General features: G+C 34.8%; 7 protein-coding genes across 13 annotated transcripts; 2 read left to right on the top strand and 5 right to left on the bottom strand.

The window, feature by feature from the left end:
• Nucleotides 1-4,912: 4,912 nt before the first annotated feature.
• LOC128992481 (tyrosine-protein phosphatase non-receptor type 14) lies at nt 4,913-39,823 on the bottom strand. The gene is made up of 23 exons (XM_054416072.1): nt 39,721-39,823; nt 37,940-38,116; nt 37,231-37,400; nt 33,022-33,119; nt 32,687-32,757; nt 31,469-31,624; nt 29,568-29,656; nt 27,855-27,990; nt 27,429-27,512; nt 26,892-27,031; nt 24,065-24,188; nt 23,184-23,299; nt 20,645-20,795; nt 20,127-20,261; nt 19,141-19,294; nt 17,575-17,766; nt 15,594-15,763; nt 14,363-14,487; nt 13,255-13,348; nt 10,344-10,529; nt 9,710-9,869; nt 9,432-9,595; nt 4,913-7,567 (listed from the first exon to the last, which is right to left on the bottom strand). The coding sequence occupies exons 2-23, from the start codon at nt 38,111-38,113 to the stop codon at nt 7,439-7,441; spliced, it is 3,018 nt and encodes a 1,005-aa protein (XP_054272047.1). The 5' UTR covers nt 38,114-38,116; nt 39,721-39,823; the 3' UTR covers nt 4,913-7,438.
• A 6,286-nt stretch (nt 39,824-46,109) lies between these two features.
• LOC128993214 (DNA polymerase zeta catalytic subunit) lies at nt 46,110-103,528 on the top strand. 2 transcript variants are annotated; one of them, XM_054416980.1, is made up of 29 exons: nt 46,110-46,252; nt 47,573-47,732; nt 48,562-48,748; nt 49,098-49,191; nt 50,215-50,359; nt 51,079-51,171; nt 67,475-67,632; nt 68,410-68,611; nt 69,806-70,028; nt 71,375-72,031; nt 74,651-77,043; nt 77,518-77,596; nt 81,705-82,893; nt 84,666-84,848; nt 86,523-86,667; nt 87,361-87,509; nt 87,830-88,027; nt 90,714-90,832; nt 91,099-91,240; nt 91,753-91,883; nt 92,434-92,547; nt 93,229-93,400; nt 95,695-95,838; nt 96,463-96,711; nt 99,250-99,363; nt 100,730-100,920; nt 101,400-101,627; nt 102,039-102,273; nt 102,921-103,528. In XM_054416980.1, exons 2-29 carry the CDS (start codon nt 47,594-47,596, stop codon nt 103,065-103,067), a joined length of 8,220 nt encoding a protein of 2,739 aa, XP_054272955.1. In that variant the 5' UTR covers nt 46,110-46,252; nt 47,573-47,593; the 3' UTR covers nt 103,068-103,528. The 2 variants fall into 2 exon arrangements, with proteins under 2 accessions (XP_054272955.1, XP_054272954.1); XM_054416979.1 differs by having other exon boundaries at nt 46,110-46,423.
• A 176-nt stretch (nt 103,529-103,704) lies between these two features.
• On the bottom strand, nt 103,705-132,511 carry LOC128991939 (coatomer subunit beta'). Of its 3 annotated transcripts, XM_054415234.1 has the most exons (18): nt 132,398-132,511; nt 130,772-130,930; nt 130,186-130,378; nt 126,664-126,812; nt 125,616-125,814; nt 123,192-123,354; nt 119,090-119,323; nt 118,152-118,351; nt 117,512-117,765; nt 116,785-116,996; nt 115,665-115,791; nt 115,123-115,357; nt 114,351-114,507; nt 112,473-112,680; nt 106,657-106,768; nt 105,908-106,104; nt 104,915-105,064; nt 103,705-103,817 (listed from the first exon to the last, which is right to left on the bottom strand). In XM_054415234.1, the coding sequence occupies exons 1-18, from the start codon at nt 132,398-132,400 to the stop codon at nt 103,782-103,784; spliced, it is 2,988 nt and encodes a 995-aa protein (XP_054271209.1). In that variant the 5' UTR covers nt 132,401-132,511; the 3' UTR covers nt 103,705-103,781. The 3 variants fall into 3 exon arrangements, with proteins under 3 accessions (XP_054271209.1, XP_054271210.1, XP_054271211.1); XM_054415235.1 differs by lacking the exon at nt 104,915-105,064; XM_054415236.1 differs by lacking the exons at nt 104,915-105,064; nt 105,908-106,104.
• Nucleotides 132,512-136,019: 3,508 nt separating this feature from the next.
• LOC128991878 (E3 ubiquitin-protein ligase rnf168-like) lies at nt 136,020-175,153 on the bottom strand. Of its 4 annotated transcripts, none has more exons than XM_054415128.1 (12): nt 175,081-175,153; nt 173,980-174,299; nt 171,115-171,315; nt 167,785-167,942; nt 152,521-152,631; nt 149,754-149,807; nt 147,268-147,430; nt 146,119-146,190; nt 145,790-145,858; nt 144,162-144,287; nt 142,020-142,140; nt 136,022-137,209 (listed from the first exon to the last, which is right to left on the bottom strand). In XM_054415128.1, the coding sequence occupies exons 2-12, from the start codon at nt 174,260-174,262 to the stop codon at nt 137,005-137,007; spliced, it is 1,563 nt and encodes a 520-aa protein (XP_054271103.1). In that variant the 5' UTR covers nt 174,263-174,299; nt 175,081-175,153; the 3' UTR covers nt 136,022-137,004. The 4 variants fall into 4 exon arrangements, with proteins under 4 accessions (XP_054271106.1, XP_054271103.1, XP_054271105.1 ...); XM_054415130.1 differs by having other exon boundaries at nt 173,980-174,116; nt 175,081-175,125; XM_054415131.1 differs by lacking the exon at nt 171,115-171,315 and having other exon boundaries at nt 136,020-137,209.
• Nucleotides 175,154-179,864: 4,711 nt separating this feature from the next.
• On the top strand, nt 179,865-197,152 carry LOC128993353 (RING finger protein 212B-like). Its single transcript, XM_054417199.1, has 10 exons — nt 179,865-179,965; nt 182,505-182,616; nt 184,088-184,149; nt 185,401-185,520; nt 186,139-186,227; nt 188,399-188,480; nt 193,675-193,766; nt 196,220-196,297; nt 196,444-196,548; nt 196,669-197,152. The coding sequence occupies exons 2-10, from the start codon at nt 182,505-182,507 to the stop codon at nt 196,694-196,696; spliced, it is 768 nt and encodes a 255-aa protein (XP_054273174.1). The 5' UTR covers nt 179,865-179,965; the 3' UTR covers nt 196,697-197,152.
• A 2,437-nt stretch (nt 197,153-199,589) lies between these two features.
• LOC128992455 (glutamate--cysteine ligase) lies at nt 199,590-223,811 on the bottom strand. Its single transcript, XM_054416033.1, has 13 exons — nt 223,347-223,811; nt 216,933-217,042; nt 214,769-214,954; nt 213,970-214,142; nt 209,421-209,575; nt 208,613-208,675; nt 207,845-208,041; nt 207,133-207,304; nt 206,531-206,728; nt 205,865-206,053; nt 204,112-204,293; nt 201,135-201,305; nt 199,590-200,323 (listed from the first exon to the last, which is right to left on the bottom strand). The coding sequence occupies exons 1-12, from the start codon at nt 223,494-223,496 to the stop codon at nt 201,140-201,142; spliced, it is 1,941 nt and encodes a 646-aa protein (XP_054272008.1). The 5' UTR covers nt 223,497-223,811; the 3' UTR covers nt 199,590-200,323; nt 201,135-201,139.
• Nucleotides 223,812-228,911: 5,100 nt separating this feature from the next.
• On the bottom strand, nt 228,912-239,168 carry LOC128993402 (general odorant-binding protein 1-like). Its single transcript, XM_054417291.1, has 7 exons — nt 239,041-239,168; nt 235,852-235,921; nt 235,515-235,567; nt 231,020-231,055; nt 230,436-230,556; nt 229,879-229,949; nt 228,912-228,995 (listed from the first exon to the last, which is right to left on the bottom strand). Exons 1-7 carry the CDS (start codon nt 239,134-239,136, stop codon nt 228,978-228,980), a joined length of 465 nt encoding a protein of 154 aa, XP_054273266.1. The 5' UTR covers nt 239,137-239,168; the 3' UTR covers nt 228,912-228,977.
• Between the last annotated feature and the right edge of the window lie 9,030 nt (nt 239,169-248,198).

Here is a 248,198-nt window from a genome sequence, read left to right as displayed (position 1 = left end):
AGCAGTTTGTCAGTGGTGGCAATAAGAACTCACGCCCCCCCAAAGTTTGTGTTTGTTCATCGGACCCCCTCTCCCAATAATCTTTCCCTAAGCTTGCAATTGGGTTTGGCACAGCATCTCCCGAGACACCGTCATCATCATCTTTATTGATCACGACATAATCCGGAATATCATATAGGTCAAGGAGTTGTTATAATCGTCCTCCTTGACCAAGCCACAATTGTGAATACTTTGCAGTCACAGAAACACTGCAGTCAAGTAGACACACAGGGAGGGTGTTGGAACCGGGACATCAGGTAAGGCCACAGTTATGGACGACTGGACTCGCCAGCCCCTTAGGGGGAGCCCCAGTGACATTCCTCCATCCAGGATGGAGGGGTGTTTAGCTCTCAGAGTAATGCTCTCTACATGTGGCTGTGGTTCTTTGGGCCTGTCCTGCCTGTTGTGTATGACTGACATTTTGTGAGGCATATCCTCGGCTCTGGAAGTAGCCTCTTCATGGGAGATGAAATACGGGCAACTGACAGCCCCCAAAGGGGAGGTAACTGCTCGGTGTTGGAATCGGCATTTCAAGTAGGCCATAGTCATGGGCAACTGGAAAGGCCAGCCCCTTAGGGGGAGCGCCCAGTGACATTCCTCCATCCAGGTTGGTGGGGTGTTTAGCTCTCGGAGAGGTGGAAGTGCGCCATCAATTCTCCCATCTACCTGTGACTGTGGTTCTATGGGTTTCGGCCCGCTTGTTGTGTGCGATCAACATTTTGTGTGGCGAATCCTCGACTTTGGAAGTGTAGCCTTTCCTGGAGGTGAGATCGGGCGAGTATCCGTAAGCTCACGGGGACACTCTAGGGGAACGTAACTCTCCGCAGTGTGAGGGCAACGGCTGGGCGCACTCCAATTCCTGTCTCTGAGCCCTCAGCCCGGAGGGTATGGTTATCTAGAGTGTGGGTTAATTGAGTTAAGGGTGTCGCCACCTTTGGTGGATAGGTTCATCCGGGCGGGTCCCACTTCTATATCTGCCTCCTATTGGGAAACCCTGATGGCCTGGCAGTGATGTTGGGCTAGATGGGCAAACAAATTAAGTAGATCAGGTGCTGGGATCAAGCCCGCTGGGAGTATCTGGGGATCTATCGCGCTGGTTATCTCTGGTTTTCCAGTAAATGGGTTGGCCTCGATCGGTTAGTGGTGCAAATAGGTGGTTGGAACTCAGGGTGTCGTACCTGGTTGAACCCAGGTGGAGTGGGCGCTTGACCAAGTAGCCGGTATCCCTGGTTAGGATTGAGGGGCAACCCTCTTTCCGAAGGGTTGCTTCGGCAGCCGGTGAGCTTGATGCCATAAGCCATCCACCCTTGGTGTGCTCAGGGTTGGTGCATAAGCTCCGGCCTACGCCATGGGTCCCGGGTTAAGGGCAACTAGGTACCGGGTAGTCGTCGGGGAGTTTCGGATCCTTCAACAAAGAATAAAAGCCAAGTAGACAACGTCATCATCTCGTGCAATCACCGCCTATACTCTAATATCTCCCACGGTTACGATACATCATTATCTTTTTCCGCAATAGCAGCAAAATCCCTAACATCTCCCACAAAAAAGAAACATCATCATTATCTTCTAAGATAGCGTCAAAATCTTTAATATCTTGCACGGACTCGGAAACATTGATTTCGTCTTCCACTATCACATCAAAATCATGAATGTCTCACGGGCCGCGGTTATGTCTGCAATAACATCAAAATACCTACTGAACATCTCCCACGGTCGTGGAGACATCGTCATTGTCAACCGTGCGATAAAGTTCTTGTCGTCATTTACTCTATGACTTCTCTTCTATTCTGAATGCTGCAAATCTCAATGACTAATAAATTTCTATCAACGATTGCTGCTGCGGTGAAGCTTAATTCGCCAATGAGAAGAGTTGGAATATCACCTTTCCCCAGATGGTTCTCTTCGGTCTCAAAGAATTTAGTAATCACTAAAAAAATCCTCCACAAACAATACAAGGAGAATCCAACAGCCATCAACTACCTTCGTTTCTCAAATGCAAGCAAGATCTCTGCCAAAAGCGACTACCACCAACATTTGAGAAGAGTAGAACTAGGCGTACCAGTCAACCTTCGCTTTTTTTGGAGCCACGTGAATGCTATAAAAAATACTTCCTCGATACCTTCACGCATGGTCTACAATGAAAATGTGTCTGATGAACCTCAAGGGATGTGTGAATTGTTTAGGAGCTTTTTCTCCTCAGTTTATATGAGACCACTTGAAGCATTCACGCCTACCATTGGTGACTATATTGGAAACTCTTTAATGCTAAGACTCACCCCGCAAGAAATATCAGACAAATTGAAGAAGCTTGATGAGACCAAATGCTGGGGTCCAGACAAAATTCCCCCTATGGTGTTAAAGTTTTGTCACAGTTTATTGGCTAAACTGATATGCGATATATTTAATGCATCACTGGCAACTGGTATCTTCCCAGAAGCATTTAAATCGGCCTATGTCATTCCTATCCACAAATCAGGAGCTATCAATGATGTAACCAACTATAGGCCTATCTCAATCCTGCCCGCTGTGTCTAAAGTGTTTGAAGACCTCTTTCTTGACCATATCAAGCCTAAACTGGCTAGCATAATTTGTCCACAGCAGCATTGTTTCACGGCAGGAAGGTCTACTGTGACCAACTTAACACTTCTTCAGTCAAAAATTCAAGAAGCCTTTGTCACAAACAGTCAGTTGGATGCTGTATAATTTATCTGGATTTCTCCAAGGCTTTTGACAAGGTGGATCACACACTCTCCTCCTGCGGAAGCTGCTTGTCCAAGGGTTTGGGAACGGAGAAATAAAGTGGTTGGCCAGCTACCTCCAAACCAGAAGGATGTATGTGAAATTTGCGTCTGCAAACTTGTCTGAGTTTATCTCTTGCTCTGGGGTTCCACAAGGATAATTGCTCGGCCCTTATCTATTTTCTCTCTTTATTAATGACCTGCCTGTGGCTCTTCAGAGGAATTCTCTACTTTTTGCTGATGATGTGAAAATCTTCTCTGCCATATCTTCGAAAGACGACTGCTTACGGATACAGGAGGATCTCCCCATGGTTGACCACTGGTGCCAGACCAACAGAATGAAATATAACATCAAGAAGTGTCAAGTAATAACCTTCCACCGCTGCCATTCTCCTGTAGTGTTTGAATACACAGTGCGTGGTGAACCCATAACTCGAGTGCAGGAGGTAAAGGACCTAGTTGTTATCTTGACACCTTCACTAAACCCTGAGTCCCACGTAATTCACATCTGTTGCAGAGCGAATAGAATGCTTGGATTTGTTTTCCGCTATTCAAGACACTTCAGTGATATGATGGCTCTTGTATGACCTTGTATTGCACATTGGTGCACCAGATTCTCGAGTATGCCTCACCAGTATGGGACCCTCACCAAAAATATCTAATTGAAGAACTAGAGAGCATTCAAAGAAGATTCATTAGAATGGTCGGGGTCAGGACCGGAATTCCTTACCGGCACGTCCCAATTGAAGACATTTCTCGGGATCTGGGGCTGCAGTCTCTTGCGAGTCGCAGATTTTCTGCTGACATGGTGCTGCTACACAAGATCCTCAATGGTAAGGTTGACTGTCCTGACATCCTGCGTCTGATCTTATTCAAGACACCATCAGCCATCCGATCCGGCGACCTGTTCGTGAGGCAATACACCCGCACCAACTACGCAGCAAATAGCACGATGTCTCTCGTCTTCAAAGGTTTGGCAACAGCATCGCTGAATCTGTTGATTTCTTCCACGACAGTGTGGCGACTCTCAGGAGGATTGCTGGGTTGCAAGCATGAACGACTTAATTTATCGTTGTTATTTGCCGTTATATATTCTATCACTTGTTAATCTGTTTGTTATTTAATTGAATATATATTGACTGTTTTCCTTTTTTCTCTATAAAAAACTTGTTATTTGTTGCAGGCATCCATTAAATGTTCAGATTTGCTTAATTTTTTTTAAATATTTATATTGTTGTTGTTATCTACTATATATTTATTGTTGTTATATTTATATATTTATACATATATTTATTGTTATTGTTATATATGTACATATATATTGCTGGGTTGAAATGTTTTACAAAAATGTATTTAAATTCTACAGTCACTAAGAGAAATATTGTTATGTCTAGTTTATAAAATTGGAGATGTCCGTTGGTATGTAAAATACATAAATAAGTACAGTTCGGCCAAAACTTCTGTGCGCATGGACGGGTTGCTACTAGCCGAACTAAAACATACGGGTACCGGCTATTAGCAGTGCTAGGGGTAGAGGCGAGTGAGTAGCAAGACACAAATTTTTTCACAAAAGTACCCCCGTTAACCCCCTTGCCTAGACTCAACCAGATCTGGTCGCGTGCACAGAAACTTTGGCCTAACTGTACTACAAGTATTTCTGTATTTGAAATAAAAATGTAAAGTGTTTCAACATTCAAATTCTTATGGTCAAAGGGTCTTATATGATATTATTTGATAAAAAACATTAATTTCGTCTTCCACTATCGCAGCAAAATTCTGAACATCTCCCGCGGTTGTGTTTCCAAGGCAAAATCTAAAACAAATTTACGTAGATTTTTTTGAAAAAAGGTCGCCGTTGAGTAGATAAATTACAAATCAAAATAAGCAATTAAAAAATGGTATTGTATTGACAGGCAAAAACACCTTGGCAAATGAATATCATAAATAAGTATAATTTGGAGTTATAAAACTACCCAAAAGGTGTTGGAAAACTAGCAGGAAAGAATCTATTCTTAAATAGATTACTCGTACAAAAGATGAGAAAAGTAGCAACTGATTTAACCAAAGATAAAGGATCACATTACAATTACAAATAATCAATTAACATTATGTCAAAAATAGCGTTTATTCTATAACTTTGGTTAAAATAAGAATTTTGAACACATAAATTAAGGCCGTACAACTACATAAGCTAAAATTCATATAATACACAATACCTCAACTGCAATACGTAATACAATTTTAACATAAAAATAAATATACATATTATTTAATAGTGATCTAAATACAATGAAGATTTTTATAAATAGCAACCATCGATAAAGGACACAAAAATTTAATTTCATAAAACTGAAACTATATACATTAAGTACAAACAATAAATACATATAGCATGAGATCAGAAATAAAAACACAACCAAAGGGAAGTAAAAGTAGTTAAACAAGATCTACATAACAAGGAAACATTCAAAAACCTCTTGGACATTTAATACAAAATATACAATCTGGTCATGCACAATAGAAAACAACAAAGACCACAAAACTATCTTAATGTAGAGTTAACACAGAATAATATCATTTCATTGCTCAAAATACAGTCATGGCCAGCAGCAATATATTTAAATAAATTATACATTTGAAGATTTATGGTCCAATAGGCCACAGTAAAAAGGCTGGAGCATTTAAACAAAATTTGAAATCATAAGTTAATACAACAGTCAGCAAACTCAGCCCCCCAAACTTAACAGTACATATTGTTTAGTAAACCGATATTTATTTGAACATGAATTGGACTGTGAAGGTGTAATTTACGAAACTGGTGGCAAACTATAGAACTCGGTAGCTCCACAGGGTGAGTTTGTAAAAAATTTGTCAGAGTTTGTAAAAAATGACAAAATATTAAGAAAATCGGTTGTCCGAGGTTCATTTGTCCAAGGTTTGATAAATAGCTAATAATATTTAATTAAATCAACTGTCCAAGTTTTCATTTGCCAAAGGTTATTAAATTATTTTTAATTATATTAAAAAATCAGTTGTACGAGCTTTCATTTGTCCGAGGTTTTTAATTATTAAAACAGAAAGTAAATGAAAAATAAATTTTAAAAAATAAAAAGTAAAAAAAAAATATTGAAATATCATTTGTCCGAGATTTTAACTGTTTGAGTATCATCAGCGCCAATAGTCACACAGTACCTCGCCATGTGGATCTAGGGTTCCTTGTGGATGAGTCAGTTGCTAGCCAGTCCTAAAGCTCACATACAGCTCACAAGAGCGTGTGAAGTGTTCTGTTAGTCAGAAACTTTCTCTCTTAAAGTTGTATGGAATTTAAATTAATTTACATAGAAAAAACTTGTGTGGTATTTTGAATAACTCCTGTATTTCAATGTTTTGGTGCTGTACATTCAGAACCTCTATTCAGGAAATAAATGGAAAATGTACCATACGGTTAAATTGAATTTTTAGCACTTTTTCTCAATTTTTTTTGTGTGGCATGCTTCTGGTCCACACTATGCTGAGTTTGTAAGACTTAACTGTATTACACATTTAACTTTTTAAAATAATACATATTTCAAATCAATAAGACATAAAACATTTGTTCATGGTATTTTACTATTTTATGTTAAACTACTTCCTTATATGTGACAACTGACAATATAAATTATTACAGCAAGGAAAAGGAATATTCAAATCGGTTTAAACAATCCAAGCATACTCAAGTTTTATGTAAACATGACTAAGGCACCACATATTATTAACAGGCCACCAATTTCTGTGTGTTTAAACAGTCACAACTATGGTATTAAACTGGCAAAATTACAAATGTAAATACTACATAGAAAGATGTTTTACGAGAAACTTAAGATTTATCAGGCACCAGACAAAGGCACAAGAGTGCTTCAAGCATTCTACACAGTCTAAAGAAGTTAGAGATACAGTTAGAAGAATAAGAAAAAATAGCATTACAAGTTCATTGCATCATATCCTAAGACATATTATTTAATAACTTATCAAAGAAAAATTATTGCATTGAAAAATCAATCGATTTGTCATCAATTCTATTCTCTCCTCTAATTAATAGTTTAAAAACATATTATAAAACAATGTACAGTAAACATTTAAAATACATGGTATATGACATTGTATTTATAAAGTTTAATCAGTTGTTTTTGACTACACAACTTAAGATTGCTTATCACATTAGGGTTTAAAAACCTATCTGATATTTTTTAATTTCCTAACATTTTAGAGTTTTTTTAAACAGCCTACAAGGCTTTACCGAAAATAGATTGACCATTTGACTACAATCAAAACGGATAAATATATTATGCATTTACCAATACAAATATGCATACTCCAAACTAGATTTACAATGTTTTACTACAGTTAAATTCACTATGTGATCCAAAAAATGAATTCATTAAATCACTGAATTCATCAAGCCGTTAAAATCTCTGTAAAGAACTAAAAGATGTTTGCCTTAACGAGTTTTAAAAACTTAAGAATATTATACATATTCTATGGCTTCTCTTCCTTCAGTTTACGTTGTTATTGTCAAACAAGTTTGATCATAAACTACCGGAAGCATGAAGTGTGTTGACGAAGGCAGCTTATCCAGGCACAGCCAAGGTTGGAAGACTAGGTCTGGTCTCGGTCCCTCGGGATCAGATAAGGCGTGAGTTCTTGAGGTAGAATATGAGCAGTGAGTGGACGAACCTGTACTGCGCCACTGACTGCACCATCATCGTGCGCTGTTGCCGCAGTAGTGACACCACCCGCGGGATATCTACCTCCTGTCAATACAAGTTAATTTTCAATAATACTATATGGTACTTCAATAATACTAAGTTAGTTTTCACAACAACTAGTTTTTACAAGCGTAGCTGCTAAACGGGTCTAGATAAGTCTTTTAGAGAAGAATCGCTATTTCACTTCCTCAGTCTTCTTGTATAATCTTTGATAACTTGGAATGGTGTATTTCAGTTTGTTTGGTTGGTAAGACTCTTAAAGTCAGCTGGTGTCAGTATGCCCTTTTAGCATGGACGAGACGACTGCAAATGCTGGCAGTCAAACATAACCTCTAAAACTTTAACAGCGATTATCTCAAAAGATCAGTGAGATAGGCCCATTTAACAGCCCCGCTTCAATTATTTACTAAATTTTAAATCAATCCAAATTCATTCAATCAAACAATTAATAATCTATTCTATATATATAATACGCTAAGCCGATTTTTGTAAACAGAACTCCTCCCTCATTTTTGGACCGATTTTAATGATTAAAGTGTCAAAAAAATTGCTCTGATCTGTAGTTTTGCAAAGTGTTTTTCATTTTTTGAAATCTTTATTAGTTTGGGCAGGATCTTCCATCAAAGTTGGGTTTTCTCCCATAAGATTAACATGGGGGAATCCGAATATTTATTTGGAAACTTTGTCTCCACTAATTTGAGAGAACGGCTGGGCGTAGAAGCTTGGTTGAGGTGTCCAAAGAAATATCTTGGTCTTTAGATGAGTTATCAAAAGAAAAACAAAGTAAATTCCCTCAGGGCTCTGCCCCAGAAGCCTTTAAAGATCCCTCCACAGATTTGTTTACATTTTGGCCATGTGGATAATACTTTTAATGAAACAGCTGTTAATTTTTGAATTGTATTTTGAACAACGCACATTTATTGGGAGTTACTGAACTGTCCAAAAGAAGTATTTGCAATGTTATTTTCTGATTTTAAAATTGATTTTCTTCTGTATCATGTCGTGTTTTGCAATATAACGTTCCATTACAAAACCAGTGGAAAATCCTTTTATCACAGTAGCTCTTACAATTATTTCTTATTGAACTATCTTATATCTATTGTACGGGTTGGTGTCTGCCTTTTTCACCACTTTTGGCTATATTTTATTATATTATTCTTGACAGATCATCATAGGTTCATGAGATTATTGTCATACATGTTTTCAATCATTGGGAAAATCTTTGAATGTGTAATACAATACAAAATAATACAAGTGCAGAAGTGTCTTATTAGCTTTAACAGTAACCCCACAACCAATTTCTCAATACTATGCTAGAGGGTTATTCATTGGCACAGAAGTACGATATGAACTGACGCGACGTGACGAAGGAAAAATCAAACTTGCACTGTAACGGATGGACCTCCACCGATCGTTAGAACGGATGGTTGAAGTTAGAACGTGTCTTCTCAACAAACAGATATTTTTTCTCAAATAAAATCATAGATTAATATTTATCACACTGATGAAATCGCGGAAGTTTTTAACTATAAAAGATCAAACAATACAATTTTAATACTACCCATCTAAAGGTTTTTCCAAAAGAAGAGATACCATTTAACATACTAATAATAACTCCGATGACGTACGGTATGGGAAATATTTTATTCATTGAATGATCAACCATTTGGTAACTAACGCAATTAATATCATTATTGTTTTTACACTTATTACTCTCTAAACAATGCTAAATGCTCAAAATATGTATAATTTCACTCAATTTATCACAGTTAGATGAATTGGCGTAAGCCGTGAAAGTAACCGTCTATTTTGACGGGTTTCACCTAGTTTTATATCAATTCATTAAATAATTACCATAAATTTAAATGGCAATTACATTGTTATTGTTACCACGAGACCACATACAGACCTGGTTGTGGTCGAGTGAATACAGCAGCAGATCACTAAGCACAGTGACAGCCGAGGGACCAATACCAGTAGAGCAGTGGACCAACACAGGAGGGTTGTGATTGTGGCCAGCAGGGATCTCTGTCACTATGTGCTGCCTCACCGAGCTCAACTCCTCTAGGAAACCTGATCAAATACGACAATTAAAATTGGCATAGCAACTAATCTCAAATCATATAAGTACCACACTTTCATAAACGGTAATCAAACGATACATCAAGACAATGAAACATAACTTACCTAAAAAGTGCGACACAGCTGTTGGACAGCCGTGATCGCCCCACTCGGAGTACTGCAGTAGCCAGATGCCTCGTGACCTGTGTGATGGAGAGTGGTAAAGTCTCAGCTTGCTGGTCACACAGTGGCCAGTCTCCTGGGATAGTTGTCTGTACACCTCCAGCTGTAACAGCGCCACCACGTCATCGACGTTTTTAACTACTCTTATTGAAATCACCTAGTTTGATTTTTGAATGCTTTGTGCTTAGATTGGTAGTTGTGACAGTAATAATTTTGAATTGACCAGTTCAGAATCATTTTGGATGGCAAGTACCAATGATTGCCGTTTTAGTTCATCCCGCAGCTTGGAATTGATTCGGTTGTTTACAAGGTTTCACCACTAACATGAAAAAAGTTTTAAAATGTGCTTTTTGGAAAGTGCTGCTAAACTGAACTTTTGAGTGTTCCATGTTGTTTGTCCAAGCGCCAGGAACAACCAATGTAAAATTTAAACAAACTGGAGTGCAAAACCTGTACTGCTAGCTATTAAGGCAACTTAAAAGTATTCCTAATCATAAAGGGTAAAAGACTTCAACAATACACCAGATTTGAAATCCATTTAAAAGACTATTACAGATTTACAGATTTAGACTATTACCTCTCCAAACTCCAGATGGTGTTCAGTAGATGGGGGCCAGTAAGGGACTTGACTAGAAGGGTCATCCAGCAGAGCTACCACCAGGTAGACATCTGCCTCCCACACCATCTGCCAGAAGCATGCTAGGGTGGACGGCAGTGGACTCTGGGCAGCTATATAGAACCGTTGGTGAGACCCTACTGTAGCCTGCCAACAAGTACACAAATTCAATCATCATATTTAGCAGTAATGTCAGTAATCTATAATTTTGTACTTAAATGCCCTTTTTCTCAACCAACTGGAACCGAACTCTACTCGGATCAGCGAGAATGTGGAATAAGCGGTTTTCTGTGATTTTACCGTGACAGCAAAAGATGTTTTCGATCTCTCTGTGACCGCAGAATGATGTTTTTATGACCGCAGAAGATATTCACAGTTTCACCATAACCGCAGAAGATGTTCTCGATTTCATGCAATCTTCGTTCAGACATCCTCAAAAATAATAATTAATTCAAAATTTTAGTTTGGAATGGACGGATTTTTTTAACAACGGGGTTTGTAATAGCAGGACACTAACTGTATATATTATATAATTGGATCTAATAATATTTTAAGTGTACGGTACACCTAATGCAAGTTCTTGTTTTTTTTAAACGTCACATTGAGATTTCATTTAGGTTTTATGAAGCAATCCTATTTTTGTCCCAATGAAACATGTGAGCCATTAACAAATCTGATTTCATAGCTAAAACTAGCAGACGTTTGATATTGTGTTTTGTTATTCCTGAAATTTGATTTTAAACTAATCCTTCTTTACAAGGAAAAACATCCTCTTCTCTTAACAATTCCTATTTACTTACATTTCTGTATCATTTTCTTCTTATAAAATACTATAAATCAACCACCCAGCCCAAGAGAAAACTCTTGAAAAAACATTTATAGAAGATATCCCCAATGATGCCTCACAATAACAGAGATGTGGTTGTCTTGATACAGCTTTGTCTTAGAACACGCTTTAAACTTCTTTTTAACATTTTTCCACCCCAGAAAAATTTTTTATCTACAGCGTATGTTAATTTTGATCAAAAACTCATACCTATCATTATGTGTATATTTCATTTTACTATTTCAAAATCCATCCACCTAAAATCTTCTATCCATCTATTTAATTCCATAAGCGAATCAGTCCACCACGAAATATCTCGAGCTAGGGAAAAGGTCGCATGGTTGTTGAGGATTCATTTTAGAGCTTAAGGTCCAAGGACGATGGGAAAAATATCAGAAGTGTCAAAAATTACCCCTGCTCTGCTCCACAGGCCGTCAAAGGTCCAGTCATTTTCTACTGGAAGTACTTCTACAGTGTTTTTATAAGCTGTTTAAAATATACCAGCTTATGTAAACATTGTGTCTTTGTATGTTTTATTGATTTTGGTGTTCTGTTTTTTAGGTTAGAATGGCAATGCAGTGTTAAAATGTATCGTGTTAGGAAAAGGTCTCGACTAAATGTGTAAAAAAGTGTGTTTATGATTTCAGTTTGTATACATAACTAAAAATCACCAATCACTGCTATATAGTCCCCTAATTAAATAGAAAAAAGGTGACTAAAAGTCAAAATGTTTCGTAATATTTGTAAATTTAGATTTATTTGTCTTGTAGTTTCAAATAAAATTACAGTATACAATTTTTTTTTGTAAGTATGCAAATTTGTTTACTATAAACAAAATATGTTTTACAAATAAAAAGACTAAAACTGACAGGTAACTGAAATTGTTGGTAAAAGGTAAACTTACTGATAAGAATATTTAATCTGTCATATTTTTTATAACTCTGACTTTTATATCTTTACGTTAAACTACTACTAATACTCAAATTCTCACTTTTAATAAATAAGACTAACTAACAATACTAACAAAATAGGTAACATCTAACAAAAGGACATGAAGCTAAGCACTTATCTACTAATATTTATAGGAGGCATGCAGAATCACAATCATGCATTAGAGGTATCATGCACAACCCTCTAGCGTAGAGCTCTGGACAAAGATGGCCGCTGTAACAGAGAACCACGCATTACAAAGCTTACATGCAGACACTAAGATTGTAAGTTGCTCTGCTCTCAAACACTAGAGTTTAAGTCTTAAGTTAACATAATTAAATAAACCTCCATAACGGGATTACATTAACAGACATTGCTTAATCTAGACGTTTGCAAATTACATACAGTAGACTCCATCTTATCCGGACACCTCGGGACCGAGGCCAGTCCGAACAACGGGTTTTTTGGTTAAAAAGACGTCCCCAAAAACTCGTTAAAACGGACCGTTTAAATGCATAATGTATAAGCCAATACAGTATTTGACTTAAGTTTAGAAGATCATTGTATTTAGACACGTGATCACTGGTCTCAAATCTTTCCCACGAGAACAGTCAGTTCAATCTAGGATAAATAGGTTTCAATAGGAGTCTAAGGGTGGTTTGTTAAAAAAAAAATATATATCTTACTTGATTTTACTCCATATTTTTATCTCAAATAATATATTTTCATTTCCACTAAGATATTTAGAGTTCTAAATTCAGTAAAATTCTCTCAAGCTAATGTACTAATTAATCATTGCTTGTTTTGGCAAACTTACTTTACACATTTTGTGTGTTCCTTGTGCTAGCAATCTAAGCCGGGTATTCATTACACTTTTTTTATTGTGTGATAATCGGGAAAAAATTTTTTTTATATACTATTTATTAAAATTTAATAAAGCTAAAGGAAATCCTTTTATCATGCACGTTTGCTACAAAGCGGATATTTCTACATAAATTTAGGATCTAGGCTCACTGTCAATTATATGATCAAATAAAAAGCTACAAAACGATTATAAATAAAGGTAATTAATGCGTAACCAAGAGATGCTATAAAACAATGAAATTATGAGTTTACCGTGATATGTGAAGCATTGATATAACCAGTCTTGTTCTCCTTGGATGGGGAAAGCCGAACTCTGTTCTCTTCATAAGGTAAAACATCCTTAAACCTGTTCAGGAACAATTACAAAAATTAGGATATGTGCAAAAAATTACATTTACATGGCAAACAATGAGGCCATGAGATTTATTCAACTCATTTATCAACTTAAATATTCAATTCAAATTTAATACTTGTATCCACCATCAAGACTAATGTAATATACACATTCTTTATAAGGCTACGGCCACACGGGCGTTTTTTCACGCAAGAACGCAGCGTGAAAAAACGCAAGAAATATGAGCAGCATTAAATGTAATGAGGTATGCCACACGCAGTGTGTTTTCCCGCAGTAGCAGGCGCCTATTTGTTTCAATACTAGTCAAATTTTTCGCGTGTTTTCACGCTGCGTTTGTGCGTGAAAAAAACGCCCGTGTGGCCGTAGCCTAATGGACAGGATTTTAAAATGAATTACTGTGGAACTTGGGTCATTCAAAATCCAAAAAGAATTGGACCATCCAAAAATCTTAATTAGATAACTTAATTACTTGTTGTGGTGTTTTCAGACCAATTAATTAACAGTTAAATAAAAAAGGTTAAAATACCTGATGTCTTCTTTTTGAAACCATAAAAAATTAGACAATAGCCCAAACAAATGCCATGTTAAATGACAAAATGTAGATAATAGCCAACTAATGTTTTGAATGCTTTTGTGTTTCGTTTGTGAACCTTCGAGACCTCTTCACGCAAGATTAGTTCTTATACAGTGGATCTAGTGATGGCATTCGCAACGAAATGTGCATACTTCTGTAGGATAAACTTGGACCACAAAGTGACAATGAGGAATTTCAACCTTTTAATTTGTTAATTAGATAGGCCTAATAAGCTTATTAATGTAGAACATAAAAATAGAATGGCCACACTTTTGAATATCTTCTTATTGTTGTTGAACATAAAAATGTGATGATTATTTTTCAGTGATAGGGAACTGTTGATGACTAACACAGGGTGGGAAAGAATTGCTTTAAGCACATGAAGACACATAAGAAGAAGAATCGTACAATTTAATCAAAACATAACCAACCTGTTACGACTTGCGTTGTCCGGGTGAAGAGCAGTGCTGAAGTCTGGGTTCACTTTTTGTTTGGGAATTTTCTCAAACTCAAAGAATAACTGATTGTCTACTAATTTCCTCTCCAGCAATTGGCACTGCAAAACCACATGTTTGATATTCCATACAAATGTAAAAAAAATACCAAAAAGGATTGGTAATGGCTTCAAACACAACAAACAATTTTTAAGGACATTGTAGTTTTATTAGATTTATACATTTCACTTTCACCTAGAATCAAGATTTAGCTAACACTATAAAGAAGTTCAATGCATATTACTGGGTAGAAATAAGAGAAGCCTCAACAATTTAATTTTGCAACATTGCATTTAAATAATGAGTTTTATAAAAGTCTTTTAAATTTTTTTTCTTTGTACTTTTTCTACAAAAATTCAAAAAAAAAATGTTTTCAAATTATAATTACTTCAAATTAGTTACTTAACACGTTCGCTACTGCAATAGTACAACATTTTTCATTCACATGGACCAGCGACGCACATATGCTAACGGTTTCCACCCATGGACTGCCGTTGCATTTATGTCGGGGTTCTAATGTTATAATGCTTATATCTTTGTAACGGTCTATTTGAAGGCACTGAACTCTCTGCAGTCGTCTTCAGAGATGTCTGACGCACAACTGCGTCGCTTGGTCTGTGGATATAGTGATTTTTGACATCATATGATAGTTGGAAAAACTGGTCTTTACTTTTCTGCATCACTGTATGTATGTATGCAGTATGTGTATGCTGCATTATCCTATGTAGCTTTTATATTAGTTCAGTTATAAACTGTTCTTGAATAATCTGTTTTTTTTTTACTTACTTTCACCTAAAAACACTAAAAAATGAACTGTCGCATATATGCGACGTTTGGTCTATTTCAAGAAAACTATGTTAATTTTCACTATTGTCTTCGCTGTAGACCGGGCGTCGCTTATATGCGACATTACAAAAGGTTATAAAAAATAAAAAAAAACAAGAATAAATTATTCACAAACACGATTGTAGCGTATTACAATGTAAATGATCACTGTTTTACAGGTTTTCGCCAGTGGTCTGTGTGTAATGTTATCCAAGTGACAGTCGGTCTATGTGTAAGATTCAAATGTATACCTCGGTGTGTGGCAATGACCGCGGCGTCACATATACGCGACGCTCAGTAGCGAACGTGTTAAACATGCTCCTTAAACAATGTAAACAGTTACCATTGTTTCCTTGGAGATGGTTGGGGGTAGAGGTAGTCTTGGACCCAGGTCGCCATGACTGCTGGTGGAGCCGGCATGTTTTGACTTGCCCCGCCCCAGCAGTCCGCCCCACTTGGGTCGTTGCTTGCCTTGCTTGGAGCTATCACTGCTGCGCAACGATCCTGACGAATCTGGGTGACAGAGAAACACAAAATCATTATTAGTTTCATGTTTTGTCTACTCTCCTCCCCCAATGAGTATTTGAAACATTGCGTCACGACCACGTTTTGTTTTGGGGGTCAAGAATGAAGAAAAACTATTTTCATCCAGTATAGGGGTTTCCATAGTCCGATCATGGCAGTATACAAACTCATTTCACCAGGTACAGGTTCAGAGAGACATATTCATTTCTTGCACCCTTTCAAGTAATCACAAAAGAGAAAAAATAATCCTTGAACAGACAATCTAATGTTATACATTCAAAATAATATGTTTTAGAGTGCTGCTGCACACTGCATATTTATGGAAAAAGATCCATTCTCTTAGGGACGGTAAGCAGTTACAACAAAATCAAAACTATTCAGTATTTCTGTAATGAGGCATACACGAGGAATAAAAGAAAAGTTCAAGGATCTTCTTAAAGTACCTAAAGCCCCTTTCAACAGATTTTGGTTATTTGTTCAGCAAAAGCAAAAATATTATTAAGGTAATCTTTATTTATCTCTAATCATTTTGTTATGGAATTGAATAATGAATTTAAAAGAGCTCACCACACTCTCTCAGTAGTTAATCAAAGTCTTAAGACGGGATCACGAAAAGACAAAAATGTATTGTAATCTGCCACCTTTGACTTCGCAGTTCAATTGACTTAGACTCCATAAACCCATTCACAGTTGAAAGGCTAAGCACTCCCCTACTACGGCAAAGTAAATAATCTTGGCATATCTTTCAACTCTTCACTTACTTGGGACACAACAGTTACGGACACACGAAAAAAGGTTTTTTCCTCCATACATTCACTGAAAAGATTGCAGAACTTTTTGCCACAAGACACTAAACTTCATTTGAACAAATCACTTGTACTGCCCCACTTCAGTTACTGCAACTCATTGATCAATGACATGACTGTGATTCAGGTGGGTATGATCCAGCAGTCTGTTTGAGATTTGTCTACATTGTCTGCGGCGTGAAGAGCATATCACGCTATACTACCTTGAAGCAAACATCTCAAAATTTTGGCATTGGTTTTTTTTTTTTTTTTTTTAAATATTTTACATCTGATTTTAAATTTGTGTCTCAGGGTAGTTCACGAATTTCTCGGTCTTCTTCGATCACATTGCGTATACCTCATCATGTGACCACCGCTTATGACAGGGCTTTTCTTGTTACCGCTTGCCGTCTTTGGAATGGCCTACCCCTGCACATAAAATCCCTTGAAAAACGTTCCCAGTTTGTGGCGGTACTAAAAAATCTCTAATTTGAGCAAATGGTCTCGGCTAGCGTGTTCTAGAGCTTCTGTGTCTGCGCGATTGCTGGTGCGTGTGCATGTAAGTGTTTTTTTTTTGTTGTTATTTCTATTTATTATTATTTTGTTAAATTGCATTTTTGTTTCATCTGTTCTTGATTTGTTAAATATGTAAATTTATTTTAGATTGAGATATCTCATGGTATTTTTATTTCTTTATATTAACGTTTGTCAGGTTAAGTGTAAGAGAGGACCATGTGGCCCTAACTTTGTCTGGTAAAATAAAAAAATGTTCATTTCATTTCATTTAAAATTCCATGGGTAAAGAAGGCCACTTAGATGGTTATGCTGCATTTACTACTCAACTCATCTCAGACCAGAATAGTTAAAAAGTAAAAAGAAAAGAAAAATATTTTATTCCAACAGGCATAGTTAAGGCTACAAAACAATTGCAACGATAGTAACACACCTAAACCTACTACAGATATTAATCAACTCTACGACTATTAAGAGACACAGTAAGCCTACAACACTAACCTATACTGTCATTGACGGGTGCTTTAGGTGGCAGGGTGGCGGTGGTAGGCGGGGCAGTGGTTGGGACTGAGGCGGAGACAGCCCTCGTCATCTCCGGGGCTGACTGGATACTAGACGTGCGACTGCGGGGCTCCCCACCCTCCTGCTGCCAGGGCAGAGGTACGTTCTCATAGATAGGCTCTGTCCCGACACCTGTGCAGTTAGCCAGGGTTAGGTAATATTAAAAGTTATGGGGGGTTTAAGCAATAAAAGACGTACACAATGTTTACAAATCCTACATCAGATAAGACCCTACTGCACATTAAAAATTGCATATTTTCAACACTTTCTGCATAAAAATCCTTGGATTGTTTGAATACATATCCCTCACTAACTTAAGCAAACAAGATAATATCATGGGTAAAAACATACTCCCTTCGTAGATTTCTCTTCCTTATGGAACAGCTGAAGACAGTTTTATTGTTAGTTCTGTACTGTGTACTGCAAAGATTGTGTTTTGTTTACAATTTGATTCTGATTTTTTTCAGTAATTTAAAACCTAATTTAGCCAAAATAGTACAATCTAATCATAAACAATAACTCGTCCCCTAGTTATATAAGCAAACAGAAAAGCATTAATCAAGAAATTAATCCTAAAATAAAAGAAACAAAATATTGTCAACACTAGCGCCCAGTGTCACCACTCACCGTAAATAAAATATACATGAAAACGAGCTTTAAAATTTACAATGGGATGAGAAGACTTGTGTTGGTTATTCTATGATAATATTAATTTCTAATATTATGTAGTTTTTGAAACTAAAAATACATTAAATTCAAATACGCTAAGTTTGTTTTAAAGTATTGAAACTAAGATAAATTCCACAAAAAAATATAATTTTGTCGAAAAACCTAACTTACACAGTTCCAAAATCAGCTTCATGACTTCAAGGTATCCATCACTAAACGCAAACAAACCTATATTTGACATTTGATCACAGCTAACTGCATGGGAGTGACATGGAGCATTACAAAAGAGATTGAATTACAATTGAGCCAAATAATTACACAGGAAGGGCAGAGCCAGGTGCCGTAAGGTGGGGATTGTTTACAAACAGCAGAGTAAATCTGACTGTACTGGTATATCATTAATTATACATGCTATTTCATTGTTCACTTAGGGATAAGAGAATTTTCATTGTGTAATTAATTTTACTTTACAACGCTTAAATTATTTTAGTAAACAAATTTTACTACTAGTAAAAAAATATTAGTTTTTTTTTTACCCATGGAAACTTGTGTGTTAAGTTATTTATCACTTTGCAATAGAAATGATCAACAATTAACACAATTAAATTTGTAGACTGTTGAGGTTTGACAAAAAATAGAATCTCAAACAACTAGTTTTATATCATCAAGTCATTGTTAATGTTGTTTTAACTAATTTATTTATTGTATTGATGAGATGATTGTTTTCATTAACATTTTGTGTTCCTAAAATAAATTTTAATTAGTTTCATATACAGTTATGAGTTTAACACGTTCGTTACTCTATCCCCGACCTGGACACCTGAGCTACATTCTGACCTTGCGATGTTGACGTGGAGTATTGCTGGTTGTTGTTGAAGGCCATCACATGCTGTTGTGCCACTTGCTGTTGCTGGGTCATCAACGCACCACCTCTGCTCATGTAGTACATGATGTTGCGATCATCATAGACGTTGTGCAACTCTTCTATGTGCTGCAAAAAATACCAAGACAATAAAACATTAGTATTCTGACCAACCTGATGAACTTTGTCCATAGAAAGTGCAAGGTATCTCCCATGAACTGTATTAGTTTTTTTAAATTGATGTTTGGCTTAAAATTGCACACAAGTCATATTAAAATTTAAATACCACTGTAAAGATTTGCTTTAAATTGTAAAGGGAAGAGAATCCTGTATTCTTGTATAAAATTAAAGACAATGATCAAATATACAGAATTATTTTTCTTTAATAGGGGGCAGAACAGGTTTTCTTTTTAAGAATTTCCCATATAGGGAATAAAAACATTTGGATGATTGGGTTTTAATTTAAATTTGGATATTTTACAGAAAATACAGAAGTTTTTGAGTCAAAACGAGCATTTACTGTTGCAATTGCAGAAAGCGTCTGCAAAGATTTAGCGATTGAAAAATTAATGTTTTCGCTGGGACCGCAGATGACGATTATGATTTTCCGTGACCGCGGGAAACAAAGATGATGTATACAAGACCAAGAAATATATTCAAGATTATGCCGCAGTCATGGAAAAAGGTTACATAGTTTCCATGACCGCATGAGAAAATTATGTGAGCAGGAGTACACAACCACAAGAGAATTTTTACATTTTGCCGCAATCACAGCTTCTGCCTTCTTTAACAACCATTCTTATTACTGTTCTTTTAAGTTTTTTAAAACTGTAAGAGATTTGGATAGTCAGCGATTCGGACAATTGGAGTTTGGATAATCGGAGATGTATTAAATAATTGTTTAGTGCATTCCTTGGTGATTTGGGTATATTACTGCTGGATGTTAGAGCTCAGAGCTAACCTGCTGTTGGTCATTGGTCAGTATTGCGGCCAGGTTGGGGTAGGTGCGATGAGCCTCGTAGTGGTGGGGGTGAGGGGGAGGATGTTGACCAACCACTCGGGAACACACCAAGTCTGGGCTGGAACCACTCACTTGCTGTTGACAAAAAACCACACATTTATGGCATTTCAAACCAAATGCCAATTAAATTTACCTAATTAAATTAAAATGTACACCAAATATATGGCATTGTTAACACATTGAAAACAACTTCAGGAATGAATCATTGTGTCAGAAAACAATTTTCATCACACAAGAAAATAGTGTATTTTTAACTATTGCATATTGTAAATAAGATTGTATCAAAAAGATTTTATTCATGCCTGGGTGATACAATACAATACATTACAGAGAGGGAAGAAATACTTATATCAAGTATTGCATGGTTTTGATCTACATCAATATAGGGTTTTCTGTTGATGTATAATTGATGTTAAATCATTTATATACAAATCACTGAACTAGCCTACATATTTTACCTGTGTACTGATAAAGGCGTGCATGGGCTGGCCCAGGTTCTGACTGGCCAGGTCAGGTGTGCTGTTACTGCTGTGTCTGTTGATGGGGTAAGGCGGGGGTGGCTTGTACAGGTGTACCAACTGTAGCCCTTGGTCTGTCAACTGCGCTCTCCTGTAGACACGTAAATAATTCGACTATTGTGAGCCTTAAGGTAAAACTAAAATAAATAAATAATTCCTGTCATTGTTTTTTGAGACAATGATGCCACTTTGGTGCATATTTTAAGTGTAAATGAGTAAAGAATAAGGGTCTGTGGGACCTCAATATTTTCAAATATTGGGACCTCAAATGTTGAGGTCCCACATTTACCCTTAAAATATGCACCAATAACTGTCTCAAAAAGCAACTGTGTTAACTATTGACCCAACAGTTGGCGGAGGGTTTGGCTCAGGACAGAAATATTTTCACTGTGAAACTCCGGTCGGGCTGAGCCGAGCTATCATTTTTCCGATGTTAAGCAAACATGTCCGATATGCTACCCAATATCCGAGCTGATAGCAACCACTATGAGATGTTCATGGTTTTGCCTTGGTCGTGAGAGACAGTCGGATATGATGTTCCCAAGACTGTTGAGGATGTTCACAATTCTGTCAATACTGCGGAAGGCATTCACGTTTTTCTCTAGATTTTGCTTTAGATTTTCTCCAAGCCATTGGAAGATGTTCAAGATTTTGCTTTGGCTTCGAAAATGTTCATGATTTCGCCCCAGGCAGCGGAAGATGTTTAGATTTTTTGTTCATGATTTTGCGACCATATGGGGGGGTGGGGGGAGATCATGTATAATATTGTGTTTAAGTCAATACTGTTAGTACAATTAATATAAAAAACCAATCTCAGGCTGAGCCGAGCTTTCATTTTTCCGATAAAACACTTTCCGAAAAAACTAGAGCTTTAGACCTGTTGAGGTAAAAAAGTCTGGTCTATAGCTAGTCTAAGTGAAGAATGGATAAGATGATCTGTGATGCTTTGTTTCTTGACTGACATAAGCTGGTTCTTTAGCCATTAACATTTACTTAGCCTATATTTCAATGATCAAGGACTGCTAGGCATTCTAATCACAATCATTCTCATTGAAATTTTTTTTGTTTTTAGAGTTGACGACTGCCCTGTAAGATTTTAATCACTTTCAGTTATTAAAGCGTTTTTATTAGCTCGCTTTCTTGTCCGGTACAAATTTTGCAATCGATTTTATACTAAGTTCCCGATGAGCCAGAGACTTGAAACTTGAAACATAGCTCACAAATGGATGACAATGCAATATTATATAATTTAATTTTCATATTTCCCTTGGGCTACGCCCCATGGGCTTGTTTTTATAAACCCGCTTTCTTGCAAATTTTGATACTTCCCGATGATCTAGAGACTTGAAACTTGAAACATAGCTCACAAATGGATGACAATGCAATATTATATCATTTAATTTTCATATTTCCCTTGAGCTACGCCCCATGGGCTTGTTTTTATTAGCTCGCTAGTCGCTTCCCTACAAATTTTGATATCAATCCTAAACGAAGTTCCCGATGAGCTAGAGACTTGAAATTTGAAACATAGCTCACAAATGGATGACAATGCAATATTATATCATTTAATTTTCATATTTCCCACGGGATACGCCCCATGGGCTTCCACATTTTCCATGTTTACATTTTGAAAGAATGTAAACATATCAATTAATTTAAGTCAGCTGTAAATACTTAAATTTGACAGTTCGAAGAGCAGAGGTTAAGAGGTACAGGTTCTGCTCCAGATATCCGAAATAAAGTGTTAAATGGCGAGGTTCAGGTAGTACTTTAAATACTTTTAACCATTGTGGAAAGTAACTTTCAATTATAGGCCTACCTTAGGGATATGCCTCATAGATCTATAAAATTCATATTTTAGTTTAATCATTGGATTTAACATATTGACCAACACGATCCGGGTGACATATAATTGGGTTTGTTTTGGCTTGAAACTGTCAGATACTGTACTTGCGAAGGTTTATATATAATAGTTTTGCCAACATATCTGAAAATATGCAAACCAACTGCTGTTCTTAATATAAGAAGGTTTCAACTGAATACTATAAGATCCCCGTGCGTAGAACGGGCACACAGCTAGTAAAATATATTTAACATATTTATACATTAAAGACTAAAAAGTAGAAAATAATTTATTAAATAAAAAACTTTTTTAAAACAAAACGTTTTTAAACGCACTAAAAAGTTGAAAATAATTTGTAAATATGTTGAGAGTATAAATACTTGTAAGAATTAAAACGAAAAACGATGGGTGCATGCAATTAATTGATAATAATACATTAGTTTAATAGGTGAAGGTAATTGTAAATTATCTATTGCATGCACCCCACGTTTTTCGTTTTAAATCTTACAAGTATTTATACTCTCAACATATTTATAAACTATTTTCTACTTTTTAGTGTGTTTAAAAAGTTTTGTTTTAAAAAAGTTTTTTATTTATAAATTATTTATACATTAAAAATAAAAAATAACAACATACCCGTACGTATGTAGACCAGATACTGCATCTTCAGAATGCGCTGGGTCGATGTAGACTCTATCTACCCTTGCAACATCTGGGTAGTGTTTGTAGGCATTGCCATACGACCGGACACCCTGTCAGAAACATGGTATCTTACGGTTACAACACATGCTATTACACAATGAGTGAACTTAAAATATATCTTATTGAACTTAGTTGCTGTCCAATACTGTCTTGAAACTGGTGAGCCTCAAAGGCCGATTTATCGCTCATCACAACACAACTAACATAACCAAAATTTCCCTTACATCTATCTAGGTGAGCATTACTCAACAAAAACGGGTGAAAGATATTGCAGTCCGGAAGTCAAGTTTAGAACTGGTTCAATTGGGTTTTGACAGTTTTGAGAACCGTTTGGTAATAACATGTTGTCTCCCCGGCTTTGGGGCAAAACAAAGTGTGAAGGGATTTGGATAAAAGGTTCAAAAACTATCTTGGTCAGTTGTTGTGTGCAACTAGTGAGGACATGGCCAATCTTTGACAGGGCTTGGCAAGAGAGATCCTATAAAGATATGATGGATGGCTTAAGTGGAGGATGACAGCCTGATTTGCATCTCAAACAGCAAATTTTGAACAAAAGTGGTTTGCAAAAGTTATTGGCGATGTGCTCCAAATTCTTCAAAAACTATATAGGTAACAATTGAATTTTTGTTTTCATGAAGAAGATCCATGATAAAAAAGATATAGTGGAATCAATCAAGGAATAGTCTCTTGGACTCACAAAGGTAACAATTTTGATCAACTATGACTAATTAAAAATTTTCTAAAAACCAAAGGTGTTTAATCAATTGAATATTTCATATCTATTGGCAAGTGGTTGTTAACCACACTATGTGTACCTCGTGTAGATGGCCCTGATGTATCTCAGGCTGACTGCTGTACAGTAAAGCTCCCTGACCTCTGTACTTCTGCTGCACAGCTGTCTCGTAGTCAGGGGCTGGACGGTAAGAGGGCAGCATTGCTCTGCAACAAGACAACCACATCCCTCACATGAGGCTTACTTTGCGTACTTCAAATACGGTCTTAGATATCCAAAGTTTCTCTTATAACTACCCTCTGAAGTCCTACATTGGGCTGGACAGTAAGAGGGCAGCATTGCTCTGCAACAAGACAACCACATCCATCACATGAGGCTTACTTTGCGTACTTCAAATACGGTCTTAGATATCCACAGTTTCTCTTACACCTACCCTCTGAAGCCCTACATTGGGCTGGACAGTAAGAGGGCAGCATTGCTCTGCAACAAGACAACCACATCCATCACATGAGGCTTACTTTGCGTACTTCAAATACGGTCTTAGATATCCAAAGTCTCTCTTATAACTACCCACTGAAGTCCTACATTGGGCTGGACAGTAAGAGGGCAGCATTGCTCTGCAACAAGATAACCACATCCCTCACATGAGGCTTACTTTGCGTACTTCAAATATGGTCTTAGATATCCAAAGTCTCTCTTATAACTACCCTCTGAAGTCCTACATTGGGCTGGACAGTAAGAGGGCAGCATTGCTCTGCAACAAGATAACCACATCCCTCACATGAGGCTTACTTTGCGTACTTCAAATACGGTCTTAGATATCCAAAGTCTCTCTTATAACTACCCTCTGAAGTCCTACATTGGGCTGGACAGTAAGAGGGCAGCATTGCTCTGCAACAAGACAACCACATCCATCACATGAGGCTTACTTTGCGTACTTCAAATACGGTCTTAGATATCCAAAGTCTCTCTTATAACTACCCTCTGAAGTCCTACATTGGGCTGGACAGTAAGAGGGCAGCATTGCTCTGCAACAAGACAACCACATCCCTCACATGAGGCTTACTTTGCGTACTTCAAATACGGTCTTAAATATCCAAAGTCTCTCTTATAACTACCCTCTGAAGTCCTACATTGGGCTGGACAGTAAGAGGGCAGCATTGCTCTGCAACAAGACAACCACATCCCTCACATGAGGCTTACTTTGCGTACTTCAAATACGGTCTTAGATATCCAAAGTCTCTCTTATAACTACCCTCTGAAGTCCTACATTGGGCTGGACAGTAAGAGGGCAGCATTGCTCTGCAACAAGACAACCACATCCCTCACATGAGGCTTACTTTGCGTACTTTAAATACGGTCTTAGATATCCAAAGTCTCTCTTATAACTACCCTCTGAAGTCCTACATTGGGCTGGACAGTAAGAGGGCAGCATTGCTCTGCAACAAGATAACCACATCCCTCTCATGAGGCTTACTTTGCGTACTTTAAATACGGTCTTAGATATCCACAGTTTCTCTTACAACTACCCTCTGAAGCCCTACATTGGGCTGGACAGTAAGAGGGTAGCATTGCTCTGCAACAAGATAACCATATCCCCCACATGAGGCTTACTTTACGTACTTCAAATACGGTCTTAGATATCCACAGTTTCTCTTACAACTACCCTCTGAAGCCCTACATTGGGCTGGACAGTAAGAGGGTAGCATTGCTCTGCAACAAGATAACCATATCCCTCACATGAGGCTTACTTTACGTACTTCAAATACGGTCTTAGATATCCACAGTTTCTCTTACAACTACCCTCTGAAGTCCTACATTGGGCTGGACAGTAAGAGGGCAGCATTGCTCTGCAACAAGACAACCACATCCCTCACATGAGGCTTACTTTGCGTACTTCAAATACAGTCTTAGATATCCAAAGTTTCTCTTATAACTACCCTCTGAAGCCCTACATTGGGCTGGACAGTAAGAGGGCAGCATTGCTCTGCAACAAGATAACCACATCCCTCACATGAGGCTTACTTTGCGTACTTCAAATACAGTCTTAGATATCCAAAGTCTCTCTTATAACTACCCTCTGAAGCCCTACATTGGGCTGGACAGTAAGAGGGCAGCATTGCTCTGCAACAAGACAACCACATCCCTCACATGAGGCTTACTTTGCGTACTTCAAATACGGTCTTAGATATCCACAGTTTCTCTTACAACTACCCTCTGAAGTCCTACATTGGGCTGGACAGTAAGAGGGCAGCATTGCTCTGCAACAAGATAACCACATCCCTCACATGAGGCTTACTTTGCGTACTTCAAATACAGTCTTAGATATCCAAAGTTTCTCTTATAACTACCCTCTGAAGCCCTACATTGGGCTGGACAGTAAGAGGGCAGCATTGCTCTGCAACAAGACAACCACATCCCTCACATGAGGCTTACTTTGCGTACTTCAAATACGGTCTTAGATATCCACAGTTTCTCTTACAACTACCCTCTGAAGCCCTACATTGGGCTGGACAGTAAGAGGGCAGCATTGCTCTGCAACAAGACAACCACATCCCTCACATGAGGCTTACTTTGCGTACTTCAAATACGGTCTTAGATATCCAAAGTTTCTCTTATAACTACCCTCTGAAGTCCTACATTGGGCTGGACAGTAAGAGGGCAGCATTGCTCTGCAACAAGACAACCACATCCCTCACATGAGGCTTACTTTGCGTGCTTAAAATACGGTCTTAGATATCTAAAGTTTCTCTTATAGCTACCCTGTGAAGTCCTACATTAGGACAAAATATCGGTGTAAGGTTTGGTAGATTTTCATTGTGTATCTAAATAACGTAGACAATTTTCCCAAGTAAGCTAGCTGAGCCACTTGACTTTATAGATCCATAAGTTAGTGTGTTTAACCTCACCTGAGCTTGTCTATATCCTGTGATGCAGCTAGGTCCAGACAGGAGGTGGACTGAGCTCTCTGTACCTCCCTTTCCCACCCCACCCCTCCTCCCACGTCCCTCCCATCCAGCTCCTCCCTGCTGCTGCCCAGCTGTGCGTCCTGAAACCAACCACACGGAAAATACTGTAATTTATACATGAATATACTTATATGAAGCTAATAGTTTTAATAAATGTTGATAATAATTATGATGTATAACAATTTAGCAACAATCTTTCATCTTTGAACTTAACACTGTAACATTGAGCTAAAGTTAACGTATGTAAAGGAGATAATGTTTTAGTTACTGACTAATATTAACTAATTTTTACTACATAGTCACCCATTTCAATAGCAGATAGTGCTAAAAATCTTAATTATAATTGAACCAACTAAACTAGGGTTTGCTTGCACAGCTCCCTCACGGAATGCAAATAATGGGGAAATAGTAATAACAGTTTTATTTACAATGGAAATTGCAAACTAGTTATTATATAATACAGTCTAATATGATTACCTCAGTTGAAGTTTGAGTGAAAAGACCTGTTTGAGCAGCATTGTTAGACTCTGATGCTTGTTCGTTCTGCATGAAGAATGTGTGCTGCAACAAATACACCTCTTGATTTGTTATCCTAGCTGAGGTTGTGGCATACTATGTCCTAATATGAAGGCGGAATCACAGAACCCTGATCAGAAGTAAGAAACCAGCAACTCGGTGGCTGAGTCAGTAACGTAATAGATCATGAATTTATAGAATAAATCAAAACAAGAAGAATTTGAACAAGAATTTCCTAATTAATGCCGGCAATTTAAATTTTTCAGAACGGTTTATTGTTCTGTACCAGCTCAACAAGTATCTGCTTGGATATGTTCCACACAGTATTTTGATGTTAAATATCCTAGGGTTAATAGGCTTCCAATATCTTTCTAAACAATACCTCACCTGATGCACACACATCCGCCAGACGTACTTGGCAGACTCTACGTCCGCTAGCTGGAACTGCGTTGTATCTTCAGGACTCTGACACTCCATACCAAAGTGTCTCTTGTGGTTGATCACATTGGTAATGTCCTTCCATCTGATAATGGAAATTAAGGAATAAATTATTAGAGCAGTATTGGAGAGTTAAGTAAAAGACATAATGACAACAATAATAATACTATTATTTATTGCTTTAGACAATTCAATGAGCTTGTGCAACACACACAAAATAAAAGAAAAGGACACAATAGAACAATATAAAGCATGAAATTATAATATGACTAAAAAGATACAGCCAGAGTGTTATATATTTTGCATTGGAATGGTGAAACAGTGAAACCAACTTCTAGCCAATGCGTATTTATTCCCTATGGTCCATGAACTCATTCACCAAGTAGAACACATTTGACACTAAGAAGCGTCTTAATTTTGCTAACAGGCTAACCTGTGCTGCACTGGCCTAAACACGTCCCTGGATCTAGTGTTGTAATTAATTGTGTATATCTCTGCCCCTGTATTAGGCATCCTTTAGACTTGCAAAAAAATGCAGTCTCTAGGATGTACAGCCCAGCAAGCGTGTGCTAGTTATAATTCCAAAAGGCATCCCAGCGTGACTCTCTACGTATAAGTTTAGCTATGATACGGATGTCGTTTTTCAAAGAATAAAAAGAGGGTTGAAATTTCTCTGGGAGCAATTTCCCCACAAAAAAATGCCGAATGAGAGGTGACACTGTACAATGATTACAAACCCTTTAAGAACTGCAATGTCTTTGTGTAAAGATTTCAGTCTGGAAATATTTGAATTTTCGATCGTTCCTGCAGCGGCCGTTAGGTAGACCATCACGAGCGTGCGGCCAAATCAGCTGACTGAGACAGCAAAGTTCATTTTGGCAGCAAAATTCCAGTCTGACTAATCTCCATAAGCATTTTGCTTAAAGGGTTTGTATTCATTACACTGAATCAAACCACTATAAGCCATCAACAACTCAGTAGGACAATGTTGTGAAAGGCTCCTCAGCAAATATATTGCTGAAGACACCTTCATACAAAGACTATCCACTTGCTCATTTCAAGTAAGCTCACTAACGATGAGCATTCCGAGGAATTTTGAAAACCCAACCTATTCGATGACTGTGTCATTGCAGTTGGGCGATATGCATTCCGAGCAGAGCTGCCTTTGAATATCATGCAATATGACTTCGAGGGGTTGACTTTGAGGTTTCTGTTCTCAAAGGATTGAATGCAAGAAATTGTTTCAACAAAACATTGAATTTCTATCTGTTCACTGTTTAACACTATTGGAACTAAAAGAGAGAGTCGTGTCGTCCACGTATTGGACTATGCGTCCATTAGGTATAGCCAATTTCAAATCATTCACATACCCCAAGAATTTTTCGTAGCCAAGGTTAATAATTGCCGATTTGTTAGATAATTATTACCAGAAGTATTATTGGTAAATACCATTTTGCTTCACAATTATTTCATGGAAAAAAACTTAATCCCAAAAGATTTAACTGACTGATAAAGCAGTTAGCAACTAACTAAAACAAATAACGCATGTCATATACTGACAAAAGGTACCAAAAATGGTACAGGCTATGTTATAAAAACTGTTTGAATCTACGATTTTACATATGAAAAAAACAGAGAAAAAAATTGATGAAAACTTGTTACCTGTAAAACTTAGAAGTGTGGCTGTGTTCTGAAGCGACAACAATCCCAGTGAGAGAAACTCCAATGACCACTTCATTGCCACTCTCATCCTGCATGTACAAAAATCATGTGAAAATACAAACTGATAAAAAATGTGAATTTATAAATTCAACAATGTACTTTTCTTCAGAGAACAGATGAATTTGAAGATTTAAAAGTTAAAAATACAGGATTAGCAGTTTTATAAGCATAATAGCAATATGAGATTAATTTTCCTAGCCCCAAACTGCAATGACTATGAAGATCTACTACATAGTCCTTGGACTGTTATGGCGCTTGCAAATTGGTTGAGTGAGTATTTTTTGTTGGTTAATTTTATTATTTATTTAATTACATTTTTCTTAGTAAATATAGTGGTTTTTGTAAATACTGTCTATGTAAATAATGTGTTCTATTATATCAGATTTATTATTACAGTCCACTCTTGGTAATTCAAACACTTGATAATTCAAAACTTTCGATAATTCAAAATGAAGGCTCAGTCCCTAGAGAATCTCTCAATAATTCAAATTTTTACCATGCATTTTGATACACTCGGTATTTCAAAGTTTAAATAGAGGGCAGGTCAATTTGTAACATGCAGTAATTCGAAGTTTCGTCGGCAAAACACTCTATAATTCGAAGTGATCTCTCTGCCTGTTATAACAGGAAACTATACAGTACAGTACATCCTGTTCCCATGGTAGGCTAGTGTTGGATGTTTTGATGTTTGTTTAGTTAGAGCAGTAGTCTGAGTTAGTTCGCTGACTTGTTTTTCTAAGTTGGCAATCCGATCTCTAGATTGCGCGACATCTCCTTGAGCACAAATGTAGTTGTCGACAGCTGATAGTTCAGCTATTGGCGAAATATATGGCGCTAAATAATAGATTTCTTTGCAACTACAGTAACTGAAAAATAAGCCATTGATTGTGTACTAAAATGCGGTATGATGTTTTATTATAACGTGCTGTACCTTTGTATGTATTAAACAAATGAACTCTCTGTAATTCGAATGGTTTATTTTTCTCCCGATAAATCGAACTCTTGATAATTCAAAACTCTTGATAATTCAAATTTTTATGCTTGTCCCACCAATTTCGAATTATCAAGAGTCTACTGTATATAGAAGCTAATAGACCACAGCACAAGGCAAGCATGTTTCTTGAAAACATTTTTTCTCAGCTCGTGTGCATCGCAGGGAAAATCTACGCATACTGTTAGAAAGATATTTTCGGTAGATGTACAGAATCCCTTTACAAATAAAAATAGGATAAAAAATAAGCACAAAAATTAATTAAAACTTAAAACACATTAACATGGGTTGCCATGATGGTGACGAAATAACAACGAAATATAAACAGAAAATCAAAACAAGTGGAAAAAGTTCCAATGTACATTAGGGCCTATATATTTTTGGTCGAGTTTTCAACCGTTGGACAACCTCTAGAATTCATAAATATGCGGGTTAAGTGTAAGATAGTTCCAGGTGGCCCTAACTATGATTGATAAAATCAAGGATTTACATGACATATCCTCATATTGTACCACCTCGGGGCCAATTGTTTTGAATTTAGAAATAATCCTTTGTCCTTACTGATAAAATAAAAAGATTTTCCATAGCTCCTTCATATTGAAAATGGAACCAGCTGTTCAACACTGATCTTTCAATAGTGGTTCTGGCTAAAGGAAACAGCTAAGTTTAATAGTAGTCAGTAAGAAAACTTCAAAGATCACCTCAGTTCATTGTACACTTACCGGCTGCATTCATGTTATTCATCTTAAAATATAATGTAGGCCTACACAATGTATATAGCTGCCTAGATAAAATTATTAAATGCAATTGCAAAGAAAATGTTAGGTGGATACACGTATAGATTAATTACCTTTGCGAGGAAGGTTTCCTGCCCATAGCCGTCCAGTTGCTGCGCCGCTAAGATGTAGTATTCCTCAGCGGTTCCTTGCGCCAGCCCCGCCAGGGCTGAGTATTGCAGTATCACTGCCTCCGTCAAGCTCTCTAGGTGTCCTTGCTGAGTCAAGTGCTGAGGAATATGAAAGCCAAGTTGTTTATAATTCTTTTCTGCTAAATAAAAAGATTCAGGAATGCCAAGCCAAACACATGATTTAAGGATAGAACACAAGGTTTGATTTCCTTTGGGATAACACCTGAATGAGAAAGAGTCATTTCCGGCACAAGAAGCACCAAAAACATAAAATAAACACTTAAGTTAGGATACTACTGGCAACACTGTCAAAAACGCACCTAGATACCATTGAACCTGAAGACTGGCAACTGAACACTCTTCCCAACTCAAACCTCTTTTTGGTAAAATTGATGTCAGTGAGATATTCTAGAAACCTTTGGGTAAAGTGTAAAGTTTAATTGTGTTTCTTATGCCTGAATTTACTTTTTATCATTCATATAAGGTCAATATCTTAACAAAAAGCATTTTTGAGTAAAAAACTAAAGTTGGATTAACTAAACACAAAATTATTTCTGGGCTTTACACAATTGCAGAACTGGTCTGCAATGATGAGCAGCAGATTAAAAATTGACAGTTTTACCGTTATTCCCAGTGATTACAATCGTGGGAGACAATTATGACATCGCCATGAATCTCAGGAATTTGTCGTAACCCCTTTTTAAGATGTCAACATTTTACCATGACTTCAAAATATGTTTTTGATTCAACCGTGACTTCAGAAGATGTTCTTGATTTTGCCGTGACTGCGAAGTTGTTCAAAATTTTGAATTGCACACAAATGAAATTTACAATTTTGTCAAGACCACAGACGACATTCACAATTTCGCCCTGACTGCAAATGATGTTCATAATTCATTTTGCTGTGGCCGCAGAAAATGTTCACGATTTCACTGTAATGTAGGGAGGGTCTTGTACAATATTATATATAACCTAATTGTAATATTACAGGTATTATTTGTAAGCCAATATTTGCAAACCAATTTCGTGTCAAAGACTTTTGACCCCAAGACCCCGAGTCAAAATCTTTGACCCAACCCGAAATGAAAAAGTTTGGCCATAAAAATTAGTATAAAAATTAGTAATTTAACACGGAAATATATCAAACTCAAACAAACTCACCTTCGGAAACAAGGCAAAGTCTTTCAGATACTCAGCAGTGTGTCGCTCCACATCATAGTTACCAAATTCAGCTGAAACAGCCAAACAAAGTTAACCAAACAAACTAGTTTTTAGTTTACGATTCTCAATTTAGAATGAATTTGTTTGTCAAGTACAGTATCTAGTTGTAGGGTAGTCGCATAGCAAAAGTTATAAACCCTTGTCACTCATGAACCAGTGAGGATAATTTCAATATTATATGATATGCGATCAACCAAAAGTATGTCAACGAAATTTCTGGTGACAACCTAGGAATTCAACTTTTTACTTCAATGTCCTAGTAGACATAACCTTACCTTGCATACAGTAGCTGGCCAGGAGCACAGCCTGTTTCGGATCACAGCTCATTCTTCCTTCGATTACGTCATTTTTCAATTGTAAGAAGTAATGATACCTGCATGAAGAAAAAATATACAATTGTATGATTGGACAGGAAATGGAAATAACTAGTAAAGATAATGTGGACTATATAACTTAATACTACCAATCAAATCTTGATGATCTATTATATTATTAAAGTGATACAATCAAATTTTTTGTAAACGGTTAAGGTCATTTACCAAATAAAAATATAGGCATATGGCATATCAAAATGAAGCTTAGAGTGTGTAGATTTGCCGAAAAGTATTGATATGGACGAACTCCCTAAGTGCTCTGCCCCACAGGCTGATTTCCAAAGGGCTACGCCTTGCATGTTTTGGAAGTTAACGTTATTCGATTAATTTAGTGAACAACAGCTGGCCAATGCAATTGAAAATATAGTTTGTTTGTTTAGATTTTTGTTTACTTATTTTATTATTTACTTTTATGTTCTTAAAAGAGGTGCGGCGAATGGGCAGTGAAGCAATTCTAGCTGTTTGATACAAGTGAGTGATTAAAAGTGCTCGAACACGATAAATATGAGATTAACAAAACATGTAAGTTGTTCGTTCCAAGAGGTTGTCACCGATCTTTAACAGGTCGCCATTTCATTGACAAGTATTTAAGTATCAAAGACGTCGTGAAGGAGAGCGGCGAGTTCAGGTACAACCGTACCCACCTCGGCCACCTTTGGACGTAATGTATGAAGGTTCCGCTGCTTTTAACATCCTTTCACTTCAGATGACAATTTCTCGAACTTGGGCCCTCTAAATGAAATATAAAGTCAAAGTTGGGTGGATTCTGTACACCCGTGAATTTGCGGGTCGAACCTCTTGTAGCTATTTATAGTAAGTCTATTATAGTTATAAGTTTTAGCAGACTTGAATATCTTGCCATTTTATTAAATACAAAAAATACTACTGACACAGAAAACCTGCCGACCGAGCAAATTTTCATTTACCTGATTGGATAGCCTATTCAATAACATATTTGTTGCTTTAACATGTCATATATATTTCTAACACTAAAAATAATATGGATTATTTATTTAAATAACACTAGGTTTTATTTCTTGCTATCAATGTCGGTGGCATTTTTAAAAAAGGCAGTGTGCAGTGTGCTCAAAACACTTAAAGGGCATGTGTTGTAGATAAGCCGGGCATGGAACGTCCGTCCCCCCAGTACCGATGTCCAGGAGCTATCCACTAGGCTAGAAACAAAGCCATTTAATAAGTACTTAGGTTTGCTGCTACAGTAAAGGTAAGAAAGTTTTTTTTTTGTTTTTTTAAGTTAATAGCTTGGTATAAAATTAACAGAAAAATTTATCAAAATATAACCAAGCAAACTACAACAGTTTGGAATTTATAATTTACATTTTTTAAATAATCTCCATAACTATTAAGCAATTAAGCTATGCTTCAGGCCAGTGGCGTAGGTACATTAAGCAGCATCTCTTTGCACTGTATGTAGGTGGCGCCCCTTTAGTCGGAGAAATATAGGATATGACCTTAAAAAAATTGCAAGAAAACGTTTTATGGTTTTATTTTGTAGAGTTGGGTTTGCAGAATGACATACTCAAAGTTGCCAAAAATCGGTGCACGAGAAAACCACTAAAATCAGAATTTAAAATGGCGGCTTTTTCCAACATTGGACAAACTAAAAAAACATATTTCACATGCAATTGCTTTGCACATTTTTCGAGATATTGACTTGGGACCACCGCCTGTATTTATTGGGTGGTTAGTACTTCATTTTGATAGGGAACATGTTTTTGGCCGCCATCTTGTATCCGCCATATTGGACATAGATATTTTTTTTTTTTTCAATGTAATAATAGTGTTGTGACACATCATTACCAACTACACTTTTACACTGATTTCAATGCCGAAATCCGTTTTTAAATATCTTTATTCATTTAGAAGATATATTCAAAGGAAAACTCTCTACCATACATTTCTTATAGACGTTTCGTAGTTCGATAATTTTTTTAAAACTATTTTACTTATATCTCCAGTTCTTATTGACGCTTGTAGTTCGTTCTAGGCTTAAAATATTCAGTAATGTAAGGGCTTTCATTTGAGCTCTTGATCATTAAAATCAGATGAGGTAAAGACCAGCTACAAACCTCAGAACAATATTAAATTTAACTTTTTAGAAATATATTTTTATTAAAAGATTTATAACTTGGGTTGTTAGTACGTCACAAAGTTATTTCTGGTCTCAAATTACTCATTAAATGTTTGGCTTTAATTTTATTGATCATTAAACAAAATATGACAATTTTAAAATGAGTCATGGACCATAATTTAACGTTAAAATGTATTTATATTGAAATTTGACTCTAGTTAAAGACGTATATCCCCAATTCTAAATAACTCCCAAATCTCTTTATAGTCTTAAATAATTCGCCAAATTATTGACTTTTATTTTAGCTATGGATTACTTTCCGGGAGTTATTAGGGTTTGGGATATATGTCCTTAACTAAAGACAAATTTCAAAATAAATACATTTTAATGTTAAATTAAGAACCATGACTCATTTTAAAATTGTCAGATTTTGTTTAGTGATTAATAAAATCAAAGCTAAACATTCACTGAGTAATTTGAGACCAGAAAGAACTTGGTGACGTATTAACAACCCGAGTTATAAATCTTTTAATAAAAATATATTTCTAAAAAGTTAAATTTAATATTGTTCTGAGGTTTGTAGCTGGTCTTTAACTCGTCTGATTTTAATGATCAAGAGCTCAAATGAAAGCCCTTACATTACTGAATATTTTAAGCCTAGAACGAACTACAAGCGTCAATAAGAACTGGAGATATAAGAAAAATAATTTTAAAACAATTATCAAACTACGAAACGTCCATAAGAAATGTATGGTGGAGAGTTTTTTTTTTTTTTTAATATATCTTCTAAATGAATATAGATATTTAAAAACGGATTTTGGCATTGAAATCAGTGTAAAAATGTAGTTGGTAATGATGTGTCACAACACTATCATTACATTGAAAAAAAAATATCTATGTCCAATATGGCGGATCCAAGATGGCGGCCAAAAACATGTTCCATATCAAAATGAATTACTAACCACCCAATAAATACAGGCGGTGGTCCCAAGTTAAAATCTCGAAAAATGTGCATAACAAATGCATGTGAAATATGTTTTTTTTTTTTATTTGTCCAATGTTGGAAAAAGCCGCCATTTTAAATTGTGATTTTAGTGATTTTCTCGTGCACCGATTTTTGGCAACTTTTAGTATGTCATTCTGCAAACCCAACTCTACAAAATAAAACCATAAAACGTTTTCTTGCAATTTTTTTAACGATCCCTATGTAAGTTTGTTTAGTTTGCTTGGACTACTTAACCCCAACCTAAACATAACCACTTATGTTTTATTCGTTTATCCCAGCAAAAGCCGTGGCCGCGGCTAAATATGAAAACTCTCACGGACCTTTTTAATCACCTCGCATGGCCATGGAAACATCATCATTGTTTTCCGTGATTGCGACCAAATCTTAAATATCTCCTGCATTGATGTGGACATAATCGTCTCCCCTGGTCATTGAAACTCGTCGTGGTTTTCCACGTTCATGGCAACATCTTGTTTAAAATCTGCGGTCTTTAAGATTGCATTGGGAGTTATTTACACTACTGCTGCAGGCTTCAGTGCAATACATTATTTGTTTTTTTTTTAGATCTAAAGAATGACTTAGAAATAAATAGCAAAATATTGTATTTTGAAAAACCCAAATTTTTGCCCATGACCTACTCTTAAGACTCTGTCCCCATAGTTCGATCATGCTTGTTCGCGGACTCGTTTGAATGGATACTTTTGTTTGTGTGTATCAAATTTTATTGAAATCTGTTGATTTTTACTAGAATTATCGTGCTAACAGAAACACACACATAACTTATATACGATTTACAACTGCATTATTGGTACCTATCTGGGGACATAAAAACGAGAAAGTAAATCGGCCCAGGAACTAGGCCTTACCATGACACCTACGGTAATTTAGCTTATTCCCTATATGGGAAATACTCTAAGAATTGTGTCCACAGGTATTTTATAAAAAAAAAAAATCAAGAAACATTTTTACATCACGTAATAAAAACTTTACTTAGTTGTCAAATTATACTCACCTCGTCATTTCATCGTGTAGAAGATTGATGCCTGTGACATAGAACATAACCCTTAAGTAGAGATTGAAGTCTCGTGCATGTTTGTCGAGCTGCCTTTTGAGTGGTCGCTCGAGCTCCACCCATCTAGGAGACCCGCTGCGGGAAATGTAGCGCAAACCGAAAAACTCTGGCTACAACATGAAAGTTTGTTAGGATAGGCTATACTAAATTCAGCTTATGTGTTTTTATAATTTAATGACCAATGATACTCGCAGATTGTAGCATATTTGAAATAGAATTTTATTGATGAATGTTTATTTGCAAGTTAGGCCTATCGCTGTTTGAACCAAAACAAGTTTTCTGCTTTGTGAGTCTATGGTATATTAGGTTGCATAAAAAATTAACTTTAGAGCTATGTCAGCAACATAATTTGTATTCCAACACCTTATTGAATAGTACACTCTAACTCTACAAATTATCTTGATCCTGAAGATTCGCCACTATCTAAGAGTAATTCAATCCAAAGCATTAAGAAAGAAATTTTGTTAGCCTTCGACTAGTATATACAGTACGGTACGCTATATATTCTAGATTTCCACCAAATTACAAAATGCAGATTTGCTTGAGGTTTACTTCAAACAAGATCACAATACAATAGATGGTGTGTTACAGTTGAAATGGTCTCACTAATTTGATTTAACCTATAGGTATACAAGTCAAAATTAATTACCTGTTGGAGACCAAGTCTTTGACAAACATTGTCAAGGCATTCTCTCCCGACACTTTCAGCAGACAAAGTGCACTCGATTGTTGTGCTGTCGAGAAGTTCCACACATATTACAAACAATGATTTTGAAACAACATTGTACTGTCGGCTCTTCTTTAATCTCAACTTGAAAGGCATTTTCTGAAAGAAAAAAAAAATATTTTATTTATAACCATAGGATAAGTAAAGATGTCTCAAACCTAGCAATACTAGGCTGTCCCATTAAACAGTGTGTTTATTAAAACTTCTTTTTAGAGACATAAATATTAGGGATGAAATATTAGTTAAGCCTACTCAGCTTATGTCAGGAATAGGCCTATAATAATTTATTATAATATTGGCAAACTTTACCCCATTATTAACATCAGGAAGAGGGTATCATCAGCGAGCAGGTTATTAACAGTGAGCTTTGTTTGGTACTTTCCTATTAAAGGGAACATTCATTATTATCTACGATTTTTTTTTCAATGTACCAGATATTTTATTTTTCGATCCGATATATCAACATTAACGAATTAAAACATATCAGCTAACAACTATGATAAATAAATATTGTTCAATATTAACAAACAGTTTAACCCCTTCCAATAATAGGTACAAAAAATATTTAAGAGAAAAAAGAAAAATACAACAATTAACAATTGAAGTTGACCTGTTGTAGAATTGTTTAACTGTATTGTTTTCAGTGTTTTCACTATTTTATGGATTTTTGGAATAATAAAACCAAAACAAATATATACGCCTAACCAAGAAAAGACTTGGTATTTGCAGTAAACATAAAAAACAGGTCAGGTCAAGCAGGTTCTTGCTCTCATTACAGAATACGATGATCTCAGGAAAGACCTTCATACTCTGGATATCATCAATGACAAACAGGAGTGTTGACTTTGCTATTTGTTGAGGCTGCAAAGCACATCATTCTGGATCGCGACAAACTTGGTTTAGGAGAGGGGTCCTAAAAGCAGCCAGGTGATAAACCAGAAATTAAAATTGGACAAAAGCGGACCTGGTCACGGACATAAGTAGGCTTCTAGGCCTACCTAGTTTTTTAGTGGCAAGTAGGGTACCGAAGCACAACAAGCTTTGGTTGAGCTATAGGCCTACTTAGGTGTAATAAAAATATAAACGTAATGTAGTATGAAGCTAAAATATGCAAATGCTACTAGTACTGGGGGGAGGGGGCACTGCGACAACATTTTCCCCGGGCGCTGACAACCCTAGGGACGGCCCTGGTTAGGAACTAACCAAACTTGATTTAACTTAAGTTATATCGAATGAAATCATTCACAGGCCTGTATAAAGCCTAGGCCTAACTTAAATCGATAGGCTATATTCATTCGAATGAGTGTAGGGCAGATACTAAAGTGCAACCTATTCATCAAGTTAGTACCAATTGGCAATTAAATAATTATTCATGGTAGGCCTAAGGCCCACTGACATGACAAATTTTTACTTCCTGGTCTCTATTAAACCTGTAATGTGAGATGATACAGTAACAGTAGACCTATGTTAAATTATAGATTATAAAGAAAAACTAGCCTATTTGATTAGTTAGGCCTAACTTATGCCTAATGCTATTTTAAATGGCATTCATGATATTAGTAAATTTAAAGTGTAAAAAATAACTTGTAGCTCAAGAATATCAAAAGATTATTCATCTTGGCTAGAGGCACATATTAAATCGAAAATTGTTAATACACACTTCAAAATAAGTCAAACGGAATTTGATTTTATTGATTACTTACATTCGTATCCTGTTATGTGAAATTTATGATTCACTAACTAGGCTAGTGAGTAATAATTGAATCAATCATCAATGAAATTGTAAAATGCAAATGTAAAAATAGGTTAGGGCAATGAAAAAAAGGGAAATGTAAAAGTCGACGCAACGAGTAAGATTTATTACGCACGATTACCATAGAGTAGACATGCTGTTAAATTTAAAGGCCAAATACTTTAGAGGAAAAACGAATCGTTGATTTTCTTGAAAAAAAAATCTTGTTTAGGTGCTGGGACATTTTTCGTGTTTTACAATGTGGAAAACAGAAAACAGTGTTATGGAGTGTTATGGTAAAACCTGGACCCGGGACCGATTTAATTTGTCATTTTGAGGTCCCTAGAGGCCAAAAACACCATCCGTTCAAATTCATATATATATATATATATATATGAATTATTATGACATATATATATATATATATGTATATATATGTGTATATATATATATATATATATATATATATATATATATATGTCCGTTAGCGCGATAACTCGAGCAAAAATGATCCGATTTTGATGACATTTTATTTGGTACAAACGCGTGTGCTATTCCCACATATTCTGACGTCACTCGGATTGCAAACAAAAGATCATCTGATTGTTACCATTGATTGTTAACATCAACACATGTTGTATTGATTGTTATCATCTGATCTGTTGTGTTGTTGTTGTCAAATTAGTATATGTATTTGTTTTGATTTGGTTGTTATTGTTTTTAAAACATTCGCCCATACATCAAATCCTACTAATATATGAAACGATAGTCAAAGGGTTTGAGAGGAAACAGCACACAGTAACGGCATTTCTTGACATATCTCAGGCATTTGATAAGGTATGGCATGACGGTCTTGTCTTTAAATTGATTAATTTCGGATTTCCAAAATATTTAACCAGTATTGTAAAATCGTTTCTCTGTCACAGGACCTTCTCTGTTAAAATTAGTTCTTCCAAATCATCTGTACGACGAGTCAATGCAGGAGTTCCACAAGGTTCAATTTTGGGCCCTGTATTATTCAATCTATACATGGCAGACATCCCTCTTCCAGAAGACGCCTCATTAGCTCTCTACGCCGACGACACTGCTATCCTGTGCCAACATTCCGACATCCACGAGGCCACGTATTCCCTGCAATACTCTGTGGATCTTCTCATTGATTGGTTCTACAAGTGGAAATTTTGCCTAAATTCAACTAAATGTGAGACAAAAATATTTTCCTTGAAAAAACATACATTGCCACATGAAATTCAAATATATGGTAACTTTCTACCTTGGAACCCTGATGACCAGGCCATAAAATATCTTGGAGTATGGCTGGACAAAAAACTTAATTGGAACTACCACGTTAATCAAAAACTGTCCCAAGGTTATGCACGCCTTGCAAAGCTTTTCCCATTAATCAATAGGAAATCTACTCTGAAGCCAGCTTGTACAGTTCTAATCTACAAATCAATAATTCGGCCCTTGATTACATATGCATCTCCTATCTGGGGATTAGCTATATCAAAAAACAAACTCTTCAAAATTCAAGTGATTCAAAACAAAATTCTAAGAATAGCGGTGAATGCTCCCTGGTTTGTTAGAAACAGGCATATACATGAAGAACTAGGAGTGGAGTCTATCTCGGCCTTTATTGAAAAAACCACCTCAAAATTTCTAAAATCTTTAAACGGTGTTCCTGGTGCATTAACTTTTCATCTTGGTGAAGCAACTGAGAACAGGAGGCTACGTCGAAGGCTCCCTCAAGATCTATTGGATGAATGAAGCCTAAAGACGATTAAATTATTCTCTAAATTAATTATGTTACAGGGTGTACCAGGTTTGGGCGAACCCACGATGTTATTATAGTTAATTTCTTTTTAATTTTGTTAACACTTCTGTGTATAATGTCTACATTGAACCAGAAATAAATGCTGTAAAAAAAATAATAATAATAAAAACAATAACAACCAAATCAAAACAAATACATATACTAATTTGACAGTTACAATCAGATGATCTTTTGTTTGCAATCCGAGTGACGTCAGAATAAGTGGGAATAGCACACCTATGTTTTTTCCTTCCACCATGGTACAAACGAATAAACGTACAAACGAATAAACCTACGTTTATTCGAACGAGTTCGCGATCCAGCATAATCGGACAATGGGAACAGGGGATTATGGGGTAAAAATGGGGTTTTCCCATTTTTGACCCTAAAAACAAAAAAATTTGCAATTTCTTTCTAAACCGTTTTGTAGAGCTTAAAAAAATAAATAATTTAGTATATTGAAGCGCTGTTGTATGCCTAACGGTCACGGAGAAAATTCAAAAATAGTGTAATTTAAAATCCACATGTTATTCTTATGGAGAAAATTAAAAATTGTTGAAGTTTACTTGTTTATGGATATATATTGATAAAAGTTGGCAAATTTATTTATTTCATCCTAAACTTTTGACGTATGGTCAAAAAACACTTTTTACCTTCCTCCTAGCAGCAAACCTAAGCACTCGTTAAATCTAATGTTATTTAAATAGGAAATAAATATGTCTTATTTATGGAAATATTTTAGTAAAAATGTAATCAGACAAGTTGAAATTCGGTTCTTCTGCAAGGTTTGCTGCGGCGGGGGTATTTCTTTAGGTTGCGGGTAAGACCAAGGCGTGGGTAAGACGACATCGGGCATATTGAGGTGTAGGGCTGGTCGAGGGCCATAAGTTAGAGTTAGTGGTGGTGTAATTATTCTCTTCTGTCAAACAGGTGGAAATTCTTGTTCAAAAGTGTAAGGATTTTCAACATACTGGCTTAAATCTGTAAGAATACACCGATATCTTTGAAAAGGGGACTACCTACTAACACATGTTCGTTGTTTTCGGCTGTCATTATAATTCTTACACGTTTCAGAGCTTTTTTCAGTAAGTAAGACCTACCATGTACGTTGTACCAAATTGCTATATATAAGATGAATGCATGAAATGATTCGGGACGACGTTCCGAATTTTTCTTAGGAAAGAGATTACCCTAGATACCGATCCTATCAATGTGGGAGTTCCAGCTTAATTGCTTAATTAGTTCTTAGCTTGAGGTCCAAACAGAACCCAAGAAGTTTCACACTGCCTCTTACTTGGTTTCTTCGCCACAATCATTTGATCGGGGAGTCGTCAATTTTCTTCCTTTTTTGAAAGTTTCCTTTGTTTCAGGTTTCGTGTATTTATGTTTTGTGTATGTGTTCTCGTCCTCTGTGAATTATTCTTTTTTGTGTCTAATGGCCTGGCAGTTAGATACAATTTTAATTTGTTTTTCAAAATTGGGTGTGTTTGATTTGAAATGTTGGTGTAATTGATTATAACATTGATTCAGAGTGCATATGGGTGTGTTGTTTGCTTTTTGAAGTCTGTAGTATGTCGTCTATGTTTTTTTTTTACTTCTAGTGTTGATGTGGTTGTGTTGCGATTGTCTTTGGTTGGGATTGGCTCAAATGATAAGGATTATGGATTCGCCGATATTAAGTGAGATTACTACTGTCATTATTGAGTTGAATGAAAATGGGCTTGTGATTGGTTGATTCTTCTGATCTGGTTATTTTTCTAATTTGATTTTTTTGTGGAGTAAAATGTTTTTCCAAGTTTTTTTAGCCCCAGGCTAAAATACCGTAGCGCAGATGAGAAGTGCTTCAGAAAATAGCTGACATATCTTGTAAAGATATTTTTGAAAAATTCAACATCCTCACTTTGTATGGACTCTACATTTGTCAACTTATACCGGTAATGCTCGTGAAAAATGATGTAAAGCACACATGCAAAGCAGTAAAAACCACGAATACTAAAAACCACATCTACAACACCAGACGCAATGGATGACGACGACTTCTACCGAGTGAGAGGGGCAACTTCAGTAGAACTGAAAGAAATCTATATGTTTGGGGGTCAGGGTAAATTTATTTCAACCTTCTAAAAAACAAAATCAAGGATTAAGAAGGCACGAAATATAAAATTACTTTGAAGGATTGGCTAGTTAAAAAAACTACCTTATTCATAAACAATTTCAGAATTAAAACTCGGATCAACTTATTAAGTTGAAAGGAGTTACCTTTTTGGAGTGATCTAAGTTGATCCCCATCAGGTATGCAAACCAAGGTTTTTTTTCAAAGTTTTATATTGTTTATTCTAAGCCCAGCCTTTGATATTGTATTGAGAAGAAACTGGATTGTGTGCATGACTTTGTCTGTACAGAAATAGATTTTTCAATTTATATTGTTTTGGTTTTCAATTCTATATGTTTTATTTTTTATATTTTTATAAATTTATATTCAAATAAATTTGAAACTAAATTAATAATACAGTACGCGAATTAATGAGATGGCGTCACTTGTCTGCCATGTTATCTTATGGGATGTCTGGCGCTGAACAAGACTACATGACTTGTGACGTTGTCAATTCTACCAGGCCACGGACTGCAGTTAAAGGTGGCCCCGGTGGCCGTGGTAACAATATGATGGCATTTTATATGGAAAATAACATAAGTTGCAATAACTTTCAAACAGTAGTTTTTACAGCAATTGATGGTTGCACTATGTTGTTAGTTATAAAAGGTTCAAAATCGAAAAATTCTAAAATTTCAATCAAAACTGGTTTTATTTTCGAAAGTGCGGGTTTCTCTTATGTTATGGGGGTTTTATGGGAAAATAATACAATTTACAATAACTTTTGAATCGTAATTTGTACAGGAATGGGAGTTCTGCAATTTTGTTAAGAATTTAAAGGGCTACAACATACTAAAATTTTATCAAAATCGTTTGGGCCATTTTCGAGAATCAGATTTTCCGTCATTTTATGGGAAAATTAACATTAAAAAAATTAAAAAACCTTGTGATACCATGGAATAGTACCTACATACCAGATTTCATTAAAATCAGACAACAGTTGTCGATATCTTTAAATACAGTATTGTCAATAATGTCCTACTAAGGAAAAAGGCAGTCTCTGCTAAAACCTGAAATGTGGAGAAACTGGCCCAAAGTTTTTATGTTGACAGCTGTAATATGTTTATGATCGTATCAACATTTTTAATGTTTTTTTTTTGTGGAAATAGTCATTTGTGTAACTAGTGGTGAAAGTGGCACTTTGCTGCACACGAGAGCAATGTTTACGCACGAGCCGCAGGCGAGTGTGGAATGATCTCGAGTGCAGCAAAGGCCTTTTTCACTCGTGTTACACATTATATTTTTCCTACAGTCACTATAAAGCATATAAATAATTAGTCTTTCAAACACTATGCAACACGTTTTTAGGTTCAGCTGGCAACACAAATGATGCCCTAGAGAAAGTAGTACCAGCGGTCCATATCACTCCGCTATTTTTCCTCGGCAAGAAATGTGCTCCGCGTTTTGAGAATATAGTTCCGTATGTTTTTTGTAATTTGAAGTGGTTTCCGCGCCTAAAAAAATGCTTAAAAGGTATTTTCTTGTTTATTAAGATCATAGGAAGGTTTTAAAAACGTTTAAAAGAAAAGTCCAGAAAGTTCAGAAATACCGAAACTATAAACACGAAATGACAGGTTAAATCGTAGTTATAATAGTCAATCAGCTGCTCATAGTATAATTATCTTTAAGTGTTGCCAACCTATTTCCAAGCGTACACGGATTACGTGCATAATGGAACCACGCTGTTTTGTGTTGTTTCGTTGGAATCCTGATGTGCGGCAAAGTATAAACCGTACGGCAAAGTATAAACCGTACGGCAAAGTATAAATATGCAGCAATTAGCAGCTTTCTGTACTATAAACAGTACAAGGAAGCCAACTTTGTCGGGTGACTGTAGGAAAATGTAATTTTCTTTCTTTTTCCACTCAAAAACAAAAGAAAAATGCATATAATCCATTTAAAAAAGCAGATACTGCCATGGATAAAACATAACTGCTGTATTACTTAGTATCAATTACTGGATATAAAGTTGCTGTGAAGCAGTATGTACAAATCAGACTAATTCAAAGAATGTTTTATCTATGATTATAATTTAATCATATTAAATATTATGTTGTGTTTGCTTAGGTTAAGCAAATGCAACATTTATTATATAAATAAATAAAATATTGTCGTTATGCTTTACAGCAAAAGACAAAGTCAAGTATTAAGCTAAATTAAACCTTTAAACTATGCTATGGTTTACCGCGATTAAAGTGTTAGATCATTGACTATGTAAACACTTATGTGTATATAGTCAATTGTTAGATTTCTTACCCAGTCCAGTCTGCATAAAGAGAAATCAATGATTCCCACAATGCTCTATATTTCCACCAGCTGACATAATTTGAAATTAGGTGATCCGATTCGATGGCGCCATTTGTGTACCACACCACTATCACACACACAGCCGAGTCACATTTCCCATCAGCCGTCAGCCCTATCTTTGCTCTTGCTCCAAGCTGTTAAATTTGTGCGTGGATGTCATAAATATTTTTCTGCGATCTCAATTGCACCACCATTGAGAATACCTCATTTTGGACATTCGCTTGTTTCTTGGTAAATATCATTACTATTCCAATTAAGAACATAAATCCTTACAAATGATGTCGTGTCGAAAATGAAATTTGTTGATGGAGGATTTCGTGTGTGGCCTTGAAGAAACTTGAAAATGTGATACTTTGTTGTTGGAAGACATGCCCTTTTTGGAGCAATATATTTGTTGTTTTGGTAGGTCCTGGTCGTGGTTAAGCTACTTTTGTGACTAGATTATTCTTTGTACGTGTTTTAATTTGCTTAACTACACCCTACCCTTATAGCATTATCAGAATCTATTTAATTTTTGCTAGACGTTAACAAAGAATTTCACTCTTTTAACACTTTTCATGATAAGTTAAGGCTCTACTGTATTTGTCTTGTGTAAGCCAGTGTTGTTGGACAAATAACTTACTTAATCTTGTGTAAAAGCTGAACAGGTTTTTGTCATGAGCTATGCAGTTAAGCTACGTAGGCTACTCTATTAATGTAGGTCTATTTATCTATCTACAGTACTGTGTTAAATGTTACAAATTAGGTTAATGTACCTTGTCAACAGCAAGGGATAATTTTAACAGAGAGGTTAGTTTTTAGACATCATAAGCCTAGCCTTGGGCCTACACAGGGTTTGGTACTTTGGTATTATTTGGAGGCCACTTATTTTAGAGGAATTTTTTACGGGAGACCAAAAATGACTACAGTATATAATTGGAAGGGACATAACTTACTTTAATTCACTTACTGTCCAAATTTGACACAATTACAATTAGTGGAATTTGAGTTCTGCCTCCCAGAAGGCAGCGATGTCAGCAAGGATTGAGTTGAATGCATCGCCGCCGCTAGCTGCCACATGTAGCTACTCCGTCAATTAGGTATACAGTGTGCTGCTGCGGTTATATTAATTAGGTTGGGTTGTCATAAATACTTATGTTTGTAGGACTTTCCTCGTTTCGTTTTTCGAATCTAACGATACAAGATGAGTCATCACTCAGGGCACTGACCCAGATACAAGGCGGTGACAGTTGATGCTCGGCTCCGGTCAACGACCTGACCTTGGCCTACTTGGAGGGGATTTGGCGGGCGAAAGTATGACTCATCTTGTATCGTTAGATTCAAATAACGAAACGAGGAAAGTCCTACAAACATATTTATGATAACTCAACCTAACCTAACCCCCGCAGCACGCTGTATAAGGGTGGCCTCTGGATAATACAAGTACTCCAAGCGCATATTAGTCTACTTAAAACCAATCAAAACTTTTTATAGGCCTTGGTCTCTAAACTTGATTTGAAACCAGTTAACTAAGTATGCTATAACTAGGCCTAACATGAAATTTTATTTCAGGTATTTGTAACATGATATGAAATGTTTTCATTGAGGATTGTCAATGTAGATCACTACATGTGCCCGCCCAAATCAGGGCTAGACTTAACCTACTCTCAGTTCAGAGGATCCCAAATTAAAAGTGTACCAGTGTTCAGAGTTTTTGGCTCCACTCCTTCAGGTAACTGTAAAGACTTTGTGTTTGTATAAGTTAAATGTATGCTGTAAGGCAACACTTATGGGTTTCTTAGCTAGCTGCTAAATATTTTGTTATTGGTAAAATATAAGTATACCGATAACTTAGCTTAAAATTAATAATACTAGGTAGGCCTACCTACATTAATTATGCTTCGCCATGGAAGTCCAGCTTCTTTCATATTAAGTTATTAGGGTACTATGATTGAGAGCTTATTCACCTTTAATGGGCCATAACTTAATTTACTTAGGCCTACTAACTTATGTGAGTCATATTGTGGCAATTTAAACATTTATATGGTTAAACACGACTGATAGAATAAGGATGTGAATATTTTTTGTCTTCAAACTTACAATGTATTAACTTAGAATTTTTCCTAATGCTCACGAGCATTGAATCCTCTATAACGCACAACAGACTAGTCAGTCGAACACGTATGTCATATAGGCTTACATTGAACACTCAAAGGTTTATAAATAGGCCTAAATAGAAAAATAAATTTTCTCTCGTCCCCTTATATACCCTAGGCCAACTTGCAATAGTTACATCTACCCACTAAGATATGTGCTTGCGTAGGTGATTTAACTTAAAAGCAATAATGGTGGCTATGAAACATGTTTGACATTGTGTAAGGAATCAATACTGTAACTTAACGTCAGTCTCTGAAATTAGCTTAAAATTCAGGTAACTTTGTAAGAAAAGCTTAAAATGTGTCTGGTCAATAGATTTATACGTCTATGTGAGAGCATAAAATAAACGAAAAACTAACCATGATCTTAACCTTTAACGGTACTCATAATTAATCTTGATGTAGGTAACAAGACCTGCCTACACGTCCATGGGGTCTTCCCCTACATTCTGGTGCCGTATGGTGGGGAAGAGGACGCAGGGAGACTTATGTATCAGTTGGCGTCAAGTTTGGACAAAGCCATCAACATATCTCAAAACACCTCCCATTCTAGTAGACAACATGTGTTCAAAATTGTCCAGGTTTCTGGCAGGTAGGCCTACGTAAAATTATATGTTTTGATATATTTTTATTTATCCGTTCAAACTGACTCAAAGTAAAATTCTAAATATCTTAGTGTTTCTACCCTTCAAGAATGTGGTTGACTACAAAATTTTTCTGGAAAATAGGCTGGATGTATTTTTTTAGCTTTTGTTAGTATAGTACAAGTATTTTTTCCTCTTTTTTCATATTAACTCAGGCCTAGTTGACACTCCTCAGAAGAGAAATGATGTGGAAAATAGGCTGGATGTATTTTTTTAGCTTTTGTTAGTGTACATGTATTTTGGCCTCTTTTCAGGTACCAATAGATCAATATGTCCAAACCAATTGTTTTGTTTCAGGCCATTTTACGGTTACCACAGCAAAGACCATCAATTCTTTAAAATATTTTTCTACAATCCATTAGTTGTGAAAAGAGCGTGTGATTTATTACAGGTGAGTTGATTGAGTGGATCTGGTTAAATAAGTACATTAATTATTGACTTAGGTTACTAACAAGTTAAGGTACCTACTTGGAGTCTTCACCTTTGACAATCTCTGCTGAATATTGCACAGAAATTTACAATAAAAACGTGCAAGATTAACAAAACTAACTTACCCTTACATTATTTCTTACTGTTGATAGCTACATTATTATTATTAATTATTGTAGTCTTAATTGCTTCTTGGATATAATTTTAATTAATTCCTGCAAACACTTGATTGATAACTCATATTAGGGTGACAAAAACTGGCGCTCTCTAGAATTGGTAATGGTTTGATGGATAAACTATTGTAACTTATTGCTTTTTTAACTGAATAGAATGGCCACTAAGCAAATTTTAAGCTAAATTTTAAACACAATTGTATGAGTAAGATTCTGAACTTACTGACTAAAATCACCTCTTTAATTTGTGATCGCTTATGAAAAGGAAAACTTAACACATTTACTGTGGCATGTCTCCGGTCAGAGACAATTTGTCATTGACATTGTCCCGTTTTTTTTGGAATGTTTTGGTGGTGTATCCGGGCACTTCGCCCCTGCTTTTCCTCCAGTTGGCAATACTGAGGACCGGCTAGCAGTTTTATTTAGTGCTGCTTTCTATTGGGTTTTTGTAAAACTACGTCCACAACAACTTACTGGGATGCAGTACATGCTATAATATGCCACTCCTATTGGATGAAACTAAATTGAAACATTTTTGTGCACTCATCCAAACAGCACATTAGCTGTCCATGCTCCCGGCAGCGGCCGGCCATCACGCAGCCACAGTTAACAGGTTAAAAAAACCCCAACAACCTTTACAGTAGTTGTGTAGCTGATTATCTACCATCTATTATCCATAGATGGTTAGTTATTACTAGTCTAAATCTTTGAAATAGGCTAGATTAATTCAGATTATCTCGTTCTACTTTTTATTTATTTACATTTTTTTTTGTTGCTAACTCATGCATTTTTTCATTTGAGTGTTGTTACAGAACGGAGCCGTTTGTGGGACCAAGTTTCAGATCCACGAGGGTCATGTGCCTTTTACTCTCCAGTTCTTCATCGACTACAACTTGTATGGAATGAGTTTCATCAATGTTAAAAGTGTAGTTTACCGCAAAGACGCAAGCCCTCCCGGTAAGTCTATTTGTTTTGTTTTGACCTTAATGGTGTAGGTTAATGTTGTACAAGGTTTCTATAAATGTGGAATCTATTAGTATAAAAGAGGATGTTTGATTTTTTTTATTTGTTTGGCAGTGATAAACTCAGGCACTGCTGGACCGATGGCCCCGAAACTTGGTACATACATGTAGAATTTTATGGATTAGGTTTTTACACAATCAATTTCGTGACGACTTTCAGGGGTTTTCCCCTGAAGACGAAGCCCTGGGACCGTCTTAAATGTACCAATGTCAGGGATTTTGAAAGAATTTTAGTTAGGTTTGTTTACTAACAAAACATACTGGTATGACAATAAAATAATATTGAAGATTTATCAGCTACGATACATTTATTTTAGTTTATACTTTGTTTACTTTTTCCCAGAGTTTATCTTTTGATTCCGCCACACAGCTTAAAACAAATAAACAAGATATTTCAATTTTTAAAAATTAATAAGTTCAATTGAGATTTGCCTGTTTTACTCGCATGACAAGTGTGTGTACCTGTGTTTTACAGTAGATTTTGAGACCCACATTATTCTCACATTATTATTCATTATGCTTGCTCCTATGCGAAGCACTGGCAGAACAACTAGTCTCCATTATACCGTAACTAACATTGTTTTAAATATTTTATCATAAAATATAGGCCTACATGTATTGTTTGAGTATTAATCATAAAGTGTTATGTTACAGGGATTACCTCTGGAACTTTACTGAAGGAGAGTTGTTGCGAGTTGGAGGCTGACGCAGTAGCAGTCGACATCCTCAACAGACTTACTATTGAAGGTTTGTGTTATCATAACAATTAGATACTCTACATCCTACAATAACGTGTGTTATTAGTTGAAATGTTAAGACATAACAATTGAATATTCTTTGAAAAATTATGATTAGATTTGAGTAGTTTCAATAGTTTTGTTGGATCGAGAATTTTTTATCTTATAAGAAGAAAATTATTGTGAAATGTCTTCCAAATGTCATAAAAAAATTTCTAAAAATTGTTGAATGTATTTTATCTCTTCTAATATATAAAATTCTCGTGTCACAGTGTTTGTCTGCAAACTCCTCCGGAACGACTTCACCGATCGTTATGAAATTTGGTGTGTAAATTCTGTAGGTATGCGAATCGGACGTAAACTATTTCCCGTTTCGAAATTCTTAAAAGGGCTCCGCCCCAGTGGCTCTGGAGTTTCCCATGTTACCCTTATGAGAAATGGAATTAATGAATCTTAACAGCTGTTTCAATTAAACAAGTTGGTTCTGTTCTATGATGTTCAATAGCATTAAAGTTACAAGGATTACCAACAGGGTGCAGCACTATTATTTCTTTTACATTTATGACAACAGCTAATTTGCAACCAAAAGGTGAGTGAGCGTAGCGAACGAACTTCAACCTGGAGGCGAGTGAGCGTAGCGAACGAGCTAACCTGAAGGCAAGTGAGCGCAGCGAACGAGCTCCAACCTAAAGGTGAGTGAGCGTAGCGAACGAGCTCCAACCAAAAGGTGAGTGAGCGTAGCGAACGAACTTCAACCAGGACGTGATTGAGCGATGCGAACGAGATCATCTTGAAAATTAAACGTAACGGTACTTTCTTAGGGGAAACCTATAACTTAGGCGATACGAAGTTCGCCGGGTCAGCTAGTTTTTATATAATATGTTTGCTGTTACTTGTTCTGTATTTAATTTAATTTATGTTGGTAACAGCTGATCATGTGTAAATAGTTAGGATTGTTTTTATTGTAAAGAGAATTGTTGAATAAGTTATGTTTGAGTAAAAATGTTGTGTGTGTACTTCAGTAAAATAAAAGATAATTATTGTAACAGTAAAAACCTTAGGTGTTAGTAATTTACTTTCACTTAAGTCAACAGGTTATGGGCCCAGAAAAATCCATTAATCCAACCATAACTGTAAAAACAAGAAGTAATCTTCTAGTAAAACCCTAAGAGTTAAAGTGTAGTGAAGGTGAGTGAAAAAGTAAAAGTAAGACTAACAATGGCATCAGTAAAAGAAGATGATTTCGTAGAAAAACTCAAAGGAGTTGAAACTTTTCCATTGTGGAAATTTCAGATTAAAATAATATTTCAATCCAGTGATTTGATGAGTATTGTTGATGGTTCTGAGAAACTTGAAGATATGGGTGAAGGAAAGAAGAAGGCTGATTGGATTAAAAGAGATGCCAAGGCTCAGAAGTGTATAGTTAGTTCTAATGAGAAGGGACCGATGTTACATATCATTAACTGTGAAAACTCAAGAGAAATGTTTTTGAAGCTGTGTAATATTTATGAAAGAGAATCAAAGCAGCAGAAGTACTCGTTATTACAAGAATTCTTTAACCTCAGGTATGAGCCTAATTCTGATATAAGTTCTCACATAAGTAGAATTGAAAACATAGCACATAGACTAAAAATTTTAAAACAAGATATTGATGACAAAATGGTAATATCAAAAATTCTTGTCAGTCTGCCAGATAGATTTAAGTATTTTGTAACTGCCTGGGAATCAATGCCCAATGAAGAAAAGACATTGGCAAATCTAACAGCGAGACTGTTAGCAGAAGAATCAAGAAGTGAGTTAAATGAGGTAAGCCTAGAGAAAAATCTTGCGTTCCAAGTTGTTTGTCACAACTGTAAAATTCCAGGCCATAAAGCAAAGTACTGCAAGAAGCCTACATACAATAGGGCTAACTCTGATAATGAGAGGCGTTGTTTTAAATGCAATGCTGTTGGTCATTTAGCAAACACCTGTGGAAATGTAAAAAATTTTGTTAACAAGTTTGAAAAAAGAAATGTAAAGCCAAATTTATTTTGTAATATATGTAAAAAGTTAAATCATAATGAAAAAGATTGTTACTTTAGAAAAAGCCAGAACCTAAATGTCGCTAGTAAAACTGTGTCTTTTTTGTCGTATTGTGATGATGTGGAGTAGTATGAGTGTAAATGAAGATACCTGGGCCCTATATATCTTCCTCTAACCACTGCCAAATCACGCACATTTCCTGTCCTAACCCAACTCTATTGCAAGGAATTAATCTAACTCGTCAAAGTGCACAATATTACCTTAGCTGCCTATCACAGCCAGCTTTTATGTTCTTAATGTATCTAATTATAATATAATGAACAGAGAAATATATATATATGGACTTATTCTAATTCGTGAAAAAGGTTACTAGACTTAGCAAAAGTGAATTCTAATTTACGATATTAATTGCCAGACCACGACCATTCTAGAATCCAATAAGTTACATAATTTAATTACTCCTGCCCTAACCTACACCCTTCCCCAACCCCTACTTCTATTAGCTAGACATCTTAGGCTACAGTTACTTATCCAGTTAGATGTACAGCTCCAGGCGCTCGACACTACACTGTACTCGTCTCTTGGTTCGCTGCGCGTGCCTACCCGGGTCGACTGCGCGCGCATCGTGGTCACGTGACTTGCGCTATTGTAGCGGTCCGCTACATCCTCCCCCCGGTGGGGTTGTTTTTTTTTTTTTCTTTTCCTAGTTTTGGGGTGATTTTGGGGTTTGGGAAAGATGAAGGACGAAGAAATTTTTTTTTTTTTTTTTTTTTTTTTTTTTTTTTTTTATTGTGCTCGCCGTGAGATTGTGTCGTTGTGACATCGGTGTCGGTGTGGGAATGTTCCAACAGTTTTCTGCACTCCTTTTGGTTTGACTCATTTGAGGTTATAATGTGTGTCGGTCTTGCTTATAAACTATTAACTATTTTTTTTTTTTTTTTTTTTATAAACTAAAGGTAACTATGGTTTTGAATGAATTTCTTATAACTATGTTTGGTGGGATTGCTTAATCTAAACCTGCTCTAAGAAATGTGGGCGGGCGTATATCAGTGATAGATTTAATTAAGTTGGGTTGAGAAGATCTGTTGGCTGATGAAGTTGGATATATGATTGATGATGAATTTGGGAATGTTGTTGAAATACTGAAGGTTGATGAAATTAGATGGATGTATTGAAGTCTGGTTATTGCTGGTAATTGCTGGTAAATATGGAAGGTTGCTGAAGTTTGATGAGTTTCTTGAAGTTGAGTAGTTGGAAGAATGAAGAATGAAGAATGAAGTTGTGTAAACTGATGAATGAAGCTGGAGTAGTGTTCTGAAGTTCTTGAAGGTATACTGTTGTGATGTGATGTGACGTAATTTCGTAATTAGCTCTTGAGCCCTTACTAAATTCGGGGCGCTAATTATATCGCTGGACGCCTCTTAATGGTGGATGAAATGCGTTGGGTTTTGAAGTTGATATGAGGTTGATGATACGTTTACTCAGATGTGAATTTGGAGATTGTTTTGATTGATGATTAATTATTTTGATGTTAGTTATCACTGATATATTCCCTGGATATTCGGTAAAAATTGATCGCGACTACTCTACTTAAGTTTACTATTGATACTTATGATCTAAATGAATTTACTAATAATAAGAAATTGTTCTACTTAATTTAAAAAAAAGAATTTAATTTACTGAGTATAAAAGGGAAAAAATCTAATGTTTATCTACTTAAATGCTATGGATTTGATTGACTGGGAGATATATTACTAAATTTCTGTTGATTTACTAATAATTAATTAATTAACTAGTGTGACACACATTATACACTCTTTCAGCTTGGATGCTATTCATGGTTGAATGGAGTTTCGAAAGTCTGTTGGTTGATGTAAGGAATGATAGTGTTATTGTAAGTGTAAATTCATTCGAAGCTCCTCTAGTGCCAATTACCAAGAATTATGCACAGAGGTATTAAATAATAATTATTTATTCCACCGACGGCTTAGCACAACTTAATTTTTTAAATAAATATTGTTTTTAATATGTTCCTTCAATGTGAAGGATTGATCAGTGTTTGGTTTGATTATTTAAATAGGGCGGAAGTAGAGGTTTGAATGGAACAGATGTTTGTACTGATAACGGCAGTGTTATCTCGTGGCTGGCGCTTGCTATTGTCTGTTTCCTACTAGTCCATTTCTTCTCTGTCGCTCAGCAACATAAATATATTTATATATTTTTGTATTGTATTTTAACGCATGCAAGTGTATAACACATAATAAACATTTAAATTACCCTTCACAAATATATAGTACATAACTCTTCTTCTACGCTCAGAATTCTGCCTTTTATTTACAAACATATGGATTGTATTGTGCGCTGTTATCTACTTTGATAACGATTGTATTACGCCTAAATACCATATATCTTATTTTAATATACGTGGATGACTTTACTTACTTAATACTTTTTATGAAATGTTGTATTTACCTTTGCGATTAAATTGCTTATATTAATACAGAAATACTTAATTTTACTTAATTCTACTTAGTTCTACTTAGCCTAATTACCATAGTTTAAAGTCTAGCTTGTTCTGTAGTCAGTTGTCTCGTTCATGTGTTGTCATTTTTCAGTCCAGTACTGTTAGTGAGTGTTTGTTGTCATAAGTAAGCTGTCGGCTGCACTATTCATATGACAGTTGCAATCTGTCATAAGAATGTGTTATGGCGAACGATTCCCGTCATAGCCAATTTGAGCAAATTAAAAATAAAAAATTTCTTAAAAAAAATTAGTCTTTTGCTCAGATTGTAGGTTTTAAGGGGATTGAAAAGGTTGTTGATTACTGGGGTATTGAAATGCATATATTAATTACAAACACTATGACGTGTTTCGCTGCCAACTTGCCATGTATTGTTGTTGTTGGTTTCCCGGTTCCGGCCAAGTAGTGCGCCTAGAACTGTAAGCGTGCCCTCGGTAAAGACACGCCTTAGACTCAACTCTCGACACTCTTATCAGCCGGTGCCGGGGTTGTATTGTGTACCGTATTGTTGAGAAGTATTGTTTCTAAGTATTGTTGTAGTCAGTCAAGTTACTCGAGATTTCTTGCTAGATGTTTACTTATAACTAATTAAACTAGGCTAAGGTTCTATTGTGCACTCTGACGACGTTTATTTAATAAATTGGTTGAAAAAATCGTTTCAATTGTGAAATGTGGGCTTTTGTCACAATCTTACCTGTTGAGGGGTTTACCAGCTTTACTGACACTGGTGATGAGAAACTGTCAATCACGCACGGTTTTGACCAGGCGTATTGGAGTTTATAATTGACGTTGTCTATTGCTTTGGACTGTGGGTGCATTTTATACATTACCCAATCGCCTACTTTGTAAGGATTGGGTTGACGACCGCTGTTATAATATTGTGTGCGTTTTTCTCTTGCCTTCCGTAGGTTATCAAGTGCATGTTGCCAGCGATTGTCTGTGGTTGGTTGAGGTTCTTCCCCAATTAATTTATTTAAATCCCAGGCTAATTGTAGTGGATGGTTTATTTCTCTCCCCAAAAATAAGCTTGCAGGTGTCGAACCGGTGCTTTCATGTTGAGCGGAATTGAATGCTATTTGAAACCAATGAATGTTTTGATCCCATGTTTGGTTGTCGGAATTGTGATATATTCTCATAGCAACTTTGAGATTTTTGTTGACTCTCTCTACGTTGTTTGCGCTTGGGTTGTACGGTGATGTAAATATGTGTTTGATTCCGAAGTTTAAACACATTTCCTTCATTTGTTTTGATTTGAAAGATGGTGCGTTGTCTGATACTAAGTATTGCGGGAAACCGTAGTGTGAGAATATGTGTTTTGTGAGAAGTGTAGTTGTGGTGGCAGCTGTCGCGTTTCTAGCTGGTAAAAGAATTACAAACTTTGAAAATGCGTCCACCACAGATAGTAGGTATGAGTTGCCTGACTTTGTCCTAGGAAGTTTGCCTACGTAGTCAATGTACACTTTTTGGAATGGTTTTGTTGCTAGATCGGATGATAATTCGCCTACCCTGGTGTTCGGAGCTTGTTTGGATCTTTGGCAAGAGAGACATGTTCTGACTTTGTCGGCTATTATTTTGTTTAAATTTGGTGACCAAAAAAATTGATTTATTTTATGTATAGTTTTCTTGATTCCTAGGTGTGCTGATGTAGGTGCTAAATGGTAGTATGTGAAAATCATGTCAATTAGTTTCGTGGGGAGTACTATTCGTGGTGTCTTTTGGCCGGGTGCTAAATGCATTAACACTCCGTCCTTTACTGTATATGCCTGGTTTCTATGTGGGTCCCTAATAATTTTGATCAACGTGGGGTCGTCTCTTTGATGTTCGTCGATGTTTTTGAAAGCTTCTGGAATTTTCATCAAAATGTTTACTGAATGTGTATTAGTGTCATCGTTTAGTGTTACTACTGTTGGTTGTGTGTCGGCGTCCTCGTATAACCTAGATAGACAGTCGGCGACTGGATTATCACTGCCTTTTATGTGCTCAGAATGAAATTGGAAAGAGTTAATGAATGTTATCCATCGCGCAATTTTACCTACTTGTCGTGGATGATTTAGAAGCCAAGTTAATGCTGAACAATCTGTTTGAAGTGTAAACTCCCTGTGTTCGAGGTATTGTTGGAATTTTGTCAATCCGAACACGACTGCTAGGCATTCTAATTCAACTGTGGATTTGTTTACTTCGTGTTTGCTTAGTGGTCTCGACGCGTAGGCTACTGGTAATAAACTACCTTCGTGTTCCTGTGCTAATTGCGCTCCTAGTCCTGTGCCTGAACCATCTGTTTGTAGGATGAATTTTTTATTGAAATCTGGGAGTCTTAAAACTGGTTGCGACGTTAGAGCTTTTTTAATACTTTGCAAGGCGGCTTCCTGTTCAGAGCCCCATTCAAATGGTGTATCTTTGCGTTTGAGTTTGTTTAATGGTGCCGAAATGTGTGAAAAATTCGGTATGAACCTCGCGTAATACGCTGTCATCCCGATTAGCCTAGAAATCTGTTTGACATTTTTGGGGGTTGGGAAGTTAAGAATTGGTTGAATTTTTTGTGTGTCAAATGTAACTGTGCCGTTGCGAAAAATGTGGCCTAGGAATTCGATGTGATTAGATGCTACAGTCATTTTTTCTGGGTTGATCGTAAGACCTGCGTTTTGTAATCTAGTTATTACTTCCTTTATTTGATTGAGATGGTCTGAAAATGACCCATTTGAATAAATTACCAAGTCGTCGAAAAAATTGAAAATGTATTTGTATTTTATGTCTCCAAATATTTTATCTATTAACCTTGTCAAAACCTGTGATCCTGTGGCTAATCCAAATGGTACCACGTTGAACTCAAATTCCCCAAATGGGACGACGAATGCTGTGTATTTTTTGCTTTGTTCTGTCAACGGTATTTGCATGTATGCGCTGTTCAAATCCAATAGTGTATACCACTTCGCTTGACCTAAATATTGAAATGCTGATTCGACGGTTGGCATTGGCGTGGACTCTAAATTAATCAAGTCGTTGAGCTTTTTGTAATTGACTACAAATCGCGTTTTGTTTCCTTTTTTGGGGACTACAAATCCTGGACTACTGTATTCGGAGGATGATGGTCTTATCACGCCCTTTTGTAATAGGTCGTCGATTTGTTTTCGTAATGCTTCGAGCTTTGGCGGTGCGAATTGGTACGGCCTACTCCTTACAACCTGCTGAGATTTTAATTTTATGTCGTAGTGTATCAATTTTGTTTGCCCTAATCGTTTCGATACTGTGTTTGGAAATGACTGTAATAATTTGTGTATTTGTTGTATCTGGTTTGGTGTCAAATTATCGCCCAAGGTGTAAGTTTTGTCTTCCTGTAGATTACTATCGTGTTGGTCTGTGTGTAATATGGCCATGACCGGTCTTGTACCGTATGGAAATGTTACATTGTGATTCGCCACGTCGATGATTGCTTTTGTTTTTGTGAGGAAATCTAACCCTAATACAATGTTTATTGGTAATTTAGGTGCTATTAGGAAACTGAATGTCCAAGAGAAGTGTCTAATTTTAAAGTGTAGCTTTGCCATGTGTGAGAAAATTACCTTGTCGCCTGAGGCTGAAATAGCGAATTGATTGATCGGAGTGATTGATTTTGTAATTAAGTGATTATTTTTGATTGTATCAAAAAAGGATCGTGAGCAAATTGACGTCGTAGAACCTGTATCTATGAGTGCATTTGTTTCAATGTCGCCGAAAAAAATTGGTATTGTACATGTTTTTAATTTAGGAAAGTTTGGAGCATTTTTGTTTTTATGGCTATGTGTGTGTGTGTCTAGGTTGATTGTTGTGTGTGAATAGGCGCTATGACGTGTCGGAGGTGCGAGAGCGCCAATTATCGGCCTCCTCTGGAGTTTAACTGTGTATTGTGTGTAGGTGTGTGTTGGTTCGTAGTGTCGGTGGGCGGGCGGTAGTGTGTGGGGTCATTGACCTGCCTTGGTGCGCCGTGATATGCACTGTTATGCACTGGTGTCCTATAGTATGTACTTGGCTGCATGTGTGGTCGATGTGGGAATCTTGGTTGCCCATGTGGCTGTTGCATGTATTGTGGTGTGTATTGCCTATGTTGAGGTGTGAATTGCCTATTTTGAGGTGTGAATTGTCTATTTTGAGGTGTGAATTGCCTATTTTGAGGTGTAAATTGCCTGTTTTGAGGTGTGAATTGCCTATTATTTTCTGTTCTGGTTTCCCATCGGCGTGATTGCGAGTTGTTACCCTCCTCTAACTGTCTCACAACTTCTAATTTTGGGATAAGCGCTATTAAATCATCAAGTTTGGTCGGCGGCGGGAATCCCGCAAGACGTGCCCTATTTGTCGCGTTTATACCTGTCAATATTACCTCCAGTAAGTCGTATTCTGTTGGTATTAGGATTTCTGCTGATTCTTTCACCTGGATAATGAAATCTGAAAGTGACTCGAATTGACCTTGTACCCTATAGACTGTTTGAGTCAGGAGCTGTTGTTTTGCCCTTTCTGGCAGAAAGGTACTAATTATAGTAGGAATTGTTTTACCCTTGACCTCCCAGTTCTCCTGTAATGCCATGGTCCAAATATCCCTTAATTGCCCTGCTGTTTTGTGTAACAATGCTATTGTGATTGATTTGTCGTCGGCTAACTTTAATTTCTCAATTTGAATGGCCGTTTTCAAGAAGGCTAACAATTTGCTTGTGTCAGTGCCGTCGCAGTTGGGAGCTTTCGACGCTAGATCGTCGACTAATCTCGGGTTTGTGTGGGTGTGTGTTGATTGTGTTACTGGTTTGTTTTGAGATAAAGCTTGAGCGATTGAATCGCCTATGGCTTGGGCTGTGATTCTAATCATTTCCGCCGTCTGATCCGCTAAGATGGGTGTGTTTTGTTCCGTGGGTTTTGGTGTGTCTGGTACCGTTGGCACTTGCGCTGTCACCGCGTTCTTTAAAATGACCCTATTTTCTTCCAGTGTCTTGGCTGGGGTTAAGCCCCACTTCTCGCACTGTAGAATTGCGCTTTGCGCATCAAAATCTCGTATCCATGATACCCCTGTGGGTTTTGTTTCCCACTCGTAAATCTTGGACATCTTGCCTTGATCTACTATTATTTGAATAGTAAAAAAATTCAAGACCTAAAAACCTTTTTGATATCAACTATTTTACCAAACAGGTGGGAAGAGTTTGGGCCGGGCAAATTGTAATTTAATAACAAAAAGAGAGGAATTATTTAAAAAAAAGGTGTGAATTTTGCCTAATGATTGTATTTTACTGCAATTGGTGTGTCAAATGTTTGACTAAGATCTGATTCCCTATATTGTTCAAATGTATGTCATCCCTACGATTTGAGTGCCTATATGTGTGTAAATAATACTTATTTGAATTTAATACATGTGTTAGAAAAATTGGTTGGGTATTTTGATTTGACAATGTGTGTAAAAATGTGTTGAATTGAGTAATTTTATCTATTGTGTGTGGTGTATATTCTGACCTAGGGAAATATGGTAATCCTAACAGTATCAACCTGCTGCCTAGATAACGTTTCCTGATTACCCTGAGCAATGATACATATTGCTGTGTCACCATTGTTATTGATGTATTGCTGAATATGTCATTGGTTCCTATCCACAACAATAATGGTATTTCACTGTTGAAATATGGATTTGTGATTTTAATTTGTTTCTTTAATTGTCCAATTGTTGCGCCTGAAATCCCCATACTGTATTCTAATTTTAATTTACTACCTTCTCGGTTAACAAAATATTCCAGACGTTTAGTCAGTGAATCGCCGAGTATTTGAATTTGTATCATATTACGGTATCAAGGTGGTCGAAAGAGTGTAGCAGGGTAATGGCATGTCGGTATGTCGGAATTCTTTTGTTTGGTTGTAGTGTCGGGCCTGCATGTTCAAGGTCGCTGCGAGTGAATGAAACTTTGTGAACTGTAAAATATAAAACTGTAATGCATTTTATGTCTGACATCTATTGCTGTACTGATTGTTGTGTTATTGTTGTACTAAATTACATGAAATTTTATGTAAGATAATAATTTGTTAATGTGAACAATGAATTGACTCTGTGGTTTTGGCTCGATTCAGAAGGAATCAACACTGTCAATTAACGGCCTAAATTGACTGAAATGTTGCGAAGTGACGATTTACTCAAGCAAATGTTGTTAACAGGCTCTTGGCTTTCTTTTGATTATGTAGTACATTTTTTTTTACATTTATTATTATTATATATTTTTTTTTTACGTTTTAAATGTTTTTCTGTTTTTATATTTATTTTATATATTTATTTGTATTTTTGTTTAAGATGAGCCTGTAATAACTGTTTGTAATGTATATTTAAATCGTGTATGTTTGCTTGGAAATAACAAATCTGGCCTTAAATCGTCGCTTTATCTTTGAACTTCTGTTATCTAACATTCCAGTTCTGTTCTAAGTCCGTCTGGCCTATTAATGACATGGACTCTCAACTTCCACTAGCCCACCTCAAATATCAAAACTTTGCTGAACAACTTAAATTCTAAACACAACTTAAATTAAGGTGATGAGTTACAACTAAAATATGTCAGACTACGCTTTAAAATACTATTTTAATCATTAATTAATTCACTGCAGTACCCTTTCGGCTGTAAAAATTATGAAATAAAAATTTTTGGGGATATTTATGACTTTTTGGGGTTGGGGAGGTGACATACAAATGAATTTAAAATTCCCCCCAATTTTGAATTTTGATTTTTTGGTCGTGGCCTGTAAACTATACTGATGTGCACTTTGACTCCTAATATTTTGCTTTCGGTAATAAAAATATTCATCAAACACTCATTCGGCTTGTCGTCGAGGTATATTTAGTTTAATTACTGCCTTTCAGACTTGATGTCGAACTCGTGAGTGATTACATAAATGCATTTAAATATATTCATCAACTTGGTTTGGTAAAATATTAATAAAAAACATCAAAGTTTTCCTAGTTCTACTTTGAAATTAAAACATTCTCATTAAAATTGATTTTTAAATTTTCCTTGGAAATAAAATAAACTGAATGATATTGATTCACATTTCATGACGTGCCTAGCTATGCATGCTCGTGCATTCCAGGTCGCCACGTGGTGCCGACCTGCAGCCTGTCGATTTCCTGTCTGAACAAAGCACTTGGCTGGTCTGAGACACGTTTTAATCTATTCTATTTCTGTTAAAATTGCATTTTTGGCCGGATCTTGACGCTCTGCTACCAATATGTGATGATGTGGAGTAGTATGAGTGTAAATGAAGATACCTGGGCCCTATATATCTTCCTCTAACCACTGCCAAATCACGCACATTTCCTGTCCTAACCCAACTCTATTGCAAGGAATTAATCTAACTCGTCAAAGTGCACAATATTACCTTAGCTGCCTATCACAGCCAGCTTTTATGTTCTTAATGTATCTAATTATAATATAATGAACAGAGAAATATATATATATGGACTTATTCTAATTCGTGAAAAAGGTTACTAGACTTAGCAAAAGTGAATTCTAATTTACGATATTAATTGCCAGACCACGACCATTCTAGAATCCAATAAGTTACATAATTTAATTACTCCTGCCCTAACCTACACCCTTCCCCAACCCCTACTTCTATTAGCTAGACATCTTAGGCTACAGTTACTTATCCAGTTAGATGTACAGCTCCAGGCGCTCGACACTACACTGTACTCGTCTCTTGGTTCGCTGCGCGTGCCTACCCGGGTCGACTGCGCGCGCATCGTGGTCACGTGACTTGCGCTATTGTAGCGGTCCGCTACAGTATGATGATGGACAAAATGTTCGGGGTAATAGTGGGACTGTAAACTTTGTATCTGAATGGGTTGTTGATTCAGGCACATCTTCACATATGACAAATTGTGAAGATTTGTTAAGTAATAAACAAAATATTTCTTCTGAAATATATGTTGCTAAGAAAAATCAAACCATGTTAGCTTCAACGAGTGGAACTGTAAAATCCAAAGAATGTATCCTGAATAATGTGCTATATGTTCCTGAACTCGGTAAAAACTTGTTGTCTGTTTCTGCAATAACTAATAATGGTGGTGAGGTTACTTTCTCTGAAAATAAAGTTATGATAGGACTTAGAAAAACTGGAGATCAAGTGTTGGAAGGCATAAAAAATTCAAATGGATTGTTCACAATGAAGATCTTTGATATTAATAGTAATTTAAATGCTCAGTTAATAGAAAGGGAAACAAGTAAACCGGTAGTGGATGATAGTGTAATTTTGTGGCATAGAAGAATGGGACATATTAGTTTTGATAGTTTAAATAAACTCATTTCTATGTCAGAAGGTATAAAATTGTCTGGCCAATGTTTGAAGACCTGTGATAGAAGAACGACTTGTGAAGTCTGTTTGAAGGCTAAACAGACAAGGTTACCTTTTAATACTGAAAGAACAAGAGCAACAAGACCACTAGAAATAATTCACACTGATGTATGTGGACCAGTAGAACCAAGTACTCATGATGGTAAAAGATATTTCATTACATTTATTGATGATTACACAAACTTTACTATGGTTTATCTTTTAAAAGGCAAGTATGAAGTGTTTGATGCAGTAAAACAATATTTTGCAGAAGTAGAGGCTAGAACTTAAAAATTCACAAGATCCGATGTGACAATGGTGGAGAATATATTTCAAAGGATCTCCAAGATTTGTGTAAAACAAAGGGTATAGTAGTAGACTACACTGTTCCTTATTCGCCACAGCTAAATGGCAAAGCTGAGAGGATGAACCGAACTCTTTTAGAAAAAACAAGAGCACTGCTGTTTGATTCAGAACTAAGTAAAGAGCTATGGGGAGAAGCTATAAGAACAGCCGCATACATTGTAAACAGAAGTCCTTGTGAGTCAGTTGACACTACACCATGTGAAAAATGGTATGGCCAAAAACCAGATCTATCAAGGTTAAGAATTTTCGGCAGCAAAGTTTATGCTCGTATAACCAGGCCTAACTTAGGAAAGTTGGATATCAGAAATGAATCATTTATTTTTGTGGGATATGGTCTGAATGCATATAGGATATGGGATGAACGCTCTAGGAAAATAAAAAGTCTCAAGAGATGTGAAATTCGTTGAGTACAAAAGCAAGCATGTTGGCAAAGAACAGGAGAAAACAACAATTATTGAAGACGATGACAGTCTAAAAAATGAAAATGACCAGAAAGAAGACGAAAATGAAAATGAAGATATTGAGAGTGCAGATAATCTAAGTGAGATAAGTAATAATGAAGTAGAGTTTGAGTTGGTTTCAGACAAAAATGAAATCAATGAAGAACAGCCAAGTTCAAGTAATACTGATACTACACAAAGCATCAAACTAAGAAGAAAAACTAAACTTCCTGAAAGATATAAAGATTTTGTGATGTTGACATATGAAGAAGCAATCAAAGGACCAGATAAAAAGAATTGGCTACAAGCAATTGAGGATGAGAAAAACTCCCTTATTGAGAATGAAACGTGGGAGTTGGTTGACAAAAAGCGAGCACTAAACAAGAAGATCCTAAGTAACAAGTGGGTATTAACATAACAAGAAAGGATAACGGAAAATACAAAGCGAGACTAGTTGTAAGAGGTTTTGCCCAAGAAAAAGGTATAGACTATGAAGAAACCTACAGCCCAGTTGTAAGTAATTCAACTTTACGTTTGTTATTTTCATTAGCTGTCAAACAAAATCTCAAACTAATGCAATTTGATGTTAAAACTGCTTTTCTCTATGGAAATTTAGATGAAGAAATTTATATGTGTGTACCTGAAGGGTTTGATCATAAAGATAAAGTTTTGAAATTAAGAAAGACTTTATATGGACTTAAACAAGCTCCATTTAAATGGAACCAGTTGTTTACAAACTGCTTACTAAAATATGGCTTAAAACAAACTCAGTCTGACCGTTGTGTTTTTACAAATGGCAGTATTCATCTTGCTATATTTGTTGATGATGGAATTCTTGCTGGTTCAGATGAAAGAGAGATGAAGAAACTTTTGAACGAGCTGTCTAGAGATTTTAAAATAAAAACAGACGAAAACCCATCAAACTCTCTTGGAATGGAAATTTTATATTCAAGGGAAGGGATATTGTTAACACAAAAGAACTATTCAAACAGTATTCTCGAAAAATATGGAATGATAGATTGTAAACCTGTAGACACTCCCATTTGTCCAGTGAAAACGAGCAAACCTGATGAAGAAGTAAGCTGCCTGACAAAAGATTATCCTTACAGAGAAGTTGTAGGAAGTTTGCTGTACTTATCCAATAAAACCAGACCTGATCTTACACTTGCTGTGGGATTAGAAAGTAGATGTGTTGAGAATCCAAGCAATGAAGATGTTGTAAATGTCAAACGAACCTTAAGATATATTAAAGGTACTCAAGACGCAGGAATATTATTTTCAGCATCAGGAGAAAATTGCCTAAATGTATATTGTGACGGAGACTATGCAAATTGTAAGCATACAAGAAGAAGTACTACTGGATTTGTCATAATGTATGGAGAAGACCCAATAAGCTGGTGTACAAGAAGACAACCAACCGATTGTAGCTTTGTCCAGCAATGAAGCAGAATACATTGCAGCGGCGGAATGTGTCAAAGAAGTGTTATATTTAAAAACTTTCTTGCAAGAGTTGAGTGGAACTAATGTTGAAACAAACCTAAACATGGACAATCAAAGTGCTATTAAGCTTTGTAAAAATGGAATTTTCAATAAGCGAAGCAAACACATTGATGTTCGCTACCATTTTTTGACTGAAATTGTAAGGCAAGGTAAAATAAACATTTCTTTTGTTTCTACATCCGAGAATGTTGCGGATATGTTTACAAAACCCTTGAACAATGTTAAGTTTCATCAATTATTTAGCAAAGCTTTGATCAACTATCCAAAATATTGAACAGAAGACGATAATCGAGATATTTATTTTTTGTTTCTTATATAAAATTAAAATTAAGGGAAGGTGTTGAATGTAATTTTATTTTTATATAATATGTTTGCTGTTACTTGTTCTGTATTTAATTTAATTTATGTTGGTAACAGCTGATCATGTGTAAATAGTTAGGATTGTTTTTATTGTAAAGAGAATTGTTGAATAAGTTATGTTTGAGTAAAAATGTTGTGTGTGTACTTCAGTAAAATAAAAGATAATTATTGTAACAGTAAAAACCTTAGGTGTTAGTAATTTACTTTCACTTAAGTCAACATTCCATAACAACGATTGTCAGAGATTGTCTTAGAGTGGTTAGGAGTTTTGGGGTAGAGTTCAGCTTGTTAGTATGTTAAGCTTATTGGCTGTTTAGGAATTGATTAAAATGGTGTAAAGTTGAGCTAGCTTACTTGAGAAAATCAGAGTCTGCTAGGTCACAAAACATAGCACTGATATTTTTTATTCCTTTCAAATTTACCCTCTGGCAAAGAGCATTACTAACACAAAATATTAGTTACCTATTTTGTGATCATTTTGAATATATTAACCCCTGAACTTTGATTTTCTCAAGTAAGCTAGCTGAAGTTGATTCCATATAAAAATCCCAATCAGTCCCTTGGCTTTTCTATGAAATACGTCCAAAAGGTATTCATGGGCTGTCATTGACTTTCAGTAAAAGAAATATAGATCCTGACTGAAGTTTAAGTAAAATGATCTTGGTCAGTACAGTATCTAAATTACTGAATATATTTTACTCAACTCTACTCCCATCCTTGTATGCTTTCTCAACTTGTAAAACCGAGTGTGCTGTCTAAACTGTGACATTGTGCATTTACAGGCGAGCTTGCCGTAAACCCGGGTCTAGCAGCCATCTGGAAGGAGGAGAAGCAGAGACTGAAGAGGGATGCGTTGGACGTCTCCCAGCGACCCGAACCTCCATTGGCCATGAGCGAGGTTCTTCTAAGAGAGAAACTCAGGGAAAACCTCAAATACCAGGTACAATAGCCGGCTGTCATCCAACAAACTTGTGAAAAGTAGCCTAAACAAAATTAGATTGAATGCATTAGTTAGTTATGGATTCTGCAATAGTTTGCATAGTTCTTAGAGATTTTTGTTTGGGGAACAGGTTTCCCTGAATGTAAAAGTGCCCACCCTTCACTTAAAAAACTGTACAACATACAAAATAATTGGATTATTTCAATTCCACTGACATAATTTACAACTAAGAAACGTTCCTGCTTTGACCAATGTTTCTCAATCTGAAGTAATTTATATAATTTATGTAATTTATATGTTACTCAAATGAAATCCACACTGAGCATACAATATGTTCCTGTATAGAGCACAGAAAACAAAAATGTTGTTGTACAAACCTTACCAATAAGTGAAATTTCAATCCTTTGCTTTTTGTAATGAAGGATACTTCATATTAACATCGTAGGATACAACTATCTGTTGTTGTGTAAGTACCTATTGTTTACTGTGTAGTAAATTCCATCTGCAATTTATTGCACATATTTTGACTTTTTTGAGATCTCTAATTCACTTAGCTGTAAAAGTAAAAGAATTGGGTTGAAGATAATTTTAAGCACTGATCAAAAATTGTTAAATAACACTGAATCATAGCTGCCTACAAATAGTTACTACATATTCAGCATTATTATTGTATTTTTGAATTCTTAAGGTAGGTGCAGAAGCCTTAGAACGCCATTTGACTGCAATCTGTCCCTAACTGAGCCTTATTTAATTCTTATTAATTTGTTATCATTATAGGGCAAGTGTAAAACTCCATTAAAGGAAAAGATACCGTATCCTGTGGAGACCCAGAGGTCAAGTGGTAGTGACATCTTGGACGCCTCGGTTCTCAACACACATTCACTCTCATCTCTGGCTTTGTCCATGCCAGACCCAGCCGAAGAGACAACCATCATCGATGAAGAACTTGTATTTAATCTCACACAAAGCTCTTTATTATGTAAGGATATTAAAATTATATCTTTTATTGCAATAAGGAAGGAATTTTTATGAATTGATTTGAAATCAAATTTGTTTTAACAACAATCATGGCTGTAGTCAGGGATTAGGAGTAGGCGTTCTAGGTTTTGTTTGAAAAAAGGAAATTGAATTCAGTATTTTTTAGAGTTTTTTAGCTTTTACATTTTCTAGCCCTTTTCTTACATTTGTCCTCCTTTCTTAAAAATGCTCCCTATCTCGATTCTCAACCTCGGAATATGACCTTTGTACATGTTTTTGGTTTATGTAAAATTTATTGAAAAGTAAATCAAAGAAATCTGGTAACTATCAACTTGGAAACTAGAATTGGGAATTTATCAAACTGTGAAGGTTTGTGTATTCATATTCAAAATGAATTAAATAACCTTAACAGCTGGTTTTATTATTGGAAAGTAAAACAAAGAAACTTGGTATCTAGAAGAGTTTAAAAATAATAAGTTAATTTAGGTTTTATTAATGACTGTAAAAAAAATATTTTTTTAGCTAATTATCTTGTGAATCCAACCAGTAAAAATGTAATTAGAAGCAAAATGAAAAGAAGGGAATGTTTTCCCTTCTATCACAACTTTTTTGTGATCATTTTTACACAAAAAGTGTGACCAAATCAGAATGTTTTCATCACAAAATACTCAAATCAAATGCACTCAACTTGAGTTCTACCAGTTTCTCTTTTAATTTCGCTGAAAATGATCCATTAGATCTTTTTTAGACTATTTTCAGTCAAAATTCATTATCTATACCCATGCTCACTTTTTTCATTGAAAACCTTGCACACTGAAGTAGGGATCATCTGTTTGTACCAGCTGAAGCGTGTGCTCAAAAGAATATTGTCGGATTAACGTCTCTTAGAATGTGCATATTAGGTTCTATTCCTTTCATACTATGATTGTTGATGTGAATATAACCTACAATACAGTTCATAACGAGTTGCAGATTTAATTTTCACAATAGCAAAGCTGTCCTGGAAAGAAAACAATACTTTACAACAACTGTTTAAGAAGCTTCTTTGATCTAAGTTATTTTTGGGTGCAAGCTTTACATAGGAATGGATTGTCTACCTCAGTAGTATCTGAAGTCAATGCTTGTACTAAAATGGTTTAGTGTTAATACAAATGTAATTTAGATTTAGACTTAACTATTGATTTCAAAATTACAGCCAGCTCGATGGATCAATCTCTTATGATGGCATTGGACAATCTAGCAGCCCAGAATGAGATAAATGCTGCCGTGTCTCAAAATGTGGAAGACGACAGCATCCTTGGATCTCAGATATTACCTGAGCAAGACATGTTTGGACATGACATCAGTGACGTAGAGTTAGAAGCACTGAAATACAGTCTACCTCCGGATTTGGCTCTAGAGGAAAATTCTGATGATGAGTGAGTAGTTTTCATACACACATAAATATTTTTGTCCTTTTAGCGAATTTCCCTATAAGGAAGTAGTTATTACCGTAAGTGGCACGGTAAGACCTAAGCCTGGGACCGATATACTTTTACAATTTAATGTCCCTAGAGGCTAAAAAACACTATTTTTTTAAAATTTACATAAGTCCGTGAACGCGATAAATTGAGTAATTTTTGTCCAAACTTGATGAAATTTGGCTTGAAGGTGTAGGGCAGGATAAACTTGAATGAGTTCCCAAACCAGCATCATCGGGCTATGGGTACTAAAGGAACTAACATAGAAAGTCTAGTAAGCTACTGCTAGGCATAGGCTACTTGCTTTTTCAGAGCAGAAATCATTACATTAAAGAAGTATACAATTTTACCATGGCTTGACCTTGAAGCTATCGACCGATATTTCTTTGTTATGTTTCAAATTTATTTTTGTCAAATGAACTGTGATGTTTCAAAAACAAGAATGTGGGAGCCTACTGTACCTATATAAATAATGGACAGGAATAGTTAAATATACAATGCATTTCAACACATTAGACTAAAGAAACAATTTTTAAAATTTTCTTGGTATTTTTATTGGATGGTAAGGTAACCTCATTTTAGAGGCATCCATTGACCACGGTCAATCCGCTGCCCGGTTGATCTGCCTCCGGGTAATCGAGGTTCTACTGTAGTTGCTTTCTTATGCGGTTATGGAATACCACCATCATCCTCCACATGAACGGTGAAAGCATAATTTTTCCTTATCGCAAAATTATTGCGATTGCGGTAGTAAAAACTCGGCCTATTTGCTATAAAATATCCTTAATTCTGGTACAAATCCAATTTTTTTACTAAGTTACCCGAATGTGGTACGGTTTCCAAATGATTTAGAGTTTTACTGTACTGATACTTGCTAAATGGTTTTCACTTTTGCTTAATTTATGTAGCCTATTTTTAGTTTTCCTAATTATGACTGTTTATATACTCATGTTTTGTATCTAGTTAGTTGTTAAATTTCTTAAATGCATAAACAAAGTGTCTTGTTCTGTTCAGGAATAAGAGCTTAGGTATTTTTTATTGTTTTGCTTGAATTCCACCAGTTTTTATAGTGTAATGTACTATATAAGGATTTGATATTTATTACCCATTACCATTCTATTACATAGCCTCCAAAAATTTAATGAATTCATATTGTGTTGAAATGAATGACTTTAGTAGTGAATTTGTGAATATTGAATACCCGTAAGTTACTGTCATCAAGTAAAAAGCGATGAAATGTAAACCTCTACACTGATCTGCTCGAAACATAGTGGTAAAAAAAACCTTATCTTTACTTGTTTCAGTATTATTGGATCCGATGTGAGTTTCGATGAGAAAATCCCACAGTTGGATGGTGTTGGCGATTTTGGCAGTAAGAAAAAAACCAAGCAAAATAGAAGAAGAAGAAGAGTTCTGGTTGAAAATGCTGCCACAGAAATGTATCCCATGTCAGACGGAGAGGAAATCTTAATGAGCTCTGGCCCTCTAAAAGATGATTTCTGGCCAGAATCTGAAAAACAAGAAACTCTAGAGGAAATATTCAGCGACGAAGAGCCGTATAACAGTCCGGTGAACAATATTGAGGACAGCTGCGTGTCAGTGGATATCGGCACAATGAACGTAGATATAATCAGCAGTTTTGAAACTGTATTGAGAGGAGATCCTTCCTTTGTGTCAGGCGATTTAGCTTCGGAGGATGTTATGTTTCAACCTCTTAGTGTGGAGGACGACTGTGAAAAGAAAAGTGAGAATTTAGATGAGAAGAAACTTGTTGACAAAAACAGTAATTTCGACTCGGTGCCTTCATTGAACAACTCACTTGATCCGACGGACATGTTGGCCACTAATGGGGATGAGTTGCTGAATACTTCACAGCTGGATGAGATTCTAAATGAAGACTTGAACAAAGGACTTCAAAGTATTTGTGAGAAGAGTCCAACTCTAGAATATGAACTAGAGAGGTGAGGTTATGGCAATTTTAATCTATTAATTTAAATTTTTTGTAGGAAAATTAAATCCTTGTACATTTTCAATGTAGACTCAGACATTGGGAATTTTATAGGCTTAATAACTACCACTATCATAATCAATAGGTCACATTAGTTTCAGCAAGACAAACAATTTGTAAATTTGTTGTTTACTTATCTATGGCTCAAATTTAGATACCTACATGCCATCCATCATCTAGTTGTTTGTTTAAAAAATATAAAAGGAAACATTTTGTGGGGCCACTATTGTTAAAATAGGTGGAATTTTTTATGTACAGTATATATAGCATTACTGATGTCTAGGAGAGATTAAGGGCACTGGGTTTTAAGCTTGGGACAGTGTCAATTCACTCCCTAAACTAAAGAATTTTCAGGAAATTTCATTTTTTAATTTTTTTTAGAAAAAAAAAATTATGTGGTGAATTTAGAAAACAGTGTATAGCCTAATAAAGAAAATTATAATAAGAAACCCGTCAAGACAAAAAAAAAAAAAACTCCTATCAACTACCGTGGTAAAATTAAGTGATTTTGAATGAAATCAAGACAACTAAGTTACTGATATTTCATTGTTTAATGGCATTGCTTTTACACAATTTGTGACTTTTTATTTTTTCTGCGCCATCATGAAGTTGTAACAATAGATATCAGAAATCTGAACCTCAATATTACCTAGTCTTCCACATTAACCCAGCCATTTGTTCAGATTTTCCCCGTTTCACAGTTAATTTTAGTGCTTACTCTGGTAATGTTATGTATTTAGAGGACTAGCAAATATTTTCAAATGAATTGTAGCTGTTAAATAATATTAACCATCCAACTGGCAATAGGCGATCTCTGTAGTGGCAAGGCATTTTTGGTGATTTTGCAGTCATATTGTCGAAAATTCATATAAACTAAACCAATGGAGCAAACCTATTGAACCACATATGCCTACTTGAATTGTTCACAATGAAATGAAGAATTTGCAACAAAATAAATATTTAAAACAGTATGTATTAAAATTGGGTAGAAAAAACATTGTTTTTGAATTTTGAAAGTACTACTATGCTGCATTTACCAAAAGCTTTTTATGTAAAATGCTAGACGTACAAAATGTTTGAAATCAATTACCCTTCATGGAAATGTAAACAGATTTAAATTACCATTTCTTTAGAAAGTTATGGCCCAAAAAAAAAATAAATAATTTCAACTATTTTGCGCTACAAATTAAAAACAAAAAACAAATAAATGTGTTCACAAGAATAACATTTTTGTAAAGGCAATAACATTGGAGATAAAATGAAGTATGAGTTGTTCATAGAAAATAATCATACCTATGACATATTTATGACTTTTATAAATCTTATATTAAAAAAAAATCTTTTATTCAAACATGTATATTATTTTTAAACACATAAAACCCAAATACCAACTGTATAGAATGCAATTAAATTTATTCCCCTGCTTGAAAATATATATAGTCTAGGTAGTTATAAAGAGAAATATTAGTTAATATTTTCTAGTGTTGTATATAAAATGCTGCTGTGCTTTTTCATGTGGCGATCAAATTGTTTGTTTACTATAACAAAATGTTTCAAAAACGGGCTAAACGTAATGTCCCAAACCTCAAATTTAGTATTTTAAGTCTACGCAAAAGAAACAGTTTACAAACTAAATAAGTAGACATTTACAATTAGGCATAAAAAATATGATTGAAAGTGATAAAGTCACAGTCACACTCGCGATATTCGATGTTGGCAAACAGTCATTAAAGTTTACTAAAACGTGCTAAAAATAGTGTCTAAAGTAATGTCACATTAATAATATCCAATATAAACACACCAAAACTCAACTTGTTAGTTATTGGTCAACAGAGAATGAGGTTAGTTAGTCAGACAAAATATTCACGAAAAATACCAGCTAATCTAAAACAATGAAATAACACAACGCACATAATTTCATGGACTTTCGAATGAGGTACTTTGTTACATAAATTTTATATTTCAGTGAATAAAATGTGTTTTATGATTGCGACTATTATAGTCTCTCTGCCACTTCACAAACTTGATTGATTTGTTTTTGTTTTTGTGACATCATATGTAATTATATCAAAAAGATTTTTGCACCATATTATTGGACATTTCTTCCTTATTGCAAGGGTACCACCCGTCTTTGTAGATAATAAAATATCCCTTTTTATGATTTTTTCAAGCATACCGTGTTCAGCAGTTTTGTGAGGCGTTCATGGTGCAACTGACTTTGCACAAAATTTTTGTTTACTTTAGTGCTCAATTACAGTGATCCCTTTGTGAGATTAAGTTCATCTATGTAGCAAAATGCAAGTTTAGATTCTTATCTTTCAAACAGTATAACAATTATCCTATTTTACAATCGTTTTAACCATTTATTTTGAGTTAACCAAAACCCTACAAAACATGACTTTTATAGTCGTTGCCACTACAGAAACCACCTACCACGACTATTTTATCGCGCTGCCAGTTGGATGGTTAAAGTTGGTTAGTTAAAAAGAAATTAAATGTCAATATATATTTTTATGACATTCTTTTTGTGCTAAATTTGAACCGCAAGACCTGATATAGTATTTTATTTCAGACCTGAAGATTCTCCTTGTCGTTTCAATACAGATCAAGAAATGCTCCCAGGAAATATAGATTCACTTGTTGAGTATTTGGATACCGTTGGCATTGAAGATTCCGAAAATGGATCAGTTGGGGAAGTTACTGACAGTATTGAAGATGTCGGAGAAGCAAATTTACAAAATCAGAAAACATTAGATGAATTTGAAATTATAGAACTGAACCCTTTTGATAATGTTCTTGAAAATAAAACTTTGACACCAATTGAAACAATACAACCAGAATTGAACAATGAAAATACTCCAGTGAAACACCAGAAGGGAATAACTAGTTCTATTTCCCCCCCAAAAAAGGAAATAAATACTTCTCAACACACAAGACCAAAGAAAAAAACATACATCAGATGGACAAAGAAGAAAAATAGTTTTCCAGGTTGTAACTTTCCTTCTTTTCATATGAGTCGGAAAGAGATTGAGAAATATTTCTCCCAGTTGGATTCTGTCAAAAACTACCTAACGTCAAAAACAGATTTTGAAGGCTCACATCCCATACTGTGGTGTCCTTTGAGGGAAAATCCTAACATAGAAAACAAGGGACAAAAAATACAAACTAAATCTAAAGCTAAAGCTTCTAAAAACACTACCAAAAAGTCTAAACTATCTTATAGCAAACAAAACGAGGAATCAAAAGTACAAACAAACTCTAAAGCTAAAGCTTCTAAAGGTCTAAAGGCCATAAAGTCTAAATTATCTTATAGCAAACAAAACGAGGAATCAAAAGTACAAACAAACTCTAAAGCTAAAGCTTCTAAAGGTACCACCATAAAGTCTAAATTATCTTATAGCAAAGAATTAAAAAAGAAACATCAAATAAACCGAAAAATAAAGGAAAACCTGAAGAAGAAACTCAAATGCTCAAATGAAGAAATATTGAAATTAATGAGTTGTAAAGTTGTCCTGAAAAACTTGTCACTTAATGATATTCATTTCCTTTCAAAAAATCCAACAAGAAATTTGACCAAAATCCAAACAGATGCATCCAACAATAACTTGAAGAAACAAGTCCAGAAAAGTAAGTTATCACAAAATGCTAAAAAGCCAAATAAAACCAAACTTTCTTTATCGGCCATAAATTTGAATAAGCAAGAAAGCCCTATGAGATCTAAAGAAAAGAAATCTCCTAAAACTGCCAAAAGTTCAAACACATCTGTGAAAACTTTAGTAAGTGGAGATCTATCATCCCAAGATGTAAAAGCCAAACCTAAAAATACTAATCAGAAAAAAACTGACTCCTCAAAAAAGGTGCCTACCCATGTAACTAAAAGAGTAGAAGATATTGACATATTAAAGACAAAAACTGAATTATTTGATGAAAAGATAACTCAATGTGATAGAGTGCTTGTGAAAAAGAGCAAACTTGTAGAACTTCATTCTCAAGTCAAGAGTAGCAAAAGTGGGAAAAAGAAGGATAAAAGTGGCAAAAATACACTTGAAACCCCTACCGAGGCACCTTGTGAGAAAAAATTTGTAGATTCTCAAGAAGACCAAAGCACTAGTATTGAGTTTGATAAGAAATGTGTGATAAAATTGTTACCACTTGCTTATGAAAAATTAATTGAAATAATAAGTGGGAACATTGATACGACCAGCATAGCATCAGACAATATCTCTGGCAACTCATCTGTAACCCAGGGAATCAGAGAGGCTTCAGAAGCTGTCAGTGAAGATAAGACTTGTTACCCTCTGGTTAAGGTTGAAAAGCTAGTCATTTCTAGTGGTGAGTCTGTCACTCAAAACAAAGAAACAGATTCTAACACAAAATGGGAAACTTCCAGTTTAATAAACCCCAGTTACCCAGTTATATTACCTGGAGCAAAGTCACAAAACAAACCAAGTGAAAACCGTAAGAGGCATTTGAGAATTTATTCTCTGGATGGTACAGTAGATAGCTCGTCCTCTGATGAAAATATAGAAGATAAACAGAGTACCAGTAAACCACAAGAGAATCCTGTCTTGTACAGCACCCCGAACAAGCGAAGAAAATCTAAATCATGTCGTTCGCCTAGAAATTATGTTCCTTTAAATATAGAAATCAAAAAATCACCCAAGATGAAGCCAAAGAATAAAACCAATGAAAGCGAGTCAGCTTTAGAAAGGTTTTCTGAAAATACCACTGGAGTTGCACCAGTAAAAAGTAATGATCCAGTTCTTGACAAAGAAGCAAAATTAAAGTGTCTTGAGAAAAAGCTTTTGAAACCATCAGTTTTAATAGAAAGGTTACCATTAACAATAAACAAATCTGGCAATGCTGAGGTGGTGGACATCAATCAGCCTTCAACTTCTTCCTCTTCTCTTCACCCAGTAAAACGATTGAAGGTCTTTGTGAAACGACTGTCACTGGATACACCAGGTGAGTGAAGGTATTTTTAAGTATTTCTAACTATTTGAAGGTCAAAGAAATTTCATACAGTTTATAATCGTCCAACCTTTTTGGGGATGAAGTTTCTTAGGATGCTCAACACCTTTTAAAGATTAATTAGTTTTAATGTCTGATTAATCTGTTTAAATCATCAATACAACATTTGTTTCCTTGCATGCTATATTAAAAGAGCCAATGTTCAACTATTGTACATTTGTGCTAACTTCAAATTCACTCAATGCTGATCATAATGAAAACTGATGTCGGTTGATTACATGGCCCAGTAGACGGATTTAACATTGTTTCGACACTATGAAGGCACAAAGCTGTACGTTAGTAAACAATATTAACTTTTTTGCTACAACAGGAACACAACTCCATTTAAATTATCAGCAAGTTGACTAATGATGTTAAAAACAATTCTCTTTCGATAACCAAGTTAATTATTGTGATTGGTATTTTCAGAAGACTCGCCAGAACATGTAAGGGTGTCCCAGTTGAGGAGGAGATTTCAACGAAGCTTCAGCCTCCCCGCCACTTCTGAGTGAGTTCTCTTACAAATGTAACCAATAGCCTACATGATTCAACTTATATAGGTAGTGGCGATGTATTGATAAGTAGCAAACCACTCAAACATAGCAAATATGTTTTATATTTTTATAACATTATTGATCTGCTTTGTGAAAAAATTTTACAGTGAGATGTAGTTAACCATTGTGTACAGTTGAAAAAGTTTAAATATACCTTGTAAATTTTGTAAATTTCAAAGAGAAGTTTTTTGTTGTTATGAGAGATGTATTTCTTTGTGTACAGTTATAAAGATTCTTGAGGAAAGAATCAAACACTAACAATATTTTCTATGAAAGACTAAAGTTTGAAAATAATTATATTGAAAGAATATATTTTGTCATATTCAAACTGAGCGTCTTGTGATATTCGAGTGCTTAAAAAGTATTGTGTAAATACAATTTTGCTTTACCAGTAGAGTGTGTGAAATTTGGTTTTAAAATTTTAGTTTCCAACTTTTGAGAGACAATTTATCCCTTAGCTCTACTATTCAGTCTGGTCACAAGACTTGTCGACCATTAACAAAACACCATTAAATGGGTCTGTGGATTTAACCCGATTTGAGCAGTCAGTCGCAGTTCAAAAATTCAGTCTGTTTTACGAGTTTTGGCCAGAGCTGAATTGGTGGCTCAGTCAGAGGCACGATGGCCTTTGGATCCATGTCAGCAATGTTGTAGGTTCAGATCCTGATACCTGCTTTACATTTTATTCGTACAGTCCAACTCTTGTAATCTACCGGCTCATCCTTGTTTTTTTGGATCCATGGACAGGCCTGAGGCCTGAGGATATGAACGGGCACTTGCAAGGCTGCAATAGGCTGCCACCCTCATTAAAAAAAAGTTAAAATTATCATAAACTAAGTTATTAAATAATAGTTGGCATAGTATACATAAAACAAAAAACTATTAATTTGAAAATACAGTCTAATCTTAAATCAGGTGGATAAAACAAGAGTTTTTCAAAATTTTAAATTACAAAAGTGTCTATTAGATTGAAATGGATGGATACTTTATTGCAATTATCCTGGCACAGATTGTTTAGTTCTTTTTCCGTCATTGCTGATTACGCTTAAAGCGTTTATTTTGCATTAGATTCTAATTACAGGTGGTATGAGATTTAAGAGTAAATTTATCTTTTTTGCTTCAATTCATAAATAAATATCTTATGAAGTTCTTTGAAAAAAAACTGTTGTTAAAAAAATAAATAAATATTTATTAAATTTGTACAACACCTAAGCTCACACAATTGTCCAGTAAGGTAAAAATTTCCCACTAACATAGAGATGAATGTTTGCATTTGTCAACAAAGTGTAACCATGTGATAGTTGGAAAATAATCAGTAGTCTATTTTTCAATAGTACTGAAACATATTTTTGTTAACTAAATATCTGCTCACACACTCTACTGATTGTCTCGTTTATATTTGGTATAGAACATGGATGAACATTGCTCTCTTCGAGAAATAATCTTTAATACTATTCAAACACTTTAAAAATCTGAAAAGTCCTTAGATAAAGTTTGGTCGTAGATTTGTCATCCATTGTAATTAATTCTTTTTTATGCAAAAATTTATGTTTTAATATTTTTTACTAAACTTTTGAAAGTATTTGTTAGGAAAGTTTTTTCTAACTATTTGATTTGTTAGCTAAAACTTGGTTTATAAATTCATTGATTTGTCAAAATTGTTAAAAAACATAATCTTTGGCTTAGGTATACCATCTAGTTGATCACTATTGTTGTTGGTTTTTTCACAAATAATTGTATTTTTCATAATTAGGGTGTGATGAAATAGAAAAGCGTGATGAAATCCCTAGGGAGTAAAAATATACTTTACACCTGCAACACATGTATAAAAAATTTAAAAAATGGCTGTTTTTGCTGGAGTATTGCAAAAAAAAAATATTGGCTACTCACCCCCATTTAAAGTTTTTAGGAATTTTAGATTTTTAACAAATATGTAACTCACATGTTATGACTAATTTTGATTTCTGATGAAAAATGTGTTAGGATTTAAAACATTTACCTAAAAAAAATTTTTTTTTATAACTATTGATCTGCTTTGGGACTAAAATTATACAGTGAGATGTAGTTAACCATTGTGTACAGTTGAAAAAGTTTAAATATTATGAATAAAAATTAAAACAAAAATGTTGAATAAATTTTAAAAAGTCATATAGGCTGGTGGCAGTAAATGTTATAATTGTATATTGTTATTGCTTGGTGTAAATAACAAATAGTGATACTAATTTGTATACAACCTAGCTTTAAACAGTTTTTCAACTTTTTTCAAGAGAAAAAGAGATGGCAGAAATACCTTAAATAACAAATGATTTGAAGTTAAGCTCTCCTTACGTTTTCTATTTCCAGAAATGTTTTGTATCGCTCATTTTATAAGTGTGAACAAATTAACAAATAAAAAAAAACAAAGAGCTAATAAATTCAATGAAAGGCTTTATCAACCAAGTACTTAGTAGCTAAGTGATATCCCGACAAAGTTTACTTGTAATTTTGATGTAAATTTGTTAATTTAAGTTTGATTTTATGAATATAGTGTATAAGATACCATCCTAGAAGTTGTTTTGATGTAAATATTTTTTTTATTTCTCATGTTTCAATTTTTGTTAAGTTTATTTAATAAACAAGGTTTTCTCAAATATTTGGTCTGAATTCATCCTATAATTAATTCTTCTGGTTAGTACATTGGCTAAAATTCAGTTTGACAAAAATGTTTTGTTGAATCAATTTAAAATGTAGATCTGTTATAATTGATTCAAACAGAAAGCATGCTTCAAAATTCATTATAATTATTTGTGTAGAATAATAACATATTCAGAATGTTCTGAAACTTCTCTCTCAGTGAACTTAACAATTTTAGATTCAACTCGCTGCGGTACCCGTGCTTCGCATTTTGCAATGGAGAGGATATTAAAGAGAAACATTTGATCTTTAAATTTGTTGTATAAAAAGTTACACATCCGCCTTTGGTATCAGGAACTAAATTTTATTGGATCTCTTAGTTTGAAAATCTATTATAAAACAACAACAACTTAACAAGTGTTTGGATTAGGCGTTATAGTACATCTTGTTGCGAAGCACGGGTACAGCAGCTAGTATTAAATAAAATAATACACAAGTGGTGTATGTTGATCAAAGTTTATTTGAAAAGTAAATTAGGTGAAAAAATTAAATATGAATGTTGTATGCCTATCTCATTAGTTACGGGTAAAATATGTACTTCAAGGATCTTAATATTCAATATTCATTGAATAAAAATACAAATGGAGAATACAAAATGAATTTTCAGAAATTATGTGTACAAGAAAAGGTTTAAAATTTTAAAATGTTGCAATAATTTACAAGTACCAAACCGGCGATGCTCCTAGGTACCTTTAAGCATTCAATTTGTTCACATCTTGCTATTTTTTACTAGTCTTGCTTATGCTGAAGTACACCATGGACATATCGATATTTTGGATCCATTTTTCTTTGTTCGTTGATTTGGTAGTGGGGTCTCAAACAACATTACATATATCAATTCCTTTCATGTAGCTTAAATCTGCAGATTTCTCATAAAATAGTCACATTTTGACCTGCTTTTAATGGATAACACCTCATAAAACACTAATATTGTAACAATTGAAATATTTCTATTTGTGGAAGACCAACTTGAAAAAAACAACACAAGTCACTCTTTAAATTAAAACATTGACACAACCTAAATAATTTTTAATGCTCAAAACTTGAGAGAGAATTGAGTTGTCAAAATTAAAAAATTGGAAAATGATTTCGCATCACTAATCCTTTAAGGGGTTCCAGGATATCAGTAAAAAATAATGATGGTAAGATTTGAAAGATGAACAATATCAGCTTATAGACAGTTCGTAAAAAGTCAAAAGTGAGAAAATGATTCCACTTTTTTATTGAGCAATGTTCACCATGGGTTCAAGATGCATTAAAAACAGATAGATACACATAACAGAGAGATATTTTTCGTTCTGTGGCTATAAAAATCAAACAAGGAGTTTTTTTAACCCTAAAAGCAATATTAAAAGTTGAGAAATTCATTCGAACCCTTTTCTATTTCAGAGAGAAAACCAGATCTAAAAAGACGAACCTTGAGTCTAACGGTTCATTAATTGTATCCAGAAGCAAATATGTTGAAGTAAATACTCCTTTGACGGACAAAGGGACTAAAGTAAGAAAATCTCTTAACTTTCCTGTGCAAGAAGAAACGCATCGGGACATTCCTAGTGCTTCGGTGCCTAAAAGAAAGCAAATAACAGAACGTAAAATAAGTACGGATATATTTGAGGCTAGTAGTACTCCAGAAAGTCCTCCCGCACTGTCCAACCATAGCGAAACTTCATCTGACTTTTTTAGGTTATCAGGCATGACCAAAAGTAACACACCAGACTACGAGAGAGATGAGATGATAATCCCGCCCTCGCTAGATAACACAATTCTCACTCTCAATCTTTCTGAATGTGGTTCAGAAAACACAAGCCTCGAAGATATAGATGGAGATCCTCACTGTTTGGAAAACCTCACAATATTCACACCAGCCTTTTATGCACCATCACGATCAGAAGTGTTAGCTAAACTGAGAGATTACGGTTTACCTGAAGTAGTGAATGAAGAACCGTTCTACAGTGACCCAGGTGATGTTTCCAAAGCGTGCGAAGTCGGAAGCACTTTGTTAAAGCTGCAAAGCAAATCGGTTGTTCACATGGAAGAATTTGAAGGAACTTTTGGTTCTATCACCAAATGGAGGAAGGAATCATCGAAAATGTGTTACAAAGGTTCATCACCATCAAGATCTAATAGAGCGTTAATTATAACACCTTTGAAACCACCACCGTCACGAATGCAGGCAAAAGAGTGGTTGAAAACAAAAGTAGTAAAGAAAAACGTAGAAGTTCCAGAGGTTAGGAAAAGTGTGAAAATTACTTTACCTTCAAGTCCAGGGAACTCTGTTGACGGCGATGACGACACAGATAATAGCTTGACGATTTCTCAGTGTACACCGCTTTCTAAAACATCCGTCGATTCTGACTCAAGCAATGTTCAATCAGAAGCCACGCCTGAAGTAGTTTTGAGCAACACCTCTAAAACGAGTCCTTTGATGGCAAGCACACCTGTAAATAATCCGTCGACATCATCTGTGTCCAAAAGAAGATTTTCTCGGCCTTCCTCGGGATTTCGAAAATCCTTGCCATTAATCAAGGAAGAAAATCTGAATCTTGAAAAAAAACTTCACCATGATGTAAACTCTCAGGTAATCTATTTGTGTTTTATTAGTTTTGCTCACCATACTTCCAACATTGACACTGAGTCATCCATAAAAATCATAATGAACCGATTGATGTGTTAAATAATTTCGTTGAAATCTTTTTGGATTTGTTTTTGAGGGTACAATTTTTACCAATCAAATCACACTTTTTCTTAACCTTGTATATGCTCGACATAATATTTTTTCATTGAGTTTAGATACTAGTTTAGCCAGTAGAGGTCTTATTCTGTTGTAAACACTCAGTTTGATGTACATACTCTCGAGTGCACTAATGTTTTCTTAATCAATGAAAATTTTACAGTTTAAGCTTTTAGCAGTTTTTGAAATAATGATAAATAAATAGAAAACAACACTACTTAACAGTATCAAAACAAACCTATAATTTGTCTTAGCTGGGATGATATATATAGGGTATCCGGTAAGTAAACAGCAAACACCTGGTAAGGGTTCTATGGGTCAAAATAAAGAGGAATCAAGAATGACATCTTTCCCAAAAACTCTATGTTAACCAGATGTACGCCATTTAAAAAAAAATTCTTTATCTTTAAATTTTTCCTACCGATTTTTATGAACCTTGGTATTTAAGGTGAACGTTTTTGTGTCAGAAAAAAATGTTTGGTTGGTCTAATTTTAAATTTCAAAATAACGGCCACTTTAATTTTTTTAACCTAAATTACCAACAAATGTCCAATTTTATGAAGAAAAATCAAGAACACTTTTATACACTGGTAGCGATTGAAATTTCCTATCAAATGACACCAAGTTCAAAATGACCGTAAGACAAAATGAGCACCACCCTGAACAGCTTAGGTAGCCTAATTCTACCTTAATTTACAACTGAAATCGTCATATTTTAGCTATCTGTTACTTAATAATTTTGAACTTGGTGTGATTTGATAGGAAATTCTAACTAAATGCTAATGAAAAGTGTTCTTGAGTTCTTGACATTTTTTCACCAAGTTGGCTTATTTTTGGTAATTAAAGTTACAAAATTAAAGTGGCCGCCATTTTAAAATTTCAAATTGGATCAACTTAATATTTTTTTCTTACATAGGCTATATTTACTAAACATTTATACCTTGTTTCATAAAGATTGGTTAAAAGTTTAAAATGTTTATGTAAAAAATGGCGGATATCTGGTTAACGAAGCGTTTTTGGGAAAAATGTTAATCTTGATTTTCTCTTTATTTCGACCAATAGAACTCTTTCCTGGAGTTTGGCTTTTTACTCACAGAGCACTTTGTATATATAAAAGCGAGCATGTTAAATCTATGACATTACTAGCTGTTGTACCCGTGCTTTGCAACGGGAAGAGGACACAAAATGCAAAAAAGTTAATAGTACTGCACCCTGTTGGTAAACCTTATAACCTTTTACTGCTATTTAATATCATAGAACCAACTTGTGTAGTTGAAACAGCTGACAAAATTATTTTATTCCTTTTAAATATGATTACTCATAAGGTTAACATGGGAAACTCCAGGGCCACTGGGGAGGAGCCCGAAAGGACTTTTGAGATAAGAATGCGTCTACATGTTAATCGGGAATGTGAACTATCATCACACCAAATTTCAGCCCGATCCGACCAGTATTTTTTGCGTTTACTTGTCACAAACATATATACATACATCCATACATCCATACATCCAAACTTTCTCATTTATAATATTAGTAGGATATGCTACAAATTGTTGTTGGAAACATAAAACAGCTGATTTGATTTCTACCTTCTGTGACTTTCCGTTGCATATTTCTAGACAGCCTCAGTCTCAGTATCTGACAGTACTAAGCTGATGTCAGATTCAGGGATACAAAGGTTACTTTCAGGACACGTCAGTCCAGCGTCCATGAGTTGCCAGATAGATGCTGTGACTCCAGACAACTCTGGGAACTATCGACTGGAGTTGGAGAATCTACAGGATGTCAAACTAGTACAAGAAGTAAGTTGTAAATGTAAACTTGTAATTTAGTAATTTTAACATCCGAATGTTCGCCTTGGAGTGTCCAATCGAAATTGATCATTACTTATAAACCTTTATACAGGGTGGAAAAAAAGTCCTGCAACCGTTAAATACTAAAAAAAGTAATAAATATAGAGCTTTAAAACTTGGTACACAGTCACTGGGCATTAACATCATTTTAACAAATGATTCAGTGATACACTATCTCTTCAGGGGGACGGCCCACTTGGAGTCGGAAGAAAATTTTAAATGTAAGCATAGGTTGATTTTGTATAGGTTGATATGCACATCAAATTAAAGGTCTTTACTATCAATACAATGAATACATATGGACAACCGAGTCATAAATGACAGCCATTCAATGATTTCTTGATTCTGCCATTTTGAATCTTTGAACGGCTGCCATTTTATACTGTTGTTCTTTTGAGCTCAAATTTGTGGCATTATATTCTACTAATAAAGACCTTTAATTTTATGGCCAATGGATACGTTTATGAATTCCTTTTAACTTCTAGCGGGCATATAACATATACATATTCATGATCTTGTCCGAATATTCCTCTCTTGTATTTACCATGGTTTCATTGCAGAGTCCTTTAATCCATTCTTAAAATTACATGGCAATGACACCATGTTAAATATAAGAGAGGAATATTCGGACAAGATCACCTATCAGCCGTATTGCGATGTAGATAACAAAACTGGAAATGAGAACCACCAATCAGCTGATACCGTGACGTCACTCTCCCGTTTTCGTGTTCCTCAGTAGGCCTACAAACATAGACAAAAAGAATTAAATATAGACTGTCAGCCGTGCAGTGGTTACCATGGTTACCATAGGTTCTGGCGCACATTACTGGGAGCGCCGTTTAGCTACGGCCTACTCGCTACGTAATATGGCGCTCCCAGCCATGTGCGCCAGAACCTATGGTAACCGCAGCACAGCTGACGGTCTATATTTAATTCTTTTTGTCTATGCTACAAATGTCGTCCGGTCAAGGTTTATCAAATTGAGCTTACACTATGCAAACACGTGTAAATAGCAAGCTAAAACTGTCAATGTTCATTTCTATATGTGTGTGTGTTTCCTGTAAATAGTTGACAATCATCTCTCAATGTGATAAATTTTACATACAATAATGCTGCTGGAGATGAGCCGTGTATAGGCTCAAAACATGTACAGCGTGATTAATATCTACAATAATTGAAACCTTGTGGTATACGTAAGTAGATTATTATCCATAGTAAAAATATTTAAGGTGTCAAGGCTGGTCAATTTGAAATAAAACCAATATATGGTGAGACGATGAATACCACATTATGTTTATTATGTTTACCACTACATCAAGTGGCCAGAGCGCATCTGTAGTGGTTAAAACATAAAGGAAGTTTCACGATCTTTAGGGTAAAAATATTATAAATTTTGTTCATTCACTTTACAATACAATGTTAAAATGATTTTATTTTGTGTCCATGAACATAGAAATCAGCCCAATACTTGTGGAGGATAAGTGTGAACAAGAAAAGATCGTCCCATGAATAAAAGGCTATTACTAATTAGCTCTTGCCTTCTGACACTTGAATTGCTGCTTACCTTGTTCAGATTAAACCATATATCTTAAATGTGGATAACCAACAAGTGATTTTCCTCAGCACCAGTTTCTGACGATACTCAGCATGGAGCTGCATATTCACACTAGAGGAGAGTTGAAGCCTAATCCTGATCATGACGCTATATGCTGTGTCTTCTACAACATCACTAACGACTGTCCAGATACCTCGATAGCAAACATAACTGGTGTGTATATACTTTGGTATAATTAATTCAATGTGTTGCTAGCCTAGTGGTTGGTCTTGTGGTGCAAGAGACGGATCTGATACTTGGGGATATCACAAAGAAATTTAAGTGATTTGGACTGCTTTCTCTTAAAAGCGTTCATTCTCTGTTGATGGAGTGATTTGTAATTCAAAAATAATTGGCCCCAAGGTTTATATCGCTAAAGAAACATTTATAGTGCAATGGCATAGTGTAATCTGCCATGAGCTTCTTAAAACGTGTGTTTGGCCTGAAAGTTTGGATGAGTTTTTTTTATCATTATTGAAAACTTAACAATACCACCATCTTATCACTATACATTCACTAAGAAATCCGGCAATTGTTTGAGAGTGATTTGATCAGGAAACTTTTACAAACACCTTAAAATTTGCTAAATCTTAGTATTTGATCACTTCTTGTGAATGTATGTCTCTTGGGGAGGGGAGAACCGAGCTCTGTAGGCTCTAGATAATTCAGGGTTGCAATCAGAGTTAGATATTCACACATCCCAATTGGTTCACATCCTCAGAACACACATTTCTTTGAAAAACTTACTTATCATTCAAATCTACTTTAAACTAAAACACATTTGACTTAAACTTAAAAAATTTGCTTCCACACAACTAAATTGTGGTTATTTGTTAATAGTGTTATATTTTTTTTATGTTTCTTTAGGTGTTATTTATGTCAAAGACAATGGTAAAGAGGAGAAGATGCCCCAGTTTCGATGTCAGCTTCATGCTGTAGCCGATGAACCTTCACTGATTGCAGCTTTTGTAGCTCTTGTCAGGAAATGGGATCCTGATATATTTGTCGGCTATGAGGTGAGGAGTAGAGTTTGATTGTAGGTATTTATATCATACTAGAAATAAGCAACAAAGCAAAAGCAACTATGGTATTTATTTTAAGATTTCAGATTATGAATTCTCTCTCTACAACTTTCATCCCACTTTTAATGTCTATTAACATGCCACTATGCCTTTACTGTCAGAACTGACTTTGAATCCTGATATTGACATTGATTCTAACAAAATGCATGGTCTTTCAGCTATATTTTATGTAAATAAACTATACAAAAAATGTGAAAACAAAATAATCTTTGAGTTCAAAATATTCCAACGCTAACAAACTTCCTTGTTACCAGATAGAGCTGTTATCTTGGGGCTACCTACTGCAGCGAGCCTACGTCCTCAACCTGAATCTTGTGGTCGAGCTGTCGAGGGTAAGTCGACCATTTGAGGGGCGCGCAGAGAGTGAGGCGAAGCAAGTGAGCGATGATGACTCAGAGATACGCCTGACAGGACGTATCGTACTCAACTTGTGGCGATTCTTGAGACATGAGGTCAGTAATGTATAGCTAATAATATAAAACAATATTTTTAATGACAGTTAATGAGTTTAAGCTTTGCATGTGCATGGAACTAGATACTCAATTCCCATGTTAAAGTTTTTGTCAGTTTTAAAATTAAAGGAACCTGCGAGTTGTATCACCAATAGTGCTGTTGTCGGGTCGCCGGAATTTTATCCCCCTGGAATTTTACCCCCTGGGCAAAGCTGACGTCACTATGACGTAGTAACCTGAGCGCTCAAAATTTGTTCGCGGGCGGAATTTTACCCCCGCGGATTTGGAAGTCTAATGAAAATAGACAGAGCCTGATTAATTAGATTAGCAATAAAAACCAGAATTTCACCCCCTGTCCATATAACTAACGTTTAGACAACTGAAGATGTACGGGCCGAATATTTCCCCCAGATTTTTACCCCTGGAATTTTACCCCCGGATGTTTACCCCCCGGAGTTTTACCCCCGGATTTTTACCCCCCCCGGAATTTTACCCCCTGGCTGGGTATAGAAATTCTTAAGAATGATTGATTTTCCTTTTTCTGTTTTTATTTAATTGCAAACATGTTATTATTAAGTAGCCTTTTTTTGTAATCACTTCTAAGTAAACAGAATTCGCTGCTTAATTTTGATGTTCGGGATTTGCGTCTGGGGCCAACTGTTGGTTAATAAGTATGTAAAATAAACTGAGTAGCTTATTTAAATGATAATTGGTTGATTATTCCTTTGTAAAGAAACAATAAGGCATATTTTGTTATTGTTACAATACAAACAAAAAACATTATTTACCACGTTTGTATAATAAATCGTTAAAGAAATCTTCGAATCAATTACCATTCTGATGTTTGTTTACACGTCATATTAACCAACAGTTAGCTTCAAAGATCGAATCCTGATACTCGAATCTCAAAATTAAAATTAAAAACCTGTTTGATTAGTTGATGTTATAAATAAATTAAGATAGGCTACTTAATAATAAAATGTTTACTATTAAATTAAAACTGAATTAAGATAATTAGGCCTTCTTACTAATTTATATATCTGGCCAGGGGGTAAAATTCCGGGTGTAAAAATCCGGGGGTAAAAATCCCAGCTGTACATTTTGAGCTGACCTCATGAGGGGGTAAAAGTCCGGCGGTAAAATTCCGGCCCGTACACACTAGGTTTTATAATTTGATGTGTTCTGATTAAATTCACAACCGTGAAAAGATACGTTTAATTCCGCGTTTAATCCATCAAACTGTTGTCGCGAAACTCAAAAGTTCGCGGCCGGAATTATTACCCCCTGGTTTGTGACGTCACGTTCGCCCAGGGGGTAAAATTCCAGGGGGATAAAAATCCGCTACCCCCTGTTGTCAATTAATGATTTTTGTTGAATAAGTAAAATTTTTAACAAAGCCAAACTAAATATTACAAAAACTAAGAAAGGAAATTTAACTGTGTATACTGCAGCACACTTAGTGAATGTCTCAATTAACTTTCAGTATGTTCTCTTGGTATACACGATTGGTTACAGCTGATCCATATATATATGAGATGTCTACTTCAGGGTCCAAAAGTCAATGGAATTATTACCCCCTGGTTTGTGACGTCACGTTCGCCCAGGGGGTAAAATTCCAGGGGGATAAAAATCCGCTACCCCCTGTTGTCAATTAATGATTTTTGTTGAATAAGTAAAATTTTTAACAAAGCCAAACTAAATATTACAAAAACTAAGAAAGGAAATTTAACTGTGTATACTGCAGCACACTTAGTGAATGTCTCAATTAACTTTCAGTATGTTCTCTTGGTATACACGATTGGTTACAGCTGATCCATATATATATGCGATGTCTACTTCAGGGTCCAAAAGTCAATGGAATTATTACCCCCTGGTTTGTGACGTCACGTTCGCCCAGGGGGTAAAATTCCAGGGGGATAAAAATCCGCTACCCCCTTTTGTCAATTAATGATTTTTGTTGAATAAGTAAAATTTTTAACAAAGTCAAACTAAATATTACAAAAACTAAGAAAGGAAATTTAACTGTGTATACTGCAGCACACTTAGTGAATGTCTCAATTAACTTTCAGTATGTTCTCTTGGTATACACGATTGGTTAAAGCTGATCCATATATATATGAGATGTCTACTTCAGGGTCCAAAAGTCAATGGCTTAAGTTTTGGAAAGAAAAAGTACTTTTGTCACAGTAGTTTGTGGGACCAGCTATCTATAACATTTTTAAATCTGAGCTGAAATTTCAATAAAATCTAGATAACCCAGACCTATAGCCATACGCACATAGGACATAGGCCAATTCATTTCCTAAGATTTACATTGCTGACGACCAAAACCTTAAGGCAAAGCTTTTGAAAGTAAATATTGATTGGTCTTCTTAGAAATCCCCCCCCCTAAAAAAATCTAAAAAAACAATGTTTACATTTTGTAAACATTTTTTACTTTACTTTGTTTACATTTTGTGAAAGTTACTAATGCTTTTGTAAGCCACAGCTGACTCGATTCATCAAAGAGAATTGTTCCAAAACTTCTTAGGATAGTTAGTTGAGTTTTGTTTATTTATCAGCAGTGAAGTTGCATCTGTTTTCTAAAGTAAATTTAAACAACCACCTTATTTTATTTTCCCTCCTCACCTTATTGTGAACAACTGGTTTAGCAACTCATTTAATTCCATCATTGTACAATTTCCAGGTTGCTCTTCAGAGTTACACATTTGAAAATATGATGTATCATGTGCTTCATCAGAGAGTTCCTTTGTTCTCCTTTGGTACCCTCGCCTCGTGGTGGGCTCACAGGACCAAACTCTACAGGTCAGTTATTCAACAACAAATCACCAAGAAATATTACAGTAAACTCCCGCTGATTTGGAGTTTTGAGTAGAAATTTGCCTTAAAATTAGCAAAGTTTAGGTTTTGAGATTTGATCAGTGCGTTTCATAGATCAACTTTGCACATTCAATGTAAAGAAACCACTTGATGGATTGTTCCCTCAATGCTATGGCATATGCTGGACCTTGAACCTGGTATTGTAAGATATTGATATTGTTCTACCAATATCTGTTCACTATTCTTTGCAGGTGGTTGGTGTTGGACCACTACATCACGCGAGTGGAGGGGACAGCGAAACTGATGCGACACGTGGACCTTGTTGGCCGAACTAGTGAGTTTGCTCGACTGTTTGGAATCCAGTTTTACGAAGTTCTTTCACGAGGCTCTCAGGTTTGTACTGATTTGTTTCACTATTAGTGGCTTGTATTGCTTAGTTTTAGTTGTTTATTGCTTTAACAAAGTCTAATAGACCAATTTAATTAATAGTATTATTAGGGCAAGAGTAATCCAAAACGTCAATATTAGGTGGAAAATAGCATTGTAGTGCCACGAGACACTTTTCCCTATCAAATAAACTCTACAAAATGAAATGTTCAAAGGCAACTTATTCAAAAGAAATCTGACAACCTCACAAAGGTCAGGATTAACCCAGGATATAGACTGTAGTGTGTGAGGTTAGGCACTGGTATATCAACACCACACAAGCTAGTCTAGAGATATAGTGCAGGGCTTTGTCTCCAAGGTCCCTTGTTCAAATCATACTAATCAGTAACCACCAGCTTTATCTATGTGATAATGCAGGGATCCTCTTGGACTAGCTTCAAGTAATGTGTAGAACGATTCCAAGCTGAAAATTAGCACCCTGGATTAGGTTGTAAAGGAAGGATATTTTGTTGTTACAGTTCAGGGTAGAGTCTATGATGCTCCGACTTGTCAAGCCGTTAAACTACGTGGCCGTCAGTCCAAGTGTGCAACAGAGAGCAAGGATGAGGGCTCCGGAGAGTCTACCTCTCATAATGGAACCTCAGTCTAGGTATGTCTCAATGGTCTAGTGGTTAGAGCACGGGACTTCTGTCTTGAATGCAAAGGGTTCAATTACTGCCAGTCACAATTGGCTTGCTATGTGATAATGTCATGTTCTTGTGCAAAGACAACGGTAATTTGTAAATCAAATTAACTAGAAAACATCAAATATAGGGCTCAAGAACTGTTTGCAGGTTTTCTGCTACACGGGTGTTAACATTTTACAATATTTTACAAGTCGACTGTTTGTAAAAAAAAAAATAGTAACGGCAAACAAACTAAATATTTGACTTTTTCACTTAAATACTTCGGATTTTCTTAAGAATAAGATTATTCATTTGAAATATTTAATATATGTATTGTAACATGTTTCATTTTGTCTAGTTAGCTATATTGTATTTATTAACTGACTATGCTCTAATTTTAGCTGTTTTATGTCAATAATTTGTTAAAATTCAAAAGTTTGGCTTGCTAAATCAATAGTTTTAGAGATACTTTCAATTTTGTGCGCAGTTTTCAAGTTGAGCAGTTATCAATGATTTGTACACTTCCACTTGCAGATTTTACACAGATCCAGTTATAGTTCTGGACTTCCAAAGCTTGTATCCCTCGATCATCATTGCATACAACTACTGCTACTCAACTTGCCTGGGCAGAGTGGAACATCTAGGACGGTGAGAGATAATCTTATGCAGCAGCTTACATTTAACTCCTTAAAATGTGTTCTATAAAAAATTTCACGCCCCCTCTTTATAATTATCTTAAATTAACTTATAAATATTTTATTTCTACCCTATTTGTTTTGTTGGCCCCTTATTGTGTTGGTTTAAAGGGGCAGGTGGTATGTTCAATCAGGAGTTGCCTTAGTAAATTTGTATGAATTTAAATGTCTTTATATCACATGACCATATGTAAATCTCAATTGTTGCATTCATTCATCGCGAATCACCTCATGTATCAAAACCCTCGATTTTTCATTTCTTATATTTCACTACACCCGCACATTTTTTCATCTTGGCATGTATGTTAAGGTAGAAGAGAAACATGCTAAATAATTGGAATATTTTAGTGGAAATCCAGCTAGGCAAATGGAATTCGCTTAGTGTGCAGGTTTGCTGTGACAGGTTATTTTTTTTTCTTTTTCACACAACTGATCAAGGATTCAACCAATATAGAGTTTTACAAAACTAGTTAGTACAATTAAGTGTTGTTTCTATTCTATAACAATTGTGGAAGTGTAACGTTTCCTACAGTTGATCGAAATTATCTTAATATTTCCTAGTTGAGGGATAGTAGTGCCCAAATCATAAACATACTACTATCATAATATCACAGCTTTACAACTTCTGCTGCAGATCTGAGCTGTTTGAGTTTGGCTGTACCCAGCTGCGTGTGCCGGTCAGAGAGCTGTTGAGACTAAAGGGCAGTTTGAACTTCTCCCCGTGCGGAGTGGCGTTCATCAACCAGTCCGTAGTGAGAGGAGTAATGCCTCGTATGTTGCAGGAGATTCTCAACACCAGGCTAATGGTTAGCTGTTACATTGTCATTAGTATAAGGCGCATTCTTGCGCTACTTTGATCAATAAATCTCTTCTGTGCTTCAAAACATCATTAGTGTCATTCAAAGCTACTCATCTATGTGACTGAATAGTGAATTTCATTCAGTAAACGTATAGTGGTTTATGTTACCTTGTTACTGTGCAAAACGATCCTTTGTAGTTTGTGATGACTACAGTTGTTTTGTGCTTTGGATGGAGCACATCATCAGGTCTGAATAATGTCAAGTAGTCATTGAATATTCCTCATGGTGTAGTTTGTGAAAAGTTCAATACTATATAAATAACATGGACATGACACATAGCACAAAAACACAAAACAAAACATTTAGCAATGGTCAACCAGACGGTAAAAAAACACGTGGTACGGCAGCGGTTGAGGACAAGTCACGACTGTCACGGGTCGTCAGCGTCGACTCCCGCCCCTGCTCAACGACATGTGACAGTCACGACTTACCCTCAACCGATGTCGTACCACGTGTTGCATTACTGTTGACTAGGGGTCTGCGGTGCACCGAAAAAGTCGGTACGGTACGGTACAAGCTTAATTACCGTCATCGGTTCGGTACAGCATTTTACACGGTACAAATTCGGTTCGGTACAGCCTATTATGATAATAAATTACTTTCAGTCAATGACCGCACATAAAAGTCTTATCAGATGTTTGTTTACGATCTTCATAATTTATTACTGGGGTGATGATGCAATAAAAAACCCATTAGCAGTCCCAAATCCATTAACATTTTATCACGCTTCCAAGAACTGTTGAGTTTTATCACTTTTATATCTTTACGACTTTCACCAATTCTATTTTATCATAAAAATAATAGTTTTATGATGACTGTTAAATGTTATCTCTAACTCAGTCAGTATTTTCGTGAATATTCAATTTGCCGCTGGCATTGCCTACTGCCATAAAACTGTTAGGTGCTACATATTAAACTTGTAACCAATCTAATCTACAATCTTATTTATAAGTTAAAATATTTGTTATAAATATTTTATCTTTCTATTGAGAAACCACAAGCATATTTGTTGTTTGCATAATTTTTTTTCATTGTTATGCAAGCCTACTCGGTCTCAAATTATGTCATTGCATGTTCTGTATCTTGTCTTACATTGTTAGATGTGGCTGTTTAAGGCTTAAAAATGTTTTTTAGTTTCCTAATTACGCGCTACCCATATAAAATAATGTTAATTTTTTTTTACTTTTTGATTTTTTAATGTTGTAATATTGTTTATAATCAAAAGTTGACACCCACTATGTGTGCCAGAATTTCAACCGTTTTGCCGTATCTCAAGCCGTTTTCGAGATATAAGCGTTTTTAGACAGTTTACGGACTTAGACGATTTTTCATGGTAACTTTTATTTGTAGCCTACCCATATAAAATAATGTTAATTTTTTTTTTTACTTTTTGATTTTTTAATGTTGTAATATTGTTTATAATCAAAAGTTGACACCCACTATATGTGCCAGAATTTCAACCGTTTTGCCGTATCTCAAGCCGTTTTCGAGATATAAGCGTTTTTAGACAGTTTACGGACTTAGACGATTTTTCATGGTAACTTTTATTTGTAGCCTACCCATATAAAATAATGTTAAATTTTTTTTTACTTTTGATTTTTTAATGTTGTAATATTGTTTATAATCAAAAGTTGACACCCACTATGTGTGCCAGAATTTCAACCGTTTTGCCGTATCTCAAGCCGTTTTCGAGATATAAGCGTTTTTAAACAGTTTTACGGACACTGCCCCAAGAGCCAAGTTCGCGGTCACGGGACTGGGGAATCCCCAGGTGGTGACGTCAACGGCGAGTCTATATATAGAAGTGGCATAGTAATGTCAATGTATTATAGTTAAAAATAATGGTTTTAATACAGTTCTGAGAAGAAAACGCAAAAATACGGGTAGCCGCGTACCGTACCGATTATGTACCGAGAACCGAGGTACAAAATATTGTACCGTACCGAACCGTACCGACCTTAAATTTTCTGTACCGCAGACCCCTACTGTTGACCAGTGCTAAATGTTCCGTTGCATTTATTTGTGTTATGTGTCGTGTTATTTACATATACTATCAAACTCTTGAGGAACTCCACCACGAGGAATATTTAATGAATACTTGACGAAACAGCTGTAGTCATAACAAACTAGAAAGGATCGTTTTGGGCAGTATCAAGGTAACATAAAGCACTATACATTAATTTGGACAGTTCAGTGGCCATTCCATCATTCATTTAGTAAACTTTTAATATGTTTTACAGGTTAAACAGTCAATGAAAGAAAACAAAGAGAACAAGACGCTACAGAGAGTGCTGCACAATCGCCAGCTGGGTCTAAAGTTGATTGCCAACGTAACGTATGGATACACGGCTGCAAACTTCTCTGGGAGGATGCCTTGCATTGAGGTTGGTACTTAATTAACAACCCAAGGAAAATGATACAGTAAAGTGATCTGGATAACTGTGTAGATCTTGAGTCACAGCCAACAGTCTTTAGAGTGTAAACTGTAGCTACCACACTGTTTTAATGCTTCATAACACATCCACTCTCTGATTCATAAACTTGTGATCACTAGGTTGTACTGTACTTAATAATTTGGAGAACTCTCTTCTTGATGGCCTGGTGACAATTTAAACAGGCTATGAATCAAGCTGCTCACATTACCGTACATACAGTATCTTGGGGAAGAGTTTCTGCAGACAAGAGTGTGTTAATTGAGGTTAACGGAATCTTTCAACTTTTAATTTGTCCGTCCACATGGGCCTCAGTGGCCAATACGGGAATGTGTATGAAGCAAAACAAAGGGTGAGCTACTACAGCACAAGAATAAATTGTACTGATAAATTTTAAATGGTAGCACTAAGACGCTATCATGACATCACTGACTTGGGTTTCACAGTCAGTTGCACTACCGACTCACATGAATTGTTTGCATTTCATTGTATATATATTCAGAGGAATTTATAAAATTACGAGTATTTAATACATTGTGTAAAATATCGAGTCATTTAAACATTTGCACTTTGTAGTTGGGAGACAGTGTGGTGAGCAAAGCGAGAGAAACGTTGGAGAGAGCCATCAGTCTAGTCAGCAACAACAATCAGTGGGGAGCACGAGTCATTTACGGCGATACAGACTCCATGTTTGTGCTGGTGCCCGGCAAGTCTCGACAGGAAGCTTTCCGAATCGGCGCGGAGATTGCTGAAGCTGTGACAAACGACAACCCTCAACCTGTCAAACTCAAGTTGGAGAAGGTTTATCAACCTTGCTTGCTACAGGTAAAGATAACCTTGATAGGAAAACTTGATGAATGATAAATTTCTTTTTAGATTTAGGCCTACTGATGAAGTTGACTTATCATTTCATTTATCTATTTAGGTGTAACCGAAGTAGTGCATAGTGCATCAAAATAAATAAAAATATTCTTTACGATTTTGCGTATGATAAATGAAGGTGTTTTTACTTAAGTTTATATAATAAAGGGGAAACAAGTGGCTAATTAAACAGGGTCTTTTTTTAGAAAGTGAGAAAGACTTCCTTCAGATAACCTTCCTTAGAAAAATGTCCAGAAGCCCAAATGTAATAAAAAAGACTGTGTCTTATTTTGTTGATTATAGAAATACTTTTGAGTAGATTAATGAAAAATGTTTCTTCCTTTTTTTTCAAACTACACTCTGAAAAGGACCTACACTAGGACAAAATACCTTGCAGTTAATTAGTGTAAAATAATTTAAGTAAATATTTATATTGTATTCAAATAACTATAACTAGTGTACCTGTTGCTCGAATTCAAGCAATTGCTAAGTATTACAGGCGTTATTTTAAAACGAATAAGAGTCATAATTTCTGATGACTTTAAAATATTCAACTAAAAAATTATGGAAACACTCAAGATGTACATAACAGATTGATATAATCAACATTTATTGTAAATAGTGTTTTCTACAAATAGCCTTACTCATAGCCGCATTAGGTTTCCAGACACATTATGTGTCCAAAAGCCTAACAGCACGACTCCCTTCCCCATACCGCCCTCAGCGATAGGGATCATTGAGATTCGCTATAACCTTTTCCTCTCCCCTTCAAGTGCAAGTTTTCATTCCTTTTCTTTCTTAAGTTTTTGTTTGTTTCTTTTTTTAAATTTTAACCCCTGTATGTATCCCTGGTTTTTTCTATTTCCCTAACTACTTTTCTAAACATCTAAATTGTTTCCTTGTCACTCATCATGTTTTATTTTCTCATCTCTAGACCTCTCTTATCCAAGACTTATTCCTGTTCTCTCCTATTTGTCTCCTGAAGTGAACAATTTATAAATACGTGACTCGTGGTTTTTATTTCTCCACATCTACATACTTCCTCTTCCACTATGTGCAATCTTCACAAATTCACCTTGAAATTTCCCATGTCCTGTGACAAACTGTGTTTCATAATGGCCCATCTCCCAATCATGTTCCAGTCTGTTTCTGATGTTAGGTATATATCCGAACGTTTACCTTTAAAACATTAACATAAAACACTCTGCTCCCAACGCATTTGCCACTCATTTAATATCTCCTCTTTTCAGTTTCCGATGTACTCCTACCCGCCTCCCTTGTCTTCCAAAATCAACAGCTTATGCAACGACTATCCAACAGTCCTAAATTGAATGTGAAATCTTCAGGCGGCTGTTGGAGAGGACACTTAAACCCACGGAAAGGTTAAACACGGAAGGGTGCTTGCTGTATTCGGCTATCAACGACAATAGTATTATTTGTATTTCGTTCGCGTCTACCAGTTAAAGTTCGTCGGCCTCCTCCTATTGGCCGTCCTGGTCAACGTCTTATAGTCTCTATTATGTTGAACGTTTTTTTTGTTAGGCTATGTTTTGATTTTGTGCAAAATTTGAGTATAACCAGCTGTTTCAAATATTAGTGTCAATTTCAAAGTATTCATCTGTTTAAATGTAAACAAACATTTTCTCCCTAAGAATAACATGGGAACTTTGAAGGCCACTGGGGCAGAGCCCTGATGGAATTCCAAAGTTTTTTTGTTTGATGGCAAAACTACATGCTAAGACCTTTCTAACGACATCTTGGTCATGGTGATTGGTAGCACCACCACTCCAAAACAATTATGACAAAAATATGCCTAGCGTATTAAATATAAAAATAACTAGTGCACCTCTTGCTTGAATTCGAGCAATTGCAAAGTATTACAGGCGTTGTATTTCAAAACAAATAAGAGTCACAATGTCCGATGACTTAAAAGAGTCAACTCAAAGATAATTTAATCAATCACTCCATTCCAGTTATCGAAACAGGAAAAAAACTCACTCTGAAAACGAATGCTCTTGTGTGTTTCATGTGTGTTTACTATTATCAGCTGTAATTAATACAAATTATTCGTCTGTTTAAGTAAACAAAATCTTTTCTTCACAAGAAATACATTGGGATTTTGATGGCCCGTGGGGCAAAGCCCGAAGACTTTTATTCAAGGAATTGCTGAAAAGGGGCGTCTTCACAAAAAATACTTAATTTTGACACATCGTTTGTAAAAATCTGTCCATTATTATCGGAGGAGTAGTGTTAGAATTTAGTCAATAAAAAAAAAACTACATTCACATAATGTATTAAATTATCTACTTAGGTAAACTTTGGCATCCCCATCATTTACATAAATCACTAGTCTCAGTTGATGTAATAACACTTTCAGTTTTGAGATGTTTTGGGCTGTTTTAGGTCTGCTTTCGTTGTTATTTCATTTGTTATAATGACAAATACATACTCATACTTAAAATAACAATATTATTACATAGCCCAACATATTTGATGTTTCAGACCAAGAAAAGATATGTCGGCTACATGTATGAAAGTCCAAATCAAGAAGAGCCAGTGTACGATGCCAAAGGAATTGAAACGGTCAGAAGAGATGGTTGCCCCGCTGTTGCCAAAGTAAGTAGATTAACAGAATGCACATATATCTAGTCTTCAGTAAGCAATGGACACAGTTTTAAAATACTCTACATGAATTCTATTCATTAAAAAACTAAAATAGGCTTTACCTTTGTCAATCCAGCTCAAATGGTGTAACTGCGTTGGTTACAACCGTTTCTGCATCACAATGCCATCGTCAGACACAAAATCTCGGCTGAAGTAGCGTCATTGAAGTCAAAAGACACAACACTCCCAAACATTTAAATGAATAAAATTTACAAAAACCAACAGGCCTGTCGTACAAACTGTACTGGTTGACATTTTCCGTTCCGAGCAAAGACACCGACTGGGTGTCTGACCAATGCAGTTTCACCATTTGAGCTGGATTGACGAAGGTAAAGCCTATTTATAGTTACGTTACAGCTCAAGGGCCAAAAACATGAATTTAATTTTAAAAAATCTTTATATTTTAAAATATCCTTAGTCTATTACTGTTTGTTTGGAAATAAAATATTTTAATCATACAACAATCGTTATAATCCTTAAATCCTTGTCAACAATTTTTATCTGAAATCAAATCTAAGGAAGGAAGTTATACTGATTTAAAGTATAGGCTAATGATTAATGATTGGAATATAATTACTTTTGCTACAAATCCTAGCAATAAAGAATGTTTTCAAAAATTCTTTTAAGTATGTCATAAGTGGTTTTACATTTGAAGTTTAGTCTAAATATAATGTTGATTAAATATTTATTTTATGATTTTGGTGAATCAATTATGTTTTCATATTCACAACAAAAAACACTATTGTCGCCTCCTGCCTTTACAAGCAGGAAAGCAGAGTCTATCCCTAAGAGAAGTCCCTCTTTTAAAAATTATATAATTGTACAATTATTGCATAGCGAGAAACATAGTTTGAAAAACTAGAGAGTTCAAAATAGATTTTGGCGGTGGAATGTTTTGGTCACATGACTATAAAACCAGCTGTTTTTGACCACAGTAGTAACACCACAGTAGTAGTTTTAACCACAGTAGCCGTATACGTTTAGTAGACAAAGAATAATGTGTTTCTAGATTCCCTGTTATTACTGTTTGAAGGTTCACTTCAACTTCAACATCAACTAATGATTCACCCTTTAAAATTCATTAAAATAACCTATGATTATTTGCAACTAGCTTGTACCCGCGGCTTTGCCTGCAATGGTATAAACACCTACAGCATAAGAAATAAACAGAGTATCACAATATAAATCATAACAGGTAACACAACTGGATGCTTGGAAGTTTCCTAATTTTGGTTTAGGCTACTTTATCTTTTTATAAAAAAATATGAATTGTGTTATCTCCAAAATAGACACGTTAGGCCTATTTGTTTATGGCCAGGTGTTAGAGAAGACGCTCAGACTGTTGTTTGAGACGAAGGACGTAAGTCTGGTGAAGCGTTACGTTTGTCGTCAGTTCACCAAGGTGATGTCCGGGAGGATCAGTGTGCAGGACCTGACGTTCGCCAGAGAGTACCGCGGCGCTGCTGGGTACCGTCCCGGTGCTTGTGTGCCTGCCCTAGAATTGGCCAAGTAAGTTGAAATTTTTAAATATTATTTGGAGTCTTCATACAAAGGCTTTTATGTAGTATCTTTGACTATCAATACAACGTAGTATGTACATGACTTAAAATGGACGTTTTACTGCATAACATAACAAATACACATTTTGAAAAATACAAAAACAGTACTGTATTTGAATAATGGAAACACTTAACTGACTTAACCAACCGTTAATTGAAAGCAAAGAAAAATAACTTATTAGCACAAATACTTAATAATAGTGCCTAGCAAAAGTTTTCATTCTATTTTCTGAATAAGTATCATTACACAGCTTTTGATTTAGCAAAGTATGGTAAAACATGGTAGTAAACCAGAGAACGTATTAAATCTTAAATAGCTTTTTGCAAACATGTAAGACAATGAAAGGACTTTTAGAGGTCCAGAAGAAAATTATAAGTTCATGAAAAACTTTTTGAAGTTACTACTTTCAACTGATTATCTCTGCCCAGGCAAGGTCGTGCTGTAGACCCCCGCAGTGAGCCCCGGGTGGGAGAGCGAGTGCCATACGTGGTAGTGGCGGGGGCGCCAGGTCTACCCCTTATACGGCTGGTACGTTCCCCGTCTGCATTGCTACTAGACCCAGGACTGAGAGTCAACGCAGAGTACTACATCACTAGGGTGATTGCTCCTCCTCTGGACCGCTGCCTGTCCTTGCTTGGAGCTCATGTCACATCTTGGTTGGTACATTTCAGTTAAGATAGTATGCACAACCTTCACATCATAAGACACCAGGCTCTAGTTCAGAACTGTTTCACACATTACTTCAGGCTAAGTGTAAAGCTAAGGCTAGACATTAAACATAGCTGAAAGCCATTGATAAAATTTTAACCCCGGACAAAGAAGACCTTAGGCTCTACCATTAGACCAGCTTTGTACCCTAAAGAATATTGTTATGATAGGCACTTTACCAAAAGATACATAGCATACGTAAATGACTTGCAATCAAAAATTTGTCCTTGTTGTAGCAGTTGGCTGCATAATGTAGGCACTTACAGCAGATTTGTGCTAACCTTAGTTGCTTGGTATGCAATCAACCAATCAACTGTAAATATCAAAAATTACATTTTTAATACTACCATTTCTGCTAGGTACGCTGAGCTTCCTCGCAAGCAGCATGTGTACCTCCCCAATGTTGAGGGTCAGCGTGTGGGCAGCAAGAAGGCTACGATCTCACAGTACTTTGTGACCAGCGGGTGTGTTGCGTGCGGGTGCATGACATCGCGCGGTGTGTGCGACCCGTGTCTGCTGCAACCTCAACAGCTGAGCGTCACCCTGAATACACAGGTGCTCAACTGGGAGCGGAAAATGGCTTTGGTAACAAAGGTGAGAAATTTAGAACTCCTATAAAAATAATTGTTTAATTCATTTATTAGCCTTAAACAATGTTTAAACATTTTATATGAGTATGGCCATTGATTTTGAATAGTATAAGTGGACTTGTCATCCCATTGTAAAATTTGAACTCCTGACTTTTCAACTGTGGTTCCCTCAGTTACACCTCTGGTAAAAATGTCCGATAGTACAACAGTGAAGAATGTGACAAATGAAATTAAAAAATTCAATTTGTCTTCTTTGCTGTAAATAACAGTATAAGTGCTAGACCATTTAATAGAAGCAACTGGTCGCTGCTAGTCATGGACCTAGTGCAGGAAAGGTGGATTCACTTTCATAACCAGTAACTCTTGTGATATTTGTCAAAATGTATTAGTGTTGTCTATGGCTGTACTTAAATCTAGTAGGCCTATAGCCTACAAGATATTGCATATTATACACTTTTATTTTTGTCGCAAAGTTGCTCATATTTGTAACATTCGTATATTTGTACACATTGTCTTTTAAGGCTGCATCAAGTTTATTACAAAAAGTATTTATTAATATTGGTACATTGTGTTTGTGATCCATATATTCCAATTAGATAAACTGGTAGGCATTTTTATAATTAGATTTTGCATAAGACATTCATTTTCCAGATTTGTCAGTCTTGCTGTGGCCGAATGAGTGACATAGATTGCATTTCGATGGACTGTCCCACGCTGTATCGTCTCTATCAGGCTCGCAAAGACCTCCGACAAGCTGATTATGTCCGCAGCCTGCAGCAGGAGTTCCTTAGTTTCTAAACCATACTTTCAAATCCATGGAATTAATTTTAAATACCTATTTTTATGTATAAAAAATTTCTAATGCACAAAAAAGTTTTAGATCACTAAGAAAGATGTCTACCAAAAACATTGTAAATGCTCAAGGTGACTCTCTTCCGAAGCAGGACTGTACATGATACATTTTCTCCACTTGAGTTGCAAAGAGCTCCTTCCTATATTTAAGCTTGGAGTAGACATTAGTAACAAATGTTCGGAGGTCTGATCTACAACGTGTTTTTGTGGCTTCAGTAGACACTTAAAAGATCAAAGTTTATATTTTTATGAAACTTTACACCTTTATATAATGTTACGTATCCACTGCTGATGCATCAAAATAGGACAAATGATTTTTGTTCTTAGTAAGTTGTATTTTTATATTTAATCCTAAAATTGTAAAAAGTGTAAAATGTATGTAAGCAAGTTTTGTTATACTATTTTAAATGGCCTATACAGTAAATCTTTTATTTATTATTTTATAGATTTTTATATTGTTAAAAAATCTTTATACAATAAAATAACTTATTTATTAAAAAAAACTATTTTTATTTCTAGCCTAATTTTTTACCGTTTCCTGACATTGTGGAATACTAGTGCTGAATGAATTAATAAAAACTCAAAATGGTCGAATAATATATTTATCTTATAACAAACTATAAATGGAAATAATAATTACAGTGTTTGGAAATAATTTGTTTAATCCATTAGGTCTTCATCTTCTAAGTTGATGTCCTGAAACAGTAAAAAACCCCTGGTTAAATATCAAGTTATTTAATGTTAAAAACAGTAAGGATTGGATGTGTAAATACTGTAAATGTTGAAATCTCAGAATTAAACGAGGTCCTATTAACAAATTAAACCCTTTCATCACTGAACCAAATAGTATCACTCTTGTCTTGGATACAAATTGTTAAAGGTAAAGCTTTGGCTTGAAAATGATACTGAACTGATCATGCTTTGGAGTCCCATTACATTGTAGCCTACTGAAAACAGCAATTTTTACAGCAGTATGACAAAAAATCTATTAACAAATGTTTTTTTTTATGCAACCCAAATTAGAAGTACCATTAGACACCTTTTAATGACAAAGCAAACACAAATGTTGACAACCCTGTTTTATTTTACTTGGTTGCCAATCTGCTAATATGCGTTATTCTTGGGAATTTATTGTGAGTAAGGCTCATCATGAGGTTTTTGCAAGCTCAAAGAATATGCACATAAAAAAACTAATGTGCAAAAATAATGTTTTGTTTGTTTTATGCCAAGATAGGTTTGAATTTTCATGTGTGATTCCAATACCTACAAAATGGCTATTCGTAGAATTGTCAAAAGCTTATGGAAATCAGATCTTTAAAAAACAAAAACAAAACAGACTACAATTTGTACTCTCTATTAATTTTAGCTTGTGAAAACACCAAGTTGAGTCTTATTTACAATTCATTTTCACAAACACTAAACACTATATATCTATGAAACAATGCATATCAGCTGATCGGAAATGAAATAAATAAAACAGGGATGCCAACATAAAAGCTGGTTGTGTCATTACAAATTATCTCACGGTAGTCTTAATTGTTTGGGTTGCGTAAAAAAAGACACCTTGAATAACAGTTATAATATAAAGAAATAAATAAAATATTGACAAATTATTTTGCTTTCACACACAAAAACGCACACATAGTCAACCAGCTGACTAGAGTTTTTCAAACACTCTAAATAATTCAACACAAAAGAATTCATGATTTATTTGCCACAACACCATTATGATATGAATCCCAGTGAAAGATGTTAAAACAAAACCATGAAGCCAAACCAACCGACAGACTTACAGAGGTGGCAATATCATCAAAATTCATACTATCCAGGTCAAGCTCGCCTTCATCCCCCTTAGTCAGATGTTTGACAGGACCACTTTCTGTCAAGTTAGCAGCAGGGAGGTTTTCTCCAGCGTTCTCATTCGTATCCAACCAGGAGTCAAACTTAAGTAAAAATAAAACGATATCTAATATAATGACATACGAAGATTGTAAGTTTACAACGCATTCACAGATTACAGTGAAGTAACAACTCGCCCTCATTTGCATTTGAGCTAGCAAGCTATCGAGATTGTATTTAAAAAGTGGTTTACTTTACACTAAGTTTTAAAATGTTATATTTCCAAACTACCATGAGGTAGTGATCAAGGATTCAGAAAATGAAAATTCCTTCAAGATACAAATAAACAAAAATAGCTAACAATCTAGTTTGGGTAGGTGAATATTTTCTAATAATTTTGTGTTGGACATACAACAATTACAATCCGGATAAGTTGAAATGCATCTCCTTCCTCTAAATCACCAGCAAATATATAAACAACTAATTCTACACATTCAAATTAGTATGCACAATTTGTTAGTTTGTTAGTAGTAATGTTTTTATTTCAACAAACATTAGAAACTTAAGACATAACCTATTTGGCAAACATAACGTACTAAATAACTATGCTGATCAAGAAAAAACGAATCAGTATCAAAGTAACACAAAACTAATCTAGAGGTTAAATAACTTGTTGCCAACGTAATCCTTGGTAGACTTAATGGCTACAGGTTTCGACACACACTTATGGTGTCATTGTTAAGCCTAGATGTGATTTTCGCTCCTAGGAGGTCGTCATAAACGTGTGTCGAAAACTGTAGCCATTAAGTCTACCAAGGATTACGTTGGCAACAAGGTATTTAACCTCTATTTTAGTATTTGGTAAGTAATCTGGAAGGCAACACCTCAGAAATGAACACAAAACTACTGAAAAACACAAGCTGAGATACTACACAATGTTAACTTACCGATGTGTCAATGTCATCGAGGTTCATGTTGTCCAAGTCCAGCTCAAGATCATCATCGTCTTGTGTCGAGGTGGTGGGGGGAGGTTTGACTGGTTGGCTCGGCGCAGCTTTAGGCGGCAACGTAAACTCTCCTGCAGGGGATGACATCAAAACCGGGTCTACTGATCCTCGGAGGAGACGATCCTCATCTCCTTTGCCTAAAATTGCATTAAGCTAGAGTAAATTGTGCTGGTGAGCAATGGACGGATGGTTGTGATTGTTGTGAACATTCAACTTGTACTGAATGGAGAAGGACATGTAGATCTTTTACCTACCAACAGGATTTGTGGTATGATTTGTGTAAATTATTTATGTCTTCTGTAACAAAAGAAGTGACTTATCAATGTTGTTGTAAGTTAAAACAGTTTTTTGTTGTTTGAATAATAATTTAATAAAAAGAGGCCAGAAGAGCATATTTAAGTTTTCAACTGAAGATCAATCTTAAATATATGCCTCAAGACAAAACCTAAAGTAAACCACAATAAAGGGATGGGCAATAGGGCTTTGATAATCTGTTGACTTCGCCTTATAACCCATGTAAGGACGCAACTCAGAGCGATATATCATTCTACAGCAGGGCTCAGAGCATTAAGGCGTATCACAAATTCTAATCTTGGTTTATTCTTTTTGTTTTTCTTAAGCATTGTTACCTTCCTTATGTTTATACTGGAATATTACAAGTAACAAGAAGAATAGGATGATCAACATACCTCCGTGAGACAACACCTCGTCCTCTACCGACACTCCGGGGGGTCTGTAGTGGAACCTAGCGTTGGCCTCAGCCTCCCTCATCTCAGCCACAGGGTTCCTATCATGATTGGCCTGCAACAGAAACACCACATAAACAAAGTTTAGTATTTGGGGTGGCGAATATTTTTGAATTGTAAAAATATAAAAGTACTTTGGCCACTTCAATAGGTTAAATAATAAAGGGATATATGTTTTCTTTTTTTTCCTTTTGAGTGGAGAGGAGACACCTTTACAGTCACATAAGGCCAACTTTAGTGTGGTGAGACTCCTGCACTGATTACAGATTACTCACATACCATTTTTCTTCTCTGTTGGACACAGACCTGAATTGTTTTTCACAACAATTATCGGACGCGTTGCAGAAAGTCAACAGTACCGGAAGGTCAAATAATTTATACCTGTGCCGCTAGGTCAAAAACTACAATGTTTGCAGTGTCTGTAGATCAAAAATCCTAGTAAGTCAAATAATACAGTCCGTTCTAAAAACGTAGTCTATATGTCAAAGCTATTGACTTATTGGGAATTTGACCTAATGCAACAGCAGTTTTAATATAACGAAATAAGATAAAATATAAGTTCAGTTTCGCTGAGTCAACAGTGTCGGAAGGTCAAAAGTATAATCTGTTAAAAACAACGATAGTCCTCTCGACGCATGACTTCAATAATTTCGTGTTTTGGTGTACTTAAAGTTGTGCTAAAATTTTGAAAATTGGCACAGAGCTTCTTGGTTAGTCCTACTCGATGACTATTTTGTTGGAACTTCAAACTATTTACCGATCTAATTAATAAAAATTGATATGTATGGTGAAATAGTTTTAAATCGTGATTTCTAACATGAAAAAGTTAGCATGCGAGATTTTTGTTTGTTTTTGGGTTAGAGAGGTTTTGTCTGTGGCAAAGTTGTAGCCAAAAGTGTGATGCGTAAAATATATTTATTTTTTTTTACAATCAGTGGTTCAATAGATAACTTGGGTTGAAGAGGACGGCAAATTTAGCATTTCGCAACGCATGGAAAGAACTACATCGTACGATACGACTGCTGAGTGGACTTTTAATTTACAGTTCTAAGGACAAGAAAAAGATGAATATACAGATCACCAGTACATTCATATTATTTATAAAAAATCTTTCTGTATTACCAGCTTACACTTTTCACTTTTATTAATAAGAATACATCATATACAGGGTGTTAAAAAAGAGCATGGAGATACTTTACCTAGTAATTCCTTGGGTCAAAATAAACAGAAAATGAAGGATAACATTTTTTCCAAAATCGTTTCGTTAACCAGATATCCGCCATTTTGTATTTTTTACATACAAATATTTATTTTTACACTCTTCCAACCGATGTTTATGAAACTTGGTATGTATGTTAAGGTAGGAGAGACCCATGTTATTAAAAAGATTCATCTCGATTTACCTTAACATTTCAAAATTTAACACTTAACTACAATATAATATACTTTACCACACCACAATATTTACGTATCACCATAAATCTTTAATAAAATAAAACGTTCACATTTTTAAAATCCAAAGTAAATCAATATAATCTTTCTTTTTTGAAAAATATAGTAAAAAACATATGGCGATGTTAAAATAACGACAGGCGAGTTTCGATCTGGGTGTTTCAGGTTTGAACCTAGGAGGATTTAACATTAATGTTTAATCCTCCTAGGTTGGAACTGATTGGGAGGAATACATCAAACCGAAGGGAGAGGGATCACAAGTGCCAATTACAATTTGATGGATTTGACCAAAACCTTTTTTATTTCACTTATTTTCAGCTGTTAAATTTCAAACGATACGTTTTAGCTACATCACATGATTATCATCATCATCGATTGAGTTTGGGTTTGCGGCAATGTATTTTTATGAATAAAACCTTTAATTTGATACCAAACTTGACCTCTGCTGCTATTAATTGACTGTATGGACTATTAATTAACAGCTGTGTCTAAGGATTATGTCCGCCTTAGTCACTAATAGGACAACAAGATCGCTCCACTCATCACACACTCATCTCCATTAATATTTGGCTTAAAATGCATACATTTGTATGGTCGCCATTTCAAAAACAGGTAAAATAGTATTAAAATTATATAAGAATTTTGTCTTAGTCTTTGTGATCCATCCCCCTTAAGGGATAAAAAGGGATAATAGCTTAAGACAGTAGATATTTATGGCTATTATTGATATACCAAGTCTCACTACTTTATCTATATTGTTAAAAAAAATATAGCCAATCCAGGACTTTTCAACCATACTGTATAACGCCAACACGAAATTTTTCCGTTGAACTCCTCCGCATTTCTTAGGCGATTTTGACCATTCATGTCTCAGAAAGAGCGTGTCACGTACATTTGCAAACCAACCTTACGTTTTTTAAATCCCTTGGGCTCAGCCCCAGTGGCTCTTAAAGAACCCATGTTATGCCTATGAAGAACATATTGATTTATTTATATTAGATCAGCTCAACTAATTGCTGTTATGCAATTCAAGGAAATAATGTAGGTTACATTATTAACATGTTACTGATTTGTTTGAAATACTATATTTACTATTTCGCTTTGGGTTTGCTGGATAATTTAATCCATTTTACCAAACAATAAAAATTAATGGACAAAGTACGATATTTCATGAGCAATCATTGAAAGGACCTATTGAAGTCCTCATCAACCAAAAGAATGCCTACTAAAGCAAATAAAATTGAGACGAACATGTAGGCCCTAATGCACGAAATCAGGTGGTTCTTAAGTATGTGGAAAAATGTATCGCTATTCAAAAACAGACGGAAAACTTGTAAACATATTCGTGACAACGGGTGTAACATGGCTACATTATCAATGACAAACTTGGACAACCTTATACGAGTGTGAGTAAGTCCGAAAACAACTCTAAAAAACAATAAGCAATAAATTGCAAGAACCGTTGCTTATATCATTGGGTATACACGTATCTACTGACGTGTATACTCAATGCTTATATCGAACTGTTAGGTATATGTAGAGAGGTGTGTGAGTATACATAGAGTGGTGACTACTGTATCTTTTTGGTTTCCTTGTAAAACAGGATCAACAGAGATTTTCTATCGACTTAAACAATACGATACTCCCAAATTGTTCATTGCAATAACAAAATATCACACAGTTTGATGAATATTTGTGTGTAAACCACATACAGTACACCTGTATTCTATCTATTTTACCTTTTATTTTTCCAAGACTTTATAGAAAATCACGCATTACGTGATCAGTGAAGAAAGGCTGTGTCCCATGTGTTTTATAGGTAAAGAAGACAAGGGCGGTCCTAGACATATATTTTGGGGGGGTCACCGGGGGCCTGGGGAGTATGGAATACCCCCCAAAAAAAAAAAGAGGGGGGTCCTGGGGCTCCCCCCGGAAAAAATATATATAAATAAATATAGGCTATACAGGGTGATCAACTCAATGAGGCCACCATTGGGATATCGGAAACGGTAAGAATTAGAGAAAACTTAAAATGGGGGACATTCCTTTATTTTTTGTGGCAGTTAAAAATATGATTTTAGTTTTTCTTTATTCAGTCACCATTTTCCAAAATGACGGCCAAATTTGAAATTTCTTATAGAACACCGGATAGAATAGGCAATTTAAAAACTTTTTTATCCCAAACATTTTTTCGATAAACCCATTCGTTTAGGATTTACAGCCTATGAAAAAATGACTTCCGGTGTACATTTTACATCATGTAGCTCCTAAACAAGTACGTTTATAGCAAAAATGCGAAGAGTAAAAAAGTCTTACAACTGCATCCACCATACCAAAAAGACCATACAATTAATTAAAAATATGAATTAAATTATTTAAAAAATGGTGGCAAACTTGAAAAGTTAGTTTTATTATATAGTCTTTAAGGAATGCAGATGCAATTCTAAGACTAATTTACTTTTTGCAATTTTGCTCTAAACTTGCTCGTTTAGGAGCTACATGATGTAAAATGTACACCGGAAGTCATTTTTCCATAGGCTGTACTCCTAAACTAGTGGGTTTATCGAAAAAATGTCAAGGCTAAAAAGTTTTTAAATTGCATATTCTATCCGAAAACATGATAAAAAAACTAAAATCATATTTTTAACTGCCACAAAAAATAAAGGAATGTCCCCCATTTAAAGTTTTCTCTAATTCTTACCGTTTCCGATTTCCCAATCGTGGCCTCCTTGAGTTGATCACCCTGTATATATGAATTTGAACGGATGGTGTTTTTGGTCTCTAGGGACCTCAAAACGAAAAATTAAATCGGGCCTGGGTCCAGGTGTTACCATAAGTACTACGGTAATAGCTTATTCCCTATATGGGAAATTCGCCAAAAACCTAATAGTTATATAGAACAATATTACATCCAACCAGCTGTTAGTTAAAACAAATTATATGGGACTAAAACAAATCGATGATTACAAAGATTCCTTTAAAAAATAATTTGAACATCCTACTATTTTACTATGCATATTTAATTAATCTGCCATCCTCATACCTAAGAATTGAATGTATCAATGGTCAGCATTACACATAGTATAAATAAGTCAACTCTCAATATTTGTTTCCAAATGCTGAATTTGTGTCACAAATGCTGAATGTTTACAGCTGTTATGTTAAGCAAATTATATTGTACTAAAAGCTAGCTTAGAAGGTTAGCGTCGGCTGGTAGACTTTTTAAAAATTAAAACTTAATTTCTAAAAAACTGGGACCCGTAATTATAATTATGGCTTTGACATTCCCTAGTTCTCAAAATTATCTTTCTTTCAACACAAAAATAATGAAAATCCGTCGACTGGTTGATTCAGAATGTGAAAAAAACCCCAATTACGTTTTAATAATATATATGATAGTTTGGACAGGTTTCAACCCTTCCGAGGCGTAATACATTTACACAGTTTATTTGTAGACTACATTATAACTCATAAAATAGTTCTAAAATTAAATGGATCTCCTTTTACAAGTGTATATAATAACCAGAAATTTTCAGATCGTCCTTGCGTATATTTCATGCCACAAATTTTGACAAAAGGCTTTTTATTACATAAACTATACCTATTTACAGTGTTGACCAAACAGTTAGCAAGAAGCATTAATAGATAAGCTATATACCAAATATGATAATTTTAGCTCTATTCTAATTATGACAAAACACGAAGTAACTAAAAGCGAGTTTTGTTGGTGTAGTAAGCGTTGCAGGAGGTCTACTTTACACTGAATCGACGTTCACTTTTATTGCTTTTGATCTTCCGGCACTGTTGACTCAGCGAAACTAAACTTGTATTTTACCGTATTTCGTTATATTAAAACTGCTGTTGCATTAGGTCAAATTCCCAATAAGTCAATTGCTTTAACATAGACCATGTTTTTAGCTCGGACTGTACTATTTGACTTACTGGGACTTTTGATCTACAGACACTGCAAACATTGTAGTTTTTGACCTAGCGGCACAGGTATAAATTATTTGATCTTCCGGGACTGTTGACTTTCAGCAACATTCCCCAATTATCTAGGCCAGAACATGTGGATGTGAAATGCCCTTAAACTCGCACCATTTCTGGCATTCAGTTCTTTTATGACCTAGACCGCATGCCGGTAAAGGCCGAGCTTTTTTATACATAGACTCCAGGACACATTGTGACTAACAGGTCCAATTGTCCTCACTGACATCATTCTTACATGAAGTTGAGCCTCCAGACGGGGCCTTTCCCTAAAGATGTATAGTTGCCAGCAGGTAGAATAATTATCAATTATTAGTTACCGGAAGGTTGGGGAAAGCAGACGCTGGCAGCAAACTTCGCCTCTCAGGCTCAAGATATTGCTCAGTCTTGAGAGTGTCCTGAAGTCCTGGGAACAGGTTCTCATAGTCCTTGGGGTCCGCCAGGGACTGTCCTGCCTTCTCACTGACCTTGGACAGCGACTCTCGCCACAACTGCACCACTCGACTCATCTGACTCGGCATGTATGTCCTGAACACAAGCAAAATATTGATGTGGGAACTTGCATAGAGGTTATAGGTGTTACTGATGTGTCTAAACCAAATATTATGGCAAAAAAGCACATAAACATTGGAAAAGTTTCGGTTTTGAGATTTGGTCAGCAAGTTTCGAGAGATTCTTAACTAAGTATTGATTTAACTAACTATTTATATCATATCCTGTTATTATGTCCGAGTTTAATTTGTTTCAGTGTTAGTTTTTATAATCTTTTTTTGGGTTTAACTTAACCATCGATGATGACTACCGAATGTAGCTTGTCATTACATTTCACTAAGAGACCCACTGGCCCTCGAGTAGTACAGTAAACTCCCTCTTATCCAGACACCTTTTAACCGGACATCGGTTTAACAGGACTACACTCGGCGGAAATGACATCTCTTTAAACGGACAATTTTTATCAGCACATTGGTTTAACCGAACTAGATCGGCAGGAAGTGGGCAGTACTGAAACGACTGTTCTCGTGGGAAAGATTTGAGACTAGTGATCACGTGTCTAAATACAATGCTCTCCTAAATTTAAGTTGAATATCACAGTAAACAGTCCGTTTTAACGAGTTTTTGGGGACGTCGGTTTAACCGGAAAATCCGTTATCCGAACTGGCCTCGGTCCCGAGGAGTCCGGATAAGAGGGAGTCTACGGTAAGTCAAATCCAACCTTCGAGCACTAGTGTCGTTGTGTGCTCATAGTGCTAATCGACCCGATGGTGACCATGGTAGCTCAGTTGGCTAAGGCGTTGTTGCACAGCCGAGTAGAAAATTGAGGTCTTTCTACGTGGGCGTGTTTGAATCCCGTACATGTTCAATCCATATGGAGCTTACTAAATGTGTGTTTTAGCAGGCATGGAGGGCCCACCTTAAATAAACAGTGTCTGGTTTGGGTGGGAGTTGACGGCATTAGTGACTTTATAATAAGTATTGCTCACAACACCTGTTTTGCTTCTTTTTAAATATACATATCCTGTTGAAATTTAAAAAAATGTCCATCTTCGATAGGTTAAAGTGTATCAGCCATGGCTTATGTCAGTGACAGTAGTTTAATTTATTTCAGTTTTGATTGCATTGTTCCCGATCTCAGATTACTTGAGGCGAGCTATGGAGGTGTAGACTAGCACACCTCCATTAATGGCCTAGGACAATGGCTGGGTCATCCCTGTGAGTAAATTCCATTAGTCTTGCCTCACTGAATACGCCACTTAAAACTTCAAATTGTAAATGAATTCTGTGTCTGCCCCATGTTGATTGGTTAACTGCTATGTTGGTCACTAACTAATATAGTAGATTCACTTACTGGTATTGTCATTTACAAACTGGCATAAAGGTTACAGGTTACAGAATCAGATTTTATTATTATAAGGAGTTACTTCCCTATAGGGAAATTCGCTATAAGTAAAAAACTAGCCGTTTGAGTATCGGATACACTCCAAATAGATAACGTCTTCAAATGGTAGTACAGAGAACGAAACACGGTGTTTTTAAAACCCTGCTAGATTAACTATTTGTAGGCTAAATGACTTTGTTTAAAAAAATGACAAACTGTGAAGTGTGTTTTACAGTTTAACAAATTTTTTTCACACTTAACTACTGTAGTGGAGAAGGGGGTTTTCAAACAATATGTTCTGAGTTCTATGCCAATTGTATACCTAGCAAAAAACGCAGCCTCTGGCAGGCGGTCTGTATCAATAAGTATCTGCAGACATTTGTCCAGTTCCCCAAGCAGCAGGAATGAGAGGAAAGCTACGTTGTTCTTGCCAGTGGTTTCTGCAGAGTCACCAAGCTTGCGGACCATCTCCGCGTTACCTAAACAAACAAGAAATAAGTGGGTGAAACATGCATTTTATCTTTGTTACTACATTAATCTTGACTTGATTCACAAAACAAAATTGAAAATAAATACCTACACAATATTATAGCTATAATGATCTGCTCTGTTTTTATTTAGCCTATACTGTATTAAAAAAAAGTTTTGTATCATTTTATCTATTAACTTTGTTACAAAACTATAACTCTTATAAGTACCGTATCTAATTCTATTCTTCATTCTGTGATAGTATGCAATGTGTATAACTGTGTCTAATGAAGATCTGTTCAGGCAAGAAAGGATATGACCGAAGAAATAAATAAGTGATCAATAGAAAAAATAAGATAACGGGACAAGAAAGAAAATCAATTTGGGATACCGTGTAGAAGTCAACGGTTTGTGAGTAACGATAGAATGTTGAATAGCTTGTTCTTCAAATTTTCAGATTTACAATGTTCTATTACTTTCTATTATGCACAACCTGTTCTTGAGCCTGTCGCAGTTTGTGAAAATCTGCTGCTACTTGGCCATATAAAAGTGATACTTTAGAATCCAAAAATTCCATGATATCACCCCAGACAAAATGTAACTACAATAAGCGAGGTTGCACCTACCAGCAGAGGTGGCTAGTAGCAGCAGGCCGCCAAAGTCTTGCGCCTGGTGTAGACACTCCTGCGCCAACTGCAGCTGACCCCTGCTCGTGGCCAGTTCTGCCAACTGTCGCCACTTCTGTGTGTGGCCGGCCTCACGAGCCAGGGTGGTAGCGATCTGTAGCTCTCCTAGCTGCAGCGCAAGCTCAAACCTGTGCTCTGGATCAGTGGACACTGCCAGCGCCTGCTGCTTGAACCCCTGCAAAACACTTTGTCGTGAAACATTTACTGGTCATAGACTTTGTCAGGTACATTTGATTTTTTAGATTCCCTTGAGAAATTTAAGCAGTATGCTTATCATAAAACTCATATATTGAAACTCTTGTTGCAGCCATCTTGGGATTCAAAGAAATAAATCAATCTTCACATTAGTCTACACAAAAACATTCAACGAATCTTAAATAAAAAACTTTTGTTGTATCCATACCCTTTATGGATTTTAGAAAATATGAAATCCTAATATTCAATGAATCTTGAATTAAAATCTTATCCAATCAACAACTTACTTGCTTCTCCAGGAAGTGAGCAACTCGGGTGCGATACTGTGTGGGTACGGTGGGCAATACTTTGTCTGCTGTTTCAAAATCTCCCCTCATCACAGCGGTTTGGTACTCTAATACTGATAGGAGTAAACTGAAAGGAAAAGAAAATTTATTAAAATATATTATAAACAAGTGAAAATGTTGGAAGCTAAATTAGGTTCAGTATAAAACGTAGTTGTTTAAAAATACAAATAGAAGTAAAATTACACATGTAAATCAATAAAAATTCACAGAAAAAATCCTGAAGTCTTAGTTTTTAAATTCTTAAATAAAATATTATCAACCAAAAAATAGTGTCCAATGTCAACAGAGAAACAAAAACTAAGGTTATTACAATGTATTAACACAATGACTGTTAACTAGTGATGTCTTGATACCAAAATCTATCGATTCTTGATACCAAATTGTTAATGTGGATTGGTTAGCCTACACCATCAAAACATATCACATGCAGTCACGGGATCATCTTTGTTGATTACGGCAAAATTATGAACATTTTGTGCGGTCTTGTAGAAATTATCATCTTCTTCCATGATCACGCAAAAATTCGGATCGTCTACGCCCTACGGTCAAAAACGTTATCGTCATCATCGGTAATCCCGGTAAAACTGTGAATTTTTCGAACAAACGGTCTTTGCAGACATGTAGATTTCAGTATCGGTATTGACGATTAATTCTCATCACCAATGTCCAAGTATTGGTGGTATGGAGAATCCATACATCCTAACTGTTAACATGGCTTCTATAGCTTAGTGTGAGGTTAGCTTATGTTCTCTCATCAGCAGCTCTTTGTATCAATTAATTATGGACAGGATTGTACTTTTGTTCGGGGCGCGTTGGGACCAAATTTTTATTTCCTTCCCAATTTTCAGGATGACTTTAATCCCGGTGCAATAAAGGGTTTGTTAAATCTTGATTAAACATTTTTTCATACAGCAATAATGACAAACAAAATCAATGTTCAGTCTGTTGCACTGTTCTATAAAAACAATAATGGGTCTTTGGTGCCATCATCAACATGTCCCGTGTTTGCACAACCGTAAGCATTTTCCACGTTCGCGGTGCCATCGGTTTGTTTACTGACCTGTAAGACACAATGTTGAGCTCCTTGTCTCCAAGGTACAGTCTGTTATCCTTGGCCACATAGCCTAGCAGATACATGGTCCTGTCTAGATGAGACACCGTCACTATCTCTCCACCTACGTAGTAGTTGATGCGGTTAACACTGTTGGTGTAGATGAAACAGTCTCCGACCCACAATCCTGTGCGAACCGATTCGTGCACTTCACCCAAAACCTTAGAAAGAAAAATTAGAATAACTCCATTATTTTAATTTAATGATATTCAGTGACTTTTTTCTTTGTTTCTTAAGATGCAAGTGTTGGAATAAGAGTTTATCATGCTGAAAACTCAGTGTTCAAGGAACAATGCTCCAACAACCTGCTTAAGAGGTTTAGTGTTGAAAATCACTTCTCAGTCTTAGAAATTGTGTTACTCATCCTTAGAGAATACAATGTGATTTTTATTTAAGAAACACTTCAACTGGACACACAGGTTAAAATTTTCCAAATAAGAGGTTATTTTACATTAGTTTAATCTAGTGTTTCCTTTACCTACTCTGGTTGATCCAGCCTTAGAAGTGGTAAAGAAATCACTAGAAGGTTAAACAGCTTCTTATTTATATCTTTAAGTGATTTGTGACTACACAAACATGTATATTTTTTATTGACTTTTTAAAGAAGAAAAAAAGGTTCATGGTAGCTTAGCTGTACTCCAACTGACCCCTCCACAAAAAAACCTCATTAACTCACATCAAACGCCTCCTCCACACCATCCTGCGTCACTGCGTCGCCTCCCTGTTCCCTCGCTGCTAGAACAGCGTTGGCGTCGTAGCGCAACACAAAGTAGCTGTCCTCCGTTGCCAGGGCAACCAGTTCCCCACTCTCCGACCAGAACACATGTTTTGGCTGTATCTCAATGCGCCTCACCAATTCTAAGTTCTCCCAGTCGTAGAGAGCCAGGCCTGACACTGATCGAACCCCCAACAGAAACCCTCCGAAAATACCTGCACAAGGAGATACAAATATAAAAACAAACATTTAGACATGAGAGGTTTACTTTTAAATATAATACTTTTGATTAGCAAGATTTAGAAGAGTGAAGAGCATTAGAAATTTTGGTTTTAAAACTTTCTAAGATCAGAACACATTTAGGCTTCCAATAGAAATGTAGCTAGACAAATAATTGTACTTGAAAACAAAGTTGTCTGTGAGCACTTCAGCTTGCCAGAGCTAAACTTTCTTCTGAAAATAAGGTTTGTTATGATGTCACTAGTTGAAAATCCTTAAGTGTTGGCAGAATTTTTAACACCATTTCTTAACAATTAGACAAGTCACATCCCTAACACCTGTATAGAATATTGACTAGTATGCATCCCATCTAACATCTAACCTTCCGCTCCAAACTCTGGCTTGAAGGATTTTTTCTCTTTGAAGTTCTTGAAGACTTTGACAGTGGTGGTTCCCTCTCTGACTGCGTACTCAGAGGAATCTTGAGCCCAAACAAACTCGTGAGCCGAGCCAAACGCTTTGTTACGCAGCGCCATGGCTGTGTAGATGATGTACTCACCATCTCCGCACACCACCACAAACCTGATACAACGTTCAAGTTCTTTAGATTCGAAATATTTCTACTATCTAATCAGAATACTGCAAATTGTGAAACCTCTATAGCAACATGCTTGATGTATTGACCCCATTATTGCAAGCTCTTTGATATTTAAAGGCTTTTTGGTATCACAAGATCTTTAATGGCATGAGTATTTTTAATTAGTTTTCTAGTGGTTCTAGCTGCTTGTTACTAGGGGTGAAAAAAAAAAAATGTCTAGTGAAATGGCTTTAGTCAGTAGAAAAGCAGTAACAGAATCATCTCACCCAATTTTCCCCTTTGTGCACCATTATTTCATATTCAGCTTAAAATATGCATCAACATGTGCATTGCTGTCTTAATGAGTTGAGTTAAATATACTACATTAGAAAAACAAGTTGAAGTATCAAGTACAAATTTCAAGAACATAATGTGTGTAACATATGTGACCAAGTATCAGGAAATGAAATGATACACCGATAAAATCATAGGGCTACTTTGCAGAAAATTGTATCAAAATACAGAAATGAAAAGATAAGAAATTTTAGGCTATAAAAAAGATTACTAGCAATTATTTTACTGTTAAATTATTTTATAGGATAATTATAATGATTGGAGCAACAGTTTTGGAACCGATCCATTGCTTGAATGTGTTTTACCAGAACATAAAAAAAATTGGAAAACCACTTTGTCAAACATCACATTCACTTTCACCGACTCAAATATTGTTTTGTACTACAAACCTGCCATTGGGGTTGTGCGCAATGGTCTGCGGGTAGATCTCACAGCTTCCCATGTCCTTCACAGCCACTGGCAGTCGCTCTCCGTCTTTGATCTCAATACCCTCCGGCATCGCCTTCAAATTGGCTTGTTGTATTTCCGAGTGTCTTGCCCACACTATCTTCTCTCCGTTAACATCCATCGACACAGCCGGCTCTTCTCTGCCTACCTTCACCATGATGCTCCCTTCGTCGTACCTGCGAAGTAAGGTTACGTTAGGAAACCACTAATTGGCACTAGGCATTGGTTTCAGGCTGATAATTTTAAATTATGGTCATATGATTTGGTGGTTGAAATGAGTTAAGTCTTTAATGCTTCAACTAGGAAAGTGTGAGAATTAATTGAATTTGAAATGCAAAATGAATTAGTACGTTTCTTTCTTTTTTTCTCGGACGCCAGGCATGAGCCTGGGATTGTTTCACACATTACTTCAATGTGATAAATAAGTTTACATACCTCATAATTCGACAAACAGCTCAATTTTTGACACAGTTGATACATATTTTGGCTTGTATTCGCCATTGTCAAAACATTGCAGTTTGGATGAAGAAATCCTAGTCAATTTTTAATAGACATAAAGTTACACACACACACATACACGAATGGGACGAAGACATCTACGAAACGAATAAAAACTTTGAATAGGCCTATTATTTATAACTATAATAGGTACAGGGTGTCTAGTTTATTTCCATTGTAAAATTCAAGACTAATTCCAGACTTTTCAAGACTAATTCCAGATTTTTCAAGACCAGTTTTTTCAACAATTAGTGGGTGTTGAATGTTGATACCAAAATGTATCGATTCTCAATTCTTGATACCGATACCAATTTTTATAGCTTAGCCAAATTTTCTAAATAATACTACACCAACCCCTGTCTTTGTCAAAAAGTAGTATTATGATAATGTAGTGTTTTCAAGTAAAGAAATAATGCAGCAATAAAAAATTCTAACTAGCAAATTTGGTTTTTTTTATCATGAAATCTTCCACGTACCGTACGTTTAGATATCATCATTGACTGCAGCGGTTACAGAAACGTGATCGTCGTCGTCCGCGATCACGGCAAAATCATGAACATTTCCCGTGGCTGTTTAGACATCACCGTCGTCTCCCGCGGTCACGGAAACGTTATCGTCGACGTCCCCAATCACGGCAAAATCATTAGCATTTCCCGCGGCCGTGTAGACATCATCGTCGTCTCCCGCGGTCACGGAAACGTCATCGTCATCTCCCGCGGTCGCGGTAACGTCATCGTCGTCGTCCGCGATCGCAACAAATTCATGAACATTTCCCGCGGCCGAGCAGATATCATCGTCGTCTCCCGCGGTCACGGAAACGTTATCGTCGACGTCCCCAATCACGGCAAAATCATTAGCGTTTCCCGCGGCCGTGTAGACATCATCGTCGTCTCCCGCGGTTACGGAAACGTCATCGTCATCTCCCGCGGTCGCGGTAACGTCATCGTCGTCGTCCGCGATCGCAACAAAATCATGAACATTTCCCGCGGCCGAGCAGATATCATCGTCGTCTCCCGCGGTCACGGAAACGTCATCGTCATCTCCCGCGGTCACGGAAACGTCATCGTCATCTCCCGCGGTCACGGAAACGTCATCGTCATCTCCCGCGGTCACGGAAACGTCATCGTCATCTCCCGCGGTCACGGAAACGTCATCGTCATCTCCCGCGATCGCGACAAAATCATGAACATTTCCCGCGGCCGAGCAGATATCATCGTCGTCTCCCGCAGTCACGGAAACGTCATCGTCATCTCCCGCGGTAACGGAAACGTCATCGTCATCTCCCGCGGTAACGGAAACGTCATCGTCGTCTCCCGCGGTCACGGAAACGTCATTGTCATCTCCCGCGGTAACGGAAACGTCGTCGTCCGCAATCGCGGCATAATCATGAACATTTCCCGCGGCCCAGCAGATATCATCGTCGTCTCCCGCGGTCACGGAAACGTCATCGTCATCTCCCGCGATCGCGACAAAATTATGAACATTTCCCGCGGCCGAGCAGATATCATCGTCGTCTCCCGCGGTCACGGAAACGTCAACGTCGTCGTCCGCGATCGCGACAAAATCATGAACATTTCCCGCGTCCGAGCAGATATCATCGTCGTCTCCCGCGGCCACGGAAACGTCATCGTCATCTCCCGCGGTAACGGAAACGTCATCGTCATCTCCCGCGGTAACGGAAACGTCATCGTCGTCTCCCGCGGTCACGGAAACGTCATTGTCATCTCCCGCAGTAACGGAAACGTCGTCGTCCGCGATCGCGGCATAATCATGAACATTTCCCGCGGCCCAGCAGATATCATCGTCGTCTCCCGCGGTCACGGAAACGTCATCATCATCTCCCGCGATCGTGACAAAATCATGAACATTTCCCGCGGCCGAGCAGATATCATCGTCATCTCCCGCGGTCACGGAAACGTTATCGTCGACGTCCGCAATCACGGCAAAATCATTAGCATTTCCTGCGGCCGTGTAGACATCATTGTCGTCTCCCGCGGTCACGGAAACGTCATCGTCGTCTCCCGCGGTCACGGAAACGTCATCGTCATCTCCCGCGAACTCGACAAAATCATTAACATTTCCCGCGGCCGTGAAGACATCATCGTCTTCTCCCGCGGTCTTGGAAACGTCATCGTCGTCTCCCGCGGTCACGGTAACGTCATTGTCGTCTCCCGCTGTCACAGAAATGTCATCGTCGTCTCTTGTGGTTTCGGAAACGTCATCGTCGTCGTCCACTATCGCGGCAAAATCGTGAACATTTCCCGAGGCCGTGTAGACATCATCATCATTGGCTTTCGCGGTTACGTAAACGCAAGACGACGATCGCGGCAAAATCTTGAAAATTCCCGACTTTGAAATCAAATTTAAGACTAAATCCCGACTTTTCAAGACCGTTTAGAAATTCAATACTAATTCCCGACTTTCCCGATTTTCCCGACTACTAGACACCCTGTAGGTATGTGTCTAAGGAATATGTCTGCCTTAGTCACTAACAATACTACAAGATCGCACCACTCACCCTACACTCATCTCCATTCATACTTAGCTTAAAATACCTACATTGTATGGTCGCAATTTTAATGAAAAATATTAAAAGAATTACAATAAATGCAAGGGCAGGAAGCGCAGCAGGGTGAAGGCCAGGATGGAGACCTTTTGCCCCGTTTGTGTGTGTTGTGTAAGCTTATGTCTATTACTAAAAAATGACAAGAATTTCTTCATCCAACTGCTATGTTTTGACAATGGTGGATACAAGCCGAAACATATAATCAGCTGTATCATAAATTGAGGTGTTTGTCAGATTATAAGGTATGTAAACCTATTCATTACATTGAATATAACAGCTCAGGATCTAGAATGGAAATGAATTATAACATTACTCAGGCTAGACCTAGAGTTTGCGGCATCACTTAGATAAAATCCATTGGTGATTTGGAGGGATTTGAACCCCGGACCGAAGTCCCGCGATCTACCATTAGACCACCTTGCTCCCCCTATAACAGAAGAATAGTACGTTGGCACTTGGTAATCTGCTAAATGGTTGAGTGGTAGATGTTTGTACAGGAGCATAATGGAACTTGAGTAATGTTGCATAAACAACGGTTAATATGTAAGGAGAAAGTTAGTTAAGGCGCTTAGCTAGATGTTTGTAGTTTTCATGCGGTTCCATCACTTGTCTACAGAAGAGATGACCTGTAGTGTTATCTTTTAACATTTAAACTTGTGTAATGTAATTGGTCCTGATTGAATTAAATATATAGGTTATAGGCCAACTCAATTTTATTTGGGCCTTCAATATTCAACCCTGCACAATAGTTAATAAACTAAATCAAATTGTGTTTTGTAAAAATAGTCCAAGAGTAGGTTCTACCTTATAAGACATCATAAGTTAACTTTTAACTATTAGATAAAATTAAGTACTCATTTATAATGGTAATTTTTGATCCTGAACATAATCCCCCTCCTAATCCCGAAGAAAAGTGTTGATTTACAAAGAGTCAAATTTAAATGTAAAAGATATATTTAATTGATAGTGTATTTCCTCACCCGATAGCAACATTGTTTGATCCTCGCATGCAGGCAATTGTCCAGACACGCTCGAAGCCATAGTTGAGAGAGGACTCAAGACGGTATGTGCCGGAGTGCCAGATACGTACAGTGCCATCCTCACTACCAGTCAACACTATCGGCAGCTCTGGATGGAAACAGACTGAAACATGCAGCATTAAGATAAACTGAAAATGTATTACGGATCCCTAACCATCAAAACTTGTTAAATGCAAAATTTGTAAATCTTTGACTATCCATAGAACTAGATATTTAATTCTTATATATTGTTGAAAGTGTTAGAATAAAATCCACATCTATAGCCATCATTGAGCCTCCAACAGATTGTAAATTAATGCAGATTAAAAAAATAGATTACTGTAAATTCTGGTTTAAAAAGTTTTGTACACTAACTGTCTAACTGAGCCAAACTGAATGATCACATTATGATAAAATATAGAATCTTTAATCTTTAATCTTTACACATTTTATTAAAAACTAATTTGGTTTATAACAGTTCCATATTTTTTATCATATTGATTACAGCCTTTAAACAAGGAGAAAGAGAAGCAGGCTTAATGCTAACTGTTAAGGGTCGTTGGAATTTTACCTCCTGGGCAAAGCTGACGTCAATTTGACATAGTAACCTGAGCGCTCTTAAAAGTTTGTTTGCTGGCGGAATTTTACACCCTGTCCATATAACTAGCTTTTAGGCTACCTGTAGATGTACAGCCCGGATTTTTACCCCCTGTGCAGATATAGAAATTAGTGAGAATAATTAATTTTCTGATTTCAGTTTTGATTGAATAGTCAACGTTTTATTTTTAAGTAGCCTATCTTAATCCTACTAATATTATAAATGAGAAAGTTTGGATGTATGGATGTATGGATGAATGTATGGATGTATGTTTGTGACAAGTGAACGCGAAAAATACTGGTCGGATTGGGCTGAAATTTGGCATGATGATAGCTCACATTCCCGATTAACATATAGGCATATTCTTATTTCAAAAATCCTTTCGGGCTCCGCCCCAGTGGCTCTGGAGTTTCCCATGTTAACCTTATGAGAAATGAAATTATTGAATCTTAACAGCTGTTAATTCAATTAACTGTTATTTCAATTGTCAATTAAACAAGTTGGTTCTGTTCTGTGATGTTCAATAGCATTAAAGTTACAAAAATTACCAACAGGGTGCAGCACTATTATTTCTTTTACATTTATGACAACAGCTAATTTGCAACCAAAAGGTGAGTGAGCGTAGCGAACGAACTTCAACCTGGAGGCGAGTTAGCGTAGCGAACGAGCTAACCTGAAGGCAAGTGAGCGCAGCGAACGAGCTCCAACCTAAAGGTGAGTGAGCGTAGCGAACGAGCTCCAACCTAAAGGTGAGTGAGCGTAGCGAACGAGCTCCAACCTAAAGGTGAGTGAGCGTAGCGAACAAACTTCAACCAGGACGTGATTGAGCCATGCGAACAAGATAATCTTGAAAATTAAGAAGTTAAACGGGGCAAAGCCCGCGGGTTACAGCTAGTTTATTTATAATCTCAACTAAGTGTTTGCTGTTTAATTTTGATATTCGAGTTTCGGGATTTGACTTTTGGGGCCAACTGTTAGTTAATATGTATGTAAACAAACTGAGTAGCCCATTTGAATGGTAAATGGGTGAACATTTCTTAAACGACCGTAGAAAAACAATTTATTTCGAAGAAAATGAATTATTCCCACTAATTTCTATATATGGCCAGGGGGTAAAAATCCGGGGGTAAAAATCTGGGCCGTACATTTTGAGCTGACCTCATGAAGGGGGTAAAAGTCTGGGTGTAAACTTCCGGCCCGTACACTCTAGGTTTTATAATTTTATGTGTTCTTATTAAATTCAGAACCGTGAAAATATACATTTTATTCCACCTTTAATTTATTGAACTGATGTTGTGCAACTCAAAAGTTTGCGGCCGGAATTTTTACCCCCTAGTTTGTGACGTCAGTTTTGCTCAGGGGGTAAAATTCCATGGTGATAAAACTCTGCTACCCCACTGTTAATACCTAGACTAACGCTAAAGATAGTCAGAAAGAAGAATAGGTAAACTTAAACTTTGATGCTCTGATCTTGCACTCGATGTAAACTAAAATGACTTTGTCAATGCCTGTACTGGTCTTATATTTTCTTGTTGTCTTTGTTATATTTAATAGTAGTGAGACCATGTTATACTATCTAGAATCTATGGCCCCTCTACAATACGAGGTCTATTGTAACATTTGTTATTTAATGACCAATAAAGATTTATTTATTTATTTATAACAATAAAGCATTGCATATTCAATTACACAAATTATGGTACTATTTAAGATTTAATTCTTCTGGGAAGTTGTGTGAGAGAAAGTAACATTAGAATCTACTTCATTCAAGATATTCCGCAACAAACCTGCAGAGATGTTTTGAGCGTGTCCCTCTAGTGTTTGAACACATGTCTTGTTCTGATAGTCCCATATCTTGACCATCCTGTCGTCTGCGCCAGAGATCAGGTAGGGTTTGTCCCCACCGTGGTAGTAGTCTACACAGTTCACCCCCTTCTCATGGCCTTCCAGGGTGAAGTTAGGGGTGGGGGATCCTAGCTGCCACACCTGCCAGACAACAATGTATCAGATTACTATAATATTAAGTAACAGCATAGATTTTTGAAGGTTTTAAATACTGTAAGTTAAGTTCATTTTTAAGGTGTGTTTTGAAGGATATCACAAAGAAACCTGCCTGTGAAAAGTCCGGGTTTATTAAAGTGTATGTAATAATTGCCTTAGGTACTATGTGGAAAAAAAACCAGCCGTATATTCCAGACTAGATTCAAGGAGCATTTACCCGGCAGCATGAACCATAATAATACAAAATCCAATCCCGCAGCACATCTTTAACACCAATCATAATTTTTTCAGATTTTAACACCAACATGAAACCTCTGCACTACCTACAGTAAGAAAGGCTGGTATATGAATGCTGAAGAAAAATACAAAATTTATCAAAGAAAGATCCAGTAGACGTTTTAAACATCCAAATTTATTATCAAATGAATTATTCTACACTCTACTAAAAATAACAACAGTGATAACAAATTACAAAGGTCCTCCTTCCAGCCAAACTGCATTCCGGACATGTCGACCGAGCAGTGTGTACCTGTAGCTATAGTTGTAGTAGAGTATATTTATTTGTATGTCTTGTCTAAATGTTTGCATTTGTCAGCAAGCCCGAATCGGCAGTCCAATATGCGTGAGTACAGACAATACAACACACAGTTCAAAAGACAAATTCATAACTTAACGTTTGTGTTCATATACTCCAGTAGGCCTAACACACAGTCGTCTAAGGAAATGTTACATATCCTTGTCACATGTTTTTACAGCAACGAAATCAAAACATTGTTGAGGTGCTGTTGGTACCTGTGCTTTTATTGTTTATATTGTTTGTTTGCGTTCTCTCACCTTTACAGTCCTGTCCAAGGACGCACTGGCCAGAGTGTTGTTGTCCTTGGTGTTGATCACAATCTGCATCACGTAGTGAGTGTGGCCCTCAAACACCTGCTGGCAAGACCACTGCTTCTCCCAGTTCCACAACTTAATCAGCATGTCATCTGGAAATTAAATTATGTTAAACTCTCCAGAACAATCTCAAAATTCAAATCAAGAATAATGGAACAAAATATGAACAATGTTATGAATGATAGCTTCACAGTAGTAGATCTTCTTTTTCTTAGGACGCTAGGCATGAGCCCAGGACTGTTTTTCACATTACTTCAGGCTAGACCAAGGCCACACTAAAAAAAAACAGGCCGTACTGCTCGTCAAGCATGACGTCATGATAGAAAATGGCAATGACGTAGGTATTTATTTATTTATTTTCCAAGGAAAGATTAAAACAAGCAGCTGATCACAAACGGCAAACATTACGTCATTGCCGTCTTCTATCGAGACGTCATGCTTGACGAGCATTACAGCCTGTTCTTTTAGTGTTGCCTAGGCTAGACCTAGGGGTTGTGGCATTAGCATTTAGATAAAATCCATTTGTGATTTGGTGGGATTTGAACATGGGACCTCAGGTACCAGAGACTCATGCTTTAACCACTAGACCAACTCGTTCCCCCACAGTAGTAGATCTACAATTTACCTCAACGTGAACATTTGAATGAATGGAGAGTTTATTCAAAGAAAAATTACCTACAGATTTAAATTACATGGTTGAATCAATACAAAATATAATACCGGTACAGAGTTATTAGCGTTTCCATAACAGAAGATACATTTTGTGTTTTAACTAGCCAAAAAAAAAAAAATATTATTCAAACTAGCAGACATAGTGCTACCTGTAAGTACATTAATTTGATGTACATATAAAATGTGTGTGCAATATAGAGATAGAAAAGAGTGAAAGAGTGAGTTAAGTGGTGGGTAGTGAGTGAGACAGTCGACAGTCCTAAGTACAAAGATCAGGCAGTACAAGGGTCGGATCAAGTGTGTTGATAGTCCACCATCCTTGTCAATTTTTAAACTGAAGAGGAGATCATTGAAACAGATTTTAAATGCATTTAAATGTGGTGCTGTAAATGTATAATGCCTGACCTCAGTTGAGGAATGGAACTGAGAGCCTAGACAAATCTGGTGTGGATAGCTTAGGTCTATTATAGTAATAGACCATTATAATAATGGTGATCAAACCAAATCTGTGGTTTAGGCTACGTATTCATGCATCAAGGCGGACGTTTCATGTTTATAGCCTACATTTTCATTAATTTTTTATTTTAGTTTGAGTGTGTGTTCATACATTTGGAATTTTTAACGTTTTTCTAAGGAAATGGACTATACTCTGGTCTTGTTACTATCTGTCTACCTTAATGTTAACCTTTTGCTAAACAGCACAATTAATTGATAGCACAATGACAAATGGCATCTGGGTCTGGAAACGATGCTTGCAGGGCTGCGTTAAGGGTCAGTGGAGCCCTTGGCAAACCCAAAAGCAGTGCCCCCATTTTTTCCTAGTACGGGCAGGCGGTGGTTGAGGGGTACCTGGTGGGCGCCCCAAAACCTTTGGCGCCCCTGGGCATACGCCCAGTCTGCCTGTTTATAAAAGTGGGCCTGGATGCTTGCAACTGAACCAGCGACCAACAGATTTTAAAGAAAAAAACTTGCCTACCCAGATATCGACAAAAAGAATAGCCCCAACTACATATATAACTTCGTCAAATTTATACTCAAACCTTAAAATGTGTTCAGTACCGGTAACTAAACTTTTTTAAATGTAGGTAAATTTAAATTGTACGGGTCAATGTCACATAATGGGTGATTTTGAAGTCCTTTGGGCACAAATGCAAGATAAAAATATTATTTTAAGTAATAATGTGTTGTTATTATTATCCAACCCCTTACCTTTCCAGCAAACATAGTTTTAGATCCTAATCATAATTTATTCAATAAGAAAAATAAGACTGTTTATCATAATTTGCCAGTCGTTCACTGTCCCCAGCCTAATGCCGTAATGTTCACTCAAATAATAAATACTTCATAACCTCACAATTTTGCAATATAATGGAACTATAAACATCGGGAGATCGTCTGCTATCAAAAACAAGCAGTATTAAAATTCTAAATACGATGGGGACTTTTTTTTTAATTGTCTAAAGACAGTCCCCAAGGTACAGCATGTCAAAGACGTTTCGACAAAATGGGTTCTAGAAGTAACGGGGCGATGCGTAATTTGGCAGCAAAACACATTCTAGTGCTTGTGATGAGTTTGCGCAGTAGCCACAGCTAAACAATTTTGTGAATTTTAAGAAGATTTTTAGAAATGAACTGATAAACAGATAAGAAATGCATAGTACCTTAATTAAGATTCAAGTCGTTCACTTTAATAACTCACAAACTTTGCAACTTACAATAAAAAGGATTGCATATTCTGAAAATGTCTCTAGGCCTAGAACCTAACCTCAAATTGGATGTCAACGCAGTAAATGTAGCTTTTCATAGACTAGATTTTAGATCAGATTTGCCAGTCGTTCACGCTCCAGTTGTTCACGTGAACGATGTTGAATATCGTGAACGATTGGCACAATACTGGCTGTACTTTAAATGTCGTTGCTCTTTTACAACTATAAGGTTTAGGGTATAATATTTTATGGTAGTCGTTCCTTCATTATAACATCAAATTCTAAACAAAATGAATCTTTCACAAATGACCAAAGAATGTTAGGCTATGTTTGTAATTTCATAAAAAAAAGATTTCATTAAAATATTGTTGAAACATTACATTTGGGTTTACATTTCTTCTAATTAATATCCATTTCTCGATGTGTTTTTCAGTAACTTACTCCAGTTATACATTGTTCAATGCCATCAATGCCAGTAGTTCACGGTCAGCGCCAGTAGTTCACGGTCAACGCCAGTAGTTCACGCTTACCAAAACACATATATTTCACTAACTGCTTATCCTATATTATGATGTTTATGTGTTTTCTGATACATGCCATACCGGCAATCATATTTCAGTACAAACAACAATTTACTGCAATTCACTGTTGAAATATTTGTCATTCATACTAAAGTTTCGTCTGCAAAGTAGAGCCAATTCATTTTAGGTTAGCTCAAATTGTTAAAATTTCCTCAAATTGAACGAAATTAAATATTTTGGTTTCGTTTATTTGAATTTTGAGGGGTATAAGTAACATTTATGATGACATTTTTAATTTAATATCATTTTTACTATTTTATTTTTGCAAATTCATCAGCGTGACCGACTGGCATTTTTTGTGTGACCTTCAAGCTAAAAATAGAGTTATAAATTAAGGTATAAAAAATTCAGCTCTGCTGATTAGTATACATTATTCCTTGGTAAATACTGATTGTAATAGGCTAGTAGTATATCGATTTTAAAAGTAAAAAAAAAATTTTTTGACTTTCCTGAAAATTCATCATTATGTGACATTGACCCGTACATGAAATGCACAAAAAACTTACCACTGCTAGTGAGAATGTAAGGTTGGGTGGGATGTACCACAATGCATCGCACGTAGTCTGAGTGTGCTTCAAAAGCGTGGGCTCTCTCTAGAGTGTTGTAGTTGAAGACTCGCACTTGCATGTCATCAGAACCGGTGACTATCCAGTTCTTGCGAGGCACAAATACTGCTGCTCGGACTGGCAAATCACACACCTGCACAGCAACAAACGTAATGTTTCAAGTTGGTTCTGTAAAGCTATCTAGACTACACATGGCCAGATTTGGAACATCACACTATCACCGATCAAACATTTCAGAAAGGGTGGTGAGTGCAAACCAAGTAGGCCTAAGAATTATTTGTCAAACAAACTTGGACTTTCCTCTGCAGTTTCTACAGTTTGTCAAGTTTTTATCACAATGATCGTTTACGTTAAATAATAATAAGACAAGAGTTTGTACTGCACCGTTAAAAAAACATAAAAAAACCAATGGTACTGTATTATGAAAAGAATTAAAAGTAATTACTTATTTTTCTTTTTAGCAATAGGCCCCTATTATCAATCAACTTATATAGACCTAGGTACTTTTTCTCAGCTTGTAACAGACCTCAAATGATTTGACGAGTTGCTGAGACTCATGGTTCCATACGTGTACATTTCCATTGTACAGTGATGCCAACATCCATGGTTCTGTTGGGTGCAAATCCACACATTTCACACGATCCGATCTTGCCGTGAGCTTCCGTTTGATATCCAACCGCAGAGGCTGAAACAGATCAAATGTTGTTAATATTTTTGTCAATATATTAATAAATATTGTTCATTTCAGAAACTGTCTTAAAAGTAACTTAAAACTTAACTAAGTAATTTGTAATCTAAACATAACAAATTGCAGACTTTCTCAAAGCACTCTACATTAAAAAGAAATTTTAATAGATCCCTAGTGAGAGATCATGCTTTGAATTAAAGTAAGATATTGCATGTAATTTAAGACTGATTTATGATAGTATTTCAATTACAGTAACTTTTAATTAACTGTAGGCTTACTGGTGTTCTAATGTAGCAATGTCTATTACAACATGTTACCTATGTTTAATGGCTGCAATAAATTCTATTGAATCTTTCATATAGGCCTACTTCCTATTACTTTTTCAGGAAGGACAAAAACACTTTATATTTATGTTTGTAAGGCGGATGTGGAATATGAACTTGTCTTTTCCCCCATCAAACTGTTTTGCGCCTCTTTGACACAAAAATGTAAACTTGTTGGCTAGATAATTTGGTGTTCCAAGATTGATGGCTGGATGAGTAATTAAAAATATTTGGTTTTTTCTGATGCCATCTAATTTCAAAATTGATTCATTAATGTAATATGGCGTGACGATCGCCTAAGTTTGAACAAAAATCTAATGCAATAGGCATAATTTTGAACACGTTGTAATTTTGTTGCCAAGGCCACAGTCTTATCATTAACCTCAGTGTTGCAGTAGTTGAAGTGTGGAAATACAAGTGATTTGACCAGCCGGAGTTTAATGTGAAACGGTAAGTAGGTGTCGTTGCAACTTTTTCAGTGTGTGAATGGCGGCAAATACTCTTTTACAAGTTTAGTATTTAGGTACTGTGTCAGTCCAGTATAATGTGCGGTTTAATGTCAAACCAAGTTTTTTTACTTTGTCTTGATAAGTTATGTCAAAGTGGTTCCGTTCACAGTGAGTTTTGGTTAATTGTTGACATCAAGTGTGCTAAGTAAAAACCGTGAGTGACCTATGATGATTGGCTTTGTTTTGTCAAGATTGTAGGACGTAAACTTAAGTGCAACCCATGATAACCACAACTACCAATGTTTAGCAATGACAGAAGGCTAAACTTAATAATCTTAGTATAACTTAGTAGGCTTCAAATTGTTATGCCTAGCCTATTGCCCCTGTGTTGACTATCGTCAGTTGATAACAGAAAAAGTAAGTTACTAAGCGATAGTAGAATCATTCTGTCCACCTTCATTAAAACTCATAATGTGTAAGGGAGCAAACTGATATTTGTTGTTTAGAATCCGGTTACCATAACCATTTTAACTTTTAGAGTAAATTAATTACAGTTGATACATTTCATCATTATTTTTTAAAGTGTTTGTAGGTTATGTTTTGAAAAAAGGAAATTTCATGATTTATTAAAAAAGGTATGATAACATTACAGGCCTACAGTAATTATTAAATAAATTAAATAAAATACTTACCATGACTAGGAGTTAATTAAATATTTTAGATGAATATCAAGTTATTGATGCAAGTTAAAAAGATAAACAATCCACGGCATCAAGCAAAAAGACAGATGACGGTGACGTGACGTACGTGGCGGCTTCAACGCAGGTGACTTGATATTTCATTGGAACACTTTATCTTTCAATCTTGATACATATATGAAAATGTAAAACATTATCACAGTCCGCGAAACAGAATTGGACCCAATCAGTTGCCAAAAGGTAAAATATATACGCTGCTTTAACATGTATAAGTTAAAATATTTACTTATATGTATATGTTAAAGATCAGCGTTTGAGATCTGTAAACTAGGTTAAATCATAGATAAAACAAAAACATACTCCTCATACTAATGTTCCAACATACTTGAGGAGTATGTTTTATCTATGGTTAAATTTAATGTAAAAAAAATCACAAAAAGGTAAAGATTCTTTTAAATACAAGAAACTGGATAGCCCTTTATTATAATCAATGCAATCTCCTATTGTAAATCAATCATTTCAATATATTTCTCTACGTCTCCAGCATGTCTGAACCTGAGGGGTAAAAATGGGTACCGGTATTCTCATTTTCGAATAGCTAAACATGAATTTTGTGATTTTCTTTTCAACCTATTTTGTAGGGCTAAAAAACTAATAATTTAGTATTTTGAAGCGTTAGTTGTACTATTGCTTAAGGAGAATATTCCAAAAATGTGTAAATTTTATTTTATTTAGGCTAACCTATTAACACATTTCAATTAAAAAAAACAAACAAAAAACACGCACACCTTATTACCATCCGGCAGCAGCAAACCTTATAAGTACTCATTAAAATTCAAATTATTTAAATCTGAAAATTTATTTTAAGGTCCCTCAAAAGAATAGTTAAGTGAAATTACAATCAGGTAAATGGAAATTCGCTTTGTCTGCAGGTTTGCTGCTGTAGGGGTATTTCTAAATTCCCATTTTTTGGGGGTCACAAATTAGTGTACACTGTAAAATACACTCCACAGTTAGGTCTAGGTCGTATAATTTCTTGTATAAGTTATAAGGTTTATAAATGGAATTTACTCCAACCTGACACAAAAAAAACTACAGCCTACAAATTGATAAATATTTTTAAAAGTTACCATCACTGATGGCATTTTCAACAATAAGAGGAGACAAAATGCCTTTAGGCTCGATGATGGTCTCAAATACTTTTTGCAAATTAATAATTTAGTTTTTTGTAGCCACAAATATGTTTATGTGCAGTTTATGTATCCACAATATGAGTTTAATCAATCACTAGCCTCAGTGGCGGATCTAGAACAATCACAAAATATTTTACCCAATATGTAAACACTACTGTATTACATGCAGTAAAAAAATATGTATGCCCGAGGTTGGGGGGGTGGGGCGGTTGCCCCCCCTCTGGATCCGCCACTGACTAGCCTATATTTTAATTAACTTATCATAAGGATTTGGAGACTATCTGTGTTGGAATGATGACTAATGGTGTAGTTCAAAAATCGCTAGCCGATGTATCTATTATACACATTTGCTGCCTTTAAATTTTACGCAAATTATGCACATTTTAATAGGCTCCAAAACTTGTTTCCAAGAAAAAACAAATTAAATGCCATAGGTACCCAGTAGGTTAATCAAGGATCAATTGAGATCAAGACGACACCTAGGTGCGACTGACCTTTTTCGTTACCATTAGCTGGTGCACTAAATCATAAGCTATACACCTATACAGTATTGTGACGATTGGTTGAGTAGTACAGCTAAAAAAGGGATGTAGCAGAGAAAATACCTAAATCTCTATCAGTGATCGTAGCTGTTCTTTCAAATTTCACCATCATGTCTTTGCATGTTTTTTGTTATTTGTCTCTTTGTACCTATAGATTCCTTGTTGTTATGTTATTTTTATTTTGATACTCCATCCATTGTTGTTACATATTACCATGTTAAATTAATCTGTTTCCAAATCACTTCTTGTATTTGCATAAGTACCTGGTTAAACTTTCACCTCATTGCTCTTGTTATGTTTGTTATTGCTATTCTTGTTATTGTTGTATAGTGCTATTTTTTCCAATCATTTCATTATTGTTACCGGTATTATATTTTTATGCAAAACAGTGCAATATGCCAACGTATATTATTGTATAATGGTGTTTCCTTATGAAATAAATAAATAAAACACTTTATTGTATTGAGTAGATAGATGGATAAGTCAAGTGCAGATACGTTGCGATATATATTATATATTTTACTCATCCATATCCAAGAAATTAGTTACGATCTAGCAAACTGTAACAAATAGCCTCAAACCACAATCGAAAATTTAAAAATTGTTTTCAGCCGAGGAGCAAACAATTTCTTAAGTTTGTAAAAGTGAATGAAGGTACTAGTTTGACTAGATAAATAATAAATTAAACACAATTCAACAACAAATTTAATACTGTATAACATATTTACAATTATTGACAATATCATGAAGTAAATACAACCATAATGTGTACACTGAGAATATGATTAGAAAAACATAAGTTTTCTATTTAATGTTGCTGGAAAATGTAAGAAGTACAAACAACTGAAGAATTGATGATAATTAGTTGTTACTATCTTTTTAAGATATGCCTACAGATTGATCAGAATCAAACATATTTATAACTTAAAAGGATTTGAGTATTTCCTGCTATCAACCCTCACAAAATACAGAATGGCTTTACTAGAAAACATCATTAAATTTAGTAAGTGGGTACTAACTAATCCATAGTATTACCAGAAGTTTTATTAATTTTTTGGAAATTTTGATTATTAATGGAGTTTTTCCTATAAAACCCACAAAAATTAGATTTTCTAGAAAAAGGCTTGGACGATTTAAGTTAAAATTTAGTATGATATATCCCTTTTTACACTCAACAAAATGGTCTAACCCGCTTATTGCTGTAAAAATTAAGGTTCAAAATAAAAGCTCAATAGCTGATTAGGCAACATACATTAAATACAATTAAGTGGAACTTCCTATCAAACCGCCTAGTTATTGTGAATGAAGTATAAATCTTCTTAACATGGTGTTTACTCAAGGGAGGTATAGATGAGCCTATGATGTCAGCTGTGGGCTTCTGATTAGCTGAGGGACGGCCTCTCAGTGGTCCAATGGATAGCGTGCCGGGCTGATAAGCTGAAGGTCCCAGGTTCAAATCCCACCGGTAGCACTAACTTTTTGTCCAATATTTTTTCATTATCAACAAGTTTGGTTAGGTTATGACAGTTTAATTTATAATTAAAACATTATCAAATTGAATTTGAGCCATTTCTAGTTTTATTTTATGAACAGAACTATTTTTTTTATCAGTAAATCTTAATTCGATTTTTTCATTATCAGCAAGTTTGGTTAGGTTATGACAGTTTAATTTTATAATAAAAAAAATCATAAAATTGAATTTGAGAAATTTATAGTTTTATTTTATGAACAGAACTATTTTTCGATTAGTAAACCTTCATTATAGCCAAGTGCTCTCTACTACAGCGCTTTTTTTCACATGGAAATTTTTAACTAATATGCCTCATTTATACCACCCGTAAGTCAGACCCTCTTAACATGTGTTATGGCTGTCCTATTTGCTTATTAAATTAAGTTTAACCAGGCCTAACTTGTTGGCTTTACTAGGAAACGGAGAACCGGCCACCTCTGGCCTTAATCAGCATATAGAAGTTTGGTTAGGTTAGATTATATAAATTAATATGGCTCCTGAATTTACGACCAGTGGCCCTACACTCGGCTTCACTGCAGACCATTCACGACTATATTCGATTTCCTTGTGACACTATTGTAGGGTTAGGATTTTTGGTTGGGAAGGGGACTGTAAACTTTATGATTGGTAAACTGGATCTTTACGACCCAGAATGCTTCACTGGTTTATCACAAAGCAGCAATGTTTTATTATTGACAAAAATAAAATAAATATCGTTGATCTTAACTATTTTACTGCTATAAAAATGAACAAAAATAATAGCTTTAACAAATATTACAAATCAACACACCAATAATAAAGAGTAAAATAAAAATATATTACTATTAAAACAATAGGAAACAACTGAAGTAATCTTGTAAATGTGTGTGTTAAATCAATAACGTATACAGTACAACATTGTACAAAGCAGTGCTATACAGTTGAGTCTAAACATCTGACACTTACGAACCGGAAGGGTTGCAAACAAAATAGTAAACTTAGCAATGGATTACCAAAATGAAAACTAAAATAAACAAAGTTAACTTTTGTTTGCCTCAAAGAAGACAAATTCGGAGAGTGTCAGACTATTCAGTGAAAACTGTATTCCCTAAGCATTTTAAATTAACAATAACAACAGGAACAATTTTAAATTAATTTAGAGAATTTCAACTAAGTACAATTTTACAGTTGATATATGGCATGTAGAATTAAATATTGAGGAGGAGAATTGGTAGATTGAATCACATCATAGTCATACAAAAAAAAAATCACTTTATAAATAAAAAAAATTTTTCAGTCTTACGTAAAAAAACTAATTTGGTAACTCCATGACAAGACAGCATCATGACGAGATATCATCATGCTAGGATGATTTGATCACTTTATCAAAAGATTGTCAAGAGTGGTTTGGCTTCTATCAAGAGAAACCTTTTTCTTCGCGTTTCCCGACGGCCTCTTCCTTTTCCGAAGATTATAGTCAGTTTTAACAGACATCTTCATTTCTTGGTCAAACTGTTTCTGAATTTTCTTTGCAAATTCTCGGTCCTCTTCTAGTTGCTTCTCTAGATTTATCGAGGTTTCTCTGAAAGTAACAAAAAAGTAATTGATGTTGTTGCAGTAGCAATACAAGGTGAGTCAAGTTAAGAGTGTTTAAAATTATGAGAAAATATAAATTCTATCCGACTCAGTACTGGTAGAAAAGCCAAGACATTCCTCACCTCCCAAAAAAACACACTTCTTTCCTAAAATCTACCTGCTCTTCCTACAGTCATTCTCCTAGAAAAATCCTTTCCCCCTAAATATTTTCCTCCTTTTGAAAACAAACTTCTCCTAGAATCACTTCTCTCATTCTATTATCAACGTTAACCTCCCAAAGTCAGTTTTTTCCTCAAAATAAACCTTATTCCATATTAAAACACATCTTTCTTCTCTTTAAGACAGAGAATTTAATATGTCTTATTTCCTAGGTCTGTGGCCATAGTTACATAACATCAACTTACCACCACCAACAAAGAACTTGAAACAAAGAGGGTAAAAAATACCCCCGCCGCAGCAAACCTGCCGACTAAGCGAATTTCCATTTGTCTGAATTGATTTTCAGTTAAATATATTTTAATAACATTAGGTTTAACGAGTACCTAGGTTTGCTGCTACAAGGAAACTAATAAAGTGTGTTTTTGAGTAAAATATTGATAGCTTAGTACAAAATAAATAAATTTGCCAAGTTTGATCAAAATATATCCATAATTAAGCAACAACATTTGACAATACTGTATTCTCCATAAGAATAACATGGGAATTTTAAATTTACAATTTTTTTAATTTTCTCCGTTACTAATAACCGAACAAAAATACTTTTATATACTAAATTATTTGTTTTTTTAAGCTCTTTAAAAAGGTCTAAAGAGAAATTGGGAAATTTTGTGTTTTGAGGGTCAAAAGTGAGAAAAACAAAATTTTACCCCATAAAACCCCCCGTAAAGCCCCGTTCCCATGGTCCGATCATGCTGGTTCGCGAACTCATTCAACAGGGTGTCCACAGAAAATTTGTCATTAATTTCCCTGACTTTCCCTGACTTTCCATGACCATTTACCATTGATTTCCATGACTCACGAACTTTACTCGGAAATTATAATATAACATACACACATAAATAATGCTGCCTGGACAAATTATTTCACAGAAAATACTGAAATATGTATTAAATTATAACAATGTTGTAATAAATTTTGCAAAAATATGATATTCAAAATAAGGAAGGAAAAAAGAAAACCCAGCCTCCTCCGTCCCCATAGCTGGCCAAGTTCTCTCTCCACTTTCTTTTTTCCTTCCTATATACTTTTTATTTTTATTTTTTTATTGAGTTTACAGGGTTTACAAAATTAGCTTAGCTTAGAAAATACTTAACTTACGACAACTCAACACATTATAACAATATTTGTATTTGTATTGACATTTGAGTTCTGTTCTAATAAATATTTATTATTGTTATTTAAGTGAAAAAACTGTACACAACCACAACAGATATAATACTAATTAAAACCAAAATAAAATGAATCTTCCAAAATTATGTAAATCTAATTAGAGTATTGTCATCTTAACAATATATTTTAAGAACCGTTATTGACAAATCAAATGATTCTTACAAGATTATGTAAATATAATTATAGTATTGTTATCTTAACAATATATTTTAAGAACCTCCATTGACAAATCAAATAATTCTTACAAGATTATGTAAATATAATTATAGTATTGTTATCTTAACAATATATTTTAAGAACCTCCGTTGACAAATCAAATAATTCTTACAAGATTAGGTAAATCTAATTAGAGTATTGTCATCTTAACAATATATTTTAATAACCTTTACTGACAAATCATATGATTCTTACATGATTATGTAAAAAATATAATTAGAGTATTCTTATCTTAACAATCTATTTTAAGAACCTCTTTTGACAAATCTTTAATGTTGTTTTTTCATAGCCTCCAACATTTGTTTCTTTTTCTCAATCTCAGCATCTTCCTTTTCTCTTTCTATTTTCAACTTTTTCCTACTTTCTTCTAGTTCCTTTAGCTCCAATTGAATCTTTCTTTTCTCTATTTTCTCTTTTTCTTCTTCACTTGTCTTTTCTTTTTTCTTATCTAGATATAACTGGTATCTTCTTCTTGAAGACCTTACTGAAGTAAGCATACTTCTGTTAATTGTTATATTTTTCACACCACCAAGATGTTTTACACTATCAATAATTATTCTTTGTGAAACAAGTGATTCTTCTAGAAGGTTTTCTACCAGTAAATTTTTGTTAATCGAAAAGCCAGATTCAACAAAAGCGTTTCCATGAGACAAAATTAGACACAGTTTCATCACTGACCACAGTTCAACATACTTCTTGTCTTCACCTAAAAGTGAATAATAAAATTCATCAAGTCCAACCTCATCAGTCTTTTCTAAAATAAAGTTATCAAATTTGTGTTTAAGATTTTCATTTTTCTGAACTTCTTCAATCAAAGAAGAAAACTGAAGTTTAGCTTTATCAGCAACTTGATCGGGAATTCTTTTACGGCTATACATGTTTTCTAACACTGTGTCAATCCGTGTTATTGCCAGATCAGGTTTGAGCAATATTGTTTTAGGGTCTAATGCAGTTAGCCCTCGAGCCAAATGACATTTCAAAGGACTTTTCTCTTTAAGTTTATTGATCATAGTTATCAGCAGAGTCCTAAAATCTTTTCTAAATGCTAATTTATCTTTCTCTGAGCTTTTAAGTTGTCTTAAGATGGTTTTTGCTGCATACCCAACACTTATTTTCTCTACTGGGACCAAATTTTCAAATAGGTGCAAATCTAGATTTATTAATTTTTGAGACGTACTTGCTTCCCTTAACTTCTCTGGCTTAACAAATCTCATCATTTCTTTTCTTACCAATTCCTCAATTGATGAAAACAGATACGGAACCATAGGCTTCTGACTTTGGAACCTTCTTAAGAATGGTTCAATATCTGATAAGATGCTCCTGAAAGCACAAAGTTTTGCCTTAAGAAAAGGGTCTTTCATGGTTTCCCTTAGGTACTGCAAGTTTTTATTTTCCTTTTCTTCAGTGTATTCTTGAATAAATTGGCTAACATGATCAAAAATTTTGATAGTTTGGTCCACACAAGGCCCATTTTCTAACCACCTTACTGAAGTAAACTTGAAAGGGAATGATTTGCTGGAAGTTATTTCAGTATATTTGGCACGTCGAGCAGGGCTACCTTTGAAAAAATTATAAAGAGATCGAAAAAACTGAAAAAGATTCCACTCACATTTGTTAACTCCCGTTTTAATAGCTCCATTCACTGTATGAAGGCTGCATATACCGATGTCTAAAATGGATTTTCCGTCCGGATTCAAGACTTGCAAGTGGCTTTCTAGTTTCTTTAAAAAACTGAGGTTAACGTTTGGTCCGTCCATACTCACTTGCAAGATATTTTGCAACGGCAAGGCTAATCCATCAATAAATGCGTCTAGTAAATGGTTAGCTGATGCCCTACCAAGAAATACACTGTTCCAATATCTTGTAGACACTCTTTGAAGGTTGACATCCCAAAATCTAACACAAAGGTCCATTTGACCTCTCTGAACAACTTTGTTTAGGGATTCGTCAAAAGACACTACATAGTCAGAACACTCTTTAATTTCCTTTTGTAACAGTTCCTGAAAATATGGTGCCAGTCCATGGTTTATTAAATAAGAAGCCTTAGTTTTTCCCATACTAAAACTCTGAGCAATTTTGCTATCTGGAAACATCCTTTTGAAAGCAGCCGAAGTATCATCACAGGAGTTAAGAGACATTTTTCCAGTGACAACTTCAAGAGCCCAAATTGCTTCCGCAGATGTTACATCATCTTCATTGACACTGAAAGTCTTTAAACTTGTTTGAGAAGTTTCTTGCTTTGAAGTTCTTACATCTGGTGTAGTTGAAGTACTCGGTACAGGATGTACATCTTCTGCTGATGTAGGTTCTGACACTTTTTTCTTAGTGAAAAAGGAGATTGTTGGCTGGGAATTTTTGGCCTGCATGTATTTTAAGTGATTAGGTCCTTTAGAATGAGAAACAACCGCATTTTTACCCATGTTACTGAGCTTGAATGACTTGCGACACACTTTACAATAAGCCGAAGTGGCATCAGCAACCACCAAATCTAACCAACCACTAAATTCCGGATATAGTTTGGCATCGAGCCACAGTTTATTAAATTTGCACTGTTTAGCAGTCATTGTTACACTTAGCATCTAGCAACTAATCAACATCCTAGAACAAACAAGAAAAATATTAATAATTTAAAATAATCCAAGCACAAATGTAAGACAATAAATTGAATTGTCGTACATTTGTGAAAAATCCTGAAAAATGCTACAATAGTCGGGGTTACGGCCGACTAGAGCATTGAAGAGTCCCCTCAAATCCATCATTGGGGATTTCCATGACTTTCCATGACTTTTTACCCATTTCCCTGACTTTCCATGACCAAAATTTTTTTCCCTGACTTTCCCTGACTTTCCCTGACTTTCCAGAATGTGGACACCCTGTTCAAGTTTATCCCGCTTTACACCTTTAAACCAAATTTCATCAAAATCGGACAAAAATTACTCAAGTTATCGCGTTCACGGACGTATATATATATATATATATAAATCTATATATATATATATATATATATATACATATATAAAAATTTGAACGAATGGTGTTTTTGGCCTCTGGGGACATCAAAATGAAAAAGTAAATTGGTCCCGGGTCTAGGTCTTACCGTGCCACCTACGGTAATAGCTACTTCCCTATAGGGAAATTCGCTAACAAGATTAGAATCCATAACAACTAAATACAACCAAGAAATTACTTACAATTCATCCAAGGAAACATTAGCAGCTAATATGTCCAGATGTGACAATGGCAAAATGTTGATTTTTGACTCGGTGCCCAGTTTTGGGATTACCACTCGGGGCCAAAGTCTCCTGCTGCCGGCTAAAACAAAAATGAAATCCAAACAAATGTTATCTAGGATTGTGTACAGATATTACCAAACTTAAATTTTTGAATTGTTTTTTCGCCGAATGGACCAATTCCGTGCTTGGTGAAAATGGTAAAAAAAACTTATATTGTAGTAATTAGCTAGGCTATAATAAATAAATAGTGGTTAGCTTCTTGATCTTTAGTGTGATAAGACATGTTCAATCGCCAAGATATCCTGTTAGGAGTTTTGACCGCTTCCCCTTAAATTTGTTAAGTACAATTCAAACTCAAAACTTCTTTATTTGTTTCATGTACAGCTATACAATAAATAGCGTCACAGCTCCTTAATCTAACTCAGTAAATTGCATTGAATTTTTCAGGATTTGTATTGACAGTTATGTAGCATCAGCATTCACATAAGTTAAATCGTACAACTCTTCAAAAGAGTAATATGCATTTCTGATTAAAAAACTTTTGAGTTCACTTTTGAACTTGTTTAGATTTTCTATATTCAATACTGTATTTCTTTTGGAATATGTTTTAAAAATACAGAACCGGCATAGGATGGTTTCTTTTTAAATAGCTCAGAATTGTGAAAAGGTAAGACTATGTTTTTATTTAATTTATGGTGTTGTAGTTATGTATATCTTCATGTGTTGTAAGATTGGCTTTATTTACTCTGACATACATCAAGGATATACAAACTATAGACTGTTAATATATTTTGGTAAATAAAATGCTCCTTTACAGATTCCTCAAACTCGAGATTTAACATGGCTCTTGTAGCTCTTTTTTGACTAATTAAAATTTCACAAAGGTTTTGTTTGGACAACCATCCACCCATAAGATATATGGGATTGCACGAGGGAATGAAAAACATTTTTTTGAACTTTTGAATTACAAAGATAATAACACAGACTCCCTCTTATCCGGACTCCGACCGAGGCCAGTCCGGATAACGGGTTTTACGGTTAAACCGACGTCCCCAAAAACTCATTAAAACAGACTGTTTACTGTGATATTCGACTTAAATTTAGGAGAGTATTGTATTTAGACACGTGATCACTGGTCTCAAATCAGTCCCACGAGAACAGTCGTTTCAGTACTGCCCACTTCCTGCTGATCTAGTCCGGTAAAACCAATGTGCTGGTAAAAATTGTCCGGTTAAAGAGATGTCCTTTCCGCCGAGTGTAGTCCGGTTAAACCGATGTCTGGTTAAACCGATGTCCGGTTGAAAGGTGTCCGGATAAGAGGGAGTCTACTGTACAATCCTTTTTAAAGGCATACATTTCTGAGTTTATTATTGCTAAAAGATGTTCTATATGCAGGTCCTAACCTAACTAGGATGGTTATCAATATACTCCCAAAAATTTGGATTCATCTGCCTTTTCTATTCTATTATTATCAATAAAAATGTTACAATCATTATTGTTTCGGTTTTGTTTTGTAGTGAAATGAATGTAATTAGTCTTCTGTGAGTTTAATATTAGACTGTTGGAAGAAAAAATCAATGAAGTTTACTTAATTCTATGAATGAATTTATTTCCATTTCCAAGCCAGTCTTTGCAGACATAATAAGATAAGAGTCATCTGTATCATTGACTATACACAGAATGCTGTGTATTAGTCAATGTCTGTATATAGTATAAGTTGATTTTTTATGTCCTAAAGTTTACTTAAATAGTATGGCATATCCCTGATGTAAATAATAAATAATAAAGGTATATCAAGTATACCTTGTGGTACCCCGTGTTTGATTGGTTGTAAAATTGATTGATATTTTATAACTTGATTTCCTTCAGTTTTTTTTCTACATATTGACTTCAATTTTGAAGGTAACTTTCAAACCAATTTAAATATGAGTTTTTGATGCCTATACTACTTTATTTTTCAACAATTTTTCAATGGGATATACTGTCAAAGGCTTTAGATGACATACACCAAAAGAATTTCACCATCATTGAAAATAACAAAAATAAAGAAAACAAAACCAATTACAGATGATTTGATAAAAAACCAAAGTCAATGTTTACCCTTGGGTGGTGTTGTTGGAGAAGTACGGATTGGTTTGAAGTGGTTCAGTTCTTGTCCGATACTATCACTTCCACTGGAACATCTGGACGTGGATGGCATTTCTTTCATCTTCTTATCTCTTGCATCTACAAAGAACAAGTCATGCACTAGATGTAACAAATAAGCTACAGAATACATACACGTTTTGTCCCTCAATACTCTATTGATTGTAATTAATTGTATTTAATTAAATTTTTGTTAATGTTAATATCTATATTTTGTCAGATTTAAGTAAAGTGGTAAATTAAAAACTTTAATATTTTAATCTGAAATGGGGACGATACAAAGGTAGATATTTTAAACCAAGTATGAATGGAGATGAGTCAAATCAAATCAAATTGTTTATTTGCATATTAGATTTGTATACAATAACATGCAACAAATATCATGCATTGTCAATATTTAAATATTTATTTACACATGAGTGTAGGATGAGTGGCATGATCTTGTAGTCTTGTTAGTGACTAAGGCCGACATGTTCCTTAGAAACAGCTGTTAATTAATAGCTCATACAGCCAATAAAAACTAATGTATGAGTTAAAATTTTTGGAAACTAAGGGAACTACAGTTTATAGTAGAATCCGAACAACATTTTTGCCTTGTAATTAATGAATTAGTCTAATTATCAGGACAGTACTGCTAAATGCTAGTACTCAAAAACGCGGACGTTAATCCACACCAGGGAGTATCCACAGTGCCTGCCAACAAATATCCACAGTTCGTCCTTTTAAGAATATGGAGATACAGTAGAACCTCTTTAATCCGAACTAATTGGGACCAGGGGTAGTTCGGACTATTGAATAGTTCAGATTACAGAACATATTGTTGTTTTTACATAACAATAGCTAAAACATGGCTAAAATTGATCAACATTAATTTGGGAAAAGTGAAAAAATGTTTTATAAAGTAAAATATAATGTTTATTTAATACAGTAGTAAACATGGTGAATAAACAGTACTGTAAATTAAATACAGTATACAATAAAGAACTGCTGTACTGTGTATAGAGAACAGCAATGAGGAGTTCGGATTAGTGGACGTTCGGATTACAGGGGTTCGGATTAAAGAGGTTCTACTGTAGGGTGAGATTAAAGGAGTCTTGTTGTCAGTAGGAGAATTACACAGGCAGATATTTATGGAAAAAGGGTGCATTCAGTGGAATAGATTTGGCAATGTTTAGATTACGTCGTTTTCTTAGTTTTCAGTTAATCAGTCAAGAAATCTAAGTATAGTTCGGCCGCTTAGAAAGCGACCTCCTCCAGCATTGGTTTAGCATTAGCGCGCAGGTCGTTTTCTAAACGGCCGAACTATAGAATCTTTTTTGTCTCAATATAACAAGAGGTCTCATGATAATAATGGAACTTTAATAATGTTTATTTATAGCTTCATGCTAGCTAGTATAGAGGTTATTGCTCCCCAAATAGGCAGAAGGTAATTAGTTTAATCATATGAAAATTCAGTAGCTTTTAGTTGAAAAATGAGTCTGACTAAAAGTCAGCCTACATTAGTCAGTAACAAAGCTACATTGACATACTTGCTGCTTTCTGAAAAAATAATGATAATGAAGATTGATTGAAAATATGTTTACCATTTGAAGGCCCAGGCAGAACAGGAGCAAAATGGCTCAACGCTTGGTTGGAAATAGAAGTTTTAGAATCTGAAAAATAAAGTTGAAGTAATAAATATTCAACTGTTAAAACAGAATAAATATTGCATCATTTGGCTAAAATATAAGTTGTTTAAGTTTATATTTCGGTAATTAAAAATTTGGCCAAGCTTAATAAAAGGAAATATTGTTCTTTTGTTTTAGATACAATCCCCTGCAACACAGTATTACTAGAACATACATTTTCTACTACTTTTGTACCAGGTAATACATTTATTTTTTATGATTTTTGTGTGACATATTTAAATTACCTGTTGAAGTAGAGGGTTCTTGGTGAAGCGATGATGTATGACTAGAACGTTTTGATGGAGGTGTTGAAGTCCCTTGAACAATGAATAAAAAAAAATTGAACGTTTGAAAACAACCTACAGTATTAAACAATCAGACAAACACTTAGGCCTACACGATAGTGACAGAATTTATTTTTCCTACAGTTACCTGCCAAAGCAGGCTTCCTTGCACTGATTATAGCACACAAAATAGCTAATTGCTGCGTTTACTTACTTTTGCCGTACTCATTTTTTGCCTTATTCCAGTATTCCGACCAAACAACTCTAAATACTTGAGCTTTTATTAGGCACGTAATACGTATACATTTAGAAATAAGTTGGCAACACTCAAATATACTATAACTACAATCAGCTGGTGAGGCGCTTCACAGTCTTTTGAATTTTGATACTATGACTTAACCTGTTGTTTTGTGTTAACTGTCAAATAAATTATAGTTGTAGGTAACAGTCATAATAAATTCTTATTTTAATACCTTTAATAATATTAATTTATGGTTTCTAAATCCATTGTAATACAGTACAGAACTGCCGCAAAGATGACAAATCAGATGTGCTCGCTCTACAAACGATGATACAAATTGCAATATGTAATATTTTTTTAGGATGAATACAAAATAACTTATTCTTATAGTTATTTTGGTGGATTATATTTTCTCTTGTAGCAGGATGTCGCAGGTTACTACATCCTGTAGAGTTTAGCGTATTGTTCCTATATCCGAGTGTGGGAGTGGAAATGTCGAGATTCCTAGAAAATGACAGTTAAACCGAACAAACAAATCTCAAAACAAGGTTGGTTAAAACAAACTTTTATATTTAACGAGCGAGGGCGGATAATCCGGTTATCGGTTAACGCGAGGTAGGTTAAGGGTTTACTGTACTGTGATTTCTACCAGAATGTAGGCCGAATGAACTTGTCTGCTATTGTGAATAAATTAATATCACTGGTCTACAATAATAATTCATATTAGGCTAAAAACATTCTTTACTTTTTTTTGCTGTTTGGAGCGTTTTAAATACCATTGGTGCTATAATAATTTATTTATAGGCGTAATAATTAAAATATAATGCAAAGTCTAGGGAGCAGTGTCTATAGTCAATGAAAACACTTACGAAACATTGAAAATATATTGTCCTTGGAAGTTGACGGAGTTGCACCCAAACAAGGCAAGCTACCGTCCTTGGAAGTGGATGGAGTATTAAGGCATTTTTCTAGACTGAAGGATTTCTGGGGAGTACAAGACCCTGAGGGAGATGACGCATCGTCCAGGAGTATCTGAAACGGATTTTTATATAAAAAGTAACTAAGCATTAATTTTGAGGTTATGTACACACCAAATGCAACAGTGTTTCTTACGTTCTCCTCTTAAACTGATGTGTCCCAAGTTCACTGAATCACCCGCTAAAATGTTCATACAAAACAATTACAAAACCAATTGCACCAAACAATTGACTTTAGTTACTCAGGTAGACATCCTGTAAACCAGCTGTTGCTAGTATTTATGCAAAAACATAGTTGATTGATTCTCCCACAGAGTGAGCCACTTATAAAAAAGTAATAATACTAATAAAGTAGTAGGCGACTACAAATACAGTTTGGTTTTCTATTAAAGTTTTTCTTACTATAACAGTTGGAGGATACGTAAAATATGCTATTGTTTACTAAATGTTACCATTGAAATGATCAAATAGTGATGTGTTGGTTGCAACTTTTATCACTTGGTTTTTGATTTTTCGGTTGTCAGTTTTCCATTATGTTCGTCAGTAGTCAAATTTGTATGAAATTAATGTGGTGAAATCTTAATAGGATTTATTTAATTGTTGTTAACAATTTGTTTGGTGTTATTGCAGTTATTTTAAAATCAATAGTTCATCCAGTGGTTTTATAACCAAACAAAAAGTAAAGCACACCAAACGATTAATCCTAAAAAAATGCAAAAAATTCCTGACACTTGCCAACACGAACCACACATGATAAACAAGCTTCAGTTTTTACAATGGGATGAGAAGTCTACTAAGTTGTGTTAGTTAGACGGTCATAGCCTATTTGAATTTGTTTTGCACTAAATGGCCAGATATAGATTTGAATTTGTGAAGTGGATGAATATTTCAACTTTAGCTACCAGTGGCATCAAAAATATAATACAAAATAAAAAATAACAAAAATTATTACAGTCGCAACTCACCCTAAGCCGGGGCCATACCACCTCTTTTGTTACCATCTGGTCGACCAGCGCTAAATGTTTTGTTTGGTTTTTTTTAGTTATGTTTTGTTACTTATTTATTAAATTTTGGCAAACTCCACAACGAGGAATATTTAATGAAGACTACTTGACATTCTTTCTACCTGATGATGTGCTCCGTTCGAAGCATGAAACAGCTGTAGTACTTCTAACAAAATACAAAGGATCGTTTCGTCAGTAACAAGGTAAATTAAACCACAATAGGTATAACAAGATTTAGAACTGTTTAGTAGTGACTTCTGTCTTTCCTTCTTCTTTGCTTTTGGAGGCAGAATCCAAAAGTCATGATCATATTCAGTTTAGTAATGTGATGAGAACTCTACTTGAAAAGTTTTAAGTCAAATGGGGTAATTAGCATGTTGAGTTCTGGACTCTATTGGTTGATAAATTTGTCCTCCTTTACGCTGCAGTTGCGAGCATGTGTTTGATGAATACTTAGGTATGCCAATTTTTCAGTAGCTATGATTTTCAAAATACCTAGTATGAGTCAACAGCAATGAATGTCAATCTCAGAGTTGCCACTATGAGTCAGCAGCGATGAATGCCAAGTACTAAGAACTCAAGTAAGAATAGATCTCAGAGTTGCCACTATGAGTCAGCAGCGATGAATGCCAAGTACTAAGAACTCAAGTAAGAATAGATCTCAGAGATGCCAATATGAGTCAGCAGCGATTAATGCCAAGTACTAAGAGCTCAAGTAAAAATAGATCTCCGAGTCGCCAATGAGTCAGCAGCGATGAATACCAAGTACTAAGAACTCAAGTAAGAATAGATCTCTGAGTTGCCATTATGAGTCAGTAGCAAAGCAATGAATGCTAAGTACTAAGAACTTAAGTAAGAATAGATCTCTGAATTGCTACTATGAGTCAGAATCAAGGTTCTCCAAGTGGCAGGACAATGAAATACATTTTTCTAGGGTAGACTAAATACTCCACTCGTCACATCACTAATTCAATTTCATTTTAATTAGGCCTTGAATCGCAGATTTTTAACCCTTCAATGGCGAGTATAGGTTGCCGACCACCACTCGCCAAAAAAGTATAAAAAAATCTACCTCAAATGGTTAAGGCTGTAGTTAGTTTGCATTAGTTTCACATCACATTACACACATCAACAATGTTTTGGCATATTTTGGATGGTTTAGTGAAAAATACTTTCCCCATCGCAGTAATTGGTGGCCCTATGTACCTGACAGCATTTTTCCAACACCCCAAATGTGTATGAGTAATAAAGAGGCAATTCTAAGAGTGACATGAATAAACATAAAACTCAGGAACAGGATGCAAAGTTTAGTCGAATGGAAACCAAAAGCCCATTTTCACCCACCACTACTTAATGCGATCTTATAAAATCTACCTTTTGTCTTCCCCGAGTCTTTCGTCCTGGAGTTTTTTGGACGCTCGCTCTTTCCTGGTGAAATATAACAAGCCTAAAATCTTGTAAGAAAAATCAACCTAAAGTGTTACTTCTCTCAACAATTTTAATTTTATTACACTAAAAATAGCTATTCAACAAAGCAATTATAATACAGGGTTGGGCAAATGTGTGGATACCCCTAGTTAACTTTTTAACGCGTTGCAATAGGAAAACCTAACTCGACACATATTTACAACATAAGAAATTGCACTTTTTCATCAAAGTTACAACTTTGCCCCAGCCCCCAAATGGGGTATTTTGGGGGCAGCCCCAAATTTTCAAATGTAAACACCTATCATGTGACCCCTCATTTTAAAGGGTTTTTTAAGAGAAATTGAATGGCGCAAACCAGAGGTCAATATCGCACGCCTAATCAAAATGGCAGCCATTTTAATTTAACATGAGCAATCATGATAAAGTCTGGACACCCCCAGTTAACTTTATAACGTGTGGCAGTGGGAAAACCAAACTTGGCACATGTTTACAACATAAAAAAATGCACTTTTTAATTTAAGTTAGAACTTGTACCCGGCCCCCAAAATGGGGTATTTTGGGGGCAGCCCCAAATTTTTAAAAGTAAACACCTATCATGTGACCCCTCATTTTAAATGGTTTCTCAAGACAAATTAAATGGCGCAAACTAGAGGTCAATATCGCACCCCTAATCAAAATGGCAGTCATTTTGGAATATCCCCTATTATTTTTTAACAGTTTATAGCAGGAAAACTGAACTCAGCATACCTTTATGAAAAAAGAGAATTCACCTTTTGGTCAGTATTAAAATATTAAATTTTTAAAGTTAACTGGGGGTGTCTAGACTTTATCATGATTGCTCATCTTAAATAATTAAAATGGCTGCCATTTTGATTAGGCGTGGGATATTGACCTCTGGTTTGCGCCATTCAATTTCCTTTGATAAACCCTTTAAAATGATGGGTCACATGATAGGTGTTTACATTTGAAAATTTGGGGCTGCCCCCAAAATACCCCATTTTGGGGGCTGGGGCAAAGTTGTAACTTTAATGAAAAAGTGCAATTTCTTATGTTGTAAATGTGTGCCAAGTTTGGTTTTCCTATTGCAACGCGTTTAAAAGTTAACTAGGGGTATCCACACATTTGCCCAACCCTGTATACAGTATGAAAGAATAGTACAAAAACTACTCGGATTTCATCAAATTTTGACATAGGCATGAAGCTTTGTTTGGTCAGTGCAATAAATTAGCCTAGATGTTAGGCCCCCAATACACGTAACAATCGGATGGCCGGCCCGGCCTGAACAGTCCACGTCGGCTGGCCGATCGGTACATGTATAGGGTCGCCGGAAGGTCCCAGGAATGCCAACAGTACAGTAGTAGAATTATTTAAGATTTACGTTAATTCTGAGGTTAGGTTAGGCACGGTCATTGACATAACCTAACTTTATTTTCTGCTCAGTCATGTTGTGCCATATGTCGAGTGTTTTGTATTGTTCAGTGGCAGTGACAATCTAAATTCATCCAATAAATTGACATCGGTTGGTGCTGTTCTGTTAAGCCACTCTTTATGCCACACCCCCCTTCTCTTCCTCCTTTTCCTTTTCTACAGTGCTGCTAAATTTGCAGCATCCGCCATCACCTCCTCCATTTGAGACGACATATCACACTACAGCACTATACACAGCAGCCGCAAAACATAAACTGACTGCACCCTTGCTGCTATACAGGGAAGATATAGATTGGCCGGCAGGTGAATCGTTGTGTGTATGTTGACCCTTCTTTCACAGGCCAGTTTGGCCTTCCGGCTCTCGCCGGCCGATCGTTACGTGTATGGAATGGAAACTCATTATTGCATATTATTTTTGCAATAACATTTTCTTCTTTACATAAACTCTTTGTTTAAATAGGGCTATCAATCACAATAAAATGTATAAGATTATTAAATTTTAGTAATAACAAGAGATAGATCTATTCCATGAACAAATGTTAGCACTTAACGAAGATGGTATAAATTGACCTTTTTGTTTTTAAAAATTGTGGCGTAAAAATTAAATATAACAAAAGTTTAAAGACAGGAAGCAAGCAATCAAATTAGTGTAGGCTATTGATTTTATGAATATTTTTTTACGTTTAGCAGCACACTTTTTAAAATGCACCTAGGACTAAAATTAATCCATCTTCTTGTATTACTGTTTAGCTACCATAGGAATATATTTGTTTGCACTTGTGTAGTCAAACTAGGCCTACCGGTCTCAAATGATCATTTAGCGTGTGAAATTATTTATAATAGTATAATCAAACTATAGTTCGGCCGCTTAGAAAGCGACCTGCTCGCTAATGCTAAACCAATGCTACAGGAGGTCGTTTTCTAAGCGGCCGAACTATACATGTATTGTTATTGTTGGATTTCAAATTTATTGAATGAAATTTGCTTCACCATCGTTCACTAGTCTTAGTCTATATATGACACTAACTTGGGTAGTTAGGCCAAGTTACAGAGCCTAACTACGTGCACAGGAGCCTAACTTTTAGTGGTTTATGACAGGATAGCAGGTTGATCTGAACGGTAAAGTCTATCCTAGATTGATGCACTAAAAAGATTTTCACTATACACAATAATTAAAATACTTCACATCACTAAGTCCTTCCAAGCCTTTTTTCCCCGCCAAATTATTCTAAAACGAGTGTTCTGTTTAATAAAGTATCTCAATAATGGTTAAATTGTTTCTTACCTTATCTACAGTATCTCCGGTGCTTGGCGCCTCTTGCGCTATTTTTTTTGCGAGCTCTTCGTCTAGGCGCTCCTGCTGTAAACGTTCTTCTATTTCCCTCCTCTCATCCTCCTGTCAAGAAAAGTTAAGCATAAGACTGTATCTCAACCATATATGACTGAAATATAACTTAATTTCCTAAAGCATGCACTGACTATTTTATAGTTAATGTCTAAGGTTTTCATCTTGCCAACTTCAACGGTAGAAAAATATGGACGCGTTGCAGAAAGTCAACAGTCCCGGAAGGTCAAATAATTTAAACCTGTGCCGCTAGGTCAAAAACTACAATGTTTGCAGTGTCTGTAGATCAAAAATCCCAGAAAGTCAAATAGTACAGTCCGGGCTAAAAGTTTAGTCTATTTTAAAGCAATTGACTTATTGGGAATTTGACTTAATGCAACAGCAGTTTTAATATAACGAAATAAGATAAAATATAAGTTCAGTTTCGCTGAGTCAACAGTGCCGGAAGGTCAAAAGTATAATCTGTTAAAAACAACGATAGTCCTCTCGACGCATGTCTTCAATAATTTCGTGTTTTGGTGTTCTTAAAGTTGTGCTAAAATTTTGAAATTTGGCACAGAGCTTCTTGGTTAGTCCTACTCGATGACTATTTTGTTGGAACTTTAAACTATTTACCGATCTAATTAATAAAAAATGATTTGTATGGTGAAATAGTTTTAAATCGTGATTTCTAACATGAAAAAGTTAGCATGCGAGATTTTTTTTTGTTTTTGGGTTAGAGAGGTTTTGTCTGTGGCAAAGTTGTAGCCAAAAGTGTAATGCGTAAAATATATTTTTTTGAATTTTTTACAATCAGTGGTTCAGTAGATAACTTGGGTTGAAGAGGACGGCAAATGTAGCATTTCGCAACGCATGGAAAGAACTACATCGTACGATGCGACTGCTGAGTGGACTTTTAATTTATCTAATTTAATTTATCTAAGGACAAGAAAAAGGTGAATATACAGATCACCAGTACATTCATATTATTTATAAAACATCTTTCTTTATTACCAGCTAACATTTTTCACTTATAAGAATACATCATAAACAGGGTGTTAAAATAAGCGGGGAGATACTTTACCTAGTAATTCCTTGGGTCAAAATAAACAGATCAAGGATAACATTTTTTCCAAAATAATTTTGTTAACCAGATATCCGCCATTTTGTATTTTTTACATACAAATATTTATCTTTGCACTTTTCCAACCGATGTTTATCAAACTTGGTATGTATGTTAAGGTAGGAGAGACCCATGTTATAAACAAAGATTCATCTCGATTCACCCTAAAATTTCAAAATTTAACACTTAACTACAATATAATATACTCTACTACACCACAATATTTACGTATCACCATAAATCTTTAACAAAATAAAACGTTAACATTTTTAAAAACCAAAGTAAATCAATATAATATTTCTTTTTTGAAAAATATATTTAAAAAACAGGCGATGATAAAATAACGACAGGCGAGTTTCGATCTGGGTGTTTCAGGTTTGAATCTAGGAGGATTTAACATTAATTAACATTAATGTTTAATCCTCCTAGGTTTGAACTGATTGAGAGGAATACATGAAACCGAAGGGGGGAGGTAGCAACAAGTGCACTAGTATTTACTAGTGTCCAATTACAATTTGATGGATTTAACCAAAACCTTTTCTATTTAACTTATTTTCAGCTGTTAAATTTCAAACGATACGTTTTAGCGACATCATTAACGTTATTATCATCATCCTCGTTTGAGTTTGGGTTTGCAGCAATGTATTTTTATGAATAAAACCTTTAATTTGATACCAAACTTGACCTCTGCTGCTATTAATTGACTGTATGCACTATTAATTAACAGCTGTGTCTAAGGATTATGTCGGCCTTAGTCACAAACAGGACAACAAGATCGCTCCACTCATCCCACACTCATCTCCATTCATACTTGGCTTAAAATGCATAAGAATCAAGAATCAAGAATCAAGAATCAAGAATTTACCATACATTGACCATACATTTTGTATGGTCGCCATTTCAAAGCAACATGGCTACATTATCAATGACAAACGTGGAAAACCTTATACGAGTGTGAGTAAGTCCGAAAACAACTCTAAAAAACAATAAGCAATAAATTGCAAGAACCGTTGCTTATATCATTGGGTATACACGTATGTACTGACGTGTATACTCAATGCTTATATCGAACGAATGTACATCGTGAGAATTTCCATTAGTTGTTCCATTTAGTTGTGTGTCCATTAGTATAATAGTTTAGTTGGCTCTTTTAAAGTCAGCGGAAATTGTGACTGTTATTACCCTTGAAATAATGTTTGTGTAGTACTTTGCAATCCTACCAATGCTTATAGAATCATACGATTACAATATTCTGGCTAGAATATGTCGCATAGAGTGGTGACTACTGTATCTTTTTGGTTTGCTTGTAAAACAGGATCAACAGAGATTTTCCATCGACTTAAACAATACGATAGGTACTCTCAAACTGTTCATTGCTATAACAAACTATCACACAGTTTGATGAATATTTGTGTGTAAACCACATACAGTACACCTGTAGTCTATCTATTTTTCCTTTTATTTTTCCAAGACTTTATAGAAAATCACGCATTACGTGATCAGTGAAGAAAGGTGTCAACCTTGTTTTATAGGTAAAGAAGAACACTGCTTCATGTCAGAGCATTCAGTTATCTTTCAGTTATCATTCAGTTTACCAAATATTTGGTGAGAATTGTAAATGCTAGTCGACCTGTACCTACCCTTCTAGACCTGTACGTAAAAAGAAATGTACTGTACACTGTTTAAGCTCGTCAATTGTACTCTGGATGAATGGGCAAGAGATAAGAGGGGCCCAATCAGCTGTTTGATAACGGTATTCGTGCGGTTTACTATTTGAGTTTCCTCGTTCATAATTCTACTATAGGCTTTATTTCTGCATAATACAACCGACTTGCTTGCCCGTAAAATATTTGGGATTGAAACTGTTTAATAGTAATAGTATTCATTAACGTATTATTATTAAATTTCTTGTTGTCCTATTATTCAACAGCGACTCGAAAACCCTTGTTTCTCTGTAGTACAGCAATATTGTTACGCACAAGTATTAAGATTGTTTAATACTGACATTGCATTATTATATTTTAATTTGAGCCTAATTACGACGGTCTACGTACACGTTATTAGTGATATAGTAACATTGTTTATTATCATATTGTTGTATTACACGAAAGACATTAATTTACGACGATCCTTCGGCTTACATATTATTGGATCATTTGTTTACGTATCACGATTGTAAACGTTGATTGTTGGGGTATAATTTTAGCGATTTAAATATTATACAGAGCACCTACGGTTAGGAACAAACTCCTACAACAGTTTTATTGTTATTTAACATACTAATCAACAATAACGTTTGCCGCCAATTGTATTAAATCTAATATGGGTCCTTGGAACCTATTTTTGTTAGTTTGGATGTACTATCTCTTCCCGATGGTGTAAGTGCTGACTGAGCCAGAAGACAGGCAAAAAACAGCCTTGCAAGAACAACGACTCATCCGTGCCTACCACGACCACTCCCGCCGTTATCACCGTGACACTGGCGTACTACACCCAAGGCAATAGTTTTAGCATAGATTTATCATTAACTTTAGATACTGCAAGTAGAGATTTCATTTAAGAGAAACAGATAAAGCATTGACTTTGGATACTACAAGTAGTCATCCCATTTATGAGAAACAATTATACAATTGACTTAGTGGACTTGTAGGAGACATCTCAATTACGTGAACTATATTTAGCATTGACTTTGCAAAAGTATTGGATTACAGTACTATGATAGCTCCGCTCAAAATTGCAAGCAGACAACTGCATTGTACACCTAGTACATATTAGTACACGCAAAATAATGCAAGGGACCTTGAAAGAAATATTGGCAATGAATTTTTCATAATGGCAGAAAATAATTACAGTACAAAGCACTGTGGTGCATAATCAACACAGTAAATCAATGAAAAAAGAAAAAAGTTCAAAATCTACACATTTCTTTCTACATCTATTATTTCTTACTTTACAAAATCACCGAAACCACGCTCTCCTCGTGTAAGTATAGATATATTGTGGGAACTACATCTGCCCTAGGTTGAATTAGCATAATAGCGCAAGTTTAAATGAGAACAATTGTATGACTAAAACTAGTAAAAATAATTGATTTGGTAACTGATGACGTTGTTTAGACCTATCAGGAAACTACACTCCTTTACCACGTAAATATCTAACATAGTTTGTACCTCTGTGATTTCGTCTAATCATATTCAGTGATTCATTATTTACATAGTTTGACTTTTTCGTAGGCCTGGTTGTAATATAGCTTATGTCTGGTTTTTCATAGGTGTTGTCGTTGGTTATACAGTAGTACTTGCACATATTCGCGCCTTTTTTAATCCCGCGCTTTTATCGAGTGCGTTGACATTGACTAGTTATTCCAACTATTGTCATCAGTTTCTTGTTCTGTAACACACATTCTAATCCTGATGTATCCCTCACTACATTTCCGCCTTGAACTGCATTATTTGACGAGCGTCTGGTTTAAATACATTAATCGATTTACAAGCTACATTATGAAATATTCATAATGTACCTTGCAAATCGATTAATAGATAGTCTACTAACTAATTTACTCCCTACAAATAATTAGGTAATACATTATTTAATACAGTGATATCAATGACAAATGTATATGATACTTTTACTAATACAATATTCTTAAATTTATTACACCTATTTGCAAATGTTTCAGCTACCTTGTCCACAGTAACATTTACATTCGTGTAGTTCTTGACAGAAGACTTTAATACAAAACTAGATGTATGTCTCTTGGACTTGACATAATTTCAAAAAGAAGTGATATTGTATACTACTCACAACAAAAATCAAATAGTTAGTATACGCTGTCCTAATTGTTATTTTTACTTCCGATTTTATAGTTGTAAACAAGGCAATAATGGTGGTTGGAAAACTTAAGTTTTTCGCATACTTGTCTTAATTTACAGATTCGGTTGCATCCTTTGTTAACCAAAAAGGATATTTACATTTATTGACAAAATAAAACTTAGACTGATCGATGATTATAAATTCGATGACAACTGCATTTGCATCACCATACTTATGCAAATAGGTCCAAAATAAATCTCTCATAGACAATATAACTTATAAAGACCGGCCTCTGCAGTAATATGGTTTACCGTACTTATTAATTGCGTACTTATTAATTTACCTTACTTATTAAAAAATAGCAAAGTGCCGAAAATTACCAATTTGTGGGTAAACCAAAGTAATCCAACCTAGCTTACTCTAACCTAACCTAACCTAACCCATGCTTAGATCAGCAAAGTGCCGAAAATTACCGATTTTGGGTAAACCCAGCTTAGGTTAGGGCTGAGGAGCTCAGCTAAAGGTTATTTTAGGGAGTCCTTGGAGGCTAGTGGCCATTTTGGATAATTTCAAACAGCTGCTGAAGAGCGATTTATCGTCCAAAAATATTTTTTCAAACACCAAAGTGATTATAATTTAACATCGAGTATAGTGTGAGATTAGAAATGTTCTTTGTAGTTTTTTATTGTTCTCCAGTGGAGTCAATGAAAGCTAACAGCCATCTTGGATTTGTCCCCCATAAGAGCGATGTTAATTACGTTAATTTCAGACAGCAGCTGGAGATTTATTTACAGCCCAAAAGTATTTTTTCAAACATCAGAGTGATTGTAATTTAAATATCTAGTATATTGTTAAATTATAAATTGTCTTTGTAGTTCTTACATTGTTTTATGAGTTACAACGTCTAGGCTCCAAGGACTCTTTTACACTCTTTTATTGACACTTACCAGTCAAATGTGGCGATATTAATGATTTATAACGCTTTTAACGATTTTCAAACGTGTTTTTCGTGGTGAAATATGTGTTTGCTGAAAAAGTGCAAGAGGAAAAGAAGTTTGAAATGACTCGAATAATAAAAAATAGGCTTCCATTAAAAGAAAAAAAGATTTTTCAAGCGCTTATAATCGCCGATTTCTAAAGCTTTTCTCGATTTCCAAACGTGATTTTCAGGGTGAAATAGTCGTTTCCCCCTAAAGTGCCAAAGGAAAATAGCATAATTTTGGTAGATAAGGTAAAAAATGCGATAAAACATAAGTAGTGCAAGTTCAGTATTGCCTCCTGGATTTCACCAATCACGTATTCAGACCCTAATTCCAAAATTTAGTTAACCTTGCGCTGAATTTTGAGATAAATATTGCAAACCCACAACGGACCTTTCCAGTTCTTGCTTATCTTTATAGTCCAGGCGCTAAACGGGTTGAGTATGCACTGAAAGTCTGACAAAATTTGACTTTTGATTATTGTTGGGGACAGCTAGTAGATGAAAAAAATCGATGATGTCGCTTTTCTAGGGTGGTCACAACTCGGGGGGGAGGGGGGGGAAGTTGCACGGGTCATCGGTTTACGTTTCCGCGTCTAACTCACAAACGGTTAATGATAGAAAGGTGGTTTAAGCGTCTATCTACGCCTAAATATATTGTCTTTCAAAAAGATTATTACAACCTTTCTTCTATCTCTTATACTTTAGGCGCTAATCAACATTTATTGAAAAAAATAAAATTTAAAAATACTTTTAAATGAAATATCGGAAATATTGCGCTTGTTTAGGGCATGTTACAAACTATTTATGGTTGGAAAAACTAACAAGTAGTACAACAACACCAAAGTTTAAGGAAATCTGTGCAAAAACAACAGAGCTACGTTGATTTCAGTAAGAGTAAACGTGGAAAATTCGTAGTAGTATCGAGGCGCGCATGGATGGTACATAGCCCACAGTCAATATAGGTTTGATGTTGTAAATAACTATGGGAAAGCTGAATTTTTCTATGCTGTTAGACCATGTTGAGATGATCATTTTCATTTTCATCATCATTTCCCCGAAAGTCAACACTCCTCCCCCCTTGTGCTTTCTAACCCCCCTTTTTAGATAAATTTACAGCCTCTTAGCAATTAAGCTATAACTTTAAAACGGGTAAGGATAATAATGCAATCTTTTATTAATAATTTTGCGGTACGATAATTTACAAAACGAATTATTAGATAATTAAATATTTAAAAAGAATTATTACAGATTTATGAAGAAGAAGGAGAAGAAAATGTGTTCATTGTAATAAAATATCAATACAGTGTTTTTTATTTAAATGCAAAGAACAATGGTCAAAGACCGTCTGTTTTGTGTTAGACACACTGATTTTGAAATATTTTAAAACAGTTTTAAAAAAATCCTTGAATCACATACAATTATTCATAAAATAAACTGATTTCAACTACAGAATATACACAAATAGCACTACATACTAATAAAGATCAGATAACAATTAAATGAATAATGAAAATTTAAATGTAGCCTACTGAGAATCTGAATTTTTCCAACAACAAACAGTTAATAATTCATAAAACAAACCTGTTAATTTTATAATTTACTTTGATAGATACTTAACAAACAATATTTTATAATTTTTTTAAATTACATAGATTTTTCCATTTTTGTATTGATATCTCAATTCTTAAATTTAATAATTATACTCCATTATCAATTCCCACCCTTTACTCCACGCCTCTTTAAGATAATTTCCAAGTGCCCGCCAATCTTTGCCATTAAAAAATTCAAAAAAACTCATATTCATTTAAATATAACTTGTTATACCAAAATTAACGTATCTTTTTTTTAAATTGAACATTCTGCTATAAAAGGGTACACGTTTCATCCCGGTTGAGATTACATAGTGAACATACATAAATTTCATTTTCTATATAGAGTTAACTTTTTACTAGGCGACCCCCTTTATTTGTAAAAAATGTTTTAGGGATGGTTACAAATAAAAAAAATATGCACCATTTTCCAATATGGCCAACAACTTTGTTATTTCTTATGGAATACGCTATATTTTAATATTCTTTTAGAATTTAAAAGCTATTTTTTCATTCGTGACATTTTTTTTCTAAACCTACCCCATTTAGGAGTTACAGCGTGTTATATCTAAAAGAAAGGCTTGTGGTGTACATTCGGCATCCTGTAGCTCATAAACAAGTAAGTTGAGAGAGAAAGTGCAAAGAATAAATAAGTCACATATAAGTCCTAGTTCAAAAAAATATATAAAATACGTTAAAAATACTGATTTTGTTGTTTTAAAAATGGCCACCATTTTCAAAAATGGTAGCTTACTTTGATATTGGAACAATTTATTTTATGGTTTTTTTTATGTAGATGTGATTTGGAAACTTGTTTATTCCTTGTATTTTCGCTCTTAAACTTACTCGTTTATGAGCTACAGGATGCAGGATGTACTCACAAACCATTTCTTCTTCGATGTAACTCCTAAACAAGTAGCTTTAGAGAAAAATGTCAAGAATAAAAAGGTTTAAAAATTGTGCGTTTACATTCTAAAACAATCATAAAATACAGAGTATTCCATAGGACTAACAAAGTTGTCAGCCATATTGGAAAATGGCGAACATATTTTTAAAATTCAAAACCACTAAAAACATCTTAAAATAAAGGTTAGTGTCCCATAAGAAGTTAACTCTATATCTCATAATAAAAAAGTTATCTATTGGTTCACTTTAGGTGAGACACCCTGTATAATAAAATGAGGCTCTGGCGTACAGCAGCAATTGCACGATATTCATTCATATTTATCCACTACAGTCTGTATATTTACTGAATGAGCTACATAACGTTAATATAATCTATATAAAGCGGCAAATTCAAATACAAAAACCATAATATACGTATTTTTTTCGTTGTTGCGGTGCACAAAAAAGCCAGAGTCCTGTAAAATCAATATACTGTACTATCTATAACCACTATATGCAAACAAACTGTTAATAACTATGAATCATTTTAAAATGTAAACTATGCACCCCAAATTTTGTATCAAACATTTTGTTGTGCGACCTCGTATAAAAAATCTAAAAAGAAAAGTAACATAAATTAATCCGTAAAAATTATTTTTTTATGTTTATGATATTTTTTAACTATGAATATTTAGGATACCATGGTAAATACACTTTTTGTAAAATATCGTAACACAAAATGATTAATAAAAGATTACGTTATTATCCTTACCCGTTTTAAAGTTATAGCTTAATTTCTAAGAGACTGTAAATTTATCTAAAAGGGGGGGGGTAGAGGAAAGCACAAAGGGGTAGGAGTGGGGACTTTTGGGAAAATACTCATCTCAACATGGTCTAACAGCATAGAAAAATTCAGCTTTCCCATAGTTACTTACAGCATCAAACCTATATTGACTGTGGGCTATGTACCATCCATGCGCGCCTCGATACTACTACGAATTTTCCACGTTTACTCTTACTGAAATCAACGTAGCTCTGTTGTTTTTGCACAGATTTCCTTAAACTTGGTGCTGTTGTACTACTTGTTAGTTTTTCTAACCATAAATAGTTTGTAACATGCCCTAAACAAGCGCAATATTTCCGATATTTCATTTAAAAGTATTTTTAAATTTTATTTTTTTCAATAAATGTTGATTAGCGCCTAAAGTATAAGAGATAGAAGAAAGGTTGTAATAATCTTTTTGAAAGACAATATATTTAAGCGTAGATAGACGCTTAAACCACCTTTCTATCATTAACCGTTTGTGAGTTAGACGCGGAAACGTAAACCGATGACCCGTGCAACTTCCCCCCCTCCCCCCCGAGTTGTGACCACCCTAGAAAAGCGACATCATCGATTTTTTTCATCTACTAGCTGTCCCCAACAATAATCAAAAGTCAAATTTTGTCAGACTTTCAGTGCATACTCAACCCGTTTAGCGCCTGGACTATTACCGCATATCTCTCTTATCTCCAAGACTACAGACTGCGCAATGAAGGAGGGTCTCGTGCCTATGCCTAATCTGACGAAGAATGAGCAAGAGCAATCGTACATTTGTTTTTTTAATTGTGGTGTAAAACTTTTTAATTTATGTTTAGATGTTATTTAATTTCTTGTTATGTGAGTTTGAATTTAGTATGGTAGCCATTTCAGAAGAAAGTATTAAAGTAATTTGAGATGTTAAGATTATGAAGAAATGTCATTTCTTTAACAGAAATACTAAGATAACTTCTCAAAATGACTTCTAAATTGTTATTTATTTTGCTAATGCAAACAAGCATCTGTTTAGTAAATATAATTAAATTATTTCGTTTATTACGATTGTGTTAGTGTATATTACCACAATATTACTATCGATATATCGAACTATTGACAAGAATGCCACATTTAGCTACCCCATTCAGTTTTTCATATTTAAAAATCATATCTTACAAACAGAACTTTCCAAATTAAACATCAAAATTATTTAACTGACCTTTACCCTATAGAATCAGGAATCCCCAAAGGAAGCGTACTTGAACCATACTTGTATATTCCCTTTACATCGGACCTACCAGAAATTGTAAATACTATCGTTGCCACATTTGCGGATGATATGACCATTTTATCTGTCCACGACAAACCGGTTCAAACTACAGCAAATTTACAGTTAAACTTGGATGAAATTTCACATTGCTTTAAAACATGGAGGTTCAAAATTAGTGAAAATAAATCAGAAAACATTACTTTTACCCTAAATCTGGCTACATGTCCTCCAGTATCCATGAACAATATTTACCACCCTAAAGTAACAGAAATAAAATACTTGGGCATGCACTTAGATGCAAAGCTTAATTGGAAGGCACATATCTGGACTAAAAGACAATATCTAAATTTTAAAATAACTAAGCTTAATTGTCTTCTTGGATCTAAATCAAAACTTAGTACACAAAATAATGTTACTTTGCAGAAAAGTTATAAAACCAATTTGGACTTATGGGATCCAACTTTGGGGATCATCAAGTACATCAAACATTGAAATTTTTCAACGATACCAATCAAAATTGCTACGTAAAATTGTCAACGCACCTTGGTTTGTTACTAACAGAACACTTCATAATAATCTTAGAATTTGAAAAGTCAAAGAAGAAATTACAAAATCTAGTGAAAAAAGATAATCAAATTGGAAAATCATTCAAAATCGTCTTATACAAAACAACTTTTGCAAAACTTATGACAGCTAGCCTGACCATACTACTGGAACGAATTACACGCGGTTGGTACCAAATGAAAGATATTTTCCTGTAGATGTGATGAATCCCTTTATAAATTAAAATAGGCTCAAAAATAAACACAAGAAACGAATTTAAAATTTTAAAAATAACTTGGGCCGTATGGGTTGCCATGTAGGTAACGAAATAACAACTAAATGTAAACAGAAAATAAAACCAAATAGAAGAAACTCCATTTACATGTCTTATTTATAGCATAGGGTAAATATAGATAAGTTGGAAAAATACATACTTTTGGTCAAGTTTCCGACCACAAGGCGAGCTCTCATCTTGCACTAAATTTATTGGACAATCACAACACCATTTACGACATTTAAACCTCCCATTCAGATTCGGCTGTGTTATCAAAATTATCTTTGTCAGCTAGTGTTGAGAGTGGTAAATCACTATACTTTTAACGTTGTATTATTGTTAATGTATTTGCTTATTTTTCTACTTTTGAAACAGACTGTAAATTAAATAAAGTTGAAACCCGATTAAGCTACAACCCATTTAATAGTATATTTCGTACCTAGGGCCAAAAATAAGGTTTTGCCGGCTCGAGATAGTTCGACTTCGTCTCGATCGAGAGCTGCAAAACCATTTCGGTCCGTGGTACGAACGCTATTTTGCACCACACTATACCCTATTGCCACTATTCACCTCTATAATAATGCACACTGATGGTTAGCACAACTACAACTTTAAGGTTATGTGAAGAAATAATTCGAGGCATCAGCAAAAATAAAAATAAATTGTTGCTAGGCAACGGTGACAATAAAATAATTCTATGGATACTGATTGTGTATTTAATATGCATTCATGTTTTAAGTAAGTAAGCGGGCAGCTAATTTTGCGGCCCTAGGGACCAGCGACCACAGAATTAAAATTAAAATTTTAATTCTGTGGTCGCTGCTAGGGACCTGCTCGGTCCCCGAATAACGATGACAGCTAAAAACCTAATAATTCTATAGAATAACAAGCTGTACCCGCTGGCTTTGCCCCGTTAAACTAATTAATTTTCAAGATTAGCTCGTTCGCATGGCTCAATCAAGTCCTGGTTGAAGTTCGTTCGCTACGCTCTCTCACCTTTAGGTTGGAGCTCGTTCGCTGAGCTCACTTGCCTTGGGGTTAACTCGCCTCCAGGTTGAAGTTCGTTCGAAACGCTCACTCAGCTTTTGGTTGCAAATTAGCTGTTGTCATAAATTGTTAAATTGACACAGCTGTTATGATTCATTAATTCCTTTTAAATATGAAAAATCATAAGGTTAAGATGGGAAACTCCAGAGCCACTGGGGCGGAGCCCGAATGCCCGATCATAATAAAAACTACTTAGTTTTCCTATTTAATGCCCAAAGAATCGGTGTATCGAATTTCAGCCTCCTAGGTAAATGGGAAGTGGGAGAATTAGTGATGATGCGTGAGTGAGAGTGAGTGTGTCAGTGAGGGCTTTGCCTTTTATAAGTATACATAGCACATTCAACCAGCTGTTAGTTAAAACAATTTATATTGGACTAAAACAAATCGATGATTACAAAGAATACTTTAAAAAATAATTTGAACATCCTACTACTGTATTTTACTATGCACATTTAATTAAACTGCCATCCTCGTACCGAAGAATTAAATGTATCAATGGTCAGCATTACACATACATAGTATAAATAAGTCAACCATAAGTATGTATTTGAATTTTCTTCCAAATGCTGAATTTGTGTCACAAATACTGAATGTTACAGCTGTTATGTTAAGCAAATTATAATGTACTAAAAGCTAGCTAGAAGCATTGACTTATTGGAGAAGGTTAGCATCGGCTGCTAGACTTTTTAAAAACTAAAACTTAATTTATAAAAAACTGGGACATTAATTTTAAATTATGGCTTTGAAATTATCTAGTTCTCAAAATTGTCTTTCTTTCAACACAAAACTAATGAAAATCCATCGACTGGTTGATTCAGAATCGTGAAAAAACCCCATTTACGTTATAATAATATATATGATAGTTTGGACAGGTTTCAACCCTTCCGTGGCGTAATACATTACACAGTTTATATGTAGACTACATTATAACTCATAAAATAGTTCTACAATTAAATGGATCTCCTTTTACAAACGTATATAATAACCAGAAATGTTCAGATCGTCCTTGCGTGTATTTTATGCCACAAATTTTGACGAAAGGCTTTTCATTACATAAACTATACCTATTTACAGTGTTGACCAAACAGTTGGCAAGAAGCATTAATAAATAAGCTATGTACCAAATATGATAATTTTAGCTCTATTCTAATTATGACAAAACACGAAGTAACTAAAAGCGAGTTTTGTTGGTGTAGTAAGCGTTGCAGGAGGTCTACTTTACACTGAATCGACGTTCACTTTTATTGCTTTTGATCTTCCGACACTTTTGACTCAGCGAAACTGAACTTGTATTTTACCGTATTTCGTTATATTAATCCTGCTGTTGCATTAGGTCAAATTCCCAATAAGTCAATTGCTTTAACATAGACTAAACTTTTAGCCCGGACTGTACTATTTGACTTTCTGGGATTTTTGATCTACAGACACTGCAAACATTGTAGTTTTTGACCTAGCGGCACAGGTATAAATTATTTGATCTTCCGGGACTGTTGACTTTCAGCAACATTCCCGAAAAATATTAGTTTTTACCCACAATGCTCTGGAACTATTAAATTTCTGATGTAATACATCTTATATAAAGTACTAGCAGAGTACCCATCCTTCGTACGGGGTTGGAATATAAGTATAAAATGCTTAATGCAGTTATACTCAAGCTTTGCGTTTGCAATAAGGGAGGACACAGTTTGATAAAATTTGCTTTTATAAATTTACAGTATTCTATAGTATTACACATCTACCATAGCCATAATGTTCTACCACTTCACTTCAGAAAAATAAATGATCAACAATTCGCAAAATATCACAAATTATTCATGAAATGAAAAACATAAACATAACTGTAAACAATCCTACTTTGACAGTTCTCATTGGGAATCACAGTTTTTTGTTGCTGCTTAGTTCAAATTAGCTGTTTTCATAAATGCAAAAAAATATAGTGCTGCACCCTGTTGGTAACTCTTATAACTTTTTAATGCTTTTCCATATCAGAGAACCAACTTCTTTGTTGAAACAGCTGACTAAATTCGTTAATTCCCTTTAAATATGAATACTCATAAGGTTAACATCAGGAATTACAGAGCCACTGGGGCGGAGCCCGAAAGGATTTTTGAGATAAGAATATGTCTATATGTCAATCGGGAATGTAAGCTATCATCATGCCAAATTTCAGCCCAATCCGTCCAGTGGTTTAAATGCGTGATTGAACTTCAAACACACAAAATTTCACATTTATAATATTAGTAAGATATATAAATTTGGGCACCGGGCAGTGGTGTAGCCAGGGGGCAATATAGACATAATAATTTTTAGAAACATAGATTCAAATTTTAATTGGGTTTATTATATTTAACCTATTTGATTAGGGTGTTTGAAAATAAAAACATGAATTTAAATTAAGTTCATTGGACAGAACTTATCCTTACATAGAAATCTCCTCAAAACAGGATAGCTAAAAAAAAGTCCTAGTCTGGCGCTGCCCCCGCCCCCTAGTGCTTGCTGCCATGGAGCGACTGCTCCACTCGTTCCACTGTCGCTACGCCACTGGCTACAGTGGTGATTTTTTTGGAAATACAAAAAATCAAGCAGTCTAGGTCTTACCATAAGACCTAGTAATAGCTATTCCCCTACATGGAAAATTTTCTTAAAGCCTTTAGATGTATTTAAAGCGGCTCTATTTGTTCTTGTCAAGCAGTTTTACAAAAGGTAAAGATAAATTTTTTGTGTGTGATGAATGTTTTATGTCAGTTAAAGAGACTGATTCAGAGTCTGAGTAATTATTAAACACCCTAAAAAGTACTTGCTTTATAACATTTCAAAATTGGAAAAATCATACAGATCTCTCTGCATCCAAAATAATTAGGCTAATAAAAATAAATTCTATAAATAAAAAAAGGTTGTGTTACCTCAATCATCTTTATCATATGCTGACTTAACCTGAAGTTTTCCTCATCTTTTTTCCTTTTTTCTTCAGATTCTTTTTGAAGGAACTCCTCGTATTCTTTGTGTATTTCTCCAGGCTTAGCCAGTCTTCTTATTGGAATTTCACTATCCTGTAAAGAGCCTAAAAAAATCAAGACAAAATCAGCAATCATTTTAGTCATAATACTTACAATTTGGAATTCTTGGAATAATCACTTTCAATACTTTAGGACAACAAATTTGCCTAAACCAGGCCATGTTTTCGGTAACAGACATTGCAAGGTTTTTTTTAAAAACATAATATACAAATCTATTGGCGCAGAAAACATACTACTATAACCCAGAATGCCAAACGCATGGTAAAAAGCGTAAGTGTTTTGAGAGAGCTTTGCCTGTCAATTCGTAGGCTGCACCACTAGCGTTGCTATGCTGAGTGCATTGCAACGCTGGTGGCGCTGCCAACGAATTGAGAGGCAATGCTCTCTCAAAACACTTAATGCTTTTTACCATGCGCTTGGCATTCTGGGTTATAGTACCGTAGTATGTTTTCTGTGCTATCAGTGTCCTATTTAATGATTTTTAACCTGTGGTGGATGAAGTTTTAGGTCCAGGGAGGGGGCATCAGATTGAATCTTTCAACTGACTCCTCCAAAGGTAACAAAGACCTTTTTTAAGAAAGGACTTATATTACAACACTACAACAGCATTCAATGACAGATTATTCAAGCTATATAGTATGGTATGAAGGCAGCAACTGACAAACTGTATTCGCCATGGACCGAATACAGTTTGCAATAAATTGACATTCACACTAAGCTACATGTATCAAGTGTTGTCGGTTTAAATTTAGAAAATACATGCTTTTCACACGGACAGCTGTATGTTGCGTACTCACGTGGTGGTACGTACGCCTAAAAACTTATACAATCTATACACCTAATGAAAAAACATTGTTTATCCACTGGCAATTAAGTAAGTTAAATTATTCCATGTTTTTTTTGTGTACACTTTTTATTATTTATCGTAAAGAACAAATTACCATTTAAAATAATAGTTGTTAAGTGCAGCAACGCATGCCAGGTAACTGCTTGTTATTAATTAATAATTTGCAAAATATCACAAATTATTCATGCAATTAAAAACATAAACGATCTAAAATCCTACTTTGACAGTTCTCATTGCCTATCATTTTTTTGTTGCTGCTTAATTCAAAGTAGCTGTTTTCAAAAAATGAAAAAAAGTAAGTGCTGAACACTGTTGGTAGATCTTATACCTTTTTAATAATTCTGAATATCATAGAACCAGACTAAATTCTTTAATTCCCTTTAAATATGAATACTCATAAGGTTAATATGGGGAACTACAGAGCCACTGGGGCAGAGCCCGAAAGGATTTTTGAGATAAGAATATGCCTACAGTATACTCCCTCTTATCCGGACACCTTTTAACCGGACATCGGTTTATATGGACTACACTTGGTAGAAGTGACATCTCTTTATCCGGATAATTTTTATTAGCACATCGGTTTAACCGGACTAGATTGGCAGGAAGTGGACGGTACTGAAACGACTGTTCTCATGGGAAAGATTTGAGACCAGTGATTACGTGTCTAAATACAATGCTCTCCTAATTTTAAGTCAAATACTGTATAGAGTATGTATTTAAACGGACCGTTTTAACGAGATTTTGGGGACATCGGTTTAACCAGAAAAACCAGTTATAACCAGACTGGCCTCGGTCTTGAGGGTCCGGATAAGAGGGAGTCTACTGTATATGTTAATAGGGAATGTGAGCTATCATCATGCCAAATTTCAGCCCAATCCGTCCAGTAGTTAATGCGTGATTGAACTTTAAACAAACACACAAACACATTTATGATATTAGTAAGATTACCAAACAAAGATTAACTTAAATGGAAAATACCTCTGCTGCAGCAAACCTTCAGACTAAGCAAATTGCCATTCGCCTGATTGAATTTGCTATTAAACCCCTATATAAAATTAGATTTAACAAGTAGCCTACTCAGGTTTACTGCAACAGGGACCGGCAATAAAGTGTGGTTTTTAGTAGGCTAAAATATTAAGAGCTTTGTATAAAATAAATAAATTTGCCAAGTTTGATCAGAATATATCCATAAACAAGCAAATTAATTTACAATGTTTTACTAATTTTCATACTAATAAACATGGGCATTTAACATTTTTTTTTTTTTTTAATATTCTTCATAATAATTAGGCTACAAACACACAAAAAAACAATTCAATAAAAATAGCCTACTAATATATTTGATTTTTAACCTCTTTGAAATAGTTTAAAGAGAAATGAGAATTTTATGTTTAGAGTGAAAAAATTAGGAAAAACCAATTTTTACCCAAAAATACCCTGTTTCTAAGGTCATGGTGGTTTGCAAACTGATTCAAGTACCGTAGGCCTATGTCCTGCCCTACATCTTCAAGCCAAATTTTATCAAAACTGAACAAAAAGTCAATAAAATAAATAAACTAATAAATGAATATTACCTAGCCCGCCATGTTAAACTTTCCTATCCCAAGCGTGATGTATACAACTTCTTTACTTCACGAGTGAAGTAAAGTTTCAAAAACTCAATCGGTGAGGTAATGAAACCAATTTAAATGACATTGGGTGCTCAACTTAAAAAATTAAACCTCTATGGAGCCAACGACGTTTAATACTACAAATCAGCTATGCGCTTGAATTTTATTGTTATGCTTTAAAGAATTATCCTAACCTAGCTTTTGTTTGTAATAGAACGTTACTGTTAGAAGATGAGTGAAATGGATAATGAAAAGCCTAATGTTGTACGTAACCCCCTGTATATTGTCGGGTCAGGTAAAATCTTGTACGTTACACGTTACCCAAGAGCGTGTTTACATCACTTAGGTGAATTATGCAACTCGCTTCCGCTCATTGCGCAACCATTCTCCTGCGTGATGTAAAAACGCTCTTAAAACTAAACTAAAGACCCACTCACTCACACTATAAACACACTATTTCACTTGTAAGGTAAATATCTATTAGCACTGTTCATACTTTATCGTCCATCATTCTCTACAAATCCAGCCTAGAATAATATATAAATAGAAATAGGCTATACATGTATAATGTGAACAAATGATGTTTTGGCCTCTAGAGAAATCAAAATGAAAAAGTATATCGGTCGTGGGTTTAGGTCTCACGTGCCACCTGCAGTAATAGCTACTTCCCAAGGGAAATTCACTAAAATGCAGAACAAATACATGCAAGTTAATTACAAAACAAAAAAGAATTATAATTAGAGATAACATATATTTTACTTTGATTGTTTGGGTAGTTAATCACACTTCGCAGAATATTGCGACAGTTTTGATACACTGGTTCGGACCAACCACGCCAGTCTTCATTCCATTCTCTTCTTATTTGCCCCGCATCTAAGAGTGCCTTGTGGACCGTAGTGGAACGTTTTTTTTCTGTCTCATTAATAGAGGAAAGTCTTTCCCAATAGTGAATTAGGGAGCCTAAAAGAAAATAACCTTTGAAAATAGTCCGACAAATCTATAAGTTCATCTACAAATTGAAGAAAAAAAAACACTGATTAGAATAATGTACTGATTTATCCCAAGGAAATCTTCAGCATGTAAGTTATAGGCTACAAGTAAACTGGTGAATGAGTTATGGAAAATAAAGACAAATTAAACAGTGTCACTAGGGCTTACTTTTACTTGGAAAAAGACAACTAAGTTCAGTTTTTCCTCTAAATTAGGCCTAAACCTTAGACTATTCATACAACTAGACATTGCATCCCCATGTTAGAATTGTCGCCAGTTTTTAAATCTATTTCATCGTAGTTGATTTGAGCCAGCGACAGATTGCACTGATCTAAATTAGGCCTACTAATTTCTGTTGGATAGGCTAAACGATGTTTTTTACTAACTAAAACTCTTGCTTTTGCGGATGATGTTGCATTAGTTGCAGAATCAAAAGAGGACCTAGGTAAGCTTACTGAGATTATTATAAGGGAAGCAAATAAGATTGGACTTAAAATAAGTGAAGAGAAGTCAAAATATCTGAAAGTCGGAAGAACCCAAACTGAAGGAGCTGAACCTTTTAGGGTCAATAACCATAATTTTGTAAGAGTAAACGAATTTAAATACCTCGGAGTCTCAGTTAACTGGAATAACGAAAGAGGAACAGAAATAGAAAAGAGACTGATTGCAGCAACCAAATGTTTCTGGGGCGTATCAAAAATATTTAGTTCAAAAATACTATCCAAAAACACAAAATTAAGAAGCTATAAAACTTTAATTCAACCAGTGCTTTTATATGGTTCGGAAACCTGGACATTAACTAAAAATCATGAAAACAAACTTATAATTTTTGAGAACAAAATTTTGAGGAAGATTTTCGGACCTATAAATGAAGAAGGTATGTGGCGAATAAGAAAAAACAGAGAGCTCCGAGAACTGTACAAAGAACCGGACATTGTAGCCATAGTGAAGAGTAGACGACTGAGATGGGCAGGCCATGTAGAAAGAAGGGAAGAAGAAAGTGTGCTTAAGAAGATCGCCAATGGACAACCACGAGGCACTCGCCCGCTAGGAAGACCGAAGTTGAGATGGAGAGACCAAGTCCAGAAGGACCTATGCAGAGTGAGGGCATCTCTTGACATGGCGGCAGATAGGCAGCAGTGGAGGCAACTTGTTGGCGAGGCCAAAAACCTTCTTAGGTTTGAGTGGCCAAGGAGGTAAGGTAAGGTAAAACTTATGGAATGACTTATTATGAGCTATAGCAACTGTTATGACCTATCAACTATGTCAGCAACAAAAATAAGGTAGATGATAGAGTTTTAGACACTAATCTATCTATATATATATTACTTATTTAATACGCAAGCAGATCTTTTGTGACAATTACTCCTCCGAAACTACTAGACCGATTGTCATGTTTTTGGTGTCATTGGAAAGAGCGTAGCGTGAAGTTGTGCAGGAAACTTTCTTTTAAGGGAAATAATGAGAGAGTGAGGCCCTGGAGCACTTTAAAGTTTCTTATTTCTCAATAAGATTAACATGGGAAACAAAAATTTTTATGATACTCCAGCTGTTGTCAGAAATCAAAAGTGAGAAGACGAGCATAGGTTAATTGTAAACAGTCAATAAGTTTGCTAATAAAACAGTTTGCTACAAATATTTGCTGACTTGGTTGAAGTTCGTTTTAAAATAACGCCTGTAATACTTAGCAATTGCTCGAATTCGAGTAACAGGGATAATAGTACTTATTTAATACGCAAGCAGGTTTTTGTGACAATTACTCTTCCGAAACTACTGAGCCGATTGACATGTTTTTGGTGTCATTGGAAAGAGCGTAACGTGAAGTTGTGCAGGAAACTTCCTTTATAGGGAAATAATTAGAGAGTGAGGCCCTGGGGCCCTTTAAAGTTTTGTATTTCTCCATAAGATTAACATGGGAAACAAATATTGTTATGAAACTCCAGCTGTTGTCAGAAATGCTTTTCTGCTATTTAATTTAATTGGTTTACAAGGAGAATAGTTTCTTGGTGCCATTTGTTCAATGAATTATTATTTTGCATATATTTTAAATGCAATACACTATATAAAGTGATTGTAATACATTAAGAGATCTTAAATTAAATAATCAAATAAGCCCGATTGATCCTTTGCCTATATGTTTCCTGGTAAATGTGTTGCAACTGTTTCTTATAGTACCTATATAATAGTTTCTTATAGTAAAACTAAAGTATTCTTTTCTGCATTCTCACCCCGTAGCGAAGCACGGGCAGAGCAACTAGTACATTTTGTTACACAACTAAATTTTTTATGTAAAAATTGGTGGCAGCTGGTTTAGGCTACATAGATGGTAGGCCTATTCCACTTCTGTATCCAATAACTTAGGCCTAGTCAATGGTTAAACTTAATTTCCTCAAATTAAGGAGCAAGTTAGAGAGGCTGCAGACTAAAAATCATAGATGGTAAATTAATTTGTCCTTGCCGACAAGGAATTTATTTTATGCAAACCATTCAGAAGTTAAACTCACACTTCTTTCAACAGCAGCTGACATTTTTTCCTGATTGAGGCAGCCAAATTATTAAAGGATTTTAACTAACCGTAGGCTACCTCAACTTAATTATTTAAGATAACTTAAATGAAATCAACTTTAAACTTACTTTCATAATCTATTTTGCCATTGATTCTTTTCCTGGCTTCTAAAGGGTATATTTTCTGCACCTTCTCCCAGAAAGGTTTGTCGACAATATCAGCATTGTTTCGCCGCAATTGCCGTAGCCAGTTTGAAACACGATACCTGCATATTGGGCAGCACATGTTGTTGTTGTCTATGTGCTTATCTAGGCATGCCTTGCAAAAGCGATGTTTGCACGGAAGGCACACAGGATATAGAAATATTTCGAAACATATTCTACATTCAAAATCTGTGCCTCCGTTTTGCATGGTTTTTATTATTCAAAGAACTGAAGATAGCATTTATCTGAAAAATAAATATTCAAGTAAGTCAAGTCCCTAATTAATAAAAATGGGTACACTTCCATATCTGTTGGCACAAACAACTGAATGAGTAATATTGATTATTCAAATGTTTAAGTTGATATATCATTTGGTTAGTTAGGTTAGGTTAACCTTACCTAACTAACAAAACCCTGATATATCGTAATCGATATATCGATCGATATTTTCATTCAGTTGTTTGTGCCAACGGATATGGAAGTGTACCCATAAAAATTATACAATTGTTTAGGCCTACCTGATGAACTTTATTTTACTTTAGCTTAGGTGTAACTATAGTCCTCCCTTAGTCAGGTTAGATTAGTTTTCGTTCACTAACATTTCAAAGACTTACCTTCCTACACAACTAACTGTGCACTCAAGCTAAATAGCAATTGTTTATAAGACATTAAAGCCTTGGTCTGGATCATAAACCAACTTATTGATAAAAAAACATGAATGATAGCGTAGGCCTATTTCGATTGTCCCTTTATCGGATATATTTGTAAACCTCCTCAATGACAATTCAGGTTTTACCTATTAAGTAATGGGAGGTTAAATATAAATTGTTGTAGAAATTATGCTCGTAGTTGTATGAATTAAGCACTAGCCTATAAAAGCCACTGTGGATGACAAACATAACCTCAACTTTTGAATTGTAAATTATAGAAAAAATCATTCGCGTTGCATTTTAAGAGTTGCGAAGTAATAATCTTAGCATAAAAATTGTCAAATATAGAAATTACTAATCCAGTTAAATATACTACCTCATAAAGCAGATAAAAACTGATGTCATATGAAATTCAGCTCGTCGGTCGTTTTGTCTTGTCTAGATTTTAATTTTTACACTTACTTAGTGATGGGAGAATCGAATACAGAATCGAATAGTATTCGAATACAGCCCGAGTATTCGTAGATTCGAATACTTCAGATTCGTACGAATACTTTTTTGTGAATACTCTTGACCTCAGATTTTGCAGGATTTCTTGCATCTAGAAAGCGAATTCGGGGGACTCAAAAATGTATTCAACACTTTTTCAACTACTGAATTCCCTTTTGAATATCTTACGAATCCGTAGCATTCGTAAGAGTATTTAATGTTTTTACTGCAGCATTTGTTTTCATCTATTCGTTATAGTTTTACCATTAGCCCTATAATTTACATAAGATTATTATTAATCGTTAACATTTAGAATATATTGGATATTTAAAATATTAGGTTACTACTGGTAGAGGGCAATTGAATAGAATGTATTATAACTACAACCGATTTATATAGTTACATGGCAAAATAACATGCATATCTGATGTAAATTATCCATACAAATGAATAAGACATATTATTTAAGATATTAATTAGTTAATATAATAGAAAATAATACATTAATAAGACTGTAACTGACCATGAAATAATTATAAGTCAAAATAAATGTACCTTTTAAAAATCATATAATTTAAAATTACATAGAATAAATTATATTAATTAATTAATTACTGTAAAACGAAATAACAGTGGCCAAAAGAACGGGAAAAAAGAATTACACACTCATTTTCCATGCTTTGCATACTCAAAGGTGTTCGAATACAAGTATTCGTAAAAGTATTCGAATACAGGGGAGGCTACGAATTCACGGTATTCGATTCTTTAAAGTATTCGATTCTCCCATCACTACACTTACTTGATCTAATTAAAAATAACTCTATGGCGGGAATAGTTTAATAAAAAACTTACGCCATAGAGTAAAACTCGAGTATAGGTCTATTAAGTAGGAACATGGATTAACCACTTTGAAATGTTACAACTATATTTTTAGCGAATTTCCCATTTAAATAAAATAGAAATATTATGTTAAAGTTATGTACAATATTCAAGATGTAAAAGTTCATCCGGACAGTTTGTCCTCAAATATATTTTATTTATTTATTTATTCATTTCAAAGGACACGTCATTTACAAAATAATATGTGTTTTAAGTACGTGAGCAGAATGAAAAGATAACAATTGAATTGGAAATAACAAAAGAAAGAAGTTACATACAACCATTGAATATACAGTGTCAAATACAGTACAAATATCATAAAATACAGTGTCAAATAATACTGTATTTGCCAATAAAATACAATGAAACACAAGACAATAAAAATTCTTGATTCTTGAACAAAACAGCATTGCAAAAAAATAATAACAACAAGATAGAATAATAATTTTTCCTACAGTTACCTAACGATGTACATGTTCTCTCACTGATTTGAGAAAGCAAAGTATCCAATTCGCTCTTCATTACTTTGTCTCACTCCAGATTTGCAACATGAAGGCACGAAATAGTGAGCGCGTAACATGCAGACAAGGTCGTACGCGCGCAAAATACGTTGGCAGCACTGGCTGTAAATCAGCTGATCAGCAGTTGTACTGTTGTTGTATCTAAATGTCATATTAAAAGTTAACTTCTGTGTAAAAATATGTTACGTTTCTTTACCAATTTATTTGTTTTATGGTAACTGTAGGAAAAATATAATGTGCAACACAAGTGCAAAGTGCAATTGCCTCACTCGAGAACCATATTCCTCACTCGCCTACGGCTCGCGAGTAATTATTTCTCTCGAGTGAGTCGTTTGCTCACTTTGCTCACTAGTTGCACAAATAACTTTAGTGATATTCGAAATAGTATATTACGTTACTAGTCCTGAAAATAAGTGTTTACCGGACGAGTGTGGTCGTTCCCGTGCGAGACGAAGTCGAGTACGGGATTACCATACGAGTCCGGTAAACACATTTTGGACGAGTTACGTACGATAGTTTACGCCATACTACTTAAAGGTGCATTGTCCCTGAAGCGACTCTTGCGATAGTAGCTGAGCGATAGTAGCTGAGCGATAGTAGCTGAGCGATAGTAGCTGAGCACTGGTTAGCGTTGTTTCAAATGGGACCATTGTCCTTGACGCGACTGCGACTGGAGCGGCTAGCGGCTGAACACAGCGACTGTAGCGGGTCTGCTCTGAGGGCAGTCAGAGTCGCAGTCGCTGAGCGATTCGTGTTGTGTGTAGACTTGTTTTGCTCGTAATGTCTTCTAAGAAAACAAAACTGTTTTTTACCCCTAAAGAAGATATCAGATATGTACGTAATATTAAATCGCTACTATTATAAATTATAAATGAAAATACTTTTTAAAAATGCAACGTTTTTAAACGCACTATAAAGTAAAAAATAATTTATAAATATGTGGGGAGAATAAATACTTGTAAGATTAAAAAAAAAACGTGGGCGCATGCTGATTTACAATTATCTTTACCTATTGAACTATTGTTATCTATTGCATGCACCCCACGTTTTTAGTTTTAAATATTTTAAGTATTTCCCTCCACATATTTATAAATTATTTTTACTTTTTAGTGCGTTTAAAAACGTGGCATTTAAAAAAAAGGATTTTTATTTATAATTTATTTTCTACTTTTTAGTCTTTAATGTGTAAATATGTTAAATCTATTTTATATGGCCTGTTAATACATACCAAACCCTTATTATCTGAAGTCATATGTTTTATATTTCCTTTGAACTGCTTATTTTATATTTAGAATCTCTCGGGAGCAAAACCTGTACCTCTACCCAAGCTTTTCGAACTGTCGAATTTAAGTATTTACGGCTGACTTCAAAATGTAAACATGGAAAATTTGGAAGCCCATGGGGCTTAGCCCAAGGAAAATATGAAAATTAAATGTTATAGTATTACATTGTCATCCATTTGTGAGCTGTGTTCTCTAGTTTCATTTCTCTAGCTGGTCGGGAAGTTAGTTTAAAATTTATTGCAAAGTTTGTACCGGACAAAAAAGCGAGCTAGTAAAAACGTTTTAAAATTAGGAGGTGTCATGGCACTCATAGCACCAATTCACTCGAAAGTCAGCAAACTAATATACAGAATCGCTCTAGAACAATCGCTTCAGGGACAATGACATGGTTAGCTACTATCGCTGAGCTACTATCGCTGAGCTACTATCGCTGAGCTACTATCGCTCAGCTACTATCGCAAGAGTCGCTTCAGGGACAATGCACCTTAATTCGTACAAATCCTTATATATTTCCACCTACTAAAGGACTAAACATCACCAGTCATAACCTCTAAGAGAGGTTATGTTTTTGTTTATAACCAATCATTGCCGGTGAGCACTTTTTCACCTCAAATTAGTTGACGAATATCGAAACTGAAAAATCGATACTTTTACAGCTCGATCGTTTTTAGAATTTAGTACATCGCGATATCGATAGTCCACTCACACTCCACTCCATCCATCCATTCCCATTCCCGTTCTCCTTTGACTTGTGTCGTGTCTTGACGACAGTTTGAATTTAATAATGGTAGATCATTAGGAGAGAACATAAAATTGTAGCGCCTAGAGACGAAATGTCAATTTTTTAAGAGAATACATAAATTTGTTAATACCTTACGAACAAATTCTTCTTCAGTTTCTATTTATCAGTAAGTAATGGGAATAAAATTCAATGTCAACAGTTGAAAAGCTTATTGCTAAGGTTATGTTCTTTGACCAGAATTTGTTTGAATCAAAACTGAATATCATCAGATGGAGGCCATTTATGTTACCTAATTTGTATTATTATTGTTAGTATAACCCAGCTTCTTGTAAAAAATGCCAAAATTCCTGCTTTCTGAGAGGGAGTGTAATTTACTCCCGAAATTCTGTATTGGTTGATAGGCCTACTTACAAGTAAGTAAGTATTAGTTAAAATGGAAGCCTTTTAGTTAAAATGTAATTAGTTAATTAATTTATTAAATGTTTGTTAAATGAATTTTTGTTGTTGTTATTTATGACGACTCTTTACAAGCGCAGAGTAAAAATAACCTTTCTGTATATCGGAAAATACATAAGCTTATTGAATTACTACATAACTTTTTCACATTATACAAAATGTTTATAATTTTTGCAATAACTACGAATTTTAACAAACATAAAATAACACAAGAATATCCTGAGGAAAATAAGAACAGAAACACGCTTTATAATCTTGTAGCTAGTAAAAAACACTAATTTACCGATTCGATTACTCTAAAACAATCGAGCAATCGAGCCAACCGAGCGGTAAAAGTATCGATTTTACAGTTTCGATATTCGTCAACTAATTTGAGGTGAAAAAGTGCTCACCATCATTGCCACGCAAATACAGTATAATCAGCTGAGGTATCATTGCCACGCAAATACAGTATAATCAGCTGATTGGTGTCCGGTAAAACTCATTGCAGAACAGTATTACGCAATGAAACCCCATTTGAATAAGCTGGCGGCAAACAGCTGTTTTCTGGACTAAATCCTTGCGTGGGAAGTTCGTCAAAATAATGTAGTGTGGCGTAAAAGCATCTTACCATACCATAAATCTGTTGCGTTTTGTACAAGGGAGAACAGTAACAAGAGTAACAACGTAACAAACTGCACCGGAAGTAGCAACAACATTGCATGTTTTTTTCCCTCTTTCCCTTATCATCTCGAGCCTGTCCTCAACAGTTATTTGAAAATCAGCGTAATTGTTATTTGTTATTGTTGTATCTCAGATTCTCAGTCAGTCAGTGTCGTGTGTAGAAAAAAGTTGAACGTTCATCGATTTGGGCTTTTGGAGCATTTAATTTACTTTCTTCAATTGAACCAGGTAAAAATCCTGTGTATTTTACAGTTTCATATTATACTTACTGTCTAGGGCATTTAAATTCTTTTATAATTAGTTCATAAAAACCTTAGAGTTGGTGGCTAACTTAAGTATAAATTTTGAAACATTCCAATTGCCTCAGTAGCCTAATTTAGAGTAGGCCTAGGCCTTAGCATATCGTGATTTCTTAGGAGTTTTTTTTTAATGAAATTACAGTTTCAGGGCTGATTAGGAACTATCATGTAGAACAATTTGCTGCCTAACTTAAACCTCTAGTAACTTAAATTTAAGTTACATCTCTTTTCGTGAAGTATGATTTTTATGCACTCTACCTAAGATAAGTTAGTTGTCAGGCTAACTGGCTAAGTACAACCATATACGCAACCATATAAATACGGTCCGGCCCCTACATCAGAGTCTTCGTTCTGTCAAAACACTCTTGGGTAAACATTTAGGCAAGTTACTCAGGTTCTAAGTTAGGTTTATTGAATAACTAGCAGAGTACCCGTCCTTCGTACGGGGTTGGCATAAAAATGCTTACCTATTGCAGCTACTTATACTCAAGTTTTGCGTTTGCAATGGGAGAGGACAAAGTTTGATAACATTTGCTTCTTTAAATTTACAGTAGGCCTATACTACGCTATGGTATTACACATCTACCATGATAGCCATAATGTTCTACCACTTCACCTAAACAATAAAGACAAATAAATCATTAAGTTACAAATTCACAAAAAATCACAAATTACTTATTCATGACATTAAAAACATAAACGTAAGTTAACTATAAGTTAACTGTACTTAAAAAATTCCTACTTTGACAGTTCTCATTGCGTATCACAGTTGTTTGTTGCTGCTTAGTTCAAATTAGCCGTTTACATAAATGCAAAAACAATTATAGTACTGCACCCTGGTGGTAAATCTTAACATTTTAATGCTTTTGTATATCATAGAACCAACTTTTTTCATTGAAACAGCTGACTATATTCTTTAATTCCCTTTAAATATGAATACTCATAAGGTTAACACGGGGAACTACAGAGCCACTGGGATGTAGCCCGAAAGGATTTTTCAGATAAGAACATGCCTATATGTTAATCGGGAATGAGAGCTATCATCATGCCAAATTTTTAGCCCAATCCGTTCAGTGGTTTATTGAACTTAATTCAAACAAACACACAAACTTTCACATTTATAATATTAGTAGGTAAGATTTAAAAACCAGATTTTGTGCATGTAAGTTATTTTAAGGCATGATAAAAATTTAAACCTAGGTAACTAACTTCACAAATGGAACCATGACCTCCTCTAAAACGAGGCTATGATACTTGATAGGCCTACTTGAAGTCTTTATCTTTGACCAGCGTAGCTGGATTAATAAGGTCGCCAAAGTTGTCCTCAAATTACTCATTCGACGAGTAATAACCTGATGATTTAAGTTACCTCCTCTTCGTCTTTGAGAGCCAGGGCCGGATAGACAGCGTCAAACATTTATACCATAATAGGCCCTACCAATGAGCCAGGATTTAATTTTGGTCTTGAAACTGTTATCATTCAGGCATATTAAATGGCGTTAGTGTGTGGCGAAGTTTCACACCACACGACCAGCTCATTAATTGCCTTTTAACAGTAATAAAAAATGTGTCAACATAAAGAACATTGTGCAGACGCTGCAAGGAATTAGTGTAACAGCTGTTTCATTAGGCCAGGACTTTGGCTTTGTCACTTTGATTTTGCCAAGGCCTTGAAGGGCTACTTTTATGGGCTTGGGCACAAGGAAGAGGAAAATTCTCCTACAATGTAGGTGGAGAGGATGCGGTATGCATTAAAAGATACGTAGAAATGTGCAATTTTCACTTCTATTTTTGCATGCTCTATATTGCATGTTTTATATTGATTGAGATCCTGCATGTGTTTTTTTTTCAGCTTTTAATTTAATTTTGTTAGTCAAGAATGCTAGAAGAAGCTTGGCATGTTATTTATTATTTATTGTATTGTTGACGTAGCCTATTGTCCTGTATGAACTGAATGGCCAAATAAACCATTTGAATCATTTGAATCATTTGCAACAACAAAAAACCCGGACCCCCCTTTTTGCTGGGCGGTAGAATAGCCCGGTAAGCCCGACGCCACTCTCGCCCAAAGGAAATCCCTTAAAATATGCTCTGGGAAAGGGGCGCAATTATCTCTTGGGTATTATATGAAAAACTGCGGGCCTGCAGTATTGAATTAACTTAGAGGAGGCTATGCTAGAGCTACTCCTGAGTTTTAAATAATAGGCTAGATCAAAATATTAATATTAATATATGATGGTATACCAACAAGTAACCTAAGTAAGTAAACTCATAAGATAGGACTAAGTTACTTACGTTAGTTCAAGAAACAGTGTTTTAATTTTTTTTTAAATTTCGAATGGATACTTATAGTCCTACGTAAAATGTTTAGTATCCATGATCATAGAATTTTAATAAATTTTAGAACATTCCAGCAGTTTTTCCATTTGCTCTTTGCAGTAAGTATTCAAATGCCTTTTTGTTAACAGATGGATTGGGTGCACTGCAATAATTGTTATTACCGACCAGGTCATCAGCCAAAGAAAGAAATGATCTTAACATCATGTGGTCACATATTTTGCAAATGCTGTGAACGTTCAGGTAAATTCAACGTTATTTACTTCAACGTTCAATGTTAATTAGGCCTAATTATAAATTTTGGCTTATTCCTTTTTTTTGTCCTAGGACGCTAGGCACGAGCCTGGGATTGTTTTTCACATTACTTCAGGCTAGACCTAGGGGTTGCAGAATTATCACTTAGATAAAATCCATTGTTGACTTGGCGGGGGTCGAACCCGGGACCTCAGGGATTGAAGTTCCGTGCTCTAACCACTACGCCAGCTCGCTCCCCCGGCTTATACCTACATTAGTGCCTAGGACTGTTTTGGCATTTGCGTAATTGACTGAGTGTGTGAGACTTTTTTTGTTAGACATTTTGTTTTAGTTTGATCAAAAAAGTATTGATTTTGTGTTAATAATGTGTTAAATTGTGTATTCTATTTTACATTTAGAAAAGTTTTATGTGGCCCAACTTTGCCTGTTGAAATGAAGGATTTTTAATTTCATTACATTATTTTGTTAATGTTAATGGTATATTAATTAATATTGTGATTGGTGTTGTTTGAAAATAACCCAAAATACACCTAGACATCTATTTCATTTTTGTGATTTTTCCCAAATGGAAGAAGCTGAGTTAGTTGGATGGCGTGGTAAGACCTAGACCTAGGACCGACAACTTAGTTAATGTAGTTTGGCTGATTACAAATTTTATTTTTTAAAGTCTACTTCCCCAGTTTTTTTTACGCTGAATTTTAAAATATGATCGGTTTTGGAGTATTTTGTCCTTCCTACTCCTAGCCTCTCACAAAGCCTATCCTATTTTCTCGTCCAAATCGCTACAGTCTTGGAACAATTCCATTGTGCATAGAGTCATAAACTTTGACTATTTTTCAAACACTTAGGACTAAGGATTGTATTTTTGGATTCACCGAAAACAAAAAAATACTTTATGTAGACACATAACAGTAAAATGTTTATTAATTGAAATCATCCTTTGCTACTTTTATTTGGATGTCGCTAAAACACTACCTACCTATTTACTTAAAATTAAATACAGTAGACTCCCTCTTATCCGGACTCCTCGGGACCGAGGCCAGTCCGGATAACGGTTTTTCTGGTTAAACCGACATCCCCAAAATCTCGTTGAAACGCATACTCTATACAGTATTTGACTTAAATGTAGGAGAGCATTGTCAAATCTCTCAAATCGTCTCAAATCTTTCTCAAGAGAACAGTTATTTCAGTACCGCCCACTTCCTGTCGATCTAATCCAGTTAAACCGATGTGCTGATAAAAATTATCCGGATAAAGAGATGTCACTTCTACCGAGTGTAGTCCGGTTAAAAAGTGTCCGGAATAGAGGGAGTCTACTGTAGGCCTTGGCTTATTATATAAGTCATACGTAGCACATCAACTTAACTTGGATAAAAGTGAAGATTTTTGGTTATTTGGTAGTGGTACAAACAGTTTACCTTATACAGTAGGCTAATTACAGAAATATTTTTATTTCCAGCACAAATAGAGCATTGTAAAATTTGTGGCGAAAGAGCCAACACAACAGCATTATCATCGCAGGTAAACATTGTAATTTAACAAAAATAATTTATCAACTTTTAAGTTTAGTTTGTGTTTGTGCATTTGCATTACATACATTTACATTTACAAAGTTTATTTAAAAATGTGTATATGCTTGTGTCAAAACATGCTAACATTGACTGCCAAAAATTAGTTTGCAATTGGCAATTTTGATCTGCTCTGTTTCATTATACAAGATCATTTGCAAGACAGACAATAACAACCCATTGAAGATGACTAGATGACTCTTAGGAATAGCTTCAGGGATTGAGTTAAATTTGTTTTAAGAAAACTGTATAGTATAAGTATAAATATGTTTCAAGTGTTATGTTATTATAGACATATTTGTTTAAAAAATCTCTCCGTAAAATTAATAAAACATGCTAATAAAAAATTAAGAAGTTAGTCCCGGGGGACCGTGCCATGGCTCGATATAGTTTTATTTCGGTTGTAAAAGCAATATAAAGGAAACTCACATTTTTACAACTAATTTAGTTTTTTTAATTTAAGTTCCAGCGGAGTTTCAATTTTTATGAATGCAACTGTCCAAATTGTGTAAAATATAAAAAAGAGTGCATACAAATTTAAAATCACCCTTAAAATAAGATTGAAACATTGAGTCGATGCCAGTGCCCTCAAACGGCACCCACCAACACGAAATACTAATCACTTATCAACACTGACTTGCTCTTTTTTACCCTAAATCGAGTAATATTCAATTAAATATTTTCTCAATAGTTACATCAACTGATGATTATCACCTTGTACTGTATTTTAAAATTTCCTGGTATACCGTGGATGGCTTGTTATAAACACATGTTTCAAGTCTTGTTTACTTTTTACTAGTTATTTTGTTCAACCAACATATAGTTAGCCTACTTGGCAGCCCATAAGGCCAATGTTAAATTTTTAAATTTTCATGAACTGTGAAGCGAAATACAAATTTTCCTGAGGTAGCGGCTGTCACCAATCACGTTTTAAGGGCTAAGACCCTAATTCCAAAATTTAGTCAAAATCCTTCCGCTGGAATTCAGGATCTTAATTACAGACAGACAGACAGACAAACAGACAAAGCTTGTATTAGAATATAGGATTTACTTGATGTATTAATTAATGTTGTGTGCCATATTTTATATTTCTGTTACTTGCTTTGTACACAGTTGTAGATTAAATATTATATTGATCTCATTAGGTACAGTTAAACAAGGGGGATTGAATTTCTAATCTTGATAGTAACTCATGTATCACCAGATGATTGAACAAGTCAGAGCCTACTTCGAGGAGCCGGAGACAGGGCTTGCACTCAAATTGAAGGTGATGGAGTTTCAAAAGACCCACAGATTGAGGCTGGACCAGTATCATCAAACAGTGGTGAGTTCAAAACTTGAATTGAAAACGATAAATTGAAGGTTAGTTTTATAATAAGATACAGTGGGCTACATAAGAAAATACTGTCACAGCAAACCTGCAGACTAAGGGAATTTCTGTTTGCCTGAATGGATTTTCACTGAAATATCTCCTTAAAGATATGAGATTTATTCCCTATTTTAACATTAGGTTTTACGAGTACTTGTTGAATTATTCGTTACCTTGCCTTTGTTCTTGCAGGTTTCAGATGGTTCCTCCAATATATTTGGCCACAGCCACAATGATGGTATCTTCAGAAAGTAGAGAAGTTCTTTTTTTTACTTCCGGTGTCCTCGCCACAATCGTTTGATCGGGGAGTCGTTAACTTTCTTCCTTTTTCAGGGTTTTCTATGTTCAGGTTTCGTGTATTTATGTTTTCTATTTACATATTATACATACACTATATACACACACAGCACAACAATAGGCCATTTAGTTTTCATAGGTTTTCCAGGGCAAATCAATGAATTTTATCAAAGTATTTTTCAATTCAAGTACAGTACCATCAATGTATGAAACTTGGAAACTTTGGAGTAAATTATTTTAAATAAATAATTAAGATGTACACAATCTTTTTTACAGGTGGAAAAATACCAAAAGCTGAAGGCTGAATACCAAAAGCTGAAGAGTTCATATCAAAAGATGGAGGCAGAGCACAGACAGATCAAAGAGTAAGTTTTCAAGTTGTGTATTTTTTTTATAGTTAGAGTAATTAGATGATGACTGTGTTCCTAAGTCATGTGTGCCATTTTGGCACTAAACAAAAATTCATTTTGAACACTTCACTAAAAGCAAATGCGTTTGGTGAACATTCAGGAAGTGGTAAGTTTAGTCTATATACATAATTATAGTTTTAAGATAACCATTGGCTATCTATGAGGTGCACTGATGTAAGTAACATGTCTACTTTTATTTTAAATCAACTAATTTTGCAATTGCCATGAAATATTTCTCTGTTATGAATTAACTATACATTAACTATACAGAATGGGTAAAATGACACTATGTTAATATTCCCTTATAATTATGAACCAGCAGTTATTTCTTTCTTTATGTTTGTTGTTGTTGTTTCATTCACTTTGTTGTTGTTTCATTCACGTTGGTGGATTTAGATAATGTGTTTTATTAATGAAAGGTTGTGAAAGTTTACTGTTATTTTGTTTTCCGTATTTCCTGAACAACTGTGTATTTTTAATTAAACTTTAGGTAAAGAGGTCTGACCAAAATCAAAGCATTTTTGTAAAAATATATATTTGATGTGAATTGGACATCAATAACATGATTTATTGGCTTTGCTACCGTACCGGTACCATGTTACATGCTGTGTTCCTCTTTAGCCTATTGACTTTTACTATAGTTATGGGGATACAAATATAGGTATTGTATATTAAAAAAAACTAAATCATTATTTAATTACAATTGAAACAATTGAATACATTAGTGGTATTATGAGACTTGCATCAGTGCCACTTACACTGTTCTGTAGCTTTATATTTTCTTACCACTTATCTTACTAATATTATAAATGTGAAAGTTTGTGTGTTTGTTTGAAGTTCAATCAGGCATTAACTATATTGGACGGATTGGGCTGAAATTTGGCATGATGATACCTCACATTCCCGATTTACATATAGGCATATTCTTATTTAAAAAATCCTAGCTCTGCCCCAGTGGCTCTGTGGTTCCCCATGCTATCCTTATGAGTACAGTATTCATATTTAAAGGGAATTAAAGAATTTAGTCTGCTGTTTCAGCTAAAAAAGTTGGTTCTATGATATGCCAAAGCATTAAAAAGTTACAAGATTTACCAACAATGTGCAGCACTATATATTTTGCATTTATGAAAACAGCTAATTTGAACTAAGCATCAACAAAAAATTGTGATATGCTATCAACTGTCAAAGTAGGATTGTTTACAGTTATGTTATGTTATGTTCTTAATTTAATGAAAATTTGCGATATTTTGCGGATTTTTAATAATTTATATTTCTTTATTGTTTAGGTGAGGTGGTAGAACATTATAGCTATGGTAAATGTGTAATACTAATAATACTATAGTATACCGTAAATTTAAAAAAGCAAATTTTATCAAACTGTGTCCTTCTCCTTTGCAAACGCAAAGCTCGAGTATAACTGCAATAAGCATTTTATACTTATATGCCAACCCCGTACGAAGGACGGTTACTCTGCTAGTCTGAATTAAAAGAAAGACATATAATTTCATCAAAATAATAAATATGCAGTATAGTTGAATTATATTTCTAAAATCAATGGTGGGAGTGTAACTATTTCATACTAGATTTAAATATCCCTGCCATTGCAAGGCAAGGGAACAACTAATAGTTTAATAACAATTTCTGTTGAACAAATTAGCTATCATAATTTTCTAAGTGTAATAAAAAATGTAAAAACGGCAGAAGGTTTACAGTTTATACTACTCTTGCGGCAAAGATGTTGACCAGCCTTATAATAATGGTGGTAAAATAGGTACCAAATATAAAAATATGCATAACAAACATCGTTATTTGTATACCATCAAAATTTATGGGGTTGGACAGGATGGAGAATGGACCAAGAACTCTACGACCGTCGACCGATTTGGTGGTATATGGTTGAGAACAGTTTGTTGGGGGGAAGGAGGGAATTTATGTTGCATAAGCTTTGGAGGGGGGGGGGGGGGGCTGGGCACCCCTGAGGGGAATCGAGGCCGGTTTTCTGTACCTATTGGTGTACTGTTGTAATTAACATGACATCTGACTAAATAAGTCATAAGAGAGTTTAATAAAAAGCTTAAAGATAAAATAATTTGCAAACTGCTAAAAGTTAAATTGTTATTTTCCAGGGAGAATATGATGTACAGAAGAAGACTAAATGCACCACCATCTGGTTCGTCTCTGTTCAGACAAAACAGTCAAGAATCTCCGGTAAGTAGTCTTCAATTTACCTGTGTTTTTAAGAAATGTTTGTAATTTTTTATTTACAGGAATAATTAAACCAAGCACAAATCAAAATCCAGACTCATCCTATATTCAAAATACGTCAGTAAATAATTGGACCAGAATGATTTATAATTAAAGGAAAAACATTTAACCCTTCCAGGGCCAAATTAAATGAAGGGCTGGAGCTTAATTATTGTTTGACAAAAATTAAAAACTAAAGTAGTTGTGTTTTGTATTTATTTCACTTAAAATAATTCATGAATCATAAAAAGATTTTCCTTAGGGCTGAACTAATTTTTGTACAAAAGTTATGAAGAAAATAAAATTTGATTTGACTGATATATCCGTCTTTGGCCCACAAAAAACATAAGGTGGACGGATATATCCGTCTGCCGCCCCCAGTGATAATCACAAAACATGAACACTGTCAATAATCTTCACAAGAGTATTCTTGTGGGCGGCAGACGGATATATCCGTCAACCTTAGGCTATTGTTTTATTTGTTATCCATTAATGTATCTATCATTCTGAAGTAAATCTAAACCACTCAGTTCCGCTCCCATGCCCTCAATCCCATTCCCCGCCAAGACTTCCACTACGTAAAGACTGTTCTTCAGGATGATCATATCCATCACATTCCATACTATTATTTTCACTGTCAACAATAAAACCCCCTCAGTCATTAAGCATCTCAATAACATCTTCAAATTTCAGATCGTTTCCATTAGTAACTTTAGCTCAATAACATAAAAATAAAGTACAAAACACAAAATGTAAACATCACTCACTAACAACCATGTGTGAAGTGACAGCAATATTTACTTACGCACACTCTATGGTGCAAAATAGCCGAAACAGCTGTGGCAATTATTATTGAACCACAAAAACAATATTACCCATTTATAATGCAGTGTAATGTTTATTACCGTATTATAAACACGAGGTTTTTCCTACGTACGGGAGTAGTAATTTAAAACGGTGTAGGCCTATAATTCAGAACAGCTAGTTTACACGTATAAAAACAAATTTTATTGCAGCCTACAGTAGAAAGAGTAAACAATTGAGAAGTGTATAGGCCTAGTCAATGATATCACCTTCCATCGCATACCTACCTCTTCCATAATCAATATCACCACAATACAATTACTCATACTATACACAATTTCCAGTAGGTCTGAATTGAAACTCCCTAAAATAAAACTAAAACATCCATTAAAAATTAACAGTACCCATAATTATAACGTTGGTGTCCTGACATCATTAAACGAATCGTCCACACACATCTTTTGTGTCAATTTCACTGCATCAATTGCTAAATAAATAAGTGTAAACAAATAAAAGTAAACACAACAACATATTAGTTTGTTTTGTAAACAGCTGAGTCAAAAATAATATTCATTTGAACAAAAGAACTGGTCACATGTTGAAGGAATTTCAAAAAAGTAAAAACGCTAGTAAAGCTAGCGTCGTAATTAATTGCCTATGTTTTTATCCATTTCGTTATCAGTTCCATTATCCTTGATAATTAAACCAACCTCATTGAATCAATGTACATCGTAATTCCCCATGTTCATTTATTTAAACTATAAAATATTCAGCGCCTCCAAACGTAACCACAACTAAACACACGCCAATCAACTTTTTTAGATTTCATAAAAGGATGGTTAGTCTAATTTCAGTATCCTAGGTCAATTATGACGTTGTGTTCAATCTATGTCATTCATCTGTATATCTTTGGATAACACCCGTCTGAGGTTGTTGTGGTAATTTAAAATTGTATTCCTGAGGATTCTTGATCTCCATCTTTATGACATCAATATTTCCGGGCCTAATCCAAACAAAGTTCAAGCATTCAAAAACATTAGATTTTCCTACCCTTTCCAAAAAAGTTGAGCAGTAAAAAAATTTGCATATCTTTTTTATTTAACTCGTGTACAGAGCCTCTACTTGTACACATCGATGGTGTTACTTATCTCGGTGGTCTACTAATCTTACTTATTTCCTATAATCAATGACAAAATCAGAGTAGGCCTAAATAACCTCATAGTTCTATAGGGCATTTTTTAACCAGCTGTTAGTTAAAACAAATTATATTGCTCTAAAACAAATCAAAGATTACAATGATTGCTTTCAAACATAATTTGAGCATCCTAATATTTTACTATGTAAATTAAATTAATCTGTCATCCTCTTACAGAAGAATTGAAAGTATCAATGATTAGCATTACACATAGTATAAACTAGCTGTAACCCGCGGGCTTTGCCCCGTTTAACTTCTTAATTTTCAAGATGATCTCGTTCGCATGGCTCAATCACGTCCTGGTTGAAGTTTGTTCGCTACGCTCACTCACCTTTAGGTTGGAGCTCGTTCGCTACGCTCACTCACCTTTAGGTTGGAGCTCGTTCGCTGCGCTCACTTGCCTTCAGGTTAGCTCGTTCGCTACGCTAACTTGCCTCCAGGTTGAAGTTCGTTCGCTACGCTCACTCACCTTTTGGTTGCAAATTAGCTGTTGTCATAAATGTAAAAGAAATAATAGTGTTGCACCCTGTTGGTAATCCTTGTAACTTTAATGCTATTGAACATCATAGAACAGAACCAACTTGTTTAATTGAAACAGCTGTTAAGATTCAATAATTCCATTTCTCATAAGGTTAACATGGGAAACTCCAGAGCCACTGGGGCGGAGCCCGAAAGGATTTTTGAAATAAGAATATGCCTATATGTTAATCGGGAATGTGAGCTATCATCATGCCAAATTTCAGCCCAATCCGACCAGTATTTTTCGCGTTCACTTGTCACAAACATAAATCCATACATCCATCCATCCAAACTTTCTCATTTATAATATTATTAGTAGGATAAGTCAACCCTAAGTATGTCTTTACATTTTTATCCAAATGCTGAATTTGTGACACAAAAGCTGAATGTTTACAGCTGTTATGTTAAACAAATTATTTTATGCCAAAAGCTAGTTTAGAATCTTAGCATCGGCTGCTAGACTTTTTAAAAATTAAAACTTAATTGCCAAAAAACTGGGACCCTAAACTAAAATTATGGCTTCGACATTCCCTAGTTCTCAAAATTATCTTTCTTTCAACACAAAAATCATGAAAATCCGTCGAGTGGTTGATTCAGAATCGTGAAATAAAAAAACACTGTTTCGTTTTAATATTATAGATTGTATATCAATTTGTTTTGTGGACAGATATATCTTTGGCCCAGAAAACCCCTTTTTTTAATAGATTTGTCTCTATATTTACACTCACTTTTTATATATTTCGTTATCTGCTGTGGCTTCCTAGTAAAATAGTTTTTTTTCCTTTATGGTAAATGTGTATTTAGTTTATAGATTGTATAACATGGATGGTCTGATGGTAACTCGTTTCCCACGCACAGGCTTCGCCTATGTGGGGAAGTTCCATTATTATTAAGAATACCTTTTTGTAATTTTTGTTATCATGGAATAAATGAAGTTTGATTTGATTTGAAAGAAATTTCTCGGGACGGATATATCCGTTTTCAGCCCGGTAAGTAAACAAAGATTGACGGATATATCCGTCCATAGCCCTGGAAGGGTTAAAAATATTCTCTTTTCAAATATTGGTCGCCATAACACTCTGTTTTAGTGGACTTTTAACAAATGGTTTTAGTCAGCTGCTGTTTGCCGTATATGTTAAATTGTATGGAATTTCTTTATGTACTACTGTGCGGCAACAAATTTTGCTGGACACCAACTGATTACAATTAGTTTTAGTGGTATTGGAAACCTTGTATATTTTTAAGCATAACCAATCATTAAGTGATAAAACTTACACTTAACTTTATTCTGAAGATAAAATTAAAATACAAGCTTGTTACTAAACCTACATCATATAAGTTTGATATAAACAACTACAACATATAAGCTCTCAGAGAAGCTAGGAGAAGTGGTGGTTAAGTCCTTAGGCCAGTGGGAACATTTAAGAGATTTTGACAGATTTTAGCGAATTTCCCTATAGGGAAGTAGCTATTAGGTCTTATGGTAACACTTAGGCCCGGGACCGATTTACTTTTTCATTTTGATGTCCCCAGAGGCCAAAAACACCATTTGTTCAAATTTTTATATATGTATATATATATATATTAATAAATAATACACCATAGTACCCTTTTTTTGTAAATTATTTTTTTTTTATTTTTTATTTTTTTTAAAAAAAAGGGTACTATGGTGTATTATTTATTAATATTAATTACAGTGAACAATATCAAATACAATATATATATATATATATATATATATATGTGTCCGTGAACACGATAACTTGAGTAATTTTTATCCGATTTTGATGAAATTTGGTTTAAAGGTGTAAGGCGGGATAAACTTGAATGAGTTCGCGATCCAGCATGATCGGACCATGGGAACAGGGTTTTATGGGGTAAAAATTGGTTTTTCTCACTTTTGACCCTCAAAACACAAAATTTCCCAATTTTCCTCTAAACCTCCTTAAAGAGCTTAAAAAAACAAACAATTCAGTATATCAAAGTGTTTTTGTACGGTTATTGGTTACGGAGAAAACTAAAAAAATGGTCAATTTAAAATTCCCATGTTATTCTTATGGAGAATATTGTAAAATGTTGTAGTTTGCTTGGTTATGGATATCTTTTGATCAAACTTGGCAAATATATTCATTTTATACTAAGGTATAATTATTTTACTTAAAACACACACTTTATTAGTTTCCTTGTAGCAGCAAACCTAGGTACTCGTTAAACCTAATGTTATTTAAATGGATCAATTGAAAATCAATTCAGCCAAATGGAAATTCGCTAAGACGGCAGGTTTGCTGCGGCGGGGGTATTTATTTGTTAGATTAGTTTAGAGTAGTATGGCAAAAAATATTGATCATATTGGTCCAAAATACCGTACTCGTATGGTTATCTTGCACTCGACTTCAGTTCGCTCGGAAACAACCATACTTGTCAGGTAAACAGCTATTTTCCGGTCTACTACATAATATATACTATTTCCTGAAATAAAAACTCTGCTTTTTGGATAATATTTAAAATTTAAATAATTTTTTTGCTCACAATTCATTTTGGAGATGTGCAAAACTTAAAAAGCAATGAAAGTGATAATATAATTTCACTTTTTAGGCATTTTATAACATTAAATAACAACATATTGTTTACATGTTTTAGTTCATTCGGACATCGGAGAAAGAAAATCGAGCGCCAAGTTCGCCTTTTTTTGTCACCCCGCCGAGGCCTTTATCTTCCAGTCAGATATACAGGTAAATAGTTAAATTAGCTAGTTTTCTTTTACCAAATAAAAATATTCAACGTAACTAAATCCAATCATTAGACGTTTTATTTGATAACGTGGTAAAGATCAGACATGTTACTGAAAAAAATGTTTGAGAAGAAAAAACTGTACCAGGTGTTTTAGGAAAGACCTCTGCATTTGTCATCAAACTTATAACTTATATGATTTAAGTATCTATAAGTATAAAAGAGGATGTTTGTATATATATATATATATTTGTTTGGCAGTGATAAACTCAGACACCGCTGAACCGATTGCCACGAAACTTGGTACATACGTGTAGAATTCCATGGAATAGGTTTATACACCATCAATTTCGTGATCCGTCCAATCGGCTCCGCCCCAGTGGCTCTGGAGTTTCCCATGTTAACCTTATGAGAAATGGAATTAATGAATCTTAACAGCTGTTTCAATTAAACAAGTTGGTTCTGTTCTATGATGTTCAATAGCATTAAAGTTACAAGGATTACCAACAGGGTGCAGCACTATTATTTCTTTTACATTTATGACAACAGCTAATTGGCAACCAAAAGGTGAGTGAGCATAGCGAACGAACTTCAACCTGGAGGCGAGTTAGCGTAGTGAACGAGCTAACCTGAAGGCAAGTGAGCGTAGCGAACGAGCTAACCTGAAGGCAAGTGAGCGCAGCGAACGAGCTCCAACCTAAAGGTGAGTGAGCGTAGCGAACGAGCTCCAACCTAAAGGTGAGTGAGTGTAGCGAACGAACTTCAACCAGGACGTGATTGAGCCATGCGAACAAGATCATCTTGAAAATTAAGAAGTTAAACGGGGCAAAGCCCGCGGGTTACAGCTAGTAATCTATATTTATAAAAGAGGAAAGAGGAAGTTGGTTTGTATATATATATATTTCAACGTTATGGACTCCGAAACAGATTGTAATGAAACTTTCAGGCATTATTAAGCATTATTCAAGTATGGTTTGTGTGAAGTTTGGTGCATATCCGTCAAAAGGACTCCGCCCCAGTGGCTCTTGAGTTTCCCATGTTAACCTTATAAGTACTCATATTTAAATGGAATTAAAGAATCATAACAACTGTCTCAACTTAACAATTTGATTCTGTGATGATCAATATCATTCAAAGGTTAAAAAATGTACCAACGGGGTATGTTTATGTTTTGAATTTAATGAATAATTTGTGATAGTGTGTAAATAAGAAGTTTTATTTTTTAAGTGCGTAATTCATTATACTGTATTGACTTTTTTTTCTAAAATGTTTATAAAAACCTTACAATTTGTATGGTTTATTTCCCAAAAAATGATGTCTGGGAAACGGAAGTAGCCAGTTAATAATTTAAGTTAATACTTTTAGTGGATTAATAAAAGCTACATACAGCAGATCTATGGAATAATAATTATTCTCTTAAGCGTTCTCTTCCTGTTGCGAAGCACGGGTATGGTGGCTAGTTTAATATAAAAGTAAAAAAAATAATAATCTGCGTTTGAATGTATGGAATTTATTTCTTAGACGTTTCAATTCTCCCCCTAAAAAATTATTGATATCACAAAATTACGCCCACTTAGCTCATTATACAACTAAGTAAGCCTTGAGGTCTCAAAATCAAGTCTTGATTTTTTTACCTTGGTTGGTATTAGATTAGTAAAAAATATTACCTGATAGATTAGACAAGATCAATGGTTATATATTTGTAGATAAGATTCAAGATTCAAAAAGCATTTATTCATCATATCATTACACAATGTATATACATGAATAGTGTCATGTCTATTGTTACTTACTACCTACATTGGCAATGGCAATACGCAATAAGAAACACTTACAAATTTAAAATTGAAATTACTGAAATCTTCTATATTGTAAGGTGCAAGGTCAAGTAAGAATGCCTTCAATTTATCATAAACTAGCAGAGTACCCGTCCTTCGTACGGGGTTGACATATAATATAAGTATAAAATGCTTAAGTTGTACTCAATCTTTGCGTTTGACAATGGGGGAGGACACAGTTTGATAAAATTTGTTTCTTTAAATTTACCCTATTGGTAAATCTTATAACTTTTTAATGCTTTTGCATATCATAGAACCAACTCTTTTAGTTGAAACAGCTGGCTAAGTTTCTTTAATTTCCTTTAAATATGAATACTCATAAGGTTAACATGGGAAACTGCAGAGCCACTGGGGCGGAGCCCGAAAGGATTTTTGAAATAAGAATATGCCTATATGTTAATCGGGAATGTGAGCTATCATCATGCCAAATTTCAGCCCAATCCGACCAGTATTTTTCGCGTTTACTTCTCACAAACATACATCCATACATCCAAACTTTCTCATTTATAATATTAGTAGGATATAGATTTGTCTTTTTAATTTTTTTTAAAGCCAGCAAGTTTTATAAAAAATAGTGTTCAATATAAGGAGATTTATTTGTAATATTTATGTTACAGAAATATCAACACCCCATCAACACCAATGTCAGATGGAAGTACTTCACCAATCTCTGTGGCTTCCAATCAAAGTTACCGGTATGTTTTTATTATGTCCCACCTTCACATTCTAGGATGTAGGCTCATAATTCTATTTTATCAGAATGCAGTTATGGAAGATTTTCCACTTATCTGGACAACTTTTATCATAATTTTTGTGTTAAATGTACAAAGTTTTGTTACAGTAGCCGTGTCAGTGGCAGATCAAGCAGTCAGAAAATGTATCGGCCGGGACTCACTCCTCCCGTCAATGGACTCAGCTTACTGTCTGTTAGCGCACAGCGAACGAGGTATTTGTGTTCTTAAGTTGAGGAGTCAATATAATTATGATTAAATATTTAAAGTTTAGTGCATACTACAAAAGTGAAACAAATTTAAAACTGCTCTAATTAAAATGTTTTTTTTTTCAGGGAAACAAGTTCAAGAAACCAACATTAAAAGAAGTGGTGCAACTAGAGCCTTTTAGTTGCTGTAGGTTTTTTGTTGTTATTCATTTGGTTTTTCTTCCTTCTAAGTGATATTTTCTTTTAGGTAATTACTCTTCTTCCTAAGTGATATTTTCTTTTAGGTAATTACTCTTCTTCCTAAGGGATATTTTCTTTTAGATAATTACTCTTCTTTCTAAATGATATTTTCTTTTAGGTAATTGCAATTAGGCATTTTGGTGACCATGGGATTAAATAGCTAACTGTTATTGTTAAACTTAAAATTTAGTCTTGGTTATAGTGTCAGAGTTAAACGTTTTCTAAACATTAATTTTAATTTAAAAGAAATAATTAATTTGATTTCTAGTAATTAACTTAAACAAGAGGTTAGTTCAGTAGTTTAATGCATTGTACAGGATTGGAAACCTTTAGGTTAAATTATTTATGTAATTTCTTTCAGTTTATTATCAGATATCTTTGTGTCATGTTCATAGTGTCATTTTCTAGTTGCATAAAATTAATTTAGTTTCTGTACCCATTTAATAAATATTAAAAAGGTATGTTGACCAAATTATTTGTTAAGTTCAGTAAATAATCCCTAGGTAATTAAATTTGGAAAAAACAATTAATAGTGTTTTAAAACATAATCAGATACAATGACCTCCCTCTAATAAGAAGATCACCTTTATTACCTTTCAAACAGACATTGCTTTGACTGGTCATTGTCAAAACATTGCCGTCCTTTTTACTGGTTTTACCGGCTGTTTTCAATAATCAGTTCAATAACCGGCTCCAATCAGTTGTGATCGGTCGGCCTTACAGAAAAGCTGAGGATGACATAGACATACTTTATTTGCAGCACAAAACATTCCATACATGTCATAACATTTAGAAGAGGTGCATTGTCAAAATTAAGTCCATACATAAAACAATTAAGTTATAACATTTAAAATAAACTTAAAATTAAACACTTAAAATACAAATAAAGTAAAAAACATTCTAAATTATAGTTCTGTAAACATCTTTAATTAAGTAAAAAGCCTTGTCCTCATCAATAAGTAAATTATTTATTGTCTCTTTAAATTTGGTTTTGTTTAATCACTTGTAAATGGTGAAAGCACTTTAATATACTTTAATACTTTCTTATTAATTATTACTTTCTTATGTATGGTCGCCATTTCATTAAACAGTATTAACAGTATTAAATGGCAACCATACAAAGTAGGTATTTTAAGCCAAGTAAGAATGGAGATGTAGGATGAGTGGCGCGATCTTGTAGTCTTGTTAGTTACTAAGGCCGACATTCCTTAGACACAGCTGATATTAATAGCCCTTACAGCTAATGGCAACTAAGGGACCTACAGTTTACAGTGGAATCCAAACCACATATTTTCCTTGGTATATACGAATTGGTCTAATTATCAGGATAGTACTGCAGATAGTCGTAGTATTCACTTGTGCGGACGTTAATCCACACAAGGGAGTATCGCATCCACAGTGCATGCCTATAAATATCCACAATTATTGCACATTGTACAATCTCAGCCCAGCATACAATAGAGATTTTTCATATAGGTTCAAACGGTGTCTGGGTAGTCTGAATATATTTTCATACCTGTGGTTAAAATAAAATGTATTGTTTCTGGTAGCTCATTTTTAACTGAATGTATGTAATTTAATAATTCTAGAATATACAACCCCGTTAATGTCTAAATTTTGAAGTTTTGAAAATGTCTCACAAGAACTGCATGGATGAGAGTTGGTGATAATGCGAATAATCAGTTTTTATAACCTGAATATAGATTTTATACCAGTAGCTTGACCCCATAAAATTATGCCATATCTTAATACAGACACCACATAAGCATGATAAACGACTAAGTGTCCCAATAGAAACACATAGTTTTCCATATTTTTGTGTTTTAGATATTTTTTCTCTAAACTAACCTAGATTTTACAATTTCCACACACCCGTTTGTGCGGTGACAGTGAAATGTGTTTCAATTCTTTCGTTAAGGTTGTTTTGTTCTTGTTCTTTTACTAACAAAAATCTGTTATAGTTTTGTTAGCCTTATTTATCAGCTTAAGATAATCTTAAATATATACAGGGTGATTGATATAAGTGTGCCAGCCGTTTTATTCGGAAACTATAAGAGATATCAAAAAAAGTTAAATGGTAAGTGCCTTGGATTTTTTATTTTAAAAATTGTAGTCAAGTCAAAAAAATTATTTTAGCCGCCATTTTTCCAATATGGCCGCCAACTTTGATTTTTCTTATGGAACACCCTGTATTTTATGATGTAGCCTATTCCGGTAGAAAATGTAATTTTAAGACGATTTTATTCTTGTAATTTTTTCATAAACCTAACCGTTTCAAAAATAATAATGGTTAAAGTTTTGAAATTTCTGCATGAGAAAGAGTTTCGACAAAGGCCTAAGCAAGCATGCCAGCTGTTTTATTCGAAAACCATTCAAAATTTCACAACTTAAACTTTTATTATCTTTGAAACGGTTAGGTTTATGAAAAAAATCACAAGAATAAAATCGTCTTAAAATCACATTTTATACCAGAATACATCATAAAATACAGAGTGTTCCATAATAAAAATCAAAGTTGGCGGCCATATTGGAAAAATGGCGTTTAAAATAATTTTTTTGACTTTACTACAATTTTTTAAATAAGAAGTCCAAGGCACTTACCATTTAACTTTTTTTGATATCTCTTATGGTTTTCGAATAAAACGGCTGGCACACTTATATCAATCACCCTGTATATGTTTATCCTTGGTATACCAAGACATGTAAGTGAATTTTATAGGAGGAATACCAATTTTAATTCGAATCCAAAGTGGTAAGGTACTGCTGAGAGGTAAGTGGTTTTGGTAAAGGTCAAACAATAAAAAACATTCAGCTAAAACATTCTTATATTCTCAATCAGATTATAAAAATGTATTAAATACATAACAACGACTATACACTACTAGCACCATTGGTCTAAATGATTGGTAAAAAATTAAAAGAAATATAATCAACGGTATACATGTGTGTGAACAATATTACAAAAAAATCATCTTTGTTCATTCTGATACAAAAACCAAAGTTGATTACTTGGAATGTCAGCAACGACTACCTGAGATAACTGATAAAAAAAGTTATTGATTGTTAGAATAAAAGAAACAATATTGTTTTAAGACAGTTATTATTCAAAACCTGATGTAAAATTATGTTTACTTTCACAAATTCTTTGATATAGTTTTGAAATCGTAGTATAAAATAATTGATGGGTTTCATTACAGACTTCCTTATTCATGTTGTTTTAACAACTCTAACATTTAAAAAATAAATTCTTAATCCTACTAAAGCTTCTTTTATATAAGTACAGTAAATTTCAACAAGTGTAAAATAAAATAAATATTTCTTATAAAATTTAAACTTAATACAATTTACAATGTAAGTGGTGTTCCAACAAAAAAAGTGATAACTTTAATTTATCTGAAATAAATATTGACAAACATGGAAACAACAAACAAAACATGATTTAAAATGCTATAACTGGTAATGTGATTATAATACATGTGGAATACATTTACCACTCGCATACATGGAATACAGAAGGCAGCAATACTGCTTACAGCTTCAACTGAAACAATTAAACCAATCAGAGTCTACAAGCTGTTAGATACACGATAAACAAACAGGAAACTCAACTAATTACCCTTTATTCAAGGCATAATTGTCAAATAATATCATTTTCACTACCATACTTTAATTTTTGCTTCTAGTTAATAAGGCACAAAAATCCACTACCACTACATCCATGTAAAGCTTAAGTACAGTAGTTCAGATAAAGAGCTACCCAAGCTGGATGCATGGTAGGTAAAAAAGAGATATAAAAGATAAAATAGATAAAAAGATATAAAGAAAGATATAAAGATAAATAGAGATAAAATATTAATTTTTCCTACAGTTACCTAACAATGTACATGTTCTCTCACTGATTTGAGAGAGCAAAGTGGCCAATTCGCTCATCAGTGAGACAATGTTAACATTGTCTCACTCTAATTACTTTGTCTCACTCCAGATTTGCAACTTGAAGGCACGAAATAGTGAGCGCGTAACTTGTTGGCAACGTCGTATGCGCGCGAAATACGTTGGCAGCACTGGCTGTAAATCAGCTGGTCAGCTGTTGTACTGTTGTATTTGTCACTTCACATTAAATGTTAAATTAAAAGTTCACTTCTGTGTAAAAATAGGTTATGTTTCTTTATCAATTTATTTGTTTTATGGTAACTGTAGGAAAAGTATAATGTGCAACTCGAGTTCAAAGTAAGAGACTCGAGTAAGAGACTCGCCTACGGCTCGTGAGGAAGGATTTCTCTCGAGTGAGTCAATTGCTCACTTTTCTCACTAGTTTCACAAATAACTATTTCCTACATCATTTTTAGTCTTACCTTAACTATAAACACGGGTAGATTTTCTCCACGGCCGATGGTATGGACTCCTGCGTCTTGCTCACCACAGAGTGACCCAGAAGCTCTGGACAGGGTGTCTTGCCAGACTGAATGTCGGCTGCTTTTCTCAACAAGTCGTAGTTTATACTCTCCGATACCACAGAGTCTTGTCTATCAACAGATGAAGTAACAGATTTACTCAGGGTTGTAAGAGTTACTCATGATGGAGTGATTCATTTTTTTATGATTTTTAATAATACGTTTAAACTACCTCTGTATTTTGAATGTTTATCATTTTAGAGAGGAAATGAAAACACAATAGTATATTTCGTACCTAGGACCGAAGATGAGGTTTTGCCAGTTCGAGATAGTTTTTAAGTTCTCGACTTCTTAAAGCGATCGAGAGCTGCCATTTTTGGTCCGTGGTACGAACACTATTTTTCACCACACTACTACTATTCACAATCTATCTATATATTAATAGGCAAGCATGTTTCTTTAAAACCTTTTTTCTCAGCTCGTGTGCATCGCAGGGGAAATCTACGCATACTGTTAGAAAGATATTTGCCTGTAGATGTGCAGAATCCCTTTATAAATTAAAATAGGCTAAAAAATAAGCACAAAAAACGAATTTGAAAACTTCAAAACATTAACATGGACCAACTGGGTTGCCATGATGGTGACGAAATAACAACAAAATGTAAACAGAAAATCAAAACAAATGGAAGAAATCCCAATCACATGTTTTATTTACAGTGTGGGGAGAAAATAGAGAAGTCTGTACATTAATTATTTTTGGTCGAGTTTCGACCACAGGAAGACCACTAGTAATAATTAATGCACACTGATAGTCAACGCAACTTTAAGGTTATGTGAAGAAGTAATTTCAGGAATCAGCAAAAATAATAATAAACAGTTGCTAGGCAACGGTGAAAATAAAACAATTCTATTTCAATGCTATGGATACTGTTGGTATTTACTCAGGGGAGGTATAGATGAGCTTACGATGACAGCTGTGAGCTTCTCATTAGCTGAGGGAACACCATTACCGTAACAACACAGTTTGCATCCATCGGCCTCGAGCGGTGGTCTAGTGGTTAGCGTGCCGGGCTGATATGCTGAGAGTCCCGGGTTCGAATCTCGCTGGTGGCTCTAACTTTTTTACTAAGATTTTTTCATTATCAGCAAGTTTGGTTGGTTTGGTTCGGTTATGACAGTTTAATTTTATTATTAAGTCATTATAAAATTTTAATTGAGCAATTTCTAGTTTTATTTAATGAACAGAATAATTTTTTCTATTAATAAACCTTTTTTATATTATTTCATTATCAGCAAGTTTGGTTAGTTCGGTTAGGTTATGATAGTAATTTTATAATAAAAAAAATTATAAAATTGAATTTGAGGCATTTATAATTTTATTTTATGAACAGAACTATTTTTGGGATTAGTAAATCTTCATTGCCAAAATGCTCTCTACTACAGTGCTGTTCACGGAGGAATTTTGAACTAATGCCTCAATCGTACCTCCCCTAAGTCAGACCCGATACTGTTTGTGTATTTAATATGCAAGCGGGCAGCTGATTTTGCGGCCCTAGGGATGTATAAACCTGCTCGGTCCCCAAAGGACAATGACAGCTGGCATGGCCAGAAAAACCTAACTTTAAGGCTCTAATTAACGTATGTAAAACAGATAATAACATCATAGTGTGGTGAAAATAATAGTTAAAGCTAATCCTTTAAAGAAAGTTAGTGGCAAATATGAAATTATTTTAAAATGGATAGCGTTCAGCAAAATAACCTGAGAAATTTAGAGTCCAATGGCTATTGCATACTTGATAAAATGTAGTCCCAATACATAACACTGTTAGCCTATTTTGTTTTAAGGACATCTCCATAGAGAGTAGTCGCTGTTTTGTGACCGTTTATTGTGAATCTGTTAGCTGTTGGACTATTTCTCAGGTAAACTAGAATAACTCTATCTGTTTTCAAAATAGATCCTACTCATTCAAAGAGTTTTTACAACCCTTTAGAGTAAAGACAAGACATGGAGCTAGAAATACAACTAGGGGTAGCACTTTCACAGCAACTCTGCTAGTCCCCTATCCCCTTAGTTACAATGTACTTTACCCTTAGTACAAATGGCGGCCATTGTCTTGCGATTCTCTCATTCAGTGCTATCTCCACTTCAGTAAGTAAAGAAGATTATGTATTACTTCCACTAGTAATATTACTATTTTAGATTTCATTTTGTTTATGTTTTTACTACATTATAATGAAATACGTGTTCTGGTGTATTCATTACACACATCAAAGAACGTTTGGTTATAGATTTAACATATTCCCTAAGAAATTTACATGAACTCGATTTTAATTTTGAGGTTGTGGTGGTTCTGTAGATATTTGCCATTTGTTAGCTTCTGGTATTATAACAAAAAGTAAAGAAAAAATTTTATAACAAAAATTAAAGAAAAAATTAAAATCTATCTAAAATAAGAGAGACAAATCAGGTTGACATTAGAGCACTCAAATGTTCCTATTGTGAATCGCAGACAGAAACATGCTACATAGTTGTACAATAGGAATAGAAGTCTACTATTGCACTATTCATATTTGATTGAAGAAGACATCACACATCCACAGATCAGACCTACAGACCAGCTATAAAAACCATAAAAAAAGAACATGAATGGTCCATTCACAAAAGTGTGTTCAGCCTGAATTTGTTTTCTCCCATACTTCTTGATACCAAGACCTTTTATGTTACATTAAAATGATATTGCAATAAGTTGTCCTTTCAGTTTTGCTTCCAAAAATAATTTAGACAGGAATTATAATTATTATACATCAACACACTGCGACAATGGCTCAATTGAACTTTGTAAATTTTTATTCCAAAACTAGGGGGCTGCAATGTTAATATGGCAATTGAATGTCAAGATGGCAAATGGCAATGTTCTATGCGTAGAAGTCTACTGACTTGTAGTCTGGATGTGTGGTGACAAAGTTGCGGATCCACGCGGCCGTCGTAAGCAGCTCCCCAGATGCACGTCGTTGTATCAGCTTCAGGTACTGCTGTATCGTACAGTGGGTGTCAGCGTCTACGTCCATGCCACTCAGGTAACTCTCAATCAGCGGGATCAAGCCCGGGAACTCGCCTTTCTACAAAAAAAGAAAACTGTCAAAGCTTCACAGAATATACGACAACAGTTAGCTTTGTAGATAATAGTAACTGCATCGATCATCAAAATAGGCTACTTTCATACTTTTCCTTTATTATAGATGTCTAGTAATGTGTAAATACCGAATCTTAAATCTAAAAAAAAACCCAAAACTTTGGAATATTTTCGGCTTAATTGATTAGCAAGTTTCGAGATTAAAACTCAAACGGAAACTGATGACTTTTCATTTGGCGTATTATTAAAAAGAAAATATGCCGCAAGTTTCATGCCGAGACCACAAGCCTCCTGTCATCTTTACTAATTAAATGCTAGTTTAATTTCTTTTATAGTTTTCATAACATAACGAACATTTTACTATTATCAGCACCTTTTTTTACCTTAGGTTTTGAGATTCAGGATTTGAATGTTCATGTTTCGGTTTTGTTTTGAGATTCAAAGATCCTGGTTTAACACGTTCGCTACTGCAATAGTACGAAATTTTCCATTCACATGGACCAGCAACGCACATATGCGACGGCCGGTTTCCACCCATAGACTGCCGTCGCATATATGCGACGGCTAGTCACATTAAAATAGACTGCCGACGCATATTTGCGTCGGGGTTCTAATGTTATTAAAGTGCTTATATCTTTGTAGTGGTCTAATTGAAGGCACTGAATTCCCTGCAGTGGTCTACAGAGATGTCTGACGCACAACTGCGTCGCTTGGTCTGTGGATATGATGATTGGTGACGTCATATAATAGTTGGAAAACTGGTATTTACTTTTCTGCATCACTGTATGTATGTATGCTGCATTATCCTATGTAGCTTTTATATTTGTTCAGTTATGAACTGTTCTTGAATAATCTGTTTTTTTTTTACTTACTTTCACCTTAAAACACAAAAAATGTACTGTCGCATATATGCGACGTTTAGTCTATTTCAAGAAAACTATGATAATTTTCACTATTGTCTTCGCTGTAGACCGGGCGTCGCAAATATGCGACATTACTAAAGGTTATAAAAAATACAAAAAAACAAGAATAATTTATTTACAAACACGATTGTAGCGTATTACAATGTAAATGATCACTGTTTTACAAGTTTTCGTCCGTGGTCTGTGTGTACTGTTATCCAAGTGACAGCCGGTCTATGTGTAAGATTCAAATGTATACCTCGGTCTGTGGCAATGACCGCGGCGTCGCATATATGCGACGCTCAGTAGCGAACGTGTTAAACCATCACTTAGTGGTAAATTAAAATTTCATCGTTAGTTAAAGTTCGTTCTTTGGAAAACCTGGTTTACAAATTTAGGCCTTAATATTAGCTTCCTATTTTTTTCCAGTACAGTTTCATGCTGGACTTATTATGTAGATAGGTGAACTCAGAACCATAGTTTTGTGGGATCACATAGCTTAAAACCACTGGTGATAGAAGGCCCACTTCAAACAGCAGACCAGCCCCATTACAATTGAATTTAGAACACCACAGGCGTCCTAGTTGACAAAAGTAAACTTATTTCACACAGATATTGACAGTCAAAATGATGACAATAGGGAATTGACTGTTACCTTGCCATTGACGATCTGGTCGATGGACATGGCCGTGTAGACAGGCGCACAGTTGGAACCACATTTGGCACTCTGACACTGAGCCTTGGGCTGAGGGGGTGTCTCCTGCGTAGTGATATCCTTGCGGAAGTGGAACACTTCCTCGTTCAGTGCATTGTTCTTCTGGGCCCTGGACATGTTCTCATCAACCTGGAACCATACACTTTATCCTTTATAATCATCCTTATGAATCAGCTGAGAACCATTGTTGTATGATTAGTTTTATCCAGTTTGGCTAGTTTATATTTAAGTGTCATCAGTAAAACTTCACTAACTAAATCAATTTGGACCCTAAAACGTCAGGATAGTCAAACATTCGGATGATTGGATTTTCACCCGAATTTAGGGTGTTTAGTGAAAGATGAGCTTTTACTAGCAATTACAGAATTTCTGATTTCATTTTGGGAAACACTAAATAAACCTGCGACTTGAAAAATCAGGTAAGGGTAGCTTTTTAGTTTCCGATCAAATGCTGGATGGTATAAAATCATGGAAAGTCCTAAGAAAACATAAGATTCTCCTTTCAAGACATTTAACACAACTCCTGGTGTTGATTAATTTAAAAACACCTTTTAAACACTAACGCTCTTATCGACTCTAACCTTCTTTTTTTGTTTTGGCTCTTACCTTGCTGATGGGTATGATGAAGTTGAGCTGGTACGAGAGGATGACCCTGGTGAGGAGAACCACAAAGCACACAATGGCTGCGTTTTCAAAGTCCGTCAGCTGCACTTCGCACGGACGGAACTCCACACGCCATCCAATAGTGGAGTTGGGCGGTGGCGGCTTGAACCTCATCGTCTGCCAGTTGGTCGACTGTATGTTCTGAAAATGTGTTTAGTTGTGAATGAAAATTTACATGGTAGGCTGCATAAAACTTTGCTACAACAAGTGGCTAGGCATGAAACCTGACGAGTCTAGGAAGGGATGATTAATACTAAAAACACAGACTGCTATAAATAGAATGTGTTTTTTATTTAAACACAATTGAATTTATCCAATCAACTTTAAAACTACAAAATAAAATACAAATATAATATGTACAAGATATGGTCTAAGTTTTGCTATTGGCCCTATAAGTATCAATAGTTACAAAGAACGTTGTCGCTGTGAGAAATGTAAAATCCCAGGATTAACTTTAAAGCACGGCCTTAACTGTTAAATCTCTTGAGAACATATTATGATAAGTCTACTAGCAATAAGGAAGGTCAATGCTGCTTCTGACTAACCTCAAAGTGATCGGTATCAACATCATCGTTTTGGTTCACCTTCTCACTGAACAGACTGACAGTGTCTCTTATAAACAGATGAGCGACATGCTGAGCCAACAGATGGTCAATGTCAGCATCCCTCAGTTGCTGATAGATGGCTGGGTCGTAGATAAGAGGCACATCGTTGTATCTGGTAACATAAGCAACTAATTAAATACTGCTATTCCAATCAGAATAAAGCAGGATGAAAATAATCAGTAATTTCACATATGTGTACCAGCAGTGGTCAATTTGTTTGAACCAAATATAAAATGGTTGATCAGTTGAATGAGCCACTCAATAGTGTGCTACAGTAAAATTCTACTTTATCTCTTATTTGTTCAAACCGTCATGATTTCTGCGACATAAATATGATACAGATTACAATAAGTTTTCCTTTACATTTGTCTTGACTGAAATTTTAGAGTATTTTGACAGAAATTTGCTAAGGATGTAGACGTTTTTGTGACAGTATAGTGGTGCAGAGTTTGTTGTCACTCTCAAAGCCTTGAGGGCAAAAACTTGTGATGTCTCCAAAACATCGGCAAAATCCTGATAGTGGAAGATGTTAATGTCTCTAAAACATTGGCATCAAACAGCGTCCAGAATCCAACAAAGAATTTTTAATTGGTAATCATAAAGAAAGCTTTTATTATTTATTCATTTCTCAGTTCCATTCTACTGAACTTACTTTTCACCCTGCTCAGAGAGATATGAGTCGATGGAGTCATATCGAGACTTGGGTATGACAAACTTGTTGTGTTTGAGAGGCTCAAGGCCGCGTTCCTCGCGCGTCCGACAGTCCACAGAGCCAGAGATAACGGCCCAGCGACAATCAACGTTTGTCAACATTCCTCGGTGAACAGGCGACGCTGCGGTGAGAGCAAGCTAAATCAGGGAAAATAAAGTCTTGGTTGGGTATTGCAAACTCCTTAAGTAAAGAATTTATAAAATAAATCTTTAATTTTTTTATCGTTGCTGTATAGCTGGAATATGCTGGTGTAGTACTCAATTTGGAACCTAATGAAAGCAAATTAATGTAAGATAAATTTATAAACCTTATTAATCATCCTGAATCTAACCTAGCTAAAAATATACTCAAATGATTTGGTTTTTTAGGTTGGTATGATAAATTGTTTTTCAAGTGATTAACCTGGTTAAAATATGACAAGACTCAAGAGTGCCTCAAATTATAGCTAATGAGCCATCTAGAATATTCCTTGTTACATGATAGTCTCCAGTAGTTAAAAACTATTAGTAAAATTTGAAAACAAACACACTGAATGGATCAACAGGAGAAAGTAAAGCTCGTACGTTTCCTGGTGAAGCCTGGGGGTAGGTGGTTAGAGTGGTTCAGAATCGGTTTTGTAGGGGCTACAACCCTACCCCCAGGCTTCACCAGGAAACGCACGAGCTATAGCAGGTTTGTGTATTTACTATTTTGGTGAATATCTCTTACCAAAATTGGGCATAGAGGGGTCAACTGGTCGTACAAAATTCTTGCCTCTTTTATGTTACAAGCCTGAAAAGAATAAGTCGTTAGTTCTTCATAGACAAAAACTCTACTTGGAAAACTAGAGTAACCCTTCTAAAAAAAAACTACAGTAGACCCTCTATAATCTGGCTCTGCGCCACTCCAGTAATCTGGCGTCTTTTGACAGTGGTCTTCCGTGGTCGCAATTGTGTATTTTTATGTGTTTTTATTGATGACATTTCAATTCAAGTAATCCAAAATTTTCACTAATCAGGCAGTATCATGGTCCTATATCTGCCGCATTACTGAGAGTCTACTGTACTGAATACAAATACTTCAACACTGTTTGAGAAGGAGTTCTCCAATACACAAAAGTTCTCTTGGCCTGAGAACTATATTTTTTGCTTTATTATTCTTTCTTATGTTCACTTGAAGTGACATACTCCTTTTTTTACAAAGGTTGGTGTATTTATACCTTAGAGTGGGATCCAAACCACCATGTCCAAGGCATTATTACAGAGCTAAAAGCCATTGGCGATTGTTAGGATTTGATCCAAAGCCTCATGGACATAAGTATTCCTCTGTTGTACAGAATCTGTAACTTTGGGATTTATAAGGTTAAAAAATTAAAGGAGAAAATCAATCCTTTACAGACTATGAGTGGCATATTGAACCACAACCTCTTAAATAGCTAAGCATCTGGAATGCAAAAAAGGTAACAAAGGTTAAGGCATTCAATCCTATCTTGGTCATTAGTTATTTCAATCTGACAGTGTTAGAAGCAAGTATTAACCTGGAATGTGAGCTGTAGACAGCAGCAGCCCATGCCAAACGCCATGGCGTCCATGTAGACATGGTCTGGCAAAGCAGCTGACTGTGACTCGCCCCTGTCTCCTAAAGCCTTCAGGTCCTCTATGTACGGTGACGGTGTGTTTTTATCCTTAAAAACTGTAACAGATAACCATTATGGTGTATCATGTGAGCTGTAGACAGCAGCAGCCCATGTCAAACGCCATGGCGTCAATGTAGACATGGTCTGGCAGAGCAGCTGACTGTGACCCTCCCCTGTCTCCTAGAGCCTTCAGGTCCTCTATGTACGGTGACGATGTATTTTTATCCTTAAAAACTGTAACAGATAACTAGTGATGGTCAAAACCAGAAATTTCGAATCTCAAAACCGAAACCGAAACTTTAAAAAATCGAATCCCGAATCTCAAAACCTAAACGCGAAACTTTTTTACTTAGCTGGTTTCAAAGGTCAAGGTTACAAAAAATACACATAATCATAAAATGTTAAGTATGCAATCAAAACTGAAAGAGATCAAATCCTGACCATGACAAAACTTAAAATGTGAATGTGACTGATAATCTTTAAATCCAATACAACATAATTTTTCATTAACAACCAACAAAACAAATAATTAAACTTCTAACACCAACATAAGCACGAATATTAAATTAATTAGAACATTTAGTGGTCAATATTTATTTGCGTTTAGTAAATATTGATGTGAAACTGAATTGTACCAGTTATAGTATTTAATATACCTTTTGAAGTTCAGAATAAAATTTACTTGTTTCATTACTGTTAATGGTAATGTTTGCTCTGTTGCTACCAGCTTGTTTGGAAACAGTGTTAAAAACAATAACAATGGCACACAAAAATGTCAGCAGTTTCAAAAATAAAACTGCCAAAATCTTCAATTTCGAAACTTTTGAATCTCGAAACTTTGTGATCGAATCTCGAAACCGAAACTTTTCCTAAGTTTTGATGGTTTTGAGATTTGAGATTCGGTTTTGACACATCACTACAGATAACCATTATAGTGTATCATGTGACCTGTAGACAGCAGCAGCCCATGGCAAACGCCATGGCATCCATGTAGACATGGTCTGGCAGAGCAGCTGACTGTGACCCTCCCCTGTCTCCTAGAGTCTTCAGGTCCTCTATGTACGGAGACGGTGTGTTTTTATCCTTAAACACTGTAACAGATAACCATTATGGTGTATCATATGAACTGTAAACAGCAGCAGCCCATGTCAAACGCCATGGCGTCAATGTAGACATGGTCTGGCAGAGCAGCTGACTGTGACTCTCCCCTGTCTCCTAGAGTCTTTAGGTCCTCTATGTACGGTGATGGTGTGTTTTTATCCTTGAACACTGCAACCGATAACCATTGTGGTTTATCAAGCAATAAGTTATTCACGTTGATTCGGTAGCTCAGTCGCTAGCGCCACAGACTTCAGGCAGCGATGTCATGGGTTCAGATAGTAGTACTTGCCACTACTTTTTATAAGTACAGTTCACCCTTGGCTCACCTTCCAAGGCCTTGCTGGAGACATTCCACACACAGGCCTTAGTGGCCCATGTGGACGGCTAATACTAGGTAAGAAAGGCCGCTAACTTCTTGAAAAAATACAAATTCCCTTGATTTTGCATGATTCTTTTGTAAAAACCATAAATCTCTGTTTACTACACACACCAAGAAGATTATTCTGGGGTAGGTTAGTTCTGTGGCATCAGTTGGCATTTGATTTGAGAGGGAGGGGGGGGGGAACAGGTGCATAAAGTAAATAAAACACAATAAACAAATAGAACTACTGTTATTTAAAAAACATTGTAAAATTTTGACTAAAATAGTGGGAAAATGTGGTTTTTATTACTGTAGTCAAACATGACTGGACATAAAACACATATTAAAAAGGCTCATATTTTACAATAGAATGCAATTAATCTACTTTCAGTATCTTTTATCATGATTCTTTTAAAAAGTAATCACAAAAATTATGTTCTTACATATCCTAAAAACATTTAAAAAAATCTTTAAAATTCTCCTAGAAATCTGTTAATCTTTCATCGACAGATTGTAAGGTAAAAATAATCAATAGCTATGTTTGGATTGTCAGAAACAAAATGTTAACAATAAAAAAAATAGTATTCAAGTGCAACATAGCGCATTAGACTTCGGTCCGTTGATAGTAGGGATGGACGAGATTGGATTTTTAGTTCGAGACGAGACGAGACGAGATTTTTTATTTCTCATAAAATTTCGAGACGAGATCGAGACGGGATTTCCCTTCTCATACACAACGGGAAATGCACGTTCGGAATTTTTACCTGATTTTGTAACATTGTTAGATGACTGTTTAAATACAAAAATAATGATAATAGGCAAGAATATTTACAGTCTTTTAATAAAAAACATCAGTATAACATTTTTTATTAATCACGCCTAACTTATTAAAAATGCCTACGATTAGGAAACATAGTGATATCAGTTAGGATAGAGTTCAACTTATCCTAAAATAAAATAAATCATAAAATAAAATATTAATTTTTATAAAATAGTTACCTACTTGTTTTGACTTTTTTTATAGTAATAAAACATTCCTCACACTGCTAACACTTAACAAAACTTCTCAAATATTATTAAAATAATTAAAGTAATATTTACATTTGAAGAATTAATTAAATAAGAACGCCTTCGCAAAGGAAACGCAACTACAACACGCTCCTGTATTGCGGGTATTGCATTGACTTTCTGCAGGCGTTTTTAATTTTTTTTTTTTTTTTTTTCGTCTCGATAAAAATCTCGGCCAAAAAGAAATCTCGTCTCGTGTAACGAGATTTAAAATTTCCCGAAAATTTCCCGAAATTTCGAGACTTGACCATCCCTAGTTGATAGGATTTAACAACATTGACTTAATTTAACAAAAACAGAAATTTGTTAAATTGTCAGAAAACCTACATAGTTTATTATCAATTTGTCAAATAGTTGAGAGTTGAACCAATACATTATGTATAAGGTTCAGGATATCTTATAGTTGAAAAGTACAAATGCCGAGTCATTAGTTGATTCATATCTCTTATCATGGTTACTTGTGAGTTTGGCCTTGTGAAAAACCAAGGCCATCCTAGGCAAACCCACTATCTGCCTCTCATTACAAGTGCTCAAATCCTTCTACACACATTGTATGGTTGAGAAATTATTGAGGTTGTAAAATATTTTATTAAGTATCACATAACTAGATGCAATACCTGTACTACATGATTGGGCGAAAGAGAGTAATGTAATATCTCAAAGTCTTTAGAAAACTTTTAGACGCCCAGCATTGGTTATAGATACCCAGTTACACAACAACAGTTTCAAACCTTTTTAATACTAGTCTGGTTTAATTCAATTAACTGTATGACTGAGCAAAATAAATAACTTAATTGACCCATATCATTCTCATCTGCACGATTTATAAAGCAATTACTCATCCTCAAAACTAAAAAGTAAATCGGTCCCGGGGCCAGGTAATATATCAAACCTACGGTACCGGTAGGCTATAGGGAATAGCTTATTCCCTAAATGGAAAATTCACTAAAAAAGAAAAAGAAAACACTAAACTGCTAGTCACCATATTACTTCTTGGTCTGTGGTTATCTACAACAAAGAAGTATCATTAAAAGTATAAGTGACATGGGCATGGTAATGGTGTCTTCGGTGATAAGATAGTGTAGAGACTGCCTCAAACCATCAATGTTAGGCTTATCAGCCCAAAAGGCCACCAATAATCTACGTGTTCTGTTGAGATAATCAGATAACAATGTTCTAGACTCTATTTCTTTACAAACAGTATTAAATTACTGATTGAATTTGCAGAGATAACCTAAGTGTTTTAATAAACTTCACAAATTTGCTGAGTCACTAGTTGATTTTTCACGTCATGGTTACTTGCAAAACAAGTGATCAAGGCCATCGTAGGTTTAATAGGATAGTAAACATGTTACTGTGATTTTCAGGATTTAACATTTTTTTAATAGAACTGGATTTTAAATTCAATCAATTTTTGTCAGGATTATGCTAATTGCCTTGTATCTATGGATTGTTTTGAAAAGTATCAAGATCCAGTGAGTATTAACAGTTGTTCTACCTAATACTGTAACATTGGGGAGCGAACTGGTGTAGTGGTTAGAGCGCGGGACTTCAGTCCCTGAGGTCCTGGGTTCGATCCCCGCCAAGTCACCAATGGATTTTATCTAAGTGATGATGCCGCAGCCCCTAGGTCTAGCCTGAAGTAATTTGAAAAACAATCCCAGGCTCGTGCCTAGCATCTTAGGACAAAAAAAAAATACTGTAACATTCTTTTCTGGGAAAATATTGCCGTAGGTTAAAGTGCTTCGTTCAAATCTTAAGAAAGACTGCTAGTTCGATCCTACAGGGTTGATTCTGGATTCATATAAAGGCAGCTATAGATCAACTTTAAATATCAGCAAGACAAGGAACTAAACCGATCCTTGAGGCAAAATAAAAAAAATGTCAACAGTGTAAAAAAGCTTAAAACAATCAACTCACCAGGCAGGTTGATAGCAACTTTCTCCCCTCTCCTGCATCGGATGTTCCTGGTTAGTGTCCGGAACCTTGGGTGTCCTGTGTAGATCACCTCATCCGGGATAAACAGGGAACGGGAGGCTCCGGACTGTGGGTCTGGAGTGGAGAGGGGAAACGTAAAGTCCTTACAACCTAGTCTGCAAACAAATAAGAGTTGTTACTTAAAACACTTGTTCAGTTAGTATGTGTTTGGTATGTTTGGTTCAAGTGCAAATTCCATAAAATTAATTATAACTTTGCAACTGTTATTTGGGGATTGTTGTGAACATTTTCTACCAAAATTTAAAAACTCAGTTTTCGCAATGTTTTGGGATGTGGATCTTGCCTTCAGATGAGAAAGTATATCTAACCATATAGTATATATAGTATCTAACCATAACAAGATTAGAACACAAACTCTTCCAAAGCTGAAAAATTACAAAAGAAAACACCAGAGAACTTACGTTGTAAAACGTAAAAAAGAACAATTATTTAAGAATTTTTTTTAGTTGGAATAAAAAGTGCAGTTTAATGACAACACCGCTTATACAAACTAAAAAATAACATAACACTTTCATTCACTAAATAAATGACATGATGGTATGACTTTGACCCAAATTAAGACTTTTTTATTTGATATGTAGGCCTATAGACAAAGTTTAGGAAGCCATGAAATGTAAAATATTTGTATCATATTAGTATACACAATTAACAATGGTATCAATAATTCAACCACACAAACTACTGACTAAGCTTTGGTAAAACTACATATATTGCCACTCACCTAGGAAAGCTCGTAAGCGACATGATGGTCTCTCCAGGCTCCAACAGCTGTTCCACCTCTTCTCTACGGAACTTCATGTTTGCCTCTACGATGTTGAAGTGAGATATGAGGCCTCCGTAGGGCTTGCCAGGAGTGCCTTCTACCATGTACGACCCATACTCTGGCCTCCACAGGGCCTTTACAGTGCTGGTAACAAAACAATAATAAGATGTTAAGTCACACGGAGTTGGGATAAGCCCGTCTCTTAGCTCCTCTTCTATCTATGCGGGTTTAGTAACTCATTCTAAAATTGGTTTTAGCAAAATTGGAGAAGTTATGATATTTACTTCTGGACATGGTTTTTACCACAAAGGCTACACTAACAGCTACATTCCCATAGAGAAATTTGATAAAAGTGCACAAAATAGAAGAAAGAAACTATTCCGTACATGGTAAATTCTAATCAATGAGACTAAAAGGAATAATCATGGTTATTTTTTAATGGATTAGAGTCTTACTTAACATTTATAGAGCAACATTTTTTCTAAACTAAGAAAAAATCGAATAAATTCTAACTGATTGCTGTTGGTATTGGAAGAAATTCACAACATAAATTAGCATCAAATTTTTAATAAATAAAAAGCATAGGACACAAGTTATCAAAGTTTTGAAAAGAAAAAAGTAAAATAATGACACAGTCCTGCTAAACAATTGTGTCAGTAAAATGACCTTCTGGGAAGTGGCTAATGGCTTAGTCAATACAAATCAATATTGCACCATGACAAAGCATGTTTGCAGCCACAGAGGAGTTAACAGCTGCAGTGAAGTATTAATATTTCATCAAGGGAAGGAAAAACACTACGTTTTACAACAACCTTGAATATAAATTACAGCCTTTAAAGATCATGTCGAAAGAGGAGTATAAAAACAAAAATTGACTATGGGTTTAATCAGTTTATATCAGTAATAATTTGGTATAAAACAAGTCAAATTATTTGTTCCGAATTAATTTTTTGGTATTTAGTGTTTAAAATTTTACACACTATCAGTTGAGGTACGGTATAATCAATACCAATACTGCATAAGGAGTTGTGCATAAAGATGACAGTAGTTTAGAAGCACCAGTATACAGAACATATCTGTATGTGCATAATCTGGATACCACAAAGTGTTGTTTAAAACATTTACAATTACCTATCTAACTTGTTTTTTCCCTTATCTTATGAACACAAATATAAAAATATTCACAAAATAAGTTCACGGTGGACACACATTTAGGTGGAAAGTGGCAAAAACGCCTGATTTGACATGCAGCTTACAAAGAGTTCACCCATCCCATCATCTCCAGTGGGTTTCTCACACCAAGCTCAACCACAGATATAATGAACTCTCCAAGAGTTACACTTTATACCTGATCGTACCAGAACGCAAACTTTCAATTTAGGAGACTATTACACTTGGATCACACCACTGTTGATCAGTCTTAGTCTACACTTACAACCATGGTGGGGAAAGAACCCAAGTGTTTCATAGTAGTCCAAAACTTAACTTCCAGCTTGCAGCATTTGCCAAGTATAGCTTTCAGCCGTTTTAGTTTAGTAATACTCTTAATAAAGGTCGAAGGTCTACGTTAGATTAGAAGGAAAGCTGGATCCTTTTCTGTAAATTCACCACCACTAAAAATATATTTTTGCTTCAATTCCTGTTAACTCACCACAAGTTAGGTGAGTTGTTTACTCAAGACAATATCCGGTTGTGTTGATTTTTCATAGTGTGTATTGCTGATACCTGGGTTTTGAACACAACCAAAGATCTTGAGTGTCACTAAGTTTCAGTACCATTTTGTCGTTGTTAATCTAAAGTTGGACAAAATACCTTTTAATTCATTCTACTCGTTTATTGCTTGAGAAGCCCAACTAGACTCACTGCCAACGAAGTGCATTGTTCATTAATCACAATAAGAACGGTAAAAAGAATTTGACAGGTTATTGACTGGATATTTACTGGTTATTACTGGAGGTTTGACTGGATATTGTTGTAAAGTATGCAGAACATGCTCTTTCATGCATACTGACATCAAAAAAAGCTAAAAAAGTGGTTACTTAGTAAACCGATAAAAAGAACTAAAAGCAAGTCAGTTTTAGAACAAAATTTACACAGTTTTCGAATAAAGTGAAATACTCACTCAGGATTGGCTGCTTCTCTCTCGTTGAGAGTGTTGAGAATGTCCTTAGCTCTGAGGCTAGCCCTTGCGGTCCTCTTGTCATGGTCAAACTTGACGATGATGTATTCCACCTGAAACACACCAACTTATTACACATGGCTTTTTTCTTACAAAACTATTCTAATATAATGAAAGGCTCTAATATAATGAAATTGATTTAAACTCATTGAAGTCCTTTAGGCGTTCCAAAGGTGAGTTGCTGAATGGTCATCGTGGTTGCTATTGAAAGACACAGAGAAGTAAATAGGCCTACAGAGGAAACATTCAATCAATGGTACACTTAAGTGGTGCCTATCACCAGTCACTAGAGCAAATTCTATTCGTCGTCCCTATCCGCACTCCTTTCCCCCCTTGCCATCACGTACTACAGCGCACGCTGTAGGAAGACCCTGTGTGCAAAAACTGCTCTATAACAATGCTATGTGGCCATCGACCTTCGCACTCTTTCTTGCACGGTACGAATACATTTCCACCCCACCATACCAGAGCTAAATGCGTAAAGTTTTTACATAAGCTTGTATCTTCCCTTCCGTATCTTACTTCTCTGTGTGAAAGGAAGTTTTAGATTTGTTAAGGTTTACAACCCTTTTTAATCATTATAATTAAAATAATAGTCCTGACCGAAAAATCACGTAGCTACACAAGGCATCTAAACAATCCCTCCCATACTTTTCACTTACACGTGGCTTTTAATACCTACTCCTAGCTGCATTGCTATTTGCTATTTCAATAGCGACTCTCAATTTCAAGCACCTAACTACCGAACCATAAAGACACTTAATATTTGTGTAAATGATTGAGCAAAAAACTTAGGTAGGTAATAAAAAGCCCCTAAACTTTTTACGGATTAATTAAGTTGAAAACATGCAAATATAGCTCTTTGGTGGCAAAGAAATATGCAGTACTTTCAGTACAGACACTTAGTCTTCAAGATTGGTGAAAACTGCAGAAAAACAAGTTTTCCAAAATCGGCCTTGGTAGGTGAGTCCAAAAATAAGATCTAGGAACGTCGACTCAACTCTATATGTAGGTACCTATATAACTTTGTAGCCTAGTAAAAGATTAAAAAAAATTTATTTGAGAAATATGTGAATATTCCAACAAAGTTTGTATTTAAACCAAACTCTTAGATGTGTTGATTATTTTTTATTGAAAGATGGTAGATTATGTTAAGCTGACGAATAATAACCATAAAAATTTCAAAAATTGAAATAAAAAATTGTCTCTAGGCTATATTTTTTAAAGTAAAATACATTACAAAAAGGTCATATCAAGAGTATTAAAAAATCTGTTTAATTTTGCAAAACAAAATCTATGATGTAATTTGATATCTCCCAAAGTAATACATTATCACATTGTAAAAAAAGAGAAAATCAAGAAATTTGGACTTGATAGATAATTCTTGACCTAAGATTACACAGGAGAGGACACAAAATCTGCCGCCCAATTAAAGGAAGAAAGAAAATGATAAGCGATAAAATTTGACAAAAAGGTTATCCGTATGGAGTCTTTGTAGTATGCTATAAATTTTACAAACTTTGTAAATTATTCTTGGTGAATAAAATTTTGTTTAGAATATTAACATTTTAGGAGATAAAATAATCGGACATTGCCTAGATCTAGGAGTGTTAAAATGGCCTGTTTATAGTTTTTCTTGTCTGTTAAGAAGGTTTTCTGTCATTAAATCAATAAATAATAAAATTAATTTAGGAATCATCTTTTTCCCGGACAGTGAAATCACACCTGACGGAGTTGCTGTGTATTGCAGCAAAGTTTAATCAGACTTTTAAGATTAGAAAGTTAGAATCACTTGTATTTAGAGCTTCAGAAAGAATTAAGGTGCTTAAAAACATAAACTTGACACAGATAACAAGGCCAAGATAACAACGAATATTTCCTCTTGACTGAAACCTTGATATCAGCAAAGCTCAAACTGCTTAAATAAGCTGATACAATTGAAAACAATGTTTCTTTGCTTTAAAACATTTACATCTAAAACTATAAAATTCAGACGGATTTTTTCATTTGGATTTTGTAGGATGTGTCTAGATGAATTAACTTACTCAAAGAGGACAAAACTTATGATTTCTGTTTACAAATATCAGAATAAAAACCAAATTAGAGGTATGGTTGTATATGATAGAAAAACTTTAAGTGACGCTACAGTATATTTTAAAAGGTAATAAAAAAGTAACTTGAATTTAAACTAATTACTGCTGAACAGATTTCCATACCATCCATAACTTGTACCCGCGTGAAGTTGGCCCCACCATAATGAGCAAAAATTATAAAAACATGTCCATAATTTAGTGCTGAATTTGTGCATCTCAAAGGTAGGCTATATATAAAAAAATTTGTGCTCAACAATAACACACGAAAAAATTATAAAAACTGTTGGCGGGGCTAATTTCATGTTCAGCCCGCCACCAAAGGAATTAATAATGTATTATACATAGAAATTTAGTGCTCATTTTGTGCTACAACAATATATAGTTTTTATAATTTGTGCTCTAAAAACAACCGAGGAAATGAGGAAAAACTGCCGCTGGTGATGACGTCATCCGCCCCGCCACATTGAACAAACCGGTTGAAAATAGTGTCATGATTTAGTGCTCATTTTGTGCTACAACAATATATAAGTTTTATAATTTGTGCTCTTAAAACACCCGAGTAAATGAGGAAAAACTGCCGCCGGTGATGACGTCATCCGCCCCGCCACATTGAGCAAATTGGTTGAAAATAGTGTCATGATTTAGTGCTCATTTTGTGCCACAACAATATACAATTTGTATAATTTGTGCTCTAAAAACACCTGAGCAAATGCCAAAAAACTGCCCCCGGTGATGACGTCATCCGCCCCGCCACATTGAGCAAATCGGTTGAAAATAGTCACTTTTAGATTAAATTCATACAGTATACAGGGTGTTTTAGCCACCATTAGAATCTTGTAAAGGATACATCTTACAGTAAACTTAAAATCGGGAACATTCTCTTGTTTTTAAAGATGTTGAAAAATAAGTAAACGTCATGTTTGTAAATGGCCACCATTTTCCAACATGGTGGCCAACTTAGATATTTCTTATGGAACATCCTATATTTTATAACGTTCTCGGGTAGAAAATGCAATTTAAAAACTATTTTGTACCTGACATTTTTTCCGTAAACCCACTCGTTTAGGAGTTACAGCCTATGAAAAAAAATTCCGGTGTACTTTTCATATCATGTAGCCCCTAAACGAGTACGTTTAGAGCAAAAATGTTAAGAATAAAAAAATATGGCAGCAAACTTGGAAAGTGGAAAACTGTGTATTTTATGTTCTTTTGGGATTGTAGATGCAATTTTAAGATGTATTTAATCCTCACATTTTTGCTCTAATCTTCTTGTTTAGGGGCTACATGAAGTTAAATGTACGTACCGGAAGTCTCTTTTTCATAGGCTGTAACTCCTAAACGAGTGGGTTTACGGAAAAAAATTTAAGAATAAAATAGTTTTCAAATTGCATTTTCTACCCAAAAACGTGATAAAAATATAGGGTGTTCAATAAGAAATTTCTAAGTGACTATTTTCAACAGATTTGCTCAATGTAGCGGGGCGGATGACGTCATCACCGGCAGCAGTTTTTCCTCATTTACTCGGGTGTTTTAAGAGCACAAATTATAAAACTTATATATTGTTGTAGCACAAAATGAACACTAAATCATGACACTATTTTCAACAGATTTGTTCAATGTAGCGGGGCGGATGACGTCATCACCGGCAGACCGGCAGCAGTTTTTCCTCATTTACTCGGGTGTTTAAAGAGCATAAATTATAAAACTTATATATTGTTGTAGCACAAAATGAGCACTAAATCATGACACCATTTTCAACCGATTTGTTCAATGTGGCGGGGCGGATGACGTCATCACCAGCGGCAGTTTTTCCTCATTTCCTCGGATGTTTTTAGAGCACAAATTATAAAAACTATATATTGTTGTAGCACAAAATGAGCACTAAATTTCTATGTATAATACATTATTAATTCCTTTGGTGGCGGGCTGAACATGAAATTAGCCCCGCCAACAGTTTTTATAATTTTTTCGTGTGTTATTGTTGAGCACAAATTTTTTTATATATACCTTTGAGAAGCACAAATTCAGCACTAAATTATGGACATGTTTTTATAATTTGTGCTCATTATGGTGGGGCCAACTTCACGCCGGTATAACTTTGTTTGATTTAAAAAAATGTCTTCGAGATGTGTTACTTTTCGTATAAAAGTAGGCCTAGTTTGGTGAGAGTCAGAGGTCTGAGATACCTCACACACTAGGCCTGTTCCTTGAAATTTGCAGATGTTATAGTAATTCCTACAAGACAATTTTGGAATAAAATGAAAAGTTTTTACAAGAATTTTAAAAATTGTACTATATGGTACATTTAAAAAGAGAAAGATTACCTATAGGCCCCTACTATTTTTGTAAATAGTCGTGAAACAGGTTGAAGTACCGGTACTTATTATATTGGTGGGCCAGCTTTATAATTCCTTTGTCATGAAATTCTACCAATCAGACCTCAGCCACTCGTAGATACAAAATTGGGGCTCCTCTCTATCATAAAAATAAAGTTTTAAATTTAGGAAACGAGTAAAAGTTATTATCAATGTCTGGACTGAAGAGTAGTAGAAGGAAAACATCCTATTTGCATGAATTAACTTAAATGGATAATGTGTGTGATTCGCTGAGTGAAGTCGGGTATTGGCATGCGAGAACAAAAATTTTGATGTAAAATTTAGTTTAGAAATTTGTAATCTGACACCATTGAAGGACAGAATTTAGATTTACTAGCCTACGTTGATAGGTACTTTAGGCCTATACTAGGGTCTCCAAACTTTCATCCTCAATACATTTTACATTCCTGAAGTAAACAGCGCTATTTCATGTTTCAATTTAGAAATATTACCCCCCCCCCCTCACCCAATACCCACAAAGTCATAAAATAACTAAAGATAAAGCTTAGGCGCCTAATTTTTTTTTTTACTAAATTTCCATAGCTTTTTGGCTAATAAAAAAGGTAGGAAACATTGTAAGTTTTCTCATCCTGCCATGGAGACTAATCAATATTTAATTCTGCAAAACTATAAAGGCCTTTCTAAAACTACACATAGCCTATTAACTTAGGCTATGTATGCCTACAAATGTCTCACAAATTTTTGTATCTGGACAGGGAGTAAATTTCCAGAAGAGTAAAATGACGACATAACTTAGCTAACTTACTGGGATAATTTAAACTTAGGCCTACGTGTGAATAAAATCCGGGCCATAAGTGAACTTACATCACCTACATATTTGTCTAGAACCCTATGTTAGTGGTACTTATATGGGCTGAAGGTAAAATTCTGACTTTTGTGGCTAATCTAATTCATTACACTCTATATCAATTTTCATTAGACTCCCAAATCAACAAGGGTAAAATTCCGCCCAAGAAAAACTTCAGAGCGCTCAGGTTAAGTTAGTACGTCATTGTTGATCGTAAAATTACCTTATTACCTTCTTCTTCACCAAGACCAGCTATGCCGGATAGGTTGTGTCCATTAGAAATTTATAAAGTGTGTACCGGTAGTGAAATTCCAAGGAGATAAAAATTCAGATGTCCCCAAATTCAAAGTAAAGCCTAAATATTCTCAAGCTTTTAACATTAAAGTATTAAAACAGCGGCTGCACTTTACTTTAGGTCCTACACAAACAACCGAATGAAAATTTCGATTGTTCGATTGTTTCATTCGGTTCAGGTTAGGTTAACCTTACCTAACTAACCAAACGATATATCGAATAATCGATATATCGATCGATATTTTCATTCGAATGAGTGTAGGACCTAAAGTAAAGTGTAGCCTAAAACAGCTTTAGAACTTTGTATGACAATTGATTAACAAACACTTAAGTTTAGGCCTAGATTCTCAATCAATAACTTACCATACTGTGGTCTTGTGGAAGATTATTTGGGCTACAAGTTAAATTGAATCCCCAAGAAAATTGTGAAATAAAAATGAGTTTACCTTTACAATTTAGGCCTAAAGTTTATCCAGGCTGTTCAAACAACAAGAAAAACTCTCCATAATTAAGTTAGGTAGGTAGGCCTACATAAAAATCTCAACAAAAACTTAGTTTAGGACCTGAGACTTATTTGTTGCAGACCTAGGTTTAGCCTAAGTCAACTTAAAGATCCTAAGGTATGATCTTAGCCTAGTTGTAATCAGGATGAGAAAATTCCCTAACTCATTCATTTAAGTTATGTAATGATGATACAAGTTATAACTTAGCCTAGTTGTGATACAGAACAAATAGGTTTCCTGTGCACAAAATTATTAATTAGTTTTAAAAACTAAGCATCACTTACCTCATCACCCCATTTTAAAATATCACCTTGACGATCTTTCAGCCGGTGGTAAAGGTTGATAAACTGCGTTATTCCATGTTTCCTCACGTGCTCTGCTAGCTCTTTAGTTTTTTCCCACGACAATGGGCTTCCTTCTGATAGTAATCCCATGTCAGTAAACGAACACAAGTTCCTTCGAAAATCAAAGATCGACTAATTAATTGTGAGGAAAGAGGTTATCCTTGGATCGAGGCCTTGAACCTAGGACCACCTACAGTAATTCAGGTTTCACTTACAGTACTTAGCAACTAAGCTGTCCATGACGAATGAATATTCAAAAGTATCGTGACTAACTGTATTTTGGAAATAGTTACAGTTCAGTTGAAATATGAGCTCATAAAACACTTAAAAGATAACATTAAGTGAGTGCGCCAACACCTAACCAAACAATTCACATTAGCAGAAAAACACTGCTCAAGCTCAACTCTCAAGTCTCAAGTGCTCAACTTCGACAGTTCAGTTCGAGTCACTAGTCACTCCACTCCACTCCCGTTGTTCGTTCTGTCTGCTCAAACATTGCAAACACCACACACAACGCTTATCACCTGATTTATGAAATAGCCAGCTGATGCTTTTAAAACCATAAGGCAGGCTTAAAACTGCCAAAGAAGCTTACTGGTAAAGCAGATTGGTACACATAAAAATGTATATAAAGATTGGTTTGGTGGATTGTTGCCCTGGCTAAGTTTTTCTACTCGTGCATATCACTCATATCAGACTAAAAAAATGAACTTATGAATGAACTAAAAATGAAAAATTCATATAAAAGGCTTTGCGTCCGAGTAAATACAAAACATAATTAACTGATTGAAAAACGTAGAATATATATATATATATATCATGTTTCCTGGTATTAAGCTTAAAATAAATGGTAAAACTTTACCAACGATGATTAATTCACAGCATCAGTGTTCAAAATTAGGTCTATGTCAATTTTTAGATTCAGATCAAAGCCACAAAATCCGAGTTCTGATCCCACATAATTGAGCCTAAAAACCTTGGCATTCAACAGCAACACTTTAAAGTTTATTTAGAAAAGTTCCTAAAGAAATATAAATGTATAGTTGGAGGTCGTAGTTTAATAGTACCGGTAATAGTTTTTATGAAAAACTTACGTATAAAAAACTGCTATTATAAAACGCTGGCTAATAATGGAGACATTTTTATTTATTTAAATTATCAGAAGTTATGCCAATGGCAGACTTATACTGAGTTATACAGACTTCTCTTCATATTGCACATTTTGAAGCTCGTTTTCGTGACTGTGATGTCCGGTGGCACTGGGTTGAGTGTCGACGAAATTTTGTTTCTATTATTATAGGGTTAACGTATCAATCAATCAATCGATTATTTAAGATGGGGACGCCAATATGTGCGTATTTTTATCCCAAATATGAGTGTAGGATGAGTGGTGCGATCTTGTAGTCCTGTTAGTGACTAAAGCCGACAAGTTCCTTAGACACAGGAGTTAATTAATGGCAACTAAAAGTGACCATATATATATATATATATATATATATATATATATATATATATATATATATAGTGGAATCCGAACCACATTTTTCCTTGTAATTAACGAATTTGTCTAATTATCAGGATAGTACTGCGGGTAGTCGCAGTTATCAATAGTGCATACGTTAATCCACACCAGGGAGCATCGCACCCACAGTGCATGCCTATCCACAATTCGTGACGTGACCTCCTAGTAGCTGGATTACAGGACGACGCCACCGTCCCAGTCTAGATTTGTGCTTTTACTGTTTGGTTATGTAACTAACTAGGGTAAGAGTTATTGTTTATGATTATATATAGTTTTTACTTGGTCAAATGAGGTTTTAAATGGTTGAATGAACTAGAAACAAATTGTAAACAAAACACGACCTCTACAGTGCACCTTACAGAACTAACAATCAAATTGGCTTCAGCTGTTCCTTAAGGATGAGAGATGTAACGGGTATGTTTTTGGTTTTATCCATGGTTTTGTCCATACTACACATTATCCTCTTAAGGAACAAAAACAAACAAAAAACTAAGCTTAAAGCCTACCTTTCACACAGGGAGGCGCTTAATTTTGCCTGCTTTTGTTGCGATTAAAGTAAGTATTATCCTACTAATATTATAAATGAGAAAGTTTGGATGTATGGATGTATGGATGTATGGATGTATGTTTGTGACAAGTGAACGCGAAACATACTGGTCGGATTGGGCTGAAATGTGGCATGATGATAGCTCACATTCCCGATTAACATATAGGCATATTCTTATTTCAAAAATCCTTTCGGGCTCCGCCCCAGTGGCTCTGGAGTTTCCCATGTTAACCTTATGAGAAATGAAATTATTGAATCTTAACAGCTGTTTCAATTAAACAAGTTGGTTCTGTTCTGTGATGTTCAATAGCATTAAAGTTACAAAAATTACCAACAGGGTGCAGCACTATTATTTCTTTTACATTTATGACAACAGCTAATTTGCAACCAAAAGGTGAGTGAGAGTAGCGAACGAACTTCAACCTGGAGGCGAGTTAGCGTAGCGAACGAGCTAACCTGAAGGCAAGTGAGCGCAGCGAACGAGCTCCAACCTAAAGCTGAGTGAGCGTAGCGAACGAGCTCCAACCTAAAGGTGAGTGAGCGTAGCGAACGAGCTCCAACCTAAAGGTGAGTGAGCGTAGCGAACAAACTTCAACCAGGACGTGATTGAGCCATGCGAACGAGATAATCTTGAAAATTAAGAAGTTAAACGGGGCAAAGCCCGCGGGTTACAGCTAGTAATAACTAAATACAAACAGAAAATCAAAACAAATGGAAGGAATTCCATTCACATGTTTTATTTACAGAGTAAGGTGAAAATAGAGAAGTCTGTACATTAGATATTTTTGTTCGAGTTTTTGACCACTGGACGACCACTAGTATATTCTTGATCAGCTGGAGTAACTTATTAGGAATGTAAGATTTTTCTGCATTCTCTAAACATTCTAAAGCAGGTAAGTAGTTCATATGGTTTTCTAATTTCTCCAAGTAATCAGGCACTAAACCTTGACATTTTTTCTTTGATCGTTGGGGTTTGACTGTGAAGTACTTCGTCATTGACGAACCAAGTTGCCTCGCCTGGAGAATTTGTCTTAGAACTTAGGACTCGTTGTATGACTTTCAGATTTGATTCACTCTGGATGTTCCCCAAAGTCAGATACAGTAAGGCCACCGAGAGTTTCAGAATAATTCAATAATTTTGTATAACAGCAATTTATCTCTGTTGTTAGTTTTGAACCTTTATTTAATAGCCAAGAAAGGGTGTAAATTTAAAATTAGACGAATCTCTCTTGTTCCAAATTGGCTTTTCCAAGTAAGTCATATGTCAAGGGTCATGGCCAAGTATTTACTTCATTGCTCTGTGGGATTTAAAACACTACTTAGGTTTACTAAAGGACACTTGTTTAATCTTGTTGTAGAGGTTGTATGAACAGATTTCATCCTATTTAATTTGATCCTCAATTTGTTAGCCAATCGGAGAGATCCTCCAAGCCAGTCTGCAACATTTGTGAAGCTATCGTAGGGGTTTAATTGGAGGCTTTAATAGCAGTAGGCCTTTCATTAGCGACGCTTTTCAGGGAGATCTGCTTAAATAAAGGGAGGAGTTGTTGATAAATAAATCACATAAACATCCGATATCATGCTATTTCTAGGTAATCTGCATAAAACAACATGCAGTGCAGTACGCATGATATGTTTAGTTTTTTAATAATAATTAAGTTTTCACATGCATAAGAAATATTTTAACTCAGCCATGGTGGCGAATTTTTTTGAGAATGTATATAGGTTGCTTCTGCCAGTCGGGAGTCAAGAGCCGGAGTGAAAACAATTTTCGTCAATCACATCGTAGTTCTTATAATTGTTGTTGTCTGAAACAACAATTTTCCCTATCTCAGTACTGTACAAAAGAATAACTTAAAATATAATCTGGGTTTTTCATATACTTGATACTTGTGTTTGGATCCCTAATTTATGTTGATGCAATTTTGAGCCTGGCTAGATTATTATTAATGGACTAATATCAATACGAAGGGAGGAGCGAGCTGGTCTAGTGGAAGAGCGTGGGGCTTCGGAACCTGAGGTCCCGGATACAAATCCCGCCAAACATCAATAGATTACTAGCCTGTAGAAATGTGTAAAACAGTTCAGTGCTAAAACCTAGTGTCCTAGGACGTGAAGGTGAAGAAAGATAACGACAGTCATTGCATAAATATGTCAAACTGTCCATCTACCCTTTTCCCCACCCGCTCCAAGTTGCACTCAAAAGCACAGTGACACCCACACTCTGCGAAAATACTAGATTACAGTAGTGCACATTTGTAATTCAACTGGACACTATTCGCATAAACTGTTGTCAAATGGCTGTCCTCATTAAACATACGTATTAATGGCGTACGAATTACGAAGGGTTTATTGTAATTAAATCTATATTTTTAATGCCGTAAGCGAATCGGTCACCACGAAAGGTTAGAATGGTAATGCAGTGTTGAAATGTACCGTGTTAGGGGAAGTCCGCGACTACGAAGGAGAGTATTTAAGAATGGTGCACGGCATAGGAAACAGTTAAGAGGCGGCAGGAGTCAACCACCACGCTACTGGCAGGGCCTGTTATTTAACATGGGACTAATTTGCTTTTCACTTAACTACAATTAAACGATTGCGTATTTGGCATGGATCAAAAAGTAGTATTAAAAAACATAACTTAACCTACGTGTAGCATGCAAAAACATTCTTAAAAAAGTTTTTTAAATTTGTTTTTGTTGAAATAAAAAAAAAATATTTTCCATAAGGACTTGACAGAACTAGTTCAATGTTACAGTAGGTAAACGTTATCGTAAAATTGTGAAATTTGGCTTACAAGTAACCTTATATATTCAGTCTTAAAACTACTTTTTAGTTTTCTTGAAAAGTGAATTGGTTTCAATGTTTTTCGTTGTTTTAAAATAACTCTACAACTGCGACCCCCTCACGCGCAGCGCGGGGCGGCGTAACAGTTCAGCGTTCTCCACACAGATAGCACTAGGCCAAATTTACACCGGAGGTGAATAATTACGTAAGCGAATCGGTCCCCACGAAATATCTTGAGCTGAAAAAAGGTAGCATAGCTGTTGATGATTCATTTTAAAGCTTAAGGTCCGAGGACGATAGGAAAAATATCAGAAGTGTCAACAATTACCCCTGCTCTGCCCCGCAGGCCGTCAAAGATCCAGCCATTTTCTAATGGAAGTACTGCTACAGTGTTTCTATAAGCTGTTTTAAATATACCAGCTGATGTAAACATTGCGTATTTTGTTTATTGATTTTAGTGTTCTGTTTCTAGGTTAGAATGGTAATGCAGTGTTGAAATGTATCGTGTTAGGGGAGGACCGCAACTAAATGTGAAAAAAGTGTGTATTGAATTTCACTTTGTATAAAATAACTAAAAAGCAGTCATTGCTTTTATGGTCCCCTAGTGTTATTATAATAAGGTTGATATGGGATCAAGAGCAAAAACATATACGGTGTGCAATTTTATTAAAAATCATTGTGCCATTCCCAGCATCCGTTGTTAAACTTCCAGGCTTCAGTGCTTCAACCCAATCTGAAAAAGGTAAATAAATATGTTCGATCATTTCTATAATATTGAAATCGTATCTACTTAAACTACCAATAAAGGTTTGGAAGTGAAATATTAAAAAAGTCAGTAAACCAACTTGGTTGCTGAGTTATTCTGAACAGCTAACAAATTATGTATCAACAGCAATTAAATAAGTTGGATTCAAAATTAAAATTACATTTGTCCAAGAAATAGTGAGACAAGTATTGTCATCTAAATTGTAACCATTCCCAACAGTTTTACCTGATTTGTTAATTTATTTACCTGATATGTTGATACCAGAGGCTGAAGATGGGTTTTGATGAAAACTCGAAATATATCTCCAAATTTCTTTTAGTAATTGTATATAATTTTTATTTAGTGATGAGTAACCAACAAACCAAGAATAACGTTCCTAACAGCATAACTAACACTAACTTATACCCTCCAAAGATTCCTTGCTGCGTGAGAGATTGTAAGGATAAATTTTCCGGGGTGGTCTAGGGAGTTTGAAGTAAAGCGAGGGTCCGGGGGTTCACCCCTGTAAATTTCGAAAAAAATTGAACTGAAAGCTCGTGTTTTAACAAAATTGAGAGACAAAACATGATCATTTTTGCAATTTAAACATATAGTATTTCAAGCAGATTTATTTATCAAAGTCTTGGGGGGGGGGGGGAATTGCCCACTTGCCCCCTTTGGATCCACCACTCGCTGTCCAATTACCAAACATTTTTCCCTAAACAGTTAATTTTGTTAACCTTGTCAAAATTTGTTATACTACTGTTTCAGGCTATCAATTAAGCTAGTTGATATCTATGTAGTCCAAAATTGTTAACAAAAACTGACTAAAACTAGTGTTTCCTTACTTTCAAATGAATGTTTTTATTACCTTTTTAGCATTCTCCCTAAAACATTTCAATACTGCAACAGCCCTCTCGCAGTGATCCTTCTTACTCAGATCTATAAGAAACAAAACAGATATGATTACTTCTGGTGGTTTTACATTTTTAAACTGTTTGGTTTCAGAAACATTTTTTATCACAGTGCCAACATGGACCCAAAGATATTTACTAACAAACCCTAGCAAAATAGTGTAGCTAAAATCTTAGTCCTTATATTATGATAATATAGCATGTTTATGCCCCAAAATTTTCAAATGAAGTAAAAAATTATGAGATTTATTCTACCAATATTTTACCCCAATGAAATTATCTCAACTGTATTTGATCAACAAATTAGGATTTAAAAACTCATTAAAATATTCTTGATGCAAATAAACTGGACATCAATTTTTGAAGCTGCACATATACAAAACAGCTCTAAACTAACTCGGTGCTGAAGTTCAAAACTGTCTTTAAGAGACGAGGAGGAACCGATGGTAAAAATTGTTGATTTACGGCTTCTACCTCTCGGAATTTAACGAGATTGAACTTGTCGGGTTCTTACCCAACTTATCGCACTCAGCCAAAGCTTGTTCAGCCTTGTCAACACTGGTCTGATCCCCTGGAAAACTCTCGATGAAGTGTGGCGTCGCTGTCTTGTGGTCAATCTCAGCATTCTTGTTGATCTGTTGAATATCCATGCGATAGTGTGAAAATAATGTTGTAGTATTTGGTCGATAGTTTATTCCACAAATGCTAAATTTGCATTTGCTTACCATAAGTAAACAACAAAAATTTACTAGACAAGTTTTATTTGGTCCAAAGTATAATGACAAGCAGCAATATTTGAAACTGTCATTTGTCTTTACATTATCTCCATTCATATTTAGCTTAAAATACCTACATTCGTATGGTCGCCATTTCAGATTAAAGTATCCCAAAAAACAACTAAATTACTTGTATCATCATACATTAAAATAATAATTGTTGACAAAGTAAAGATCCTTTATATAATTTAAACATTTAAAAGTGTATTTAACTATAGAATATTTACAATTTAAACTCTTGAAACTATTTGAACATCTGAAAGAATATATGTTATTGAGAATGCTTGTAAAGAATGAACCAGAGTTTTACATGTCTACTCACCAATCCCTTTTTCAGGACGAAACATTCCATCAGACACTGAAAGAAACAGACATTGATGTTATCCTTGCATAAAATAAATATTTAATTTAAAAAAGATACAAAAACTGAAGAATGAAAGTTTAAAGCGAGGAGAGATGAAAAATAAAAAATACCCCCGCCGCAGCAAACCTGCAGACTAAGCGAATTCCCATATACACAGCTGGAATTCCACTAAATTATTCCCTTAAAATTGTCAGATTTATTTCCTATTTAAACATCATTAATATTAATGAGTACTTAGGTTTGCTGCCACAGGGAAGAAAATAGGGGATTTTTATTGAAATATTAATAGCTCAGTATGAAGTAAACAAAATTTCAAAATGTCATTAATATATGTCCATCACAAGCAAGCTACAACACTGTATTTATTATCCATAAGAATAACATGGTAATTTTAAATTTACATTATTTTGCGATTTTTCCGTAACCGTTAGGCATGCAACAATTCTTCAATATACTAAATTATTTGTTTTTTTGAGCTCTACAAAATGGTTTAGAAAGAAATTGCAAAATTTTATGTTTTCAGGGTGAAAAATTAGAAAACCCCATTTTTACCCCATAAAACCCCCCATAAACCCCTGTTCCCATAGTCCGATCATGCTGGTTCGCGAACTCGTTCGAATAAATGTAGGTTTACACGTTTATACCAAATTTCATCAAAATCGGATGATTTTTGCTCGAGTTATCGCGCTAACGGACACATATATAAATAAATAAATAAATAAATATAAATATATATATATATATATATATATATATATGAATTTGAACGGATGGTGTTTTTGGCCTCTGGGGACCTCAAAACGAAAAACTAAATCGGTCCCGGGTCCAGGTCTTACCACGAGACCTACGGTAATAGCTTATTCCCTATATGGGAAATTCGCTAATAAAGATAATTTATGCTCACTCCCCATTTTTGTCAGCCTTTACTTAGAACATATTGTGATCTTTTCTAAAGTGAGAAACTGTAATATGTATTAACCCCGTAAAGCTAAACGGGCTTATAACAGAAATTTATTTATTAAATATGCACAGTCTTCGCATTTCTAAGGTTCTTGAATACTTAACTTCAATAGCCATGCAGAACACATATTTGAGTTGGTTTGCCCTATCCAGCAAGGACGATTTTTTAATGTAGCCTTGAACTAGGCTGTCTGAGGCTACTTATTAGAGGTTTTAATTTAAATGAATTTGACCCACTGTGGTTCAAAACTCCATTTGCACACTATAAACTCTTGTAATTTTTTTATGAATAACATATTGATAAATCGTGTTGCACAAAGTTTTGTTAGCTTACACTAAAATAAACCCATAGATTTTTTCATACAGCATGTTATATATTTTTAGATTATATATTGTACATTGAAAATACTATATTTAGGCAGTCTACGTTGGCATTCCCAGACCGTCTGAAGATGGCAACATAGATTGACAAAATGTATTATCTCTATTGTAAAACGTATGAATTAAAGTATTGTATGACAAAAACGATTTTATTTAGTGTATAAATAACAAAGAAAAAATGGACCAATTCACAACATGTACATTTTAATAGGACTCAACACTAAACTCCTAGGTACAAATAATAATGCAATATTGGTTTACTCTTTAATACCTAGATCTACACCATAAAGACCGAAGAGTGACTTACCCATCTCAATCATGTTGCAATTTAATTATCAAAAAAGTAGTCTATTTAGAAGCAATTTTCATAAACTGTTTAGTATGTCTTTTGTTTACAATATGACTGTGGTTAAACATTCAACTGAAGGATCAGCTATTGGAATACAATTCATATTTAAACCGTTATAAAAATTGTTCATCAGCAACACTGGATCTTTGAAAGTGAACTTGAGAAATAATTGAAACGCAAGGGGCGAAGCCCTTAGGGAAATGTCTTTTTCCGTTACCATTCGCAGGTGCTGGATCATCTATCTTCTATATATTTAATACACAGTTGTAACACTGTTTTCTCAGTAATTACTGGACCGATCTACAAGATTTATGTCTCAAATTAAAGGGGATAGTGTGTAGATTTGCCGAACTTCCTTAGAATTTATACGTTTTTTCTAAGGGCTACGACCTACAGCCCTTTAAAGGTCGAGTCAATACAATTCTTATTGAAGAATATAATACGGTACACAGTTTATAAATTATTCGTCAGCTGTTTAATGTTTGTCAGACATTTGTTATTATTTTTATAACCTCACTTTCAGTATGCAATTATTATTAAACTTGGAGTTTCTGTTTATAAATACCGATTTTGATCAAGGAAAGTGCATTTGTTAACTTATTTTTGAAATGTTTTAGTTTTCCTGCAAAGTGATCTGAAGAAAAGTGGTAATTGAGTTTAAGTTTGAGTATGGAATGTGAAATAATACCCATAGTAGGGAACGGACACTTATTGTTTTGATCAATATAATTTATCCTCTACGGCCACCAGAATAATCATGGGGAAATCCGCTTGCAAGTTGTACATATAATTGCTAATGAGTGGGAAACATACAAACATTTTATAGTAGGTGACGAATCTTACTCAAGATCAGTGTTAGACGTTCAGTGGTACCAAACTTTAACTTCTCGAGATGGCGAGTACGCTGGGATACGTGGAACTACAATATATCAGTGAATTTATTTTCAAGTACACATGGAAGTTGCTTGAGAAACAGTGACTTACCATTCGGTTCTGGCGAAGAAGTATATGACTTGATGTTTAATGGCAATGTTGACTCGGGTCATTATAGCGTTATAAACTTTATCATTAACCCCAGGGTGTGAAAAGTACAAAAAGAAAAAGAAAAGGTAATCATTAACCAGGGGTAAAGAGACATACCGAACGAAAAAAAATTTAGAGAACCATCGAACTAAAAAGGTAAAGAGCAGTGTTGGTGTCAAATGTGCTCTGGAAGTCCCTACAAAAAATTCCAACTCTTTTGAATTGAGGTCGTTAGATTGGATTTGTCACTACTTCAAATCTATGAATTTCGAGTCAGAACGGTCAGAACAGACTAACTGGGACACAAAAATGTTTTAGATTTCCTGCAAAGTGATCTGAAGGAAAGTGGTAATTGAGTTTAAGTTTGAGTATGGAATGTGAAATAATACCCATAGTAGGGAACGGAAACTTAATGTTTTGATCAATATAATTTATTCTCTATAGCGACCAGAACAATCATAGGGAAATCCGCTTGCAAGTTGTACAGATAATTGCTAATGATTGGTAAACATACAAACATTTTATCGTAAATGATTAATCTTACTCAAGATCAGTGTTCAACGTCCAAATTTTACCTTCTCGAGATGGCGAGTACGCTGGGATATTTGGAACTACAATTTATCAGTGAACTATCCCCTAACTATAATTTTTCGAGTAGGCCTACACAAGGAAGTTGCTTGAGAAACTGTGACTTCGGTTCTGGCGAAGAAGTATCTGACTTGATGTTTAATGGCAATGTTGACTCGGGTCATTATAGCGTTATAAAACTTTACCATTAACCCTAGGATGTGAAAAGTACAAAAATAAAAATAAAAGTTAATCATTAACCGGGCGTAAAGAGACATAATACAGAACGAAAAAAACATGTAGAGGAAGGTAAAATGAACTCCTTATCAACATTGTGAGTTTATGGAAAATCTTATTAACAGCGACTATAAAAAAGTATTAAGGGTCAAAAGAGACAAAAAACTATTTGAGTAAAATATAATACAAATCTGCATTTGAAATGGCCAGTTCTAAGTCTCACTTGAATCAACATCTTTCTGGTAGTGGTAGTCTACATAGTTTTAAAATCCACGACTCCTTTTCCATCAAATTGGACCGTTAATACCCTCTAACATTGAACAAAGTATGCCCAACTTTATATATACGACGTAAACACAGCTTTAACTCAAAGTATGGGTCAAAGATTCGTGAAATGCGACCAACTGCTGATGCGTGATTTACATGTAGGCTAAGTGACTATCTTTATTCCATACAACAAATGTAATGAAAAAAAAAACGAATATAGGAATATATTTGAGCAAATTATCTAAATAGCATAAATAGCTGCTTATTAGGTTATCAGCTTTGCCCAGTTCGTATACTATTTATTTTTCAAATGAAACTCGAATTAATATAAAACATTCATTTGGTTAAAATAATATATCGGTTTGATTAACATAAAATAGTTTATACAGGCAAACTACCAGTTCTATTTCATGTAAAAAATTTAACAACCCCTAAATAAAATAGGTACAAAGATAAACAGTTTGTTAATTATTATTTCTTTTATTGCTGACAATATTCCCGTGGCGGAGCACGGGCGGTTAACTAGTAAAGCTTTAAAACGACACCTTAATCGTGAAAATCGGTTGAAGAGGATAGTTGAAAATCGGATGTTACAAAGAAAACCTTTATTGTATAAAGAATATAGATATGCTTGCAGATATCTTATAGTATGGCTAATACCGTACTTACTTGGCCTTCTTTGGACTCTGGAATAAGCCATTTGTCCAGTATCTCTTCAATATCTAAAAAAATAAAGACAAAATATAATGAAAATTATACAGCAATTTTATTTTTAATATCAGAGTCACACCATGAACCGTGATTATATATAAACCTTCGGAATTTGCATTATTTTACAGGTTAGCACTAAACAATATTAAATAGAGTTCGTTAATTTGTTATAACTGTTTTTGGCTATAGCATTCCTTTTCTGACAATTGAGTTAACTTTGTCATATATGTATGTCAGTATGTGTATTCTACAAATACACATACATAGGGTAAGAATACAAGTGACAAAAACTTACTAAGTCCAGTCTTGTGTTCTTCCTCACATTCCTTTAGGAAGGAAAGCTTTTTCTCTCGTGGTAGCGCTCCCTGTAAATACAATAATATATTTCAAAATATTGTTTAGTACGATAAAAACTGTTCAGTAAGTTAAGTAACAATATCTTGGTCACTGTACCAACTCAGCGTTGATTTCTTGTGACTTTGCAATGTAGATAAATGTAATGTAATAAATGTAATGCCTATCAATAAATTGATTGACAACTAGCAGTTTTGTACGTTAGTTATTTGGACTTTTTTCTTTAAACAAATTGTATTTAGTAGTTTGTACGAGTATTAGTATCATCAATTTTCTGGCACTAATTAACACATGTCTTTAAAATTACTCACGTTTGACGAATGTTTTTAGATTTAGTTTATTTAGCTTCAGATTTAGATAAATATTATTTCAGTTTCAAAATGTTTTAGACATTTGCCCAAAGGAGAGATTTAAGTTGTAACTAATGTGTAGACAATCAGTATTACATTGAAAAGTCAAATATTGTTTGAAGCTTTCAGTTGACCTCTGTCGTTAGTCATTGACTTTAACAGTTGGAAAATTATTACTATTGTTAACGGAATTTCAATAGTAGCCTATAATCTGCCAACATTATACAAACATTTTTCTAACCTGTAATACAGTAGACAATCAATCTGTAGTTTTTTATCGTATTCAAGTAATTTAATACACAGACTTACTTTCAATTAAAAAAAATAATTGAAATTAATTGATTATCCTATGACTTTTTGAAAACTGTAACCAATATAATATCCAAATCACCAATTAATTTTATCCATGAGATAATGACGTAACCCCTAGGTCTAGCCTGAAGTAATGTGAAAAAACGATTCCGGGCTCGTGCCTAGCGTCCAAGGACAAAGAAAAAATAATATACCGCTACATAACAACGTTTCGTTGCTCAAAACATAATATGTACATAATAAAAATAAATTACGAATAACAAATTACCCTTCACTAAGCTTGAAATTAGTGATATAGGCCTTGTAGCATGTGTTCATAACAAGCTATCCACTGTATACTAGCAAATTACAAAATACTGTACAAAGAGAAAAATAGTATTTGTGTCTATTAGGCAAAGAATACACTAAAGATTTGATTGTTTATAGATGTTCTAACTAAATAAATTTATTTAAAAACTAGGGAAATAATGTGGTTGTAATTTTAGGAATAGATAATTTTGGAGCAAACAAATTTATTTGTGGACCAGTAGTATAGGCATATTGCGGGGAACAGTGAATGATGCTGTAAACACTAGATAACTAAAAGTCTTAGCACTGGATGTATGGGGGGTTTGATTGGAAAATTAAAGGAGAAGAAATAGATTTGATCACATCATTATAACAATATTCCAAGTAAATTAATTACATCTGGGGGTTTGGTATAAAACTATTACCGAATGCTAAATCCCAATGAAAAAAGAGACAAAATCTTAATTCATTCAGACGCGCAAAAGTGAAAAATCGTTGTCACAAGCATTTGAAACTAATATGATTTTTGATCATACTTTTATACTTTTTATGATCATCGGTGAGCGAAATAGTCGAACAACGGGTTTCAATGACTGGCATGTTTCTGATGATGATGGGCGAGAAACATTCTGTGCGGGGGTCACATAAACTTTGTCAATATCATAAAAGTGTATCTTATTTTTGTTTATAATTGTATACTTATACAGAGTACAACATTACAGTACAGAGTTGTTTCTTGTTTCAGCGATCAAATGTCTATGGGTTGTAATACAAATGTTTTTCGTAAATTATAAAATGTGTCTGTTTGCGATATTGTTTTAACGATTAAACCTAATTAACCACCACCAAGCAAGGCTCGGTCCCGGTACTAAAAATCTAATTCAGTGTAGATGTTATAAACATTGTACTCAATAGGTTGAAAGAACTCACATAAATAATCCTCATTCAAAACACATCTGTGAGCAATACCTTCACAACAATAATCTCTGCAAGTTTTTCATTTAAATTTTGATCCTGTTGAGAGTTTTCCGCTAATTTGAAATTCAATTCTGTGCCCTTGAGACATTTCAAGGTCATGAAGCATTGTTACGCCTTATAGTAAAACACAATTGTTCCTTTTTATGACATATAATCAATCATTTGAATAATGCAAATTTGTGTTTTCAATATTGTGCATAAGGGAAATTTTAAACTCGTAAGCTCTAGTTCAAGTATATAATAGGTTGCAATGAAATGATATACCTTTAAGAATCCCTTAGACCTTTTGGAACAAAAACCTTTGGGATTGGTTTCCGGCAGTTAAAACCCCAACAAAACGTAGGTAAACTTTGAATATTGCAAGTTATATTTCACGCCTACTGAAATATCTAAAGCATTATTATGCATTCTACGTTGCTTACGTTTGAGCTTTCGAGCTTTCTCCGATAAAATCTTCTTCATTGATCAAGTGACTTTGAAAAGGGAAAGTTTACTTCTTGTCCAATTGTAAAATCCGTTGCCTGTTTAGGTGTCTTGAACGGCGTTTTAGTATACTAGAGTAGGTTTAACACTGTGCACCAGGCTCTTAAATAATATAGTAAAATCAATTGTTCACACTCATATAGTTTATTTTGTTGAAATATATCAAAAATTGGCTAAATAACATGAATTACACATAGTAAACAATAAACACCATCTAAATACATTGGATGGAGATATACTTTCAAATTGCCTTCAGCTAATACAAGGGTGATAAATCTATAACGGAGTACTGTTTGTTGAATTTATGCCATAGTTAAATTTAAATGTAGTAATTGCCTACGAATCACAAATGATTTGAAAGAAAATCGGTCCGTAACTATACATTTTTCTGTGGATATGCTCCGATTGCTATAGGTACACACCAAATCTGTTATTGGTCAAGGTAATTTCATTTCATTTCGTTTAAATAATTAAATTCTTAGAGTAATTGGAAAAAAATGTCTACTGTATTACTGACAGTATTACTTATGTCAACGATTTTAACTACTTAATAGAGTATGAAGTTCAAAGAAAACGTTTAACATCTTGTTGAAACCTTTAAATATGCAACAATACATAACTAAGCAAACTATAAAATTGAAGCCAACCAAAAGTGTTACTCAAATTACACTAGAATCGTCAAAAGGTAGTTAGTATTCCTTCTAATATTATCTACTTACCAAAGCGGCGCCTGAGAGAACAGCTAGAACTATCAGCGTCTTGTACAGTTTGTTCATGATGGAGGTAGGAAGACTGGAAGACTGACAGATCTGCATCAGCTGAACAGCTGATCACGTGGTCAAACACTTCCTTGTCAGAACAGCTGTTCGCCAGACCGGTCTTCACGACCTAGATCCATGATTTAAAATGTTCCAGCGTTTAGTTCCGAGACGTGCGAGGTCATACCAGGCACCGTGAAAGACAATAGCAAATTACACTGACAAAAGAAAGAAAAGTTGTAGTACAGATGTTTTTACAAATACAAGTGACTGTCCCCAATTCCTTTTCAAAACAATAATGGTTGAAGGGATAGGTTAGAGTTCAATTGATATACGTTTTGAAAAGAAATTATACAACTCTTTTAAAAATTAACACAATTAAATGACTAACCTAGCTAAATTAAAATTTAAAAGAGTATGGGTAGCTAACAGCTTTTTACCCAGATTTAAAATTAAATTACAAGACTAAACTTGAAAAGATCCTTCAGTCAGACCTGCGCATTATGAAAAGACAAAACAACAAGAATTAATGCGCCCAACCCCTCAAAAGATGCTACTGACAATTTCAACGAAAGGAAGATTTTTAAAGTTCATTAAAGTAAAGTAAAGTTGGTTTGTCAGTCGGGGAATATTCATACAGCTTCTAAACAAGGGTTACTCAGTTTTGACCTTTGGACTTTGGGTGCCTAGAGTAATAATTTATTACCGTAATGGAAAAGTAAGCTGTATTGAAGAATATACAGGGTGATCAACTCAAGGAGGCCACCATTAGGATATCGGAAACGGCAAGAATTAGAGAAAACTTTAAATGGAGGACATTCCTTTATTTTTTGTGGCAGTTAAAAATATGATTTTATTTTTTCGAAATTCAGCCGCCATTTTCCAAAATGGCGGCCAACTTTGAAATCTCTTATGGAACACCCTATATTTTATCATGTGTTCGGATAGAACATGCAATTTAAAAACTTTTTTTATCATGACATTTTTCGATAAACCCACTCGTTTAGGAGTTACAGCCTATTTAAAAATGACTTCCGGTGCACATTTTACATCATGCAGCTCCTAAACAAGTAGGTTTATAGCGAAAATGCGAAGAGTAAATCAGTCAAATAAGTCTTAAAATTGCATCCCCATTCCATTAAGACCATAAAATACAGTTTTCCACTTTTCAAGTTTGCCGCCATTTTTGAAATAATATAATTAATATTTTTAGCGAATTTTATGGTCTTTATGGAATGTGGATGCAATTTTAAGACTTATTTGACTGATTTACTCTTACAAGTCAAGGATTACGTGGAAGGAAAACAGCATCACAAATTCTGTTTAGGTTGCGATAAGGGTCTTTAGTACTGGAAAGTTGATGTTGGATGTTCATGTCATAACTACTTTTTGTAGTTTATAACTGAGATAGTATACCACTTTATTTTGTAAACTTAATTCACTCTCATAAATAACAAACAACAAACAAATGTTTAAAAGTTCTTTTGAACGCTATTTAAGTTGATGATATATTTATTATACCTTCTGTATCCAATAGTCAATGATTATACTCACAGGAAATAGTGCCTATTCTCCGGAGTGCGAGAAGTTAAGATCAAGTTGAACATCATTAAATTCCAAGAGGTTTAAGTCATAAATCAAAAGTTGTTAACATCGGTCTCTCCTCGTATCTTTAGAAACTTCGGCACCCAGTCAGTCCAGTGCTGTTTGTATACTATGTGAATTCCAGCTTCATAGATTGATGCCCAGTTTATTTGCATTAAGAATATTTTAATTAGTTTAAAATCACAATTGCTTTGTTGATATACAGTTGAGATAATACATGGGGGTAAAATACTGCTAATATACCTTATAACGTTTTACCTCATTTGACAAGCTTGTGACATAAACATGTTATATTATCATAATACAATTTAAGAACTAAAGATTTTAGCTACACTATTTTGGTAGGGTGCATCAGTAAATAGCTTTGGACACTTGTTGGCAAAAATGTTTCTGTAACCCAACAGTTTTAAATTTAAAAATACCAGAAGTAATCATATATGTGTTTTTATAGACCTGAGCAAGAAGGACCACTGCGAGAGGGCTGTTGCAGTATTGACATGTTTTAGGGAGAATGCTAAAAAGGTAATAAAAACATTAATTTGAAAGTAAGGAAACATTAGTTTTCTTATTTCTTTGTGATATATAAATCAGATAGTTTTAAAGATCATTGGAGATTTTACCCATTCGAGTAAAAATTTATCGATTTCACAGCTCAATGAATAACATTTACTCTGATAGTCATATTTATACATCATTAATGTAGAAATCTAGGCAAAATGTGTCATCAGATAACATGTTTGCCGAACAGACTGTTGATTAGTTGATTGTTGTATTGTTAGCTCAGAGTCCGAAACCATGTAGTTGTCATATGATTAACCAAAACGGTATTGACACGTCTTTTAATCTGCTGAAATTACTATTTACTGCTTTTCGTACTCGAGAAGAGTGTTTTAAATAATGGTAAACGTATGTAAACTTATTAATTGGATTAATAAAAGTAATATAATAGTATAAAGAGTTTACGTAACGTCTGAGTTATAATCGTTGAATTTGCAATACAAATTACATTTCCTCAAGTTGGTACAGCAGCTAGTTTATTTATAAATTTGAACACTTATGTAAGTGATATATTTATTTAGTAAGTTTACTGATATTAAAAACTTTAATAGAGAAGATTTGATTCACCAATATCAAGCCAAGCTTTTAAACTGTCGTACAAAAAATATAACTTTTAGGTTCGAAACTTCCCAAGAAACATTTGAACATTTTACAACTTTGTACAAACAAGTCTGCGACGGTTAACATTCCCTTAACACATACTTCCGTCCACGGTTGGTTGGAAATTTAACAAAAACAATAAACAAGTTTGACCATCTTTCATAAGTTGGATTGCTCGTCCTACGTATGTGTTTCGTTTTTAGCGAATTTCCCATATAAAGAATAAAATATTACCGTAGTACTCATGGTAAGACCTGGACCCGAGACCGATTTACTCTTTCGTTTTGAGGTCCCTAGAGGCCAAAAACACCATCCGTTCAAATATATATATATGTCCGTTAGCACAATAACTCGAGCAAAAATTATCAGATTTTCATAAATTTGGTATAAACGTGTTAAACCTACATCTATTCGAACGAGTTTGCGAACCAGTATGATCGGACTATGGTAACGTGAGATTATTGGGGAAAAATAGGGTTTTACCATTTTTGACCCCAAAAACACAACATTTTAAATTTCTTTCCATACCATGTTGTAGAGCTTAAAAAACATATAATTTAGTACATTGAAGCTTTATTATGCACCTAATGTTTACGGAGAAAATTAAAAAAAAAATTCAATTTAAAAATCCCATGTTATTCTCATGGAGAATAAGTCAACTGTTGTAGTTTGTTTGTTTATGAACATATTTTGATCAAATTTGGAAAATACATTCATTTCTCACTAAAATATTAACATTTTACAACAAAAAACACTTTTTATCCTCCCTGTTCCAACAAACCTAAGTACTTAATAAACTAATTCTATTTAGGCCTAAATAGGGAATAAATGAGATATTTTTATGGAGACTTATAGTGTCAATCCAATTAGGAAAATGGAAATTCACTTAGTCTGCAGGTTTGCCGTGGCGGAGAGTAACGCATCGTACCTGTTTGGCAAACAACAAATGTAACTTTATTTTGAAACCAATGAACTACCCACTACTGTACGATGGTAAATATACTATTATGGATATATTAAAATGTGGTAGTAAAATTCTACAAATCTGATTACTCTATGGGTTTAGGCTGCATAACAAAGTATAAATTATAGATTTAGGAGTTTCGAGACGACAATGCCATAGCCTACATGTTATGCTCAAAACAATTGTGGTATTATTTTAAAGTGTGTCAACAGATTAATTTTTGTTCAGAACTAAATTTAAAACAAGTATAAATAAAAAACCATGTTAACATTACTAATTTCTTCACTATTTATTTCTCATTATAAGTCATAAATTGAAATTCAGATTCAGTAAAACTTATCCTTTTATGGTTCAAGAAATATTCTTTAATCAAACAGGTGAACAAGTGTCGAAACTGCAATACAGTAAATAGTAAGATATTAATTCAAAAATTGTTATAAGAAGCAAAAAAATAAAAAAAAAATTTCTTATTTTTGCTGATATTTCGTTTTAAAAAAATTATAAGAAGTTGCATTTACCTTAGAATATTTCAAAACCTACTTTATAAACTGTGTAAAGTTTTCAATGTTTCTGCGCATAACTGGGCTAGTAATACAAAATCAACCGAATAAACTCTATGTGGAACGCTCTGTATTTATCTCTGTATTATTCTGTATATACAAACGTAAGTTATCCTTTTACATCCGATTTAAATAAGGTGTAGAATTAATTACGTTTGGCAAAAAAGCTAACCGTTTTTTACGGTTTATTACTAATTTAAGGTATTACTGTCAATAATAAGTCAGCTGAATCTCCTCCTCAATCTTTCCGCAGTTATTTCACAGGAGTGCATTTCAATTGTACATAGAACAATGTTAATTAAATTAGTCGAAGCAGTCCGCGAAGTAAGAAGTTTCCGCTATAGCGGTCCAATGAGTTTTAATTAAGTCTTAATTAAATTGCTGAGGGATTGTTACAGTATGGACTTAAAATTTAAAAATTCATTGTCATTCAATTAATTGTTAGATTTTATATAGAGGTGAAAGTACGTTTATAGTAGGCCTATTAGACGGCAATAAATACTCTTTCATGTTAATTTACTACTACACAAGTAGTAGTAAAGTATGTTAACCAGTTTTTCATACCTTCAGCTAATCAGGTTTATTTTTAGAACATTTGTAATTTAGATTCAAATTACTTGTAAAACACCCCTTAATTTTCCATTAACATTTCAATCAATTGAATGAAATAATGCGTCTCTGTTGTTTAAAGAACATCTTCAATAATCATTAGGCTTATGAATTACGTAACAAGTCAAATTATTGGATTTATTTTCTATTATCTAATTATTAATTAACACTAATCGATTAACTTTGTACTGTTTTGAATAGGTCAAAGGCTTTATTCAGCGTCCATTAAAAACTAATTTAGCTACAAAGGCCCACGTGTAAATTGGATTCCAGAGTTTTTCTCACCTACGTGAAAACGTAATTACGTTTTTAGTGAGGCTTCTAGCTTAACGTGTAGTGTCCAAGTTGGAATTTGTTTAACTTTTATTAATAAAATATATTTATAAAAAATAATAACCCGTACTAAAGAGAGAAAGTAATAAAAAAAAAATGAAATTCTAATTTTAGTGAAGATAACTGTTATTTTACAGCTACACACAGCGTTTTGAGCGCTAGTAGAAGGGGGGGGGGGGTAACAATTATATGTTGAGGGGGTTATGATGAACATTTTGTATTGAAATATGTAAAAAATAAAAAAATATCTCACCATCGTGAATGTTTTTTTAATTTTCTATTATTTTCTTATATTTTCTAAATTATCATAATAAGATAATCCTTAGAAACTTATGCCCAGGGTTCATTTTTTAGACGAGAACTATGCCAGATGTCAAAGATATTTTGGTTCATTGTTGTTTTTACTTACAAACATATGTTTAACACCTGATTAATACTTTACCAGAAGCCAGCTGTCACTTACAAATTACCATTTACCACTAATGCCTTTGTGTTCACAAGTGTCAAACACCTCAAAGGCACACACAAGTCACTACAGGCTGGTAATATTGTGGCTGTACATGAGGCTTCAGAGAACTTTGAGGTGGTAATTTAGTATTGTTTTACCAACGAGACAATCCAAAGAAGCATTAAAACGAATATTTTAACCTGAGAACCATAAGTTCATAACACCTTAGAAGGTTTAATATCAGAGTTAAATAATTGGTTTAAAAAATAAACGGCACAAACATAATTAAGCACTTGCTACAATGGCATTCTGGTTTGACAAGATGATTTGGGTAATGAAAAATCTTTAAATCGATCGTCACTTTAACATGTTGTGTTTGCCAACTTTACTTGGTTCTTTGTCCAAACAATCATTGATCTACTGTTCTAAATTGTGTAACGTATAAATTGATGTTCCCTTTAATACAGAAAATATGGCTGTTAAACCTAATTGGGTTTGAAAGTTTGAATTTAATCAATTAAACAAGAATCTCATAGGTATTAGGTAATACTGTTTTGAGAACGTATTAGTAACCGAAAGTAACAGAGCTATTTTAAATTATAAATTTAAATAATAAATTAGGGCTCCCGTTCTATTGAACCAGCAGATAGCTGAAGGGGACTGCGACTGCCTATTTATATATATTGTTAACTATATGCTATATATATATAGAGAACTATAAGAGATAGAACCTCAATTTTATTTTATTTCAAAGATCAAATGTTTATCTAGTTCCTCATAGGAGATTTTATAAATTACTCTAAGTGTTCTTTTTGGAATTTTCAAAAAAACTACTATTTTTTCATAGAAAATTAGTAATTAAACGATTTTAATAAAAACTTGTGGGTTTCATAAATCAAAATCCTTCTAGTAGTAACTAATATGTTATGTATCAAATAAGTGGTAAAAATTTGGATACTCTTAGTCTAAAGATAGGTGAGAAACGTAACTACTGTATGGTTTGTAATGGAACTGTGTTTCGTAAATGTATTAAATGTCTGTTTACGATATTGTTTTTACGATAAATCTCAATTAACTACAATCGAGCAAGGCTCAGTCCCCCGGTACTAAGTCTAAAAAAGCTAAACACGAAAGAACTTTCGGCTTATTAGCCATATTAACCTTTAATATTTAATACCGATATTAAATACATCGTAATATATCGTCAACAAATTATCAAAATGTTTTTAACGCTTAGAATAATATTTAGCAGAGGAAATGAATCAAAACAGATTAAAGTATATTTTTGTCCATATTTTGAATTAAATTAAACCTGTCCAATAAGTTACATATGTTTTTAATACACCATAAATCTCTGGATGTCAGACCGAGACACATTGTTACGGAAATAAGTTTAGAATGACTTAGGCGACTTAGCTGAACAAGCTGTATCATTGTAGTAGGATTCATGAGGTAATTGTTTATTTCTATCACTCAAAAAATATAAGAATAAATTTAATGGAGGAAGTGTTTAATTGGAAATACTTTTGTTGACTATCCAAAAATTACTCGGAAAGGAAGCTATATTCAGAGAATTTATCAATAGAAGCAAGATTATTCCACTATTGAAGATGTAGTTAAATGTTTATTTCCTAATTCAAATATACGTTTGTTAAAACTCAACTATAATACAAGTCACCTATCTTCCATAGTCATCAATCTAGTATCCATTATTGGCTCACTGTTTTCAGACCATTAGCAAAATATAAAAAAAAAACACAAATCGTCACAAGGGAAATGTCTACTAAAACTGTTTCATTTATGACAGGTTGGTATGATTAAATCCAGTAATTTAAATACAGTCAATCAAATACAGTTTAACAAAGTGTTGTTATGAACCGTAATTATTTCGGCAATCAGTTACAACAACAATCAGAAATGAAACGGAAAGTTCTGATAAGTTATGAAATTGTTCAAAGACTTGGATGCTAAACTCAATAAAATTGTCTAAATTTCGTATATTATAAAAAAAACTCAGCAACATCAACCAATAGCATATTTAATGTTACACATTTGAATTAATTTTTACGAATGAAAACTACAATCAGTGAAAAGTGGGGTTTAACAGTTTCTAAAGTACCCATTTGCATTTTAATAGAGCGTAAGAGCGGTTGGGGACCCAACTAATGCACAGTTGCATGTCTCTTTAACAAACATAGTATTTTCCATTTTGTTAAATTATTTTGTTCAACAATTAATTAAATTAAACTAATAAATTTAGAATAATTAATTTTAATACTGAAACACCACAACTAGATGGTCTGTGAAGCAGTATGAATGCATTTAAAAAATTAAGATATCCTCTAAAGAGATGGTTTGCCGTAGGTTTTGCTCATTAATTAAAGCTTCGCAAAAAACCCTTAACTAACTCAGAAAGTAAGAAGATTCATGTGCTCAATAAAGAACATTTCAGTTGACTCTAGTAAGACTGATCACGAAAACGTGCCAAGAAAGATGCTTCGTGACCGTCATGCATGATTTGGCCTACGAACCATTCCATATTATTGTGCTTCGTTCCTTAGTAAAACAATAATAATCTATCTTTTATTATATTATTAGGGTGATAAGGTCGAACAGCTGGTCATCGTTTAGGGTCTTAGAGGGTTCTACCATGTCATTTCAAGATGATGCCTCTACGGTACAAGCTCTCAACATTCTAAAACTAATTTGTTTCCAATTATTTTATGCTTTTTATAACCTTAACATATCAGAGCTTGAAATGCACAAGGATAAATCAATGTTTAACTATTATTTAAAAGCTAAAATCACATGTAAACAAGACTAATTTACGGATTTTCAAAATGTTTTTGCAAATACTTAAAAATAAACAATTACGAAGTTTCAGTTCATCCAGGGAATTTATTAGATCTTCATAAATATTTTACAGTTTATTTCTCGATTAACATTTAATAATGACACGAAGGTTCATTTTTATAGGACCATGCTTATGTGGTAATCAGCCGGTGGGTAGAACCCTCTTAACCAAATAAAATATAGACATACCAGCAGAGTACCCGTCCTTCGTACGGGGTTGGCATAGAAGTATAAAATGCTTATTGCAGTTACGGGAGAGGACACGGTTTAAGTATATTTGGTCTTTAAATTTATACGGTATCCTATAGTGTAGCACACATCTACCATAGCCCTAATTTTCTACAACTGCACCTAAACCATGGAAAAAGTAAAGTTTTCATTGTGTACCACAACTTTTGGTTGCTAGTTGGTTCAAATTAGCTGTTGTAATAAATGCAAAAAACATAATAGTGCTGCACCCTGTTGGTAAGCCTTACTTTTAATGCTATTTAATATCATAGAACCGACTTGTACAGTTAAAATGGCTGACAAAATTCTTTTATTCCCTTAATATGAATACTCATAAGGCTAACATGAGAAAATCCAGAGC

This window comes from Macrosteles quadrilineatus, unplaced genomic scaffold (genome assembly GCF_028750875.1).
Source record: "Macrosteles quadrilineatus isolate MER2022 unplaced genomic scaffold, UCM_ALF_1.0 Scaffold_4__1_contigs__length_99947679, whole genome shotgun sequence".
NCBI classification, from domain to species: domain Eukaryota; kingdom Metazoa; phylum Arthropoda; class Insecta; order Hemiptera; family Cicadellidae; genus Macrosteles; species Macrosteles quadrilineatus.
Note: the sequence above shows the minus strand (reverse complement) of the source record. Positions and strands in the feature narration are given on the sequence as shown.

Excerpts from the sequence above, each read along its gene's own strand:
- LOC128991939 (XM_054415234.1), bottom strand. Across the intron at positions 116,997-117,511 it reads GTGTGGAGGAGGCGTTTGAT|GTTTTGGGTGAAGTGCACGA; the intron begins GTGAGTTAATGA and ends TTTCTTTCTAAG. Across the intron at positions 114,508-115,122 it reads GCTACTAGCCACCTCTGCTG|GTAACGCGGAGATGGTCCGC; the intron begins GTAGGTGCAACC and ends TTGTTTGTTTAG.
- LOC128992481 (XM_054416072.1), bottom strand. The coding sequence starts at position 38,113 with ATGCCTTTCAAGTTGAGATTAAAGAAGAGCCGACAGTACAATGTTGTT. Across the intron at positions 23,300-24,064 it reads ATCAGGGCCATCTACACGAG|GGTGTCCGGTCGTATGGCAA; the intron begins GTACACATAGTG and ends TGTTTCTGACAG. Across the intron at positions 14,488-15,593 it reads CCATCTCCAAGGAAACAATG|TGCCAATTGCTGGAGAGGAA; the intron begins GTAACTGTTTAC and ends GTGGTTTTGCAG.
- LOC128993353 (XM_054417199.1), top strand. The coding sequence starts at position 182,505 with ATGGATTGGGTGCACTGCAATAATTGTTATTACCGACCAGGTCATCAG. Across the intron at positions 184,150-185,400 it reads CAACAGCATTATCATCGCAG|ATGATTGAACAAGTCAGAGC; the intron begins GTAAACATTGTA and ends ATGTATCACCAG. Across the intron at positions 185,521-186,138 it reads ACCAGTATCATCAAACAGTG|GTGGAAAAATACCAAAAGCT; the intron begins GTGAGTTCAAAA and ends TCTTTTTTACAG.
- LOC128991878 (XM_054415128.1), bottom strand. The coding sequence starts at position 174,262 with ATGCAAAACGGAGGCACAGATTTTGAATGTAGAATATGTTTCGAAATA. Across the intron at positions 146,191-147,267 it reads CAATATATTTTCAATGTTTC|GGACTTCAACACCTCCATCA; the intron begins GTAAGTGTTTTC and ends TCATTGTTCAAG. Across the intron at positions 137,210-142,019 it reads AATGTTTCCTTGGATGAATT|AGAAACCTCGATAAATCTAG; the intron begins GTAAGTAATTTC and ends TGTTACTTTCAG.
- LOC128992455 (XM_054416033.1), bottom strand. The coding sequence starts at position 223,496 with ATGGGATTACTATCAGAAGGAAGCCCATTGTCGTGGGAAAAAACTAAA. Across the intron at positions 209,576-213,969 it reads AGTTGCTATCAACCTGCCTG|TTTTTAAGGATAAAAACACA; the intron begins GTGAGTTGATTG and ends TATCTGTTACAG. Across the intron at positions 208,676-209,420 it reads GTCTACAGCTCACATTCCAG|GCTTGTAACATAAAAGAGGC; the intron begins GTTAATACTTGC and ends TATTCTTTTCAG.
- LOC128993214 (XM_054416980.1), top strand. The coding sequence starts at position 47,594 with ATGTTTTCATTGAGGATTGTCAATGTAGATCACTACATGTGCCCGCCC. Across the intron at positions 48,749-49,097 it reads ATTGTCCAGGTTTCTGGCAG|GCCATTTTACGGTTACCACA; the intron begins GTAGGCCTACGT and ends GTTTTGTTTCAG. Across the intron at positions 95,839-96,462 it reads GGAGGATGCCTTGCATTGAG|TTGGGAGACAGTGTGGTGAG; the intron begins GTTGGTACTTAA and ends TGCACTTTGTAG.
- LOC128993402 (XM_054417291.1), bottom strand. The coding sequence starts at position 239,136 with ATGCAGATCTGTCAGTCTTCCAGTCTTCCTACCTCCATCATGAACAAA. Across the intron at positions 235,922-239,040 it reads TTCTCTCAGGCGCCGCTTTG|GGAGCGCTACCACGAGAGAA; the intron begins GTAAGTAGATAA and ends TTGTATTTACAG. Across the intron at positions 235,568-235,851 it reads AGAACACAAGACTGGACTTA|ATATTGAAGAGATACTGGAC; the intron begins GTAAGTTTTTGT and ends TTATTTTTTTAG.